Source organism: Salvelinus alpinus, chromosome 7 (assembly GCF_045679555.1).
Source record: "Salvelinus alpinus chromosome 7, SLU_Salpinus.1, whole genome shotgun sequence".
In the NCBI taxonomy this organism is placed as follows: Eukaryota; Metazoa; Chordata; class Actinopteri; order Salmoniformes; family Salmonidae; genus Salvelinus; species Salvelinus alpinus.
In genome coordinates, this window is record NC_092092.1 from 53,331,416 (window position 1) to 53,578,928 (window position 247,513).

Here is a 247,513-nt window from a genome sequence, read left to right on the forward strand (position 1 = left end):
CATGGAAATGATCGCGGTGATACAGAACCACTTCCCTGTACATCAAAGGCAGATTTCAGCACCATTGCTAGTGGAGAGCCCCGTTATCGTCCTACAGCATAGTAAACCCGGCAGCAGGGTTTTCGTCATTGCTCATAATTACCTGTCCGGCGATTGGAATCTTTCAAAAACGACAATAAGACTCAAGGAAATGAAGTTCTCTTGCAATGGCAGACTATTATATTAAGTGCACACGCTTGGCACCTCCGGTTTGCTTGCGAAAAGGGACGTCCTTGCTCCTTCTTGCACACTGGCTATATGAGTGTGTTTATGAGGGGAACTGCAGCTGCCTTGCCTGCCGCTGATGAAGAAACTCACTGAATCAATCACATGGAGAGCTCCCTTCTGAAACGTCCCACGTTCTGACCGATAGAGAGCGATTATTATTGACGCGGCCCAGTGAGTCTTTGTGCACCCCTCCCCTTTCGGTCTAATAGCGTCTTCTTGAGTAGTTTACTGGAATAAAGCCGACAACCCAGCCTCAGCCCACAACCATGAAAAGGCTACCAAGTTGAAGCTTTTATGACCACCTATATACCTGCCTTGCTGCCTTTATACCATTTCTGACGTACATTCTATTTTGCCATGCATGTTTTTGTGTACCTATGTGGTTGAATGAATCATTTTGAAGGTGACATCCATAGATGTTTTATATCTACGGTGACATCCATCTAGGGTAGCCTTTCATTAGGTAGCCTTTCATTAGGTAGCCTTTCATTAGGTAGCCTTTCATTAGGCTACACATAGACATTGCATTTTTCTTCAGTGCTGGCTGTAAAAAGCAAATAATAACGTGTATACCTACTTACCCATTGTCAGAGAATGTCTTGAGTACCTCTGTTATCACATCATTGACACATTAGACTTAACCAGATTGCACCGGGTTCACATTACATTAACCCATCACTGGCAACCAGTTGGTCTAGTTCAAACCTTAGAAAGGCTTCCCTCCAACATTGTATTGGCCATGTACGGTATTAATACTGTAGCAACATCATGTATGGGCTTGTGTCGATATTTTCAACATGACAATGATGTAATTTACTGCAATTGAAAATGAAAAGCGGAATATTGGCCACCATTAGCGAATAAAATGGTGGAATTAATAGTTAATTCAGCTGATCCTCGTTGCCTGTTAAACTTTGACTGACAGATTAGAGAATGGAATTCTATGTGCGCTCATCTGGAGTCTTGCAATATTTTCTTGGTCTTGTTAGATTTACATTGACCTAACCTTTCTTCCACTTAGATTAAAGATGGGTAGGGTTGAGTCATCCCCCATTCAACGTAAAACTCTCCCAGTTTAAAAGTTGAATTAGCAAAAGGCATAGGTACAGGTCTTGAGTTGCGGCTATGCAGACACATACAGTACCAGCAAAAAGTTTGTACACACCTACTCATTCAAGGAGTTTTCTTTATTTGTACTATTTTCTACATTGTAGAATAATAGCGAAGACATCAAAACTATGAACTAACACATATGGAGGCATGTAGTAAACAAAAATGTGTTAAACAAATCAAAATATATTTTAGATTTTAGATTCTTCGAAGTAGCCACCCTTTGCCTTAATGACAACTTGGCACACTTTTGGCATTCGTCCAACCAGCTTCACCTGGAATGCTTTTCCAACAGGAGTTGGAAACTCTTGAAGGAGTTCCCATGTATGCTGAGCACTTGTTGGCTGCTTTTCATTCACTCTGCGGTCCAACTCATCCCAAACCATCTCATTTGGGTTCAGGTCAGGTGATTGTGGAGACCAGGTCATCTGATGCAGCACTCCATCACTCTCCTTATTGGTCAAATAGCCCTTACACAGTCTGGAGGTGTGTTGTTTCATTGTACTGTTGAAAACAAATTATAGTCCTACTAAGCACAAACCAGATGGGATGGTGTATCGCTGCAGAATGCAATGGTAGCCATGCTGTTTAAGTGTGCTTTGAATCCTAAATAAATCACAGACAGTGTCACAAGCAAAGCACCCCACACCATCACACCTCCTCCTCCATGCTTCACGGTGGGAACTACACATGCAGAGATAATCTGTTCAAATACTCTACGTTTCACAAAGACAAGACAATTGGAAACAAAAATCTCAAATTTGGACTCAACAGACCAAAGGACATATTTCCACCGGTCTAATGTCCATTGCTCGTGTTTCTTGGCCCAAGCAAGTCTCTTGTTGTTATTGGCGTACTTTAGCGGTTGTTTCTTTGCAGCAATTCGACCATGAAGGCCTGATTCACGCAGTCCCCTCTGAACAGTTGGTTTTGAGATATGTCTGTTACTTGAACTCTGTGAAGCATTTATTTGGGCTGCAATATGAGGTGCAGTTAACTCTAATGAACTTTTCCTCTGTAACAGAGGTAACTCTGGGTCTTCCTTTCCTGTGGCGGTCCTCATGAGAGCCAGTTTCATGGTGGGTTTTGCGACTGCACTTAAAGAAACTTTAAAAGTTCTTGAAATGTTCCATATTGACCGACCTTCATGTCTTAAAGTAATGATGGACTGTTGTTTCTCTTTGCTTATTTGAGCTGTTCTTGCCATAACATGGACTCTGTCTTTTACTGAATAGGGCTATCTTCTGTATACCACCCCTACCTTGTCACAACACAACTGATTGGCTCAAACGTACTAAGAAGGAAAGAAATTCCACAAACTAACTTTTAACAAGGCACACCTGTTAATTGAAATGAATTCCAGGTGACTACCTCATGAAGCTGGTTGAGAGAATGCCAAGATTGTGCAAAGCTGTCATCAAGACAAAGGGTGGCTACTTTGAAGAATCTCAAATATAAAATATTTTTGGATTTCTTTAACACTTTTTTGGTTACTACATGATTCCATGTGTGTTATTTCATAGTTTTGATGTCTTCACTATCATTCTACAGTGTAGATAATAGTAAAAATAAAGAAAAACCCTTGAATGAGTAGGTGTGTCCAAACTTTTGACTGGTAATGTATGTACACAGTAGACACTCTATAGTCTTTAAAAGTACATCATTCATAGGAGAGAACACACAGCAACACGCCGCCAGCTTGTGCGCAGACAAATCAACAAGGTGCCATGACTATAAAGTACCCTGGTGCTGTAGTACTCTCCCAAGACTGGTTTCAAAGCCACCTGTTTGTGTGTGCATGGCAACCCAAGTGATGAAACTAAAGCTCTGTAATAGCCGGGATTACAGATCAACGTGGGTGTCAGATTCCTATGAAATTCAAAACCTGACATTTTGAGATATTCCTTTCTCCACCCACTGAGTGCTGAACGGGCACCGCTGCATCATCCATTGCTTTTAGTGAGCCCTTGCCCACGTGAAAAACATCGGCTCACAGAGTAATGGACAATGCAAACAGATTAATTGATGGGCTTTGTTGGTACTGTATTATCTTGATCATTGTTACCATCGTTGTTGTACTTATTAGCATCAGGGTGCCTTGGATTTGCTATACAGTACTGTACTAAGTGCAATTTCTGTGCATTGCATTAGCCCATTGAAACTTTGGCTTTTAATATCAAACAAACCACCACCCTGTTGATTCCAATCATGGTCAAAGGCTGTGTGGTTGGAATTGCTAACCATGTAAGTCTACCACAATAAGCTGTAATGTCATTCATCGTTTGTACTATAGTTCGCGAGCTAAATATCATTAGGGACCTCTACAGATCTACAGAATTTAAGGCCTCCTTTCACGTGCAATTGAAGTTTGAACATGTGCATATACAGTACCAGTCAAAAGTTTGGACACACCTACTCATTCAAGGGTTTTCATTATTTTTACTATTTTCTACATTGTAGAACAATAGTGAAGACATCACAACTATGAAATAACACATATGAAATCATGTTGTAACCAAAATAGTGTTAAACTAATCTAAATATGTTTTATATTTGAGATTCTTCAAAGTCGTTCTTCAAAGTTTGCCTTGATGTCAGCTTTGCACACTCTTGGCATTCTCTCAACCAGCTTCATGAGGTTGTCACCTGGAATGCATTTCAATTAACAGGTGTGCCTTCTTAAAAGTTAATTTGTGGAATTTCTTTCCTTCTTAATGCGTTTGAGCCAATCAGTTGTGTTGTGACAAGGTATGGGTGGTATACAGAAGATAGCCTTATTTGGTAAAAGACCAAGTCCAAATTATGGCAAGAACAGCTCAAATAAGCAAATGACAGTCCATCATTATTTTAGGACATGAAGGTCAGTCAATACGGAACATTTCAAGAATGCAAAAACATCCAGCGCTATGATGAAACTGGCTCTCATGAGGATCGCCACAGGAATGGAAGACCCAGAGTTACCTCTGCTGCAGAGGATAAGTTCATTAGAGTTACCAGCCTCAGAAATTGCAGCCCAAATAAATTCATGAATTAATAAATTATTCATTTTGAGACGCATCTCAAAATCAACTGTTCACAGGAGACTGTGTGAATCAGGCCGTCATCGTCAAATTGCTGCAAGGAAACCACTAGGACACCAATAAGAAGAAGAGACTTGCTTGGGCGAAGAAACACGAGCAATGGACATTAGACCGGTGGAAATTTGTCCTTTGGTCTGGAGTCCAAATTGGAGATTTTTGGTTCCAACCACCGTGTCTTTGTCAGACCCGGTGTGGGTGAACGGATGATCTCCGCATGTGTATTACCCACAGTAAAGCATGGAGGAGGAGGTGTTATGGTGTGAGGGTGGTTTGCTGGTGACACTGTCTGTGATTCATTTAGAATTCAAGGCACACTTAACCAGCATGGCTACCGCAGCATTCTGCAGCGAAACGCAATCCCATCTGGTTTGGGCTTAGTGGGACTATCATTTGTTTTTCAACAGGACAATGACCCTAAACACACCTCCAGGCTGTGTAAGGGCTATTTGACCAAGGAGAGTGATGGGTGCTCAGCGTTTGTGAGAAATCCTTCAAGACTGTTGGAAAAGCATTCCTCATGAAGCTGGTTGAGACAATGTCAAGTGTGCCAAGCTATCATTAAGGCAAAGGGTGGCTACTTTGAAGAATCTAAAATCTAAAATACATTTGGATTTGTTTAACACTTTTGTGGTTTCTACATGATTCCATATGTGTTATTTCATAGTTTCAATGTTTTCACTATTATTCTACAATGTACAAAATAAAGAAAAACCCTGGATTGTTTTTGAGGGGACTCCAGCGTTACACCGTAGTAGATTGATATGTTCCCTAAAATTATGGTGCATGTAGATAATATTTAATTTTCCTTTTTTGTCTTTCTCACTGGCTTCATTTTGAGAATCACAATAACAGTGAGGTTGGGATTGAACAGGCTTGCCAAAACCAGGTAATTAGACTTACCCTGAAATTCCCCACAGAGGTTTCCCCCGAACCTCACAATTTTAAAAGCGGACATAAAACCGGAGTTAACTCAGACAGCATTATTGCTTTGTATTGACTGAAATAGGTTATAGCTCCACAGTCAAAACCACTAACACATTAGATGAAAATGAATATTAGATGAAAATTTATTATTTTCATGACTACAATTAACCGGTGTTATCAGTTGCGTTTGTATTGTTCACACTTTGAAGTCACATTCGAACAGGTTATTAGGTATTCAAAGTCAATTTATTCCAACTCAAAGAAACAACTGCTCATAAACATAATTAAAGGTTTCCAACCAATCCAGAGGCCAACTCAGTACTAGACTATCATGCATCCCTTTCAATATCTCATCACAAACAGATATTGATTACCGATTAATTGATTTTGCCACTCATTACAATATTGTTTTGGATTTTAAATTGGCTCAATTCTATGACTTACATGATTTCCCTAACTTGTTTTTTTGAACACCAGCCATAGACTTTTCTTCATAATTATGCACCAGTAGGTAATATAGACCAGTGAAATTCCCAATTGTAAGCCAAATCCCAAGGTATTCTTGCTTCTTAAGAACATAGGTTGCTGTTTTTTGACTTTCGAGCCATTCACCTGTCTGGATTTGCGATCATCATCTTGTTTACCTGGTTACCCATCTTCAGTTTCTAGAAAGTCACTCATTTTAAACCAAACACTCAACTGTTCAAAGAGCACTTCCAGTAAAACGTATACATCCTACATACTGTATATAAAATTGGTTTAACACGTTACCAAGGGAAATACGACTCCCAATGTTGCAATGTTTCGACCTGGTAATACGACTTCAGGTTCCTTAATAAGGCATCAGCATCCTTCAGTTTGGTTAGGCAAACCGAATGAGTGTGCTTGCATTCTCCCTTAAAATACACCATTTATTTACAATGCAGTTGAGCAATGACTAGTGTGGACGGACTGGAGCTCCAACGTCACATAAAATTAAGTTTTTGTCAAAACTTCATTTGATTCCAGCACCCAAAGGATTGCATGCAATTACACATGACCGTTTTTGATAAAAACGTAACTTTATGTGACATCGGAGCTCCAGTCTGTCCACAGTCGCCGCTCAACTCCATCATAAATCGTGGAGTTGAGTTTAGTCAGCTACAGTTTCCTGTGTATTACAAAAGACTAGAGACACGGTCATCGTAATGGATGCCCTGCCCAAGCTAACCTTTGCCTTAAAATGGTGAGTTGGCCTCTAAATTAAGGTGGGTAATTCACAGACACTGTTGACATGTGTGTTCCGTTGCCCGTTCCGCCTTCTGGAGCCTATGATCCCACTTGATGTGTGAAATTTCCCTGGAGATTGTGTGTTAAATATGATCACCTAGTGGAGGACACAGGGATGCTATAGGGTACTGTTGGAATGAGGCTCACCTCAGCTGTCTACTCCCTGCTCTCCTGTTAACTCTGGAAAGGACAGGGATGTTTGCTTGCTGTTTACTGACCCATGACTGGAAGGATGGTGGTGGGTAAATAACCAGGAAGTTGGTATCCATCATCCTATCATCATGGCCTAATCTCCAACCAATGGAGGATATTATGGTGGGCATATTACATCCTGGTATTTGGGTTTCCTCCTAATGGAAGCCCTATGCTTCTATCCTTTGGGTTCCTCGTTGAGCACACCTTGCAGATCTGAAATGACTGAATACGAGGAAGAAATATGGTCGACAGGTGATGCTGTAACCATACAGTATTGCTTACACCCATCCATTCATTTCAGAACCATAAGGAGTAAAAGAACAATACTAATAATACTAATAATTATAAACTGGGTGGCTCCAGCCCTGAATGCTAACTGGATGGCAGCCTTGGTATATCAGACCGTATACCACAGATATGACAACATATATTTTTACTGCTCTAATTACATTGGTAGCCAGTTTATAATAGCAATAAGGCACCTCTGGGGTTTGTGATAAATGGCCAATATACCACGGCTAAGGGCTGTGTCCAGGCACTCGTGTATAAGAACATCCCTAGCCGTGGTATATTGCCAATATACCACACCTTCTCGGGCCTTATTGCCTAAATATAATAGTGTCATTTAATAATAATATTTTTGTGGGTAAGAATAAGGAAATCAATTAAGGTGCAATGAGTAAATGTCAATCTGAGTCAAGTAATATAATATCAGCCTGATACTTTAAGGTGGATAGTTACTGAATAGTAATCCCTAGCGTGTCAATCCCTTTGGTGCTGTTGCGTATTATTGGAGTTGGACTTAGCTTTATTAATATGCATTATTGAGGTTGCACTATTAAATGAATGATACCTTGCAGCATATTGCGTGGGAGATGTGGGGGTCTCGATTTAATAAGGGAAAGTGTGCAAATAGGTCATAATATGACACCCAAATGACTCCTTGAAATATGTCGGCATTGTCTTGGCTTCATTAGCATGTGAGTTATTTACATAATATGCCTTAAAGGACATGGTTTGCATTTCCAGAAATGTTTTATGATGCGGCGGACGACGAATATTGTAATGCTAAATCCAAATAGCTGCCTTCCGGTCAGCAGCTAGCTAGCATATGAAAATGTGTGACTAACAAGTACACTTAAAATAATTAGGAGTCATTAAGCCCGCATTGACCCTGTTTTGCACTAACTCTCTTGCACAGACTCTACGCACACACACTGGACTCTACCCACACATACTTACACTGACACCCCAACACACACACACACACACACACACACACACACACACACACACACACACACACACACACACACACACACACACACACACACACACACACACACACACACACACACACACACGCTGCTTCTACTGTCTATTATCTATCCTGTTGCCTAGTCACTTTATCCCTACCTATATGTACAGTACATAGCTACCTCAATTATCTCATACCACTGCACATCTACTCAGTACTCTCTGTACTGTATGTACTGTAGCCATGTTATTTTCTACTCCCTGTATACAGCCATGCTATTTTCACTCATTATTTTTTATTTGTTTTTCACAGTGTTACTATTTTAAATTTTTTATCTTATCTTTATCCCTGCATTGTTTGAAAAGGACCCGTAACTAAGCATTTCACTGTTAGTCTACGAAGCCTGTGACCAATAAAATGTTATTGTTTCGATTTTTTTATTTGATTTTAATTACAGTTAAGACTTAAGGTGTATTGTGGGAAAGACTTGAGGTGGTGTGAGTGATGACCACACACTCAAATTATCACGAGCAATTATCGAGGAACTTTCCTTAGCAACCCTTGGGGAGAGTTTACCTCCATGCACACACACACACACACACACACACACACACACACACACACACACACACACACTACATACCTTTTATTTAAACACCTTTGCTGCCATGATTATTCCACTTCTGAATAATTTCTGACATGCTTCTGATGGAGCACATTGTGCTAAGTGATATGTGTCAGACCACATAACACATTCACATACAATATACTGCACCAAAACGTCACATGGCTGGCGGGCGACTCGGGCTGCTCATGGCTGGCGGGCGGCTCGGGCTGCTCATGGCTGGCGGGCGGCTCGGGCTGCTCATGGCTGGCGGGCGGCTCGGGCTGCTCATGGCTGGAGGGCGGCTCGGGCTGCTCATGGCTGGAGGGCGGCTCGGGCTGATCCTGTCTGGCGGACGGCTCGGGCTGATCCTGTCTGGCGGACGGCTCGGGCTGATCCTGTCTGGCGGACGGCTCTGGCTGATCCTGTCTGGCGGACGGCTCTCGCTGATCCTGTCTGGCGGACGGCTCTGGCTGATCCTGTCTGGCGGACGGCTCTAGCGGCTCGGGGCAGACGGGCAGCTCAGACGGTGCTTGGCAGACGGGCAGCTCAGACGGTGCTTGGCAGACGGACAGCTCTGACGGTGCTTGGCAGACGGGCAGCTCTGACGGTGCTTGGCAGACGGGCAGCTCTGACGGTGCTTGGCAGACGGGCAGCTCTGACGGTGCTTGGCAGACGGGCAGCTCTGACGGTGCTTGGCAGACGGGCAGCTCTGACGGTGCTTGGCAGACGGGCAGCTCTGGCCGGCTGAGGCACACTGTATGCCTGGTGCGTGGTGCCGGAACTGGAGGTACCGGGCTAAGGACACGCACCTTCAGGCTAGTGCGGGGAGAAGGAACAGGGCATACTGGACCCTGGAGACGCACATTAGGCCTAGTGCGTGGTGCCGGCACTGGTGGTACCGGGCTGGGGACACACATCTCAGGGCTAGTGCGGGGAGAGGGAACAGGGCATACTGGACCCTGGAGACGCACATTAGGCCTAGTGCGTGGTGCCGGTACTGGTGGTACCGGGCTGGGGACACGCATCTCAGGGCTAGTGCGGGGAGCAGCAACAGGACGCACAGGACTCTGGGGACACACAGGAGGAGGCGTACTGGCTCCCTTGAGCACTGAGCCTGCCCAACCTTACCTGGTTGTATGCTCCCCGTCGCCCGACCAGTGCGGGGAGGTGGAATAACCTCCTATGTAGGCGAACCGGGGACACCATGTGTAAGGCTGGTGCCATGTAAGCCGGCCCGAGGAGACGCACTGGTGACCAGATGCGTTGGGCCGGCTTCATGACATCCGGCTCAATCCTCAATCTAGCCCTGCCAGTGCGGGGAGGTGGAATAACCCGCACCGGGCTATGAACACGTACAGCAGACACCATGCGCTCTACTGCGTAACACGGTGTCTGCCCGTACTCTCGCTCTCCACGGTAAGTACAGGGATTAGGCGCAGGTCTCCTACCTGACTTCGCCACACTCCCTTTTAGCCCCCCTCCAAGAAATTTTTGGGGCTGACTCACAGGCTTCCTACCGCGTCTTCGTGCTGCCTCCATTCGCCGGTATCCCTCCTCGCACTGCGCCAGAGAATCCCAGGCGGGCTCCGGCACTCGCCCTGGGTCGATCGCCCACCTGTCGATCTCCTCCCACGTAGTGTAGCCCAGATCCTGCTCCCATTGCCATAAATCCTGTGTGTATCGCTCCTGTTGCCGCTTGACACGCTGCTTGGTCCCGCGTTGGTGGGTAATTCTGTCACGATCGTCTTGCGGTGAGAGATTGGACCAAGGCGCAGCGTGTGAAACATACATCTTCTTTTATTTAGAAGAGAGAAAACACGAAACGAACACTATACACAAACTAACAAAATAACAAACTGACAACCGTGAAGCTATATAGACAAATAGTGCTGACACAAACACTACACATAGACAATTACCCACAAACGCATGATGCCTATGGCTGCCTTAAATATGGCTCCCAATCAGAGACAAATTAAAGACATCTGTCTCTGATTGACAACCACTCAGGCAACCATAGACATACCTACAAACATTCACTCAACACAAACCCATACACTAAACCCAACACCCCCTTTACCATATAACCACCCAAAACGAGACAAAACACAAACATTACCCATGTCACACCCTGACCTAACTAAAATAATAAAGAAAACAAAGAATACTAAGGCCAGGGCGTGACACAGTGATTGTGACAGACACAATCACCAACAACGATGAGATAGCCTATAGGGAGGAGGTCAGAGACCTGGCAGTGTGGTGCCAGGATAACAACCTCTCCCTCAACGTGATCAAGACAAAGGAGAGGATTGTGCACTTGTTAAGTTAATGGTTAAGGTTTGGGATAAAGTTAACCATTTAGGTATTAATTTGGCGTGGTTATGACAAGGGTTAAGGTTTGGGGTAGGGTTAAAACAGAAAATTTGTCACGTTCCTGACCTTATTTTCCCTTGTTTTGTATTTATTTAGTATGGTCAGGGCGTGAGTTGGGGTGGGTTGTCTATGTGTGTTTTCTATGTTGGGATTTTGGGTTCGGCCTGGTATGATTCTCAATCAGAGGCAGCTGTCAATCGTTGTTCCTGATTGAGAATCATACTTAGGCAGCCGGGGCTTCACGTTTGGTTTGTGGGTGTTTGTTTCCTGTGTCAGTGTTTGTGCCACACGGGACTGTTACGGTTAGTTCATTTGTTATTTTGTATCGTGTATTGTTTTCGTGTTTCTTAAATATCATGGAAACTTACCACTCTGCACATTGGTCCTCCGATCCTTCTCGCCTCTCCTCGTCCGATGAGGAGGACGAAATAGACTGCCGTTACAGAAACACCCACCACCAAAGGACCAAGCAGAGTGGGAAAGGACAGCAGCAGCAGCGGAAAAAGACACAGGACTCATGGACTTGGGAGGAGATTCTGGACGGCAAGGGACCCTGGGCTCAGCCAGGGGAATATCGCCGTCCCAAGGCAGAGTTGGAGGCAGCGAAGGCAGAGAGGCGCTGGTATGAGGAGGCAGCGCGGCGACGCGGTTGGAAGCCCGAGAGTCAGACCCAGAAATTTCTTGGGGGGGGGGGGGGGGGAGCACACGCGGAGTGTGGCTAAGCCGGGTAGGAGACCTGAGCCAACTCCCCGTGCTTACCGTGGAGTGAGAGGGTGTCGTACTGGTCAGGCACCGTGTTATGCGGTGGAGCGCACGGTGTCCCCAGTACGCTTGCTTAGCCCAGTGCGGGCTATTCCACCTCACCGCACTGGCCGGGCTGGTTTGGGCATCGAGCCGGGGGTCATGAAGCCGGCTCAACACATCTGGTCTCCAGTGCGTCTCCTCGGGCCGGCGTACATGGCACCAGCCTTACAAATGGTGTCCCCGGTTCGCCAGCATAGCCCAGTGCGGGCTATTCCACCTCGCCGCACTGGCAGGGCTACGGGGAACATTCAACCAGGTAAGGTTGGGCAGGCTCGGTGCTCAAGAGCTGTTGTACTCCTTCACGGTCCGGTATATCCGGTGCCACCTCCACGTACCAGTCCTCCGGTGGCAGCCCCCCGCACCAGGCTGTCTCTCCGGGTTCTCTCTACAGTTGCTCCCGCCTGTCCAGCGCTGTCAGAGCCTTCCTCTTCTCCAGTGCAGCCAGAGTCTCTCATCTGCCCAGAGCTGTCTGAGCTGTCTGCCTGCCCAGCACTGTCTGAGCTGCCTGCCTGCCCAGCACCGTCTGAGCTGCCTGCCTGCCCAGCGCTGTCTGAGCTGCCTGCCTGCCCAGCGCTGTCTGAGCTGCCTGCCTGCCCAGCGCCGGCTGAGCTGCCTGCCTGCCCAGCGCCGTCTGAGCTGCCTGCCTGCCCAGCGTTGTCTGAGCCGCCCGTCTGTCCCGAGCCGTCAGAGCCGCCCGTCTGTCCCGAGCAATTAGAGCCGTCCGTCAGTCAGGAGCCGCTAGAGCCGTCCGTCAGTCAGGAGCTGCCAGAGCCACCAGCCAGCCAGGAGCTGCCAGAGCCAGCCAGCCAGGAGCTGCCAGAGCCAGCCAGCCAGGAGCTGCCAGAGCCAGCCAGCCAGGAGCAGCCAGAGCCAGTCAGCCAGGACCTGCCAGAGCCAACCAGCAAGGACCTGCCAGAGCCAACCAGCAAGGACCTGCCAGAGCTGTCAGCCAGCCAGGACCTGCCAGAGCTGTCAGCCAGCCAGGACCTGCCGGAACTGTCAGACAGCCAGGACCTGCCAGAGCCAGCCAGCCAGGACCTGCCGGAACTGTCAGTCAGCCAGGACCTGCCGGAGCCGTCAGTCAGCCGGGAGCTGCCAGAGCTGCCTGTCAAGCCGGCGATGCCGGAATTGCCTTTTACTCTGGCGCTGCCGGAGTCGTCTTTCACTCCGGTGCTGCCGGAGTATCCTGTCCATTCGGGACCCATGGCTAGGGTTCCCAGGCCAAGGTCGGCCACGGGGGCGATTAAGGAGGCGGACAAAAACAATGTTGAAGTGGGGTCTACGTCCCGCGCCAGAGCCGCCACCGCGGACAGACGCCCACCCAGACCCTCCCCTAGAGTTTTAGGTGGTGCGCCCGGAGTTCGCACCTTGAGGGGGGGGTTCTGTCACGTTCCTGACCTTATTTTCCCTTGTTTTGTATTTATTTAGTATGGTCAGGGCGTGAGTTGGGGTGGGTTGTCTATGTGTGTTTTCTATGTTGGGATTTTGGGTTTGGCCTGGTATGATTCTCAATCAGAGGCAGCTGTCAATCGTTGTCCCTGATTGAGAATCATACTTAGGCAGCCGGGGTTTCACGTTTGGTTTGTGGGTGTTTGTTTCCTGTGTCAGTGTTTGTGCCACACGGGACTGTTACGGTTAGTTCATTTGTTATTTTGTATCGTGTATTGTTTTCGTGTTTATTAAATATCATGGAAACTTACCACTCTGCACATTGGTCCTCCGATCCTTCTCGCCTCTCCTCGTCCGATGGGGAGGACGAAATAGACTGCCGTTAAAAAATTACAAAATAAAATTGAATCCACGATCCTCTGAGCCGTAGCATGTGGTGTAAGCCCATCCTCAACCCCATTTCCAGCGCCCTAACTCGTCGCAAGCCTACTAGATGTTAATAGGCACTCGCGTGGACGGTAGGAAATTGCTATGGAAATAAAATGACCCCCGAAGCAATCATTTCACCATTTCAAATAATTAGATCCTAATACACTACAGTTTGGCCTGATATTTGGAAACCTTATTCTGTGACAGTTAACTCCATTATAATTGAGATCTGAGCTAACTATGTGGTTAAACAGTGTTCAAGGGGAAAACTGTGGATTATCAGTTAGTGTCACGACTTCCGCCGAAGTCGGCTCCTCTCCTTGTTCGGGCGGCGTTCCACAGTCGACGTCACCGGCCTTCTAGCCATCGCCGCTCCATGTTTTATATATCCATTTGTTTTGTCTTGTTCTCTGCACACCTGGTTTTCATTCCCCAATCAATCTACATGTATTTATTCCTCTGTTCCCCATCACGTCTTTGTGTAAGATTGTTTGTGTTACGTGTGTATCGTTAACGCGCCAGACTGGCTTGTTTTCTCCGTGCTATTTTTTCACAAAGATGTTTATTGTTGAACATAATTCTTGTTTTACTGTTTTGCGCGTTTTGCACTTTTGCCGAAATAAAGTGTGCACTGGTTCACAAATCTCTGCTCTCCTGCACCTGACTTCGCTACCAGTACGCACACATCTGACAGTTAGCCCCTACACACACCATAGTACAGCAATAGCTCAGGATCCCCCTGTCTCCACAAACACCATCACCTAGTTCCTGCTCCCATTCACAACTCCTCTGTCCCTCCTGGCTCTCCTCTCATTATTTCTGGGTCACACCACAAAACATGGAGTCATTCTTTCCCCTTAACCTCGCCACAACCAATTTCTCCCCATCATTCATCGATTCATTCAAGGATTTTACCATCCTCTCTGAGTGCAGTCAGCAGATATGATTACGCAGACATTCGGGAGACTTTCTCCTTTGTCATATTTTTTATTTGGTCATGCACCAGAGGTCTTAATGACGGGGAAAGGCAATAGCGTGGTTAGTCATGTGAAATAATGCCCTGGGAGAAATAGGTTATTCAGGTGAACTGCAAATGTATTTTCGCTGCATGTGGGCTGTGTTCAACACACCTGTGATTGCATGACAGTATTGTTCTAATGTTAAAGGGAGACATTTTGTCTTACACATTATTTCTAGGTCCTTTTAATCCACTTGGCGACTAGAATTATCCCTGAATGTGCCAACTAGGAGATTCTGTGCTGTGGTATCATCATAAATTGCAAGAAGATATTTTTGGAAGATGTTTCTGACAACCTGATGCGTTTACAACAGAAAAACATTTACAGCATGATAAAACCTTAGCTGAATTCTATAAGCTGCACTATTGCTGTATATACAAAGTATGTGGACACCCCTTCAAATTAGTGGATTCGGCTATTTCAGCCACATGTGTTGCTGACAGGTGTTTAAAATCGAGCTCTCCGCCATGCAATCTCCATAGACAAACATTGACAGTAGAATGGCCTTACTGAAGAGCTCAGTGACATTCACTGTGGCACCGTCATAGGATGCCACCTTTCCAAAAAGTAAGTTCATCAAATGTCTGCCCTGCTAGAACTGCCCCGGTCAATTGTAAATGCTGTTATTCTGAAGTGGAAACTTCTAGGAGCAACAACGGTTTAGCTGCGAAGTGGTAGGCACACAAGCTCACAGAATGGGACCGGCAAGTGCTGAAGCGTGTAGCGTGTAACAATTGCCTGTCCTAGGTTGCAACACACTCCAAACTGCCTCTGGAAGCAACATCAGCATAATAACTGTTTGTCGGGAGCTTCATGAAATGGTTTTCCATGGCCGATCAGCCGCACACAAGCCTAAGATCACCATGCGCAATGCCAAGCGTGGCTGGAGTGGTGTAAAGCTCACCGCCATTGGACTCTGGAGCAGTGGAAATGCGTTCTCTGGAGTGATGAATCACACTTCACTATCTGGCAGTTCGACGGACAAATCTGGGTTTGGCGGATGCCAGAAGAACGCTACCTGCCCCAATGCATAGTGCCAACTGTAAAGTTTGGTGGAGGAGGAATAGTGCTCAGTCTGTTTTTCATGGTTCGGGCTAGGCCTCTTAGTTCCAGTGAAGGGACATTTTAATACTACAGCATACAATGACATTCTAGGCGATTCTGTGCTTCCTACTTTGTGGCAACAGTTTGGGGAAGGCCCATTCCTGTTTCAGCATGACAATGCCTCCATACACAATGCAATACTTTCCTATACCATAGGCTAGCCCATAGAATAGATTACCGTGTCTGTGTTTTTTCATAGCATAGTCATGTTTCATACAAAACTCTATTTGCTCTCTTTTGGTTACCTTGATCACCACTTCACCGGACCACGTTCCTTCTCGGTTCAAATTGTTTTCTTTTTAACCGAATAGCAGTAAACTGAAAACTTGGGGGAATTTGATAAGCAACCTATTTCTTTCTGGAGTGTAAACAAAGCGTGGGGGACTGCATGGCTAATGTTTATTAGAAGTGTAAGTAGAGTGTGTAATTGTTTCCTTTTTAGCTTTAGTGTCTCAAGGAGAAAGAGAGTGGTGCTGAGTCTAATGTTTCTCAATGGGCCCCATTGTTTCTCCCTGACAACTCATTCATTCTGGAGAATAATATCTCCAGACAATATATTCCCCCTAGCGTTCAGTCAGCGACTGAGAGATCCTTATTGTACAGTGGATGACATAGCCCATCCGCTCGTCACTGAAAGTTGCTCCCATGACTGTTGCAAAAACTATGTAAGTACATGGTTATTACGTAATTGTGTAACTTTAGGTACCGATTCTTATTTGCTATGATCCTTTTGCGCTTTGTACACACAATAGATTGACAAACTCAAATGAATTGTGCAACAATCTTTTAAAGGTATTGTTGCTTCACATAGCAAGCCTTCCATAGGGTCAATGTGGGTTGAGATGCTAATCTAGCTCCACGGTAGTGCTGTCTCATGGCTGATGGGACTTTTGTCTCGGTTATTCACGGGTCAGGAATGAACGTCGTGCTCTTGAAAGAGAGGAAGAGCTAAAATGAAACAGCTTGATGCCTGATTATTTAAGTGGTTGATATACAACCCTTTACTTTGTCTAGTCCATTTACGTTGTCTAGTTAGAGACAGAGCACCTCAATTAAAATGATTAGGCAATCAGAAATGGGATCAGTGCTCATGGGATTTGAAGCTCTTTTTAAAGCTGCTGATTGTACGAGCAAGTCTCAGGCAGTCATAGCAATCTTGGATTAATATATCCTGCAGCAACAGCTGAGCTGCAGAAGCTCAGTCAAATTCAGGGTCCTTCGGAAAGAAACCTATGAAGCATGGCGCCTGCAACACCAGGGTTGTGGGTTCAATTCCCACAGGGGGCCAGTATGAAAAATGAATGCACTCACTACTACTGTAAGTCACTCTGGATAAGAGTGTCTGCTAAATTATATATTTTTTTCAATGAAAATATCAATTCAACATTTGCAGTTTTGAATCTAGGTCATCCATGTCTTTCATGGAAACTGGCGAAATAGACTTCAATTTCTGGGAATACTGGCAAACGACAGCATAGCAATGAAAATAACATTCGAAGTAAAAAGCATGTTGTTACCGAGGCTAGTTCGGTAGTTTACCATGCACATAGCTCACTTCAGACCCCCTACATTAAAGTAATCAATCTGGAATAGATGCACTCAGCCTCATAGTAAAAAAAAATGTAAATGTAAAAATGTAAACAAAAAGAGTAAATATTTAAATGACTCATGAGGCCAATTGTAAAACTTGGATGGGCCACAACCCACAGGCGGGGGAATAAAGGGTTGCTTTAGTGTCTGATCAGCTGTCTCACTCACCTGCTAATGCGTGCCTCTGTTGAACAAATAAACATACTGTACTACCGTGTCCCAATACTCTCAATCCACTTCCCTTTCTTGACAACTGCTGATATTTCAAAGGAATACATAGCTTTATTGCTTTCAAGTTCTCTACAGATCAGTTGTCAGTCAGAACAAAATAAATCAAGGAAAGGAGTTTGACTGACTATAGAGACAGAGAACATAACCAAAATTAACTGGGTTTAAGGGAAGATAGTAAACTTGAGGGAGAGTTCAGGAGAATAAGGCCATGTGCCTCCACTGGCAAAGAAAGCAGTTTATTCACATTGCAGGTGCACTGAGAATAAAATACGGTGGATTAAATTAGGTTTGTGCCAGGCCAGCTCCAACATTGCAGTGGAACATTAATTAGCATCCCTGGATAGGTGTAAAATGTTAATGGTTTGTCTGGTCACATCTTCACGGAGCACAAGAGGTGAGGCTCGCGATCAGCGGTAGGCTCATTCAACCTGGATGAACCACATGGAAAGCACAAACTCAAAAGTAAGCTGCATGAAGCATATAGGTGAGGTAGATGCTGGCAGTTTCAAACTCGAAAACAAACTGAATATAGCTAGCAACAACCAATCCTTGTATTATCAAATAATCCTGTAATACATACAAAATGACAAAACTGCTGAAAATGAATGTACAGTAGCAATCTGACATCTATAGTTATATACACAGTGACATGTACAAAATGTAATATGACAAAATGGAACAGACAAAATGAAATAATAAAATGGCAATCTGTCTCACATGGCACCACAAAGGCATTGGAGAGCAGAAAAAAAGCAAGAACCAGACGAATATTGTGAGAGAAAGAAAGAATAGTGTCCTTTGAAACTCATTAAGGGCCCTCAGGTCGCAGAGGCCATCATCAAATACTCCATATTTGATATTTGATTTGGGAAGAAGGGCGAGATCGTGCTATGTTCTTTAATGAGAGGAGAAGGGGCATGGAGCCCCGGAGAGATGGTCCCCGTCTGCCACTTTGTCTCGGTGACATTTTGTACCCGCTCACGGTCAAGCTCCAGAGAAAGGCAGGACAAGGTTAAGGACATGCACTGTGCAGAGGATCTGGCAGGTCTACGGTGTGGACCAGAGTGACTGGACTAATGAGAGAGAATAATTTCACAAAAACCCTAACTTACAACTCAGGTCAGTGTCATCACTGTGCATGCACTATGGAGGACATTGCAGGGAATATTCTGAATGTTAGAGTGTTTCAGTCTTTGGACAGATTATTTGTTTAGTATTACTTAAATTAAATTATTTAAAGTCTCTTATCAGCAGGTAATCAGTTACCTATTTTCTAAACGCTCAGGTAAGTATGCAAGGTAATTTCCTGTCTTGGCAGTAAAGTTATACAAAAAGAAAGACTAAATAAAGAACTAGCATTAGGTTTAGTTAGTGTGTAGCCTATATATGTCTATAAATGGTTTATAAGCTGTAGATTACGACACATTCATTTGCTGGTATTCATGAGCTTGTAATAATAATCAAAAAAAGACCATAGAAATAGGTCCAAGCACTCATGGATATTACAATATTTACATTCAATACATTTCTTTGCATAAAAAAAGACAACAGAGATCAGCTTTTTCTCAAGCATGTATCCAATGACCCATCCATCTTATGAGGCATGGCCTTTGTTTGGTGCCATTGCTCTCCGTGCAGACGCCCTTTAGGTCAGGTCCTGTGGTGATTCTCTCCTCTGGATGGTCTCATACAAGTGCAAATGCCCTCTCTCCGAAGAGCTGTGTACGTGTCGTCATACTCATCTGGGTCCACATAGATGTGTTCTACATTTTCATAGTCGGGGGAGCTGTCCCTCCTACATCTATATGAGCGTCATCATTATTAACAGTTTGGGCTTTAGTTCTAATATTATATCCTCCTTCGGTTCTCCTTTGCAGGGTGCTGTAAATAAATACCAGAAGAGTTCCAACAGTAAAAAAAAAACACTATGTCACGCCTTGATCTGTTTCACCTGTTCTTGTAATTGTCTCCACCTCCTCCAGGTGTGGCTTATTTTCCCCAGTGGATTTATCCATGTGTTTCCTGTCTCTCTGTGCCAGTTTGTCTTTTATGTTTTCAAGTCAACCAGCGTGTTTTCCCGTGCTCCTGTTTTCTATTATCTTTTTCTAGTCTTCCTGGTTTTGACCCTTGCCTGTTTTTTCTGGACTCCGTACTGCAGTTTTTACGTAATTCAAGAAGTTTACTGTCCGCCTCTCTCCCGGATACCGGAGAATCGAATACCTTCCTCACTTCTGCCATGAAATCCTCCAGATGACAACAAATGGCGGATTGTTGCTCCCAAACTGCCGTAGCCCAGGAGAGCGCCCTTCCCGACATTAGTGTAATAACATACGCTATCTTAGATCGGTCTGAAGGAAACGAAGATGGCTGTAGCTCAAAAATAAGAGAGCACTGTGAAAGAAAACCCCAGCAGGTACCAGGATCCCCAGAATATCGCTCCGGAGGAGGTAAGCGGGGTTCTCGGGGAGCTGGGGTAGGCTGTACAAGCTCACCACTAATAGGGAACAATTGATGGGGTGGTTGGGGTTTCTCAGAGGTAGCAGGCATCCTCTGAGCTAACTCCCTGATTTGCTCCATAATCTCCTTAAACCCTTGCCTGACCCTTCTGCCTGCCCTGACATCGAGCCTGTCTGCCACTCTTTACCTCTTGGATTCACAATCTGGTTTTGACCTTTTGCCTGTCCACGACCATTCTCCTTTTGGACTATAAATAAACTTCAAAGACTCTAACCATCTGCCTCCTGTGTCTGCATCTGGGTCTCGCCTTGTGCCCTTATAGTACGAACTGGCAATGACAGATCCAGCAGACTTGGACCAGCTCCGCCACGCTGTCTCCCTGCAGGGAGCCACTATTGGGAGACATGAGGAGCTGTTACAGGACCTTCTGGAAGGGCTCCCGTCCTTGACGGAACGCCACGACCAAAGGTTTAAGGAGATTAGGCGGCGCAGCCTTCACCTAAACGTCTGCCTGCTGGGTTAAGTTCGGCCTCGGATCTCTCTGCCGTTCCCACAGAGTATCATGACATCTGGGAGGTTTTCAGTAAGGCTCATGCTACCTCCCTTCCTCCACATCGTCCTTACGATTGTGCGATTGACCTCCTCCCGGGAACCACACCGCCTCGAGGCCGGATTTATTCCCTGTCTGGCCCTGAGACCAAGGCCATGGAGGAGTACATTGATAACTCTCTGGTGGCTGGAAGCATTCGCCCTTCGGCCTCTCCGCAGGGTTCTTCTTTGTGGAAAAGAAGGACAAGACCCTGCGTCCATGTATTTATTACCTGGGTCTCAATGACATCACGGTCAAGAACCGGTACCCGCTACCACTCCTCTCCTCGGCTTTAGAACCTCTCCAGGGGGCAACCATCTTTTCTAAACTGGACCTAAGGAATGCCTACCACCTTGTTCGGATACGAAGGAAACGAGTGGAAGACTGCTTTCAATACGGCAACTGGACACTGTGAGTACCTGGTCATGCCGTTTGGACTCACTAACGCTCCTGCTGTCTTCCAGGCTCTGGCTAACGATGTGCTCCGGGACATGTTGAATCGATTTGTTTTTAACAAACAACTGGTTCTCCAGAAGGCGCTAAAGAACGTGTTGCACATGGAGAACGTTCCTGGGCAGATACTTATTTTCCACCATAATTTGCAAATAAATTCATAAAAAATCCTACAATGTGATTTTCTGGATTTTGTTTTTCTCATTTTGTCTGTCATAGTTGAAGTGAACCTATGATGAAAATTACAGGCTTCTCTCATCTTTTTAAGTGGGAGAACTTGCACAATTGGTGGCTGACTAAATACTTTTTTGCCCCACTGTATATATAAAGCCAGCTTTACTACTTTTGGGAAAGTATTTGGACATGGATGTCAAAATTGTTTTTGGACTCTATAATCAAATCAAACTTTATTTGCCACATGCGCCATACAACAAGTGTAGACTTTACAGTGAAATGCTTACTTACAAGCCCTTAACCAACAGTGTAGTTCAAGAGGAAGAAAATACTCTATACTCTAGCACTTTGGGTTTGAACGAATAATGAGGAAGGTGTCCTTAATATTTCGTACTCTCAATGTGTAAATATATATATATATATTGTGTACATTGTGTGAGCATGCATCTTCATTCTTGTGACACTTTCAATAGTCTGGATTTCCCCTGACTGTCTATGTGATTAAAATGTGGGTCAAAAGAAAAGGGAAATAAAAGTATTATCTGAGTTTTTCGGGTGTTTGAGAAGGTTTGAATCCTAAGCAACCTGCATACACATTGTTTGAAGTAATAGACCAACATACAGCATCTACTGTAGTAGGTCAAATCTATTTGCTGGAAAATCTTGGTAGAGCATGGGTGAAGTATGCATTGTGGTGCTCATGTGAATTCCCTTTTTCAACTTTAGAACAATGCTTATTTCACACTTAAACCGTAGTTTATTGTTTTTAATATGAACGGGAACTACATGATGTATTATACATTGATATTCCAAAAATGTCAAGATCATTTGCTAATTGGAGGTTGGAGGTCTACACAAAAGACCACTGACAAGGCCTGTATAGCTCCTCTGATGCCTTATGTGGAATATTGCAAGTGCAGTTGTCTTGGGATCACCTTCATCTGATCTTTTCCCAAAGAAAACAGGGAATTTGGAGCATAACAAACTAAATGATACGCCTTGTTATGGTAAGGACCTTTTGGGTAGTAGTAGCTTCAAGCCATTTATTCTCAGTGTTGCAGATGATGCGATGAATCTTTCTTTGCCCAATCTTTCCTAATGTGCACATATGGTTTTGTAGATGGATTATAATAGGTTGTGGGAACAAAATGTGAATCCTTGTATGCATGACAATAGAGAAATGTGCATGTGCATCCTTCTTGTAGCTAAATTATACTTCTAAATTGTGTGTGTGATTTGTGAAACAGATGGGACACTTACGCCTTGGAATTAGCATAACTAATTCCCTATCAGAACCTCTGGCACAAACACATGTTAGGAAAGCAGAGTCAAACATGCAGAAGATAAGTCTAGCACACAGAATATGATTTAGTAGCTTTCATGGTTTGTTCGTTGCAATATTTCTGGATTTTCATGTACGTTGAGTATACAAAACATTAAGAACACCTGCTCTTTCCATGACATAGACTGACCAGGTGAATCCAGGTGGAAGCTATGATCCCTTATTAATGTAACTTGTTATATCCACTACAAATTGGTGTAGATGAAAAGGTTAAAGACAGGTTAAAGAAGGATATTTAAGCCTTGAGGCAATTGAGACATGGATTGTGTGTGCCATTCAGAGGGTGAATTCAGAAGAGAAATGTAAGTGCATTTGAATGGGGTATGGTAGTACAGTAGGTGTCAGGCGCATCGGTTTGTGTCAAGAACTGCAACACTGCCGGGTTTTTCACACTCAACATTTCCCCGTGTGTATCAAGTATGCTCCACCACCCTAAGGACATCCAGCCAACTTGAGGGGGGTGCAACTAAATATTAGGAAGATGTTTGGTGTACTTGGTGTATAATTTTTTTATTTTATTTAACCTCTAACGAGCCTCTACCCCGGGTCCGGGATCACCCCCCACCCCCCCACACACTGATTAGCATAGCTAGCATAGCTTCACAAGTAGATAGTAGCATCTAAATATCATTAAATCACAAGTCCAAGACACCAGATGAAAGATACAGATCTTGTGAATAAAGCCACCATTTCAGATTTTTAAAATGTTTTACAGGGAAGACAAAATATGTAAATCTATTAGCTAAACACGTTAGCAAAATACACCACTTTTCTAACTCCATCAGTTTCTTACTACTTCAGGTGCTATCACCAATTCGGCTAAACTAAGATATTGATAGCCACTAACCAAGAAAAAACCTCTTCAGATGACAGTCTGATAACATATTTATGGTATAGGATAGGTTTTGTTAGAAAAAAGTGCATATTTCAGGTAGAAATCACAGTTTACAATTGCACCGACCATCACAAGACGACTAGAATTACTATAGAGAGCAACGTGTATGACCAATTTACTCTTAATAAAACATTTCATAAGAATAGACAAAGCATAGCAATGGAAAGACCCAGATCTTGTGATTCCAGACAATATTTCAGATTTTCTAAGCGTTTTACAGCGAAAACACAATAAATCGATAAGTTAGCATACCACATGTGAAAACGTTACCAGAGCATCGATTCCAGCCAAAGAGCGCTATAACGTAATCACCGCCAAAATATATTAATTTTTTCACTAACCTTCTCAGAATTCTTCCGATGACACTCCTGTAACATCATTTTACAACATACATATACAGTTTGTTCGAAAATGTGCATATTTAGCCATACAAAACCGTGGTTACACAATGAAAATACTAGGAAATCAAGCCTCAAAATGTCTGACGTCATCTTTCAGAGTGATCTAGTTTAATTGAAAGCTAATCATATACTTGACTAAAAAATACAGGGTTGACAGGAATCGAAAGACAAATTAGTTCTTAATGCAACCGCTGACTTACATTTTTAAAATTATCCTTACTTTTCAATACAGGGTTCGCCAAGTGACGCGATAACAAACAAAATGGCGAAATATGCGTTTAAAATATTTCGACAGAACAACGATTTATCATATTAAATATTGCTTACTTTGAGCTGTTCTTCCATCAGATTCTTGGGCAATGTATCCTTTCTATGTTGTAATCTTCTTTTGGTCGATAGATGTCCTCTGTCCTTCGAAATGTCCACTAACAACGACCGAGACCCCGAAACGTTCCCAAAGCTAGAAAGTGCACGACAAAGAAATTCCTCAGAATCGCACTAAACGGATATAAATTGCTATAAAACGGTTCAAATGAACTACATTATGATGTTTTTAACAACTATAACGACTAAAAACATGACCAGAGAAATATTGCTGGCTAAACAACGATTTGGAATGAGGCAAGTCCGATGTCCTTCACGCTTCAGGCGCGCGACGAGAAAGGGAGGTACCTCTACGTTTTGTTCTTTTATAGTGGCTGTGATTGTGCAATCGATTCCATTCAAAACGTGATGACGTACAGACACCCAGAGGAAGACGTAGGCAGTGTCGGTTTCTTCATAGCATTCACTGTCACCTTAAAAACAGACTCCAGATCAGGGGTAAAACTTTCTGAAATCTGACCCCTGTCATGAAAAGTGCTGTAGATATAGTTCTGTACCACTCAGAGACAAAATTCCAACGGCTATAGAAACTAGAAAGTGTTTTCTATCCAATAATAACAATAATATGCATATTGTACGATCAAGAATTTAGCACGAGGCAGTTTAATTTGGAGACCAAAATATGCTAATGCGGAACAGCACCCCCGGAATGTCTGGCATACAAGCCCAGACAAGGCTCCTCTGATAGCCAGGTGTAGCAGTGGTAAGGATTCACTCCATGGTGCTGAAAAGAAAGCTCTGCTGTTGGGACAGCTTTATGTAGGCCCTAACAGTTTGTGAGCACCGTTTGTCACCGTTATAGTGCAAACAATGTATTGTTTAGTGTTGTGTTGTGTAGTGGCTTTGCTGGCATGCATCAAAAAAAATAAATAATTGCCCTTAGTTTGCCCCACCAATTACATGCTAAAATCGACTCTCTAATACATTAATATAGCCTATGATTAATGTAGCCTATGATTAATGTAGCCTATTACTCATATATATGTAAATCACAGGGTTTCATGCAAAGGTCATTACCAAGGAAGGGGTGCTAGGCGAGGAATGAAACAAGATGATATGAGCAATATAAATATTGATTACATACTTTTACATTTATTGGTTCTTAGTAAGTTCGCCTAAGTTCATTTCTCAAGTTCACCTTTTGGTTTCAAATGGCTTTGACAAAAAAACATGTATTAATAGTTGTAATAAGAGTCAAGAGGACGCTTCAATAATCAATCTGCTATAAGAGCCAAATCATCTGTGGCTCTATCCGTAATGACAAAATCAAGCTGAAATGTTCCAGATTTCCCCCCCCCCCCCTATTTCCCTAGCCATCCTGGACACCAACAGACCTTTTGCCCTGGCAGTGAATCCCTTTAACTGAGTGCCTTCATTTGCCACTTCCCCTTGTTCCAAGTGTTGCCAGGTCCAGGTCCAACTTGACAATATTTTTCTCCTCTCCAGAGCCTTTGTAAACAACACAGAAGTAATGGGAGTACAGTGAGATGTAAATGTGAAGTGAATACAATGATCTTGTTTAGCCATGAACCCCACTTATTTCATCATTAGCCTTCCCGCTGGTTCCAGCCTCCAGACCCACAAAGGGGTCAATTATCTATTAGGGGCAGACTCCCCTTGGATATGATCTGGTAATTTAGGTGTATTTGTGATCAGGCAGGCTTAAGTGCTAATTACACAGAAAATGTAGCTTCCTCTGTTACTCACCAGTTCCTGTCTTCCAGAGAAGAATACAGTGCCTTGCAAAAGTATTCATTCCCCTTGGTGTTTTTCCTATTTCGTTGCATTACCAGTACCATTTAAATTGATTTTGGGGGGGATTTCATGTAATGGACATACACAAAATAGTCAAAACTGGTTAAGTGAAATTTTAAAAAAATAACTTGTTTCAGAAGAAAAAAAGAAATTAAATGGAAAAGTGGTGCGTGCATATGTATTCACCCCCTTTGTTATGAAGCCCCTAAATAAGATCTGGTGCAACCAATTACCTCCAGAAGTCACATAATTAGTTAGATTGCACACAGGTGGACTTTATTTAAGTGTCACATGATCTGTCACATGATCTCAGAAAATGTTCTGTTCTGAAAGGCCCCAGAGTCTGCAACACCACAAAGCAAGGGGCACCACCAAGCAAGCGGCACCATGAAGACCAAGGAACTCTCCAAACAGGTCAGGGATAAAGTTGTGGAGAAGTACAGATCAGGGTTGGGTTATAAAAAAAATATCTGAAACTTTGAACATCCCACAGAGCACCATTAAATCCATTATTAAAAAAAGGAAAGAATATGGCAACTCAACAAACCTGCCATGAGAGGGCTGCCCACCAAAACTCACGGACCAGGCAAGGAAGGCATTAATCAGAGAGGCAGAGACCACTTTAATCAGAGACCACTTTAAGCCGTAAACTCCACAGAGCTGGGCTTTACAGAAGAGCGGCCAGTAAAAGGGCATTGCTTAAAGTAAAAAATAAGCAAACACGTTTGGTGTTTGCCAAAAGGCATGTGGGAGACTCCCCAAACATATGGAAGAAGGTACTCTGGTCAGATGAGACTGAAATTGAGATTTTTGGCCATCAAGGAAAACGCTATGTCTGGTGCAAACCCAACACCTCTCATCACCCCAAGAACACCATCCCTACAGTGAAGCATGGTGGTGGCAGCATCATGCTGTGGGGATATTTTTAATCGGCAGGGACTGGGAAACTGGTCAGAATTGAAGGAATGATGGATGATGTAAAATACAGGGAAATTCTTGAGGGAAACCTGTTTTAGTCTTCCAGAGATTTGAGACTTATTTGTTTCACAATAAAAAATATTTTGCATTTTCAAAGTGGTAGGCATGTTGTGTAAATCAAATGATACAACCCCCCCAAAAATCTATTTTAATTGTAAAGCAACAAAATAGGAAAAATGCCAAGGGGGTGAATGCTTTCGCAAGCCACTGTATGGTAGATACACAATAGAAGGTAATTTTGTTACTTAGAACGATAACCGATAGCTCAGTAGGTTACAACATGCTGCTTGCAACACCGGGTTTGTGGATATATACTGAATATGGTAACTGTAAGTTGCATTGGACATAATAAATCTTAGAATTGGCCATATTATTACAGTATAACCTGCACTAGTTCATGAAATGACTCCATAACATCCCAGATGACACCTTTAAACAACAATCTGTGATGTGTTTCCTGTGTTAATGCACAACTACTTTTCAGAGTTAATATCAAGAAAAGTGAACCTGAAATTACAGCCTGGCCTCAGTGGCATACGAAATATACTTTACTTACTGTATTTCTGAGCACCTCCAAGATGGATGAAACCTACTAATGGTCTAGTTACATGAGACATGGAACAAAAGTAGAAAGGTTGGTCAGGGAGGATGGGTGGAAGTAATCCACAACAGTCTAGAAAACCAAAGGTTGAATGTTTGAGTCGAGTCGGGGACAATTACTGCTTTTCATCTAACCCTTCACCAAGCCCGTATTCTAAACTTAACCCAATTCACCTAACCTGCTTGGTAAATTAACCTCACCTTTGTCATTTTAGTTCTCCTAACCTTTGCCGTTAGTTACCCTAACCACCAACATAAATTCTCTCCGTAATTCTCCTTTGTTACAGTGCAACAAGCAACCTGGTCTCAGGTAAAGACGTGCAACACTATACGTCCCCAAAGAAGTATGATAAATTACTTATTCCATTTCGTATGCGGTAAGGCGTATGATACTATATGTCCTCTAATTCGTATGATATTGTACGACCGTTATTCCATTCATAATGTAACGTAACATATCATTCTAAATGCAGTGTCACAGATTTACATACAGAATAATACAAATTGCCCTGAGACCACGTTGGAAATTAAACTACATTCTTTCATATTTTCTCTACATTCTCCCGCTCAGAAATGGTGTGGCCAAAAAAGACAGATGTGGCAAAATGTGAAAGGTACAGGATATCAATTTCACCCATGCATGAAGTCACCTGATGGTAATTGAAATCAGGGCATTGTTGTGAATGATTTATTATATTGTTCTTCGCTATATCATAATTAATACTGTTTCAGGGGGAAAAATCAACCCTTGTTTTGAGGAATCAATGAAGAGGTGAGGTATCCAAGATCATAGACACTGAAGCTGTGACACTAATAATATAAACTTATTTTTATAATGTATTGAGTAAATTACTTGATGAAGATTGCTTAACCGTGCAAACTTGTTTAATTAACTAATGCACTGTTTGCTCTTGAGAGGATTGAAACATCAGTGGCTTGGAAAAGCAAAATTGTATTTCATTTTATCAGAGCAAACTGTTTTCCCTGCTGGCACCAAATGTTGCAATTTACATTCGAATTTGCTCTCTTACTATAAATGCAATTGTCTTGAAACTCTTGATGCCAACATGGAATCCATTAAATGTTTTACTGTTAAACTATTTAATAATAATAATAACATTTGTAATGCACTTTTCATTAACAATAATTATTATTATTATTACATTTGTAATACACTTTTCATTATACAATATCAAAAAGTGCATAAAATAAAAGTAGAACAAAAATAAATGTGTTAAATATATATATATATACATAGAACACTATATACAGTTGAAGTCGGAAGTTTATATACTGTACACATTTAAACTGAGTTTTTCACAATTCCTGACATTTAATCCTAGCCAAAAATTCCCTGTCTTAGGTCAGTTAGGATCACCACTTAATTTTAAGAATATGAAATGTCAGAATAATAGTAGAGAGAATTATTTATTTCAGCTTGTATTTATTTCATCACATTCCCAGTGGGTCAGAAGATTACATACACTCAATTAGTATTTGGTAGCATTGCCTTTAAATTGTTTATCTTGGGTCAAGTGTTCCGGGTAGCTTTCAACAAGCTTCCCATAATAAGTTGGGTGAATTTTGGCCCATTCCTCCTGACAGAGCTGGTGTAACTGAGTCAGGTTTGTAGGCCTCCTTGCTCGCACACGCTTTTTCAGTTCTGCCCACAAATGTTCTACAGGATTGAGGTCAGGCCTTTGTGATGGCCACTCCAATACCTTGACTTTGTTGTCCTTAAGCCATTTTGCCACAACTTTGGAAGTACGCTTGGGGTCATTGTCCATTTGGAAGACCTATTTGTGACCAAGCTTTAACTTCCTGACTGATGTCTTGAGATCAATGTATCCACATAATTTTCCTGCCTCATGATGCCATCTATTTTGTGAAGTGCATCAGTCCCTCCTGCAGCAAAGCACCCCCACAGCATGATGCTGCCACCCCCGTGCTTCACGGTTGGGATGGTGTTCTTCGGCTTGCAAGCATCCCCCTTTTTCCTCCAAACATAACGAGGGTCATTATGGCCAAACAGTTCTATTATTGTTTCATCAGACCAGAGGACATTTCTCCAAAAAGTACGATCTTTGTCCCCATGTGCAGTTGCAAACCGTAGTCTGGCTTTTTTTATGGCGGTTTTGGAGCAGTGGCTTCTTCCTTGCTGAGTGGCCTTTCAGGTTATGTCGGTATAGGACTTGTTTTACTATGGATATAGATACTATTGTACCTGTTTCCTCCAGCATCTTCACAAGGTCCTTTGCTGTTGTTCTGGGATTGTATTGCACTTTTCGCACCAATGTACGTTCATCTCTGGAAGACAGAACGCATCTCCTTCCTGAGCGGTATGACGGCTGCGTGGTCCCATGGTGTTTATACTTGCGTACTATTTTTTTGTACAGATGAACGTGGTACCTTCAGGCGTTTGGAAATTTTTCCTAGGGGTGAACCAGACTTGTGGAGGTCTACAGTTTTTTTTCTGAGGTCTTGGCTGATTTCTTTTGATTTTCCCATGATGTGAAGCAAAGAGGCGCTGGGGTTGAAGGTAGGCCTTGAAATACATCCAGAGGTACACCTCCAATTGACTCAAATGATGTCAATTAGCCTATCAGAAGCTTCTAAAGCCATTACATAATTTTCTGGAATTTTCCAAGCTGTTTAAAGGCACAGTCAACTTAGTGTATGTCAACTTCTGACCCACTGGAATTGTGATACAGTGAATTATAAGAGAAATAATCTGTCTGTAAACAATTGTTGGAAAAATGATGTGTCATGCACAAAGTAGATGTCCTAACCGACTTGCCAAACTATAGTTTGTTAACAAGAAATTTGTGGAGTGGTTGAAAAACGACTTTTAATTAATGACTCCAACCTAAGTGTATGTAAACTTCCGACTTCAACTGTATATACACATTGTGTATATATATCCTGAGTATACCAAATTCCTCCCCGTCCTCTACATCGATTGAAGTGGATTGAACAAGTGACATCAATAAGGGATCATAGCTTTCACCTGGTCTGTCTGTCATGGAAAGAGCAGTTGTTCTTCATGTTTTGTATACTCAGTGTATACACTCAGTGGGAAATTTATTAGGTACAGGTGAAGCTGGTTGAGAGAATGCCAAGAGTGTGCAAAGCTGTCATCAAGGCAAAGGGTGGCTACTTTGAAGAATCCAAATTTAGAAAAAAGAAGGAACCCGCACACTGCTCTTGATAATATCGCTGGAGCTTGTTGGCATCTTGTGTGAATGAGAAGGTATTCGCACAATGCGTGGTAAGTGAGTTGATCTCTCGTAGTGGATCCATTGTCTGCTTGGTACGTCTTTCTTTTTGTGTTTACTTACAAGATTCCAAATTTAAAATATATTTTGATTTGTTTAATACTTTTTTGGTTACTACATGATCCCATATGTGTTATTTCATAGTTTATGTCTTCACTGTTTTTCTACAATGTAGAAAATAGTAAAAATAAAGAAAAACCGTTGAATGAGTAGGTGTGTCCGAACTTTTCATTGGTAATGTATATATACAGTGCCTTCGTAAAATGTTCAGACCCCTTGACTTTTTCTACATTGTGTTACGTTACAGCCTTATTCTGAAATTGATTAAATTGGGGGTTTTGTGCTAATTTGTAAAAAATAAATAAACTGAAATATCACATTTACATAAGTACTCAATACTTTGTTGAAGAACCTTTGGAAGCGATTACAGCATAGAGTCTTCTTGAGTATGATGCTACAAGCTTGCCACACCTGTATTTGGGGAGTTTCTCCCATTCTTCTCTGCAGATCCTCTCAAGCTCTGTCAGGTTGGATGGGGAGTGTTGCTGCACAGCTATTTTCAGGTCTCTCCAGAGATGTTCGATCGGGGTTCAAGTCCGGGCTCTGGCTGGGTCACTCAAGGACATTCAGAGACTTGTCCCGAAGCCACTCCTGCATTGTCTTGGCTGTGTGCTTAGGGTTGTTGTCCTGTTGGAAGGTGAACCTTCGCCCCAGTCCGAGGTCCTGAGCACTCTGGAGCAGGTTTTCATCAAGGATCTCTCTGTACTTTGCTCCGTTCATCTTTCCCTTGATCCTGACTTGTCTCCCTGCCGCTGAAAAACATCCCCACAGCACCACCATGCTTCACTGTAGGGATGGTGACAGGTTTCCTTCCTCTCTTGGCATTCAGGCGAAATAATCTTGGTTCCATCAGACCAGAGAATCTTGTTTCCCATTGTCTGAGAGTCTTTAGGTGTCTTTTGTTAACTTCAATCGGGCTGTCATGTGCCTTTTATTGTTGAGTGTCTTCCGTCCAGCCACTCTACCATAAACGCCTTAATGGTGGAGAGCTGCAGAGATGGTTTTCCTTCTGGAAGGTTCTCCCATCTGCACAGATGAACTCTAGAGCTCTGTCAGAATGACCATCGGGTTCTTGGTCACCTCCCTGACCTAGGCCCTTCTCCCCCGATTGCTCAGATTGGCCGGGCGGCCAGCTCTAGGAAGAGTCTTAGTGGTTCCAAACTTCTTCCATTTAATAGTGATGGAGGGCACTTTTCTTGGGGACCTTCAATGCTGCAGACATTTTTTGGTACCCTTCCCTAGATCTGTGCTTCAACACAATCCTGTCTCAGAGCGCTACAGACAATTCCTTTGACCACATGGCTTGGTTTTTGCTCTGACATGCACTGTCAACTGTGGAACCTTATATAGACAGGTGTGTGTATTTCCAAATCATGTCCAATCAAATGAATTTATCATAACAGGACTCCAATCAAGTTGTAGAAACATCTCAACGATGATCAATGGAAACAGGATGCACCTGAGCAAAATGTTGAGTCTCATAGCAAAAGGTCTGAATACTTATGTAAATAAGGCTTTTTTTTTCTTCAATAAATTATCCCAAAATCAATAATCCTGTTTTCGCTTTGTCATTATGAGGTATTGTGTATAGATTGCTGATGATTCATTTTTTTAAATCAATTTTAGAATAGGGCTGTAACGTAACAACATTTGGAAAAAGTCAAGAGGTCTGAATACTTTCCGATGGCACTGTATACACATGATATACTGTATATATGCTATATGGCTCTGCAACATGTTTTTACACAGGTGGGCAATCCAGTACGTCCCTTGAGCATCCATTAAATCCTACTGCATAGTTCCATAACGGTATAAGTGAAAGTTTGCCCTAGGTGCAGAACCTGTTTTCTTTATACCTCCCTCTAGTTGCTGTAAAATATCCTCCTATATCTCTTTTACATGGGTTGAATACTACGCCCAGGGCACTCCCCGTGTCCACGGTCTTATCAGAGTTCCTCTGCCCTAGGAGATGCCAATGACTAGAAAGAGGCCACAGTGGGATATTACTGTATTTTGTTTTCATTTTCCCTTCATGCAACACATTCCACTTCCCGGGTCTTCTCCCACACTGTGCCACTCCAGCGCTTCCAAATGGAGGTGTGTTCGGTGGTCATCCGGGCAAGGCTGATTGCTCCTGCTGAGGAATATGAACTCATCAGTGTTTTAATGGAGTGCCAGGGAGACAGATGTGCCTCTCACTTCAAACTGTTGCCTGTATGATTTATTTGGCTATCAGTGTAACTGAACCCATATAAGTAACTCTTCCCGGTGCGTGATGTGGTGAGGAAGCCATCATCATAGAAACAGCCTCTGGTGCTGTAGTTGTGGAGGGAAACAACGGGGGGAGGGGGCATTTCTGGCATGGGCAATGTTGCTTTGTGTGAAATATTAAATTACCATAATATTTGTACTTTTTTTATACATTGGAGTCATTTAGCAGATGCTCTTATAGGGTCGATGGCTTATTGACTGGAACTGTTTAGTCCCAAACTAATGGACCTATACTTCTTCTCCCCCAACCTGGTCTCAGGGAATTTCCTACAGTGCCTTGTAAAAGTATTCATCCACCTTGGCGTTTTTCCTATTTTGTTGTATTACAACCTGTAATTTACATTTATTTTTATTTGGATTTTATGTAATGGACATACACAAAATAGTCAAAACTGGTGAAGTGAAATTTGAAAAATTACTTGTTTCAAAAAATTCTAAAAAATAAACTGAAAAGTTGTGCGTGCATATGTATTCACCCCCTTATCTATGATCTGGGGCAACCAAAAGAGGGCAACCAATTACCATCAGAAGTCACATAATTTGTTAAATAATAAGTTCACCTGTGCGCAATCTAAGTGTCACATGATCTGTCACATGATCTCAGTATATATACACCTGTTCTGAAAGGCCCCAGAGTCAACACCACTAAGCAAGGGGCACCACCAAGCAAGCGGCACCATGAAGACCAAGGAGCTTTCCAAACATGTCAGGGACAAAGTTGCGGAGAAGTACAGATCAGGATTGGGTTATAAAAAAATATCAAAAACTTTGAACATCCCACGGCGCACCATTAAATCCATTATTAAAAAATGTAAAGAATATGGCACCACAACAAACCGGCTATGAGAGGGCCGCCCACCACAACTCATGGACCAGGCAATGAGGGCATTAATCAGAAAGGCAACAAAAAGACCAAAGATTACCCTGAAGGAGCTGCAAAGCTCCACAGCGGAGATTGGATTATCTGTCCATAGGCCCACTTTAAGCCGTACACTCCACAGAGCTGGGCTTTACAGAAGAGTGGCCAGAAAAAAAGGCATTGCTTAAAGAAAAAAATAAGCAGGTGTCCTCCAAAAGGCATGTGGGAGACTCCCCAAACATATGGAAAAAGCTACTCTGGTCAGATGAGACTAAAAGTGAGATTTTTGACCATCATGGAAAATGTCTGGAATAAACCCAGCACCTCTCATAACCCTGAGAACACCATCCACAGTGAAGCATGGTGGTGGCAGCATCATGCTGTGGGGGTGTTTTTCATCGGCAGGGACTGGGAAACACATCAGAATTGAAGGAATGATGGATGACGCTAAACACAGGGAAATTCTTGAGGAAAACCTGTTTCAGTGTTCCAGAGATTTGAGACTGGGACGGAGGTTCACCTTCCAGTAGGACAATGACCCTAAGTATACTGCTAAAGCATCACTCAAGTGGTTTAAGGGGAAACATTTAAATGCCTTGGAATCCAATTGAGAATCTGTGGTATGATTTAAAGATTAAATCAAAAAGGGGAAGTTAAATCAAAAACACTTCTGGGCCCTTTTATAACACTTGCCCATCTCTTTGTCAGTACCCCAGACCGTTTTTAGGTCCATTGAGTATTTAGATTTTTGTATTTTTATTTCATAATGCAGAATTCCCGAATGACCTCAAATTCATTAAATACGGTGTATTTATTGTTACATAAACAACAATTGGTGTCGGCATTGAATTGGCAAAAAGATATGTTGTTAAATCTAAACAGTATAAATAACAAAGACCTACTTCGTGCTAGTGCAAAGGCCTCTTTGTGGTTTTAAGATAAATAATTACAGGAAGCGTGACGAATTAGGGTCTTACTATTGGTCTTAAAGAAAGGAAATCAGAACAAAAGGAAGTATACAAAGAGATGGTAGCTAGCTAGGCTAGCAGTTAGTAACGTTAGTAGTCGAGTAGCTGAGTTACGTTGGCCAAAATGAAGTACAATAAATACTTTACACATTTCCACTCTTTTCCTGACCATACACCAGCTGCGGTTTACCGTGTCAAGTGATCACTTTGTGGCCACTGACTACAATGTCGACCGGTTAAAACCGGGTTCTGTTCCCACAGTCCATGGACGGGAAAGCTCCAACCATTCAAGGTATGTTGCTAGCTAGCTAAGTTGCTAACACCTGTAGTTCGTTACCACAAAGTAATTTAGAATGTTGACATTCCCTGTACTAGTTCATGGTGTTTTTAGCTTAGTTACTACTGTAACGGTAACGTGATCCTTCTGGCTGTTTTGCTTATTTTGTTTTGCGATGCAATTCCCTTTTTCATTATAACGTTACTGATAAGAAATAATATAATTTTCTACTAGGCATCAGTTTTCTGTAGTGCTATTGATTGCATAAAATTACTTGCCCTAGTTAAGGTCAATGAGAAGGACACAGCCCTAGCCAGAGCCATATAGATACAATACATATATGATTCTGGCCCTTGCTGGTGCATGAGTTGTAATGACAACAAACTAGGCCAACCTTGTATATTATTTAAATTAAAACATTTAGAATATCAGCTCATGCCCTGAATTGACATGTAATGACTGGCTCTGTTTTATACCAGCCAACACTCTCTGTTTCTACCTGCCTAGGAGGGAACGGAAGAAGGAGAGACATGAGTGGAACAGACATGAGGATAGGACTATGAACTACACTGTCTGTGATTTTTCTTTGTTCAATTTCTCACATCTTCTTTGTAACCTTTTCATACCCGTTTCAAAGAGGGAGCCCAATGTTCCTCCATTCATGCCTCCTCCCAAAGAAATTCAGGAGAATGCAAGGAAAGACTAATTAGGACTCATTTTATATTTTTTGTTATTCTCTTACACATCTTTCAGTAGATCCAGAAGCCATGTGTTATATTTCACACAGGCAGAGGACTGGGTAGAGAAGAGTGTCTGAACAGAAGACATTACACTTTAGAACCCCATTGGTCCAGCAGGCTGTCTAGAACCCCATTGGTCCAGCAGGCTGTCTAGAACCCCATTGGTCCAGCAGGCTGTCTAGAACCCCATTGGTCCAGCAGGCTGTCTAGAACCCCATTGGTCCAGCAGGCTGTCTAGAACCCCATTGGTCCAGCAGGCTGTCTAGAACCCCATTGGTCCAGCAGGCTGTCTAGAACCCCATTGGTCCAGCAGGCTGTCTAGAACCCCATTGGTCCAGCAGGCTGTCTAGAACCCCATTGGTCCAGCAGGCTGTCTAGAACCCCATTGGTCCAGCAGGCTGTCTAGAACCCCATTGGTCCAGCAGGCTGTCAAGAACCACATTGGTCCAGCAGGCTGTTAAGAACCCCATTGGTCCAAAAAGAAAAAATCTAAATCAAATGTATTTATATATCCCTTCTTACATCAGCTGATATATCAAAGTGCTGTACAGAAACCCAGCCTAAAACCCCAAACAGCAAGCAATGCAGGTGTAGAAGCACAGTGGCTAGGAAAAACTCCCTAGAAAGGCCAGAACCTAGGAAGAAACCTAGAGAGGAACCAGGCTATGAGGGGTGGCCAGCCCTCTTCTGGCTGTGCCGGGTGAAGATTATAACAGAACATGGCCAAGATGTTCAAATGTTCAAAATGACGAGCATGGTCAAATAATAATAATCACAGTAGTTGTCGAGGGTTCAACAAGTCAGCACCTCAGGAGTAAATGTCAGTTGGCTTTTCATAGCCAATCATTGAGAGTATCTCTACTGCTCCTGCTGTCTCTAGAGAGTTGAAAACAGCAGGCCTGGGACAGGTAGCACGTCCGGTGAACAGGTCAGGGTTCCATAGCCGCAGGCAGAACAGTTGAAACTGGAGCAGCAGCACGACCAGGTGGATTGGGGACAGCAAGGAGTCATCATGCCAGGTAGTCCTGAGGCATGGTCCTAGGGCTCAGGTCCTCCGAGAGAGAGAAAGAAAGAAAGAGAGAATTAGAGAGAGCATACTTCAATTCACACAGGAGACCGAATAAGACAGGAGAAATACTCCAGATATAACAGACTGACCCTAGCCCCCCGACACAAACTACTGCAGCATAAATACTGGAGGCTGAGACAGGTCAGGAGACACTGTGGCCCCATCCGATGATACCCCCGGACAGGGCCAAACAGGCAGGATATAACATCACCTACTTTGCCAAAGCACAGCCGCCACACCACTAAAGGGATATCTTCAACCACCAACTTACCATCCTGAGACAAGGCCGAGTATAGCCCACAAAGATCTCCGCCATGGCACAACCCAAGCGCCAGCAGGCTATCAAGTGGCGGAACGATAGGCTTGCATAAAATATAACAGGCTCAGAGATCAGTAAGCATATTAATATAGAAGTCGTAATGATGATGGCACAATACATTTACTTGTAGGTAATTTAGCAGACGCTCTTATCCGGAGCGACTAATAGGAGCAGTTAGGATTAAGTGCCTTGCTCATGGACACATAGACAAATTGTTCACCTTGTTGGCTCGGGGATTCGAACCAGCAACCTTTCGGTTACTGGCCCAAAATTTTAACTGGAAAGCTACCTGCCGTAATGCTATTGATGTCTTTCTTGGTCTTCTATACTTGAAGACTGTATAGCAAACTCATTGTTCAAAAGTAGTCGGTGGTTATAGTGTGAGACTCTCTTCCTCTTGTGTGTGAGTTTACAGGCTAGTTAGGAGCTTATTGGTTTAAAAGCTAAACTGGCAATTGCAAGTGACATGTTCTTCTCTACTACCTCTATTGACTTTATACCTCTTAGACGGTTTGGTAAGTAATATAAATTATTTTTTATGTAGACCCAGATTGTGAAGTCCACATCCATTACATTCTATTTTGATGGCGCACATCCACTCGATCTAGACACTGTTTACCTAGCCAGCATGTAATCATTGTCAGACAAACTTTAAGGGGACTATTTATTTTCATTTTAGAGAGGAATATAAATATCCTGTGAGTAATATTAGCCCAAAAAAAACGTACGCTTCAGAGAGCTTCCCATTTGGACCGTCAGGTGTGTCACGTTTCCAGTTGATCCTGGACATTCTGAAGAAAGTCTCCAACACACCAGGATTGATGAGAGACAAGAAATCGGAGTGTTTAGTTACACACACGCCATCTTCTGCTGCATTGTCAGTCTGATGTTCTACCTCCTCCATTATCGGAATAAGCTGGTCCCATTCTCAAGCTGGGGTCCATCAAAATTTAGGCAGTTATACATTTTTTTTAAACATCACAACAGATTTCACAACATATTTGTTTGTTTGATTTGCCAATCTTGGTGTTCTCTGGCAAATGCCAAACGTCCTGCACGGTGTTGGGCTGTAAGCACAACCCCCACCTGTGGACGTCGGGCCCTCATACCACCCTCATGGAGTCTGTTTCTGACCGTTTGAGCAGACACATGCACATTTATGGCCTGCTGGAGGTCATTTTGCAGGGCTCTGGCAGTGCACCTCCTTGCACAAAGGCGGAGGTAGCGGTCCTGCTGCTGGGTTGTTGCCCTCCTACGGCCTCCTCCACGTCTCCTGATGTACTGGCCTGTCTCCTGGTAGCGCCTCCATGCTCTGGACACTACGCTGACAGACACAGCAAACCTTTTTGCCACAGCTCGCATTGATGTGCCATCCTGGATGAACTGCACTACCTGAGCCACTTGTGTGGGTTGTAGACTCCGTCTCATGCTACCACTAGAGTGAAAGCACCGCCAGCATTCAAAAGTGACCAAAACATCAGCCAGGAAGCATAGGAACTGAGAAGTGGTCTGTGGTCACCACCTGCAGAATCACTCCTTTATTGGGGGTGTCTTGCTAATTGCCTATAATTTCCACCTTTTGTCTATTCCATTTGCACAACAGCATGTGAAATTTATTGTCAATCAGTGTTGCTTCCTAAGTGGACAGTTTGATTTCACAGAAGTGTGATTGACTTGGAGTTACATTGTGTTGTTTAAGTGTTCCCTTTATTTTTTTTAGCAGTGTATATAGAGTATATCATACAAACACACACATTTTTGTAATAATGACAATTGCAACAATACTGAATGAACAATGAACACTTTTATTTTAACTTAATATAATACATAAATACACACACACGCACACAGCTCTGAAGTGACAATGATACTGAAGAGTCTGCTTAGGAGACAAATACTCTCAACTGTTTGAATAAAAATAGAGTTACCTGTGATGAATGTTGAAAACAAAAACTTTAATTTCTATATGCAGGAAATCCTATTTTAATAATGGGCATGGTAAGAATTGACAACCAAAGTGTGAGTCATAATTCCCATGACACCTTCTAGCAAAATCTGAAAAGCGGTTCCTTCATTTATTCCATAGGATATTTTTAGATTCACTTAAAATAAGGTCTGTGTTTCGTGTAGGCTTACATCACCGTGCCAATTGTATAACTGTGTAGATATCCATAGGACAAGGTAACTCTGATCAATATTGGCTAAATATAAGCGAAGATAAAACATTTTGTAGAGTTGATTTATGAAAATATGTTGACAAACGTTACCTTATCCTAGTGAGATTTACACGGGTATCAAAACATCGAGGCGGTTTAAGCCTGCACGAAACACATATCTTATTTGAAGTAGATCAAGACATTCTCTATGGAAGACATGAACGGTAAAATAACGAAGGAACCCCTTTCAAATTCAGCCGCAAGTTATTACAGGAATAACGACTATTTCTCTCTAAACCATATACCTTTGACTAATCCGGAAACTATCACCTCGAAAACAAAACGTTTATTCCGTTCCGTATTTTATCTAACAGGTGTCATCCATGAGTCTAAATATTCCTGTTACATTGCACAACCTTCAATGTTGTCATAATTACGTAAAATTCTGGCAAATTAGTTCGCAAAGAGCCAGGCGGCCCAAACTGTTGCATATACCCTGACTCTGCGTGCAATGAACGCAAGAGAAATGACACAATTTCACCTGGTTAATATTGCCTGCTAACCTGGATTTCTTTTAGCTAAATATGCAGGTTTAAAAAATATATACTTGTGTATTGATTTTAAGAAAGGCATTGATGTTTATGGTTAAGTACACATTGGAGCAATGACAGTCATTGATTGATAGTTTTTTATAAGATAAGTTTAATGCTAGCTAGCAACTTACCTTAGCTTACTGCATTCGCTAACAGGCAGGCTCCTCGTGGAGTGCAATGTAATCAGGTGTTAGAGCATTGGACTAGTTAACTGTAAGGTTGCAATATTGGATCCCCCGAGCTGACAAGGTTAAAAATCTGTCGTTCTGCCTCGTTCAGGGGCTCCAACGTGGTGAAGAAGACACAGCAGTGCCTCTTCAACCTCAGGAGGCTGAAGAGGCACTGCTGTGTCTTCTTCACCACGTTGTCTGTGTGGGTGGATCTTTTCAGTTTGTCCGTGATGTGTACGCCGAGGAACTTAACTTTCCACCCTCTCCACTACTGTCCCGTCAATGTAGATAGGGGGGTGCTCCCTCTGCTGATCCCTGAAGTCCACGATCATCTCCTTTTTGTTTTGTTGACATTGAGTGTGAAGTTATTTTCCTGACACCACACTCCGAGGGCCCTCACCTCCTCCCTGTAGGCCGTCTCGTCGTTGTTGGTAATCAAGCCAACCACTGTAGTGTCGTCTGCAAACTTGATGATTGAGTAGGAGGCGTGCATGGCCACGCAGTCGTGGGTGAACAGGGAGTACAGGAGAGGGCTGAGAACGCAGCTCGGTGCACTCAGCATGTCAATACCTCTCATAAATATAAGTAGTGATGAAGTCAATCTCTCCTCCACTTTGACATGCATATTATCTCACTGTGTTACATCCAAGGGCCAGCCGTGCTGCACTGTTCTGAGCCAATTACAATTTTCCCAAGTCTCTCGTTGTGGCACCTGACCACACGATTGAACAGTAGCCCAGGTGTTTAGTTTAGTTGAGGTTTAGTGAATGTGTCACGATCGTGTGGAAGAGATTCGGACCAAGACGCAGCATGAGGAAAATAAGCCATCTTCTTTTAATTAAATGAACGAAGATGAACATAAAACGAAAACACTATACAAACAAACAAAACAACAAATGATCGTGAAGCTAAATAACGCAAGTGCACAGACAAGCAACAAACGTTAAACAAGACAACTACCCACAAAAGCCTACTGCCTATGGCTACCTTAAATATGGCTCCCAATCAGAGACAAATGAATGACAGCTGTCTCTGATTGAGACCCAATCTAGGCAGCCATAGACATAACTAGACAACCTCACAATTATCTATCCCATACACAATACAACACCCATAGACTAAACAAAACACACACAACATACAATGCCCACCCCAACTCACGCCCTGACCAACTAAACATAATCAAAATAACATAAAAATAGGTCAGGAACGTGACATAACCCCCCCCTCAAGGTGCGTACTCCGAACGCACCACCAAAAGTCTAGGGGAGGGTCTGGGTGGGCATCTGTCCACGGTGGTGGCTCCGGCTCTGGACGCTGCCCCCACACCACCATAGTCACTCCCCGCTTCCGTATCCCCCCCCAATGACCACCCTCCAACTAAACCCACCTAACTGAAGGGGCAGTATCGGGATAAGGGGCAGCACCGGGATAAGGGACAACACCGGGATGAGGGACGGCAGCTCCGGGCTGAGGGACGGCAGCTCCGGGCTGAGGGACGGCAGCTCCGGGCTGGCTGGCGGATCCTGGCTGGCTGGCTCTGGCTGGTCATGGCTGGCTGACGGCTCTGGCTGGTCATGGCTGGCTGACGGCTCTGGCTGGTCATGGCTGGCTGACGGCTCTGGCTGGTCATGGCTGGCTGACGGCTCTGGCTGGTCATGGCTGGCTGACGGCTCTGGCTGGTCATGGCTGGCTGACGGCTCTGGCTGGTCATGGCTGGCTGACGGCTCTGGCTGGTCATGGCTGGCTGACGGCTCTGGCTGGTCATGGCTGGCTGACGGCTCTGGCTGGTCATGGCTCGCGGAAGGCTCTGGCTGGTCATGGCTCGCGGAAGGCTCTGGCTGATCCGGTCTGGCGGAAGGCTCTGGCTGATCCGGTCTGGCGGACGGCTCTAGCGGCTCCTGTCTGGCGGACGGCTCTAGCGGCTCCTGTCTGGCGGACGGCTCTAGCGGCTCATGGCAGACGGGCGGCTTTGCAGGCTCATGGCAGACGGGCGGCTTTGCAGGCTCATGGCAGACGGACAGTTCAGACGGCGTAGGGCAGACGGGCAGTTCAGACGCCGCTGGGCAGACGGGCAGTTCAGACGCCGCTGGGCAGACGGGCAGTTCAGGCGCCGCTGGGCAGACGGGCAGTTCAGGCGCCGCTGGGCAGACGGGCAGTTCAGGTGCCGCTGGGCAGACGGCAGACTCTGGCCGGCTGAGACGCACTGTAGGCCTGGTGCGTGGTACCGGAACTGGAGGTACCGGGCTAAGGACACGCACCTTCAGGCTAGTGCGGGGAACAACAACAGGGCACACTGGACTCTCGTGGCGCACTCTAGGCCTGGTGCGTGGTACCGGAACTGGAGGTACCGGGCTGAGGGCACGCACCTCAGGGCGAGTGCGGGGAGAAGGAACAGTGCGTACAGGGCTCTGGAGACGCACAGGAGGCTTGGTGCGTGGTGCCGGAACTGGAGGCACTGGGCTGGAGACACGCACCATAGGGAGAGTGCGTGGAGGAGGAACAGGGCTCTGGAGATGCACTGGAAGCCTGGTGCGTGGTGTAGGCACTGGTGGTACTGAGCTGGGGTGGGAAGGTGGCGCCGGATATACCGGACCGTGAAGGAGGACATGTGCTCTTGAGCACCGAGCCTCCCCAACCTTACCAGGTTGAATGGTCCCCGTAGCCCTGCCAGTGCGGCGAGGTGGAATAGCCCGCACTGGGCTATGCAGGCGAACCGGGGACACCACCTGTAAGGCTGGTGCCATGTACGCCGGCCCGAGGAGACGTACTGGAGACCAGATACGTTGGGCCGGCTTCATGGCACTCGGCTCGATGCCCAACCTAGCCCTCCCAGTGCGGCAAGGTGGAATAGCCCGCACTGGGCTAAGCACGCGTACTGGGGACACCGTGCGCTTTACCGCATAACACGGTGTCTGACCAGTACGACGCTCTCTCACTCCACGGCAAGCCCGGGGAGTTGGCTCAGGTATCCAACCCGGCTTCGCCACACTCCCCTTTAGCCCCCCCCCAATAATTTTTTGGGTGTTACTCACGGGCTTTTCAGGCTTCCGTGCAAGACGCGTCCCCTCATAACTCCGGTTCTTCACTCCGGTAGCCTCTGCTCTCCTCAGTGCCTCCAGCTGTTCCCATGGGAGGCGATCCCTTCCAGCCAGGATCTCCTCCCATGTGTAGCAACCTTTACCGTCCAAAACATCCTCCCATGTCCATGAGTCCTGTTTACTTTGCCGCTGTTGTTGGTTCCGCTCACGCTGCTTGATCCTGTTGTGGTGGGTAGTTCTGTCACGATCGTGTGGAAGAGATTCGGACCAAGACGCAGCATGAGGAAAATAAGCCATCTTCTTTTAATTAAATGAACGAAGATGAACATAAAACGAAAACACTATACAAACAAACAAAACAACAAATGATCGTGAAGCTAAATAACGCAAGTGCACAGACAAGCAACAAACGTTAAACAAGACAACTACCCACAAAAGCCTACTGCCTATGGCTACCTTAAATATGGCTCCCAATCAGAGACAAATGAATGACAGCTGTCTCTGATTGAGACCCAATCTAGGCAGCCATAGACATAACTAGACAACCTCACAATTATCTATCCCATACACAATACAACACCCATAGACTAAACAAAACACACACAACATACAATGCCCACCCCAACTCACGCCCTGACCAACTAAACATAATCAAAATAACATAAAAATAGGTCAGGAACGTGACAGAATGATTTGTCCCAAATACAATGCTTTTAGTTTTTTATATATTTAGGACTAACTTATTCTTTGCCACCCATTCTGAAACTAACTCCAACTCTTTGTTAATTGAAAATAAGAATTTGTTCTTAACTGACTTAACTGACTAAATGTAAAAAAAATATAAATGAATGTTGCAGTCATTTCAGTCGCTGTGGTAGCTGATGTGTAGTGTTGAGTTATCCACATACATAGACACACTGGCTTTACTCATGTCGTTAGTAAAGATTGAAAGTAAGGGGTCTAGACAGCTGCCCTGGGGAATTCCTGATTCTACCTGATTTTTGTGGAGAGGCTTCCATTAAATAACACCCTCTGTGTTCTGTTAGACAAGTAACTATTTATCCACAATATAGCAGGGGGTGTAAAGCCATAACACATACGTTTATCCAGCAACAGACTATGATCGATAATGTCAAAAGCCACATTGAAGTCTAACAAAACAGCCCCCACATTCACTGTCTGTTGGTTGAGGTAGGCATCTCCATTCTGGTAAGAGCCTGTGTTTCCTCGACATCTGCTCGCTCCTGTCTCTCTCTTGCTCTTTTCTCTCGGTCAGCCCGCAAATGGAACAACTCAGCCTCGGTATACTCCGACACAAACCGATATGGCACAACAGTACCATTCTGAAAATAAGGCAGGTCCCCAATTTCCTCTTCGTTCTCGATCTGACATTCTTTACACTAATTAAATTTAACGAGGGCAGCAAATAATGTGAGGGAGTGAGAACAGAAAATTGTTTACATCCTTCAACCACGCCCACCTCGGAAGTCCCGGGTCCCGACTAAAGGGCACACATTAATCTACTTCCTGGATTTCAATACGAAAATTACATTTAGTGTATTAATAGAGACCGATACCACCCAGTGTGGTACTGCATTTAGCACAGAACAACCAATGTGGGGGAGAAACACATTACACCAAACAAAGGGAATACACATGAAAGCTCTCCTCTGCCTCTCCCATTTGTTTAGTAGAAAGCCCTACTATTACTAAAGTTGGCAACATAAGAGGAAACTGTACGAGGCGTCTGCTGTGCCTCCTGTCTCTGCAATGCTTAAAGCCTGTGCTTCCACAAAGTGTATGTGTGTGTGATCAGCATTATAATACGGACTACAAGCGGAGATAGGGACTTTTAAGATTTTTGTGTGGGAGGCTGAAGCTCTCTATGGTGGTTGTGGCAAGGTGAACAAAGCTGTCATGTTTTCATATCTCCTGTGTTACCGGTGTGTTGGATCTCAATCTTTTCCAGGTGAAGAAATAGGGTGATAAAAATGAACTCATAAATACAATTCAGTGAGAATGTTTTACGTTTCTGGGAGTGGTTTTTGGCATGTCTAGGAGATTGAATGTCTGGTTTTTATTTTTATTTCTCAACAGGAGCAATTTCTAATAGGATTTGTTTTGAATAATCTGATCTACAGTATAAAAGACAACAGGGTAAAATAAGATGTTCATCATAGGAAAGGAGCTGCAGTTGCATCTACATTACATAATGCTAAAATACTTGGATTTCACGTCATTCTCCTGTCCATTCTCTATGCCATTTTATTCTGTAGGCCAATATATTTCGTAGCCTTTTCTCAGATGTTATAGGCACTCTGCACTGTTGTGAGCAAACATGTCCAAAATGGCAAACAGCCAAGCTAGTGTTTTGATTTCAACCTGGCATGGATAATGAAGATACTGTAGCTTTGGGCATTGACAAACATGCAAATGATCCCTCCAATAACATACAGCAGCTGCTCTCTCTCTCTACCTCAGTGTTAGCCTAGCTCAGATGAACAGTGGCCATCATAACAACTGAACAGTGTTCACCTGCTGTAAAGGGCTGAGCTCAGTTTGGGCTCCAAGCATTTTTTGGGGCTATAGTTTTTCTCTCAACTTCAAACTAATAAACTTGACATCATCAGCTACCCCTAGATAGAGATTATCATAGAGTTTTGTTTCACCCTTGATTTTCTTACAGGTCTTAAAGCTCTCCTTGTGACTTTCTTTCAGGCCTTTATTAAACATTATCAAGCCAAGCGCAGATGTTAATTGATTGCGCCTCCTGATTACATGTTGTAAAAAATAAATAAATAAAAAAGACAGCACATTACGACTCACTATTTTGATTTGCTGCAGTAAACGGCACTGGAGCAATTGCACTAGGTCAAGAGGATCTATCAATTGCCTTCTCCTTTTCCAGGGATGGGTATGATTTATAATTGAATTATGTAAAATGCTTGACACTTGTGGGGGGTAGGTACCATGTGTCAAATGTTAAGCGTTTACCTCTCCAGAGCCACGCCAAACTACTGTGTGTTATTCAAAACCAGAGGCAGATGCAAGTGTGCAATCCATTTAAAAGCAACTGCTTGAGGAGAAACCATGAGGGGAAGCATATTTAAATATTTTCCTGTGTTTCATTGAGGTACGCTACCATGGGCGGGTAATAAGAGTCCCAGGGTATCTCATAGTCCTACAGTATATGGATTTATATTGAAATTATGTGAATGTTTGACACATTTGAAGCGGGTAGACACCATAGGTCAAAGGTTAACATACTTTCCCTCTCTCTAAAGACAGGATCAGGAACTAGGTGTAAATCGGAGTGAGAGGCAGATGCAATATGCAATCCATTTCATAGAAACTGCATGGGGAACATGATAAAGCAAAGCATTTTGAAATGCGTTTCTGTATACTGTATTTAATTAGGGAGGGTTCCCACATCGTAAGAGAGGAGTGATGTTTTGATTAACAGTCTGATTAAATAATAAATGTGAAACACCTTCATAATACAACACATTTCATTCGTACTCTGCTATAGGTACAACTGTAACATCTTACAGCTTTGTACACTGTATAGTCAGCTGAGAACAAACTATTATGACATTGTTGGCATGGAGCCTAAAACCCTGTCAGATGGCCTCGAGGACAATCGGTTAAGTCCTTCCCGCTTGTACGGATGATTTCCCCGTTTTACAATCTCTGATAGTCTGAAACTATCCAAGTGCGCTATCCAATTAAATAATTGTGATGATACAGTGTTGTGTTGCCAACAGTCTTGTCGATGGATCAGTGGATTCCAATCCACTCATTCTGACAAGATGCTAAGCAGGATGCATCTGATAGGATGCTAGCAAAGAACCCTGGAAGCTTTGATGGTTTGATTTTATTAGCTCTAAAGGCCAATGACTCACTGTTTTTAGTCCTGTTAAACGGTTTCTATTATAACCTCATGCCTATGAATCAAATGTGGCGCATATCACGTCCACTCACTATCTTTTTCCCAATGTGTGAAACATAATGGAGGGATATACCCAGGCAGTGGTGTGGTAAATGCAATATTTCTAATGGCTGCACACACAGCCGCCTGCAATGAGACATCAATTAAATCTGCTTATGCGCATGGATTAGAATTTACCTAACTGTAGGGAAACTCTGCATCTGGAAGCAGAGTGAAAGTGTGCACACATGATTAGTGGGTCTGTGTTGGTTATTCGTTATCAGAGTTGTCAACGAACATGTGTGTTGTTTTGGGTGTGAAATTACATCCACTCCAAATCGTTCACATTCATGTTGTACTGTATGTGGCCAGTTTAGCAGATCTTCTTCTACGAATCTTTTGCAGGGAGGGACACTCGTTTTTCCTTTTCTTCAAATCAAGCCTGAAGCAAAAACCTTTTACGATTTAAGCATGCTTCGTGTCCTTCGAAAGTTACAATGCATCAGTTTAGATTTATCTGAGTGATTCGAGAAGACAACCAGATTTTTTTTCTGCCATGAGAACACCTGATAAGACTCTTTCAAAAAACCTCCTCCCATATCTGATATCTAGGACAGTCGAGCCCAGATAAGCATTATAACAAACACCATAGGCCTCATGCAAGTTCTGAATAAATCTGGAATGCTATGCCCTCTCTAGTGCATTTTCAGCAAGCCTGACTTCATTTCACCCTCTACCTCTCCAAATGCATTTTTACTTTTGTGTGGTTGTATTCAGCTTGGTGTAGACTTGTTACACCAGAAATGGTGTACACAATTCAAGTTAGAGAAAGACCTATGACAAGGGATATTGGGCAAAATCCTAAAGTGCTGCACACAGTGCAATGGCAAACGGCAGTAATCCAGAAACTAATTGTGGAATTATTGTCATGTCCTGTCAATTTAAAATACTATTGTTACTTTGGGCACTGCGTTTGTGTGATTAGAAGTAGAAAATATTACCCAAGTTGTCAAAAGGCTCACATCACATCTGAATGTTTCTTCGGAAACATTCAGAAATGTAATACTGAGGTGCAATAAGAATATATGAAGATCTTCCATTCTGTCTTTTGATCCAGTTCCATCTGTACATGCTGACTGGAAGCCTACAGTTAGGCCTCAGGAGGTGGTCTCCTCTCGCTGTCACACCCTGATCTGTTTCACCTGTCCTCGTTAATGTCTCCACCCCCTCCAGGTGTCGCTTGTTTTCCAAGGTGTATTTATCCCTGTGTTTCCTGTCTCTCTGTACCAGTGTATTTATCCCTGTGTTTCCTGTCTTTCTGTACCAGTGTATTTATCCCTGTGTCTCCTGTCTTTCTGTACCAGTGTATTTATCCCTGTGTTTCCTGTCTTTCTGTACCAGTGTATTTATCCCTGTGTTTCCTGTCTCTCTGTACCAGTGTATTTATCCCTGTGTTTCCTGTCTCTCTGTACCTGTCACGCCCTGGCATTAGTATTCTTTGTTTTCTTTATTATTTTAGTTAGGTCAGGGTGTGACATGGGGAATGTTTGTGTTTTGGGTGGTTATATGGTAAAGGGGATGTTGGGTTTAGTGTATGGGTTTGTGTTGAGTGAATGTTTCTAGGTATGTCTATGGTTGAGTGTATGTTTCTAGGTATGTCTATGGTTGCCTGGGTGGTTCTCAATCAGAGACAGATGTCTTTCATTTGTCTCTGATTGGGAGCCATATTTAAGGCAGCCATAGGCATCATGCATTTGTGGGTAATTGTCTATGTCTGTGTCTATGTTGCATGTTTTTGCACTTAGTCATTTATAGCTTTACGTTCGTCTATTTGTTGTTTTGTTTAGTTTTTATTCTTCTAAATAAAGAGAAGATGTATTTTTCACACGCTGCGCCTTGGTCCTCTCTCTCTCCCTTTGACGATCGTGACAGAATTACCCACCAAAGCGGGACCAAGCAGCGTGTCAAGCGACAACAGGAGCAAGGCATAAAGGATTCATGGACATGGGAGGAGATATTGGATGGAAAGGGACCTTGGGCACAACCGGGAGAATATCGCCTCCCTCGTGAAGAGCTGGAGGCAGCGAAAGCCGAGAGGAGGCGATATGAGGAGGCAGCACGGAGGCAAGGCTGGAAGCCCGCAAGTACAACCCAAAAATTTCTTTGGGGGGGGCTAAGAGGTCGTGGGCCGAGGGCAGGTAGGAGACCTGTGCCCACTTCCCAGGCTAACCGTGGAGAGCGGGAGTACGGGCAGACACCGTGTTACGCAGTAGAGCGCACGGTGTCTCCTGTACGTGTTCATAGCCCGGTGCGGGTTATTCCACCTCCCCGCACTGGTAGGGCTAGATTGGGCATTGAGCCAGGTGCCATGAAGCCGGCTCAACGCGTCTGGTCTCCAGTGCGTCTCCTCGGGCCGGCATACATGGCACCAGCCTTACGCATGGTGTCCCCGGTTCGCCTACATAGCCCGGTGCGGGTTATTCCACCTCCCCGCACTGGTCGGGCAACGGGGAGCATTCAACCAGGTAAGGTTGGGCAGGCTCGGTGCTCAAGGGAGCCAGTACGCCTGCACGGTCCGGTATTTCCGGCGCCACCTCCCCGCCCCAGTCAAGTTCCACCAGTGCCTACACCACGCACCAGGCTTCCAGTGTGTCTCCAGAGCCCTGTTCCTCCTCCACGCACTCGCCCTATGGTGCGTGTCTCCAGCCCGGTACCACCAATTCCGGCACCATGCACCAAGCCTCCTGTGCGTCTCCAGAGTCCTGTGCATCCTGTTGCTGCTCCCCGCACTAGCCCTGAGATGCGTGTCCCCAGCCCGGTACCACCAGTTCCGGCACCACGCACTAGGCCTAATGTGCGTATCCAGGGTCCAGTATGCCCTGTTCCTTCTCCCCGCACTAGCCTTCAGGTGCGTGTCCCCAGCCCGGTACCACCAGTTCCGGCACCACGCACCAGGCCTACAGTGCGCCTCAGCCGGCCAGAGCTGCCCGTCTGCCAAGCACCATCTGAGCCATCCGTCTACCCAGTGCCATCTGAGCCATCCGTCTGCCCAGTGCCATCTGAGCCATTCGTCTACCCAGCGCCATCTGAGCCATCCGTCTACCCAGCGCCATCTGAGCCATCCGTTTACCAAGCGCCATCTGAGCCATCCGTCTGTCCCGAGCCATTAGAGCCGCCCGTCTGTCCCGAGCCGTCAGAGCCGTTCGTCAGTCAGGAGCCGCTAGAGCCATTCGTCAGACAGGATCTGCCAGAGCCGCCAACCAGACAGGATCTGCCAGAGCCGCCAACCAGACAGGATCTGCAAGAGCCGCCAACCAGCCAGGATCTGCCAGAGCCGCCAACCAGCCAGGATCTGCCAGAGCCGCCAACCAGCCATGAGCAGCCAGAGTCGCCAGCCAGCCATGAGCAGCCAGTCGCCAGCCAGCCATGAGCAGCCAGAGTCGCCAGCCAGCCATGAGCAGCCAGAGTCGCCAGCCAGCCATGAGCAGCCAGAGTCGCCAGCCAGCCATGAGCAGCCAGAGTCGCCAGCCAGCCATGAGCAGCCAGAGTCGCCAGCCAGCCATGAGCAGCCAGAGTCGCCAGCCAGCCATGAGCAGCCAGAGTCGCCAGCCAGCCATGAGCAGCCAGAGTCGCCAGCCAGCCAGGATCTTCCGAAGCCGCCAGCCAGCCAGGATCTTCCAGAGCCGCCAGTCAGCCAGGATCTACCAGAGACAACGAAGCGGATATTGACAATGGTGGAGTGGGGGCCACGTCCCGCACCAGAGCCGCCGCCATATTAAGGCCCACCCCGGACCCTCCCTTTATGTGTCAGGTTTTGCGGCCGGAGTCCGCACCTTTTGGGGGGGGTACTGTCACGCCCTGGCATTAGTATTCTTTGTTTTCTTTATTATTTTAGTTAGGTCAGGGTGTGACATGGGGAATGTTTGTGTTTTGGGTGGTTATATGGTAAAGGGGATGTTGGGTTTAGTGTATGGGTTTGTGTTGAGTGAATGTTTCTAGGTATGTCTATGGTTGAGTGTATGTTTCTAGGTATGTCTATGGTTGCCTGGGTGGTTCTCAATCAGAGACAGATGTCTTTCATTTGTCTCTGATTGGGAGCCATATTTAAGGCAGCCATAGGCATCATGCATTTGTGGGTAATTGTCTATGTCTGTGTCTATGTTGCATGTTTTTGCACTTAGTCATTTATAGCTTCACGTTCGTCTATTTGTTGTTTTGTTTAGTTTTTATTCTTCTAAATAAAGAGAAGATGTATTTTTCACACGCTGCGCCTTGGTCCTCTCTCCCTTTGACGATCGTGACAGTACCAGTCTATTTATCCCTGTGTTTCCTGTCTCTCTGTACCAGTGTATTTTTCCCTGTGTTTCCTGTCTCTCTGTGCCAGTGTATTTATCCCTGTGTTTCCTGTCTCTCTGTGCCAGTTTGTCTTGTATGTTGCGTACTCCTGCCTTTGCTATTCTTTTTTTTTCTAGTCCTCCCGGTTTTGACCCTTGCCTGTTCTGGACTCTCTACCCGTCTGCCTGATCATTCTGCCTGCCTTGACCATGAGCCTTTCTGCTACTCTGTACCTCCTGGACTCTGATCTGGTTTTGACCTTTTGCCCGTCCACGACTATTCTCTTGGCTACTCCTTTTGGATTATTAAACATTGTAAGACTCCAACCATCTGCCTCCTGTCTCTGCATCTGGGTCTCGCCTTGTGTCATGATAGCACAACTCCACAGACATGGCCCTCAACATCACTCCTCTTGAGTGTAACAGTATAACTTTAAACCGTCCCCTCGCCCCGACACGGGCGCGAACCAGGGACCTTCTGCACACATCAACAACGGTCGCCCACGAAGCATCGTTACCCATCGCGCCACAAAGGCCGCGGCCCTTGCAGAGCAAGGTGCAACACTACTTCTAGGTTTCAGAGCAAGTGACGTAACTGATTGAAACGCTACTAGCGCATACCCGCTAACAAGCTAGCCATTTCACATCCGTTACACTCACCCCCCTTTCAACCTCCTCCTTTTCCGCAGCAACCAGTGATCCGGGTCAACAGCATCAATGTAACAGTATAACTTTAGTCTGTCCCCTCGCCCATACCCGGGCTCGAACCAGGGACCCTCTGCACACATCAACAACAGTCACCCACGAAGCGTCGTTACCCATCGCTCCACAAAGGCCGCGGCCCTTGCAGAGCAAGGTGCAACACTACTTCTAGGTTTCAGAGCAAGTGACGTAACTGATTGAAACGCTACTAGCGCGTACCCGCTAACAAGCTAGCCATTTCACATCCGTTACATGAGCACTCAAGAAGTTTCAACACTGCCAACTGCTTCTCTCTAGCTTGTCCTTGAGTTGGGGAGGTAAAAATGAAGGTTACGGGCTGAGAGAGGGACGAGGTGATGGCTGGAGCACATTGTTCTTGCAGCCAGACCCAAAGGACAGGGGCAACAAACAATCCTCGACAGAATGGCAGCCATGCAATTAAGGGGCTTGTTTTGGTGCGATAATCTCTCAGCCTGCTTTAAGGTGTCAGCGCCGGAAGAAAGCTGTCCCCTGTGTTTGTGATGAGTTGGCTTAATTACAGCTTGGGGAAAGTATGTTTACAAAGGAACAGTTTTAGGAGTTGTATTGGTTGCCCCATTATAACAAAGTAATGTGGCCATTATGTAGTGATTCATCAACGATAGCTGAAGAATATATTGACTTAGAAATCCAAATCCTTCAATACACAATACATGAAATATATAAACTATTTAGATGCTCCAAACAATTATGCAAATGATAAGTAATATCAAGTTAGCTTGCTTTAGATTTTACTTCTCCATCCATTTTCTTTCTGCTAAATCAAGAAATTCAAGTGCATATACTGTTTATACAGTTCCTCCATTGTGGGTCCTGTGCCAGATCGCTTCTGGGTGTCACTTGGATTCAGATTCAGCTCAGAGTGGTTTATGTTATGTCTAGAGTGGATGCTGGGCCTCTCAATAACGCAGAGCTTTATCGGAACCAGAACTAAGCTTCTGACAGCTGCATTTGGAGGCTTTTTAATACAGCTCCTCCTCATGAGAGAGAGAGAGGGAGAAGGATAGATATAGACAGCGAGAGGTGGTGGTTCCTGGCTTAATTGCACTGAGTTTGTGGCTCAGAGCTCTCCAAGAAGTGAAAGTAATTTCACAAATTTTTGCCAAAACAAGCAGTGGGGAAATTTTTCTGCATCTTTAACTGTGACAAAACGTTATTCCAAGCGATGTTTTGGGGTCAACTAAATAAACCGATTATTCACAGTGTATAGGTTTACAATCCCAGTCAACCAATTCTCCACATATCATACATTTCAGCAGTTCCTCAAATTCACCATAATCATAATATGCATATATCTAAATATTTCAGTCTTTTTAAAATGTAAAAATAGTGATTAAACACTCAATTTCTACTTTCTAAAGCAGGGGTGTCAAACTCTTTTTGCCCCGCGGGCCACATTTGGCCTTCACTGAAGTCCGGAGGTTTATATTTCCTCGCCTTTTTAAATTTCGTAAAAAATTGTAATCTATCCATCGCTTTAGCATTTTTCAGTGCTCCCTGACCTGCTTCCTTTCATTTCGATGACAGTTAGCAAGCGGGACAGAGTGAAAAGACTATAGATGTTGGTTCATTATAATTTCTACATTGTTTCAATTTGGTTTTAGTTTTTTCAATGTCTATGAAGATAATTCCCCCCCCCAAAAAAAAAAAACTCTGACCGCCTGCGGTACGGATTGAATGGGCTGTATGTTTGACACCCCTTGTTCCAAAGGATCCACAATCGAATTGAAATAGGCTTAAAGCACACACCTAATTAATTCAATCATTTAAAAGGTCATCTGATGTGAATCACTGTTGCTCATATGCCAGCCTTTAACCATCTCTACAGGACCCTTGTTGGCAAGAAAAACACCTGTGGTTCCCTGTCATAAAAGATTGTTTCACACTAATTGGCTCAAGTGATCTGGTATTGTTAGTTGATATTATGGAATAGGTGCAATGAGCACAACCTATTTAGATGGGGTAATACTTAGTGGGTATGATAGAAGACAATGAGCCAATCACATGCAGTATATTAGGCTATGATGGGGGCATTTAGTAAGATGCCTTTATATAAATAGTCATTTCCAGTCCTTCAAATTTTATTTCGGAACTGAAGAACAAAATGACTATAATATGAGCAAAATGACACAATGTACTACCATTTCATACACCCAAGACACTATCTGCATACATATTCATTAATTATGTACATTTAGGAAGTATATACATTAATATTTATTAGGATTTTTGGAGGACTTCAAATTAGACACAATTCATCAGAAAATGAATGCGAGTAATAAAGGATGATCCTACAACTGATCTTAAAAATAGATTTTATATGTGAATTCCAAGCACCGTCTCCATGTCCTTTCAAATGTGAGATCCTGCCTACAAGGGAATTTCTTCCCCAGAACATCTCCATCACACTTCACTTTCATCTATCTCCAAGAGAAAGGGAATATGTTCTTTGTTGAGAAGGATCATTTATTTTCAAGGTCTCCCAGTGCTTTGAAATTCTCCTCAAATGTTGATTTTGAACAAACTGCCTGATTGGAGCCCTCATTTAATGATAATTAAAGATCAGGATTGGACAATAAATAAGCATCAAATAAACCAGTGGTCACCAACCGGTCGATCGTTTAGGCATTCCTAGACGATCTACAAAAATGTCTGTAGAAATCCAACGACAAAGCCTTGCACTCCTATTTATTAGGTGTACTTGATTCAGCTGCCCTGCGCGCCAGGTAGCCAAAGTGCTCCCATTTTGAACCATTTGATTTGTCTTAAAACCTCTACGGACCCCCCATCCCGGATCCGGGATCATCCTCATCAAAAAAGCTGACTAGCATAGCCTAGCCTAGCGCCACAGGGATATCATATAATATAATTTCATGAAATCACAAGTCCAATACAGCAAATGAAAGATAAACATCTTGTGAATCCAGCCATCATTTCCGATTTTTTTAAGTGTTTTACAGCGAGAACACAATATATATTTATATTAGCTCACCACAATAGCCAAACACACTACGCCATGTTTCCACCACAAAGGTAGCTTTCACAAAACCCACAAATAGAGATAAAATTAATCACTAACCTTTGAACAACTTCATCAGATGACAGTCTTATAACATCATGTTATACAATACATGTATGTTTTGTTCGAAAATGTGCATATTTATAGCTACAAATCCTGGTTTTACATTGTGAATACGTCGCCATAATGCACCAAATTGTCCGGAAATTTTGTACAGTCACGTAATCTAACCAAGAAACTCATCATAAACTTTACAAAAAAATACATGTTGTACAGCAAATGAAAGATACACTGGTTCTTAATGCACCCGCTGTGTTAGATTTTAAAAAATTACTTTAGTACAAAGTACAGCATGCAATATTGTGAGACAGCGCCCACCAATTCTCCGCCTTGTTGGAGCCAACATATACCACAAAAATACGAAATAACATCATAAATATTCTCTTACCTTTGATGATCTTACATCAGAATGTAGTGCAAGGAGTCCTAGTTCCACAATAAATCGTTGTTTTGTTTTAGAATGTCCATTTCTTCTGTCGAATTAGCAACTTTGGCTAGCCATGTCCAAGAACTCTTGGCGCATGGAACGAAAAATTCCAAAATTCACAATAAACGTCGCATAAACTGGTCAAACTCGGTTGAAAATCCATCTTTATGATGTTTTTCTCATATGTATCCAATAAAGTCCGAGCCGGAGCATTTCGTCGTATATACCTAACGCATTTCAGAAGTCAATGTGGGGTTTCCTGGTGCGCAGTTGAATACTGCCAATAGGGCGGACCTGTCACTCCAAAAGCTCTCATTCGGTCTCACATCAAGCTAGATACCCCATTCAACATTCTACTGCCTGTTGACATCTAGTGGAAGGCGTATGAAGTGCATACAGATCCATAAATATAAGGCAATTGAATAGGCAAGCCCTGACACAGAGCCCCACTTTCAGAATTTTCACTTCCTGTTTGGAAGTTTGCTGCCAAATGAGTTCTGTTTTACTCACAGATATAATTCAAACAGTTTTAGAAACTTCAGAGTGTTTTCTATCCAATAGTAATAATAATATGCATATTGTATGATCTAGAACAGAGTACGAGGCCGTTTAATTTGGGCACGATTTTTTCCCAAAGTGAAAACAGCGCCCCCTATTAAGAAGTTAAGGCAGTGGTTTTCGATCCTCTCCTATGGGACCCGCAGACATTTCACAATTTTGTTGTAGCTCTGAACTTGCTCAACTATTCAAGAGGTTTGAGAATCATTGTCTTCAGGTACAAACTCCACCTACCTGGAGTACCTGGAGAACTAAAACAGTTTGCCAATCGGATTGCTCAAATCACCACTGCTGCTTCCACGACCCCACCCACAGCCAAGTTGATACTAGCCTATGTGATATTTCATAACTTTTGAAACCATGACCAGAGAGAGACAAAGAAGACAGCAGAGATGCTGTTTTTATTAGAGTTTATGTTAAAAGTTCTTAGAGCTAGGGCCCTTTTTTCTCCACTTCCTGTCTGAATGATGTGCCCAAAGTAAACTGCCTGTAGCTCAGGTCCTGAAACCAGGATATGCATATAATTGGTGCCATTGGAAAGAAAACAACACTTTGAATGTTAAAATAATGTAGGAGAATACAACACAATAGAAATGGTATGAGAAAAGCCAAAGAAAAACCAATTCCTATGGCTTCCACAGGGTGTCAGCAGTCTATGGCCAAGGTTTCAGGCTTGTAACTTCAAAAATGAGTAAGAAATATCAGTTTTAGTAGAGGGACACAGTCTTGGAAATTCATGTTTGCGTGCACCATGAAGACATTACGCACCTGCTAAAATCGGTTTCCTATTGAACATACTTCTTTCCGAAATAAATATTATAGTTTGATTACATTTTAGGGTATCTGAGGAGTAAATAGAAATGTATTTTGACTTTTTAAGGGTAGATTTCGGATTCATTTCTCTGAAAGTTGAACGAGTGGTTTACTCAAATCGATGGCGCCAACTAAACAGACTTTTTGGGATATAAAGAAGGATTTTATCTCACAAAACAACACTACATGTTATAGCTGGGACCCTTTGGATGACAAATCAGAGGAATATTTTCAGAAAGTAAGTGAATATTTAATCGTTAAATGTGAATGTATGAAACCTGTGCCGGTGGAAAAATATTTGAATGTGGGCGCTGTCCTCAAACAATCGCATGGCATGGTTTCGCTGTAATAGCTACTGTACATCAGACAGTGCAGTTAGATTAACAAGAATTTAAGCTTTCAGCCGATATAAGACACTTAAATGTTTAAAATCCATAATATTTATGATTATTTGAATTGCGCGCACTCCAGTTTCACCGGAAGTTGCCCCGCTAGCTGGCCCTAAGAAGTTTTACAAATTTTATTCAGTACTGTCCAGACTGTTTTTATTCAACACTTTTACAAACCCTAAAATGCGCTTCTCTCTGCCTCCACTCGCACTACAACCAGCACTACAGCTGCAATGAATTAGTAGCCAAGTCTATCGATAGGCTTGCACTGTTGTTATTATTAACGGTTCATTGTGTCTATTTTAATAGGAACATTTCACTTTCTCTGGTCATAGAAACAACAACATGAATATGTGTATGAGAAAGAAATAATGCAGTGCACAGTCCCCTCTTTCTGGTCAGTCACAGAATGTTGGTAGGATATTTGTAAATTGTTGTAAATTTGTTAGGTATCTAGAGCATGACTAGAAATTGCTATCAGCTTATCACCAAAGCCATCAAATTATAATCATTTTGACCTTGTTAACATGCTACTAATTCTTGAAGACTTCATGCGGTAGAAGCCAATTATTTAGATGGACGCCACTACATAAAAGGTACTACATATAACAATTCAATAACGAACCATCTCTTGTTTTCAAATTGACTGGGGCCAGCAAAGAGATTTGCTGGCCCCAGTCAATTTGTCAAAGAGATTTGCTGGCCCCAGTCAATTTGACAGTGATTTGCTGGCCCCAGTCAATTTGACAAAGAGATTTGCTGGCCCCAGTCAATTTGACAGTGATTTGCTGGCCCCAGTCAATTTGACAACAAGAGCTGGTCCGTCTTTAGTTGACCAAAAAGAAGGCTGCACCATTAGAATGCAATTTTGTCTGGGCCAAAAAAAAATGTTGGGGAAAGAAATATTGTGAAACACTATCATTCCCCTATTACTGTAGATACTGTATATTAAGGACATTCAGGACTGAACATATTACATATAACTTCTTTAATCTACAATATTGTTTCATGAACGGAATTATAGCTGTGGTGATGTAGATAATATTGTGTGTCAGGATGTCAGGATTTGTGTAAATCTGAGTTTAAATGTATTTGGCTAAGGTGTGTGTAAACTTCCGACTTCAACTGTATTTGCGGTAAAGAGTTTGACATCCAAACATGTTAGTACGCTAACATTGATCATAGTATCTTTGAATAGATCAACAATTTCCCTGTGAGAAACAAAATAGAATTTGAGGGTGTTTTCAGTCAACCCTGTAGTTTGACAACTTATCAATCAACCATTTGTGTAGCATATGTTAATATTTACACAACAGTTAAACAAATAACAGCTGCCATGAACAGCTGTTATGTATTTAGCTATTTATGTTGTAAAATACATTCCCTTTACTGTTTGCATACAATCTTGTCTACTGAATGCATCAAAGTTGAACTCTGTGGACACTTCCCACATCATTGAGAATGGTACATGAGCATGTAGGAAGCACTCATTTTTGGCATTAAAACATCCCCCCTCTTCTCCTCGTCCTAAATATTCTTCCTCAGGCTGGATGTCGTCTCATGTTCTGATTCCATACCCTCTCCTGTCATGCTGATGCAAGTCCATATCCCCCTGGGAAGCCAACATCTGTGCACCTGTCTGACTGGAACACCATCACGGACACGCTCTAAAAATCATTAAACGTGTTACTATGAGATTTTATCAGAAACTAATGGTTCTATTGTGAGAAACTAATGGGGGATGACGCAAAGGCTTAAACTGTAGCTGACAGACATTCTCTCCTGACATACAGCGATCCACTCCTTTTAATCCGAAGAGAGAAATGTTGACAGGAAGTTGGTTGGGGTTTAACAAGCTACCAAACTTACAACAGGCCTATATGTCCCATTCATCAACCCCATTTTGCTTGTCAACTACTACTGATCCTTTAGTGTGATACTTCATTCTTGCCCTTTTTCTTTGGTCATGAGTGAACGGGTGATATATTACACGTTGGCTTAGGAAGATGGCGTCTATGCAACGCTATTCAACACCCATTTTCCTTCGTCTCAGAACTCACAGCAGACAGGGCATCTGCAGTGCTATGATTAGATTTCCTCTCTTACTTGGGCTGCTCTACACTGTGTGTGTAGTCCGATCAATGCTCAGGAAGACAGGGGCCTGCTCCCTCTATACTAAAGACTGATGTTGACTGGCTGATTTGCCTTGCATCCTGAGTGAGTGTCTTCCGGTGCTAATCCGCCGCTGCAGTCCCAACTGAACAGGCAGATATTGACCAGGGAGCATCTCTGTTAAATCTTGGCCATGCCACACTCTTGCTCTCTCTCTCTCTCTCTCCATTTTCTCTCTGCTCAATGTTTTCCCCCCCATTAAATCAGAGAGTGTGAGGCTTATCTGAATGTGACTGCACGGCCAGGATTTGTCTGACTCCAACCTCGCTTTAATTCATTTTTAAGGACAACATAATACCACACCAGAGGTGGGACCAAGTCATTGTTTTACAAGTCACAAGTAAGTCTCAAGTCTTAGCACTCAAGTCCCAAGTCAAGACCGTCAAGTCTCAAGTCCTAAACTTTGAGTTTCGAGTCCTAAAAATGTCATAATGTGCTCTTCACTAAATGTAATACCATTTCATATTTAACGAGTAATAGTTAGTATATTACATTTACGCAAATCCCGAATGCTTTTAAGAATATCTATATATTTATTACTTTCCAAATAAACGTTATATTTCCATGGAAATACATGGGTAGCCATGAGAAAGACCCCCCCCCCCCTCCCCTCCCCTCCCCAACAGTGATCGAGGATGGCTATGGGGCGCAATCGGGCGATGTAGGCTTGTACACAATCGCCCAACCTTAAGACACACACACACACACACTCTCTCTGTGTGGTTACAGTAGGATAACTTATGTCAATGGTTTTAGGAACAGCAGAAACATCAGGCAGGATTTAGGCTACCAACTGCCTAGCCAGTTGTAGCTCAATCTTGGGTGCAATGATCACGTTCCCGCACTGACTGACTGTGTGGAGGCTCATTGATTTAACGTTGCGTTAGTCTACATGATACACTAGTAAAGTAATAAAATATATAGCTGTCGGCTATATTAGCCACGACTTACCGTTCTTTGTGCAGTTTCAAATGTTGAACAAAGTTGGAAATTGTTATGCCTCCGTCTGTAATTTTCTTCCCGCATGTTTTGCAAGTTGCAATCCGTTTTTTGTTGATACAGCGTGTCTTTATATCCGAAAATAATAATTTTGGGTATCATCTTTCCAAGGGCTCCATCTGAATTCACCCGTCGACATTCCTCTCCACTGCCACAAGCAACTTTTTCTCAGCTGGCACAATTTGATTGGCTGCTGTCCGTTTCAAACTGTAATCCGTTAAATTAAGAGTTTTTTTTTTTTTTTTTTAAAGCATCATTTTTTATATTTGGGCTTGGGGAGGGTATCAAGTCAGGTTGAGTCATAAGGCTCATGTCCAAGTCAAGTCACGAGTCATTGGTGTTAAAGTCAAAGTCGAGTTGCAAGTGGACTCGAGTCCAAGTCATGTGACTCGAGTCCACACCTTTTTTATGGAAAAGACAAGGTAGTTAATTGAATATTCTCGTGGCGTTAATCATACAGTATATTGTTTCTTTGAGCCTGAGGATTTTTTACTTAAAAAGGTGGGATGTTTTTGGAACTGTTTACAGATGCAACTTTCAAGGAATTTGGGGGTTTAGGGCTAAAGGGGTTTAGGGCTAAAGGGGTTTAGGGCTATATAGGAGGTTCATAGTAGTGGAGGACTAGTTGCAGCAGTTCTGAGAGCACTGGTAACATCCATTACAGAAGGGAAATTTCATGATAACAACGCAGATGCAAAGTTTAGTAACAGAATGATTGTTTGTGCTGTTATTCTGTTACCAAACTTTGCATCTGAACTGTTCTTCAAGTAAATGTGTTTTGGTAAGATTTTCAGTGGACATTGTCAAAAGTCGTCCTTTTGCATAGAGTTGTATGGTTTATTTAACTTTGAAATCACTGAATTTTGTTAAGCATAGATTTTAAAGGAAAACAATCTGTCTCGGCATCATTCTGTTGGTGGAATTGCCCAGAACTAGGAAAGTTTGTACCTCCTCCCCAATTTGAATTATTAGTTGGGATTAATTCACTAAACTGAGCCATTGTGTTGGACACAAATCCATTTGCACTTTGTCTCAACTGTACACGGGGGTATTAGAGGTAAGAAGCTGAATGGAGAATTGGTCTCTCAAAAGAAAAGAATCCAGTATATAAAAACTGAGCAATTAAGGAACTATTATTCAAAGGATGTATAGGTTTGAAACTGTGCCACTCAGTGCCGACTCTAAATTGGTCATTTCGACAGGACGGAAACAAAAAAATGGTACATTGATTAGCTTCAATATTTGTAATATTGAACATGATATGGAAACACTATGGAATGGAATTTTAGGGCTTCTGAAAACAGAATATCAAGAGATGGGTGACATTTAGCTGCAGACTTGAGTGACCCGTTAAATTCAAAGTCTATGAGTGTCTGATGGAATGAGATATAAATAATAATAAAAAATTGAGAAAGTGAGAATAATGTTGAAAAATATAAGGCCCTCAACACGGACCAAGGTGAAAATATACAGCCTGGGAAAGAAGTAAAAGGTAAGGTATTATGTTTTTATATAGACAACAATAAATTATTCAAGCCCTTACTTCCGTGTTGGCATTGCCCATATGGTAGCTGAGACTGACCTAGCCTTGTTAAAGTAGTCATGGCTGCTATCAGGACCTGCCAGCAGCCACTTTGCCGTCGGGAAATTCAAGCCCTGGTGTGGCCATAATGTCCCCTAAAAAAATCCATGCCTTGCAGCCAAAGTGGCCGTTGTGCCCTTGTGCTGAACATAAAGATTATAATTCCATTCTCCCGGCTGCCAATCACCGTGCTCCGAAGCACCTATCACTCACATGGCTCTCTCAATTCTTATTAGCCGTCCGTCACGTGATCGGGTCATTTGAGCTGTTGTAACTTCTCAAGGGATATGTTCTGTGTTTTACTGTGATGTTATGCCTTTTATAGACTCCTGGTATGTCTGCATCCTAACACAAGGCCATTGTGTTCTGGAACTGTTGCTTGTATTGAGCGATCTGTTGTGAAACAATATGATTGTATTATAACCTCACACTATATGAGACATAATCATTTACTCTTTGAGTTCTTCCCTGTGAAATCCGAGATAGATCTCCCTTGCTCCTGCTTGTATTTTAAAGATTTTTCTGTTATATCATTAAATAGTCTCTACCCTAATCTTTGGATCATATTTTTTTTTCACAACAGTATTACAACTTGATACATCTGCCGTATTACAAAGACTACACAGACCTATAATCACTAGGCTTCGCAGTATTACAAAAATGAAAGCAGATTTCAGTACAAAAAAACTAGAGAAAGTAAATTGGGACATGTGGAAAACAAAGACAGAGAATTCAGGATCCTGGCAAGGACAAATCAATGACAGACATGGCGTACTAGTCCGTCTCTCTGCTTTGAGGATGCCAGGTTTGATCATTGTCTGGCCCAGGAAATGCGTGGAGCTGCTTGACATGGGGGAATGGGGATGGGATGGGGAGCCTGGGCCGTCGGTGCGGGGGGGATTAGGACTGGCAGAGGGATTCTATATCCTCCCAGTACCACCAACACGGGGACAGTCTGACAACATGGCTACAGAAACACTACACTGCCATGTCTGATCTGATGTTCTAACTCTCAACTCTCCAGACAATACAATAAATGGTGCCAAACTATCTCAACGATCTTAATTATATAATATACAGTTACCCAATAATAGCAAAGTAAATTCCTTTAGATACACTTTTAAATGCTCGCTTGTTCAATAAGCTTTTAAGTTAATATGTGACTGATCATAAATGTCATCTCCAGCCAATGGCTCTCTTAACTAAGGAAATCTATGAAGCGCCCTGAAAGCACAGAGGCCCCGAGTACGGAATCTAGATGTCATTTCAGCAGAGCTTGACAGTGGCTTTGCGAAGACACACATCTTCCCACACCTCTCTGGCAGCGCAGATACATGTTAGGTAGGCAGACGGGTTGCCTCCCACAATGTATCAATGATCCTGCTGACACGTCTGCATGGATACAATGTCAGTTTGGCATAGACTAGAGGAAAGGATTATTATCATTATTTAAATGAAATAAAATATTGGAACGAGTTGTATAACAATGTGAATTGAGTTTCTAAAAAAGCCTTTCAGAATAGAGTTGTATGGTAAGGACATGTTCTAACAGAGTTCCACATCTGTAACATCCATAACCTTGCTACCACAAGATGGCCTTCATGATGACGGTCACATCTTCAGCGGAGGCGTCGTAACAGATGCACCACTCGGCACCCGTGAACTAGTAGCTCCTGTTGTGAAGGTATTCAAATGATTCTGTGATTTAAAAATAAAAACAATGTCTATCTCCACACAACCACAATCCAAAATGACTTGCTTAAAATTGCCACGAACATGGCACGATCAAACATGACTGAATTGCAAGGCGACCTTATCTTTTACAGTTTAGAGAGAACATTTACATTTACCAGCAAGCGTGATCTGCATTACTATTTTGAGAGGAACTTATTTATTTTCAGAAGGAACCACCAGAGCAGTCATCCGTGGAGACTCCTGAGGCCAACCTGTGATTACGATATCAACAGATATATACAACAGCCATTATTTTATTGTCAAACGGTATGAAATTACAGAGGCTAGAAGATGCTGGTGACTTGTTTTCTTCTTGGATGACTATGCCTTGGGGAGATCAGATGGTTGAATGTACATTACTTTTGACACTAACAAGGCAGACTTGTTTACCGTCTGTGTTCCTGAGCCAACGAAAAAGAGACGGGTCTTTATGCTCAGTCACACACAGTAGCTAAGACTATTTCAGGGGGGGGGTGTAATGACGTTGAATGAATCTGCAGTAGGAGCTCAAAACGTGTTCCGTCAAGAGGATCTGGGGACCATATGGCTGGATCCTCTTTTAGTCTGTAGTGTTTTTCACCACAGAACAGGTGCAGCTTACAGTGTTGTGTGGCTGAGCATCAACCTGTCTAAAACTATAATATGATATGTAATAGCCACTGAAATGACGTGTATTTTAAGACGTATTGGACTGACTAATATGGCATGACGTAGGTCCATCACAAAATATACTGAAGCCCTCAAACTGTTATTGATTTATTATCTGGGTATCATTTTGGTTCATTTGAGTTTCATTAACTCCTGAAGACATTGTTTTTAGTGCAAGGCATGTCTTCATTGGGAGTGCCACAAAATGAATAGGAGTCTACTACTAACAGTAATGGGAATAAAGATGGAGTCAAGCATGATTACACTGGTGTCAGAAGTGGGGTCCCACTGCAGTGCAGGACAAACCCTAACGGTTTAGGCGTGGGCTAATTCTGTCTCCCATTGAGGGGATTGAGTGGGAGTGTACGCCAACACAGAATGCAATCGTTAATCTGGGAATTCCCCCATGGCACTCTTGGGGATGAAGCAGCTAATTAAACCCATCAAAACACCATATTCATGAGGGTGGCTATTGATTAAAACGGTATGCGTTGCTCTCTCATAGCCTGCAGTCTCAGTGGAGAGAACTCCCAGTTTAGTAAAGCTTTCTTTCTGGCTTCAAGACCGAAAGAAAGACAACAGGGGAGAGAGAATCTGAGAAAGATTGGATGGCCTTTAATATCGCAGGTAACATGTCCTGAAATTCCCCCGTGTCACTAATTCTGTTTGTCATCTTTCTGCAGCCCTGTGAGATACAGGCTGACTCCTTGAGACGGAGTAGAGTTTGATAGTCGATAAAACAAGCGATTGGATAGTGTCTCAGCTGATGAGAACTAGAATGGCTGTGAATTTGTGGCCTTATGGCTTTTTTTATTTGTTTTTGTGAAAATCTCAAGGTGTAGTTTTATATCAGAAATCAGTTGTCTACACTCAGACTAGTAGCTGGACTATACACATTACTAAAAGATCCATAATGTACGGCTAGACATTCACCATGTCTTTATAAATCCTTGGAAACACACCCTTAAGAGCCCTCATTGTGTAAAATTAGAATGTAATTAGCTGTTCAGCATAAATGGATAAACTGCTGTGAGAAAACAGATTGAACACTGTTAGCATTGCGGCCACACTGTAAAAGGGCATATGTATGATCTAGGCTAACTCCCAGAATGTTATTATACCTGAATCGACTTCCTGTACTGTAGTAGGGTCAGAGAGGTGTGGGCCCATAAGAGTCAAATGTCTCCCAAGCAAATGGGAAGCATTCCTCCCTTGTCTGTGGCTGTTCATGTGTGCAATGTTGGAAGAATGCAGTGAAGCAATGATGTTATTATATCGATGTGAAGAGAACATTCTGACAATTAATCTTGATGGTTGTACCGTCGTCTCAAATAAAACTGTGAAGGACCTCGGCGTTACTCTGGACCCTGATCTCTCTTTTGACGAACATATCAAGACCGTTTCAAGGACAGCTTTTTTCCATCTATGTAACATTGCAAAAATCAGACTTTCTGTCCAAAAATGATGCAGAAAAATGAATACATGCTTTTGTCACTTCTAGGTTAGACTACTGCAATTCTCTAATTTCCAGCTACCCGGATAAAGCACTAAATAAACTTCAGTTAGTGCTAAACACAGCTGCTAGAATCTTGAGTAGATCATATTACTCCACTGCTAGCCACTCTACACTGGCTTCCGGTTAAGGCAAGGGCTGATTTCAAGGTTTTACTGCTAACCTACAAAGCATTACATGGGCTTGCTCCTACACATCTTTCCGATTTGGTCCTGCCGTACATACCTACACGTACGCTATGGTCACAAGACGCAGGCCTCCTTACTTTCCCTAGAATTTCCAAGCAAACAGCTGGAGGCAGGGCTTTCTCCTATAGAGCTCCATTTTTATGGAATGGTCGGCCTATCCATGTGAGAGGTCAAGACTCGAGACTCGGTCTCAACCTTTAAGTCTTTATTGAAGACTCATCTTTTCAGTAGGTCCTATGATTGAGTGTAGTCTGGCCCAGGAGTGTGAAGGTGAACGGAAAGGCTCTGGAGCAACGAACTGCCCTTGCTGTCTCTGCCTGGCCGGTTTCCCTCTCTCCACTGGGATTCTCTGCCTCAAACCCTATTACAGGGGCTGAGTCACTGGCTTACTGGTGCTCTCCATGCCGTCCCTAGGAGGGGTGCGTCACTTGAGTGGGTTGAGTCACGGACGTAATCTTCCTGTCCGGGTTGGCGCCGTGGGGGAGATCTTCGTGGGCTATACTCGGCCTTGTCTCAAGTTGGTGGTTGAAGATATCCCTCTAGTGGTGTGGAGGGTGTGCTTTGGCAAAGTGGGTGGGGTTATATCCTGCCTGTTTGGCCCTGTCCGGGGGTATCGTCGAACGGGGACACAGTGTCTCCCGACCTCTTCTGTCTCAGCCGCCAGTATTTATGCTGCAATAGTTTATGTGTCGGGGGGCTAGGGTCAGTCTGTTATATCTGGAGTATTTCTCCTGTCTTAGCCGGTGTCCTGTGTGATTTTAAGTATGCTCTCTCTAATTCTCTCTTTCTCTCTTTTTCTCTTTCTCTCTTCTTTTTCTCTTTCTTTCTCTCAGAGAACCTGAGCCCTAGGACCATGCCTCAGGACTACCTGGCATGATGACTCCTTGCTGTCCCCAGTCCACCTGGTCGTGCTGCTGCTCCAGTTTCAACTGTTCTGCCTGCAGCTAAGGAATCCTGACCTGTTACCGGACGTGCTACCTGCCCCATACCTGCTGTTTTCAACTCTCTAAAGACAGCAGGAGCGGTAGAGATACTCTGAATGATCGGCTATGAAAAGTCAACTGACATTTACTCCTGAGGTTGCACCCTCTACAACCATTGTGATTATTATTATTTGACCCTGCTGGTCATCTATGAACATCTGAACATTTTGGCCATGTTGTGTTATAATCTCCACCTGGCACAGCCAGAAGACTGGTCACCCCTCATAGCCTGGTTCCTCTCTAGGTTTCTTCCTAGGTTCTGTCCTTTCTAGGGAGTTTTTCCTAGCCACCATGCGTCTACACCTGCATTGCTTGCTGTTTGGGGTTTTAGGCTGGGTTTCTGTACAGCACTTTGTGACATCAGCTGATGTAAGAAGGGCTTTATAAATAAATTTAATTGATTACCAGTTTGTCATGTTGTACTTTATTAATAAAGAAAGTTTGAACACATTGTCTGGGTTCCAAGCACCACACTGCTTCTCATTGAACAGTGCGTCCTGTGCTATTTTCCATGTCAGGTGCAATCTATTCTGAGGAATGGAAATTCATGTTTTCGGTGGTGTCAGAAAGGGCACACGATGGTGTCTGCCCGGGTTTACAACAGCAGTTTTATAAGCCCAACAACAAATTATCAACACTGATTTTCTGAACATACGAATTACAGTATCTCTGTAACGCTCGTCTGAAGAAGAGGACCAAAGCGCAGCGTGGTACGTGTTCATGATAATTTATTCAAACTGAACACTGAAACAAAATACAACAAAACGAAACAGTTCTGTCTGGTGCAGACACAAAACAGAAAATAACTACCCACAAAGCACAGGTGGGAAAAGGCTGCCTAAGTATTTATTCCCAATCAGAGACAACGAAAGACAGCTGCCTCTGATTGGGAACAACACTCGACCAAAAACAAAGAAATATAACACATAGAATGCCCACCCTAATCACACACAGACCTAACCAAAATAGAGACTAAAACCCTCTCTGTGGCCAGGGAGTGACAATCTCAGGGCTTAGCTCAGTCGGTGCTTAGCACAGTAAGACCAAACTTGGAGCATAAAGTATAAATCACACTTGCCTACTGTGGCTAAAAACACTTAAAACTACCATATATCAGAGGGAAACAACAGCTACATAAAGATTTTCAGAAAAACATGTCCTACACTATAAGGGTTTCTAAAGCTTTCCATGATACAACTTGAAGGTACTGTGTTATAATGGTAATTTACATAATATCCAGAGTAATTTTCCCCTGACTATAGGGAGGCATTCTCTACAGCACCCGATGTCGCAGGATGGCCAAAAAGATCATCAAGGACAACAACCACCCGGGCCACTGCCTGTTCACCCCGCTATCATCCAGAAGGCGAGGTCAGTACAGGTGCATCAAAGCTGGGATCGAGAGGAGCTGTTTTTCAGTCTATCTCAAGGCCATCAGACTGTTAAATAGCCATCACTAGGCGGCATCCACCCGGTTACGAAACCCTGTACCTTAGAGGCTGCTGCCCCATATACATAGACTTGAAATCACTGGCCGCTTAATAATGGAACACTAATCACTTTAATATTGTTTACATATTTTTGCATTACTCATCTCATATGTATATACTGTATTCTATTCTACTGTATTTTAGTTTATGCCACTCCGACATTGCTCATCCTAATATTTACATATTCCTTAATTCCATTATTTTAACTTTTAGGTTGTGTGTATTGTTGTGAATTGTTGGATATTACTGCACTGTTGGAGCTAGAAACACAAGCATTCCGCTACACCCGCAATAACCATTGATAAACGTGTATGTGACAAATAACATTTGATTTGATTTTTTTGATTTTGTCTGAGACTGCGTGAATAGACACATTAGCAGAGTGGACTGTGGCGCTCCATGCTTGTGGAAGTCGATGCCCACAGCTAAACGATGTGTCCCATTGGTTAATGTCAGGTTCCCGCAGGGGGAAGGAAGTCATGGTGGCATGCTGGTAGAGTTGTAACAGTGCTGAGCTATGACCAATTTACCCTTTCTTTCTCTCTCTCCCTCTGTCTCGTTGCTACACACTCTCTCTCTCTCTCTTCCTAATCCCTCCATTGCATTTAGAATTCTTTCTATCGCTTGTCTGTCCTACCTCTTCTCTCATCTTTCTTTGTAATGCTTGTCACTGCATGGCCATGTGGCAGCTAAATAAACTTCAGTTAGTGCTAAACACGGCTGCCAAAATCTTGACTAGAACCAAAAAATGTGATCATATTACTCCAGTGCTAGCCTCTCTACACTGGCTTCCTGTTAAGGCTAGGGCTGATTTCCAAGGTTTTACTGCTAACCTACAAAGCATAACATGGGCTTGCTCCTACCTATCTTTCCGATTTGGTCCTGCCGTACATACCTACATGTACGCTACGGTCACAAGACGCAGGCCTTCTTACTTTCCCTAGAATTTCTAAGCAAACAGCTGGAGGCAGGGCTTTCTCCTATAGAGCTCCATTTTTATGGAATGGTCTGCCTATCCATGTGAGAGATGCAGACTAGGTCTCAACCTTTAAGTCTTTATTGAAGACTCACCTCTTCAGTAAGTCCTATGAGTGAGTGTAGTCTGGCCCAGAAGTGTGAAGGTGAACGGAAAGGCACTGGAGTAACGAACCGCCCTTACTATCTCTGCCTAGCCGGTTCCCCTCTCTCCACTGGGATTCTCTGCCTCAAACCCTATTACAGAGGCTGAGTCACTGGCTTACTGGTGCTCTTCCACGCCGTCCATGAGAAGTCAATAAATCACAGGTGATTATATTGAACGCCTCTTGTTCCCCGGGAGTGATCTCTTAATTGGGACTACATGCAAAGTTCAATTAATGTTCTGAAAGCAACCAAGCTGGTTGCAGCTCAGTTACAGGTGTCTTGATGAATGATTATAGTCATTATACACTGACATGCTCCTCTCCTGGATCATAGCTTAAGACTGGGTTGATGCCAGAAACAACCTAACTCGACCTTACTTGAGGAGAGGTTTGGGAGAATTGAATGGTTGTGGGTTTTTGTCTATAGTACAGCCACTTGTATTTTACCTTTCCTTTTACTTGCTGATCAGTGATGTAGTGGTAAAAAAAACGAAAGTGGGTAAACTATAAACTCCAGGGGGGGCGATCGAGATAAGACAAACAACCACCGATATAAACCAAAACATATTACATTTTTAAAACTGTATTGTTTGAATGCATTTTCATGCAGGTCGATAGGGAAAACCTAATGTAATTTTCTGAAGTAAAAAATTACACGAAATCCATCCCAACAGTTAATTTGGACTGGACACTAGAACAGTCTAGAAAAATAGGATGTTCCTATTCAAATGTGTTATCTTTTTAATCATGTTCATAGTATCTCATGTGAGCTGCACTGCAATTAGGTTTTCTGTATTGTAAAGTGCACCAGTGTTAAAGGCCCTTAGTTGACTATAAAATGTTGTATTCTATACCCATTTGAAGAGAAACAAATTATTAATGTGTTTGATGAGATTAAAGATTCTCTCAGGGGACTCCATTTAAATTTCAGGGGACCCGACCCCAATTTTGGGAACCACTGTATTACCATACTACTAACCTCTCCCTCGCCTTTGCCGCTTTTCTCCTTTGCCTCCTGCATTGCAGCCTGCCTCACCACTGTCTGACTCCTCTGTGTAAAGCAAAGTTATTTTGTTATGAGAATTTATAGTACCCTATATTTTGTTAAGATATAGCTATAGCTTAATTTCAGTCAACTGCTCCTGCAAAGGTCAGGCTCAATTTAACGTTAGCTTCTCACTTCATGCTTCTAGGCAGCTAGTTATAGCTTGCTATCTGGCTAACAATAGCCAAAATTCCCTGCCTTGAGCTAGCCAGTTAGCCACCTGACTGAAATATCAGCGACTATTTACCAGTTGTACAGTGTACTCATTCTCCGAGAGTCTAGGTTTTTTGTTTGGGGGATGTCTGTTGACTCGGCAGGAGTCGAGGGACATTTCAAAAATTGACTTATTTCTGGCATCTCACAAGGATACTGATAGAATCTCTCTCCTCTCTCCTCGCCTCCTTCAAAAATCCCATTAGAGAAGAAAGTCATAGGGGAGGGACCTCTGGCTTTCTAATCCAATGGGTTTTGAGAAGAAGGCAAGGCGAGAGGATGCGAGGAGTATGCAATTCAGATAAGTGGGTAAACAATAACTAACAAACAAAAATGTGAGTAAGCGCTATTTCACAAATAAAAAGGTCTGTAAACTGTGTTTACTTGCGTTTACATCCCCGGTGATGAGCAAGAATGCTTCAGATGCACCGGTGGGGAAGGCTGACGGATGGACACACATCTTCCTCTTCACACTCCAGCCACCACAAGTGTGTCTGTGTGAGCAAGAGGAGCATTCACCCACTGATAGGGTGGGGAAAAAACGGGCACTCTAGATGGACATTGGAACGATTGTTCATTCATCTGTTGCAGGGGTTTGCTTACTTCCTGCAAATGAAGACATATGGAAATACTGTAGCACAGCACACAACTCATTCACATAGGAAAGGCGGCCTTCCTTGTGGCTGGAATATGTGCAAATGTAAATCAACAGCTGACTAGGAAGTGACAAATTTAAGTGGCATCTTTAAAGTCTATATGACTGTTCCAATTTTTGATGGTAGTAATTAGCCTATCACACTTCCTATTTTTGCAAGCTCAGAGAGAGAATGACTTCTTCCTCCATTTTGATAATAACTTCATTCTTCTATAATAATATGCTATGCTAATAATAAGTACTTCATCACGGTAATTGTGGCCATAACTCATGTGGAATCTTGAAATTGAACTTTGATATCCTGGGAACAATGGCCTTCAATTTTCATTACTGGGGTTTTACCTTTTCAAACTCGGTTTTGCTGTACTTTCAATCATTTCCGGCAGCCAGGCCTATTCCCATGGCGACAAACGCTACTCTCTTTTTAAAAAGTATTATTATACAGAGGAGCACAATGGATAGGTGCGAGGCAGTGATATTTTGGTTTAGTTCCCTCTCAGCAGTCTCCCCAGCGAACGCTGTGGAGCCTGTTCTAATATTTGAAAAGGACCCACACCAGTCCAACCTCTTTAGACCTTACTACAAGGGTAGTGTGTGTGTGTGTGTGTGTGTGTGTGTGTGTGTGTGTGTGTGTGTGTGTGTGTGTGTGTGTGTGTGTGTGTGTGTGTGTGTGTGTGTGTGTGTGTGTGTGTGTGTGTGTGTGTGTGTGTGTGTGTGTGTGTGTGTGTGTGTGTGTGTGTGTGTGTGTGTGAGAACACATGTTTCCCATGCCAATAAAGCCCATTGAATTGAGTGATGTGGGGCTGAAGCTACTGACCCAGAAGCTCTCACTACTCCCAGGCTTTTTGGAGGGAGGGTGGATAATTAGCCTGGCATGGCTAACCTGCTCTACAGGAGCACCATTGAGAGCATACTGTCGGGCTGCCTCACAGCCTGGTACAGCAACTCCACCGCTAAGGAGTATGTATCCTTTTAAGCAGAGAGCAACAGACGATAACTACTCAGGAAGTGTGAGGCAAATACAAATGTATTGTTGAAGTCTGTTAACGATGGAAGAAAGGCGTATATGCAGTACATATTACTTCCAGCACTCTATCTAGCATTACACCATTTCTTTGTCATTACAGCAATAATTAGGCTACCGCAAATTGTCTTTCTTTGTCTTTTGTTGCCTCATTAAAACTTGTTAAACTTACCTGTTGTTTCAGTATGAACCGAGTCTGCATGTGCAAATGTAAATTCTTAATCACAGCAATTACTTACTGCACGTTATGTTATGACTCCACTCTGAGCTGTACGGTATGGAGTGTTAGTGTCACTGATGAAAATGAACAAGGATGGCTCAGCAATTACAATTAGCCTATCACTTCGCTGCATCTCCATTGGCAGATAGCAAGCTCCTTGTTTACTTACTGTAGCAGGCAAGCTAGCAAGTAGCTAGCAAGTCAACTGTGGTGTAGATAGAATTTGATCAATTCCTTATGACAAGGAGTATGCAACATTTCTGGTGGCTAATTTACTTTATACAAATAAGCCACGTGGTAACCTGTGATGCATTCTCCTTCATTCCCTTTTTTCAATAACAGAACTCTACAATATACGTTTCAAACCACAGTACAGCCAATGCATCCAACCCCCCAAAATGATCCCTTTGATCAGCAATTGACCTGACAAGACAGTCATATCCTATAATGCTCATACAGACCTCTTGTGGATTCTCAACAACAAACGCACCAAATAGCGGGGCTTCTTAACAAAAATGAACAAACATTGTACGTCACATTTACTTAAATCCGGGCAGCGGCCTCAGCCGAGGAGACAGCCCAGCACCTGAAAAGATAGTGATAGCACTATTCAGAACATCCGCTTGTGTCAGCACTTTGCTGGGGGTTTCATGTCAATACAATGTGAAACAGCTTCTCCACTTAAGAGCAGTTGCTCTGTGGTGAGCCTAGACTCCATTTATTGCATTACAGGAAGACGGATTCCCTTCTGTTGTGTATCTCTCCAAGCCAGGCTGTTCAGGGAGCCCCATACATCTGTCCCTGTGTGTGTGCAGACCCATTACCTCACAGGCACAATCTCATTTTTACTGTAAAGCATTTTTATAACCTTGGTGTGCCATCATTCATTGTATTCCAATGCCAGCTGGTTTTGATATGAAAAGACCCAATTGAGTGGGGTTCGTTTTCACTGTAAACCATGTGAATGTTACAGCCTTTTGAATAGGTTAGACCTCTGGTTCAGTATTCTCACTCATTGTCTCCTCTCTCAGCCTGGGAGACTGAAGGATCAATAACAGCTTATCAATGGATCCCCTTTCCCTTCCAATGCGGTGTGAAAAGGATGCAAGTGCCAATAGGAGAGCTAGGATCCATGGGAAAAGCTGCCTAGAGGGAAAATCTATCTATGACCCAATCCCACCGTCCCCTGCTTCAGACTCGAGAGCAGACTAATGCACACACCAGCCATTAGTGAACAGAGGTGAATAGCTTCTTGGGACAAATGAATGGCCCCTTGTGTATTGTGTATCAGCTGGGTACAGAGCATGTAAGCAGTGTTGAGCGGTTGGAAATCCTGCTTGCGCATCACTCCAGTGCTCCATGTCCTTTCCTACTGCTCCGCTAAAAAAACGCTCCACACTCACAGGAAAAAACTGCAGCTCCACAAATTTCTCTCCATTACAATTTAACATTTATTTTTGTGACTACCTAGACCTAACAATTGTTTTTTAAGTATTGAAACCAAACCATGTGGATTTGAATGAAAAGTAGTTTAATAAACATGAAAAGGTGAATGTAAGAAGCAAACATAATTTCAAATAAGCTACATATCATATTAAACAGATTATAAACACTAAATAGGTCAGGAGCCAGACAGGGAGCCTAAGAAGGAACGAAAATGAATTATCTAGGCTATTTTATTTAAGTTATTTCAAGGCTATAGCATACTAAGAAATACATTGTGAAGCATTTGCGAGTGCGACACAATAGGCTGGTAGGGACATAAAGTACTCAGCATTTAAATAACATTTGTTGTATTAAACGATTATAGTCTATAAGTTGCGCATATGGACTGTGACTTAAAATTAAATTAAAAATTACTTATTATTACCTTTGAATTCATTTGTAGAATACATTTTTGGCCAAAAGATGGTAAGATGAACGCATATCTCTCTGTACATTCTTAACTTCTTTTGATACTTTTTGAGAGCAACATTTTCTCTTGCTATCAAGCTAATTGTTCTGAACCAATGTTGTTTAAAAAAAGTAGTGTAGCCTACAGTAGGCTTTGTAGACCTGTTTTTCGCCACCAATGAACGCACAGAGAAATAGACAAAAATGATAATTGAATAGAGACATGATGACTTCATGAGCGTAATCAGATCGAATTTATTATGTTATTGTCACAGAATTTATTATGTACTAATCAGATGTATTAAACATGTTGTTCAATTTGTAGTGTAGGTCAACTAATTGTGCTAATATTATGTAGTAATTATGTTCTGGCCCGCTGACTATAAACTCAGATTTTTTTTTTTGATGAACCCTGGACTATTGTATAGATAATAGAACGAACATGAACTAAACGTTTACGAGATCTGATGTTTAGTTAATAAATATTTTGCTACAATGACACACTTAGTTCTCTACCCACCTCGTTCATTTCATTTAGCATATGCACGTAGTAAGTACACCATCATGCATTTGGAATAAGTGTCTTTTCATATTCCACAATGATTATTTAGTTGTGGACACTACATCACCGCACTCCCTCTCGTGCTCTAGGTCCTCATCTTTGTAAGTCACCTTGATTTAGCACCTGTGTGTTTTATCGGTTTCTTTATTTTTAAAAATTGCGAACTCCATGACAGTAGATGAAGCAAGGGGCTATAGCAGCACACAAGTATGCAGGCTAGGGCGGGCATGCCCTGAGCTCGTGAAGTGAGCGCTACTGGAGCAGGTGAGAAGGCGGCACTCCAACCTTTGGGAATGTCGCTATTCAGTCCAGTCAAAATGAGCACGCTCTGCTCCTTGCTCCACTCTGCTCACATACTCTGGCTGGGAACACACTTGAACAACCTCTCAGATCCATATCAACAAGGTGAAACAGGTGGTATTTTGTTTGTGTCATATTTAGGGACTATGAAAAGACCCCTGGTGGCATATCTGGTGGGGTAAGTGTGTGTGTAAGTTGACTATGCAAACAATTAGGAATTTTCAAATAATTTTCTTATAAAATTAAGAAGCGATGCAGTCAGTCTCTCCTCTACTTTTAACCAAGAGATACTAGCATGCATAGTATTAATATTAGCCCTCTGATTACATTGAAGAGCAAGATGTGCCGCTCTGTTCTGGGCCAGCTGCAGTTTTTCTAGGTCCTTATTTGCAGCACCTGACAATATGACTGGACAATAATCAAGATAAGATAAAACTAGAGCCTGCAGGACTTTCTTCGTAGAGTGTGGTGTCAAAACAGCAGAGCATCTCTTTATTACAGACAGAACTTCCCCATCTTTACAACCATTTAATCAATGTTTTGACCATGACAGTTTACAATCTAAGGTAACACCAATCAATCAATCAAACAATGAAGCCCCTTTTACATCAGCCGATGTCACAAAGTGCTATACAGAAACCCAGACTAAATTCCCAAATAGCAAGCAATGCGGCTAGGAAAAACCTCCTAGAAAGGCAGGAACCTAGAGAGGAACCAGGCTGAGGGGTCGCCAGTCCTCTTCTGGCTGTGCCGGGTGGAGATTATAGCAGTACGTGGCCAAGATGTTCAAACGTTCATAGATGACCAGCAGGGTAAAATAAGAATAATCACAGTGGTTGTAGAGGGTGCAACAGGTCAGCACCTCAGAAGTAAATGTCAGTTGGCTTTTCAAAGCCGATCATTCAGAGTTAGAGACAGCAGGTGCGGTAGAGAGAGAGAGTGTCGAAAACAGGAGGTCCGGGACGAGGTAGCACTTCCGGTGAACAGGTCAGGGTTCCATAGCCGCAGGCAGAGTCATCAGGCCAGGTAGTCCTGAGGCATGGTCCTCTGAGAAGAGAGAAAAAAGAGAGAGTTAGAGGGAGCATACTTAAATTCACACAGGACACCGGAGAAGACAAGAGAAATACTCCAGATATAACAGACTGATCCTAGCCCCCCGACACAAACTATTGCAGCATAAATACTGGAGGCTGAGGACAGGAGGGGTCGGGAGACACTGTGGCCCCGTCCGACGATACCCCCGGACAAGGCCAACCAGGCAGGATATACAGTTTGAAGTCGGAAGTTTACATACATCTTAGCCAAATATTTAACCTCAGTTTTTCACAATTCCTGACATTTAAACCAAGTAAAAATTCCCTGTCTTAGGTCAGTTAGGATCACCACTTTATTTTGAGAATGTGAAATGTCAGAATAATAGTAGAGAGAATTATTTATTTCAGATTTTATCATCACATTTCCAGTGGGTCAGAAGTTTACATACACTCAATTAGTATTTGGTAGCATTGCCTTCAAATTGTTTAACTTGGGTCAAAGGTTTTGGGTAGCCTTCAACAAGCTTACACAATAAGTTGGGTGAATTTTGGCCCATTCCTCCTCACACTGGTGTAACTGAGTCAGCTTTTTCAGTTCTGCCTACAAATGTTCTATGGGATTGAGGTCATGGCTTTGTGATGGCCACTCCAATACCTTGACTTTGATGTCCTTAAGCCATTTTGCCAGAACTTTGGAAGTATGCTTGGGGTCATTGTCCATTTGGAAGACCCATTTGCGACCAAGCTTTAACTTCCTGACTGATGTCTTGAGATGTTGCTTCAGTGTATCCACATAATTTTGCTACCTCATGATACCATCTATTTACCATCTAACTGCCCCAGTCCCTCCTGCAGCAAAGAACCCCCACAGCATGATGCTGCCACCCCCATGATGGTGTTCTTCGGCTTGCAAGCCTCCCCCCCTTTCCTCCAAACATAACGATGGTCATTATGGCCAAACAGTTCTATTTTTGTTTCATCAGACCAGAGGACATTTCTCCAAAAAGTACGATCTTTGTCCCCATGTGCAGTTGCAAACCGTAGTCTAGCTTTTTGTGGCGGTTTTGGAGCAGTGTCTTCTTCCTTGCTGAGCGGCCTTTCAGGTTATGTCAATATAGGACTCGTTTTACTGTGGATATAGATAGTTTTGTACCTGTTTCCTCCAGCATCTTCACAAGGTCCTTTGCTGTTGTTCTGGGATTGATTTGCACTTTTCGCACCAAAGTACGTTCATCTCTAGGAGAAAAAACGCGGCTCCTTCCTGAGCGGTATGACAGCTGCGTGGTCCCTCTGTGTTTATACTTGCGTACTATTATTTGTACAGATGAATGTGGTAGCTTCAGGCGTTTGGAAATTACTCTCAAGGATGAACCAGACTTGTGGAGGTCTACAATGTTTTGTCTGAGGTCTCGGCTGATTTCATTTGATTTTCCCATGATGTCAAGCAAAGAGGCACTGAGTTTGAAGGTAGGCCTTGAAATACATCCACAGGTACACCTCCAATTGACTCAAATTATGTCAATTAGCCTATCAGAAACTTCTAAAGCCATGGCATAATTTCTGGAATTTTCCAAGCTGTTTTAAGGCACAGTCAACTTAGTGTATGTCAACTTCTGACCCACTGGAATTGTGATACAGTGAATTATAAGTTAAATAATCTGTCTGTAAACAATTGTTGGAAAAATTACTTGTGTCATGCACAACTAACCGACTTGCAAAAACTATAGTTTTTTAACAAGACATTTGTGGAGTGGTTGAAAAACGAGTTTTAATGACCTAAGTGTATGTAAACTTCCAACTTCAACTGTAACTCCACCCACTTTGCCAAAGCATAGCTCCCACACCACTAGAGGGATATCCTCAAAACACCAACTTAATACCATGAGACAAGTCAGAGTATAGCCCACGAAGATCTCCAAAAAGACACGAACTCGAGTGGGGTGCCAACCCGGACAGGAAGATCATGTCAGTGACTCAACCCACTCAAGTGACGCACCCCTCCTAGGGACGGCATGGAAGAGCACCAGCAAGCCAGTGACTCAGCCCCCGTAATAGGGTTAGAGGCAGAAAGGGGAACTGGCCAGGCAGAGACAGCAAGGGCGGTTCGTCGCTTCAGTGCATTTCCGTTCACCTTCACACCCCTGTGCCAGACTACACTCAATCATAGGACCTACTGAAGATATGAATCTTCAATAAAGACAAAGATCGAGACCGAGTCTGCGTCTCTCACATGGATAGGCAGACCATTCCATAAAAATGGATCTCTATAGGAGAAAGCCCTGCCTCCAGCTGTTTGCTTAGAAATTCTAGGGACAGTAAGGAGGCCTGCGTCTTATGACCGTAACAACCGTGTAGGTATGTACGGCAAGACCAAATCGGAAAGATAGGTAGGAGCAAGCCCATGTTATGCTTTGTAGGTTATCAGTAAAACCTTAACAGGAAGCCAGTGTAGAGAGGCTAGCACTGGAGTAATATGATCACATTTTTTGGTTCTAGTCAAGATTTTGGCAGCCGTGTTTAGCACTAACTGAAGTTTATTTAGCTGCCACATGGCCATGCAGTGACAAGCATTACAAAGAAAGATGAGAGAAGAGGTGGGACAGACAAGCGATAGAAAGAATTCTAAATGCAATGGAGGAGAGAGAGAGAGAGAGAGAGAGAGAGAGAGAGAGCGAGCGAGAGCGAGAGAGAGAGAGAGAGAGAGAGAGAGAGAGAGAGAGAGAGTAGCAACGAGACGGAGAGAGAGAGAGAGAGAGAGAGAGAGAGAGAGAGAGAGAGAGAGAGAGAGAGAGAGAGAGAGAGAGAGAGAGAGAGAGAGAGAGAGAGAGTAGCAACGAGACAGAGTGAGAGAGAGAGAAAGAGAGAGAGAGAGAGAGAGAGTAGCAACGAGACAGAGGGAGGGAGAGAGAGAGAGAGAGAGAGAGAGAGAGAGAGAGAGAGAGAGAGAGAGAGAGAGAGAGAGAGAGAGAGAGAGAGAGAGAGAGAGAGAGAGAGAGTAGCAACGAGACAGAGGGAGAGAGAGAGAGAGAGAGAGAGAGAGAGAGAGAGAGAGAGAGAGAGAGAGAGAGAGAGAGAGAGAGAGAGAGAGAGAGAGAGTAGCAACGAGACAGAGGGAGAGAGAGAGAGAGAGAGAGAGAGAGAGAGAGAGAGAGAGAGAGAGAGAGAGAGAGAGAGAGAGAGAGAGAGAGTAGCAACGAGACAGAGGGAGAGAGAGAAAGAAAGGGTAAATTGGTCATAGCTCGGCACTGTTACAACTCTACCAGCATGCCACCATGATTTCCTTCCCCCTGCGGGAACCTGACATTAACCAATGGGACACATCGTTTAGCTGTGGGCATCGACTTCCACAAGCATGGAGCGCCACAGTCCACTCTGCTAATGTGTCTATTCACGCAGTCTCAGACAAAATCAAAAAAATCAAATCAAATGTTATTTGTCACACGTTTATCAATGGTTATTGCGGGTGTAGCGGAATGATTGTGTTTCTAGCTCCAACAGTGCAGTAATATCTAACAATTCACAACAATACACACAACCTAAAAGTTAAAAATAATGGAATTAAGGAATATGTAAATATTAGGATGAGCAATGTCGGAGTGGCATAAACTAAAATACAGTAGAATAGAATACAGTATATACATATGAGATGAGTAATGCAAAAATATGTACGGCAGGACCAAATCGGAAAGATGAGTAGGTAGCAAGCCGAGTAGGCAGACCATTCCATAAAAATGGATCTCTATAGGAGAAAGCCCTGCCTCCAGCTGTTTGCTTAGAAATTCTAGGGACAGTAAGGAGGCCTGCGTCTTATGACCGTAACAACCGTGTAGGTATGTACGGCAAGACCAAATCGGAAAGATAGGTAGGAGCAAGCCCATGTTATGCTTTGTAGGTTATCAGTAAAACCTTAACAGGAAGCCAGTGTAGAGAGGCTAGCACTGGAGTAATATGATCACATTTTTTGGTTCTAGTCAAGATTTTGGCAGCCGTGTTTAGCACTAACTGAAGTTTATTTAGCTGCCACATGGCCATGCAGTGACAAGCATTACAAAGAAAGATGAGAGAAGAGGTGGGACAGACAAGCGATAGAAAGAATTCTAAATGCAATGGAGGAGAGAGAGAGAGAGAGAGAGAGAGAGAGAGAGAGCGAGCGAGAGCGAGAGAGAGAGAGAGAGAGAGAGAGAGAGAGAGAGAGAGAGAGAGAGAGTAGCAACGAGACGGAGAGAGAGAGAGAGAGAGAGAGAGAGAGAGAGAGAGAGAGAGAGAGAGAGAGAGAGAGAGAGAGAGAGAGAGAGAGAGAGAGAGTAGCAACGAGACAGAGTGAGAGAGAGAGAAAGAGAGAGAGAGAGAGAGAGAGAGAGTAGCAACGAGACAGAGGGAGGGAGAGAGAGAGAGAGAGAGAGAGAGAGAGAGAGAGAGAGAGAGAGAGAGAGAGAGAGAGAGAGAGTAGCAACGAGACAGAGGGAGAGAGAGAGAGAGAGAGAGAGAGAGAGAGAGAGAGAGAGAGAGAGAGAGAGAGAGAGAGAGAGAGAGAGAGAGAGAGAGAGAGAGAGTAGCAACGAGACAGAGGGAGAGAGAGAGAGAGAGAGAGAGAGAGAGAGAGAGAGAGAGAGAGAGAGAGAGAGAGAGAGAGAGAGAGAGAGAGAGAGAGAGAGAGAGAGAGAGTAGCAACGAGACAGAGGGAGAGAGAGAAAGAAAGGGTAAATTGGTCATAGCTCGGCACTGTTACAACTCTACCAGCATGCCACCATGATTTCCTTCCCCCTGCGGGAACCTGACATTAACCAATGGGACACATCGTTTAGCTGTGGGCATCGACTTCCACAAGCATGGAGCGCCACAGTCCACTCTGCTAATGTGTCTATTCACGCAGTCTCAGACAAAATCAAAAAAATCAAATCAAATGTTATTTGTCACACGTTTATCAATGGTTATTGCGGGTGTAGCGGAATGATTGTGTTTCTAGCTCCAACAGTGCAGTAATATCTAACAATTCACAACAATACACACAACCTAAAAGTTAAAAATAATGGAATTAAGGAATATGTAAATATTAGGATGAGCAATGTCGGAGTGGCATAAACTAAAATACAGTAGAATAGAATACAGTATATACATATGAGATGAGTAATGCAAAAATATGTACGGCAGGACCAAATCGGAAAGATGAGTAGGTAGCAAGCCCATGTAATGCTTTGTAGGTTAGCAGTAAAACCTTGAAATCAGACCTTGCCTTAACAGGAAGCCAGTGTAGAGAGGCTAGCACTGGAGTAATATGATACCAATTTTTGGTTATAGTCAAGATTCTAGCAGCTGTGTTTAGCACTAACTTTAGTTTATTTAGTGCTTTATCCGGGTAGCCGGAAAGTAGAGCATTGCAGTAGTCTAATCTAGAAGTGACAAAAGCATGGATACATTTTTCTGCATCATTTTTGGACAGAAAGTTTCAGATTTTTGCAATGTTGCGTAGATGGGAAAAAAAAGCTGTCCTTGAAACAGTCTTGATATGTTCGTCAAAAGAGAGATCAGGGTCCAGAGTAACGTCGAGGTCCTTCACAGTTTTATTTGAGACAACTGTACAACTATCAACATTAATTGTCAGATGCAACAGAAGATATCTTTGTTTCTTGGGACCTAGAACTAGCATCTCTGTTTTGTCCGAGTTTAAAAGTAAAAATTTGCCGCCATCCACTTCCTTGTGTCTGAAACACAGGCTTCCAGGGAGGGCAATTTTGGGGCTTCACCATGTTTCATCGTGTATCGTCCGCATAGCAATGAAAGTTAACATTATGTTTCCAAATGACATCACCAAGAGGTAAAATATATAGTGAAAACAATAGTGGTCCTAAACAGAACCTTGAGGAACACCGAAATTTACAGTTGGACAAACCAACCCACAGAGACAAACTGATATCTTTCCGATAGATAAGATCTAAACCAGGCCAGAACTTGTCCATGTAGACCAATTTGGGTTTCCAATCTCTCCAAAAGAATGTGGTGATTGAGGGTATCAAAAGTAGCACTAAGGTCTAGGATCACGATGACAGATGCAGAGCCTTGGTCTGACCCCATTAAAAGGTAATTTACCACCTTCACGAGTGCAGTCTCAATGCTATGATGGGGTATAAAACCAGACTGAAGCATTTCGTATACATTGTTTGTTTTCAGGAAGGCAGTGAGTTGCTGCGCAAACAGCTTTTTCAAAAATGTTTGAGAGGAATGGAAGATTCGATATAGGCCGATAGTTTTTTATATTTTCTGGGGCAAGGTTTGGCTTTTTCAAGAGAGGCTTTATTACTGCCACTTTTAGTGAGTTTGGTACACATCCGGTGGATAGGGAGGTGTTTATTATGTTCAACATAGGAGGGCCAAGCACAGGAAGCAGCTCTTTCAGTAGTTTCGTTGGAATAGGGTCCAGTACACAGCTCGACGGTTTAGAGGCCATGACTATTTTCATCAATGTGTCAAGAGATATAGTATTAAGAAACTTGAGTGTCTATCTTGATACTAGGTCCTGGCAGTGTTGTGCAGATTCAGGACAACTGAGCTTTGGAGAAATACGCAGATTTAAAGAGGAGTCCGTAATTTGCTTTCTAATGATCATGATCTTTTCGTCAAATAAGTTCATGAATTTATCACTGCTGAAGTGAAGGCATCTTCACTTGGGGAATGATGCTTTTTAGTTAGCTTTGCAACAGTATCAAAAATACATTTTGTTTTGTTCTTATTCTCCTCAATTAAGTTGGAAAAATAGGATGATTGAGCAGCAGTGAGGCCTCTTCGATACTGCACGTTACTGTCTTTCCAAGCTAATCGGAAGACTTCCAGTTTTGTGTAGCACCATTTCCTTTCGAATTTTCTGGAAGCTTGCTTCAGGGCTCGGGTATTTTCTGTATACCAGGGAGCTAGACCCCAAGTAATTTAGTCTCCCCAACTTGCTCAACAGCCACATTATTCATTATCAGATTTCAGCTGAGGTCTAGAACTTAGGGAATGAGTTCTACCAAATACAATGCTTTTAGTTTTAGAGATGTTCAGGATTAGTTTATTACTGGCCACACATTCTAAAACTGATTGCATAGGCTTTACTTAAGGCTAGTGGTAGGTCATTAGTAAAAATATAAAACAGTATAGGGCCAAGAGAGCTCCCCTGCGGTACACCACATTTCACATGTTTAACATTAAAATGAGCTTCCATTAAAGAAAACCCTCTGTGTTATATTAGATAGCTCTGAATCCACAATATGGCAGAGGTTGAACACATACGTACGTTTTTTCAATAACAGGATATGGTCAATAATATCAAAGGCTGCACTGAAATCTAATAACACAGCTTCCTCAATCTTCTTGTTATCAATTTATTTTAACTAATCGTCAGTCATTTGTGTCAGTGCAGTACATGTTGAGTGCCCTTCATTATAAGCATGCTGAAAATCTGTTGTTCATTTGTTTACAGAGAAATAACATTTTATCTGGTCAAACAATTTTTTTCCTAGTTTGCTAAGAGTAGGCAGCAAGCTGATTGGTCGTCTGTTAGAACCAGTAAAGGGTGCTTTACCATTCTTGGGTAGCGGAATGACTTTGGTTTCCCACCAGGTCTGACAAGAAAACAATTCCAGACTCAGATTAAAGATATGACCAATAGGAATGGCAATATAGTCCGCTACTATCCTCAAGTAGCTTTCCATCTAAGTTGTCAATACTTGGTCGTTTCTCATTATTGATGTACAACAATAATTTCCCCACCTCAGCCACACTAACTTAAAAAAAATCAAAATTACAATGTGTTTCCTTCATTATTTAGTATTTGATGCATGAATATTGTCGTGTCTTTGGTACCGTTAAATTGAACTTATAGTTTCTATCATAGATTCCTATAATTAGGGATTACGCGATCACTTGAGTAATAACGTAATTAATTAACTATGAATTCGAGGGCACCAGGGAAAGTTATTAGATTACAAAGTTATAATTTCCCAATATAACCTTTCAGATATTTTCATATCTGATCAATGGTCTTCTAATTAATGATTTATTTACTCTACCTTACGTCAGTCTCATTCCAAACGTCGTAAATCGCTGATCTGCACGAACCCAGTCTTCACTATGAGTCATCCATACATCAATTGTCTTAAATCATTTATTTATTACTAACTAATTAATTCACAGAAATGCATAAACAAACAAACTTAAAATAGTTACATGAAATGATGGGAGAAAATATGCCCTAGTGGGCTAAACCGGCATGGCGGCTGTTAGACAAAGGGAAAGTTGCGTTCGACTAAGAATTCACTACAGAGTCCATAATTATAACAATTGACATGCTAATCCTTACACATGAACGCTCACTCATTCGGGAACAATTGCAATCAATATATATAGTTACGTTCAGTGTGTGTGTCGCCTTGGTCGTTGGAGAGAAGTTCGTTTTGGTTGGAGTGAAGTTCTGTCTCGGTTGTGGATTGTTCAGAGGGACATTCGTTATAGAATGATTGTTTCGGCGGTTGTCTTTCTTCGCGTTCAATGATACCGAATTCCTAGCTGCAGACTAGAAGTCAATATCAAAGACTTGTTCTTATTCTGTCGGTATCGATAGTCTAAGAGTTTAACCACGTGGGATGGTTAAAAGATTCAGCAGTCTGGTCTCAAACCTTTGTCCTCTCGTGATTGAGAGAAACATGGTCTACAACCTTTGTCCTCTCGTGATTGAGAGAAACATGGTCTGAATTGGTAATTTCTTAAAAGTTGGCTTTTATTCAGATAGCAGAGAGGGGTGGTCCCATGGTCTCTGACCCAACTGGCTCAGGGGCGGTCCTTGGATTTAGTTCAAATCCAAAAAGGTATTGGTATTTTCCTTCATTAAACAGTTCAAAATCATATTACACAATTATACAAACAGTATCATACTCACTCATTCATTTTATACAACACACAGATGTAAACCTCATATCTGAGGTTATTATATAAACAGCGGTATGGTAATGTGGTCCCACAGTCTCACGTGAGTTTCTCACATGGGGACAAATGGACCGGTTCATAGCTGGACCTTCACCGATCATTCCTACTTGTGCAGGAATATGAAATATGTTCGTACCTCAAGTTCTGTGAGGTGGAAGAGAATTCCTTTGTCCTGAAAGTTTACCCTCTGTCTTAATACTGTTTGTGGTGGGGAGATTCTCAGGAATTTACGACATCTCTCTGTGATCACAGCATGGGTTGAAGGAGGAAAGGGGGAGGCAGGGAGAGGGGGATGGGGTTTGCTATACCCACGCAGGCAACGTCATGACAATATGATGGCTCATTGTTGGCATTTCATGCCTAAGTTTGCCTACTTTGCCAATTAAATAGTCATTAAAGAAAGGTTTTCTGATATATTAGACATCTGATTCAATGAAAGATTAGTCTTTTAAAGTATTCCAAAGTTTTTTTCCGTCATACTTTATATAATTTATCTTGGTTTAATAACACAATTTCTTGTTATTTTTGTTCAGTTTAGTCACAATTTTTCAATTTACAGTAAGTTTGCCAAAGGAGGCCTTAACAGTTCTAACAGTCCATTTCTTAATAGGTGTATGCTTATCAATAACTGGAATATTTATTTTTATAAATATCTATCCTACCCTGTCTTTCTAAGGTCTTCGAAAGCCAAGTTAACAAACAGATTACCGACCATTTCGAATCCCACCGTACCAATCTGGTTTCAGAGCTGGTCATGGGTGCCCCTCAGCCACGCTGAAGGTCCTAAACGATATCTTAACCGCCATTGATAAGAAACAATACTGTGCAGCCGTATTCATTGACCTGGCCAAGGCTTTCGACTCTGTCAATCACCACATCCTCATCGGCAGACTCGATAGCCTTGGTTTCTCAAATGATTGCCTCGCCTGGTTCACCAGCTACTTCTCTGATAGAGTTCAGTGTGTCAAATCGGAGTTTCCTGTTGTCTAGACCTCTGGCAGTCTCTATGGGGGTGCCACAGGGATCAATCCTCGGGCCGACTGTCTTCTCTGTATACAACAATGATGTTGCTCTTGCTGCTGGTGATTCTCTGATACACCTCTACGCAGACGACACCATTCTGTATACTTCTGGCCCCTCTTTGGACACTGTTAACTAACCTCCAGACGAGCTTCAATGCCATACAACTCTCCTTCCGTGGCCTCCGACTGCTCTTAAATGCAAGTAAAACTAAATGCATGCTATTCAACCGATCACTGCCCACACCTGCTCGCCCGTCCAGCATCACTACTCTGGACGGCTCTGACTTAGAATACGTGGACAACTACAAATACCTAGGTGTCTGGTTAGACTGTAAACTCTCCTTCCAGACTCACATTAAGCATCTCCAATCCAAAATTAAATCTAGAATCTGCTTCCTATATCGCAACAAAGCATCCTTCACTCATGCTGCCAAACATACCCTCGTAAAACTGACCATCCTACCGATCCTCGACTTCGGTGATGTCCTCTATAAAATATCCTCCAACACTTTTCTCAACAAACGGGATGCAGTCTATCGCAGTGCCATCCGTTTTGTCACCAAAGCCCCATACACTACCCACCATTGCGACCTGTACACTTTCGTTGGTTGGCCCTCGCTTCATACTCGTTGCCAAACCCACTGGCTACAGGTTATCTACAAGTCTCTGTTAGATAAAGCCCCGCATTATCTCAGCTCACTGGTCACTCGTAGCACGCGCTCCAGTAGGTATATCTCACTGGTCACCCCCAAAGCCAATTCCTCCTTTGGTCGTCTTTCCTTCCAGTTCTCTGCTGCCAATGACTGGAACGAACTGCAAAAATCTCTGAAGCTGGAGACTCAAATCTCCCTCACTAGCTTTAAGCGCCAGCTGTCAGAGCAGCTCACAGATCACTGCACCTGTACATAGCCCATCTGTAAACAGCCCATCTATCTACCTACCTCATCCCCATACTGTACTTATTTATTTATCTTGCTCCTTTGCACCCCAGTATCTCTACTTGCACATTCATCTTCTGCACATCTACCATTCCAGTGTTTAACTTTTACTTGGTACTCATCCCGGATCCGGGAGCACCCCCCACAGTAAAAAAGCTGACTAGCATAGCCTAGCATAGCGTCACAAGTAAATACTAGCATCTAAATATCATTAAATCACAAGTCCAAGACACCAGATGAAAGATACAGATCTTGTGAATCCAGCCATCATTTCTGATTTTTAAAATGTTTTACAGGGAAGACACAATATGTAAATCTATTAGCAAAAGACACAACTTTTTTTTCTCCACCATTTTTTTCCTGCATGGGCAGCTATCACAATTTCGACTAAATAAAGATATATATAGCCACTAACCAAGAAACAACTTCATAAGATGACAGTCTGATAACATATTTATGGTATAGCATATGTTTTTTTAGAAAAATGTGCATATTTTAGGTATAAATCACAGTTCTACATTGCAGCTGCAATCTGAAATAGCGTTGGAAGCAGCCGGAATAATTACAGAGACCGACGTCAATTACCAAAATACTCATCCTAAAACATTTCTGAAAAATACACAGCATACAGCAAATGAAAGACCAACATCTTGTGAATCCAGCCATCATTTCTGATTTTTAAAATGTTTTACAGGGAAGACACAATATGTAAATCTATTAGCTAACCACGTTAGCAAAAGACACCACGTTTTTTACTCCATCAGTAGCTATCACTAATTCGACTAAATAAAGATATATATAGCCACTAACCAAGAAACAACTTCATAAGATGACAGTCTGATAACATATTTATGGTATAGCATATGTTTTTTTAGAAAAATTTGCATTTTTCAGGTATAAATCACAGTTTACCATTGCAGCCACTATCACAAAACTCACCCAAAGTGACTAGAATAACTACAGAGAGCAACGTGTATTCCCTAATTACTCATCTTAAAACATTTCTGAAAAATACACAGCGTACAGCAAATGAAAGCCCAACATCTTGTGAATCCAGACAATATTTCAGATTTTCTAAGTGTTTTACAGCGAAAACACAATATATCGTTATATTAGCATACCACATGAGCTAACATCACCCCAGCATTGATTCCAGGCAAAAAGCGCTAACGTTATCACCACCAAAATATATTAATTTTTTCACTAACCTTCTCAGAATTCTTCAGATGACAGTCCTGTAACATCATATTACACAATGCATATAGAGTTTGTTCGAAAATGTGCATATTTAGCATCACAAATCGTGGTTATGCTATGTAATCAGTCAAAACATGGCATGCATTCTGGCCGGCGCCAGGAAGGGCACCTAAGTTTACGATTATTTATCGATTAGATTGACTAAAAAAATACAGGTTGGACAGCTAATGAAAGATGCATTGGTTATTAATCCAACCGCTGATTTAGATTTTTTTAATTAACGTTACTAGACAAACAGTGTGCGTTACAGCCAGACTAGTGCCGCAATAATGGCCGAAAAATGCGTTTACATTTTTCCACATAAATACGGAATAAAATCATAAATAGCTCTTACTTTTGGACGAGCTTCCATCAGAATCTTGGGCAAGGTGTCCTTTTGTCCAAAAGAATCGTTGCTTTGTTGTAAAACGTCCACTTCAACTTCGGAACTAGCAGCTAACAGTAGCTACGTGGCACACACATGTCCAAATCCTCAAACGCAATACTACGAAAATTCCGAAAATAGCAATATACTCGCATAAACTGATATAAATCGGTTTCAAATAACTTCGTTATGATGTTTCTAACACCTATACCGAATTAAATTACAGACGGACATATCTAAGGCCGATAACTGAGCGTTTCAAAATGCTATCCTGGGGTCTTGCGTTGCGTAATGGCGGAAGTCGAAAAGAGAGCGCACCTCGTTCCTTGCCCTTTTATAAGCTCTGAGAAATACATAGAAACACCATTCCACTTCTCATTGGTTACTGACATCCAGGGGAAGGCGGGTGCAGTTAATTTTGATCCATAGGGCACACACAGAGTTTTAAACTGATCCGAGATCAGAGCCTAGTTTTCAGACCTTCGCATGTCCTGTCATGATTTTCGCTGTAGAAAGAGTTCTGGTTCACCCACAGACATAATTCAAACGGTTTTAGAAACTAGAGATTGTTTTCTATCCAATAGTAATAATAATATGCATATTGTACGAGCAAGAATTGAGTATGAGGCAGTTTAATTTGGAGACGATATTTTCCAAAGTGGAAACAGCACCCCCTGTATTGAGAAAAGGTTAATTGCTATATTGTAATTACTTCGCCACCATGGCCTATTTATTGCCTTAACTCCCCTCATTTGCACTCACTGTATATAGACTTTTTGTTTTCTTTTGTTCTACTATATTATTGACTATGTTTTGTTTATTCCATGTGTAACTCTTTGTTGTTGTATGTGTCGAATTGCTATGCTTTATCTTGGCCAGGTCGCAGTTGCAAATGAGAACTTGTTCTCAACTAGCCTACCTGGTTAAATAAAGGTGAAATAAATCAAATCAAATAAATGCATCAAGTGCAACATCTGGATGCTCCTCATTACACCCATCAGACCAACAAATACTTTTTTGTATCTTCAACATAGAAATCAGTACAAAGCATGTTGTATAATCGCTTATACACTATTTTAGGCTCAGCCTATGCAACTTTGGCTTTTCTAGATATGGCCACTTTAGTATGGTCAGTACATCCAATTGGTATGGATACAGCTTTAGAGCAGAGTTCTGCAGCATTGGTAAAAATGTGATCAATACACGTGGATGATACACACTGAACAAAAATATAAATACATATGAGGTGTTGGTCCCATGTTTCATGAGCTGAAATAAAAGATCCCAGAAATGCTCCATAAGCACAAGAATATTATATCCCTAAAATGTTGTACACAAATTTGTTTATATCTCTATTAGTGAGCGTAATCCATCCACCTGACAGGTGTAGCATATCAAGAAGCTGACTAAACAGCATGAACATTACACAGGTCGAATCAAATAAGATGTTATTGGTCGCATACACATATTTAGCAGATGTTATTGCGGGTATAGTGAAAAGCTTGTTTAAAAAAGTACTCAAAGCACTTCATGATGACAGAAGTGAGTGCTAAGGGGCGATATTCATTTAGTTCAGTTACCTTTGCTTTCTTGCGTACAGGAACAATGATGGACATCTTGAAGCAAGTGGGGACAGCAGAAGGATAGGGAGAGATTGAATATGTCCGTAAACACTCCAGCCAGCAGGTCTGCGCATGCTCTGAGGACGTGGCTAGGAATGCCGTCTGGGCCGGTAGCCTTGCGAGGGTTAACACGCTTAAATGCCTTACGTCGGCCACGGAGAACAAGAGCTCACAGTCCTCGGAAGCGGCAGTGGCAAGCGTTGGCGCCACTGTGTTTTTCTCGAAGCAGGTGTTTAGCTTGTCCGGTAGCAAGACGTCGGTGTCCACATCATGGCTGGTTTTCCCTTTATAATCCGTGATTGTCTGGAATCACTGTCACATAAGTCTCGTGTCTGAGCCATTGAATTGCAACTCCACTTTATACTGACATTTTGCCTGTTTGATTGCTTTACAGACGGCATAACTGGACTGTTTGTACTCAACCATATTCCCAGTTATCTTGCCGTGGTTAAAGGTGGTAGTTCGCACTTTCCGTTGTGCGCGAATGCTGCCATCTATCCATGTTTTTTGGTTTGGATAGGTTTTATTCGTCACGGTGGGAACAAATCCCCCTATACACTTCCTGATGAACTCAGTCACCGTGTCAGTGTTTACGTTAATGTTATTCTCAAAGGCAACCCAGAACATATACCAGTCTGTGTGATCAAATCAATCCTGAAGCGTGGATTCCGATTGGTCAGACCAGCATTGAACAGACCTTACCATGGGTACTTCCTTTTTGAGTTTCTGCCTATAGGAAGGGAGGAGCAGAATGGAGGCGTGATCTGATTTACCAAAGGGAGGGCGGGGAGGGCCTTGTAGCCATCCCGCAAGGGAGAGTAGCAATGGTCGAGAGTTTTTGATGCGAGAGTAGCGCAGGCGATGTGTTGGTAAAACGTTGGTAACGTTTTCCTCAGATGTGGTTTATTAAAGTCCTCAGCTACAATAAATGCGGCCTCATGATATGCAGTTTCCAAATTGCACAAAATTCAGTGTAGTTCCTTGAGAGCCATTGTGATATCAGCTTGAGGGGGAATATACATGGCTGTGACGAATTCTCTCGGGAGGTAATGCGGTCGGCATTTGATTGTGTGGTATTCTAGATAGGGTGAACAAAAGGACTTGAGTTCCTGTCCTTTACCACAATCACACAATGAGTAGTTTATGATGAAACATACACCTCCACCTTTCTTTTTCCAGAGAGTTCTTTATTCCTGCCTGCGCAATGTACAGTATATCCGGAGAGAGCCTTGATTCCGTGAAACAGAGTACGTTACAGTCTCTGATGTCTCTCTGGAAGGAGATCCTTGCCCTGAGCTTGTCTACTTTATTGTCCAGGGACTGAACATTAGCGAGTAATATACTCAGAAGCGGTGGATGGTGTGCATGCCTCCTGAGTTGGACTAAAAGTCCACTCCAAATACTTCTTCTCCACCAGCAGTGTCTTGGAGCAGCCTCTTGGATAAGTGGAATTGGCTTGGGGGGTATTTCTGGTCAAAATGCTGCTCTGATATCCAAAAGTTATTTCTGGCTTTATGTAATATTACAAAAAAAGTCCTGAGCTAATGATGTGAGAAATAACACAAAAACTAAAAAAATACTGCAAAGTTGCTTAGGAGCCAGGAACCAGGCAACCATGTATATTGGCGCCATCTTGTTAACCTTGTGCTGGGGACAATAAAATACTATTTCCATCACTAGCCGGCTACCACCCGGCTACTCAACCCTGCTCCTTAGAGGCTGCTGCTCTACATTCATTGACATGGAATCACTGGCCACTTTAATAATGGAACACTAGTAATTTTAATAATGTTTACATACTGTTTTACTCATCTCATATCTATATACTGTATTCTATTCGACTGTATTTTAGTCAATGCCACTCTGACATTGCTATTACTAATATTTCCCACCTGGACAAAAGGAACACTTATGTGAGAAGGCTATTCATTGACTACAGCTCAGCATTCAACACCATAGTACCCTCAAAGCACATCACTAAGCTAAGGATCCTGGGACTAAACACCTCCCTCTGCAACTGGATCCTGGACTTCCTGATGGGCCGCCCCCAGGTGGTGAGGATAGGTAGCAACACATCTACCACGCTGATCCTCAACAATGGAGCACCCCAGGGGTGCGTGCTCAGTCCCCTTCTGTACTCCCTGTTCACCCACGACTGCATGGCCAGGCACGACTCCAAAATCCATCATTAAGTTTGCAGACAACACAACAGTGATAGGCCTGATCACCGACAACAACGAGACAGCCTATAGGGAGGAGGTCAGAGACCTGGCCAGGTGGTGCCAGAATAACAACCTATCACTCAACATAACCAAGACTAAGGAGATGATTGTGGACTACAGGAAAAGGAGGACCGAGTACGCCCCCATTCTCATCGACGGGGCTATAGATGAGCAGGTTGAGAGCTTCAAGTTCCTTGGTGTCCACATCACCAACAAACTAGAATGGTCCAAACACACCAAGACAGTCGTGAAGAGGGCACGACAAAGCCTATTCCCCCTCAGGAAACTAAAAAAAATTGGTATGGTTCCTGAGATCCTCAAAAGGTTCTACAGCTGCAACATCGAGAGCATCCTGACTGGTTGCATCACTGCCTGGTACGGCAATTGCTCGGCCTCCGACCGCAAGGCACTACAGAGGGTAGTGCGTACGGCCCAGTACATCACTGGGGCTAAGCTGCCTGCCATCCAGGACCTCTACACCAGGCGGTGTCAGAGGAAGGCCCTAAAAATGTCAAAGACCCCAGCCACCCAAGTCATAGACTGTTCTCTCTACTGCCGCATGGCAAGCGGTACCGGAGTGCCAAGTCTAGGACAAAAAGGCTTCTCAACAGTTTTTACCCCCAAGCCATAAGACTACTGAACAGGTAATCAAATGGCTACCCGGACTATTTGCATTGTGTGCCCCCCCCCAACCCCTCTTTTACGCTGCTGCTACTCTCTGTTTATCATATATGCACAGTCACTTTAACTATACATTCATGTAGATATGTACATACTACCTCAATTGGACCGATCAACCAGTGCTCCCGCACATTGTCTAACTGGGCTATCTGCATTGTGTCCCGCCACCCACCACCCGCCAACCCCTCTTTACGCTACTGCTACTCTCTGTTCATTATATATGCATAGTCACTTTAACCATATCTACATGTACATACTACCTTAATCAGCCTGACTAACCGGTGTCTGTATGTAGCCTCGCTGTTTTTCACTGTCTTTTTACTGTTGTTGTTATTTCTTTACTTGCCTATTGTTCACCTAATACCTTTTTTGCACTATTGGTTAGAGCCTGTAAGTAAGCATTTCACTGTAAGGTCTATTGTATTCGGCGCACGTTGTATTCGGCGCACGTGACAAATAACTTTGATTTGATTTGACATTGAGACTGGTGTTTTGCGGGTACTATTTAATGAAGCTGCCAGTTGAGGACTTGTGAGGCGTCTGTTTCTCAAACTAGACACTCTAATGTTCTTGTCCTCTTGCTCAGTTGTGTATATTTTATTTATCTTCTTTATTACATGTATTGTTTTTATTTAATTTTGGACCTGCATTGTTGGAGCTCGGAGCTTAAGATTTTCACTGTACCTTGCCAATACACCTGCAACCCTGTACATGTGACTATTAAACTTCTAGTCTAATCTAGCAGATGTACTTAATGTCCCCATGGTCTCTGGCAGCTTTCATGGCTGGGATAAGTTCTTTCCGCCTCTGGTGCCCAACTTCTGAGTAGTCCTCGTTGACGATGTTGGTTCCTCTCAAGTTTTTAGCTCTCTCCAGAACAGCCATCTTGTCCTTATAAGGTCATGTATTTGATGTTATCATGAGAAAGGCCCATCAAACATGGGCTCAAACAGCTATTAGTGTTATATCATACACAGTGACAATACATTTTCATGTGACAATCAACATCCCAAATACTGACATTTAAGACCAAAACGCATTCAAATGACGACAGAGGAGGAGGCAATTATTTATGTTCAAATGTCTCCAACAATATTGCATTGCACACAATGCAAACCGATACGTTTTTTTCTCTGTCAAGGGTCATTTAATAACCAGGCCTGAATTGCAGTCTGACAAATGAATTTGCAATGTGGATGTTGTTCAGAGCAGGATTGCTCCAATGTCCTCACCAACACACATGAAATGAATTACAAGCTGGACTGGTGTAGCACAGCACTGAACATCATAACCTTGAAAGACCTTCACTGGCAGAGAATACTGAGATGACACTGTCCTCTCTGTAAACGTGGACCTATCGCCCCCTGGTGAACAAATTGGAGAAAGCAGCAAATGACTTCAAAGTGCCATGGGCCATTCAAGGGATGGTGCCAGGGTGGTATTAGGCCTAGCCTACTGTGGTTTGATTCAAAGATGGAGTATGATCTAACAGTGTTTTTATAGCATTATACTCAAATGAAACTTGTACAGAAAAACATTATACACCGTGTAACATATTAACCTTAAGGTTCTAGTATTGCACTCTGGCCTATCTCGATCTCTCTACAATTCTACCTGACTCAGTGTGCATGTCTGGGAGGCTGCCCGAGTTACATAACAAATGCAATCACTGAGGGGATTCGATTAAGCTGGCCCGGGTTGAACAGAGCTATGGCCCGTCACGTGACCGGGCAAAGTCGGTGAGGGAGGCACACCCTGCTCAATTCAAACTGTAATTTGTGGTGCTCGGTCATGTAGTCACCAAGCCAGCATGATGTATTGTTCAGAAATATATCTCTCTAGGTTTCATTGGGAATGCAGATAAATCATTTTTTTATCAAAAGCAATCACTTTTGCATGTGAAAACACTGAATCCTACTCATTACTCCTACTCATTAACCTGATATAGTTTTTTTTGGCCGACTTTGCCTTCAACCAGAACGGGGAACCAGGTTCACGTACGGGAGGCAGCCTGGTTCCGAAACAAATGTAATCACTTTTTGCAAAGGCGCCGGACCAGTTTAATCGAATCCCCTCAGTGCTAACCTGTACTCTGAATTAGGAACCGGGGAACAAAACAAATGCACCACAGCTCATGACTTTATCCAATTACCAGCCACAGCCAATTGGCACACAGTAGGCTAAGCATCCCGAACAAGCGAGAAACCAGAGAAAATAGTCAAATAAGAAGCTTCAGTCGATTAAACATCTCAAATACATAGTAGGCCTACCGTAGTCCGAACAGTGCTTACCCCTCTGTTGAAATGTGTGTGATTGCGCTAGTTCAGTTGTCCATTGACGTAGGTCTAGACTTTGCTTGCTAGCGATCAACATGTAGGCCTACCTGAACCTCCGCTGCTGAAAACAAACATTTATTTTGTAGCCATGATTAAAACAAAAAGTTATCAAAACATAACAACCGACTATTCAGTAGTGATGTTACATTTGATACTGGAGCTCAAAGGCATGTGTCAAAAATCGAAAATCAGTTTACTTCTTCTTTGGAGTTTAACATCAGTTGGCATCCAATATGTTGCATTACCACCCCCAACTGGACTATACTATGAATCCATACTTACTAACCCTACACTCATTAAAAACTCACTACACAATTCCACTACTTTGACCCTATCTGCTTCTGCACCATGCCAACGACCTGGGAGGACGGGACACTACCACTCAACACACCCTGTAACTCTTCTGAAGTCAAATCTCGTATACCCAAATACTTCTCTGCAGCTGCCACCACAACATCTATTTGCTGTGATTTACGTTCCATTTCTATGGTACAGTTCATAACCATTGCTATGAACGCTAAGAAGCCAAACTTACTGAAGCATATACTGTATCCCCCATCCTCCTCTACTTTCTTCACTGCCTCAGCATACGACACCTTCTGCACTACTCTGAATCTAGCCACCTCAACCTGCCTCTCTCGCGTCAGACACTTCCGATCCCAGCATCATGGGTACCCCTACAGTTGACACATACAACTTTATCCACCGAAACTACACAATCCTCTATCCCATGCCCTCCTGCATACTTCCCACATCTTCGAATCTCCCTCCTACACACTGCTGCGACATGACCATAAACGTTGCACCTGTTTACATTGACCCCCCCTTTGTTTTTACACTGCTGCTACTCGCTGTTTATTATCTATGCATAGTCATTTTACCCCAACCTACATGTATAATCTACCTCGACTAACCTGTACCCCCGAACATAGACTCAGTACTGGTACCCGCTTTATATAGCCTCGTTATTGTTATGTAATTTTATTGTGTTACTTTTTATTTTTTACTTTATTTAGTAAACATTTTCTTAACTCTATTTCTTGAACTGCATTGTTGGTTAAGGGCTTGTAAGTACGTAAGTATTTCACGATAAGGTCTACACATGTTGTATTCGGGTGCATGTGACAAATAAAATGTGACCGACCGGCTCGATTCGTAGCAAAATTTGCAATTGTGTTTTTTACATTGGTTAAAAGTAGAGAATCAGAGTTAGAAAATGGTATTTCATACACTACAGTTGAGGAGCAATGGGAAAGTAATTCTGCTTTGAAAGTTGATAAACTTGAAACCTCAGAAAATGGCCTTTGAATGTTTTGGTACCTACTGGAGAACTCTTCTTTGTCTACACCCATTCAGTATCATTCACACCCTCTTAAGCTTTAGCCCCACCCATCTCTTTAAGGGTTGATCCGAGTGTTCTGTCCTAACAACAGCAGTCAAGCACCCAAGCTAACTGGCTAACTAATTCCAGACACAAATGAGAGAACAGCTCAACATACCATTTTACACACCCTAGCAGAGCTGGTTAGGCTGTTTTTATGTTATCCAGAGTGTTGGTGACTGCAACTGTGTTGCTGGCAACAATTTACACTTTTTTGCCAACGTTTACCAGCCATATTCAATGGGTGATGAGCGTTCGTAAATTCGTAAATTATTCTGCGCTCTGGCACACTCAGACGAGAGTGCACTGACATCGGAGTAGATAGCCAGTATGAATTCACCAGCTACGTCTATCAACAGTTGTCACAGTGGCATTCTATTGACATGGTTACTTGCATAGTGGCTAGCTAAGTATACAATGAAGGATAATCCCAACTCATGACGTTATTACCCTGCATGAATCTGCAGGTAGCTAACCAACCAGGTTCAATGTTAACTATCTAACATTAGACTATGACTAGGAAAGCAAAAGGCTCTGAGATACGAATAATATTACTACACACATCATACACGTAACATTAGCAAGCGAGCCAGCCAGCTAACGTTAGCTACCTAGCTAACAGTACACTACCTTGAAATGAAAATGTAGCTAGCTAGACTATCTTACCCCTATACATCATGGATGGACACCTCTCACTGTCACAGATGCCATGGACCATGGTTGCCCTTAGTTTGAAGATTAAATCTGGAGACAGGTGTTTTCTCCATCTCCTTAGCTATCATACTCTAATTCCACTCACTTCAAAACTCGGTCCTCCAGAAAGTGGAGAGCAATACTTATGCAGTTCAACTACTACAGAATATATTTTTTAAACGCCGCGTTAGACAGGATTACCTACAGATACTGGCCAGCTCAAATAAACAGAATTCTGCTACATGGCAGACCAATCCAAACTCATCTCTCGGCATGTCCAGCCCACTCATTATCTCAGCCAATCATGGCTAGCAGAAAGGTTGCTGGCTTTTTCTGTGGCTAAACTAACTAGGCCCGTAATTTAACAATTGTATTCATATTTACAGATGGCATACCAGTTTGTTATTAAGGCACATGAAAGTTCACATGTTCCAGAAAGCATTTCTGCCAAAAAATAAATTTAGATTTAAAAAAAATGTTTTATGTTCAAATGGCTCTCCTGTGAAGTAGTGACCTGCAACATATGCCTAGTTTCCTGACTAGTCACAAATATGATTTGAATTGATTTTAAATGCTCTAACAGATAACTGATACTTTTGTTTATGTAGTGTATGTGGACACCTGCTCGTTGAACATCTCATTCCAAAATCATGGGCATTAATATGGAGTTTGTCCTCCTTTGCTGCTATAACAGCTTCCACTCTTCTGGGAAAGCATTCCACTAGGTATTGGTACATTGCTGCGGGGACTTGCTTCCATTAGTGAGGTCGGGCACTGATGTTGGACAATTAGACCTGGCTCACAGTTGGCATTCTAATTCATCCCAAATGTGTTTGATGGGGTTGAGGTCAGGGCTCTGTGCAGGCCAGTCAAGTTCTTCCTCACTGACCTTAACAAACCATTTCTGTATGGACCTCGCTTTGTGCACAGGGACTAGAGACCGCAGGAGTGGTAGAGATACTCTTAATGATCGGCTATGAAAAGCCAACTGACATTTACTCCTGAGGTGCTGACTTGCTGCACCCTCGACAACTACTGTGATTATTATTATTTGACCATGCTGGTCATTTATGAACATTTGAACATCTTGGCCATGTTCTGTTATAATCTCCACCCGGCACAGCCAGAAGAGGACTGGCCACCCCTCATAGCCTGGTTCCTCTCTAGGTTTCTTCCTAGGTTTTGGCCTTTCTAGGGAGTTTTTCCTAGCCACCGTGCTTCTACACCTGCATTGCTTGCTGTTTGGGGTTTTAGGCTGGGTTTCTGTACAGCACTTCGAGATATTAGCTGATGTACGAAGGGCTATATAAAATAAACTTGATTTGATTTGATTTCATGAAGCTCCCGACTAACAGTTCTTGTGCTGATATTGCTTCCAGAAGCAGTTTGGAATTTGGTAGTGAGTGTTGCAACCGAGGACAGAGTATTTTTACGCGCTACGAGCTATAGCACTCAGTGGTCTTGTTCTGTAAGCTTGTGTGGCCTACCACTTTGCGGCTGAGCCGTTGTTGTTGCTCCTAGACTTTCCACTTCACAATAACAGCACTTACAGTTGACCGGGGCAGCTGTAGCGGGGCAGAAATTTGACAAACTGACTTGTTGAAAAGGTAGCATCCTATGACAGTGCCATGTTGAAACTCGCTGAGCTCTTCAGTAAGGCCATTTTACGGCCAATGTTTTCCTATGGAGATTGCATGTTTGTGTGCTCGATTTTATACACCTGTCAGCAACGGGTGTGGCTGAAATAGCCGAATCAACTAACTTAAAGTGGTATCCACATACTTTTGTACAGTATATATAGTGTATATCCTAACATGATTTTGTTGGGTAAAGACTGACTCAACTCAAAAGGACTGACAGTGACTCCTCTGTTTCACCACGCTCACCACCGGGTCTGCGTTGCAGTAAATGGTGGGCATCACAAACACCAGGAATCTTCAACTTCAATGTCTCCACCTCCACACTTAACGCAAACCTAGAAATCACTCCTTTCAACGGTGCCCTGTTCCTAAGAGCAAAGCAAGAAAGATTCTGGCCCAAGTTGCGTGACACGGAGGGCCCGCTCCCTCTGGTTAGAAGAAACACAAACAAATATCACAAGTCCACTACTGTCACGTTCCTGACCTGTTTTCTCTTATTTTTGTATGTGTTTAGTTGGTCAGGGCGTGAGTTGGGGTGGGCATTCTATGTTATTTGTTTCTTTGTTTGTTTAAATGGGTTGCCTGATATGGTTCTCAATTAGAGGCAGGTGTTTGACATTTCCTCTGATTGAGAACCATATTAAGGTAGGATGTTCTCACTGTTTGTTTGTGGGTGATTGTATCTCGTGTCTGCATGTGTTACCACACGGGACTGTTTCGTTTGTGTAGTCTGTTCCTGTTCGTGCGTTCTTCGTGTTTATGTAAGTGCTCAAGTTCAGGTCTGTCTACGTCGTTTTGTTGTTTTGTAATTTTTCAAGTATATTTTCGTGTTAGTGTTCGTTTACGTCTTGTTAAATAAATTCATTTCATGTCTTCATCACCCGCTGCGCCATGGTCCAATCTCTCTCCGCAAGACGAACGTTACAACTACAGGTTACCTTCACTGATTCAACTACACCCAATTCCTTTGCCACCCACCCTGAAACCACAAATGGATCTGACAAAAGGCAAGGATTCTTCTTTATCATGTCCATTGATAACAGGCTCCAGTTCCGAGCTCTTATTCTAAACAACAAGTCATCATCATCATCATCATCAACAAGTCAAAAAGGAGTTTGCCTTCTTTTTCTTTCTCTTCTTCTTTTCCTTCTTCTATGGTATAATGGCGGTCCACAAACAAACGTTAGAGGTGCATGCCGCCACCTACTGGATGGGGTGAAAACGGAGAAACTTCACCTACTGGATGGGGTGAAAACGGAGAAACTTTCAAATAGAAATAATAAGGGAAAAGGTGAAAAAACATAATCGTAATATTCCATAAGCAAACAACTACCACTACAAAAATACATAAAGGACTCCTTCAGTCAGATTGAAATGTCTACTCAGATCCCGACACAGGCTCAGGAGCCAGAGAGGGGAGAACAAGTATTCCCTGCAACGCTTCGGCCGTGAAGTCCTGGAGGTCCAAAAACATGTTTGCCACGTTCACATTGAGGTCTAATTTCTTCTTTTTTTTATTTGTTTGTCCAGTGCAATTCATCACTTGAGCAATAAATACAACAAAGTCTATCTTCTTCACTATTAGTATTTCTAATATCTCATCTCATCTCCACTCGCTCCTTTGTACTGCCTCCACATACTAGGACCTCCTTCACCCTTACAGGGCACTCAGTGAACTCAGGAATGTGATTCCCACCTCAATTCTAGCACCGTGCTTCCTCAGACTCTTCACCAATGGCATTTTGTTGTCTTACAGCCTGAATGTCAAATGGATTCAATTGGGATTTTGTGTAACTGGCTTACCCCATTATGTAAAAGTGGAATTATGTTTGTAGACATTTTAACAAATCAGTAAAAAATGAGCAGCTGAAATGTCTTGAGTCAATAAATATTCAACCCGTTCTTTTTGGCAAGCCTAAATAAGTTCAGGAGTAAAACTGTTCTTAACAAGTCACATAATAAGTTGCATGGACTCATATACACTGCTCAAAAAAATAAAGGGAACACTTAAAAAACACAATGTAACTCCAAGTCAATCACACTTCTGTGAAATCAAACTGTCCACTTAGGAAGCAACACTGATTGACAATAAATTTCACATGCTTTTGTGCAAATGGAATAGACAAATGGTGGAAATTATAGTCAATTAGCAAGACACCCCCAATAAAGGAGTGGTTCTGCAGGCGGTGACCACAGACCACTTCTCAGTTCCTATGCTTCCTGGCTGATGTTTTGGTCACTTTTGAATGCTGGTGGTGCTTTCACTCTAGTGGTAGCATGAGACGGAGTCTACAACCCACACAAGTGGCTCAGGTAGTGCAGCTCATCCAGGATGGCACATCAATGCGAGCTGTGGCAAGAAGGTTTGCTGTGTCTGTCAGCGTAGTGTCCAGAGCATGGAGGCGCTACCAGGAGACAGGCCAGTACATCAGGAGACGTGGAGGAGGCCGTAGGAGGGCAACAACCCAGCAGCAGGACCGCTACCTCCGCCTTTGTGCAAGGAGGAGCACTGCCAGAGCCCTGCAAAATGACCTCCAGCAGGCCACAAATGTGCATTTGTTCTGGTGCCAACTTCGATTCCAAGCTGCATCCAAACACCGACCTCTACTGGATAAAGTACTTACAAATGCAGTTAGGATTTTTTACATGTAGGCCTGGTTTTATTTGACCGGTAACTTAGCAGGTAAAGTATAACACTATGGAACACTCAGCAATGTAAGGGTATCGGGTCGAATCTTGGAGAAGAACAATTATTTGGAAAAATGTTTTATGTGAAACCACACTTTCTGCACATTGTTGGTCAAATAATTTGTTTATTTTGTATAGTATAAGTTTCTGTCTTAAGCATCCTAAACGCCATAGATTCACAGTTTTATTTTATAGTTAAATGCAAAAAAAGGGGAAGCATGATGTAAGATGCAAACCTGGCATTCCAACTGACAGTAGGCTACTAACGCCTCCCCTTACCGCTGCGCCACATAATTTTGATGAAAACAGTAGGAAAAAAACTTCTGACAATCAAAACGATGCGCCGACAGAGAGGGCTGCCACGCTTCTAGTCCTTAGGAAACTTTGCAGTATTTTTTTTTTTTATGCATTATTTCTTACATTGTTAGCCCAGAAAATCTTAAGTGTTATTACATACAGCCAGGAAGCCCTATTGGATGTCAAAACTGCGTCAACTTACCAGCACTACGACCAGGAATACGACTTTCCAAAAGCAGATCCTTTGTCCGCACCACCCAGGGTGCATTTAAACTGATCCAAAACAACGCCGCCGGAGGAGAGGGAGTTGGAGTGGTCTTCTAGTCAGACTTTGGAGGCGCGCACACCACCCACCACCCACAGTATATTACTCGCTAATGTCCAGTCCCTAGATAACAAAGTTGATGAAATCAGGGCACGAGTTGCTTTCCAGAGAGACATCAGGGATTGTAACACACTATGTTTTATGGAAACATGGCTTTCTCGGGATATGCTGTCAGAGTCGATACAGCCACCTGGATTCTCAGTGCATCGCGCCGGCAGGAATAAACATCTCTCCGGGAAGAAGAAGGGCAGGGGTGTATGTTTCATGATTAACGACTCATGGTGTAATTGTAACAACAAACAGGAACTCAAGTCCTTTTGTTCACCTGACCTAGAATTCCTCACAATAAAATGCCGAATGTATTATCTCCCAAGAGAATTCTCTTTGGTTAATGTCACAGCCGCTTATATCCCCCCTCAAGCCGATACCACGACGGCCCTCAAGGAACTTCACTGGACTTTATGCAAACTGGAAACCATATATCCTGAGGCTGCATTTATTGTAGCTGGGGATTTTAACAAAGCAAATTTGAGGAAAAGGCTACCTAAATTCTATCAGTATATCGACTGCAGCACTCGTGCTGGAAAAACACTGGACCATTGTTACTCTAACTTCTGAGTTGCATACAAGGTCCTCCCACACCCTCCTTTCGGCAAATGTGACCACAACTCCATTTTGCTCTTCCCTTCCTATAGGCAGAAACTCAAACAGGAAGTACCCGTGCTAAGGACTATTCAACGCTAGTCTGACCAATCGGAATCCACGCTTCAAGATGGTTTTGATCATGCGGACTGGGATATGTTCCGGGTAGCCTCAGAGAATAGTATTGACGTATACGCAGATTCGGTGAGTGAGTTTATAAGGAAGTGTTAAGGAGATGTTGTACCCACTGTGACTATTAAAACCTAACCTAACCAGAAACCGTGGATAGATGGCAGCATTCGCGCAAAAGTGAGAGCGCGTACCAACCCATTTAACCATGGCAAGGCGACTGGGAATATGGCAGAATACAAACAGAGTAATCATTCCCTCCGCAAGGCAATCAAACAAGCAAAATGTCAGTATAGAGACAAAGTGGAGTTGCAATTCAGCGGCTCAGACACGAGATGTAAGTTCCAGGGTCTACAGACAATCACGTACTACAACAGGAAAACCAGCCACGTCGCGGACACTGACGTCTCGCTTCCAGACGTACTAAACACCTTCTTTGCTTGCTTTGAGGATAATACAGTACCACCAACGTGGCCCGCTACCAAGGACTGTGGGCTCTCCTTCTCCGTGGCCAATGTGAGTGAGACATTTAAACGTGTTAACCCTCGCAAGGCTGCTGGCCCAGACGGCATCCCTAGGCGCATCCTCAGAGCATGTGCAGACCAGCTGACTGGTGTGTTTACGGACATATTCAATCTCTCCCTATCCTAGTCTGCTGTCCCCACATGCTTCAAGATGGCCACCATTGTTCCTGTACCCAAGAATGCAAAGGTAACTGAACTAATTGACTATCGCACCGTAGCACTCACTTCTGTCATGAAGTGCTTTGAGAGACTAGTCAAGGATCATATCACCTCCACCTTACCTGTCACCCTAAACCCACTTCAATAGGTCCACAGACGATGCAATCGCCATCATACTGCACACTGCCCTATCCCATCTGGACAAGAGGAATACCTCTCTGACTATAGCTCAGAATTCAACACCATAGTACCCTCCAAGCTCATCATTAAGCTTGAGGCCCTGGGTCTCAACCCCGCCCTGTATAATTGGGTCCTGGACTTCCTGACGGGCTGCACCCAGGTGATGAATGTAAGGAAACAACATCTCCACTTCGCTGATCCTCAACACTGGGGCCCCACAAGTGTGCGTGCTCAGCCCCCTCCTGTACTCCCTGTTCACCCATGACTGTGTGGCCATGCACGCCTCGAACTCAATCATCAAGTTTGCAGATGACACACAACAGTAATAGGCTTGATTACCAACAACGATGAGACAGCCTACAGGAAGGAGGTGAGGGCTCTCGGAGTGTGGTGTCAGGAAAAAAACCTCTCACTCAACGTCAACAAAACAAGGGAGATGATCGTAGACTTCAGGAAACAGCAGAGGGAGCACCCCCCTATCCACATCAACGGGACAGCAGTGGAGAAGGTGGAAAGTTTGAAGTTCCTCGGCGTACATATCACTGACAAACCGAAATGGTCCACCCACACAGACAGTGTGGTGAAGACGGCGCAACAGCGCCTCTTCATTCTCAGGTGGCTGAAGAAATTTGGCTTGTCACCTAAAACCCTCACAAACATTTAGAGATGCACAATTGATAGCATCCTGTCAGGCTGTATCACCGCCTGGTACGGCAACCGCAGGGCTCTCCAGAGGGTGGTGCGGTCTGCACAACGCATCAGGGCAAAGTACCTGCCCTCCAGGACACCTATGCACCCGATGTCACAGGAAGGCCAAAAAGATCATCAAGGATAACAACCACCCAACCCACTGCCTGTTCACCCCGCTACCATCCAGAAGGCGAGGTCTGTACATGTGCATCAAAGCTGGGACCGAGAGACTGAAAAACAACTTCTATCTCAAGGCCATCAGACTGTTAAACAGACATCACTACCACAGATAGGCTGCTGCCTACATACAGACTTGAAATCATTGGCCACTTTAATAAACGGAACACTAGTCACTTTAATAATGCCACTTTAATAATGTCTACATATCTTGCATTACTCATCTCATATGTATATACTGTATTCTATACTATCTATTGCATCTTAGCCTATGCTCATCCATATATTTATATTTATATATTCTTATTCCATTCCTTACTTAGATTTGTGTGTATTTGGTATTTGTTGTGGAATTGTTAGATATTACTTGTTAGATATTGCTGCACTGTTGGAACTAGAAGCACAAGCATTTCGCTACACTCGCAATAACATCTGCTAACCATGTGTATGTGACCAATAAAATGTGATTTCCTATATATTGCTGACCAACAGATGTCACTAATGTGCATTGTGAACTGATAATGAAGCTCAGCGTAGGCCTAATGAACCGTTTTCCGGCACAATTTGGTGAAAGCTCCGAAGCCTTCAGAAAGCCTTGGCTTCCCATCACTACTATTCAGTTATTTAACTTCTCTGGGATAGGCGGGACGCTACCTTCCCACTTGGCCAAAAGCCAGTGAAACTGCAGAGCGCCAAATTCAAATAAATACTATAAAAATTTAACTTTCATTAAATCACACATGCAAGATACCAAATTAAAGCTACACTTGTTGTGAATCCAGCCAACATGTCAGAATTCAAATAGGCTTTTCAGCGAACGCAAACGATGCTATTATCTGAGGATAGCACCATAGTAAACAAAGAGAGAGAAGCATATTTCAACCCTGCAGGCGCGACACAAAACGCAGAAATAAAAATATAATTCATGCCTTACCTTTGACGAGCTTCTGTTGTTGGCACTCCAATATGTCCCATAAACATCACAAATTATCCTTTTGTTCGATTAATTCCGTCGATATATATAAAAAATGTCCATTTATTTGGCGCATTTGATCCAGAAAAACACCGGTTCCAACTTATGCAACGTGACTACAAAATATCTCAAAAGTTACCTGTAAACTTTGCCAAAACATTTCAAACTACTTTTGTAATACAACTTTAGGTATTTTTTAACGTAAATAATCGATAAAATTGAAGACGGGATGATCTGTGTTCAATACAGGAAGAAAACAAACTGTAGCTAGCTTTCTGGTCACGCGCCTCTATCTAACAGTACACTTCAAGTTACCCTCGTTCTGGATGGCCGTACTTCTTCATTACACAAAGGAAAAAACCTCAACCAATTTCTAAAGACTGTTGACATCCAGTGGAAGCGGTAGGAACTGCAAGAAGGTCCCTTAGAAATCTGGATTCCCAATGAAATCCATTGAAAAGAGTGACCCATTGAAAAATCGGAATGTTCTGTCCTCGGGGTTTTGCCTGCTAAATAAGTTCTGTTATACTCACAGACATGATTCAAACAGTTTTAGAAACTTCAGAGTGTTTTCTATCCAAATCTAATAATAATATGCATATCTTATCTTCTGGGGATGAGTAGCTGGCAGTTGAATTTGGGTATGCTTTTCATCCAAACGTGAAAATGCTGCCCCCTATCCTAGAGAAGTTAACTGCCTGCAGCCAAATTCAGACAAAAAAGTAAAGCAGCTCTTTTTGAAGGGAACGAACGAATCGGGAACGAAATCACATCAGTCTGTCCTATCTGGTGTAATTCTCCTGTCATATCTGGGGTCCTATGTGAACGTAAGTATGTTCCCTCTAATTCTCCCATCTCTCTTTCTCCCCTCCCCGGAGACCTGAGCCCTAGGACTATGGCTTCAGGACTACCTGGCCTGACGACTCCTGGCTGTCCCCATCTCCAGTCTACCTGGTCGTGCTGCTGATCCAGTTTCTGCTGTTTTGCCTGTGGCTATGGAACCCTGACCTGTGCACCGGATGTGCTACCTTGTCCCAGACCTGCTGTTTTCGACCCTCTCTCTCCCCCTTCCTCTCTCCCTTTCTCTATCTTTCTCTCTCTACTGCACCTGAATGCAACCTCTGAATGCTTGTCTATAAAAAGCCAACTAAAATTTACTCCTGAGGTGCTGACCTGTTGCAACCTCTACAACCACTGTGATTATTATTTGACCCTGCTGGTCAACCATGAACGTTTGAACATCTTGAAGAACGATCTGACTTTAACGATCTGACTTTAATGTACTCTTATAATCTCCACCCGGCACAGCCAGAAGAGGACTGGGCAACCCTCAGAGCCTGGTTCCTCTTTAGGTTTCTTCCTATGTTCCTGCCTTTCTATGGAGTTTTTACTAGCCACCATGCATTTACATCTGCATTGCTTGCTCTTTGGGGTTTTAGGCTGGGTTTCTGTATAAGCACTTCGTGACATCTGCTGATGTAAAAGGGCTTTATAAATACATTTGACTGATTGAATGATCTGTGAAAGAGCCATTCATTTTGCTTCCTGATTTGCATACTGTTACTATTGCTTTTTGAGCTCCAGACAACAATTATCTGCAGATAAATTATAAAAACAGGAACAATATAGATACAAATTCTGGTCAACCCAAATTTTTTCAGTGCATATATTTCTTTCCGTTTTTTTGCAGGCCAATTTGGTCAGGTAAAAATGTATTTGAAATCACATTTCAAGTTCTGACATAATGGTAGGCAACGTTTTAGGCTTTAAATTAGAGATTGAAATCTTTTTTATGGTTTTAGGTACTTTTCTAAGTACTGAATGGGAGCCAAATTAACGGCTCTTTTAAGTAAAGGGAGCCAAAGATACCTGGGATATGCTGATTTTAGACGGGATACTGTGGCATGTAAACATCTTATCCAGTTTACTGTTGTTTTTCACGGTCTGAGCAGACTCAGTTTCGTTTATCATGGGTGCTGTTTATAGTGTTTTCGTCGGATTGTCAAACCAATCACTTAAAAAAAGCAGGCTACCTGTGCAGTTCATCCACTATAATAATTTCCGTAATAATTTATTTTGCTGATACTCAATACTATTAGGTATTTGTTGTGAAATTGTTAGATATTACTTGTTAGATATTGCTGTAGATATTGCTGCAATGTAGGAACTGGAAGCACAAGCATTTCGCTACACCCTTGATAACATCTGCTAAATACGTGTATGTGACCAATAAATTGTATTTTTTTGGATCATTTGACTGCAAGAAATGCATAATCCTGCAGGAGTTCATATTATATTACTCGACATGTGAGAGGTTATAGGCCTACAATCAAGTGTCCATATTTTAATTACTATTCCATTTAACCAATATTAATTTAAATTAGGACAATTATGTTTATTCATGGTTACAGGGATAGCCTACTCGTGAGCGGCACATGCATGTAAACTGTTTATCCCGAATAAGACCTTGAGCGGGCTTTTAGCTACGATCCCGAATGCTGTGCGCATGTTGCATCTTGTGGACGTTTTTGTCTTTTATTAAAACATATTTCTCGTCTAGTGGAAACTCCGCCCACTTTTACGACTTCGTTCATTGCGTCTGCTCTGTGTTCTCTCCTCACAACTACCTATTTTAGGTGATTTAATTATGTCTTTGGAGGTGGAATCAGCAGAGTAAGTATTCTAGATATTCATATTTGCACAACTGTAAATGGTTGTTTGATTTGTTTCTTTATTATGGTTCACGTGGCAGGTCTAAACTCAGTTGAGGCCTACCAGTACCACAACCTGCAAGCAGCTTGTAGCCATCCCCAGCTTGCTAAGCTAACATCACTTTGCTAACCAGCCTACTAGATACCTAGCTATGTTTCATTAGCAAGTGTTGTGTGTTTTTGTAACCACTAGTGGTCTTTTAGCTTATGTTATGACAGTCTTGCAGCCGTATAGTATGTACTTGCTAACTTAGCTGTTCTGATAGGCTAGCTAGCTACATCGTTAATCAGCCCAGCTAGCTAACGTTAGCTAGTTCGCAAGCGAACAAGATAGACCGAGCTTCTCTTGCATCAAAACATGACGTAGCTTGATGGAGTCTACCTTGATTTTGCAGCGTGATTCGTCTGATAATGCAGTACCTGAAAGAGAACAATCTTCACCGAACACTGACCACCCTTCAGGAAGAGACCACCGTGTCTTTGAACACTGTGGACAGTATCGAGAGTTTCGTGGCAGACATCAACAGTGGCCATTGGGACACTGTGCTGCAAGCTATCCAGTCACTCAAGCTCCCTGACAAGACTTTGATAGACTTGTATGAACAGGTAAGAAGTTGGTGTGTTGCATTTTGAATTTGTATGTACCATAACTGTATTTACCATCTAGTAATCTACTGCTATGTCAATATGTTTTCTGTAAGATGGAGAGTTAATATATTTGTTTGTTCCCCCCAGGTGGTGTTGGAGCTCATTGAGTTGAGAGAGTTGGGCGCAGCCAGGTCTTTGCTAAGGCAAACAGACCCCATGATCATGCTGAAGCAGACCCAACCAGAGAGGTACATTCACCTGGAGAACCTGCTGGCTCGCTCCTACTTTGACCCCAGAGAGGTGAGTTGACATCTCCCAACATTACACCCTGCACAGAGGAGATATAACTCCGTATGCACTGTTTTCCAGGTTCTGTCATTAGTCTGGTTATCTGTGCATCAGTTGCATGCCTGGACATCCTTTTATTGAACTCCAAAAAATCACCGTAACTTCACTTGTGTTCCCCTGAAATAAAGCATTTAAGAAATGTCTTATAGAGTTTTGACTTTGCCATTTGTATCTATTTCTTGCATTGTCACTCAAATGACCCTGAGTCTGGATTCCTAAAAGCATCTTAAGGCTAAGTTCATTGTTAGAACCGTTGTAGGAGCAGTGGCGATTTTAGCATCTAAATCTTGGTTGGGCAAAAAAAAAATAAGTGGGATGCATGTCAGCAAAGCCACTACACATAAAAACATATCTGATATGGCAGACTTGCTTAAACAAATGTGGTTTCTACTGCAAATTGAGATGTACAAACTATAGCATAAGGAGACGACAAGCGGATAAGAGGCAATCCGTCATTTCGATTAAGACATTAATGAGCAAGCGACGACGGACGTAGTCACTAACTATTTGTTCAGCACTTTTTGAAATGTACAGCGACAGAATTCAGAACATGGGCCGTTCTTACAGTGTACACGTCAGAACCGTAGGATAAATAAATGGGGCATATAAACAGACAATGAAAGCTCTTACAATATTCAATGATTACATTTTTCTAAAACAGGTTATAGGCTATATGTGCACCACCAAGTTAGAACAGTAGGTGAAAATAGACCAAATTATTAGGGTGAGGCACATTGAACGCCGTTTGGGTATTTGCGTGTCAAAAAAGATACACGTCATTTAACACTATTTGACGCCTTAAATAAGCTTTTAATTTGACACGTCAAATAACACATTTATGTTATAGAATGTTGTGTGTGCTGAATTTGCACGTGCAAGCCAAGCACCACAACTACTATCAGTAGCACTGTCAAAGCTGTACACAAAAAAGTAGCCAAACAAGCACACGGCAGGCCACGAACGATGTGTTTACAATACCGAGTTGGTGAAAATAGACCAAATTATTAGGGTGGGGCACATGGGCTACTAACAGCTTACTACACAACTCTTTTATTTAACTAGGCAAGTCAGTTAAGAACAAATTCTTATTTACAATGACGGCCAAACCCGGACGACGCTGGGCCAATTGTGTGCCGCCCTATAGGACTCCCAATCACGGCCGGATGTGATGCAGCCTGGATTCGAACCAGGTACTGCAGTGACGCCTCTTGCTGCACTGAGATGCAGTGTCTTAGATACACTTAGTATTACTTTCTTAGCTACAGTATACATATCTCCCTTGCAAATGACATAGTTTATGCAGCAGCATACAAGACATTTTTGGACTCACCTTGTGAAGGTGGCGCAGCGGTCCTTTTTTTGCAAACTTTGTCATCAAAGTCTGGCATTCTCTGGATTTATGGTGGGAACTTGGGAAAAACAGCCCCTCCATTGAATAGCAGGCTAGTGGTTTCTTTGCAACGCTTGCAGTTAGCCACTGATTACTTCCAAACGACTTATTGTTGAATTTGAGATTTCCAACTTGTTGTGTAATCTTTATGTCCAATGGCCGATGAGCATCGATACGTTTTATCTATAATTTCTCCATTATTTCTCTTAATTTGACACGGATTAAAAAGGATTTGCCAGTAGATTGTCGACTTGATGATGACTGCTAGCTAAAACTTTGAAAGTAAGATGTTGACGTGATCAGTCCAATCAAAGCTACTGTAGATAGAATGACATCGAAATCACGTTATATCTGTGGCCAATGACCTTGAGCTTTCTTGGATGGACACTTCAAATATAACTATATGGCAGAACCCAAGGGGTTAAAATTTTCGCGCTCTAACCTTAGAATTGGGGATGACGTACTGTCCCATGAGTGACAGAGAACTGAGTCAATCACGACAGAAAACTGAGCCGCTCTGTATTTTCTGCTGGCTAGCCCCACCACAGAAAGCACTGAGCTAGGCTGAAATACCTGCATTTTGGAGCTGCCTTACTCACTTCTACCTAAGTGTGGTGCTCAAAACAGGTGGTGCTCTGCCTCACCTGCCCCGAATGACGGGTCGCCGCTGTGTAGGAGCATCGTTGTGTCCCAAAACCATTGTTACTAAAGTTGCACTTGAAAACGGTTATTTACAGACTGCCTCAGACCACTCGTAGAACAGCTAAGTGCGTTGTTAAATGCTTTTTTGCCCTTCCATGTCACTTTATATACAGAAGATCTCCCCTAAACACACAATCAAGATGTTTATCTGTCTCTGTGACCTCCGATAACTTCAGAACAAAGTTGACTACAAATAAAAAGTTGTTAATGTTTCTGCAATTGTTACAAACAAGCAATGGATAAAAATATTAATTAAATGAAAATAGATGACTGTATTAAAAGATGAATAGAGTTTAGGCTATAATAGGCCTATATATTTCAATCATATTGAAATCATTTTCATGTTCATTACATTTAGTTATATTTTGCTAATTGCAGGCTACAGTCATTTTTGCCTCAATATATTTAATAATGCGTAACAACGTGTGCAATAATGTGCCAAATCTTGATTTAATGCATTATTTGCCTATTGGTTAAGCATTAGAATAAGCCGCCTAAACATTTTCAGCCATAGGTGATATCTCTCTAGGAGCTGATCCGTCGGCAGTATTGTGGAATAAAAATAACACGATTTTGAATTAAGAAATCTGATCCGAGAGCAGCGCTGCCTTTCTTTTAATCCTATCGGTATCGACAGATGCCTTAGAGAACATTTTCTCTGCGTGCTTTTTTGGGGAAACACGTTACATCTTCGGCCGTTTGAAAGAAGGGTGCATCGTTAAAACACTCGTAAGCCTAAGTTCCGTCGCTATCAGGAAACCGGGCCTGGGTCTGTTTTTGTTATGGTATCTTACGAGTTCCTGCAGTCTGGTTTGTCATTGCTCAGTGTCTGTATGCTCTCCTCCCTCTGTGTCCTCCCAGGCCTACCCAGACGGAAGCAGTAAGGAAAAGAGGCGCGTGGCCATCGCCCAGGCCCTGGCCGGGGAGGTCAGCGTGGTGCCCCCCTCCCGTCTCATGGCCCTGCTGGGACAGGTTGGTGACATGTTCCTATACCTCTGGGCACCCATAGGGTCTTTTCACGTTAGTTCGGCACACACAGTGTGAGCTACGACCAGGCTAATACTCTGTTGCAGCAGCTTGATGTCTCACATTTTGATACCACCGATTTTAGTATTTTAACCGCCATCTTTTAACCACCATCTCGCTCAGTCCCTAAAATGGCAGCAGCACCAGGGTCTCCTGCCCCCAGGTATGACCATTGACCTGTTCAGGGGCAAGGCAGCCGTGAAGGACGTGGAGGAGGAGCGCTTCCCCACACAGCTCACCAGACACATAAAGGTACTGTATGCCCAGATGTGGTACTGTCAGTGTATATTATTAGTGAGGGTGGTTTTGATGCTGCTTCTTGGCCATGTCTTTCTTACAACAGAGATTCCTGTATCTCAATGGTACTGGCTTGGTTATGCAAAGCATAATTGAATCAAATGATGCATAAAAACACTTAATGCATGACAACAAGAACAAGGAGTGCTATTTGGGTGTTATAATAATGCAGTGTTATTCTTACTAGTTTGGGCAGAAGTCCCACGTGGAGTGTTCCCGCTTCTCTCCTGATGGTCAGTACTTGGTCACGGGATCAGTTGATGGTTTCATTGAGGTCTGGAACTTCACCACGGGAAAAATCAGAAAGGTACGTGTGCCTTCCAACACCAAATTATACTTGGATTTGTGGCAATTTGGGAAATATCACTGGATTTCAATTCATGGAGTTTTGAAAATACCCTTGCTAGCATTTTGTAAAATGACCTAATCAAATGTTTGTGTGATAGGATCTGAAGTACCAGGCGCAGGATAACTTCATGATGATGGACGATGCAGTGCTATGTATGTGCTTCAGCAGGGACACAGAGATGCTGGCCACAGGGGCCCAGGACGGCAAAATAAAGGTATGTACTATAGTGCTAAACGATTAACTGAAATGTTGGTTATTTTTATGTTAGACATCAATTAGATGTTTTTAAACATCTAATTGACCGATGTCAGTTCAATTATTTGAATTCCATTTAGTTCTGTTTTTTTCTGTGAGTTCGATGTACGGTTTGTGTAGCGCTAAATCAAAATCACTCCTGAACTGCAATGTAGTAGGGAGTTGTAGTTTCCAACAGACCAATATTCTACATAGTTTAGCGCTGAAAATGTGGTAATTAACTACAATAACCATAATCCATTGCGCGCCTGCTTAAACTTGTCCGGTCTGTGAAGAGCAGACACGGAGGCTGAAAATGCATGATCTAAGTGGTTGATGGTTGGTATTAAGCAGTTATAAAAGTATGGCTTATTTACTTTGAAGTAGTGATGCACCGATATTACATTTTTGGCCGATACCAATATCCAATGTTTTCCTTGTCAAAAAAAACTATACCGATAACCAATATTAAATCTCAGCGCAAGAGGCATCACTACAGTCCCTGGTTCGAATCCAGGCTGTATCACATCTGGCCGGGATTGGGATAGGGCGGCTCACAATTGGCCCTGTCGTCCGGGCCATCATTGTAAATAAGAATTTGTTCTTAACTGAATTGCCTAGTTAAATTAAGGTTACACACACCACTGACCAAAAAGTTATTTTGTTGGCGTCAAACCTATTTCTTTCACTTACTTGCTGTGCTGTTTCATTGTTAATTTGTTCAGTCGTTTCATTCTCAACCAGGATTTCTATGGAACGCCGTTTGGGTCTTTGCGTGTCAAAAAAGATACACGTCAAATAACACAATTTGACGTCTCAAATAACACTATTTGACGTCTCAAACACTATTTAACCAATCAGGACCTGAATATGACTGCATGTGAAATAATAATTTAACGCGTTAATACATTTTTGACGTAGTTATTACACATTGATTACACTACCAGTCATATTTCATATGTCATAACGATACATCGATACTTATGCTATGAAGCTGGTAAAGTTGTCTCGCGCACCTACAGTGCTGGTCATAAAAAAGCTAGCTAGCTCATGGATGCAAACTAGGTAGTTCTTCCTTAAAAAATAGAAAAACGACAATCTGTTTCAGTAGCTATAGTTAGCTAGCTAACTATATACCTAGGTGTCATCTAAAATAACCCTAATTTATAAGACAGTTCCTATTTGATTAATGGTGGTTGGACCCATGTATGTGAAGCTAGCCACAATAAGGATTAGCCACAATAGTGGACTTTGCTGTTAGCCTTGAAACATTGGTTTCATCAACTGCACACCAGTATCAACAGCGGGTTGGACTTTTGCGTTATAGCCTACACGAGTGCCGGTGGAAAGTTATTTTAGTACATCTGACATGACAATGAAATTAATACATGCTAATAGTTGACTAGCGAGTTAACCATCCAAACTACACTATGTATTGAATTGGCTATCTAGTTAGTCTGTTGTAGAGTATATCATTATTTTACCTGCTGCACAATGTGTCTCGCTCTCTCTTCTGGCAACTGCCCACTGGCAAACATGCAGGTGATGCACACACCATGACTTTTCCAGGATTTTCATTGCTGACCAAAAGTGAGCTATAACTGGGAAAACAGCAATTAACTAGCAATGAATATTTTGAATTAAAAAAAAAAACGCATCTCTCGACCGCGTGATAGAAAGACTGCTTGCGCCTGTCAATACAGGCCTGCAAAAATTATACTCCAATGCACTCTGCAGAGATTGGGAGGTAAGTGCGTAACACATCACATAAGAAGGACGCTTTGATACAATTCTGATCGGAGTAGCCTAATTGTTTGATATTGTGATTTCGGGGAGATTTTTGGGGGACAATTTAATGTATGATCTACTTACCCTGGGTAAGCGGACAAGCTTTATTGTCAAGCCCTGCCATAACCCCACCTCTACCATGGGGCAGTGTTCACAACGTTGACATCAGCAAACCGCTCGCCCACACAATGCTATCTGCCCGGTACAGTTGAACCCGGGATTCATCCTTGAAGTGCACACTTCTCCAGTGGCCATCGGAAGGGGAGTGTTTGCCCACTGAGGTCGGGTACGACGCCGAACTGCAGTCTGGTCAAGACCGTGGTGAGGACGACGAGCACGCAGATGAGCTTCCCTGATTTATTCGGTTGTGCAAACCTACGGTTTCATCAGCTGTCCGGGTGGCTGGTCTCAGACGATCCCACAGGTGAAGAAGCCGGATGGTCCTGGGCTGGCGTGGTTACACGTGGTCTGCGCTTGAGGCAGGTTAGATGTGCTGCCAAATTCTCTAAAACAACGTTGGAGGCGGCATATGGTAGAGAAATTAACATAACATTATCTGGCAACAGCTCTGGTAGACATTCCTGTGTTCAGCATGCGAATTGCACACTCTCTCAACTTGAGGCATCTATGGCATTGTTTTGTGAGACAACTGCACATTTTAGTGGCCTTTTTATTGTCCCCAGCACAAGGTGCACCTGTGTAATGATAATGCTGTTTAATCAACTTCTTGATATGCCACACCTCTCAGGTTGATGGATTATCTTGGCAAAGGTGAAATGCTCACTAATAGGGATATAAACAAATCTGTGCATAAGCTTTCTGTGCATATGGTACATTTCTGGTGTCTTTTATTTTAGCTCATGAAACATGGGACCAACACTACAGTACATGTTGCGTTTTATATTTTTGTTCAGTATACAAATGCTAGAGCTGACACCTTGTGGTTATAATGTTGAACTGCATATGATTACACCAGGATCATACATAACATGAAGCAAACAAATATATTTTGTAATTAAATCAAATGAACCTTTCATACCTTCATGATGGTGACATTTGCTAATAATGTCTCGCTCCTGTGCATGTCATCCTGAAGGCCTACCTTCATTACATGGGTAGGGTTTGCACTAATCCATTTCATGACGGCATGTACACTAGCTGTAGAAGTCAAACCTGGTATCCTTCAACATGGTTAGCCTCATTGTCTAATGAAAAAGAACCCATACACAACTCTTGCCATTATCAGCCTTTTCTTTTCAAGTTATTAGCAAATGATTCCCACACAAGTTATCTCAGACGTGAATGCTTTTTAATATTCCTAATAGTAAATATATAAAATAGAGAGAACATCAATGTGTGACGATTTGCTAATCCTGTTTCAGTATAGAAATGGCAAGCCACATGTACAAGTTCATTGGACATGCCCACGAAGCCGATACTAATCCTATCATATGTCTGCATCAGGCATGCTTTCCAAAAATAATCTCACATCCACTGTAAACTATGGAGCCAAAAGGTTAGAGCACGGATAGTGGGGGCAAGACAAATACCCTGGACCACAGTGAAGGGTCACTTTTACATGGGCAGCACAGTATCCATTTAATGTGTGATTTCCATCCCGTGATGCAAACCTTAATCAAATGACACTTGAAGCTAGCGTACCAACCACTGGAGGAGAGTGAGTGTAGCAGAATGAAGCAAAATTGCAGGAGGGGTGACGGGTGCTTTCTCAATTCATCCTTCCTCGATTCCTCTCATCACTTTCTGAAAACCCGTTGGAGAAGAATTCAGAGGGGAGGGACCTTGTACCTTCTCCTCCAATACAGTTGCGATAGAATGTGAGGAATCAAGGAAAGACAAAGTGAGACTAAGCCCTAGTAGCCATCGTGTGGTGATGTCACCCACCCGGAGACCTCAAGTACTGTTATCCTAGCCCAACCAAGATCATGGTTTTGGTAGGATAATGGACACTGCTTTGGGTGTATGAAGTGTTGCTGTAGACAGTGGTTGCATCCTTGGCCAGCCATACAGGGATTGTTACACCCACACCAATGATCAAGGACATCAGCTGCAAATATGTGCAATATCATCAGACAAAATTGGAGTGAGTGACAACCAAATAAAACAGGGAATGTTCAATTTCCAAACAATGCACTATGCTTAATTCAAAGAATCAACTTTATTTCATATCCTACAAAGAAAGCCTATGTAAATGATTAGTGGGTTTAGACATCCATCTTACTCCAAAACAAGACATGATTGAATAGTGTCTAGTGCACATAATAAGCAGTATGTCTGGGCTGGGCTGGAACAGAAACCTGCACACCCAGTAGCTAGAGCTCTAGGAGCAAGGTTGGCAGTAGGACTACAAAAGTAAACCAATATCATATATAATCCATTGGACATATACCCTTCAGTCTCTAGAACTTAATCTGCAGACTGGGTTAACAGCTTTCACAGGTCTCTGTATCTGAAGTTAGGAAACATCAAAATTAGACCAGGACTTGCTTCCTTATTCTCAAGTGATATTACATTTGATATTGTTGCAATTGTGTTTTTGTATCGTCATAGTTCTCTGGAAATCGGTTTATTAGGTAGCTAATGTTGTTTTTAGCGAATCAAGCTAACGTTTGTCATACATTTTTGGGGGGTGGCTGTCTATGCTAATATGTAGCTATTATATGTAGCTGCCGTTAGCAAAAATAGATGCCGTAAACCAATTACCTGTGTGCTACACATCATCCTGGCACCGACACCTCCTGCTGCTAACTTTACTATCAATTCAGTCAACGCAGCGATGCTTCTTTGGGAAATCTTTTAAATTGCAAAATAGATTTGTCCCTGATCATAAGGACCATCCCACCCATGAATACTATGGTTGAAATGCTAATTTGACCTTGAGAAAACAACTAGACTAAGCTAGCTAGCCTAGCTGTTCACAGTTGTGATGGAACGGCTGTTTACAAACGCACTGGAAGTTCTTTAGCGGTTCCAGGGTTCACTTCCACGCCTCCTTAAAAAGTTCTATAGGAGTGTCACTTTTCCCTCAACTTTTGATGTTCAAACTCTTGCATTGGGTTGAGTGGATACTCACACTATCTTCCCTACCTCGTCTCTCCTCTGACAGGTGTGGAAGATCCAGAGTGGCCAGTGCTTGCGACGCTTTGAGCGTGCCCACAGTAAAGGTGTCACCTGCCTCAGTTTCTGCAAGGACAGCAGCCAGCTGCTCAGTGCCAGCTTCGACCAGACAATTAGGTAACCTTCCGAAATGAAACTATTTTTCTCTCATGCTTTCTTTTTTTCTAACTTTCTCATTTTTTTTCTACCTGTAGATCAGTGGTCACCAATGAACTATAACCGTTATGTTTTTGCGTTCCACAGGGTTCACGGGCTGAAGTCGGGCAAGTCGCTGAAAGAGTTCCGAGGACACTCTTCATTTGTTAATGAAGCAACATTCACACCTGACGGACACCATATCATCAGCGCTTCCTCTGACGGCACTGTAAAGGTATGAACCCCAACGCTGCAAAAGGCTGCTAGAAGCCAACAGTCCCATAATGTACAAGTAAAAAAGGTATTTTCATCATATATTTTGACTTGGCTCCACCTGCACTACATGCTGGTCGAACATCTCATTCCAAAATCATGGGGATTAATATGGAGTTGGTCCCCCCCTTTGCCGCTATAACAGCCTCCACTCTTCTGGGAAGGCTTTCCACTAGATGTTGGGACATTGCTGCAGGGACTTGCTTCCATTCAGCCACGAGCATTAGTGAGGGCGGGCACTGATGTTGGGCGATTCGGCCTGGCTCGCAGTCGACGTTCCAAATCATCCCAAAAGTGTTCAATGGGTTTGAGGTCAGGGCTCTGTGCAGGCCAGTCAAGTTTTTCCACACCGATCTCGACTAACCGTTTCTGTATGGACCTCGCTTTGTGCAAGGGAGCATTGACATGCTGAAACAGGAAAAGGCCTTCCCCAAACTGTTGCTACAAAGTAGGAAGCACAAAATTGCCTAGAATGTCATTGAATGCTGTAGCATTAAGATTTCCATTCACTGGAACTAAGGGGCCTAGCCCGACCCCATGAAGAACAGCCCCAGACCATTATTCCTCCTCCACCAAACTTTACAGTTGGCACTATGCTTTCTGGCCGGTAGCGTTCTCCTGGCATCCGCCAAACCCAGATTCATCCATCGGACTACCAGATGGTGAAGTGTGTTTCATCACTCCAGAGAACGTGTTTCCACTGCTCCAGAGTCCGGCGAGCTTTACACCACTCCAGCCGGCACTTGGCATTGCGCATGGTGATCTTAGACTTGTGTGCGGATGCTCGTCCATGGAAACCCATTTCATGAAGCTCCCGACGAACAGTTCTTGTGCTGACGTTGCTTCGAGAGGCAGTTTGGAACTTGATAGTGAGTGTTGCAACCGAGTACAGACAATTTTTATGCGCTTCAGCACTCTGCGGTCCCGTTCTGTGAACTTGTGGCCTAACACTTCGCGGCTGAGCTGTTGCTCCTAGACGTTTCCACTTCACAATAACAGCACTTACAGTTGACCAGGGCAGAAATTTGACGAACTGGCTTGTTGGAAAGGTGGCATCCTATGACGGTGTCATTTTGGCCTTACTGAAGAGCTCAGAGACTTTCAATCTACTGCTAATGTTTGTCTATGGAGATAGCATGGCTGTGTGCTCGATTTTATATACCTGTCAGCAACGGGTGTGGCTGAAATAGCTGAATCCACTAATTTGAAGGGGTGACCACACCCTATACCAGATTGTCTAGTTCATAGTATGACCAGTATACCTGCATTTATAGCATAATAAATGTTCTCGGCTTTTGATTGTTAACCCTTGTCTGTGAATCTCTGTCAGGTGTGGAACATGAAAACCACAGAATGCACCAACACCTTCAAGTCCCTGGGCACCTCGGCCGGCACCGACATCACAGTCAACAACGTCATCCTGCTGCCCAAGAACCCAGAGCACTTTGTGGTGTGCAACCGCTCCAACACCGTAGTCATCATGAACATGCAGGGCCAGGTCAGGACTCAACTTGACCCTGTGCGGTCGTCATAAACCCACTTATAACTGAATGAGTATGAAGTATTCATTTTGAATATTTGAAAATGATAGACATGACATGTATGACCTTGTTCCCCCTGTCCTCCAGATTGTGAGGAGTTTTAGCTCTGGTAAGAGGGAGGGAGGAGACTTTGTCTGCTGCACGCTGTCTCCCCGTGGCGAGTGGATCTACTGTGTAGGAGAGGACTTTGTTCTCTACTGCTTCAGCACGGTCACCGGCAAGCTGGAGAGAACGCTGACAGTATGTTCATTTCAAATCATCTATATTTTAATACAGTATGCCTTAACTGCGGGAGGATCTCCTACAATATTGCACCGAATGTCTTCATTTCAGGCTCAAAAGAAGCGGGTTGACCTCTTACATGCCACTGGCCACATAATATTCTGCTGTGTTTTGTATTGTTTGCTTATTTACCATGCTCTCACAATGGAAATGATGCAAGCATTTATAGGCAATGTATCTGTAGAATGACTACATTGCCTATAATGCTCATCGATGGGTAATTCCAAATTACCATGGCAATTGTGCATCACAACAATATTAGGGTGTGTTCATTAATTCAATCTGGAGTGCGATCTGGGCGTTGTGTAAATTCGGAGCGTTCAGAGAGCACACTGGATGCTCAGGCTGAGGGGTAGGGTTGATCAGAGCGTTCTGACCTCACAACGGCAGTCAAGCGCCTAAGCTAACTTGCTAGCTACTTCCAGACACAAATGAGAGAACACCTCACTCTGACCATTTTACTTGCCCTAGCAGAGCTGGGTAGGCTGTTTTCATGTTATCCAAAGCGTTGTTGACTAAATGTGCTGCTGGCAATTTAATGACGCTTTTTTGCCAACGTTTATTGACACCGGCCATATTCAACGGGTGTTGAGTGTTCTTAAATTCATAAGTTATTCTACGCTCTGGTACACTCAGACTAGAGTGATCTGAAATCGGAGTGAATTTACGAACGCACCCTTAATATGCAACATGCACCAATCCACTGTATCCAAGGTTGGCTACTGTCAACTGAGCTGCTGTGCATATAGCACCCTAAATCCCTGTGTAAAATCTTCAGCGGCAGATCAAGACCCACTGCCCTATTTTCCCCAACTGTTAAACTAACCCTTTCAAATAAAGCAAGGCGCATAATGAGTGAAACGAGCACTAGGCCTCAACATAGGCAACAGACATGAGCTGGTAGATTAGTCCGCCCACATGGGAGAGGTGGAAATTACATTCCCAGTTTGGATGCACATCGGACATGCAGGACCAGCACTAACCTACAGGTCTACTGTTTTTAATATTATAGATAACATGGCTTCATGGTAGGCCTATCAAAACATTGTTTTTTAAAGAGAGAACAAGCGCCATGATCCCACAGGAAATAGGCCTATGGTCGTTTTTTACGCTCCGGAGAGAGTATTACTGCTATATATCCAGACAACCAAAAACTGTACAGATGAACACATTTTGATTTTGCAGGTGGGGGAAATTGCATTGCAATCATTAACATTTACCTCAAGCCTGGTTAAAACTGTAATTTCCCAAATTATAAACATTTGAGTTGTCTATTTACTTGAACTAATTTGTGTGTTGATGTAATTTAGTCCGACAGGGTCAGGGACAATGCACGTAATTCAACATTTCTGTTGGGAAAAAATATACAGTACCTGTCAAAAGTTTGGACACACCTACTCATTCTATTGAGAGAATGCCAAGAGTGTGCAAAGCTGTCAAGGCAAAGGGTGGCTACTTTGAAGAATCTCAAATATATTTTGATTTTTGTAGCACTTTTGGTTACTACATGATTCCATATGTGTTATTTAATAGTTTTGATGTCTTCACTATTATTCTACAATGTAGAAAATAGTAAAAATAAAGAAAAACCCTTGACTGGTACTGTCACACCGGATAGGTGGAGTGAAATGTGTTGTTTTTACAGGGTCAACCATAGTAGTATGGCACCCCTGAAGCAAACTAGGGTTGAGTGCCTTGCTCAAGGGCACATCAGCAGATTTTTCTCCTTTTCGCTCGGGTATTCGAACCAGCCACCTTTCGTTTACTGGCCCAATGCTTTAACCACTAAGCTACCTGTCGCCCTAGTTAGAATAATGTAAAAGAGCCAGGATTGACTATAGTCTAAAGGTTGTATTAGAAACTCATCATGACATCTTGTCTCTCCTACCCTAGGTCCATGAGAAGGATGTGATTGGCATCGCCCACCACCCCCACCAGAACCTCATCTCCACGTACAGCGAGGATGGCCTACTCAAGCTCTGGAAACCCTGAGCATAGCCCTGCTTAACCCCACAAGCCCCCTTCTATTGGCATGCCAGCTGCTCTGCCCATGGGACTGTGCAGTGTTTTCCCTACCATTGCTTTAGGCGGGCCGGGTAATGTCTCCCATCTAGCTCTGTTGTTCAGGCCAAAATGCTTTGGCCCCAATTGACATCAATTGGCAGTCCGTGTTGCTGTTGCGGGGCTCCTGCGCCACGCCTAAGACAAGGTCTAGCTAGGGAAAACACTGGGGTATTGGGAGTGCAGGGATGGGCATTAGAAATACCTTTTTTATATATATTTTAAAAAATGATTAATGTAAATATATTTTTTAATAGCGTTTTTTTCCCCCAGGAATGTCTGGTTCAATATTTTGCCTCGTGTCAGTCTGGTCAGCCATTGCTTTGTTTTACTGAACAGCAAGAAATAAAAAGGGCTGTTATTTGTCTCCTTTTTGATTTTTGAAACCCCGAATGCGATGGTATTCCTTTCCATGTGTGTTGACGTGTGTTCCTAGATGTGAAACGCATGGATTGCTATTATGTATTGATTACGTGTCGACTGGATTTACATTTTACATGTACCATTTCTTGTCTGGGCCAATTAAAAATATATTTGACCAGGAACAGTGAAAGTATTTTCTTTGTCACTACTGTAACTCTCTCTGGATAAGAGCGTCTGCTAAATTACTTTGTGCAGCCTGCCAATTTGACAAGAGCTGGTTTGGCTTGTTGACCAATAGGAAGGCTGAACAATCTTTATGCAATTTTGTGTTGGCCCCCAATATTTTATTTATAGAAAAAAAAACATTGTGAAACACTATCATTCCACTTTTACTGCAGATATATTAACCCAAATGAGTCCCGCCGCGACACAGGTGCCGTTTGGACTTCTAACCCCTTTTAAACATTGTCAGTTGAAGCTACAGATTTATGGATTGTACCACTGGATTCGCGTGATTAATGGTTGAGCTATAAAATATTAAAAAGTAACATGTTTTGCTCTGAAGATCAAGTGTCATTAGAAGGTCAGGTGTTCTTCATAGATTATAGGAAATTCCAGGACAGTGTCTATAATACTGTAATAAACTCATATCACAAACTCCACACAGTTGTCACTGACTAGTTGGATATTCATTTCCCAGTGAGCAAACACTTTCTGCATTCATATAAATTCATTTATCAGGTTTTTGCTTTGTAAATAAAACTCAAGAATGCAACTTCGTTAAATTGTTTTGTTTTCTCCTTGAAGCCGTGGTTGTCCTAAAAGGGTAAGGCTAAATATAAATGAAAAGCCGATTTTTGCTGGGATCTGATATTAAGGACATTTTCTGAAATGACTATTTTTAACTTTATTTAACTAGGCAAGTCAGTTTAGAACAAATTCTTATTTTCAATGACGGCCTAGGCACAGTGGGTTAACTGCCTTGTTCAGGGGCAGAACGACAGATTTGTACCTTGTTAGCTTGGGGATTTGAACTTGCAACCTTTCGGATACTAGTCCAACGCTCTAACCACTAGGCTACCCTGCCGCCCCAATGCAGAAATATTACATATAGCTCCTTTAACAAATTGAATAATTGTTACTTTTATTATGTAGGAGAGAAAGTCTTGGATACTGGCATAGTAACAGAATGGGATGCCAAAGAGACTGCGTTCAAAACGCTGTGTTGTGTCTCTAGCGAAGGGCACGACGCGCTTTTACATGTCCCGCCATAGTCCGACCACCAGAAAAAAGCTAGCTGAAATCATGTTCGAGAGCTTCGGCACCAGTCAGTTGTATCCACGTATTCCTATGGTAGGGCCAGTGGACTGGTTTTGGAGTGAGGGCACGGACGCCCTTACCAGTCCCTGCTGCATGCCATGTTACACACCGTGCAGAATATGCAGGATGAAGCCTTGACCTCTACTTGCAGGAGTCTGGAAAAAGTGTGTGTGACAAATTAGGCCTAATAGATTTAATCAAGGCAAAATGGTGTTACTGTATGTAGCCTGATATAGACACTGAATTAAAAGAGAAAGTGAGAAGGTGCAATACAAGCTTCCAGATGGGAATTCTCTCTCATTGGGTAAGGAGTGTTCTTTGTCCAGAGGTGCTATTCCAGCCAAATATGATTGGATCCCATGAGCCAGGACTTTGTATTATGGTCATGAACTGTATCAATAAATGTTACATCAAACTGAAGAGAGACATACTGCAAAACATCCTAATATGCGAAGGCACAATGTTCAGTGGTCTTCCACCAAATGGCATCATGCAGTGGGACTACGGTTGTGGCATCCCAGGAGCGTCAAAACACATTGTGGCTTGGAGGTTCCATCCTCCCTGTCCTCGTTCCAGTCACTTTGGATTCGGAGGAAAGACAGAGGAAAAGGGCCCTCTGCTATTTTTCAAAGTTTTTTCAGAAAATAATGCTATAAATTGTACCATTTAACAAGACATAGCTCTGTTCATAATACCTTAGTCATAGAATGACAAGAGATCCAGTCTTTATTAATAGGATACGTTTATGATAAGATTATTATTGCTTTACAGTTCAAAATAATAAAAGCGTTTTGACAAAAAGCTACTTCAGAATACTCAGCTTCCACTTGACACCGTTTCTCATTTTTGGGGGTGGTGGGGTCTCTGAATCTGCAAAGAGGAAGAGCATATTTTATTAATAAAACTAAAAAAGGGAATAAGAACATTTTAGCACCTAGTATTGCTAAACAAATAAGTAAATACTATGTTTTCAATAGCAATAAATAGGAATACTACTAAAACACACCTTGGGTTGCTGAGGTTCTTGGCTGTTGAAATGAAGCCATGATGCTGTTGGCTGTGGAGTTAGGACCTGTGATCTGAAGAACAAAATGGAAACAGGTTAAATGAACTCTAAGAACAAGTCTGTGTGTGTGTGTGTGTGTCTCTCACCGGTGCCTGGGTCTGCTGAAGACCCTCCTGCCACACCTCGGGAAGGGCCACCTCTATCATTTGGAGAGCCTCCCCATATGCATGTTGCAACCTCCCCGCCTGTCCGTCAAACTGGAACAGCACTAGGGCCTTCAGCAGGCTGTGCACCTCTTCTGCAGGGGTGGAACAAAACAATGTAAATCACACAGGAGCTGCCCACACCACTCTACCGTTTAAGTAGCACTATAACAAACATGAAATGAGACGATTAAAAACTACTCCAACCAGGTAACTAATTCCATTGAGGATTTCAGAGAAAATCATTATGTGTGAGAGTAGGCCAACGAGATGAAAGAGAGAGAGAAATGAAGGGGTAAGGGTGTGCATCTCCCACCTCTCATCTTGTCCACAGAGTGGATGATCTCTGCAAGGGCATGCAGCAGGGCCATGTCCTCTAGGGGGGTCCCTTCCTTCAGACTCAGCTTCTTGCGCTCGGCCTTCCGGCGGTTCTTAGACGACCTCCTGAGAGACAGAGGTCAGTTCCTATCTCATAGTGAGACTGCTGACACCTTACTCCCAAACCCACATCTAGCCCCACTAGGTATTTCATGTCATTTATACAGACGTGTAAAGTGCTGACTCACGAGGAGATGCGGGAGTTACTATGCGAGTACTTGGAGCCGGCATGGCTGCCTGTCATCACACTACTGGCCTCTGAGTAGAGCTCTGCCTCCGGACAGTCTGGGACATCCTCATCTAGAAGGAGAGATGGAGAGACAGAACAAGAGAAATGGAGAAACAGAGTGAGGGAGGGAGGTCAATGTAACATGGACAAGCCAAATTGTCAGAGCCTTAAAACTACTATAAACTGTATAACGCAACAATCAATGGTTTACCCAGTAACTCCAGCCTGGCTTTTTCCTTAAGCTCCCGTACCACGGACAGACGGGTTTTGTGACGAGTGAACATCGCCTTCTGAGCTTCCAGGTAAGAGGTCTGAGAACTACATGCTAAAGACAGTGTTGATAAAAACAATGCATATACATTTGGTGCCATGAAGATGACCTATATAACGAATATATTGAACATTGAAACATCATTAGCACTTTGTCATGCAAAATGGGGGTTTACCTTCCAAGAGAGCTGGTTTGAGGTTCGTTTCAATGATGTCTTGTCTGTTGTACAAATACACCTAGAACAGACAAAAGAGAATGTCATTTTGTCTTGGTTTGGGACATTTTTGAAGAGCGTGTTGAAAGATGGGGGCCATCTTGTTAACTCACCAATCGAAGTGCTTCTTCCCAGACTGCACCTGTGATCAGAGCTGAGATGGCCTCCTCACAGTCCTTGGCATACCGCTCCAACAATATGGCCGCCTCCGTATATCTTCTGAGCTCTATCAGTTTCTCTGAAATGATAAGGGGGAAATATGAAACCAAATGAGCAGCACATATTGAATATCACAGCAACTTTAAAGACTTGATGGTGGAGCTGTGAGGCGCGGAGTAGCCACTGTACCTGCCAGGTCCCTGGCCAGCAGTGCCAGCTGGTCGGATGGCAGGGGGATCTGCTCTGCCACACAGAGGGCGTTCCTCCAGCTGGCACTGCCCACAAAGGCCTGGAGGGCGCGGGTCGCCTCGCCGCAGCGCCACAGCAACAACCCTGCCTGCTCCGCCTGCTGCTGCTCCACCAGGTACTCGGCGTAGGCACAGCTCAGCGCCTGGACAGAGGTTAGGGGTTAGAGGTCAGAGACAGTGTGGCTACTTATTTATTAAAATGTGTATTACCTTGTACTGAGGGCTGTCTGTTGGGTAGAGCCCCAGGGCTTCACTATACAGCCTCTGGTCCTTCACCAGATTCAGGGCCTCGGTGAAGTGCTCCTCACCTGGCACAAAACACAACACCCAGTTTAGGTCATTCATTTCAAAATGATGAATTGTCCGCTTGATGACATGCTGAGCTGACCATGGCAGGACACACTCACCACACTTGCTGAGGTGATGCAAGGCCTTCCTGTATCTCTTGAGGTGTTTGTCGATGGTGTAGCGCTGGTAGTTGGACTCTAGAGTCTTCAGCATGTTCAGGAAGGGAAGGTACTCTTTGGGGTCCTTGAATGTTTGGGAAGGCAAAGGAGAATCAAATCGCTTTAATACCCATAAAAATGTATGTAAGTAGCACAGTCGTTTCTCTATTTGCAGTGAACGTCCAGTCATCCACCAAAGTTTCTGCAGCAATGGCTTCATCACAGTAACTGTATTAGGTACTGTTCTGTACAGTGAAGTACTATTTGACTGTCACTCACCTTTTGGGACTTCTCGGCCACCATGAGGACCAAGTCAAAGTCGTAGGTGCCCAGAGAGTGTTCATACAGCTCGTTGACATTGACCAAGAACAGCAGGTACTTCAGAGCCTCCTCCGCACTCACTGCGTTGGCAGCACTGGGTGGGTTCACTACAAATACACACGTTACAAACACAGATTTCAGATATCTTGATAACAATTCCTTGTTCGTCTTGCTGATCTGCTCGTGTCCGTTTTACCTCGAAGCTCGTGGACTTTCTGCAGGGCAACCTCCAGCTCAGGAACAGTCTTCTTCACATGTGACGTCAAAATAGACAGACAGTACCTGAGGATGATAATGACAATATTATTCTCTCTATCAAGAATCTTGTAAAAGAAACATGATTTAAGTGCAATACTAAACTCGGCAAAAAAAAGAAACGTCCTCTCACTGTCAACTGCGTTTATTTTCAGCAAACTTAACATGTGTAAATATTTGTATGAACATAAGATTCAACAACAGACATACATTGAACAAGTTCCACAGACATGTGTCCCTGAACAAAGAGGGGGTGTCAAAATCAAAAGTAACAGTCAGTATCTAGTGTGGCCACCAGCTGCATTAAGTACTTCAGTGCATCTCCTCATGGACTGCACCAGATTGGCCAGTTCTTGCTGTGAGATGTTACCCCACTCTTCCACCAAGACACCTGCAAGTTCCCGGTCATTTCTGGGGGGGAATGGCCCTAGCCCTCACCCTCCAATTCAACAGGTCTCAGACGTGCTCAATGGCATTGAGATCCGGGCTCTTCGCTGGCCATGGCAGAACACTAACATTCCTGTCTTGCAGAAAATCACACACAGAACGAGCAGTATGGCTGGTGGCATTGTCATACTGGAGGGTCATAACAGGATGAGCCTACAGGAAGGGTAGCCCATGAGGGAGGAGGATGTCTTCCCTGTAATGCATAGCGTTGAGATTGGCTGCAATGACAACAAGCTCAGTCTGATGATGCTGTGACACACCGCCCCAGACCATGACGGACGCTCTACCTCCAAATGGATCCTGCTCCAGTGACTCATCAGTGAAGAGCACTTATTGCCAGTCCTGTCTGGTCCAGTGACGGTGGGTTTGTGCCCATAGGCGATGTTGTTGCCAGTGATGTCTGGTGAGGACCTGCCTTACAACAGATATACAAGCCCTCAGTTCAGCCTCTCTCAGCCTATTGCGGACAGTCTGAGTACTGATGGAGAGATTGTACGTTCCTGGTGTAACTCGGGCAGTTGTTGTTGCCATCCTGTACCTGTCCTGCAGGTGTGATGTTCGGATGTACCGATCCTGTGCAGGTGTTGTTACACGTGGTCTGCCACTGCAAGGACGATCAGCTGTCCGTCCTGTCTCCCGGTAGTGCCGTCTTAGGCGTCTCACAGTACGGACATTGCAATTTATTGCCCTGGCCACATCTGCAGTCCCTGGGCAGGGACCCTGGGCATCTTTCTTTTGGTGTTTTTCAGAGTCAGTAGAAAGGCCTCTTTAGGGTCCTAAGTTTTCATAACTGTGACCTTATATGCCTACCGTCTGTAAGCTGTTCGTGTCTTAACAACCGTTCCACAGGTGGATGTTCATTAATTGTTTATGGTTCATTGAACAAGCATGGGAAACAGTGTTTAAACCCTTTACAATGAAGATCTGTGAAGTTATTTGGATTTTTACGAATTATCTTTGAAAGACAGGGTCCTGAAAAAGGGACGTTTCTTTTTTTGCTGAGTTTAGTTCAAATGCTCTGTAAATAGTGCAATACAAAACAAATGTTATTTGTTTCCAATGACAAAAAGGATAAGGATAACCCGTATCAAGAGCACACTCACTTGTGCTGGTCCATAGATTCCATGGTGCAGCGCAACGCATCACACACAATATCCACCTTTTTCCCACAAGCCACAGGGGCTGACTGTCCTGTAGTGTTCACTGGACAAGGGTACATTGTTGTAGTGGTATCTTCCTCCCTGAAAAAGGACAAAATATGTACATACTGAAACTAATGACAATTTCCTAAAATACATTACAAATGGGCATCGTTTGTCATTGTTATAGAAAAAACAAAAGGCTGAAAGTTCTTACTTGAGCTCTGTGAGGAACAGGTTGATGTGATTGATAGAGTCCAGCTGTCTCAGGAAAGTCTCCACGCTCTCTAAAAACACCTGCCCGAAAGCAACCACAGTCTTGTTGCATGTGCCATTCTACACTAGAAGGTCACAGACAGGTTAGTTGAAAAAGAAGAAGCGACCTGGTTGTGCGTTTACCCACCTTGGGGTTGTGGTCGTAGATCAGGTTGAGGTTGATCCGCAGCTTCCTCATGCACTCAAAGGCCTCTCGGAACTTCTGACTGTCCAGCCACTTTCGGAGCTGAGCCAAAACCAGTGCTCGATGGCGGATGGTCTCCAAGTTACCGCGAGGCATCTGCAGACACACATCCAACGTGCTCAAAAATCAACACGACCAGAGGCGTAGCGCTAAGCAATATGGGTAATAGCGATGATGTAACCTGTTTTTTTTTAATTTGTTTTATGACAGACGGAACAGTTCAGACCTGTAGGATGAGCCTGGTGTCCTGGGGGACCACAGTGACGATTCTGGAGCCCCTCTCTACCCTGCGGAGAGTCTCGTCATTCTGGTCATTCTGATTCTGACCTCCGTCGGCAGCCAAGGCCACCTGCAGCCCTTTGACAGTGAGCGTGGTGAGTCGGAAGCAGCGGCAAGTGTGCGAGTGTGTGGTGAGCAGCAGGAAGTCGTCGTAGACCACGAAGGAGGAAACGTTGGAGGCCACCTGTGGATGACGAACAGAGGGAGGCAATGGCATCATCAGGTTGGTTAATAAAGTAAAATGTTTTTAATGAATGACATGAGTGCCACAGTCACTGCAGCTAATTCATTCAAGTAAGAGGTGTGTTTGCATCAATCACAATGGTGACTCTGCCTTTGTGCTGAATCACCAAGGCAAAACAATAGACATACCTCTGTCTCACCAACAAACAGGTGAGATCGGTCCGTAAGGCCTAACAGATGCTCCTGTTGACATTACCCCCCAAAAATCCCCTTGATTAGAGACCAGGAGATAGGTACTTTTGGCACAATCAAAATGATCAAATCACCAAATTATAGTAATATTGCCATTTTCTGTGAGAACAGTATTCAGTTAGATTGTTTCTTTACCTCTTCTATGGTAAACAGGGCCGTCTGCACACAGGGATCTGGGAAGTTGATTCTGCAGCCTGTTGAGTCCTGCCACTCCACCACACTAGGCTTCAGAGAGTCTGGGGACACCATACACAGATCAAATTATAATACTTTTTATTATAATTATTATATATACAGTGGGGAGAACAAGTATTTGATACACTGCTGATTTTGCAGATTTTCCTACTTACAAAGCATGTAGAGGTCTGTAATTTTTATCATAGGTACACTTCAACTGTGAGAGACGGAATCTAAAACAAAAATCCCGAAAATCACATTGTATGATTTTTAAGTAATTAATTAGCATTTTATTGCATGACATAAGTATTTGATACATCAGAAAAACAGAACTTAATATTTGGTACAGAATCCTTTGTTTGCAATTACAGAGATCATACGTTTCCTGTAGTTCTTGACCAGGTTTGCACACACTGCAGCAGGGATTTTGGCCCACTCCTCCATACAGACCTTCTCCAGATCCTTCAGGTTTCGGGGCTGTCGCTGGGCAATACGGACTTTCAGCTCCCTCCAAAGATTTTCTATTGGGTTCAGGTCTGGAGACTGGCTAGGCCACTCCAGGACCTTGAGATACTTCTTACGGAGCCACTCCTTAGTTGCCCTGGCTGTGTGTTTTGGGTCGTTGTCATGCTGGAAGACCCAGCCACGACCCATCATCAATGCTCTTACTGAGGGAAGGAGGTTGTTGGCTAAGATCTCGCAATACATGGCCCCATCCATCCTCCCCTCAATACGGTGCAGTCGTCCTGTCCCCTTTGCAGAAAAGCATCCCCAAAGAATGATGTTTCCACCTCCATGCTTCACGGTTGGGATGGTGTTCTTGGGGTTGTACTCATCCTTCTTCTTCCTCCAAACACGGCGAGTGCAGTTTAGACCAAAAAGCTCTATTTTTGAATCATCAGACCACATGACCTTCTCCCATTCCTCCTCTGGATCATCCAGATGGTCATTGGCAAACTTCAGACGGGCCTGGACATGCGCCTGCTTGAGCAGGGGGACCTTGTGTGCGCTGCAGGATTTTAATCCATGACGGCGTAGTGTGTTACTAATGGTTTTCTTTGAGACTGTGGTCCCAGCTCTCTTCAGGTCATTGACCAGGTCCTGCCGTGTAGTTCTGGGCTGATCCCTCACCTTCCTCATGATCATTGATGCCCCACGAGGTGAGATCTTGCATGGAGCCCCAGACCGAGGGTGATTGACCATCATCTTGAACTTCTTCTATTTTCTTCTATTTTCTAATAATTGCGCCAACAGTTGTTGCCTTCTCACCAAGCTGCTTGCCTATTGTCCTGTAGCCCATCCCAGCCTTGTGCAGGTCTACAATTTTATCCTTGATGTCCTTACACAGCTCTCTGGTCTTGGCCATTGTGGAGAGGTTGGAGTCTGTTTGATTGAGTGTGTGGACAGGTGTCTTTTATACAGGTAACGAGTTCAAACAGGTGCAGTTAATACAGGTAATGAGTGGAGAACAGGGGGGCTTCTTAAAGAAAAACTAACAGGTCTGTGAGAGCCGGAATTCTTACTGGTTGGTAGGTGATCAAATACTTATGTCATGCAATAAAATGCAAATGAATTACTTAAAAATCATACAATGTGATTTTCTGGATTTTTGTTTTAGATTCCGTCTCTCACAGTTGAAGTGTAACTATGATAAAAATTACAGACCTCTACATGCTTTGTAAGTAGGAAAACCTGCAAAATCGGCAGTGTATCAAATACTTGTTCTCCCCACTGTATATACACACGCAATCAAACAGACTCCAACCTCTCCACAATGGCCAAGACCAGAGAGCTGTGTAAGGACATCAGGGATAAAATTGTAGACCTGCACAAGGCTGGGATGGGCTACAGGACAATAGGCAAGCAGCTTGGTGAGAAGGCAACAACTGTTGGCGCAATTATTAGAAAATGGAAGAAGTTCAAGATGACGGTCAATCACCCTCGGTCTGGGGCTCCATGCAAGATCTCACCTCGTGGGGCATCAATGATCATGAGGAAGGTGAGGGATCAGCCCAGAACTACACGGCAGGACCTGGTCAATGACCTGAAGAGAGCTGGGACCACAGTCTCAAAGAAAACCATTAGTAACACACTACGCCGTCATGGATTAAAATCCTGCAGCGCACGCAAGGTCCCCCTGCTCTAGCCAGCGCATGTCCAGGCCCGTCTGAAGTTTGCCAATGACCATCTGGATGATCCAGAGGAGGAATGGGAGAAGGTCATGTGGTCTGATGAGACAAAAATAGAGCTTTTTGGTCTAAACTCCACTCGCCGTGTTTGGAGGAAGAAGAAGGATGAGTACAACCCCAAGAACACCATCCCAACCGTGAAGCATGGAGGTAGAAACATCATTCTTTGGGAATGCTTTTCTGCAAAGGGGACAGGACGACTGCACCGTATTGAGGGGAGGATGGATGGGGCCATGTATCACAAGATCTTGGCCAACAACCTCCTTCCCTCAGTAAGAGCATTGAAGATGGGTCGTGGCTGGGTCTTCCAGCATGACAACGACCCAAAACACACAGCCAGGGCAACTAAGGAGTGGCTCCGTAAGAAGCATCTCAAGGTCCTGGAGTGGCCTAGCCAGTCTCCAGACCTGAACCCAATAGAAAATCTTTGGAGGGAGCTGAAAGTCCGTATTGCCCTGCGACAGCCCCGAAACCTGAAGGATCTGGAGAAGGTCTGTATGTGGGAGTGGGCCAAAATCCCTGCTGCAGTGTGTGCAAACCTGGTCAAGAACTACAGGAAATGTATGATCTCTGTAATTGCAAACAAAGGTTTCTGTACCAAATATTAAGTTCTGCTTTTCTGATGTATCAAATACTTATTTCATGCAATAAAATGCAAATTAATTACTTAAAAATCATACAATGTGATTTTCTGGATATTTGTTTTAGATTCCGTCTCTCATAGTTGAAGTGTACCTATGATAAAAATTACAGACCTCTACATGCTTTGTAAGTAGGAAAACCTGCAAAATCGGCAGTGTATCAAATACTTGTTCTCCCCACTGTATATATATTTTGTTTTTTACATACAGTGCTGTTCCAGCTGGAGACATAAAAGACATCTCATGATCGAACTATGCAAGCAAGTCTACAAGCAATATTCTCATAACACAGGAAGTAGTCGTTACTGACCCCAGAGGAACTTCCTGATCTGGCCGTCCTCCAGCTGCAGCGCCACCGTGCCCGTCTTGGAGCTGTGACACATGCTGATCACGTGACCTTCAACCTCCACATGTGACCTGGGGATATAGAAACAGTTAGGGGGACATTTGACAGCACATATGTTGCGTTGTTGTCGTCAACTATAATTCCTCCTTACCTGATCTCCAGGGTTGGCTGGGGTCCCTGGGCCTCTGAGGGTCCCAGAATGAGCATCTTGGACTGGGACGGCCCGTCTGTACAGGCCCCCACCCCCAGGAACACATCCTCCCTCAGCCACAGCAGCAGACGCAGAGCCAGGGGCTCCTCCTGATCCACCGCAACCCTGCAACACAGCCACAATGTTTGGGCGCAATACAACGTTAGTGTGAGGGTCATAATAGAAAAAGGTTTGGATGAATAACTGTCCCGATTGTACCTGTAGGTTGCCTTTAGCTGAGGGGCGTGTATGACAGATCGGAATCCTCCCAATCCGGCTGCAGGCTCACTCAGTTCCGCAGTACCTGAACACATAACCAGACTTTATGTACCCAGTACCCGTCTTAATGAATTAACAGCACAGTATGAGTGGGAACGGAGATGTAGAGGAAAAAGCGGCCATGGAGATACATGTATCAAGAGATTAGGGGCGAAGAGAGAGAAGAGTAATGGCTGAGAAATAAGAGGAAACTTCAGATGACCCACCTTGGCCGTAGACAGAGATGTGTCCGTCGGCTGTAAGCGCTGCCAGCTCATTGGTCCTCTGGCGCTGGAAGGTCACCAGGTTGACGGGGGCGGGAAGCTGAAGGTCGTAGGCACACATGGGCGGGGGCACCACACACTGACGAAACGTTGATACGAAGACCTTGTCTACAAAACAGAGGCATTCAGACAAACTCGATGCGTTTTCGATGCTCCATATCTCCCCTGCTCTAATTCATTGGCACTTTTTGAATACTTTTTTAAAAATGCACATTTCCTTCCTGTCCTTGAGGAAATCACTGATCTGACACAGTACGATTTGTGAAAGCAATGGGATTGGAAACCATATCTTCATCTATCCACTCACTTAAATATCAGTGATCTGTCAAAGATTACTACAAACAATGTCCGTGTCTGACTGACTCACCTCCGTCGATCACGGCCACGTTGGCATTGTCATGCCCGTCCTCCCCGTGGCTGCGGTCGGTGCTCCAGCACCAGTCGTAGTTCAGGCTGACCCAGCCTCGGGTCACCAGGTGCAGCCGCAGAGGCTTCTCAGGATCCCAGCTCACGTAGGCTGGTGCCCTCTGGGGGTCGCTGCCGAAGTACAGGTTCTGCTTCAGGTACCAGTGGTAGTTACCTACTGTCCACAGCTGAACTGGAGGAGGGACGGAGAGGGAGTGAGGCAGGGGCCAAAAAAAGCTATGCCGCGGTTGGCTTCATCCTTGATACTACAATGTATGCTGAACGTCCCTCCAGATCAGTTTAACACATTAGAACATCTACTTGGTAAAAAGGCAACAAATTGACTGAAAGACAATTTGATTAACCAATATTATAAATGTAAGAAATAATATTGGGAGTAATGGGTAGAGTATCTTACTGTATGTCTTGACTTGACCCCCCTCTCCCGGTGTCATGTCCTCCAGCCACACAGCCAACACAGTCGAGTCACTGTTCCATAGCAGCTCCTTCACCTGCAACAGTCACACAGATCTAGGATCAGTTGCGCTCCCCAAATCCTAACCATTAAGAAAATGCTAAACTGATCTTAGATCAGTGTGTATAGTATTTGTGTGACCGTCACCTACCTTGACCTGTTCTTTGCCAAAGGGCAGGGTGAAATCGCCGTGCAGGAGGCCGTTCTTCTCCATAAACACCACACTGTGCTTGTTAGGATGACGCTGTGTTGCCGCTATCAAACTACCTGACGGTCTGAAACAAGGCATTGGTTTCAATGTAGCTCACACGCAAACCATGTTGTGATATTCGTTGTATTTGAGTACCCTAAACCCTAAAATATAATACAACAAGGTGCTTAAAGATGTTGAAGGATTCTCCACAGAAATCTTACTTCCAGCACAGTGACTGCTCCAGACCGTTGACGGTTTCACTTGTCGACTGTAAGACACACTCTCTGTTCCACACTCTGACCTTCCTGGCGCCTGACACACCACACATATGCAATGCATGTGATACCAACACATTCTACAGTATTTATCGTTTTACAGAAATGGTTTCACTTCACTCCTCAGAGTTTGTGAAAAACATTGATTCTCACCAGTCAGGGGGCAAACTGCGCTCACAGCGAAGAGCTGCCCGTCTCCTCTCCAAGTCACCCTCGGCCTGCGGTCGTCCCACGACATGGCCGGTTGCACCTCCTGTCACAGAGAGAGAGGGGAGGAACAGAGACCTTCATCAAATAGTGTTCAACTGCTCTTTTTAGGGTGAAAGTTGAATAATACTCCTTACTATAGTCTTCCTCTGGGCAGCGTGCTTGCCCTCTGAACCATGGAACTGGGTCTCTTTCTTCCCCCAGCCCACTGTGATAAACTTCCCTAAAACACATTTTAAAAAGTGTGTCAGTCAACCATATGCGTCGTGTACATACAGAGATTTTACATTACGGTCCCATCTTAATGTGATTTGATCACTTACCCGCTCCAAAGTCATCCTGATGGATCCCAACCTCCGTGATGGGTTCAAAGTTTTTGGTCATCATGATAATGGTGTCCTGACCTGAAAGGTATCAAGAAAGAGAGCATTACTTCTGATGGCTCGTGATAGACCCCGTGAACAATAGACTATTCAATAAATGACCATCATCTAGAGGTGGTTGGTATACTGACCAGTGGTGAGAGTGACCAGCTCCTGGTCCGGGCTCCAGCTCATGGCTGACAGACCACTGTCCACACTACCCACACACTCCAGCTGAGATGGACACCCACACACACGTGAAAACAGAGGCAGAACAGACCTGTTATGAGTGCAATCTTATGTCATTTCAATAAACAGGGTTACTACTTCAAATCTTGATACCTGGTTAGTGTTCAGATTGTAGAGAATGACATCCCCAGTGGCTGTAGCCACACACACAGACTCCTGGTCTGGTAAGTCTTGGATACCAACAACTGTCCCACCCCCATCCTCTGGAAGATAGCGCTCAACTGTCAACGACACCTCATTCACCACCTGAACATGATGGGTAATAGGAATAGTTGAATACAGTGTGTTAGTGATGGGCTGGAACAAAAACCTGCACCCTGTGGCTCTCCAGGACTAGGACTGGAGAACACTTCTATGCGTAAAGTACCTGGCCAGCTCGTGTGTCCAACTCTGTGACGGAGTATTCTGAAGCGATGAGCACGGTGCCTGTGTCCGTCCGAACAGTGAAACATTGCGGCGTGCCCGGGACTTGTAGCTTTAAGCAACGAAGGCTCTTCAGCAACCTCAAGTTGCGCATCACACACAAATCCTATTTACCTATACACAGATTGCGGCAATGAGCGTTGATTAGCATCTGTAGCTAGCAAGCTAGCCAATATGGAAAGGTAGCTAACTAACTAGTTGTGCGTGCAGAGACAAGCCATGGGATTCAATGTTAAAGTTAAAACGAATAAGTTACATGATGTGACACAAAGCTAAGTAACCTACCTTTGCGTAGCTCCAATAACATTTACAGAAGCTAACGTTACTGCATCAACAACAAAACACACATGCTGCTGCGCTGTCAAATTATTTACCTTACAACCCTGACGTAAAATGCTGAAATACGAAGAGCCCTATTTCAATGTCTCCCTCTTCCTGTACGGAGGATAATTGCATGACTTTGACGACTGACTAGGTCCAAGCCAGCTATTCCAGAGGAAGGTGCTTCGAGAGGGATAACTGGGTTCAAAATCTGTTTTTCCAGCAAGTGGCGTTTTTTCTCTCACAGAGCGAGGAGTTTTTGTATGAAGTTCATTGAGAGTGTCGAATTTGTTTAACAAAATTGTAATGGCTTAATTTTGTATTTTATTTATTTATTTAACCTTTATTTAAGTAGGCAAGTCAGTTAAGAACAAATTCTTATTTACAATGACGGCCAAACCCGGACGACGCAGGGTCAATTGTGCGCTGCTCTATGGGACTCCCAATCACGGCCGGATGGGATGCAGCCTGGATTCGAACCAGGTACTGCAGTGACGCCTCTTGCACTATTTAAGTTCCGTAATGATTAGGTTGTTACAAGTGTACTGATATAAGTAGGACAAGTGACATCCCGGCAACTTTGAGGAAAGAAACCCCGCTTATTTCTACAATTTATCTTCTTATTAAAATTAGATTTTAAACCTAATCTTAATTACACTGATAAACGTATAGTAGAGTACCACAGTATGAGTTATAATACCTAAACCTAGCGGTCAAACTGGGAAATTGTTCCAATTGTTTTTACAGCATTCATTTTTCCCATAGGGGATTTTAGAAACGCTTAAAATAAGGGCTGTGTTTCTTGTAGGCTTGTCCTGGTGTGACGTTTTGATAGCCGTGTAAATCTGTCTAGTAACATGTGGCTCTTATCAGTATATTCGCCTGTTTTTACTCCCCAAAAATGAAACGATAATTAGCTGCTAATGTGGCTATTCTGCGAACTGTCTTGTGCAAGTTTTAAATTGACACTACCTGTCAGCAAATGTGTCAACTAGAGATGATGTGCAAGGAGCTTGCAGGGATTTGTGGTTTTGCATGATGTCTATGTTGACGCTGATTAGGATTTTCGAATCTGAGAGCAAATAGTTGAATATATTGCTAAAAGTCTCCTTGTTCAGAAAGATTTACATGGTTAAGAAAACATCACGCAGGGTAAGCCTACACGAAACACAGCCATTATTTTAAGTGTTTCTAAAAACTATTTCCCTGTTTGACTGCTAGGTATTATGACACCCCCACTGTGGGGCTCTATGCCTAACCTTAAATTAATACCCAAAAAATACCCATTGTGCCTGTTGTTGACACCCGTATCTTCCCTCTCATTGGCTAGATTGGTCTCACCTGATCTTGCCTCCTCCCAACTATCTTCCATTTTTTAAGACGTTTACTTTCATTGTTCGTGTGGCCACTATAGTATCTGGCCAATAGAATGGATAACGCTTCGATCACACCTACAGTGTCAAACGCTTTGCTACACCTGAAGTACATTCATTCCCAATGCGTTGCAGAGCCAGTTGCAGTGCGTTCTGTGTGGCGCATAGGTTGGATTGAGCGTATGCATCGAGTTGTATGCGTAAATGGCTTGACAGAAATGGTAGCAGAAGGCGAATGTTAAACTTTTGTTGCACACATATCCAGATGATGCTGCGTACCATTGATGCTGCGTACCATTTTGTGCTTAAACACTGTCAGTGTGATCGAGCCACTAGGCATAATTACGAGTGGAGGGGCATTCACGTGCATTTTTCCCTGTAGGAAGGTTGTATGCCTCGTTCAAAACAACTGGGAACTCGGAAATCTTTGACTTCCGACATCAGTGCGTTCAAGACAACTTGGAAATTTGAAATAAATTCTGACTGGGAATGATCAATTAAATCAATTCCCAGTTAAAAGCTTGAAGGTCCAATGTAGCTGTTTTGATCCCAATATCAAATAATTTCTGGGTAACAATTAAGTTCCTTACTGTGATTGTTATAAATTAAAATTGTCAAAAATAAATAAAATTAGACATTTCTCAAGCAAGAATTTTGCCAGGACTGCCTGGGAGTGGTCTGAGTGGGCAGGGGAAAACTGAAAACTAGCTGTTATTGGCAGAGGTTTGGAACTCTTTCTTATTGGTCTATTAAATAATTTAATACACATGAGTGGTTATTGAGATAAAAACAGTTGCATAGGACCTGTAACATGTGTTCATGCTGATCCCATTGTGATGCCCTCACTTCCTATGTCAAGTGTCCAATTGGTTAAATATAGCATCCTGACCTCTCTATTGTAGGCTACCAAGTCATTGTTTGCTTTGTTTTTTCTTCTCTTTTTTCTTCTCCCTCTTCTTCTCTCAGCGTGATGGAGGGAGAGGGCCCAGAAGGAAATCCCATCGCTGCCTCGTCTCACTCACTTCCTCTGCAAGCAGAGGCGGTAAGCCCAGCGGATGATGATGGTGATGATTGTATCTCAACACTGGGGACTGGGAGCACTAAAGAGACCGCTACACACACAAACAGCATGGGCCAGCTGAGTCAAGACCACCAGACTGAAGAGGTCCCGGCTAAGACCGCTACCACAGACAACAGCCAGAGCCAAGTATTCCTTACTCAGTTCGCCACCACCACGGACGACCAAGCCCAGCAACAACCCACGGAAAGCCTGTCTAACAGTAAACTCTGTGGGTACCTCCTTAAACAAGGGGGTCCCCTGAAGACATGGAAGTCGCGCTGGTTCACGTACGAGGTGAAGAAGAGCCAGTTGTTTTACTACAGGACGGCGCTGGATGTGACCTCTCTGGGGAGAATCCAGCTGTGCAGCGCCACGCTTGGATACCCCCTCCAAGGAGAGCAGGGCACCTTTCACATCGAGACCCCCGAACGCACCTTTGTCCTCAAGGTAAGGCTTATCGAATATTCAATTCAATGGGTATTTAAATCTGAATTTTGATGTTGACAGTTCTGCTGGTTTTCTTGAATGAATAGTTAATTAATTCATGAATAATGTCATTGGTTGGCCAGAGAGTCCCTGATTAGAGGGGAATCACATTTGGGACCCTCAGATTTTCACTATATCACCAGGGTTTGAAATGTGGGACGTTGTTCTGAATGTGAGTGTCATCAACATTTCTGAAAGGTCATTGTTTTTGGGGGCGGGATGGGGAAGACCGCTAAGAGGATAAAAAATGAGGCAGCGAAACAGTGGTGCTCTTGTATTTGAATACCTGTCTCATGTTAACCCAGCTATTTGGGTCACACAGCTGTGTAGTGTCAATCTACAGTATTCCTCTCAATAAGAAAACAACAGATCCTTTTTGTCAAAGGGCTGAATCATGAGAGCTGAATGGGAATGCTTACTAATACAAAATGGAGGCATCTCTTATTCTGTTTCTCCTTAAAGTAGAAGAAACTGTTGTATTATTGTTTATAGTGTCCATGTTTGATATACAGGAAGACAAATACACTCATATTCACACATTGGCATTGGAATACTTTATCTTGGTCCACAAAGGAACATTCTGATTTAAAAAGAACTCCAAACATTTCAGAAGTCATGCATTACAGATATTCTGACTCATGGCACACTCGTGTATGTACAGTAGGCTAACAATATCTCCTCTGTCTGTTTCAGGCAGCTAACCAGGAGGCCATGATGTACTGGCTACAGCAGCTGCAGCTGAAGAGATGGCAGCACCGAGACCAGCTGACAGGAGAGTCCACAAGCCACTGCACTGACCACAAGAGACCAGAGGGACAGGGGGAACTACCCACCAACTGCACAGGTACAGTAAGACAGGGAGTAGGATGAAGTGGCCCCAGACACTGATCAAGATTATGTTCGGCCTGACATTGAACGACAGAGAAGGGTGTTCATGTAGAAACAGATCTGGCAACCAGGCTAAGAATACCAGCTGTTCAAATCAAATGCCATCATATTCCATGCATGGTTAATGATTTAGGGAACCACGAAAAGATGAAATAGAAATGTAATACTTCAGGCAGGTTTAAGAATGGCATATCATGGCACTGAACGGTAAAAGCCATCAGACACGTTATCAGTGCCACACTTATAAAATAGGAACAATATACTTTACATAGTTTCAATATCTGTTCCTCAGCGGGATTTTTTTAATTTTTTTGGTGAGTTGACGCATTTTATTTGTCACATGCTTCGGAAACAACAGGTGTGGACTAACAGTGAAATGCTTACATATGGGTCCTTTTCCAACAATACAGAGTTAAAGATAATGCAAATAAAAATAAGATCAGCGTAAAAACACACACAAAATAGCAGAATTGGTCAGGAGTCCGTAAAATGGATGCTATCCAATGACTGGTTTCATTTATGAAAATGTTGTAACCAGTTGGATCAAGTTTTGCTTTGATAGCTGATAACATTTTCTGTTTGTTGTTGATGTCATACTAAAGTTGGGTCTCCTGAGTGGTGTAGCGGTCTAAAGCATTGTGTTGGAGGCGTCACTACAGACCCTGGTTCAATTCCAGGCTGTATCACAACCGGCCGTGATTGGGAGTACCGTAGGGCGGCGCACAATTGGCCCAGCATCGTTAGGGTTTGGCCGGTGTAGGCCGTCATTGTAAATAAGGATGTATTCTTAACTGACTTGCCTAGTTAAATAAATAAATAAAACGTTTCATTTGAATACCTTGTCTTGTATCTCAAATTAACTTTTAATCAAGTATTCTGACAAAAACAATTATGTCGCATGTTATACCGCTCCCTCTTGATACATACCATTTTAAATGTAATCTCCATGTAGGCTACAAGATTCCAAACACTGCTGCAGAACACACCCTATGACAATGTGTGACGACAATGTCTTATTGCAGAGGTAGAAAAAAACTTTTAATTGTTAATGAGGGGATAAATACAGTCCGTTGAATTGAACTCAAAATTGCAACCAAGCACTACAATATAAGACATTATAAACTGGGTGGTTCGAGCCCTGATTGCTGATTGGCTGAAAGCCCTGGTATATCAGTACGTATACCATGGGTATAACAAAACATTTATTTTTACTGCTCTAATTACGTTGGTAACCAGTTTATAATAGCAATAAGGCACCTCAGGGGTTTGTGGTATATGGCTGTGTCCTAGCACTCCGCGTTGCGTTGTACATAAGAACGGCCTTTAGCCGTGGTATGTTGGCCATATACCCCCCCCCGGGCCTTATTGCTTAAATATAAAACAACAAACCTGAGTATACTACAGTCAATAGTTTACTGTAAATCAATGAGGTGAAAACAGACATAAATAAATTGCAGTGTGGTGTTCATATTTACCACAGTCATCCCTTGGCTACATAGTAACTTCATTAATCCTCATCTCCCTGCTTGGTTAGGCACTAGGGATTTCCCTATTCTCCCACTGACCCCTAGCTTTCCCGTAATACTTTTACCCACTTCCTCTGAGTGATTGAGCAAATCCACTGTGCACATCAAGTGTAGCAAGCCAGTCAACACACATGACCAGAACATTGGGTAACTCATTCATCTTTAACTCTCAAATAGACTTTCATACAAGCATTCTATCAAAAACCAACTAGTGTACATACAAAATGTAAACTTTCATGTTACATTATTCTTGTTTGCACAGTGCAACAAATATTGTAACTCATCATTGTTACACTAAGGTTACTAAGGAAGCAGTGATATGTATTCAGGTAATTGAAGCACTCTGAACTTCCCAGATAGAAATACTATGAGAAGCGTTGACATGATTCCCTTTTTTTTTTTTTTTATATATCAGACCGTCATATCTGTTCTACAAAATTAATTTCTATCTGAACATTCTGTAACGTTGCAGCGTTCAGAACCAGGCCCTTCCAGTGTTTTACCTTTCTGGAGGATCAACAGACTTGTTCCATGCTCCTCTGACAGTCCAGTCAGCTGATGTCTGGCGCTGGGAAACAACTGGCCTATTTTTCCTTTTTTTTAAAGTCTTTTTGAATAGAGACCTGTTTTTCAAAATAATAAGGAAGCTCTCCTTGCTACTAGTTTCCGTCATGTAAGATACAGTATTTCCACAATAATAAAATCAGGCATTTATATATAAATAATATACAGTCACTTCCAAAATTATTGCCACCCTTGATAAAGATAATAGAAAGTTTGTAAGACACGCAATCGTATGTAAATGTAAGAAAGGTTTGAAATTATTGTTTTAGTTAAATATTATATCGGTGTAGGCTTCTTGCAGTCTACAAATTATTTGTCATTATGTTCTGGCCCCCCGATCATCTGCTCAAGAAAAGATCGTCCTGCAGCTGAATCTATTTGATGATCCCTGCTATATTGTATGCTCAATATACAGTGAGTGTACAAAACATTAGGAACACCTTCCTAATATTGAGTTGCACCCCCTTTTGCCCTCAGAACAGCCTCAATTCATTGGGGCATGGACTCTACAAGGTGTTGAAAGCGTTCCACAGGAATGCTGTCCCATGTTGGCGCCAATGCTTCCCACAGTTGTGTCAAATTGGCTGGATGTCCTTTGGGTGGTGGGCCATTCTTGATACACACGGGAAACTGTACAGTCGTGGCCAAAAGTTTTGAGAATGACACAAATATTAATCTTCACAAAGTCTGCTGCCTCAATTTGTTTGATGGCAATTTGCATATACTCCAGAATGTTATGAAGAGTGATCAGATGAATTACAATTAATTGCAAAGTCCTTCTTTGCCATGCAAATGAACTGAATCCCCCCAAAACATTTCCACTGCATTTCAGCCCTGCCACAAAAGGACCAGCTGACATCATGTCAGTGATTCTCTCGTTAACACAGGTGTGAGTGTTGACGAGGACACGGCTGGAGATCACTCTGTCATGCTGATTGAGTTCGAATAACAGACTGGAAGCTTCAAAAGGAGGGTGGTGCTTGGAATCATTATTCTTCTTCTGTCAACCATGGTTACCTGCAAGGAAACACGTGCCGGCATCATTGCTTTGCACAAAAAGGGCTTCACAGGCAAGGATATTGCTGCCAGTAAGATTGCACCTAAATCAAACATTTATAGGATCATCAAGAACTTCAAGGAGAGCGGTTCAATTGTTGTGAAGAAGGCTTCAGGGCACCCAAGAAAGTCCAGCAAGTGCCAGGACCATCTCCTAAAGCTGATTCAGCTGCGGGATCGGGGCACCACCAGTACAGAGCTTGCTCAGGAATGGCAGCAGGCAGGTGTGACTGCATCTGCACGCACAGTGAGGCAAAGACTTTTGGAGGATGGCCTGGTGTCAAGAAGGGCAGCAAAAAAGCCACTTCTCTCCAGGAAAAACATCAGGGACAGACTGATATTCTGCAAAAGGTACAGGGATTGGACTGCTGAGGACTGGGGTAAAGTCATTTTCTCTGATGAATCCCTTTTCCGATTGTTTGGGGCATCCAGAAAAAAGCTTGTCCGGAGAAGACAAGGTGAGCGCTACCATCAGTCCTGTGTCATGCCAACAGTAAAGCATCCTGAGACCATTCATGTGTGGGGTTGCTTCTCAGCCAAGGGAGTGGGCTCACTCACAATTTTGCCTAAGAACACAGCCATGAATAAAGAATGGTACCAACACATCCTCCGAGAGCAACTTCTCCCAACCATCTAGGAACAGTTTGGTGACGAACAATGCCTTTTCCAGCATGATGGAGCACCTTGCCATAAGGCAAAAGTGATAACTAAGTGGCTCGGGGAACAAAGCATCGATATTTTGGGTCCATGGCCAGGAAACTCCCCAGACTTTAATCCCATTGAGAACTTGTGGTCATTCCTGAAGAGGCGGGTGGACAAACAAAAACCCACAAATTCTGACAAACTCCAAGCATTGATTATGCAAGAATCGGCTGCCATCAGTCAGGATGTGGCCCAAAAGTTAATTGACAGCATGCCAGGGCGGATTGCAGAGGTCTTGAAAAAGAAGGGTCAACACTGCAAATATTGACTCTTTGCATCAACTTCATGGAATTGTCAATAAAAGCCTTTGACACTTATGAAATGCTTGTAATTATACTTCAGTATTCCATAGTAACATCTGACAAAAATATCTAAAGACACTGAAAAAACTTTTGGCCATGACTGTAGAGCGTGAAAAACCCAGCAGCGTTGCAGTTCTTGATACTGGCACCTACTACCATACCCCATTCAAAGGCACTCAAATCTTTTGTCTTTCCCATTCACCCTCTGAATGGCACACATACACAATCCATGTCTCAATTGTCACAAGGCTTTAAAACCCTTATTTAAAAGAAAAACCCTCCTCCCCTTCATCTACATTGATTTGAAGTGGATTTAACAAGTGACATCAATAAGGGATCATGCTTTCACCTGGTCAGTCTATGTCATGGAAAGATCTATATACCATTAATACAACAACAAAAAATCTAAAGATGAGCGTCAAAATGATTGGCACCCCTAAAGATTCTTATAAATAAATTCAAACAAAATGAAACATTGAACATTCTACTTTTTTAAGTTAATCTCAGTTTAAGGAACTCTATTGTGGCCTTCCATGGCTTCCTGTTTCTCTGGGGTATAATGATGAGGTAACACACATGTAAAATCCCTTTGTCATCCATCACCATAGGGAAAGGCAAAGAACTCACAAATAAAAACCGACAAATGGTTGTTGACTTTCATATCAGGCAATGGGTACAGAAAAACCACTGAAAAAAACAAATACAGTTGAAGTCGGAAGTTTAAAACTTGTCTAGGACTGGGGTTCTCGCCAACAGCCAATAAAATTGCAGGGCGCCAAATACAAATCAACAGAAATCTCATAAATCAAATTTCTCAAACATACAAGTATTAGGCACCATTTTAACATTCTCGTTAATCCAGCCACAGTGTCTGATTTCAAACATGCTTTACAGCGAAAGCTCCACAAACGATTAGGTTAGGTCACCACAAAGTCACAGAAAAACCCAGCCATTTTTCCCGCCAAAGAGTGGAGTCACAAATAGAGATAAAATGACTCACTAACCTTTGATGATCTTCATCAGATGACTTCATGTTACACAATACATGTATGTTTTGTTCGGTAAAGTTCATATTTATATCCAAAAATCTTATTTTACATTGGCGTGTTACGTTCAGTAGTTCCAAAACATGCAGTGATATTGCAGAGAGCCACATGAATTCACAGAAATACTCATTATAAATGTGAATGAAAATACAACTGTTATACATTGAACTTTAGATACACTTCTCCTTAATGCAACCGCTGTGTCAGATTTCAAAAAAACTTTACGGAAAAAGCATAATCTGAGAACGGCGCTCAGAGCCCAAACCAGCCAGAGAAATATCCGCCATATTAGGTAGTCAACATTATTCAAAAATAGCCTTATAAATATTCACTTACCTTTGATGATCTTCATCAGAATGCACTCCCAGGAATCGCAGTTCCACAATAAATGCTTGTTTTGTTCGATAATGTCCATCATTTATGTCCATTTATGTCCAATAGCTTCTTTTGTTAGGGCGTTTGGTTAACAAATCCAAAAGCGCGATCCGGTCCATTCGGACGAAACGTTCAAAAAGTTATATTACAGGTCGAAGAAAATTGTCAAACCTAAGTATAGAATCAATCTTTAGGATGTTTTTATCATAAAAGTTCAATAATGTTCCAACCGGAGAATTCCATTGTCTGTAGAAAAGCAATGGAACGAGAGCTACCTCTCAAGTGAAAGCGCGTGACTGAGAACGAGGCTGTAGGCAGACCCCTTAGTAAAACAGCTCCCATCCGGCCCGGATGCATCTTCACAAGGTCCTTTGCTGTTGTTCTAGGATTGATTTTCACTTTTCACACCAAAGTACATTAATCTCTAGGAGACAGAACGCATCTCCTTCCTGAGCGGTATGACAGCTGCTTGGTCCCATGGAGTTTACACATGTGTATCACACTTTTGCCCCAGCCCCGGCTAACACACCGGACTCCAACAATCACCTAATCATGATCTTCAGTTTAGAATGCAATTTGATTAATCAGCTGTGTTTTGCTGGGGATGCAGAAAAAGTGTGACACCAATCAGGCCTTTGAGGACTGGAATTGCCCACCCCTGTATCTAGATGATAGCTGGGTGAACAGGCCGTAGCTCAGGTGGTTGAGGTCCTTGATGATTTTCTTGGCCTTCCTGTGACACCGAGTGTTGTAGATGTTCTGGAGGGCAGGCCGTGTGCCCTCGGTGAGAGACTACTGTACATAGTCATTGAACACTGGTCACTTTAATAATGTTTACATACTATTTTACCCAAATCATATAGTGTATTCTAGTCAAGGCTCATGCTATATAACTACTGCTGTACACCTTTTCTATTCATATACTGTCTATACACACCATTATATATATATTCTGACATTGCTCATTCTGATATTTCTTAATTAGATTTTGTGGGGGGAGTTGTGTGTATTGTTAAGTATTACAGCACTGTTGGAGTTAGAAAGATAAGCATTTCGCTGCACTCGCGATAACATCTGCACAATTTATCCCCTGCCAGGAGGCTGAAACTTGGTTGCAAGTGGATCTTCCAGCAAGACAATGACCCCAAACACATCAAAATCCACAAATGAATTGTTAACTGACTGCAAAATCAACATTTTGCATTGGCTATCTCAGTCCCCGGACTTGAACCCCATTAAAAAGCTGTGGTTTGAATTGAAGAGGGCAGATGAAGGATATCAAGAATCTGGAAAGATTCTGTATGGAGGAATGATCAAAGATCCAACAATTTTGACACCTATCATTTGAAAGAAAAAAAATTGTATTGCTTGTTAAACAATGTTTTTCTCTGAGGAATTGTACTACTATAAACTAAAACCTTTTAATATTTTTTTGCATACAGTATAGCTCAGTATTTGTATTATTTATTTGATAAAGTATATTTTGCTCATCTTTATCCAGGGTGCCAATAATTTTGGAGGTGACTGTACACAATGACTGGCCCTGGCAGATTGCTTTTATCTGTTGCAATAGTTTCGAGAAGAATGTTCATTCATAGCCAACATTCATGTTTCAACTTCGAAACAGATAATAAATGACACACTGGTATTTGCTGTCCAAACAATAGAATGTCTTAAAGGTACATGATCAACAAATTAAGGTTTGACTTCCCTTTTGGGGCCCAAAATGTAGATTTACTATTTAAAGGCCTTTAGGGTCATGGCATTTTCATGAAAAAGATTGAAGGTTATTTTCACCTACACAGGCTTTCATCATTGAAAATAAATGATTCAACATTCCGGTGTTGAAGTATAGTTCATGACCCATGCGTGACCTGGCCAAGGTTGAGATTGCTGGGGTGGGGTTTGGGACAGGAAACAACATTGATAAGATGTGCTTTGATTTTTCCATCTGCAAATTGGAGACATTTCCTGGCAGCGCCTGGCTTGACTGGATCGCAAAGCTATAATGCTCACGCTGGATGCTTTTCCGCTTTCATCTCTGGAGACTCAAGCCACTTATCTACCATTAGTGATTTTACAGGAATGGAGACGTTAATGTACCGTCATTCAATCTGAATGTGAAGATGAACTCAGTTGGATTTTATCCACTTGGTATTAGACATGACTTGGTAGCAGTACTGTATTACCCAATGGAATTACTCCGTTGCTACGCCACACTTTCTTAGCTAGTCAATTAAATAAGCAGCACCAATTTTACAATAGTATTTCAACAGTAGAATATGAAGTGGTAAACGAAATCTAACCAGGGTAAAAATTGTAGAATGTTGCAGATAGAAATATCATGAATAGAGCTAACATTCCTTATTCAGAGAGACATATTTCTGTCTTATTCAGAGAGACATATTTCTATCTTATTCAGAGAGACATATTTCTATCTTATTCAGAGACATATTTCTGAGAGTTCAACAAAGTTTGCCTACTGAACGTGTCCCAGGTGATTCCAGCGTGCCCTGCTCTTTCACCCCTGGGGAGTCTGGGTAATTCATGTTTAGGCTACAGCCCCTCTGACAGCTGCAGGAAGTGGTTCTGCATTGCCCAGAGAGAGAGGAAGTGCACGTCTGACACCCTGCTGCGCTAGGAGCAGGTGGCTGCAGGGCCCACAGACTAAATATAGCTGTGGTTACAGCACAACATGGCTACACTACACACAGGCTACAGGCTATTCTGGTCCAATAAATCAACATACAGTACCAGTCAAAAGTTTGGACACTCCTACTCATTCAAGGGTTTTCCTTTATTTTTTTACTATTTTCTACATTGTAGAATAATAGTGAGGACATCAAAACTGTGAAATAACACATATGGAATCATGTAGTAGCCAAAAAAGTATATTTGAGATTCTTCAAAGTAGCCACCCTTTGCCTTGATGACAGCTTTGCACACTCTTGGCATTCTCTCAACCAGCTTCATGAGATAGTCATGCATTTCAATTATCAGGTGTGCCTTGTTAAAAGTTCATTTGTGGAATTAATGTGTTTGAGCCAATCAGTTGTGTTGTGACAAGGTGTGGGTGGTATACAGAAGATAGCCCTATTTGGTAAAAGACCAAGTCCATATTATGGCAAGAACAGCTCAAATAAGCAAAGAGAAACAACAGTCCATCATTACTTTAAGACATGAAGGTCAGTCAATCGGGGAAATTTCAAGAACTTTAAAAGTTTCTTCAAGTGCAGTCGCAAAAACCATCAAGCGCTGTGATGAAACTGGCTCTCACGAGGACCGCCACAGGAAAGGAAGACCCAGAGTTACCTCTGCTGCAGAGGATAAGTTCATTAGAGTTAACTGCACTTCAGATTGCAGCCCAAATAAATGCTTCACAGTAAAAGTAAGTAACAAGTAACAGCCACATCAACTGTTCAGAGGAGACTGCGTGAATCAGGCCTTCATAGTCGAATTGCTGCAAAGAATATTTGACTGGTACTGTATATCCTTGTGTTATTTTGAAGTGCAAACAGCTTGAATTTAAAAGAGACATAAGATTACCTAAGATATTCAAGTGTTCAAGTCATAGATGTCTGGAATAAGCATGAATGAACAACGTGAAAGTTATGTTATTGTTACTACCCTGTTATGGCTATGAACAACATAACTGAGTTTGCTCCTGGTATAGACACAACCTTTCTACCAACTGGTTTGTGAATTGTGAGGTATTTCATGCTTGTCCTGACAGGCCCAAAATGTTTCACAGGGCTTATGGAGGAACAAAACAGTATATTTTGACTAGTTTCATCCAGCGTGCACAACCTGGCTGGCCAAAAGTAGCCCGGAATTTATTCCGTTCACACAAAAATATACGAATCTCTTGACGTTTCAATGGGTTGGATCTTTCCCCCCAGCTCTCACCCAATGTGATAATCTTCAGTTCATAGCAGTACAGTAAGAGCAAACAACTTCACCTGAAGAACAAGTTAACACAAGTCTGGTGCCCAGTCATAATCTTTATCCTCTGTATTTCAACCCATGATATCACTCTCATTGTCTATAGCCGGAAGTTTCCTGCTTGTTACATGAGTAGCTGTGTCCTTTGTGTTCCCTGGCTCCAGAGGGTGTGATCCACTGACGTTCTTTGCTGTTACTTCCTGTAATGTAGATTACTTCCTGCCCAAGGTGAAGACCCCGCCAGGCCTCTTCGGCGAGGAGGCCACCAATCTCCCCGCGCCGCCACAACGGAACCCCCTAAGCAACTTCTCCATCAAACACCCTCTGATAGAGATTCAGTAAGTGCCTCATCGTTTTAGATGTTCCCATCTTATCCCATTCATTTGTGATCGAGGCATATGACTGGTCCTGTACAACATACGGCATGGGATACGTTGAAGTAGTTGACGTTGGACGTGATATTCATCGACTTTGTTGATTGTAGTCATTACAACTGTTTGTGGCTTTGTGACTACAGGTGCTTATTATCTGCCAATCTGCTAACATGCCAACATTTTAATTAGTAGCAAAAGTGACTTTGAGATGAAAGTCATTTTTTTGCCTGTACCTTAACAGCTAATTGCTCGATCATCATGGGATTGTTCTAGTAGTGGGTTTTCACTTTCAGTCCAGCTGGTATAGTTGTTTTGTTCAAAAGTGTGGGCCAGATTGATTGCATGTTAATGATACTGCTGTGCGTGTGTGCGTGCTTGCGTGCGTGTGTGTGTGTTGGTGTGCATGGTTACACATGGTTGTGTGTGTGTTGCTCCTACAGGAACTCAGTGCACAGTCTGTTTTCCAAGCGGTTCTCCCTGGAGCGGAGTCGGAGTGTGTTCCATTTGGAGGTGCCTCCTCCCTGGAACCCACTGAACCCCTCCCGGACAGCCCAGAACAGGCTTGGTACGTCTCACACACACCGCAGCTTCTGGAGATGTTCTCTCTCGCATACTTCTGCCCTCTGTTGGCAGCTGATTGAAATCAGAAGGATCAGGTTTTCTCATTGTCTGATAACTATGTACAGTATAATGCTGTCATTTCTCTAGTAACATTGTCATTTTTTCTTGACTAAAGTAAAAATTAATTTTCCTTGACACATTAGTGATTTGTCACAGTCCATAATAACCACAGAGCCATGCCCTCTTACACTCTTAGAAAAAAGGGTTCCAAAAGGTTTTTTTAACTGTCCCCAAAGGAGAACCCTTTTTGGTTCCATGTAGAACTCTAAGTGGAAAGGGTTCTACCTGGAACCAAAAAGTGTTCTTCAAAGGGTCCTCCCATGGAGACAGCCGAAGGACACTTTTAGGTTCAAGATGGCACCTTTTTTTCCAAGAGTGTATAGGTCCTAGGACTCCCGTTGACCCCCTGACCCCTACACCCCTGCTACTGTTGGTGGACCCCAGGGACCAGCTCTCCCCTGTAGAGGGCAGGTCGTGCCCATTGCCGTCCCCGAGGATCAGGAAGAAGACGAGGGGAAGCTGTGCCACCATGCCTGCTGTGCTCCGGGAAGCTCCTTCAGAAAGCGCAGACAGGACGACCTGCCTCCAGCACGAGAAGCACATACTGGATGAGGATGTCAAGGCCCAGAAGGTTAGAGCTAAGACCAAAGTTCATCAATCACACTCGTAAGCAGTGTCTTCTGATATCAGTAGCAGCTCCATTAAGTTGAATTTGTATTCCCACCCTGCTCCTGCATCCTATCCTCTTATTTCTCCTCTTCCCCCATCCAGGAGCTGGTGTGGCTCCTACACAAGGCCCTGGAGGTGGCTCAGCTGGAGAAGCGGACGTGCACAGAGTTCCTGGCAGCCGAGGGCGAGCAGGAGCGCCTGGAGCTGCTGAGGCACTACGAGCGTCACGCCGCTGACCTACGACGTCGCTTGGAGGAGTTGAAGGCCGAGGGGGAAGACCTGAGAACGAGCCTAGTCCAGAGGGACGCCCACGTGGCTGAGCTGCAGGAGAACGTGACCCTGATGAGGAAGAAGAACCACGCAAAACAGGAAGTGAGGCTCAGACAGGAAGGGTCAGCTAGGGAAGGATTAGAATAGGCATGTCGTCATCATTATCCTGAAAGGATTGGATAGGTGGTTTTAAGCATTACGGTGAAATTCCAAGTAACCAATCAGAATGCAAAGTAGGGGTTAGATCTAGGGGTTGATTTGGGATTCGAGGGTCTATTCTATTCTATTTTGTTCCCAGTGTAGCTCTACACTTCCTGATCTAATGTAGAGATTTACGATATCATTGTCTCTTGGTATCATTCCAGGTGATCCTGAAGCTGTTAGAGAAGGTGTCAGCCTGCATGGCCGACCCTACACGCACAGTGTCCACCACCAACGGCCTGGAGGCCCAGACCTTCCGCCAGTTAAATGAGGACACAGAGAACCTCAAGGTTGGTTTGTGGTTTGATCGGTCGACCAGCAGAGTGAAGTCCGGCCTCAAGACCCAGACCAGAACCATAGAGTCTTTTGAAGTAGATTATGTTGGTAGTCCAAATCTGAAGCATTTTTCTTCTTTTCTTCTTTAAATACCCCGTACCCTGTCCTTCCTAGCTCTCTATTAATCTTTTTCACAGGGTGACATTGAGGCCTACAAGATCCAGAACAAGTTCCTGAACTCTGAGATCTACCAGTTGACCAAGCTATGGCTCAACAGTTCCGAGCAGGAGAAAAGCCTAATGGTGAAGGTGGGCCTGCCTAGTCGCTATGTGGGCTATTCAGTGGCAAATACAGTACCAGTCAAAAGTTTGGACACACCTACTCATTCAAGGGTTTTTCTTTATTTGTGCTATTTTCTACATTGTAGCATAATAGTGAAGACATCAAAACTATGAAATAACACATATGGAATCATGTAGTAACCATATATTTGAGATTCTTCAAAGTAGCCACCCTTTGCCTTGATGACAGCTTTGCACACTCTTGGCATTCTCTCAAGTAGCTTCACCTGGAATGCTTTTCCAACAGTCTTGAAGGAGTTCCCACATATGCTGAACACTTGTTGGCAGCTTTTCCTTCACTCTGCGGTCCAACTCATCCCAAACCATCTCAATTTGGTTGAGGTCGGGTGATTGTGGAGGCCAGGTCATCTGATGCAGCACTCCATCACTCTCATTCTTGGTCAAACAGCCCATACACAGCCTGGAGGTGTGTTGGGTCATTATTCTGTTGAAAAACAAATAATAGTCCCACTAAGCGGGATGATATGGCGTATCGCTGCAGAATGCTGTGGTAGCCATGCTGGTTAAGTGTGCCTTGAATTCCAAATAAATCACAGACAGTGTCACCAGCAAAACACCCCCACACCATCACATCTCTTCCTCCATGCTTCACGGTGGGAACCACACATGCGGACATCATCCGTTCACCTACTCTACGTCTCACAAAGACATGACGGTTGGAACCAAAAATCTCAAATTTGGACACAGACCAAAGGACAGATTTCCACGGTCTAATGTCCATTGCTCGTGTTTCTTGGCCCAAGCGAGTCTCTTCTTCTTATTGGTGTCCTTTAGTAGTGGTTTCTTTGCAGAAATTCGACCATGAAGGCCTGATTCACGCAGTCTCCTCTGAACAGTTGATGTTGAGATGTGTCTGCTACTTGAACTGTGAAGAATTTATTTGGGCTGAAATCTGAGGCTGGTAACTCTAATGAACTTATCTTCTGCAGCAGAGGTAACTCTGGGTCTTTCTTACCTGTGGCGGTCCGCATTAGAGCCAATTTCATCATAGCGCTTGATTGTTTTTACGACTGCACTTGAAGAAACTTTAAAAGTTCTTGAAATATTCCAGATTGACTGACCTTCATGTCTTAAGTAATGATGGACTGTTGTTTCTCTTTGCTTATTTGAGCTGTTCTTGCTATAATATGGACTTGGTCTTTTACCAAATAGGGCTATCATCTGTATACCACCCACACCTTGTCACAACACAACTGATTGGCTCAAACGCATTAAGAAGGAAAGAAATTCCACAAATTAACTTTTAACGAGGCACACCTGTTAATTGAAATGGATTCCAGTTGACCACCTCATGGAGCTGGTTGAGAGAATGCCAAGAGCGTGCAAAGCTGTCATCAAGGCAAAGGGTGGCTACTTTGAAGAATCTCAAAAATAAAATATTTTGGGATTTGTTTAACACTTTTTGGTTACTGTGTTATTTCACTATTATTCTACAATGTAGAAAATAGTAAAAATAAAGAAAAATAAATAAGAGGAAGAGGGTTAGAGTGGACTGCGGTTAGTGTGAAACACTCTTGGCCACTACAGTTGATTGAATTGGGACCTTAGTCTTGATTAGGGGGTGCTTATTTTGTGTTGCAGTGTGCATACCTGGAGACCCGTAACTGTCAGATAGAGAGTCGTTATCTGGGCGTACTGGGGAAGCTGCAGGAGAACAAGGCTCTAGAACCGGGCCAGCAGGAGGCTATGAGGAAACTACAAGGAGAGGACCCACTACAGGGAGACCTGAACGACGTGCTCAAACTCAACCCTGTCAGGTAACAGGGGCTCAATAGTCTAAAATGGCTTCCTTCTTTGTCTCCTTGTCTCCTCTGCTTCACTACACTGACAGATGACAGGACTGGATCGTTATTCACCATGCTGCTTTCAGCTGTCATGTCCTGTGATAATTAACAATGAGACATAAGAGAGAGACACATGTTATAAACAATACATTAAATCAACAATACAGTCAGACAATGAGCGAACATTTTTATATCGTCAAACCATTGATCTTTTTCTTTTGGCTGTCCCTCAGGGAGCACGACGAGTACGGCTTCAAGATCATCCCAGACTACGAGGTGGAGGACATAAAACTGCTGGCCAAGATCCAGGCCCTGGAGATCCGCTCCCACAGCCTGCTGAGGCAGGAGGCCGGGGACAGACTCCTGCTGGGCCGCTGGGCTCAGTACCTGGGAGGCCGCCCGGCCGACAACCTCTGCCCCTCTTCGGAGCTCAAAAGCCTTCTGCGGGGCGGCGTGCCGTGCGAGTACCGCCCACGGGTGTGGCGCTGGGTGGTGAGGGTGCGCACACGCGCACTATGGGAGCGCCACCCGGATCGCTACCAGCAGGTGGGTGGTATTGGATTAAGCGAGTTCACTTCCTTCCAATGTAGCTCTCAATTTCTCTATCTACTGTACACTACCGTTCAACAGTTTGGGGTCATTTAGAAATGTCCTTATTTCTGAAAGAAAAGCACATTTTTGTCCATTAAAATAACATAAAATTGATCAGAAATACAGTGTAGACATTGTTAATGTTTTTAAATGACTATTGTAGCTGGAAACGGCAGATTTTTGTATGGAATATCTACATAGGCGTAGAGGCCCATTATCAGCAACCATCACTCCTGTGTTCCAATGGGACGTTGTGTTAGCTAATCCAAGTTTATCATTTTAAATGGCTAATTAATCATTAGAAAACCCTTTTGCAATTATGTTAGCAACAGCTGAAATCTGTTGTGCTTATTAAAGAAGCAATAAAACTTGCCTTCAGACTAGTTGAGTGTCTGGAGCATCAGCATTTGTGAGTTTGATTACAGGCTCAAAATGGCCAGAAACAAAGAACTTTCTTTTGAAACTCGTCAGTCTATTCTTGTTCTGAGAAATGAAGGCTATTCCATGCGAGAAATTGCCAAGAAACTGAAGATCTCGTACAAAGCTGTGTACTACTCCCTTCACAGAACAGCGCAAACTGGCTCTAACCAGAATAGAAAGAGGAGTGGGAGGCCCCGGTGCACAACTGAGCAAGAGGACAAGCACATTAACTGCAAAAGGGTTTTCTAATGCTCAATTAGCCTTTTAAAATGATAAACTTGGATTAGCTAACACAACGTGCCATTGGAACACAGGAGCGATGGTTGCTGATAATGGGCCTCTGTACGCCTATGTAGATATTCCATAAAAAATCAGCCGTTTCCAACTACAATCATCATTTACAACACTAAATGTCTACACTGTATTTCTGATCAATTTGATGTTATTTTAATGGACATTTTTTTTTGCATTTCTTTCAAAAATAAGGAAATTTCTAAGTGTCCCTAAACTTTTGAACGGTAGTGTATGTCTCAATATACAGTATCTACAGTGCATTCGGAAAGTATTTCTGACCCCTTCCCCTTTTCCACATTTTGTTACGTTACAGCCTTATTCTAAAATTGAATAAATAAAATAAAAATCCTCATCAATCTACACACAATACTGCATAATGACAAGCGAAAACAGGTTTTTAGACATTTTTACAAATATAAAAAACAGAAATATCTTACACAAGTATTCAGACCCTTTGCTATGAGACATGAAATTGGGCTTAGGTGCATCCTGTTTCCATTGATCATCCTTGAGATGTTTCTACATCTGGATTGGAGTCCACCTGTGGTAAATTCAATTGATTGGACATGATTTGGAAAGGCACACACCTGTCTATATAAGGTCCCACAGTTGAAAGTACATGTCAGAGCAAAAGCCAAGCCATGAGGTCGAAGGAATTGTCCATAGAGCTCCGAGACAGGATTGTGTTGAGACACAGATCTGGGGAAGGGTACCAAAACATTTCTGCCGCATTGAAGGTCCCCAAGAGCCTCCATCATTCTTAAATGGAAGAAGTTTGGAACCAACAAGACTCTTCCTAGAGCTGGCCGCCCAGCCAAACTGAGCAAACCGGGGGAAAGGGCCTTGGTCAGGGAGGTGACCAAGAACTCGATGGTCACTCTGACAGAGCTCCAGAGTTCTTCTGTGGAGATGGGAGAACCTTCCAGAAGGACACCTATCTCTGCCGCATTCCACCAATCAGGCCTTTATGGTAGAGTGGCCAGATGGAAGCCACTCCTCAGTAAAAGGCACATGACAGCCCACTTAGAGTTTGCCAAAATTAAATGAAAAGCTGCTCCAAAGCACTCAGGACCTCAGACTGGGGTGAAGGTTCACCTTCCAACATGACAACGACTCTAAGCACACAGCCAGGACAATGCAGGGGTGGCTTCGGGACAAGTCTCTGAATGTCCTTGAGTGGCCCAACCAGAGCCCGGACTTGAACCCGATGGAACATCTCTGGAGAGACCTGAAAATAGCTGTGCAGCGATGCTCCCCATCCAACCTGACAGAGCTTGAGAGGATCTGAAGAGGAGAATGTGACAAACTCCCCAAATACAGGTGTGCCAAGCTTGTATTGTGATACCCAAGAAGACTTTATGCTCTGTAATCACTTCCAAAGGTGCTTCAACAAAGTATTGAGTAAAGGGTCTGAATACTTTATGTAAATGGTCCTTTTTTTAAATACATTTGCAAACATTCTAAAAACCCGTTTTTGTTTAGTTATTATGGGGTTTTGTGTGTAGATTTGAGGATTTTTTATTTTATATCCATTTTAGAATAAGGCTGTAACGTAACAAAATGTGAAAAAAGTTGAGCGGTCTGAATACTTTTAGAATGCACTGTATATCTATCTGTCTGTCCATCTTTCTATCCACCTACATGAAATCCGTCCGTTATTGTTGTAGCTGTGCCAGAAGAGCCTTACATCGCCCCACCAGGCCTCCAGACAGATCCAGTTGGACCTGTACCGCACTCTCACCACCAATCAGCACTTCTCCTCACCCTCCAGCCCCGCCCTGCAGCAGCTCCAACGAATCCTGCTGGCCTTCTCCTGGCAAAACCCAACCATCGGCTACTGCCAGGGCCTCAACAGGTGCACAAGACTACCTATATTAGTCAGCAGTGTGCTGAATAAAATATAAAAAAGAAGAAATACTGCCACCTAATGGACAAAGTTGTAAACTGATATATAGTGCTGACTCCAAAACAATACCTAAACAATGTTCTCAGCTTATGAAAGCCTGATGAAGACAATTATATTTTTGTGAAAATATATTGTCTCGTCTAAAACATGCATTTTCTTCTATCTGGCTACTCAGAGCAGGCTGTAGATATACCATACAAGCTTTCAGACTTCAAAACAATCTCTACAGAATATGGGGTGCCGTGTGGCTCAGTTGGTTGAGCATGGTGCTTGCAACACCATGGTTGTGGGTTCGATTCCCACGGAGAACCAGTAAGGGGAAAAAAGTATGAAAATGTGTGCTCTGGAAAAGAGCCACTGCTAAATGACTAAAATGTCAAATGAATGACAAAGGACAACTGTGACGTTGGCCACTCCTTCTCCCTTCAGGCTGGCAGCCATAGCTCTCCTGGTGCTGGAGAGTGAGGAGGATGCCTTCTGGTGTCTAGTAGCTGTGGTGGAGGCCATCATGCCCCAGGACTACTACACCAAAACGCTCATATCCTCGCAGGTAATGATTCGGCACGAAGGATATATATGTTTTTAAACAACGGCATAGATGCGTAACATAGATGGTATCAAGATCTACAGTTCTGTAAGTTCTCCACTGTAGTAAAAATTGTACAACATTATGGGAAGTTGTGGTTTTAACTGATTTAGTTCATTTTAGTTCTGCATCTGTTCCAAAACATGGAACTGAAACTGAAATAGCGCATACAGTTTAATGAACGACGTAATGAATTCAAGATTTGTCACATCATGTCAATATCGGTTAACGCCATCTGCTGATGTGACCCAGTGGGACATGGTGTGTGTGTGGATTTTGCAGGCAGACCAGTGTGTGCTAAAGGACTTCATGGCTGAGAAGATACCTCGGCTGGCGGCTCACTTTGAGGAGCATAGCGTGGACGTGTCCCTCATCACTTTCAACTGGTTCCTCGTGGTATTCGTAGAGAGCCTGCCCAGCGATATCCTCCTGCGAGTGTGGGACGCCTTCCTCTATGAGGGTACCAAGGTACCCCATCTGAGAGAGACTAGAGCCTGTGCTGGAAACATGTAAACAGCCCCTAGCCCAGAGGCATTCAAATTTGGGCCTCGATGACTGACCTGGTATAACATTATTATTAGTAGTAAATAAACCACTTCTAATGTAAACATGCGTGCATGTTTTTTGTGCAGGTGATATTTCGGTATGCCCTGGCTCTGTTCAAGTACAAAGAGGAGGACATCTTGAAGATCCATGACAGTGTGGAGATCTACCAATACCTGCGCTTCTTCGCCAAGACCATCTCTGACGGCAGGTGAGGGGCCACAAAAATCATCTACGGTCAAAATATGGAGGCCGTGTTATGAAAATATAGCACTATATTAGGTCAGTGTTTCTCGAGTGAGACAGGAACCGCTATTGCAGAGGTATTAAACTCCTGGAGGACTGGTGTGTATTTTTTAGTTACAGCCCAGCACTAACACACCTGATACACCCCTATGTGGATTTTGAACCATTCCACCAAATCATATTTAGCTTGTCATTTGTAACCCGTTCAGTTGTTGTATTATCTATATGGTTTGCGCTTTTTGTCCTGTACCTTCTGAGACCATTCTTTTTCTGGTGCCCTATTTAGTCGGTGTGTTAATGGCAGAGCAGACGGAGGAGCTATTTTTGCCGTAGGCCAAGACAGACATCACCATATATAATTCAGATAGCAGCAGTGACGGCAGAGCTATGGGCTCAACACTTGGGAGATAACAAGAGGCTATACAGCCAGAGGAGTGCATTGAGGGCAGTATTCACCACAGTCTGTCTCTTATCTCCAAACAAAGAGCAGATGAGATACCAGGGCTGTGTTTACAAAGGCAGCCCAATTCATTCATTTTTCATTAATTGGTATTTTGATGTGAAAAGATCAGATGTGATTAGTGGAAAAAATATCAGAATTGGGCTGCCTGTGTAGACATAGCCAGGATGACTTACTCGGCATCACTTTATCAGAAACTCTGTCCGACCAATGCATACATGTACAACCACACACAGAGATGGAGCTATTGCTCCTGTAAGTGACTCTTTATAAGAACGTCTGCTAAATGTCAATGAGAGATCTAGGGTTAGCTCAATACAGCTTGTTAATTTGTTTTATTTAGCCATGCAGCATATAGATTTCAATTCTACTGTATGGAAAAAAGCAGGTTGAGTAATATTGGGCTTGTCGTACCCTGCTCCCTCCAATAGGAAGCTGACCAACATTGCCTTCAGTGACATGAACCCGTTCCCCATGAAGCTGTTGAGGAACCGCCGTGCGCTGCATCTGGAGCGCCTGCAGGGGGAGCTCAGAGAGCTGGAGGCCCAGCAGAGAGAGTTTGTCACAGAGAGCGCACAACGCAAGGACTTGGACACTATACTGGTCAGCGAGGACGATGAGGAGTTTTAGTGACCATTAGAGACTCTGGATGGCGATGAATCCTGTGGACTTACTAGGCAACGGGTTTGAAATGCCATCTTGTAGAACAGCGTTTCTCAAACTCAGTCCTGGGGCCCCGTTTTGCACTAGCACTACACAGCTGATTCAAATAATCAAAGCTTGTTGACGAGTTGGTTATTTGAATCAGCTGTGCAGTGCTTGGGCAAAAACCAAAACGTGCATCCTTTGGGGCCCACGGGATTGAGTTTGGGAAACGCTGTTGTAGACTACGGAAGGGCCATCTTGTTAGTGGCCCAGCTGGTACAGATTTGACCCAGGATACATTTGTTTTGTGCCTTTAAGGTAAATAATGTCAGTTATGGTCAAGAACACTAAACCTGACCAACCTTATTCTCACTGAATCATTGAATTAGTATTATTTACTGTATATGCACTGCCAAAGGGAATTAATGCCAAAGACAATTTACACATTTACTACAGTAGGTATTTCAAACTATGGTCATGTAGAGTATTATACATTTCAATTGCATATTTTGTCATGAACTTTGTAGCTACACAAGTGTTATGAAATGTAATATCATGTAATATTTTAAATTGTATATAACTGCCCTATGTGCCCAAAAGTATGTGGATTCAACTATTTCAGCCACACCTGTATAAAATCAACACAGCCATGCAATCTCCATAGACAAACATTGGTAGTAGAATGGCCTTACTGAAGAGCTCAGTGATTGATGTTCTACATGGCACCGTCATAGGATGCCACTTTTCCGCCCCAGGTCAACCGTAAGTGCAACACTCACTCCCGGAGTTCCAAACTGCCTCTAGAAGCAACGTCCGCACAAGACCTGTTCGTCAGGAACTTCATGAAATGACTTTCCATAGCCGAGCAACCGCACACAAGCCTAAGATCACCATGCGCAATGCCAAGCATCAGCTGGAGTGATGTAAGGCTCGCCACCAGAAAACACATTCTCTAGTGATAAATCACGCTTCACCATCTGGCAGTCCGATGGATGAATCTGGGTTTGGCGGATGCCAGGAGAACACTACCTGCCCAAATACACTGCTCAAAAAAATAAAGGGAACACTAAAATAACACATCCTAGATCTGGATGAATGAACTATTCTTATTAAATACTTTTTTCTTTACATAGTTGAATGTGCTGACAACAAAATCACACAAAAATTATCAATGGAAATCAAATTTATCAACCCATGGAGGTCTGGATTTGGAGTCACACTCAAAATTAAAGTGGAAAACCACACTACAGGCTGATCCAACTTTGATGTAATGTCCTTAAAACAAGTCAAAATGAGGCTCAGTAGTGTGTGTGGCCTCCACGTGCCTGTATGACCTCCCAACAACGCCTGGGCATGCTCCTGATGAGGTGGCGGATGGTCTCCTGAGGGATCTCCTCCCAGACCTGGACTAAAGCATCCGCCAACTCTTGGACAGTCTGTGGTGCAACATGGCGTTGGTGGATGGAGCGAGACATGATGTCCCAGATGTGCTCAATTGGATTCCGGTCTGGGGAACGGGCGGGCCAGTCCATAGCATCAATGCCTTCCTCTTGCAGGAACTGCTGACACACTCCAGCCACATGAGGTCTAGCATTGTCTTGCATTAGGAGGAACCCAGGGCCAACCGCACCAGCATATGGTCTCACAAGGGGTCTGAGGATCTCATCTCGGTACCTAATGGCAGTCAGGCTACCTCTGGCGAGCCCATGGAGGGCTGTGCGGCCCCCCAAAGAAATGCCACCCCACACCATGACTGACCCACCGCCAAACCGGTCATGCTGGAGGATGTTGCAGGCAGCAGAACGTTCTCCACGGCGTCTCCAGACTGTCACGTCTGTCACATGTGCTCAGTGTGAACCTGCTTTCATCTGTGAAGAGCACAAGGCGCCAGTGGCGAATTTGCCAATCTTGGTGTTCTCTGGCAAATGCCAAACGTCCTGCACGGTGTTGGGCTGTAAGCACAACCCCCACCTGTGGACGTCGGGCCCTCATACCACCCTCATGGAGTCTATTTCTGACCGTTTGAGCAGACACATGCACATTTGTGGCCTGCTGGAGGTCATTTTGCAGGGCTCTGGCAGTGCTCCTTCTTGCACAAAGGCGGAGGTAGCGGGCCTGCTGCTGGGTTGTTGCCCTCCTCCACGTCTCCTGATGTACTGGCCTGTCTCCTGGTAGCGCCTCCATGCTCTGGACACTACGCTGACAGACACAGCAAACCTTCTTGCCACAGCTCGCATTGATGTGCCATCTTGGATGAGCTGCACTACCTGAGCCACTTGTGTGGGTTGTAGACTCCGTCTCATGCTACCACTAGAGTGAAAGCACCGCCAGCATTCAAAAGTGACCAAAACATCAGCCAGGAAGCATAGGAACTGAGAAGTGGTCTGTGGTCACCACCTGCAGAACCACTCCTTTATTGGGGGTGTCTTGCTAATTGCCTATAATTTCCACCTGTTGTCTATTCCATTTGCACAACAGCATGTGAAATGTATTGTCAATCAGTGTTGCTTCCTAAGTGGACAGTTTGATTTCACAGAAGTGTGATTGACTTGGAGTTACATTGTGTTGTTTAAGTGTTCCCTTTATTTTTTTGAGCAGTGTACATATTGTCAACTGTAAAGTTTGGTGGAGGAGTAATGGTCTAGGGCTCTTTTTCATGATTCGGGCTAGGGAAATCTTAACTCTACAGCATTAACACTGACATTCTAGATGATTCTGTGGTTCCAACTTTGTGTAAACAGTTTGGGAAGGCCTTTTCCTGTTTCAGCATGTCAATGCCCCCATGTACAAAGCGAGGTCCATACAGAAATGTTTGTCAAGATCGGGGTGGAAGAACTTGACTTGCCTGCACCTCAACCCCATCGAACACCTTTGGGATGAATTGGAATACCGACTGCGAGCCAGGCTTAATTGCCCAACGTCAGCGCCGATCTCACTAATGCTCGTGGCTGAATGGAAGCAAGGCTCCAACATCTAGTGTAAAAGCTTTCCTAGAAGAGTAGAGGCTGTTATAGCAGCATATTAATTCATGCCCATAATTTTGGAATGAGATGTTTGACGAGCAGGTGTCCACATACGACATGGCCAAAAGTATATATAAATGTACAGTACAATTAAGACAGTCAACGACAAGTGTACATTTTCCAATTTATTACCTTCATCTTTAACAAATATACATACATAATAAATATAAAAATCAAACATTGTCCAATGTTAAACAACCTTACCGCAGAGAAATAGCTAAAAGCTTATGTTACCAGACAATTAAACTGATGTTGCCTATTCATAAGTATCTTTTTCTAGTAATTGTCCATTCCTGTGTGACAAGAATAGACGCGCAGTTTGTTTCCAAGAACGAAGAAGAGGTTGACTCATCTCGAAAAACAGTGGCTTTGTTGCCGAGTAAAGCTATTGTTCTATCAGTAAAGTCAGTGTTAAGTCACGTGGATCTAATGCCGTAATATTCACACCCAACATATTGATGGCTCGCTCTAAAAAGGGAGCGAGAATAAAACCGGGACGGAAAACATGCAGGTTGTTTATGGTCCATCGTTTTGAGTAGCTACTGGCTTTAACAATATTGGCTCTTCCAAGTAGTAGGGCTTTCTGCCGCGCGGCAATAGAAGCTGACAAATCAAGCCTCGCGTCTCCGCTGTTGGCAGAGCAGCTTGCTTTACAGGCGAATAAAATGTTTGAAAGAAAAATAAAACACACAATCAGTGTTCCCCCATTTAGCACAACAACGTCTCTGTCCAAGTTGTCAGTGTTTGAGTTTCCCATTGTGTGCGTCGACTGGTAGAGTTTGGCAAACAGAACGGCGTGGGTTATGCCTGGCAAACAGAACGGCGTGGGTTATGCCTGGTAGTGCCCGATGTAGTGTGTCCCTCAGTTATAATCTTGGTCTTCTATAATGGACACATACCCAGATAATTGCCGAGTTATCAGTAGTATGCCCTGTGTCATAAGTGGATTTCTTGATTGCACTATACGTCTTTTAGGGAAAGTTCTGTCCTCTGAAAAAAGCTCTAAATTGTACTGACTGACCAAGCTAGACATTTAACTATTTTAACAGATATCTTAAATTGATCTCAGCGTTGAAATGAATACCACCTTGGTGCAATTCTTAACATGCTATGCGCATTAGATTTGTGCCAACGACGATTCGGTTTGACCTTTACATGCATGCTCTTAATATTTCCTGGGTAAATTCTATTGTACGGTCTAGTGTATACCTGGAGAAAAGCTTACCAAAATACTTTAGTTTTCCTATCTTGAAACATTGTTTTTGTGAAGGACGGCTGGCGCTTGTTCGCTCACAGGAGAGGCTGAAAATGAAAGGTTATGTGAACAGTCACAGCCACCTCTCCAATCAACAACAATGAAAATATCCACCAGGATCACTTAATTTTAGAATACTATTCAGTCTTGTCAACACATTATTAAACTCCCATTACAAAATAACTGCATACAACATAATGTGCAATTCATACCATTCTGAACCCCTTCACATAAACAAAGGTGGCATTTTCTGACTTAGAAGATCAATAAAATAAAAAGGGGGGACAGTTCTTCAGTCGCATCGATGGATTCAGTGCTCTAGGTATCAAATACACAAATCTACTGCAAAAAGAAGAGGGGACTTTAAGGCTTACAGCACTTCTACCCCCATTATACCCTTATGGGAGTCACATTACTAACCAATAACATAGTGGGCGCAGCCTATGGAACCGGTTAAGGCAAAGTGCGAGTTTGTGTCCCCCTCACCTAACATCACAGAGATGCTATCGCTATGCCAGGACCGTTTGTCTTGAAAAACTGTAGTGCAAGTAGGAAGACATTTTTGTAGTGGTAAATACTGACGGTGTTGCGTTATTGCTTGAGGGCTACAAAGTCTGAGTTTGCTTTCTACTGAGACTTCCCACAACAGTGGAAGAGGACTCCAATTAGGTCAAATGTCCATCGATCCAAATAAAGACTGACTGGTTTGATGAATAAACCAAGTGAATCAATAAACTAGGGCACAATTGGTTGAGTTCTAAGAAAAGCAACAGACTTTGCAGCCTTCTGGATAGTTCTCTGTTAATGTCATGTCCAATTCAAAAAATGAACCCTTAGTACCTAGTAGGTACACTAGTGAAGTGTAGCATAGCTAGATCAGGGCTAAACATAAGGACAATTCAGAGTATGCTATTCTGTTCTTCTGAAATAGACTACATTTTCTTTGTATCATGTTTATTTAGACCTGTAGGCTATATTAAATAGATTTATACTTTTTTTAAATGTTGATGTTCCAAAGGTCTGCATCAGTGGCTTGTAGGCTATGCATGGAAGCCAGGAGATGCTAAACATGTTCATGTTAAATAATGGTCAATTACCATGAGACCAGCTGACAAAATTTCATGACCGCCACAGCCCTAGTCCCTACACCTAGAAACTTCTCATGGTCCCTTGTATATCTAAGAAGAAGTGTCTAGGTGTAAGGGGGATAAACTTCCAATCGGCAGTAACTTTGTCTCTGCGTCCCTCCAAACCATGGGAACTAGAAGTGGTCTTCCCCCTGCTGTTACACAGTTGTATGATCGCATCCTCGGTTTCTGTACATCCCAAAAATGTAAGAAAAATAAATAAAAATCACAGCCAGCCTTGGGGAAGAGAAAAAAAAATAACTTTCAAAAGTACACTGCAATCAGGTAAAAAATACACCTACTTTCAAAACAAAAACTCTTACATGGCGCACAATTCAAATGCAAACGTGAGTCTAACGTACTTAAGTTTCAGTGGTTGATTAAAAACACACATCTAAGTGCTATATCATTGCATGACAAATGTCCAACCCAAAGTGTTTCAATACATTTTAGTACTGTGTGTTCGACTAGATGGCAATTATTTTTTTAGTCTTATAAAAAAGGACATCACTACGAAAAATGCATCAGCCTTTTAAAATATGCAGGGCTTCAATATAAAGTGCTTCATTACATCGTTTTTTTTTTTTTTTACAGTTTCTTATTAAAATATTGTATTCCCTGGAGTGAAACCATAGTAAACATGTTACACATTGGTAAAAATAAACATTTTGGAATGTCTTTTTAAAAAGTCCCATTAGGTGATTTTGGTCAAGCTGAACTTGTTCCTGGAGCCTGGAAAGCAAAGTTATTCAAGTGTTATTACTCCATTCACAGTATCGCATGCAGTCTTTTTTTTTAAATTATGGAATGGGTGAAAAAAAGGGTTAGATCCATTTCAAAAATAATTGTAAAAAATGGACAAGAAGTTACAGAAAAGAAAATGGACACCACGCAGTGGAATGGTGAGGAGGTTAGGGGATCCATCTTGTGCCCTGAAGGCTGGACATTCAGAGGAGGACTGAGGGATACACCTGTGTATCCTTGTGTAAAAGCTGAATTGCTGCTGTTATCAACACTGATTGTGCATTATGACAAATATACATAGCTTATTACTTTAAACTATTGGGGGAGATACTACCTCTATAACTACCAAATTACAAGAATAATTTTACCCATAATGCTATCTGAGTGTATCTAGGAGATAAGAAAAGGCCAAATCTACAAGTAAACAGAGTTGGCAACATCAGTAGCTCCTAACAGCTGTCTAAATAATTCCGGCAGGAAATCCAGTAGCACGGTACATTAGATGGGAAATATGAGTCATACATCCATCTCCCCATCGGTCCCTTTTAGCATTGCAGAATAAAAACTGGCATTGTTGTTGCTCACTGCTGTTTACTTTGGGGGGGCGGACTGTTCATTTCGTACAGTTCCTTTGTGTTCATTTGCCCCCACATCTTTCTAAGCTGACAGCTGATTATCTGCACTACCAGACATGTCCTTCTCTACCAAAAAGCACCATGGTGATGAAAAGGCAACAAAAATAACTAACAAAATGTACACTTCAGGTTCAAGATAGCCAGGAGATGACAGGCGAGAAAAAAAAACTGAAAGGGATTGAATAGTTAGGTGAGAAAATAGTTAGTAGGGGTGAGGGGGATGCCGTGGTTGTGCATTAGATAGCATGCGTTAGCTAGCATGCGAAGAAGACCGTTTAGGTGGCTTCGGTTGTGGCTGAGGCACGACAGCGGGGGAGGGTTTCTGGAGCAGCGTGGCGAAGAGGAAGAATGTGGAGGTGGGCAGGTAGACGAAGAAGAAGAGGACCATGTCCTCAGTCAGGCAGAGGATCAAGGGGACCACGGTACTTTGCTCCCCCAGGGCCCAGTCTACCAGCACCCCTGCCAGGAGGTAATACACATGGAACTCCTGCAGCTCCTCCCACTCTCCTCCGCCTCCATCTAAGCCCCAGCCCACCGCCTCAGTTTCTCCGCCCACGTCGCCACCCCCTCCGCTGTCACTCACCATGGGCTTCATCTCCGCCCCCTCCACCGACACCACCTCAGTGGGCCGGCTCCGCCCTCGCTCCGCCACCCGCTCCAGCTTCCTGCTGTTTTCCACAAACTCCTGCAGGGGGGAATGGAAAGCAATGTCACATACCATGTGCTGAAACGCACCCGTGTCAGTTAATATACGCTTCATTTACCATACGAATGCATTTCCTTCATCATTAAACCACAGAATCCTTGGTACTTAAGTTTCAAAGGAAAAACCTATATTACTTATGAGTGCCACATAAGTTGCGTATTGCAGCTTATATCATCCTAAACCTAACATTTCTAACTGGGCCATTTATATATTAAAAAATTAATACATTGGAGCTACTGCCGAGTCCCAAACAAAGAATATTTTCAATTTCCTTTCAGCTTCTACATTTTTAAACATCCATCCAGAGAACTCCAGTCAAGAAGGCTCCCTTCTGATTTCTCCCACTACCTCTCATTAAATGTTCAAGGTTGTGTGCTACATGAAACAAGTCACTTTGCATATTTTGTGAGTTTTTTCCCCCCCTGATATGCCTGACAAGTGTGCTGACAGCCCTCCCAAAAGAAGAGCATAAGGTTACGGAAGAAAATAATTTCAATGCCACATTTTGAATACATGTTCATCCCTGGATGATTTTGAGTTGTAGGATAAATGGAGCATCCAAAGATGCATGTACTGAGGGGGAAGATACAAAGATAAAGAAACAGTGTGTTCAACAACTCAAATGAACAGTAGGACTCAAACACTATAATACATTTTTTTGCATAGATAAACCTGACATGGACCAACAATGGTTGAATACCGTTCTATGGTCATGAGAATTGCTCAATAAACAAAACCACACATGTGCAAATAGATACATATTTGTATTTTTTAAATCCCACCAGTATACCATATCTTCGCGTAGCTTACCATCAGGGCTTTGTCCATGTAGAACTCTCTGCCCGGTGTGCCGTCATTGTATTTGGTGTCGATGGCGAAGCAGAGGAAGAGCACGTCCACCACAATCTCGAACATGGACAGGAAGCAGTGGGCCACCAGGAAGGCAAAGAGGCAGACGATGATGAGGGGGAGGACCCACTCTGCGTAGTCCCGCTGGTAGTTAAGCAGCAGTACGCCGGCGAACGCTGTGGAAGTCACGATCAGGATCTGACCGCACACACACACGCACAGAAGATATGCATCAGTGACATGATGACGACTGACTGCATTAGTTACATCCTGCATTAATACAGTGCCATCCTCTTAAAAAAGTAAACCCCATTTTAATTCTTGAAACAGCTTCATTCTTAAAAAGTCCATTGTAAAGGGGGACTCCCGAGTGGCACAGCGCCACTACAGCCCCAGGTTCATTCCCAGGCTGTGACACAACCGGCCGCGATCGGGAGTCCCATAGGGCGGCGCACAATTGACCCAGCGTCATCCGGGTTAGAGGAGAGTTTGACTGGGTGGGGGGGGCTTTACTTGGCTCAATGCGCTCTAGCGACTCCTTGTGGAGGGCCGGGTGCCTGCAGGCTGACCTCGGTTGTCAGTTGAACGTGTTTCCTCCGACACATTGGTGCGGCTGGCTTCCGGGTTAAGTGGGTAGGTGTTAAGCACGATTTAGCGGATAATGTTTCAGAGGACGCATGACTCGACCTTTGCCTCCCCAAACCTGTTGGGGAGTTGCAGCGATGAGACAAGATCGAAAAGGGGGGTAAAATACAAAAATCCATTGTAAGTATAGATGAATGTCCACTACTCTGAAGCCCTCCATTATCCCAGCAGCCCCCTCACCTTGCCAAGGAAAAGGACAAAGTCTCCAACAGCGTTGATGGCCGCAACCCTCAGAGCGTTCTCCACCAGGATCACAAAGGCGTCGCGCGCCGACGTACAGAAACTGGTACTGTTGATGGCTGTCGCCGCGTACGCATTCTACACACACACACACAGAGAGCGAGAGAGACTACAGTCACTACAGCAAACAAGCTGGATACAAAACATCTCTTCATCCATCCTTACTTACAATGATCCAATTAGGGGGAAAGAAAGAGCACCTACCTGATTCAAATAGTTGAGGCACTTCTCCAAACACCACAGGCAGCAGATACAGGTCTTCAACATGCAGCGAGCACATGCATTTTCCTGTGTGAGAGAGAGAGAGGTATCCGAGGTGCACTACTTAAAAAAATAAAATGATAAATCGATTTGAAAAATGTTCCCCGCAGAGCTCCAGAACTTGGTTGTCTTACATCTCAATGCTAAACCAAAAGAGAAGCAGACGTAGACCCAAAGTCAGATTGCCGTGCCGAACTTTGCAGCTCTCTTTCGGAGCATCACTCAGGTAAAGTTACCTCCCCTCTCAGAGCTCTAATGTTAATTTATCCCTTCAATTCAGTGTGCTGCAGTGTGTCTCTCCATTGATCAAGTCAATGAACAACACTTGGGGCGTGACAACAAACAGCAGGCTAAGGACAAGACACTAGCTTACGTCACCCACCAAGGAGAATAAAGCAAAAATACCTATAAGAAATAGCATGATAATAATATCGTAATGTGGTTACCAGATGTGTTTATCCTAAATGAGTAACAGTTCAAATCTAGTTATTATGTCTCATTTATGATCCAAACCAACAACCCTAAAAAAAAAAAAATAATAATAATTTTAATTAAAAGAATAGGCAGCACCGTACCAAACCCTAACAGCTCTCTGAACCTAAAATATTGCAAAGTCCTATGCAGAGTTAAACTGTAAACATTTTCCCTCTATTTTCTTCTGTAAACTGTCCTAAACGGATCAACCGAAGATAGGCGTCATAAGTCATTATAGCCGATGCCATGTCACAACAACTGATTGTGACTGCAATTTCGACTGCAATTTCAATCTACTGTTGACAAGCCAAAAAGCTAGCCTTGATTAGCTTGCACATCACTCAGGACAGCATTTTATTATTTATTATTTTATTAATAAAATGAGACTGTCTTTGAGGGAAATGGAAGAGAGAAAGAAGAGCGTAAACGGTGCGTGTACCTTGCCCTTGAGCTGGTTGTGGACGTACATGAGGAAGAGGCGTGGGATCTTGACCAGGGTGATAATGAAGGAGCCCTTGGCCACGGTGCCCAGGTGGTACCTCATCAGCCTCAACACTGACGACAGGATGGGCGTCACCGGCAGCTTGTTCTTGTCCCTGAAATGGGGGGGGGGGGGTGAAGGGTAGAGGGAGAGAGAATACCATAAATCACCCTCGTCACCACTGACTTCTCCGAGGCCTTTGACAAAAAGCCACCAACCCGTGGCCATTGGACTGGGTGTCAGACCTGCCCCCTCACAGCGTGGCTCTGCCGTTTTGTACCGGCCGCAAACAGGTACACTACCGAGACAGCCTGTCAGGAGCTGAACGAAGGCGTGCCTCCTGGAACTCTTCTGGGCCCTTCTCATCTTCCTTGCGGTCATTGACTGCACGTCCCTGGGTCATCGACAGTAGGTGGAAATATGTTGGCGATCTAAAATCTGGTCCACACGTGCACAACAGGTTCCCTCAGCACACCACAGCAGGCCCCGAACAAATTCGACACGTGGGCTCATTCAAGCAGAACGTCACTGAACCCTGCCAAGTGTAAGGTCCTATCAGTGTCCTTCACAGGAAATCCACCTGTCCCATGCCCTCTCCGGATCGAGGGCCAGAAGCCCAGTGTGTGATAGCATGAACATTTTACAGGGGAACGGTACAGAAGGTCTTACAATGGGGCGAGCAGGTTGCTACTATTATAATGAAAAAAATATATATATATACACGTTTTCTCCTTCGACGCCTTAAGGTTCCATGTGCCACAGGAAGACCTTGTGAGCATTTACACCGGCTACATGCGCCACATCCTGGAGTATGCCGATCCTGCTTGGCACAGCTCACTGACCCAAGCCCACTCTGATGACCTGGAGCGTATTCAGAAGAGCATGCCGCACCCTCCAGTTATACTGAGGAGTAGTTTTGTTTATTAGGATCTCCATCACAATGACATTTTAGTCATTTAGCAGACGCTCTTACCCAAAGAGACTTACATTTAGCTACTGCACATGCAGCAGCTACTCTTCCTGGGGTGTACATAAAACGTACAAATACAGAACAGTTAGACAAGAACAAAATATATTACATTAAATTCAAAATAGGAGTTATACACAAAACATTAAGACCACCTGCTCATTCTATGACAGACGGAGCAGGTGAAAGCTACGATCCCTTATTGATGACACTTGTTAAATCCACTTCAAATCAGTGTAGATGAAGGGGAGGAGACCGGTTCAATATAGATTTTTTTAAGCCGTGAGACAATTGAGACATGGATTGTGTATGTGTGCCATTCATAGGGTGATTGGGCAAGACAAACATTTTAAGTGCCTTTGAACGGGAAACGGTAGGTGCCGAGCGCAATGGTTTGTGTCAAGAACTGCAACGCTGCTGGGCTTTTCACGCTCAACAGTGTCCCGTGCGTTTCAAGAATGGTCCACCATCCAAAGAACATCCATCCAACTTGACAACTGTGGGAAGCATTGGGGTCAACATGAGCCAGCATCCCCGTTGAACGCTTTCGACACCTTGTGGAGTCCATGTCCAGACAAATTGAGGCTGTTCAGAGGGCAAAAGGGGAAGGTACTACTGCATTATGTAATTAGTTACAAAACAATAGAAATGCAATTGAGTATTGCTGCTGTTTGTCTGGCATCCAACAGTCCATGATCATCTCTGTTGACCATGACAGCATTTTGCAGAGAAAAATGGGTTGAGGTACAGTATACTATTTGGGCTCGGAATGACGTGGCCCATTGTTTACCTGGCAACGACCACAAGAGCGTTTCAAAGAGTGGTCAGTCAAAGTCAGCTCATAGGAATATAATCTCCCGGTCCACTCAGCCTGTTCTTTCAGGCTTTCTGATAGCTAGAGAGATGAAAGGGTATAATTTCTTCAATTCAGAGCATTTTAACAGTGTTAAAATATGATGCTTGGTCATACTATTTTTACTTGGGAAATAGGATGACTGTGCAGGACCTTTAAGAACGCACGGCATCGACTTCTTTTTTTAGCTTCTTTTTTTATTTTGTTGCTCTCATCATTAATATTTTGTATGCTCATGGATTTCAGTTTGTATTAACTACTATGAGTAAGAAAAACAATCTTCAAGAAAATTATAAATTAAGAGTAAATTAAATGGAAGCGACAGTGAGAGGGGGGGCAGAGAACTTTAAATTGACAAATTTAATTTCTATATATCTCTGTGATAAAAAAATGATTAAAAAAGAAAAAAGGTATTTATGGGTTAAGCAAATTTTTGTGACAAGCGGACAATAAAATCAAATATTGTTTCTAAGCCCACACAGACAGCGTTGTGGGGCAGCAGCGCCTCTTCAACCTCAGGAGGCTGAAGAAATTTGGCTTGTTACCAAAAGCACTCACAAACTTCTACAGATGCACAATCGAGAGCATCCTGTCGGGCTGTATCACCGCCTGGTACGGCAACTGCTCCGCCCACAACCGGAAGGCTCTCCAGAGGGTAGTGAGGTCTGCACAACGCATCACTGGGGGCAAACTACCTGCCCTCCAGGACACCTACACCACCCGATGTCACAGGAAGGCCATAAAGATCATCAAGGGCAACAACCACCCGAGCCACTGCCTGTTCACCCCGCTATCATCCAGAAGGCGAGGTCAGTACAGGTGCATCAAAGCAGGGACCGAGAGACTGAAAAACAGCTTCTATCTCAAGGCCATCAGACTGTTAAACAGCCACCACTAACATTGAGTGGCTGCTGCCAACATACTGACTCAACTCCAGCTCACTTTAATAATGGAAATTGATAAAAAATGTATCACTAGCCACTTTAAACAATGCCACTTAATATAATGTATATGTATATACTGTACTCTATATCATCTACTGCATCTTGCCATCTTTATGTAATACATGTATCACTAACCACTTTAAACTATGCACTTTTATGTTTACATACCCTACATTACTCATCTCATATGTATATACTGTACTCGATACCATCTACTGCATCTTGCCTATGCCGTTCTGTACCATCACTCATTCATGTATCTTTATGTACATATTCTTTATCCCTTTACACTTGTGTGTATAATGTAGTAGTTGAGGAATTGTTAGGTTAGATTACTCGTTGGTTATTAATGCATTGTCGGAACTAGAAGCACAAGCATTTCGCTACACTCGCATTAACATCTGCTAACCATGTGTATGTGACAAATTTGATTTGATTTAAGCATGATTATAGCCAATATCCTATCAAATAAACATACATGTGTACATAAATCATGAAAACATTTCTGAAGCAGACCTTGTGAAGTAGTACGTGACCACAGCCCCAGCTACAGTCATCTGCTGGCAGGCCAGGATGAACTCACTGATCCAGATGAGGCCCACAGCGTGGTACCACGTCATGTACTGCAGAGGCCCAGTCAGCCGGAACTCTGTCAGACCCGTCTCCTCGTTCTGGACCGGGTTCCCTGAGGGGGACATGTCAGACTCAGTCTAGTGGTCGGGACTAGTATGGAAAAGTTCCTGAATAAGGCCAACCCAGTGAACTGAACCATACTAGTGTAGTGTCCTGTCGTGTTGGAATGAATCACTTACCTATGTAAAGAGGTTTTCCCTCTCTCCTGTTTTCATTCCCCTTCCCTCTCCTATTTATACCTCCCTTTTTCCTCTCCCTCCCTTTTTCACTTCAAGCACATTCAAAAAAGGACCACTGCCCTTTCCCCGTCCCGGACACCCTCCCTCACCGGTAGTCCCAAGGAAGAGCAGCACCAGGCTCCAGTAGAGCCAGAAGAGGAGCAGGGCCAGGAAGGTGCAGAAGGGCTGCAGGGTGAGCAGCGGCAGGTGGATGAACACCTTGCCGGCCACGTGGAACAGGGCGATGGTCAGCGCCACACGCTTCCTCATGAACAGCATCAGCAGGAGAAGGATCACCTGAAGAGAGTGAATCAGAGGATGAGACAACAGAAGAGAGGAAGGGGATAATCAAGCAGACTATCAGAGGTAGAAAGAGAGGGAGAGAGATAAGGAGGGAAAAGGATGCAAGTGAGTGAAGAGAAAAGAGCAAGGTGGGACATGGGAAGACAAGAGACCGGAAGACAAAGGGTGAGAGAGCCAAAAACAAAATGGAAGACAGCCAAGAGGAGAGAGAGAGAGTGAAAGGAAGGTGAAAGAGTCAACGAGGAGGAGAGGGTAAGAAAAAATAAAATAACAAATAAAATAAAGTGGGCAGTGCCAGGAGTTTGAGATTTCAAAGCAGCACTAGACATTCAACCCAAAATGTCACAACACCCCACCCACAATGTACAACGCTTGGTTGCCCCCATTCTCCCTTTCACCCCAAACACAAACACTAACTAGACTCACTGTGAATACGGTGGCAGCGATGGCATACACCAGCAGCGCCTGGGCTTTGTCCCTAGACATCTCAGCTTCCTCCTTAGCATCTTCAGTATCTGCAGTCTCTTTAGATATGGTCTCGTTGACAGTTAACCGGTGGTCTATGTACAGCCACCACAGGATGCTTGTGCCCCCTACAGAAAAACAGACTGCTTTTAAGCTGCTGCATCATTGACAGATTGATCAGCTAGCTGCACACTGCTAAATGCAAAGAGGAACAGCCAAGAATTATCATAGGGCAGGGTTAGGGCAGGGTTGCACTTAACATTCATTCTGTCATTGTTTTCAGTTCTCCTTGATTGATCAAAACCCTGGCCAGGAGAGACAGGAAGTGAGCTCACCCAGAGAGCCCAGGACCACCGTGGCAGTGAGGATCCAGACCAGCACAGCAGAGATGTAGCGGATGATCACCATCAGGATCATGGAGAGAACTGCAGCAAAACACAGGCACAACAGCACTTAAACTAACCTTTAAAAAGACAGATCTAGTATCAGCTAACCCTGCCCTCGGCCTCAACCCCCCCCCCCCACAAAAAACATCAAAACTGATCATGAATAAGCACTCGGGACTTCCAAGTAAGGATCAGCTCACAATATTCAAATCCTTTTCCTTCCGCCATTGGAAGCATACAAAAAAAAAAATAATAATGTCCTTGAATCGACACATAGGAGAACTTTGTCCAACCCTAACCCACATGTACTCTGAAGGTGTCAGCTTTAACTCCCAAATGGACAAGTTCCTGGCTCAAATGGCATGCCCTTTACCTTCAAGCCTTCTTCCTCTCATTCCAAAGAGGGCCTACAGTCTCAAGGGAGACTCAAAGATGTGATGACATTGCTGTATTTTCCGCCCAGCGCTGCGTTTCTCCACCATCCATCTCTGACCTACAGTAACTGCCTGTGTACTGACACATCATACCGATATGGAGAAATCAGCAGAACGCACTAGAGCAGGACAGATGTTTCCTATGCAGGCCTATTCTTTACTGGCTCACATTAGGGAAGGCTCAGAGACTAGTGGGCCCCAGAAATACAATGAAGAGTCAGGTTATTCACTCACTGGGTTCAGACTGAGTCCCTGTCCAGAAACTACCCGTATCCCCTTGCCCTGGCTCGCCATCTGAAATAATTGGATAGGAATGGCAGTAGCTCAACCTTAACCCCGATTGGTGGAGATGTCACCATATTGCTTATACCTATCCAGCCTCCCCCTGAGATACTGCTGACAACAAACGCCTGCAGATGAGGTCATCACCTAGTGCCAGCAGGCAGAGGCCCACGATGATCTCCTTGCTGGCCATCACACCAGCGATCAGCCTGTGCAGCACGCTGTTGTCACTCACAAACGTCACCACAGCCTCGGCAAACTTGGCATAGCAGGAGATGTCCACCGGCGTGCAGCGGTTAAACACCGGGAGAGATTTGCTGTGGGATGGAGCGAAGTAGAGGTCAAATGTCACATGACCTGGGAGGTTCTCTAAAATAATCTCTCATCTACATGACTAGTTAAGTGAAAGTCCTTTAATGGGTCTGAATGAGAAAAGGAACGGAAGCGGTCTAAGACTATTGAAATAAGTGATGGGGGAAAATAACCAATTAGTTAAATTAAATAAATTGATACTTTGAATTCAAGTATTGATTTGTCGTTTTTTGTTCCGCTAGGTAGCGTTAGTGATCTGTACCTGCGTCAAAACTCTGGTATTTTTCATCCTATTGCTTGTTCTCCACCTTTTTAAATAGTGAGGACTTATTTCCATGACTGATCAAAACTCATTTTCTCATGCTCTCTCATCTCTCTGTAGCAGACATATAGTGAACAATATGTTTGGAACATTAAATCTCAGTACATATAGAATAGTGAGAAAAAAAATAATAATCGCATTACACATTGAAATGCAGCCCTATTGTTAAGTCTCCCTACCTTGGTGGAACTGGAAGTTTGGGACATTTGTCAAACCTCTCTGGAAGGCTGGGATATTTGTGGCCGGCTAGCTCGTAGGAGCACAACTCCGACCCTAAGTGAAAGAGAGACAAATATTTTTTAAAGTGCAGCCATAAAAACACGCCAAGCAACACAAGGATCATTAAATGAAATTCAGTCTCCCCAAAAGTGATCAAAGTTACTGCACAATATCGTGTCTAGACCAAAATATCCTGATCCAGATTCCATCATTTCCCCTTTATGCAACTGAGCAAGTTATGCATAATGACGGATGAAATCACATTTCCTCAATCTCGTTAACGGTGTTATTCTCACCGCCCCGGGAATTCAGAATCAGCCAGTCGAATCAGAACACAAGACCCCTTCAGACAGCAAAGTTACATAAACCCAGTCCAGTCTATCATGGGGGCATACATGGAGTGTGTGTGTGTCACGATAAGTATATACAGTACTGACAGTAGACACACAAGCCTAGCTGAAGGACGGGCTAGGATGGCACAAACAATAGAACCCATACAGCAACGGGTGGAATTGTCCTTAATGGTGCCTTTGTTAATCTAGTTCTCTCTCCACATGTGCCAAGGTGCCCCCACTGTGCCAGACCGTGTATGTGAGAAAGAAAGAACAGTATTAAGGGGTCGATGGCACACAGGGTCACGGGCATGTCACCGTTTGTGGAAAGTGTTTGTCGTTCCATAGGATGGCAGTGAGTCACTCAATGACGTGATGGATGGCTGCAGTAATGATGACCTAGTAGCCTTCTGGTGATGGGAGAAGAGAAACACCAGCTCCTCATACCACTCTTTCCTAACAACGGGACAGTCTTGAGTTGATTTTATGCCTTCTCATCTAAAGATTCGTGGTGCTAAAAAACATATGGATGTGTGAGATTGTGATGACTAAAAGAGCTTCCATTCGTAACAAATCATGACATGCCCGTTACCGACAAACAGATTTTCAAAATCAATACCTTGCATGTGTTGGGTTCCACAGCCTGACCAATAGAGTTACTGAGAGGAATAGAGAATCAGTGAATGGTTCAATATGCTGTCAGTCTTATGCTTTTGTGTGGTTTGACGGCAGAAAAGCGTACCGCTGACAGTGTTCACTCCGTTTCACTCGGGGCCCCCACTTCACTCACCGTTGTGCATGGCAAACCGCTTGAGGTCCTGGTACGTCTTCAGCTCTTCATCAGGACACACGGACACACACAGGGCCATAGACTTGATCTTCCTCTGCACTATGTCAATGTTACACGGGTCCAGGAAGAACACATATCTACAGACAGAAACAAACAACAAAAAAGACAAAGACATGTTCTTTATCAACACCTACATAAGGAATGAGTAACAAGGGATGTGAGAATTTCAGCAATTTGTTTATCTGATCTTTATCAATAAAATCCATTTCCCTCATCACCGATATGAGGAATGAGTCACGAGAAAGAAGGGAATGTGAAAATGTGGGCGTGGGAACGTGATATTGAGAGGGGAAAACAAAAGCCACAAAATAACCTGAAAGTCCTGAAGCCTACACCTCCCCTCAATGTCCTGGTCGTTTTGGGGACAAAGCAAAGCACAATGCCTCCACAATACCTTATTCACTGAGATATGATAAAAATGGCACGAGACAAGAGAGCCTTTGGCTGCTGATGCTGTTGGAACTGGTCCATGGGACTTGGCAAGTGGAATGGAGAGAGAAAGGAACAAGGACATTTTTATAAGAGAATCCTTCACTGTAGTCCATCTGTCTGGTGCTTTTATACACTACGGGGTGGGCACCTCGCCTGCCCACACACACACACACACTTGCAGGAGCAATTGTCCTGGGTGTTGCACACAAAAGCTGAAAATGAACAAAATATACATAGACAAACATTACTATGCTGGGAGAATGAAGTCAGTAGTGTCTACACTGGTGAAGCCCAGTCTATGTCTAGGCCAGTGTAATTACACTGGTCCAGACAAACGTCTAGGTCAGGCTAAAGTGAACGTAGTCCAAATGAACTGTTCTGGTGATTCATAAGCTGGCTCAGTGGTTTGCACTGATGCTGGTTGAAAGGAAGATCGATATGAAAATCAAGTCACACTGGATTGATCAGAATAGTCGAGGGCAGTTTGACTTTGCGGTCAGTTCTTCCTAACAGCTAAGGTTAGGATCGGGCTTGGATAAACTGATCCTGGATCATCAACTAACAGCCATGGCCAGAAGAATAGGCCTACAACGTTTGGCCCCTGCCTTTTGAATGAGGAGCTGCTTAACAGTATTAGCCAAATAAACCCTGACCAGTTATCCCTTAATGCGATCAATAGTGACAACAAAGTCAGAGCTTATGTGACACTAGCCTATATCTCGCACAGGTAGGTCACGTAAAAGGTTGCTGAGGGCAGGACTGAACACAACCTCAACTGGGCCTACATTTAACCACCCCACCAATGATGCAAGACTTTTTTTTTTTTTTTTTTTGCCCACAGAATGGCAAAAACTTGCAGACAAACCATTTCTGACTACCACCAAGAAAGCAGTACTTTATAGACCACTGCTGTGTTATTCTGTCTAATGACATGAAGATCTACCAAGAGAGATTATGAAGTGAGGAGGGGAAGCACAGAGCGCGACAGAGAGAGAGAAACAGGATTGACGGCTGTGTAGTCCTTAATTGAATCCCATGACAGCTGCATTCTCAGCGGAGTTCGGCATCAGGTGGTTGCGCTTGAGGCAAGTGCCGTCAGTCAAAACTCACACCCTCTGCGGCCGATAGGGCAAGTGTGTGTGTGTGTGTGTGTGTGTATGAGTTCTCTCCTTGTTATCAACCTTATCAAACCCCAAACTGACAAAACATCCTTCTAATGAAACTATCTTCCACACACACGGTGGGGCCAGCATTAATCCAGTGATCTCAGTCTACAGCGCCTGTCCATGTGTATGCACCCATCCTGATACTCCTGTTCGAACCGGAAATGCTATTTAAAAGCATGTAATACCAACTAAATAAATCTGACATGAAAAATATGGACTGGAAACAAAGTATGTTGTATTAGTCACAATTTAATCAACTCAAAGTTCTGTCAAAGTCACACTATTTCGTTGATGTAGCGCCGTGATAACCCGATTATTGTGATGACGAACAGGGAACAGATTCTCAGCTAAACAAACAGAGAAACAAAATGGGCCTAGTAGCAGAGATTCAGTACCAAATCCCTGCGAATCTGACTAGTTAATCCCATGCACTCGCTTTTGTTACTGTAACATCATGGAACAATATTGAAAATGTATATTTCTTCGAGCGTGTTTGTAGACAACGCACAGTGAGAAGTTTATATGCCTCTACCAGTGCCAAAAGGCTGCAGTACCTTCAGAAAGTATTCACACCCCAGGACTTTAGCCACATTTTGTGGGATTAAAATGGATTTGTCATTTTTTTTGTCAACAATCAAGACAAAAATACTCTGTCAAAGTGGAAGAAAAATTATAACATTTGTAGAATTTTTTTTATAATACACTAATATATATCTTGATTAGATAAGCCCCTGAGTCAATACATGTTAGAATCACCTTTGGCAGCGATTACACCTGTGACTCTTTCTGGGTAAGTATCGAAGAGCTTTCCAAACCTGGATTGTACATTTGCCCATTATGGTTTTTCAAAATTCTTCAAGCTCTGTTAAATTGATTGTTGATCATGGCTAGGCAACCATTTATGTCTTGCCATAGATTTATTTTGTAAATTTAAGTCAAAACTGTAACTCTGCCACTAAGGAACATTCACAGTTTTCTTGGTAAGCAACTCCAGTGTAGATTTGGCCTTGTGTTTTAGGTTATTGTCCTGCTGAAAGGTGAATTCATCTCCCGGTGTTTGGTGGAAAGCTTTTCCTCTTGGATTTTGCCTGTGCTTAGCTCCATTCTGTTAATTTAAAAAAATATATCATTTTAAAACTCTCCAGTCCTTAACAATTACAAGCATACCCATAGCATGACGCAGCCACCACTATACTTCAAAAATTTAGAGAGTGGTACTCAGTAATGTGTTGTGTTTTCCCCAAACATAACACTTTGTATCTTAATTGCTTTGCCACATTTTTTGCAGCAGTACCTTGTTGCAAACAGGATGCATGTTTTGGAATATTTTTATTCTGTACAGGCTTTCTTCTTTTCACTGTCAATTAGGTTAGTATTGTGGAGTAACTACAATGTTGTTGATCCATTCTCAGTTATATTTTCACTAAATTAAACTAACCGTTTAAAAAAAAATCTTTCACCGTTTCCTTTCTCTCCGGTAACTGGAATGCCTGTATCTTTGTAGTGACTGGGCGTATTGATACACCATCCAAAGTGTAATTAATAACTTCACCATGCTCAAAGGGGCAGCAGGTAGCCTAGTGGTTAGAGCGTTGAACTAGTCACCGAAAGGTTGCAAGATCAAATCCCTGAGCTGACAAGGTAAAAATCTGTCGTTCCACCCCTGAACAAGGCAGTTAACCCACTGTGCCTAGGCCGTCATTGAAAATAAGAATTTGTTCTTAACTGACTTGCCTAGCTGAATAAAGGTAAGATAAAAATATATTTTTTTTAAATATTCAATGTCTGCTTTTTTTACCCATCTACCAATAGGTGCCCTTCTTTGCAAGGTATTGGAAACCCTCCCTGGTCTTTGTGGTTGAATCGTTTTGAAATTCATTGCTCGACTGAGGGACCTTACAGATAATTGTATGTGGGGTACAGAGATGAGGTAGTTATTCGAAAATCATGTTAAACACTATTGCACATAGTGAGTCCATGGAACTTATGTGACTTGTTAAACACATTTTTACTACTGAACTTTAGGCTTGCTTTAACAAAAGGGATCGAATACTTAGACTCAAGACATTTCAGCTCTTATTTTTTTGTAAAAAAACAAATGTAAAACTGAATTCCACTTTGACATTATGGGGTATTGTGTGTAGGCCAGTGACCAACTGGGAGCTAACCAGTGAGCCTGAAAAGGGTCATCAAGGGCAAAAGGATGTTGAATTTCTAAATAGTTCAGTGAATAAAGCCACTATACATTTTTAAGGGCCTGTCACACACACACACACACACACACACACACACACACACACACACACACACACACACACACACACACACACACACACACACACACACACACACACACACACACACACACACACACACACACACACACACACACACACACACACACACACACACACACACACACACACACACACACACACACAATTACCCAGGACTAGAGGTTTGAGGATGATTTCAAACTGGGCAAATGAGTGACTATCAAACTGGCATGCTAGTCAAGGGGGTATCAATCAACACAATAGCCATGTACAACAAAGGGTCCAATATCCCTATAGCTATTCATTTCAAAATGGCCTTGCCCACAGGCATGTTTTTACACAACACTACCACAAGGATCAAGAACACACTACAAGTGAAATCAGCTTACTCATTGTTGATACAACTCTCCACTCTAAAATGGAACTGAAGACTGTTCAGCACACAAATTAACTGTGTGGGTGTTATGCTCAAGTCAGCCAGTTTGTGGTTGTTCCAAAGGAAGAGCGAGCAGTGTCGTCATCGCCCCCCACCCTGCAAACTGCCACTGCTGCTGAAAACACAGGGGAAACACTGGTGAGACCGAGCCAAGTGTTGCGGAGACAAGGCGGTGCTGGGACCACCCGACAGCAGAAACAGAGCCGTAAACAACGATGTATGGAAAGAAAGCGAAAGAGAGAGAGAGAGAGATACAGATAAACAGAGAAATTGAGCAAAAGAGAGCGAGAAAGAAAAACAGATAGAGAGACCGAGACTCCCAGTCAATGATATCTGAGTGTTGGGTGACAGGGTCCTCCTTGTGTCAGCCAGAACCCTCTCCTGAAACGTCTTCCTCCGCTCACTTACTAACAGTCACAAACTGATACAAAGCCACTTTTGTTATCCACACCCTATGATCACCTATAACTTACGTCTGTAAACATTGGCAGCGCCTCTGCAAATGCCTCTGCATTTAGAATCTTTAAAGAACCTTAAACAACGCTTAACATCCATAGGCACATTAACATATAAAATCAAAATCAAACATGGGTGTTCAATAGGAACTAGCCTCATGCTTTCAAATGATGAACAATTCCATATTCCATTCTTTCATCAGTCTATCCAAACGTTAAGGGGAAAAACATCAAGCCAAGCGATTTCAAAGCCATTAATATCTCTTCAGCGGCACAACCAAAATAAATAAATGCCCCTCTGCTGATGACTCACAGGTCTGTACCACTAGCCAAGCACTAAACACAGTCAATCCAGTCAAATGTCAGTCAAATGTAATCAGCCTGCCATGCAGCTGAAGTGGGCTGAAATACCTGTGTTCCCAGAGGGCGGCGTGTGCAGTAAGTACATACAGTTCAGTGTGACAGAATGTCCTTATGCCTCTGCATATTTATTCAAGGTTTTATTTATGCTAGATTCCAATAGGCCAGGGGTAAAATATAATTTTGACATTTCTATTGAACCAATGAGCAACGGGGCAAAGCTATTTCTTAACATTTCTCAATAATGGCCTAATTCACCCTAACATTTGTATTTGTAAACAGAGTGGTGGGTTTTGGCAAAATGGCACTGCCGCTGAGCTAAAAGAGTGAAAGTTGGGTGAGAAAAAGATAGGAGAGAGAGAGAGAGAGAGTGGAGTAAGATTGAAAGATGGGTGAGAAAGTAAGACTCACTTTTTGTCCGTCTGATCCAGTCCACTCAGTCTGACCCCTTCAATCTGCTCATTGCGCTGGCCGCAGGTGTTCCCGTAGCTGTCATATCCGAAGACCAGGCGGGCTGCGCCCCCCGTGGCAATGGTGAACCCAAAGATACTCCCCTGAAAGAAGCATTAGCATTCAATGCAGCAAATTCAATACACTGTGTGTGCGTGACAGTGGGGTATGATTGTGTATAAATGTATTGTTGACAGCTATAAAATGTAATGTACCATCCTGACTGTCTAACTGCGAAGCTTACGGATAGTTTAATGAAAAGCACCACTAAAACACCAACAGCCAAATCCTGCAGACCAAGCAGCTTGAAGTGACTGGTGTTTTTTGAAGTACACATTAAAATCACAGAAATTGAATTCTAATTAATTTGTCAATCTGTTACAACAGCTATTCTTATTCTACTCTCCAAACACACCAGACATTTTGGGAGAGGCACAGGGTCATCTGCTGTGCAGTGCCAGTGTCCCTGGAACTATTTAGGGTGTATTAGGTGTCTTGCTTGAAAGGCAAAACAGTAGGCAATGGAAACCATCTGAAATAAATTCCTACTTTTCCTCCTTTGCCAGGATCGGGATTTGAAACAGCCAATTTCCAGCTAACTGGCTACGGGTACCTAAAGCTACTCAAATGCAAAAAGCTTGAGTGGAAACATGGGCCATAACCTTGTTTTTTTTGTGTGTGTGTGTTTTACAACATTTTTCTTCAAGTCACTCTTTACTCAGTTGCAGATTCAAATAAAAAGTTATATTCACTCTAAGTATAGGCTAGTAGGCCTATGCTGTAGCAAATATAAAATATACTGATATTCCTAAATAATAGGCTTACATCGATGAAAACCCCTACTGTATGTAACAAGAAACACATCATTCCATGTCTGTAATAGATAGTGTTGCATGATGTTAACTTGTGTTTACAACACAACAGCAGTGAAAATGACTGGTAAATGTATCTATTCAGATGGGTTTGTTTGTTTCATACATTTTTCCCATATGTCAACCATTCTCAAAAGTCAAAGTACTCGTCAATTTTACACTTCAGCAGGTGTTAATTGTCTGCATGCTTGTAGCTAATTGGCTGAACTGATGCGGTGTTGCAACCTGACACAGGTGACACTTGTCAGGCAATCAATCAGCTGGACATTTAAAAAGAGTGTGTCATGACAAGTTAAACGACTTTCGTTGATGTGAGCTTTGTATTTGTGTTTTAACTAATATGTTTATGTTTTTAACATTGCTCTTTGTTTGCAACTGTCAAATGAATCGGCATACTGGCTACTTACCATTCCGACGCAGAATACAGTAAATAAAAGGAACCACGGCATATCCGTGCAACTTCGATCCTCCAAGGGTTTCCATTCTCTCTTTGTCCTCTGGAAAACAAAATACCAACACATCGGCAGTGCCACATTAGCAAATCGTCTATAGGCGTCTTTGTCAATTCAAATCGTGACAATGTAGGCTACACAAATATTATTTCACATATGCCACAAAAATGTCCCTCAATGGAACGCGCCCCGTCTAGCAGTCACCGTGAATGTCATTAGGCCAAGTTCTGACTTCCTTTGTCCCCCGCAATTTCACTTTGACATCTAATTTTCGTAGATAAAGGCTATTTGTGGCCCACTGTAAAGAAACGTTGTTACACTTTGCGTTGAAAACAATCACATTTAACCATACTCTCTCCTTCATTGTCAAGGCGCCGATCAATAGCTTCAAATCTCGCACATTGCGAGAGGTGAGGTTTGTTTACAAGGCTAACCGTGCTCACGAGCTATTTATGGTATGCAAAACTGCTTTCAAGCGGTAGCCTGTGCGAAATGTCGGTGGTAATGCACTAGAAAACTATAAGACAAATTATTGTCCCATTATAATGAAGCTACAGCCTATAGCCTAATATTTCATTTTCGGTTTCGATAATAATAGGATTACACTAGCCTTCCCCGATGAACATAGCCTAGGCTTCTTATCTAATCTGACTGGGGTGGTGAGAATGGTCCTTGGATGACAGCGGTCGCAACAATGACGCCTAATCTCCGTTCCATTATGTTCAATTTGCAACATTAAAACAATTAATGCAACATAGGGGTAGGGGATATCGGCATCTTACCTCTGTGCTACCGCAGCATCCCATTGCAGGACAGGGTTCGATTTTCGAATAGCTCAACGCTACAGCACAAGAAAAACAATAACCCAAACTTGTTAACGGTATTATGTTTACGCTGCATTAATTGCGTAGCACCGATTTAAGCGATCTGTAGATTAGAAAGGCGACACAAATGGTATATTCCATCCGAAATGCATACTAATATCGGTCTCCTTCCTCCAGGTATAAGGGATTAATACTTTAGGATTTATCGCACCACACTTCCTGGGGGATTGTGCAGGTGCAGCCGGAAAAGGAATGTAGCGTCCATTCATCTCATTGAGCCTGCGCATTTGGCACCCGACTAGATAACAGGAGGATGGCGGGACGCTGGGCGGAGCGCGCGATTTCCAAACGCGCCACTTTGTCGTTGTATTACCCACCTTCTGTCCATCCACTGTGACCACACATGATGACGTACTGGTACATAACAGGCTATAAGAAATTATGAAAACTGGAGATGTGGGCCTAATTAATACTAAGAATACAATTTTAAATGGTTGTAGAATAACTAAGTGGGCATGTTCCAATAACAAAATGTTGTGTCACGATTATCAAATTCAAATGAACACAATGGAATAACAATTGCTACTCATCTTATTCCAAATTGGCATGAGTCTAATACATTTATGCATTTTTATCAGCCAAGAGATGATGCTCTAGCCTAAACTACTTGATCAATATTCTATCAACTGCCTATTTCGTTTTTGAAAGATGCATTTGTTGACAAACTCATAATTAAATTAATACAGTATCTAATGTCTTTCAATCTGAAAAAATAACCACAAATCACTTTTCCCAAAACTTTTCCTCAAAAGTTCCCCACAAAGATATATTAACGCTTTTCCTCACTCTCATACGGTATCCAGGACTTATCTGCATGCTGTAGTCTGTCCCCAAATACGGGTTATCCACCTTTTTCCTGGGCCTCCCTTGCTGAGACCCGCTTGTTGGTCTTCTCTGTTCCATCTTCTAGGCTGTGTAAAGCAATGGCAGGGAGATGGCAGTCTGAGGGCAAAAAAAGGGGCCTTTGTTCCATTGTTTTCTGTTGTACCAGGGAGAGAGTGAGTAGTGTGTGAGTGTGGGTGTGTGCGCGAGCGCGTATGCGCATGCACGTGGTGTTTTTATTTGTAAGGCTGTAATGAGTGAGTGTGCATTTTCAGCCGGTGGCACCCCTTTCTCAAATGTAGGGAGTGTAGAGGTGTGTGTGTCCTCATAACAAGTGAATGATTTGTTTTCCTTGTCCTTTTCGATTATCCTTCCATGTTTTAATCATCAACTGTATGGCTACAATGTAGACGAAACATTTCTTAACAGATGAAGTGTTCTCTGTGTTTGTTTTAATGAAATGTACATAATTTAAATAGATTAACGAGCAACATTTGATGAGTTATCATTTTGTAGATGATTTCTCTTTGTACAGTACAGAGTGACGAAGTGGTTTAATTTCTTTCCATTTTCGTTTCCACCACTAGAGGGCAGTCACACCTTGTGAAAAACATTGAACGTTGGAGGAGTCAGCAAAGCAGTAGGGTTACCCAATCCCAGCAGCAAAAGGTCAAATGGATGGACTGGTCAAAGATTCAGTGGTGAAATTTCAGCCTGTTTTGGTGGGATGGAGTTTTGGCCTACCTGTGGTAAAATAGTTAAAAGACCAAGAAGAAAGAGAGTTCCAAACCTCTCTGCCAATAACAGCTAGTTTTCCATTTTCCCCTCCCCACTCAGACCACTCCCAGACAGTTGCTCTTTGCTAAGAAGATACTTTTGTTTCTTTTAGACCATTTACAATTAAAACAATCACAGTAAGGTACTTAATTTTTACCCAGAAATTATGTGATATTGAGATAAAAATGGCTGCATTGGACCTTTAATTTACTGCAATGTAAGTTGGAAAGAATTGAGTCGCCAGTCACAGATCAGTGTACTCCAAATGTTGGTGGTTAATAACATTACATTTTCTGTACTGATATTTGTTTCACAGTACTAGGCTTCTGCAAATATTACTAATACATTCTTCCCATATTTCACACTAATTAAGGGAGTGAGGCATGCGCTGCAGATTTCTCCTGGTGCCTATAATGGGATGATATCAACTTGGCTTGCAAACTTTGAACTGTCCCTTTTCTGATTAGAGTGTTGAAGGTGGTCTGCTGAGAATATGCTCTATCTGATCAGAAGCCTGGCTACTGTGTTGATAAGTTATTGAGCTTTGAGTAGGCCTAGTTGACCTCTGAACCAGCTGAGTTTCCCATTCAGATTGGCAGAGTGGAAAGGTCATAATCCAATTCTGTTTCCTCTTTTATGCATGGAAATTTGTATTTGTATTTATTAGGGATCCCCGTTAGCTGCTGCCTTGGCACCACAGGTCCACATGTCCACAACACAAAATGTTCAATACCACCATACAACAATATCACAATGTGTGTGTATGCATGTGTCTGTACCTTTGTGTGTGTCTCTTCACAGTCCCTGTTGTTCCTAAAGGTGTATTTTTACCTGCTTTTTAAATCTGATTCTACTGCTTACATCAGTTACCTGATATGGAATAGAGTTCCATGTAGTCATGGCTCTATGTAGTACTGTGCGCCTCCCATAGTCTGGTCTGGACTTGGGGACTGTGAAGGGACCTCTGGTGACATGTCTTGTGTGGTATGCATGGGTGTCTGAGCTCGGTACATTCAACTTGTCAACACCTCTTACAAAAACAAGTAATGATGAAGTCAATGTCTCTTCCACTTTGATCATTGAGAAATTGATATGCATGTCATAATGTTAGCTCTCTGTGTACTTTTAAGGGCCAGCCGTGCTGCCCTGTTCTGAGCCAACTGCAATTTTCCCAAGTCCCTCTTCGTGGCACCTGACCACACTACTGAACAGTAGTCCAGGTGCGACAAAACCAGGGCCTGTAGGACCTGCCTTGTTGATAGTGTTGTTAAGAAGGCAGAGCAGCGCTTTATTATGGATAGACTTCTCCCCATCTTAGCTACTGTTGCATCAATATGTTTTGACCATGACAGTTTACAATCCAGGGTTACTCCAAGCAGTTTAGTCACCTCAACTTTCTCAATTTCCACATTATTCATTACGAGACTTAATTGAGGTTTAGGGTTTAGTGAAAGATTTGTCCCAAATACAATGCTTTTAGTTGTGGAAATATTTAGGACTAACTTATTACTTGCTAACCATTCCGAAAATAACTGCAGCTCTTTGTTAAGTGTTGCAGTCATTTCAGTCGCTGTAGTAGCTGACGTGTATAGTGATCGATAATGTCAAAAGCTGCACTAAAGTCAAACAATACAGCTCCCACAATCATTTTATCATCAATTTCTCTCAGCCAATCATCAGTCATTTGTATAAGTGTTGTGCTTGTTGAGTGTCCTTCCCTATAAGTGTGCTGAAAGTCTGTTGTCAATTTGTTTACTGTGAAATAGCATTGTATCTGGTCAAACACAATTTTTTTCCAGAAGTTTACTAAGGGTTGGTAACAGGCTGATTGGTTGGCTATTTGAGCCAGTAAAGTTTCCTTTACTATTCTTAGGTAACAGAATGACTTTAGCTTCCCTCCAGGCCTGAGGGCACACACTTTCTAGTAGGCTTCAATTGAACATGTGGCAAATAGGTGTGGCAATATTGTCTGCTATTATCCTCAGTACTTTTCCATCCAGATTGTCAGACCCGGTGGCTTGTCATTGTTGATAGACAACAATAATTTGTTCACCTCTTCCACGCTGACTTTACGTAATTCAAAATTATAATTCTTGTCTTTCATAATTTGGTTAGATATACTTGGATGTGTAGTGTCATCCCTAAGTTTTCTTATCTTGCCAATGAAAAAGTAATTGAAGTAGTTGGCAATATCAGTGGGTTTTGTAATGAATGAGCCATCTGATTCACTGAATGATGGAGCCGAGTTGGCTTTTTCCCCCAAAATGTCATTTAAGGTGCTCCAAAGTTTTTTTACTATCGTTCATTGTTATCATTTATCTTTGTGTCATAGTATAGTTTATTTGTATTTTATTTTTGTATTTAGCTTAGTCACATGATTTCTTAATTGGCAGTAGTTTGCCAATCAGTTGTGCTGCCAGACTTATTTGCCATACGTTTTGCCTCATTCCTCTCAACCATACAATTTTTCACCCAAGGGGATTTAACAGTCCTTTTCTTAATGGGTGCGTGCTTATTAGTAACTAGAATAAGCAATTTTATAAATGTGTCAAGTGCAGCATCTGGTTGCTCCTCATTACACACCACAGACCAGCAAATATTCTTTACATCATCAACATATGAATCACTACAAAACGTATTGTATGACCTCTTATTCACTATATTAGGCCCAGCCTTTGGATCTTTGTTTTTCCTAGATATGGCTACTATATTGTGATCACTACATCCTATGGATTTGGATACTGCTTTGAAGCAAATTTCTGCAGCATTAGTAAAGATGTGATCAATACATGTTGATGATTTCATTCCTGTACTGTTTGTAAATACCCTGGTAGGTTGACTGACAACCTGAACCAGGTTGCAGGCACTGGTTACAGTTTGAAGTTGTTTCTTGAGTGGGCAGCTTGATGAAAGAGCCAGTCAATACTAAAATCACACAGAAAATATACTTCTCTGTTGATATGACATACATTATCAAGCATTTCACACATATCGAATGATCAATATTGGTAAGTTAAATCTACTAAGATTGGTTTCATGACTCTCTGCATTACCCATGATGCAATTATTTTACTATTTCATGGGCCTAATGATTTCCATCTATTAAAATATTTATTTTAACTAATCCAATTTAGAGGTGAGAGGCTATGCCATTTTTGGAGAGCAAATGACTGTTTTCACCAGACCTGGGTTCAAATACTATTTCAGGAATTTCAACTACTTTTCAATACATTTCAAATCAACCATTCAGATAATCTTTATTTGAAAATGTAGAAAATACTAAAATATTTTAACCCATGTATTGGAAAATAAGATTTGAAATAAGTATTTGAAAATGTAGAAAATACAATTTGGTCGACTTTTTTGCAAATAACTATTCAAATACTCAAATAAAAGTACTTGTTTTCGGCTGTGTATTTGAAAATACTCAAATACACAGAAAATAAAGTATTTCAATAACAAATACTCAAATACACATGTATTTGAACCCAGGTCTGGTTGTCTCTTCTAATCTGTCCTTTCAATGACACTGTACTGGGTGTTTTGCCTTTGGCAATCTGTTTTCAGTCTTTTACAAAGAACACACCCCCTCAGCTGAACTGATTGTTGTTTCTGAAGTGATCGATATGATTAATCATTGGCCTATTGCTACAAGTACATGCAACCTGGAAATGATTGGAAGAAATCAGGAGAAACATTTAACATTTAAACACGACCATATTATGTGTTGACTGTAATGTTTGAGGTTTAATGTAAACATGGATTCAAAGTTGTGATTGTTCGTATTACATTCTGTGTGGATTTTTTTTACTATGGAGCCTACTACGTTCAATACATGTACAGCCTATGTTATTTATGGCCTATGGTATTTATTTAGATTCTCCTAATTGTGATCATCAGTTCCAGATGTTTTAGGAGGTCGGGGAGTGCGAGTAGGCACTTCAAGAGCTGTTTTGAGTCTACACGTGCTCCACTAGAGGGGGGTTTAATCACAGAACATATCCATGACCGAGAGTATCAGTTCTACAAGCGGATGTAGCAAAAGTTCACTCCATATAAAAGCTGGTCTAGATTCAAACGCTTCTCCTCCTCTGTGTACAGATCACAAATGCCTGGATAACAAGCCGAGACAAAAAGTGTTATTTAGCTTGGGAGGAACCACAATTAATTCCCTGAAAGGGGTCTGATTTCGTGCTTTTGGAAAAAGGTAGGCTATTTCCATTTTCCACTCATTCATTGTCTCTAATTAGTTTTTTTTCTCTTATTTCAATGGTAGAACTATCTACTAAGGAAAAATATGAAACTTCTGATATTTGTATTGTCAACATAAATTATAGACTTTTTGTTTTATAGCAAAAAGGTGTTTGTCGTAGCTTTTTATTGTAGGCTACTTCATTAGAAAACATGAACAAGGCTGTATCCTAGTCCTCGGGCACATTTGCACCCCACGTTTTTTATTGTCATGTAAAATTGATAACTCATTATGTGAAAAATACCTGATGATAGGCTACATTCAATCTTATGCAGGTTTATTTTAGTTATACAAAAGATTAGATTTTTCTCTGAAAGGAAACCCGAGAACACCGCAAGTCACGAATATTCTCAGTAAACCCATACATAGTGTTAGACAGAAGTAGACCTATTACATCAACACTATCCCATATTTTATGACATTCTTTGTTGAGTTATCTCTGCGCACGTTACGAAGCAACATATCGCCACCAAACACGGTAATAATCAAGTTAGAAACAAGTTTTAGTTACTTTGTTCCAATGTACATTATGGGATGTTGTAGGCTACACGTCACGCGAAGCCCCGCAAAATAACATGGTATTAATAAGTCCGTTAATCATTTGTGAGAATTTATTTTGTTGTAATTTATATTGTCAAATATATTGTAATATGACAAATTACCTGCGCAGTCCACCTGGCTCTTGTGTGAGGACAAAATACAGGGAGATAATTAAACTGTACACCGACTGTTCGTTGAAAGACTGCTAGAGGCGCTGGTTGTAGCCTACTCATCCACTTATACCCATGTCCCATTTATTGGGTTCATGAACTGATTACGCTAACGTTACCTAGATAAAAATAATAATAACTGTTTTCAGTCATTTCTTTATGAGACAATGAAGGGACTTTACGCTAGAACACACCAATGCAAAGAGGAGGGTTGTTTTGATATATATTTTGTTAATGGGATCTCATACAAGTACCACCATTAAAGCTTGAATTTGTCAGATTGTTGCATGTGCATAGTGCCCGGTACATGATAACATACAGTTATTATGATACATTTACATTTAAGTCATTTAGCAGACGCTCTTATCCAGAGCGACTTACAAATTGGTGCATTCACCTTATGATATCCAGTGGAACAACCACTTTACAATAGTGCATCTAACTCTTTTAAGGGGGGGGGGGGGGGGTTAGAAGGATTACTTTATCCTATCCTAGGTATTCCTTAAAGAGGTGGGGTTTCAGGTGTCATACATTAAGAGATAAGTCGTAGGCCTAACAAGAATAACTTCATAAAGTCTTCATAAAGCCTTCATAAGCACCACATAAATGAGTCACAAATGATCTATAACCGTATGTCATGCTCTATAAAGGGTTCATAACTGTGTGACATAATCACCAATGTCAAATGTGACATAAACCTGTGCTTTATAATAAGCACCGCTTAATAAAGGCTTTATAAATTATATTAAATTGAGGCTTCACAAAGCATCTATAACCTTGTCATGCATGTTGGTAGAGCATTGGAACCCAGGATAGTGATAGCCCCAAAACCTTTTTGATTTTTTATCAAAGACATCACGTAATTAAATCTGTTGATGAAATGATTAAATCATGGACTTAAAATTTAAAACATTTGGGATTGGGATCTCGTTTAACAACTTCAAATGTAGTGCCCCAAGTGCATATGCTAAATGACTATTTAAATCACATTCAAAAACAATCCTGTGCTGTTTAGGGACCATCAGTGATCAAAGAACCACACAGTGGACTTGGTGCACTGACGGAAGCATTAAAAGCCTGTAAATATTTGCATGTATGAACATCCCCGCCACCCCTCCTCACTCTCAGTCTGCCTGGGAACACGTTGTAGAAGAAGTTCCCATATGAGGAGGACATATTGGAGAGATGTGATCTAGTCAGCTCCAGATAGACAAGTGACCCTTGACCTTGTACCTTTGAGCTGTGTGCTGGCTGGCTGGACTTGCTGGTGTCTTTTTACCCCACGTCACCACTGCCTGTGTGTCATTTCAGTTGAGCGAGCTAGAGCCAAGGGAAGCTTGCGCGTAAGAGGTCCAGAGTAGAGATGTCCATCACAACTCAGCTGGGCTTGCTGTTGTGGAAGAACTTTACCTACAGAAGAAGGCAAACGGTAAGCAGTCCATCTTTATATCAGATTGTGTGAAGTGTAGAAGTCCTTGGTAAGGAATTGGGACTTTTTCCCGTGGCTTTGTTTGATTGGAAACTTAAATGAATACGTTAGTGAAATAGAATGTATAATTATGTTCTTCTTGTTATAATGTTTACAGTATATTCAAAACATGTTGGAATGACTGTATTATTACTGTATTATTGTCATATATTAAGAAGAATATACCCGGTCTACAGTTCCGAACTGTTTCGGTTGGGAAGCATGCGTTTGCCTTAAGGCTGGTCTGATTCCGAAAAAGAAAGGAAATGATTGCTTACTTCACACATTTTACTGCAAAATTAAGTTTAATTACCAGTTACGTTGCATGTGTGTTTCTTTACGTAATATGTAATGGTTGTACTGTATGTGTGTCTATAGTTTTGTTCATGTTGTGTTAGTGCATGTAAGTTTTTTTGTCTGAAACTTTGTTCCCCCTGCTGCTGTTAGACCAGGAATCTCTCGAAAAAAGTGATTTTATCTCATTGAGAAAAACCTGTATAGATAAAGAAAAAAGAAAAAAAAGTAATTCACAACTCCCCAACCCTGCCACAGGGACAGCGCTTTAACTTAGCAACTTCAGCTTTAATTGCTACTACAGCTTGTCTGTACTAGTCTTCCCACATGTCTTAGAATCCTGCCTCTAGATGGCTTTACATGTGCTGGAGTAGCATCTCTCTCTGTCTCCTAATTCAATCAGCATACACCTGATAACCCTTAAACAGAGCTGACTTCACTGTTGCTGGATGTGGATGTGTAGCATTGGCTATTTTGAAGTCAGGGTTGGTTGCATTGATAGCTTTGCATCTATTATGAATGAGTTTCTAATAAAAGCCATCTTAAGAGAGCTACATCCTGCCTGCGTATGGCGTTGATGCAGACATATTATATGTTGTAGTGAGGGAGCCATTTTGAATGCCAGCTTTTAAGAGCTCCAGACTATTAGCAGACAAGCTAGGCCTACGTTAATAAAGAGGGGAGGAGGGGGAGGAGTAATGGTTTCCATAGGCCATGCTCCTTAATGAAAATGCTGACTGGCTTTCTTCTCTTGTTTGTGTTTTCTCTCTAGATCCAACTGCTGATTGAGATAGTATGGCCCCTGTTGATCTTCTTCATTTTGATATCAGTGAGACTGAACTACCCTCCGTACGAACAACATGAGTGTAAGTATGATGCACCTCCCTGTCCTTTTCATTGTTTAAGCACACACTTCTTCACAAGACACTCAACTGGTTGGTTAACGCCTCCTGCTGTTTTGGCCACAGAGACATTTGAATTTGAAATCTGGGGATGAATTCTGTTGCCTTTTAATAATTGTACACTGTACAGGCCAAAGATGCTACAGTATACAAGCTAGCAATATCATGCACTGACATGCCACAATGCCATGTGCAGGCATTTATGATGGCCACTCGAGTAAACACACTCAGGCAAAAAAATGAAATACAGAATTTTTCACATACCAACAGCAGCCTAACCGTGTTGATTTTTATTGTGAGTCCTTTATCAGGTGTGGATGTTTTATGACTGGGTTTTTATCTAAAGCCTTATATGATTTCTGCCTACTGGGCATACAACCAGGGGCGGATTGGCCTCTTAGCAAATGCCAGATGGGCTGAAGATTTTTTTTGTTACAAACACAATAATAGAAGGTGACATGGCTGGCGGCACATGGGCCTGCTAAGATTGTTTTTAAAGATTTTTGCGCAATTTCTCTTGTATACTTATCTATAATGAGCTTTTGGCTGTTCAGTGGGCAACGGCCGGCCCCCCCTACCAAGATGGACTGGCCAGACTTTCTGAGCTGAGGTCACGCAAACTTATATTCAAAGTCAAATCCGGAATCAGCAAAGAGTCCTGCTCCGACTCCGTCATCAGCCAAGATCAATGATAGTAAAAAACGGAAAGTGTGCCTATAGATATAGAAAGAGCACATTCTCACTCAAAATGTTCCTATTTTTTGGGCGGCTCAAAATTGGGTCAAACAGTAAATCAAATCAAATCAAATATATTTATATAGCCCTTCGTACATCAGCTGATATCTCAAAGTGCTGTACAGAACCCCAGCCTAAAACCCCAAACAGCAAGCAATGCAGGTGTAGAAGCATGGTGGCTAGGAAAAACTCCCTAGAAAGGCCAAAACCTAGGAAGAAACCTAGAGAGGAACCAGGCTATGAGGGGTGGCCAGTCCTCTTTTGGCTGTGCCGGGTGGAGATTATAACAGAACATGGCCAAGATGTTCAAATGTTCATAAATTACCAGCATGGTCAAATAATAATAATCACAGTAGTTGTCGAGGATGCAGCAAGTCAGCACCTCAGGAGTAAATGTCAGTTGGCTTTTCATAGCCGATCATTAAGAGTATCTCTAACGCTCCTGCGGTCTCTAGACAGTTGAAAACAGCAGGTCTGGGACAGGTAGCACGTCTGGTGAACAGGTCAGGGTTCCATAGCCACAGGCAGAACAGTTGAAACTGGAGCAGCAGCACGGCCAGGTGGACTGGGGACAGCAAGGAGTCATCATGTCAGGTCGTCCTGAGGCATGGTCCTAGGTCCTCCGAGAGAGAGAAAGAAAGAGAGAAAGAGAGAATTAGAGAGAGCATACTTAAATTCACACAGGACACCGGATAAGACAGGAGAAGTACTCCAGATATAACAAACTGACCCTAGCCCCCCGACACATAAACTACTGCAGCATAAATACTGGAGGCTGAGACAGGAGGGGTCAGGAGACACTGTGGCCCCATCCGATGATACCCCAGGACAGGGCCAAACAGGAAGGATATAACCCCACCCACTTTTCCAAGGCACAGCCCCCACACCACTAGAGGGATATCTTCAACCACCAACTTACCATCCTGAGACAAGGCCGAGTATAGCCCACAAAGATCTCCGCCACGGCACAACCCAAGGGGGGGCGCCAACCCAGACAGGAAGATCACGTCAGTGACTCAACCCACTCAAGTGATGCACCCCTCCTAGGGACGGCATGGAAGAGCACCAGCAAGCCAGTGACTCAGCCCCCGTAATAGGGTTAGAGGCAGAGAGGGGAACTGGCCAGGCAGAGACAGCAAGGGCGGTTCGTCGCTTCAGTGCATTTCCGTTCACCTTCACACCCCTGTGCCAGACTACACTCAATCATAGGACCTACTGAAGATATGAATCTTCAATAAAGACAAAGGTCGAGACCGAGTCTGCGTCTCTCACATGGATAGGCAGACCATTCCATAAAAATGGATCTCTATAGGAGAAAGCCCTGCCTCCAGCTGTTTGCTTAGAAATTCTAGGGACAATTAGCAGGCCTGCGTCTTGTGACCCTAACGTACGTGTAGGTATGTACGGCAGGACCAAATCGGAAAGATGGGTAGGTAGCAAGCCCATGTAATGCTTTGTAGGTTAGCAGTAAAACCTTGAAATCAGCCCTTGCCTTAACAGGAAGCCAGTGTAGAGAGGCTAGCACTGGAGTAATATGATACAATTTTTTGGTTATAGTCAAGATTCTAGCAGCTGTGTTTAGCACTAACTTTAGTTTATTTAGTGCTTTATCCGGGTAGCCGGAAAGTAGAGCATTGCAGTAGTCTAATCTAGAAGTGACAAAAGCATGGATACATTTTTCTGCATCATTTTTGGACAGAAAGTTTCAGATTTTTGCAATGTTGCGTAGATGGAAAAAAGCTGTCCTTGAAACAGTCTTGATATGTTCGTCAAAAGAGAGATCAGGGTCCAGAGTAACGCCGAGGTCCTTCACAGTTTTATTTGAGACGACTTTACAACCATCAAGATTAATTGTCAGATTTAACAGAAGATCTCTTTGTTTCTTGGGACCTAGAACATGCATCTCTGTTTTGTCCGAGTTTAAAAGTATAAAGTTTTCAGCCTTCCACTTCCTTATGTTTGAAACACAGGCTTCTAGCAATGGCAATTTTTGGGCTTCACCATGTTTCATTGAAATGTACAGCTGTGTGTCATCCGCATAGCAGTGAAAGTTAACATTATGGTTTCGAATGACATTCCCAAGAGGTCAAATATATAGTGAAAATAGTGGTCCTAAAACGGAACCTTGAGGAACACCGAAATGTACAGTTGATTTGTCAGAGGACAAACCATTCACAGAGACAAACTGATATCTTTCCGACAGATAAGATCTAAACCAGGCCAGAACTTGTCCGTGTGGACCAATTTGGGTTTCCAATCTCTCCAAAAGAATGTGGTGATCGATGGTATCACTAAGGTCTAGTAGCACGAGGACAGATGCAGAGCCTCGGTCTGACGCCATTAAAAGGTCATTTACCACCTTCACAAGTGCAGTCTCAGTGCTATGATGGGGTCTAAAACCAGACTGAAACATTTCGTATACATTGTTTGTCTTCAGGAAGGCAGTGAGTTGCTGCGCAACAGCTTTTTCTAAAATGTTTGAGAGGAATGGAAGATTCGATATAGGCCGATAGTTTTTTATATTTTTTGGGTCACGGTTTGGCTTTTTCAATAGAGGCTTTATTACTGCCACTTTTAGTGAGTTTGGTACACATCCGGTGGATAGAGAGCCGTTTATTATGTTCAACATAGGAGGGCCAAGCACATGAAGCAGCTCTTTCAGTAGTTTAGTTGGAATAGGGTCCAGTATGCAGCTTGAAGGTTTAGAGGCCATGATCATTTTCATCATTGTGTCAAGAGATATAGTACTAAAACACTTAAGTGTCTCTCTTGATCCTAGGTCCTGGCAGAGTTGTGCAGACTCAGGACAGCTGAGCTTTGGAGGAATACGCAGACTCAAAGAGGAGTCCATAATTTGCTTTCTAATGATCATGATCTTTTCCTCAAAGAAGTTCATGAATTTATTACTGCTGAAGTGAAAGCCATCCTCACTTGGGGAATGCTGCTTTTTAGTTAGCTTTGCGACAGTATCAAAAATACATTTTGGATTGTTCTTATTTTCCTCAATTAAGTTGGAAAAAGAGGATGATCGAGCAGCAGTGAGGGCTCTTCGATACTGCACGGTACTGTCTTTCCAAGCTAGTCGGAAGACTTTTAGTTTGGTGTGGCGCCATTTCCGTTCCAATTTTCTGGAAGCTTGCTTCAGAGCTCGGGTATTTTCTGTATACCAGGGAGCTAGTTTCTTACGACAAATGTTTTTAGTTTTTAGGGGTGCAACTGCATCTAGGGTATTGCGCAAGGTTAAATTGAGTTCCTCAGTTAGGTGGTTAACTGATTTTTGTCCTCTGACGTCCTTGGGTAGGCAGAAGGAGTCTGTAAGGGCATCAAGGAATATTTGTGTTGTCTGAGAATTTATAGCACGACTTTTGATGCTCCTTGGTAGGGGTCTGAGCAGATTATTTGTTGCGATTGCAAACGTAATAAAATGGTGGTCCGATAGTCCAGGATTATGAGGAAAAACATTAAGATCTACAACATTTATTCCATGGGACAAAACTAGGTCCAGAGTATGACTGTGGCAGTGAGTAGGTCCAGAGACATGTTGGACAAAACCCGCTGAGTCGATGATGGCCCCCGAAAGCCTTTTGGAGTGGGTCTGTGGACTTTTCCATGTGAATATTAAAATCACCAAAAAATTTGAATATTATCTGCTATGACTACAAGGTCCGATAGGAATTCAGGGAACTCAGTGAGGAACGCTGTATATGGCCCAGGAGGCCTGTAAACAGTAGCTATAAAAAGTGATTGAGTAGGCTGCATAGATTTCATGACTAGAAGCTCAAAAGACGAAAACGCCATTTTTTTTTTTGTAAATTGAAATTTGCTATCGTAAATGTTAGCAACACCTCCGCCTTTGCGGGATGCACGGGGGATATTTTCACTAGTGTAACCAGGAGGTGAGGCCTCATTTAACACAGTAAATTCATCAGGCTTAAGCCTTGTTTCAGTCAGGCCAATCACATCAAGATTATGATCAGTGATTAGTTCATTGACTATAACTGCCTTTGAAGTGAGGGATCTAACATTAAGTAGCCCTATTTTGAGATGTGAGGTATCACAACCTCTTTCAATAATGGCAGGAATGGAGGAGGTCTTTATCCTAGTGAGATTGCTAAGGCGAACACCGCCATGTTTAGTTTTGCCCAACCTAGGTCGAGGCACAGACACGGTCTCAATGGGGATAGCTGAGCTGACTAGACTGACTGTGCTAGTGGCAGACTCCACTAAGCTGGCAGGCTGGCTAACAGCCTGCTGCCTGGCCTGCACCCTATTTCATTGTGGAGCTAGAGAAGTTAGAGCCCTGTCTATGTTGGTAGATAAGATGAGAGCACCCCTCCAGCTAGGATGGAGTCCGTCACTCCTCAGCAGGCCAGGCTTGGTCCTGTTTGTGGGTGAGTCCCAGAAAGAGTGCCAATTATCTACAAATTCTATCTTTTGGGAGGGGCAGAAAACAGTTTTCAACCAGCGATTGAGTTGTGAAGTAAAGTGCATTATCGTCATGGTTCCTGTAATGAAAGTGTGTACCCTGCCCCTGTGCCTGTTTCGCTAGGGTATGCTGCTGTGATGAGCGAACCCCTCTCCTCTCCCCCTGTGTGCTTGAGAGAAAAAATGTGTTCTGATTGTATAATGTTTAGAAATGCAATTGCGGGGAATTAACACCTTTAAAGCTTCATCCCTTTGTCCCTGTCAAAGAGAGGAGGGTCGCGGCTTTCTGAAGGTACACTAATTATTTCTCAACTCTCAATATTCCTCTTAATAGCGATTATTTTACAACCAAGATATTTTATATGGCTTTGAAATATGGAGCGGCATGTGCTCTAAATGCTCCCCGGCCATTGCGAGGTCATAGTCCTATAGGTCTCATAGGTAGTAGCCTAAAACTGCAAAGTTTGTTTTAGGACATTACATCTAATTGTCAACCCAAAAATCATGTCAATCACTGGATTAGGTTGCACATCCAAAATATCTTGAGTCATGCCTTCCTGCTTGGACTTGTTGAATGAAACAACTTATCTCTTGAATACCGCAGTAGTCTACTTCTTAATAAAGCACTACGAAGGACTTAATAAGATGATTACTCGTGATTTGGGTCCGACCAAATCATCAAATCATGGACTAGTGCCAACAACTGTAAAAGCTAGAGGGACTAGTGACACCAGGTGGAAAATGTTTGTTTCCGGAACCCTGTAGTAATTCATACTTAGGGTAGTTGTTGATTCAGGGGAACACGTACACTGTATGACAGGCACTAATTGACAATATAGCCTAAAGGCTGGTTTACTGTCCGTCTAGCAACATTTCTATAGACAATTGTTTTAGCGACATCATGAACATTCTACTGTCGTCCAACATCAAACATGTAGTTGTCGTTATGAAAAAGTACACAAAACGACAGGCTCTGCAATAGCCCGGTGTATATATATTTAAACACACTGTGAGTACAAAACATTATGAACACCTGCTCTTTCCATGACATAGACTGACCAGGTGAAAGCTATGATCCCTTATTGATGTTACTTGTTAAATCTACTTCAGTCAATGTAGATGAAGGGGAGGGCAAGACAAAAGATTTAAGTGCCTTTGAATGGGGTAAAGTAGTAGGTGCCAAGCGCTGTGTTTTTCATGCTCAACCGTTTCCCGTGTGTATCAAGAATGGTCCACCACCCAAAGGACATCCAGCCAACTTGACACAACTGTGGGAAGCATTGGAGTCAACATGGGCCGGCACCCGACACCTTGTAGAGTCCATGCCCCGATGAATTGAGGCTGTTCTGAATGCAAAAGAGTGGTGGAGGGCTGTTTGATCATTTGTTTAAGACAAATGGGCCTATTTGATCAGTCAAAACGGTACAGATATATGTTTGACATTTTCTATTTTATTTGACAGTTTATTCATGAGGTGGCTCATGATGGCAGTGGACATATTTGTGGTTTTAGGGGGGTTCAGAGTTTGACACCTTTATTGCCGCTTTATTCTCATTATCAGCTTTCTATATGTGAAAGCTGAGGAAGGTCGCAAGGCCTAGGTAGACTATTTGACACGGGTATGGGGAAAATGTACGTAATGGACATGCACTGGCTGAACCAAGCATCTTTTCACCAGAATGAGATAACCAGTAGACGTTCTAATATGCTAGAGAAACCTTGGGTTACCGTTCATTATATCTCTGGGGGGACTTCACAGAACAGGATCAATAAATTGGCCTGCTACCTCCCCTATGCTAAAGAAGCGTATGTTTATTAGTATGGGACTCGATACTCTGCATTCTTTATGAGACACAAAATAAAGTGTTACAGCTATGTGTTTAACAAAGTCAAACTGGTGGACCTATTGATCCTACTTCGTGTAAGAGTCTACAAACGTGCTTTAGGATATAGTTGTGGTGGACAAAGCATTTATACAGCCACTAATAACTTTTATCAATGGGATGAACACATCTCCTGAGAAATCTTTGTCTACGACAGAATATCCAATTTCTTTCATTCCCGGAAGCCTGTGCTTTTTCCATCTGCCAGAAAACAGAAGCATTAGCTGGTAAATTGCTTTCAATTCCACCTAAAGTCTTGGTTCGGCACTAGGCAGAGGCATACTTTTCTTTGAATCATACATCACGTGGGTCTGTGTATGTTCTAACTGCTCAGACACCAGATAGGAAAGACATGTTCTTCCTTGCACAGGGCCTGGCTAACCTATTGCTTTTGGGTATGGATGTAAACCATAACAAAAAAAAATATATATATATTTAAAGTAACATGACAGAGCGATAAGTCACCAAATACTCAATGCTCTTTTTGAATATTTAAAATCATTTATGTTGAATGTGGTGATAGTTTGAAAACTGTCCAGCTAAATGCCATTTAGGATTCAGATTTATCACCCACTAGTTAATTAAGTCATAAAACTGTGTAGGCTGTTGATGACGATCACTCTGAAAAGCAAGATGGCCACCCTGAATCTGCTAAGTACTTGGCAACTTAGGGTTATATCTTATCTCTGCTTTCCTTTGCAGTGGGACAGTTGGCAGTCTTAAGGTTTACTGATAACACACCTACCTTTTTCACCCATCACACAAATAACTGCTTGCCTCTCGGGGAGGGAGAGACGGCACCTTGGGGGGCAAAGGTCGTACATTTTGCTTAGGCAATCACTCCCTCACGTCAATACGGTCTGTAGCTGCCGAGTGAAACCCTTAGGATGGGACAAGACGTGGTTAGCTGATGCTAGCACATCCGCTGCTGGCCCGATAAGGCAATCTGAGAACACACATCAACTATCTGTGCTCATCCAGGTGTACCTGCATTTTGCCTAGACAAAAATAGCATTTTGGAGCTCTGTACGTGATGTTCAAAGACCACTCTAAGTAGATCCAGCAGGTTGATGTAGAAGCCTTTTAATTGTCTCAGTATCAGTTCAAACGTGGCTGGATTACCCTGTGTTCTCTCCTGTCCACTCTCTGTTGATAGTGGGTGAGTAGACTGAATATGAACATGGAATAGAATACCTTGAGTCTTATTTTACATTCATAGATGTAGTTGAATGTGGTGTAAACATTATTACATTTCAACATATACCAAGTTGTCTCTTTCTTCCTGGATCTCTTCCACTGCTCTCCCGCGTCCTCTCTCTGTGTGTCTTATGAATGTACTGTACATTGACCAGTGTTGTAGTAGAGTAAATTATTTTCCCCAACAGTTTACCCACCTTTTGCATTGAAAAAAATAGGAAGCATTACTTTTTTCACCACTACATAACTGACAGTGATGTTACTGATAGTATCCCTACCCGTGTCTCCGTCAGGTCATTTCCCCAACAAGGCCATGCCCTCGGCAGGCACCCTGCCATGGATCCAAGGCATCATCTGCAACGCCAACAACCCCTGCTTCCGCAACCCCACTCCTGGAGAGTCCCCTGGGGTCGTGGGCAACTTCAATGAGTCCATGTGAGTCCCACCCCAAGCTGCAGCTCTATATCGGATAGTCTCCCTTTAATAAGATATGAAAATATTAATACACTTTATTTTGTACTTGGCTCGTTTCATTAGATTAATAACATTCAAATAAAGAAAATGGTCTCTTAAATGTTTCTTGAAAATATCCTATTTATAACTTGATTTGAACCAATTCAATTGTATTCTCTGTTAATCTGTTTCACTGTGGATGTCTGTAGAATCTCTCGTTTGTTCTCGGATGCCAAGAAAATCCTGCTGTACAGTCAGAATGACCGGAATCTGGACGGCTTTAAAGACCTTATCCAGGCCCTGAAGACCCTACAGGCCAACACCGAAGGTAAGAGGCACCTCCACAGAGTGCCACAGTATGAGTCATAATACCCATAAAACAGGGAAATGGTTCCAAACGTTTCTCCACCATTCATTTTCTAATGTTTTCTAAACATATACTGAACAAAAATATAAATGCAACATGCAATAATTTCAAAGATTTTACCAAGTTACAGTTCATAGAAGGAAATCAGTCAGTTGAAATAGATGTATTAGGCCCTAATCTATGGATTTCACATGACTGGGTAGGCCAACTCACTTGGGAGCCAGGTCCACCCACTAGGGAGCCAGGCCCAGCCAATCAGCATGAGTTTTTTCCCCAAAAAGGGCTTTATTACTGACAGAAATACTCCTGAGGAAACCCCTCCTGAGACGATCCCGCAGGTGAAGAAACCAGATGTGTAGGTCCTGGACTGGCATGGCTACACGTGGTCTGCGGTTGTGAGGCTGGTTGGATATACTGCCAAATTCTCTAAAATGACTTTGGCGGCAGCTTATGGTAGAGAAATTAACATTCAATTCTCTGGCAACAGCTCTGTTGGACATTCCTGCAGTCAGCACGCCAATTGCACACTCCCTCAAAACTTGAGACATCTGTGGCATTGTGTTGTGAGCCAAAATGGCACAATTTAGAGTGGGCTTTTATTGTCCCGAGCACAAGGTGCACCTGTGTAATGATCATGCTGTTTAATCAGCTTCTTGATATGCCACACCTGTCAGGTGGATGGATTATCTTGGCAAGCGAGAAATGCTCACTAATAGGGATGTAGACAAATTTGTGCACAAAATTTGGGAGAAATAAGCTTATTGTGTGTACGGAAAATTGTTGGGATTTTTTATTTCAGCTCAAGAAAAATGGGACCAACACTTTACATGTTGTGTTTATATTTTTGTTCAATTAGGTCATTCATAAATTGGCTACATTTCTTTAAATGGACAATTCTGTGAACACAGAATTGACACAATGCTTGTTAGCAAAGAAGATGACAAGCAGAAGCTTGCAGGGATTTGTAGTTTTGGAGGATGTCTACTTTGATGCTAATTAGTATTTTCGAATCGGAGAGTAAATACAGCCTAATATATTGATTAAAGTCACCATGTCTGAGTGAGATTTACATGGTTACCAAAACGTCACGCCAGGATAAGCCGACAAGAAACATTGCCCTTATTTTAAGTGTTTCTAAAATCGTTGAAAGAATGGTGAATGGTGGAAAATGATTGGAACCATTTCCCTGTTTGACCGCTAGGTTTTATGGGTATTATGACACCTCCACTGTGAGACTCTATATAAGCCATGGGTCAATGCAATAGTTCAGAAGTCAATGAAACCAACTTATTAGAGACTACACACACTACTACATTCACAAGAAACACCAGGGGCCAATTCATTTGAGGGGAACATTCATAAACTCACTGCTTAGAATAGACAGTAGTGAAGCTGAATCAAGAGTCATTCCAGGTCTACGTAGTGCATTTCTGTTTGCCGTGCCCTGAACTCTCCGCCCCGTTGATCTGGCCCCCGAGAGTTATGCCCACTTCTGGGCAGAAAAAATAGGGTTAACACTAATTCCCTTACACTGTGCTGACTCACAGCGGGAATCCCATCCCCTTTTGTCCTGCTCCAACCTGTCTTCTGGGTGATCCTCCTGTGCCTGTGAATGACTGTGGATGGATCGATTATGCCACTTCAATTTCACACAAATTTCACAGATTTCTTCTATAATTACATTCCGTTATGAGCGTTTAGATGAGTTTGTGTTTAGAGTGGCAGTGGTGGCGTGATATGAGAGGCCGTGGGTGGATGAAAGCCGGCAGAGCCTCTCCCCACTGGCAGGTTGTGGCAGGCCATGGGGTGGGCTGATGTTTGGGCACATGGCTTGAAGGTATTCTCATATGTCTTTCATGATAGGACAGATTTTCCCTACTCCCTTACTTGCTGTATGCGGGGTAAGTAGTGTGAGATTCCTGTAAAGAGTGTGAGATACTCAATAGGACTGTGCCTTCTTAGCCATGTGACTTTATATTACATTAGCTTGGGTAATGGACTTTATAAAAGGATAAGCCTTTCACGGGAGTAGTATAACAACATACAGACGAGACTTCAATCTCAAGGCAAATACAGTACTACTGTAATGCATGATATATTTGCTGTGTCTGTGTATCCACTTTGGCTAATGGTAGAAAAATCTCTGCTGAGGTGTAATTAGGCATAAGTGTAGGTGCCTCAAACAACTAAAACATTCAAATGAGCCAAACAGATGTGAAATCTGATTTGAGCCTTTGCTGATGGCAATAGAGGTGAAATATGTGCTAGGTCTCTCTCTAATGACTAGTGGCCAACTGTTTTAACATACTTCCATTAATTTATTAGATATTGCTAACCAATTCCTGGTTCAGTCTCCGACCTATTTACTAGTCTAAACATGATATTGATAAACCTGTCTTGTAGGTGAGGCAAATAGAGTTTGATAGGACCGTGGGGGGTATTTTAATCGCGACTCATCCCAATAGCGGCTCGGTTTATTACTCCGCCATTTATTATTTCCTGCCATGCGTGCTGAACAGCAACGGAGTGGGCAGCGTGATCAATATGACCCTGACCGACGCTGAGGTGGGACAGCTGAAGAAAAGCGCAGACACACTCTGGGGCATCCAGAAGGACCTCAAGGACATCTAGACACACATCTGCCCTCCCTTTTCCGTTCCCGATGCAGTCAAACCCAGACCTAATTCCAACCGTCCTCCGATCTACTGTATCCATCTCCTTTTCATCTTAATCTACTGGTATACTCTTCCTTTCACCCACCCTTTCCTTTTGTAGGATTAGGTTGCTGTGTTTCCATGCTAGGTACTGTGTGAACCAGTATGACTGTATGCACCCTCATTCGATTCATGTGTTAAAGCTATTGTTCTACGATCAAAAAAAATGTTGGCTTTATCCTCCGTTTGCACTGTCTTGAAGCACTGTTCTGTTCACTTCCTGTAGTGAGCGCAGAAACACAGACCCTATAACTCAGTCTCCTCCTGAGGGGAGCAGTGGTGTTGGTTATTGTGCGAGGAGAGATATTCAGTCCTTTCTGGCATTCAATGTCAGAGGGAGAGAGGGCAGAGGTGGAATCAATCGAAACCACCTACTTTATTTTTACTTACTGTAACACCCATGTTGATTGTGTAATGGTGAATGCACCAATTTGTAAGTCGCTCTGGATAAGAGCGTCTGCTAAATGACTTAAATGTAAATATGAACAGGGATGACGTAATATCCCTTCACCAGTGGTGGTTGATTACGTTCATTCTGGCTCCTGAGTTCACAGTGCATTCGAAAAGTATTCAGACCCCTTCACTTTTTCCACATTTTTTTACGTTCCAGCCTTGTTCTAAAATAATACCCCATAGTGACAAAGCAAAAACAGGTTTTTAGAAATGTTATCAAAATAAATCAAAAACACCAGTGGTGGTTGATTTCGGTCATTCTGGCTCCTGAGGTCACAGGGCACTGACGATATGCCCTTTAGTACAGTCACAGGTCTGATCAAGATACTCCTAATGATCCACGTTGATGATATCCGTTAATCAATCCTTTATGAAAACCTGCCACATTTTCCTAATATAAGCAAAGAATGGGTAAAATTATTAGAATCTATTTAGTATTTCTTACAGTAAACATTTATTTTCCAACTGGGATAAAGATGTTAGAACGGAGGATAGTTGAATAGGTTATCAGAGATCTGAAGGACCACAATAATAGCAAATTCCACAATAACTTTAATGTCAGCAAGTCTTCTGCTTGACCATAATGAACTCTTTGAAAGGTTCTGCCAGGTATTGTGTGCTTCCCTCATGCTGAGTTCAAGCTCTTTTGATTTTACTGGGTGTCATTGAGTTTGTGAACAGAGCGTTGACTGCACAGTGCTCTTCTCTTAAAAGCCCTCGAAGCTTTCACATGGACCAAAATAATCTGATATTCTTCCTTGTCATGTTTGTTTCTTTTATCTGTCTTTTGTTTTTGGCAGAGACGTATACATTTTTGGACCCATTGTGGACCCACGTCTTAGTAGATACAATTTGATACTGTAAAATGTATTTATAGTGGAGCCATCTATCTAAAAGAGTAGATAAGATTGTCTCCAACTAGGGTTCAAAAAGTCCGGGAACGTTCAATAAATTCCCCGGTTTGGAGGATTCCAGATTTCCATCTTATTCTCTCCTGATTCTAGGAGTCTTCCAACCGGGATTTCGGGAAAACCAGGGAATTTATTGAAAGTTCACAGATTTTTTTTAGCTCCAACTCAATTACTCAAATAAATGTTTTTTGTGGGTTTGCATAATCTTTTTTTTTTTTTTTTTTTTTTTATTTATTTTATCCCCTTTTCTCCCCAATTGTTCGTGGTATCCAATCGCTAGTAATTACTATCTTGTCTCATCGCTACAACTCCCGTACGGGCTCGGGAGAGACGAAGGTCGAAAGTCATGCGTCCTCCGAAGCACAACCCAACCTAGCCGCACTGCTTCTTAACACAGCGCGCCTCCAACCCGGAAGCCAGCCGCACCAATGTGTCGGAGGAAACACCGTGCACCCGCCCCCTCGGTTAGCGCGCACTGCGCCCGGCCCGCCACAGGAGTCGCTGGAGCGCGATGAGACAAGGATATCCCTACCGGCCAAACCCTCCCTAACCCGGACGACGCTAAGCCAATTGTGCGTCGCCCCACGGACCTCCCGGTCGCGGCCGGCTGCGACAGAGCCTGGGCGCGAACCCAGACTCTGGTGGCGCAGCATAGCACTGCGATGCAGTGCTCTAGACCACTGCGCCACCCGGGAGGCCCTGGGTTTGCATAATCTTACATTGACTTTTGCAATTGTGTTACGAGAATGGCGCTAGAATGTATAGGGGGCGTTTTACGGGCTATTTTGTGTGTTTCTTTGCGCTGATCTTAACTTTTCTTGTACAATATGTTCCTGCCATAAATTTCCTATGACTGAAAAGAGCTTCTGGACATCAGAACAGCGACCACTAACCCCGATTTGGATGAAGGTTTCTTCTTGAATGAGTCAGCGGCGCAGGACGTACTGCACACCCCGGATCAGGTCCTGATCCCCAATACTCGGAAAAGAAAGTGGTACAGTGTCCGACGTGCGGGCACCCAGATGAAACTACGGCAGCGAGTAAATAAACCGCCTCTACTTTAAATTCTAATGGCAAATATACAATCACTGGAGAACAAACTCCGTTCGAGACTATCCTATCAACAGGACCTGAAGAACTTTAATATCCTATGTTTTCGGAAACATGGATAATATTTTAGCTGTGTTTTCTATGCATCGGCAGCGTTGGATAAGCTCAAGGGTGGTGATGTGTCTCTTTGTTAATAACAGCTGGTGCGCAATCTCTAGTATTAAAGGAAGTCCCGAGGTTCTGCTCACCTGACTTAGAATACCTCATGATAAGCTGTAAACAATACAATTTTCATCAATATTTTTTGTAGCTTTCTATTTAGCAGCACAAACCGATGCTGGCATTAAGACTGCACTCAACGAGCATATGTCCAGGATCTGCAACTGGATCCTGGACTTCCTAACCAGGTGATGAGGGTAGGTAACAACACATCCGCCATGCTGACCCTCAATACGGGGGCATGCTAAGTCCCCTCCTGTACTCCCTGTTCACCCATGACTGCGTGGCCACACACGACTCCAACACCATCATTATGTTTGCCAATGACACGAGCGGTAGGCCTGATCACTGATGATGACGAGGCAGCCTACTGGGAGGTCAGAGACCTGGCAGTGTGGTGCCAGGACAACAACCTCTCCCTCAACGTCAGGAAGACGTGGACTACAGGAACAGGAGGGCCGAGAATGCCCCCTTTCACATCAACAGGGCTGTAGTGGAGCGGGTCGAGAGCTTCAAGTTCTTCTGTGTCCACATCACGAAGGATTTATCATGGTCCAAACACACCAACACAGTCGTGAAGAGGGCACGACAGCGCCTCTTCTCCCTCCGGAGGCTGAAAAGATTTGGCATGGGCCCTCAGATCCTCAAAAAGTTCTACAGCTGCACCATTGAGAGCATCTTGACAGGCTGCATCATCACTTGGTATAGCAACTGCTTGGCATCCGACCACTACAGAGGGTAGTACTTACGGCCCAGTACATCACTGGGGCCAAGCTCCGTGCCATCCAGGACCTCTATACCAGGCGTTGTCAGAGGAAGGCCCTAAAAACAGACTCCAGGCACCCAAGTCATAGACTGTTCTCTCTGCTGTCGCAACGGCAAGTGGTACCGATGCACCAATTCTGGAATCAACAGGACCCTGAACAGCTTCTACCCCCAAGCAATAAGACTGCTAAATAGTTAGTTAAATAGTTAACCAAATAACTACCCAGACTATATGCATTGACCCTTTTTGCACTAACTTTTTTGACTCATCACGTACGCTGCTGCTACTGTTTACCATCTGTCACTTTATTTATATTTATATGTACATATCTACCTCAATTACCTCGTTCCTCTGCACATCGAGGAGATCTTAGTCACGCAATTTTACATCTAACTAAGATGTTTGGTGCAGTATTTCTCAATGAAAAAATTTGCATGAAAACGAGTCATCTCTCGTTGAAGGACAACAAAGACATTATTTAAGAATCCCTACTGTTGACCAATCACAGACGAAGGGGTGTAGACTTTGGCTTCGAACACTGGCTTGCCTCTAGAAAAGTGTCATGTGCCCGAGCAGCTGAAAAAATCCTCACCGAAGTCCAAAAACGAATGAAAACATCGCAAAATGTCATCATAATATATGCATGAACTCTTCTGAACTGTTTCGGCTGGGAAGCATGCGGACGCCGTAAGGATCATGAACTAGACCTAGGGCCACCAATGTTTTGTCAGACAGTCCTGTAAAAACCAAGCCCTTGGCTACAATGGCTTACCTCCAGAGAGGCTTTCACAGGCATTCAACAGGAATTCACAAAAGCCTGTGAATGTCCCAATACAATAGACTGAAGGATTTGTCAGAGTAGATTAACTGAAAGGTGTCATGGGGGGATGGGGGTGGACTGTGACCAGTGGAGGAACATTGATTCAATTGACCCATCGCAAAATTCTAAAGCATTTTTCATGGTTTGTTGGATATTTCTTTTGCTCATTTGTAACTCCTTTTGACATTTGTTTCTAATTATTTACAGGGGTGCATGTTTTAGACAGTTAAACAAGTCTGTCAGCTTTTGAAAAGGCCCCAGATTTTCAAAGACCTTATTTGACCTCCCACTCACTCACCTCGTCTGTCTTCAAACGTCCATCCAGCCAGGGAGGGGGGTTAATGTTTCAGGAATCTGCCACCTCCTGGCCTTTTGTTCCCCCGACCCCCCACTGCCATCAGAACCCACTTCCAGCGTTTGTTCTTAGAAAGGGCCCAGGAGTTTAGGGAAGGAGCCAAGGAGAGGGGGGGGCAGTATCCCTTCAGATTGGTTCAGATTTAGTCCAGTCCGACCAAATTTGGTCTTGTTTGGGGTGGAGCTGATTAGAATAATACCCAGCATGCTTTGCAAGTGTTCATTTTAACATTTACATTTGGTAATTTAGCAGACGCTCTTATCTAGAGCTACTTACAGTCAATGCATTCAGCTAAGGTAGCTAGCAACCACATATCACAGTCAAAGCAAGAACAACTTTTCTGTAACCGTTACTGAGAGTGTTAAGAGTTCTGTTGGTTGTAACTTTAAACATAATCAATGCAAGTTTTAAGCTTTTGAAAAGGCTAACGTGTGATGGCAAAAATCAGTGTTCCACTCTGTAATATTGAATTGGCTCCATTTTCTTTTAATTGGAATAAAAATGTTTGAATGTGATATAATTCTTTCTTAATTGACATGTAGATACAAGTGAATTGATGTACAGCCGTTGAAAGTTATAAAAATATATATATTTCAACGTCTGGAAAATACGTATTTTCAACTTTTATTCAGAACCGTCTTTTAGATGTAATTTTGCTCGTAAACACCAGGTGTTCTCGTGTGTTTTTATTTTATCTGACCTAGTATTGAATCTGTGCTCTTTTTAAGATTATATTCTGGATTATCTGTTTTTCTTACCTTTAATATTGAATACTGCATTTAAATGCTAGTAAAACTAAGTGCATGCTCTTCAACCGATTGCTGCCCGCACCCGCCCGACTAGCATCACTACGACGGTTCTGACTTAGAATATATGGACAACTACAAATACCTAGGTGTATGGTTAGACTGTAAACTCTCCTTCCAGACTCACATTAAGCATCTCCAATCCAAAATTAAATCTAGAATCGGCATCTTATTTCGCAACAAAGCCTCCTTCACTCATGCTGCCAAACATACCCTCGTAAAACTGACTATCCTACCGATCCTTGACTTCGGAGATGTCATTTACAAAATAGCCTCCAACACTCTACTCAGTAAACTGAATGTAGTCTATCACAGTGCCATCCGTTTTGTCACCAAAGCCCCATATACTACCCACCACTGCGACCTGTATGCTCTCTTTGGCTGGCCCTCACTACATATTTGTCGCCAAACCCACTGGCTCCAGGTCATCTATAAGTCTTTGCTAGGTAAAGCCCCGCCTTATCTCAGCTCACTGGTCACCGTAGCAACACCCACCCGTAGCACGCTCTCCAGCAGGTATATTTCACTGGTCATCCCCAAAGCCAACACTTCCTTTGGCCGCCTTTCCTTCCAGTTCTCTGCTGCCAATAACTGGAACGAATTGCAAAAATCAGTGAAGCTGGAGTCTTATATCTCCCTCTCTAACTTTAAGCATCAGTTGTCAGAGCAGCTTACCGATCACTGTACCTTTACACAGCCAATCTGTAAATGGCACACCCAACTACCTCATCCCCATATTGTTATTTATCCTCTTGGTCTTTTGCACCCCAGTATCTCTACTTGCACATCATCATCTGCACATCTATCACTCCAGTGTTATTGCTAAATTGTAATTATTTTGCCTCTATGGCCTATTTATTGCCTTTACCTCCCTACTCTTCTACATTTGCACACACTGTACATAGATTTTTCTATTGTGTTTTTTGACTGTATGTCTGTTTAGGTGTAACTCTGTGTTGTTGTTTTTGTCGCACTGCTTTGCTTTATCTTGGCCAGGTCGCAGTTGTAAATGAGAACTTATTCTCAACTGGCCTACCTGGTTAAATAAAGGTGGAATATATATATCTTTTTTTTAAGTTAAGGACGAGCTTGCAAATAAGCATTTCACTGTACTGTTTACACCTGTTGTATCCTGTCCACATGACAAATTAACTTTGATTTGAGTTAGCAGACGATTTGCAGACGGTTTGTTTGTGTGAATGTCGTCACTGTGGTTGAAAGTGTGATGTGTGCACAGGAGGTTGGTGGCAACTTAACTGGGGAGGATGGGCTCGTGGTAATGGCTGGAGCAGAATAAGTAGAATGGTATCAAATACATCAAACACATGGTTTCCAGGTGTTTGATGCCATTCGCTCAGATCCAGCCATTATTATGAACCGTCCTCCCCTCAGCAGCCTTCTGTGGATGTGTCACCTCATTCTCCACAGGTCTTTGTCAACGGTTGATTATTTCAGTTCACACACAATGAGTTATGGAAATTGATGTAATCTGGCAATGGGCTACAGTCTGCAAGGTGTTTGGTGTTGATGTTGTTGAGGGATGCCATTGTTGAGGGAAAATGTACTTGATACGATTGTGATATGTTGTTGTCTCACCTAGCTGAATGCACACATTTTAAGTAGTTCTGGATAAGAGCGTCTGCTAAATTAATTAAATGTTTAAGGCACCTCATTGAAATTATCAACAGCAATCAGAAGATGTTACCAGGCAGCAAATGTGTGTATTGCTATTTACCTCTCATGGACCCCAGTCTACTTCAGTGTTGGCCGTTTTTGGACATGTACAGAATTGTCCTGTGTTATTGTCAGTATTTGCATAGAGAAACTCCTCTCCAGCCTCTGAAAAGCTATTCATGAAGCTACCTTCATGGGGAAGGGGGGTTAAGTATTCACCTGCTTTTGTTTGTGCCTCTGGAGCCACAGCGTAGTTGTTTGTTTAGATGTGTGTGTGTGGTCTGAGGAGGTATAACTTACTGTCCTGTAATTTGAACTTTAAAATACAAAAAGAAAGCTTATCCAAATAATCCGGCAATCGTTTTGTAGGGTTGGTCACCTGAGTAACTAGCAACCAATCACATGCAGCTCCATGACAATTGGGCAAAACAAAAGTTTGAATGAGGTTGAAAGCTAATACGGTAGCCACAACTAAGGAAAATAGCATGATTTGGCAGAAGGAACATCCAAAACTTGCTAAATAGGCCTACTACAATAGATCATTCCATCCAAGCACACACACACACACACACACACACACACACACACACACACACACACACACACACACACATTCCTAGTAATGTCAGGGTGTAGGAGAGAGCTAGTTTGAACACGTTGCTGTGTTTATTTCCCACAGGATTCAAGCTGAAGGATTTCCTCCACGACAATGAGACCCTGTCCACTTTCCTTCTGCGAAACGCCTCCTTCTCGGAACACGCCGTGCACCAGATCATTGAGGCCAACGTGAACTTGGAAAAGGTAAAAACGCCACCCTCCTAAAGTTCTATGAGGCATAGGCCTATTACTACGGTCAGTTCAGTCGATCATGGACACTATTAGAAGCAATGTAGTAGTTGTTGAACACTCCCATTCCCAGTAGCAGATATAGAACAGGTCAGTAGCGTTTCTGGGTTAGTTTTGATGGAGCACCTGTGAGTTAATTAAGTCTGTGGCCCTTTATTTCAGGGACATAACCCTTTAGAGAGAGGGCAGAGAGAGGGTAGAGATGTCTAATGGTCTACTGCGGTGTTTGAATGTGATGAAGCAGGGAATACACCAAAGGGCTAGTACTATAACCTCCACCACCGGAGAGACTAAGACATCCTCTTCCACTGTCCTTGTTCTCTCCTCAAAAACATGAAGATATATTTGTTTTCATTCACAGTTTTAGAAACCGCCATCTGGTTTTTCCTATTCTCTTTCTCTCTCCCCCCCCCCCCGTTAAAGATATTTTAAAGGTTCAAGGTCTCCTGTTATGATTTCCCGCTGTAGGCCTATGTGGAAATAATCTCAACTAGGCCTTATTCTTCAGCTAAATGGATGACAACAATTTGATCGTGACAATGCCCTCACATTACACACACAATCCAGCAGCAACATGAAGCAATGGGAATCTAGATACAGTATGTAAACAATTCAGGTTGTAATATTGCGCCGTGGTATCCAGCCCCGAGATAACAACATGCATGCAACTCCAAAGTCACACGGCCTTATCCCATGTGTGTTTCTCAATTCCGTTCTTTCAGTACCCCCAAGATTACGTGTTTCACGTTTTTGTTAGAACCCTGCACGAGCACATCTGCTTAGATGAATGAAAAATGTGCAACTTTGGAGGGTTGAGAAATACTGTTCTCTACCTGTCTTTAGTCATTGTTACATTACCCATCGACCCTTCTCCCCTTCCCTCTCCAGGTGCTGGTCAAAGGCTTCGGTGTCCACCTGAGGGACATGTGCAAAAGCAATGGCACCAGTGTGGAGGACTTTGTGACCATCGCAGACAGCGAGGTGTCCAGTCTGGTCCAGGAGATCCTCTGCCGGTCCCCAGGCTCCTGGCTCAACCAAGCAGAAAGCCACTTCCTCAACAACCTGGACTTCCTCAAACCAATACGGGTAAGCACAAATGGGCTCTAGGCCTATTTCTTAATTCCATTCTTTTACTTTTTAGATTGTTGTGTATTGTTAGATATTACTGCACTGTTGGAGCTAGGAACACAAGCATTTTGCTGCACCCGCAATAGCATCTGCTAAATATGTGTATGCAACCAATACAATTTGATTTGATTTGAGGTAGAAGTTAGCCCGAGACACTGATCTACAGTCAGATGGTCAGTTTTAGCATAGAAATGTCAGAAGATCCCATTACGAACTATACACACCACATAAGAGATGTTCCTCCTGTCAGAGGTTTTCCACATATTTTCTAGGTTATTGCCACCCAGGGCTCAAAGGTCGCATATGCTCCTAAATATTTTGCTGAGCAACCTGACATTTTAATATGGGAGCACCAGTGCGACTACAAATAAAATCACCCAGAATAATTGTAGTTATGATTACATTTTTCTGTCCCGCTGCCTCCGAGTCGAGCGCAATACTCTGCGGACACGTAGAGCAAATCAAGTGCACCTATTGGCCTACGGCTGGCCAGTCGAGCGCACAGCAAAGTTAATATTGTGATATTTCAAAACTTTAAAACCATGACGAGAGAGACTGAAGCTGTTTTTATGAGTGAGTTCATGTTTACATTTTTATGTGGAATAGACACCGGCTGGGATGCGGTTTTAACAAATCAGCATTCAAGATTAGACCCACCTGTTGTATAATTACATGAAGAAGCCATAAAATGTGCTTCAGCCAACACTGTAGCTGCAATGAATATCAAAGTGTTTCGAAAGGCCTACATTATTAGTATTAGCGGCTTGTGTCTACTTGACTATCAAGGAATATTTCACTTTCTCTTGTCATAAGAGTAACAACATGAATTTGTGGATGAGGCAGAAATAATGTGGTGAGAATCGAGTTTCGCCATCAGCTGGAAGACCGTGTCCCCTTTTTGGTCACGGTCAGTCTCAGCAGAGCTGAGGGAAACTGAAACTGACCATCAGATGCAGGCCCAATTAGTTCAATAAAATAAAAATCATTATTTCAATGTTTGATCACTCAGCTGTGCCTCAGTCACAAGTAATACAACAACTGATCTATTACCGGTGTGATCATACCTTCATTTTTAAATGGTCTGAGAACAATAACGTTGGCAGGGCAATTCAAGCATAGCCAATATGCGATGATAATGTATTGGGCCTATAGTCTACTATAGCCTACTATAACCTATAGCCTGCTGCAGAAACCTGTTTTTAATAGGTTAATGTTGCATAGGCTTATGTTTTCTAAGTCATGTTAAAAACAAATATGTGCAGTAGATCTCGACCTGCATTTTGACACAGAAAAAGTTTGTGACCACTGCAATAAAGGACTGAATGACTGATCTCTTGATGTTCTTGAAGAGACAATGCTACAGTTTTTCAACGTAGTGCTTCTCAATAGGAAAACAGTGCTTTTACAAAAGGTAGAAATATAATATTCAACAAATTACTTTGTCATTTCAGTGACAGGTATTTGTTTCAAAATGTTTGCCTTTTAAACAAAATCTTTCCAGAGTTAATAGTTTCAAGTGCTCAGCATGTGCTTAAAAAGTAGCTAGAATTCACATGGGCCCAATATAGACTTGATCTCAATCAATGAAAAAAAATAAGCTTTTCTGATGCCCCTAAATTTTATGTTGTACTCCGGTGCTACCAATAAACATTTAGTTTAATTTAGAGCTCTGTTGCCACCTGGCCACAGGGTCGTATAGCCATGGGTTACGTTGACATTTGTCTGGGGTTAATTAACGTGGCTTTGGGCAGACCCTATTGATCAGAACTCTAGTTGTTTTATGGCCCCTTCTAAAAATCTGCTGCTTCTAGAGGAGCTGTGAAACCAACAGAGGCCACCCAGCAAGGCGGGGACGGCCCAAATGAGTTGAACTGATTTTATCAGCAAATCAGAAACGTTCTCTGAGAGGGAGGGGATTGCAAAAAAAACAAAAAATGCATAAAATGTCTTTTAAGGGCGCCGGCCGAACTGAAGCATGCTGACACCTTTAGGGACTTTGGAAAGGGGACCTTAACCCTCCCTCGTAGCTAGTTGATATAGTGGCGAGGGTCAATTCTCATCACAACAGATACACAAAATACTGTCCCACCACAAAGCCCCCCTCCCATGGTTGTTTTTCTCCACTGAAGACCAGAGCCAGGTGACCTAATTCACTGACGTGCACAGTGCCGAGAACCAAACAAAGCTTAGGGGCCCGGGGAAAAGCAGAGGCTCAGAAAGAAGGGGGTAAGCGTAGGTGGAGGCATGTTGTTGCTTGTCCCTGTCCACCCAACTCTGGAGATACGTTTGAAAACGAACTGCCGTCAAATAGAGGATTTGGCCTCAATCTTTAAACGTTAGTCATTCACGAGTATCACTTTTCTCTGAGTCATAGTTTACAAAGGTAACTTTTAATTAGATACCTTAGCACCAGTGCCCGGGAAATATATCATTAACATCCTTGCAATATGGTAATTTTGCCCAGAGAGTAGACCATTCATTGAATTCCAACGGTTAGAAATTGCATGATCAAGGGCATCTTGCGTAATGTTGACAGCTTGTGAACAAGGTTCCAGGAAATCAGTCAGAGAAGTGTGATTTGTTATATATAAAAGTGCTTAGGATTGTATCACCTTATCATTCAGATACAGTATGACTGCCCACAATGATCAACATGGAAGAGTGTATGGCAACGTGTTATTATGTGATGCCTGTCCCCATTTTGACATGCCACAGCGGTCAGTTTCCCTATTCAAATGATAACAAACAGTGTGTTTGTGTCCTTCTTATGGTTACTGTTTTTGTAGCCTTTAGGGAACAAGACATGGTAAACAAGACGACAAGACTTGCAGGGTGCTATTAAATCAAAACAGTTCACAGGGTTTCCAAGAGCAGTTCAAAACGTTGCTGTTAAGTTTCTTCTTCCGATGTCCATTCAGTGTTGCAGGGAGATTCAATAGCACACAACGCAAGCTAATAGTTTGTTTGGGAAAATGACTGCATACTGTATAACCCTTATTGAAAGGGTCTTCCTGTGAAAATATGTGTTAGGGGACTGTGGGGGTGTTTTGGAACCGACAGACTGTCGCTGTTCGTCTTTTCGACTGTATGTGTGTGTGAATTGACACTTCTTCGCTCCTTCCCCCCTACAGAAAGATGTGAGGGCTGACCCTGAAGCTGTCCAGCAAGTGGCTGAGGCTACAGACAACCTTCTGGAGAGCCTGGGGTCCCTGGCCATTGAGGTGGGCATCACTCTCTTCAATACACTAAACACATTTCTGACAACTAGAACGTTTTCTGCCGCTGCTGCCTCATTTCCTAGCAGGCTCTCTCATGCATTGAAAATGGTTATGGTCTTACATTTGGTCATTACGGTTATTGAGGTTAACCTCGTCATTTAGAAGCATTATCAGTTGTTCGATGTGTCACCAGACGGAGACCCACAGAATAAGCCCCCTCGTAGCCAAGTGCATTTCCTGGTATTTTGTCCATGTTTTGTTTTATGTCGACCATAATGAGCTCCCCTACCTTGGGTCAGCAGCGAAGCAGGTTACTCTTGGCAGGGCCACAGACAGAACCTTAGATGTATAGGATGAAAACATCAATGGAGTTTCTTTATCCCATCATTACAAGATGGCCGCCAAGAGCCCCCCTCCCCGACCTCATTTCCCCTTACTGTACTTCTTGCATCTGGTCTTCTTTGAAGCTCCACAGCATAAGGAAGTAGAGGCTGGACTAAAACTGTATGTAATGTTTTTCTGCCCCCTTCAACTCCCTCCTGTTTGTTGCCTGATAACCTTCTGACCCAATTTGTTTAGATTTGTTTGGAATTGTCCCCTAGACGTTTGAGCCACAGCTAAATGTCGAGGGCAACTGTTTATCAATGTTCTAATGTGATGATAATCACAGTTTTCTCATGTGAAGAGATAAACAGAATGGGATGGAGGCACTACACCTATTTCTATGAAGTCTGGTACTTGTAGGTCTGACACATTTCTATGTTTCAGTTTGAACAGGAGAATTTCTCTATTCTTGCTATGTGTTCTCGCTATTTTCTTGCTTTGTCAGTTCTACTCTCCTCCACAGCAGTAGAAAAAGGCCCTTGTAAGTGACTTGGCAGTAACTGTATAGGTATCCAGTGTCTCTGAGTCCAGATAGAAAAGCTCCTTTTTTTCCTTGGGAGATAGATGACTGGGAACAGCTGAACAAAGAGGACAGGCTTTCTAAACAAGTTAGCGGGCTGGTCAGCATTTACCCAAAGGAAAATTGACTCAAGTTGACTGATTTACACTACGAGGTGAATGCATGCCCCTATGACAACCACCAGGAGGTTTTAAGACTCGCTCGACCTTACCCAAGTATGTTGGCTGTGTTTTCTCAACCAATCAGTGCTCTGTTGAATACTTTGGGGCAATTCCACAGTAAGAGTGATGCTAAGACTCAGATTTGTGTCGCTTTAAAATGTATGCCAAACAAAAGCAATGATTGCAAAGTTAAACGAACCATACGACTCTATGCACAATGACGACTTTTAATAATTTCCACCGAGAATTTCACAAGAACACATTTGCTTGAAGAACAGTGCAGATGCAAAGTTTGGTAAGTGAATGACGGCACAAACAGCACAAACCGCCATTCTGTTACCAAACTTGGCATCTGCGCTGTTCTTCATGTAAATATGTTTTTGTAAAATATTCAGTCGCAGCATCATTCTGTTATCGTGGAATTACCCTTTACTTACAATAATAACATTTACTTAAATCAATCAATCAAATCAATAAGAATAACCCCTATAAGTATACCTTGATTCTTATGTTCGCAAACCAATACAGATGTGGGATCATATTCTGAGCCAGTTTGCTACAGCAGGAACATAATCCTGCAGCTACAGGAAATGTGAATTATTAGGTGGATTATAATGAATGGACATTTTAGTAGGGGCTGATACATTTTTTGTGAGGGCAAATCAAGTCAGACATTTCTAAGTGTAAATTACAAACTATATACGCCTTTTTAAAACTCAAATACAGTACAAGTTAGCATTTCCTGCAGTGCATGAAAATTCTCAACAACAAAAAGAGTGATCAAATTAAGACCCTACATCTGTATGTTGCAGCTGCATACCCATGTCATAAGCTATGTATGGTGTACAGTCTTTAGGGCAATTACACTTAAGAGTTTCTAAAACAACTCCAGCACTCTGTAAACACAAACGTTGTTGTTCTTTGTTCTCTGCTAAGCCCAACAATGTATCTGAAGATGTCAAGAAACTCTGAGACACAATGACTTGTCCTGGTTTGGCACATTACCATGGGGTTATGTTGGGGTATGGCCCCTCCTACCTTAACCAACCCCCCACAGACACCTCTAGAGGGGTCCAGAGCTGCTGTCATATGGTTATGACTGTTTGTGTGAGAGTTCAGTGTGTACAGCTGTTTCCCCCGCATCTCTCGCGCGCGCGCGCGCACACACACACACACACACACACACACACACACACACACACACACACACACACACACACACACACACACACACACACACACACACACACACACACACACACACACACACACACACACACACACACACACACACACACACACACACACACACACACACACACACACGCGCGGTGCGTGCGCGTTGCCCGGGCTAAATTGGAAGCATGTGACTGCCTTCTTGCTGATGTGGCCAGGCTGAGTCAGGTCCATCTGTACGAAGAGGAGGGAAGGGGAGGAGATGGAAGGGCCTGACTGGCATGTATGTGACCACATGGTCAACTAGACTCTGGGAGAGTCGCCAGTCGGTATCACCTCTCTCCTCCTCTGCCTCACTGATGAATGACCGAGTCATCTTTTCCCTCAAGCACTTATTTGGTTCTCTTAATCCTGACTTTCCTTGTTTCCTCATGCTGGGTGAGGATATCAGCGTTAGAGAGAGAGAAAAATAAGGATAGAAATAGAGAGTGAGAGAGAAGAGGGCCAACGTAGAATGTCAAATCTGCCACAAAAGATTCTAGCTTTTCTGTGCAGACGTAAGAGTGTACATTTGTTAGTACTGTATTGTGTTAATGTTGTTACAAGGTGTTGGGCATTACGGGGAATTAGGACAGTTAGCACACAAGCTTTTCAGGCTTCTTGTGAGATCTGTTGTTGTGTTTTCAATGCTCCTAGTCTTCTCAGAGTCTCTACCTTTTTATAATCCGGTATCAAAATCAAATTGTGACCAGAAATGCAAGGCAGCAAAATTAAGTTGTTGTAAAATGCTCTGGTAAGCCGAACTAAGAACCAAGGTAGCCAATAGCATAATAGATCAATAAAGCATTAATAGACAAGGGGGTGTGATTGATGATGGTTTTTGCATGGCTGTGTTGAGGTCATATGTAGAATGTGAAGCCTGAAGTATCCATCTGTCCACATACAGGAAGTAATTCCATCACATTGACAAGTTGCCTCATAACAATATGTATCCATGTCAACAAGCTGGTCTCGAATCACAATGAACTGCTCCAAATCCAGGTCACAGTCCCACCTGCATCCTACAAGATGACCCCCTGACCCCATTTGCTAACATCACAACCCCTTGTGTCCAAATTAGCTGGCCAGCATGAAGAGTTGGAGCGACCTGCGTAACGAGATCATCTTCCTCACTGAGAACGCCACGTCCTCCCCCAGCCACATGTACCAGGCCGTGTCGCGCATCGTCTGTGGCCACCCCGAGGGCGGCGGACTAAAGATCAAGTCCCTCAACTGGTACGAGGACAGCAACTACAAGGCCCTGTTCGGCAACCACAACACAACCGACGGGGAGGAACCTATCTCTGCCTACGACAACGCATCCAGTAAGCAACTTCTTCTTCGTGGTTATCTATTCCCTGATTGCCAAAACTGTTTTGAGGATTGTTGTGACATCCTGGTCTAGACTGGACGTCATTGTTCCTTCTGTGACTCCTGCAGCTCCATACTGCAATGCAATGATGAGGAACATGGAGTCCAGCCCTGTATCCAGGATGATCTGGCAGGCCCTGAAGCCTTTGCTCATGGGCAAGATCCTATATACCCCTGCCACTCCCGCCACACAGAAGATCATCCACGAGGTGGGTATCAGTAATATTATACAACTTAGCTACAGCACATTGCTGCACTTCATCCAGAGTTCATTTCGGTGTTAAGTAGTAGTTTTACTTTAGCTTGTCTTAAGCAGAACACTAACTGTCCCACTCTCGCCCTCTTCCGCAGGTGAACAAAACGTTCCAGGAGCTGGGGGTCCTCAGAGAGCTGGGGGGCATGTGGGAGGAGGTGAGGCCCAAGGCCTGGACCTTCATGGAGAGTAGCGAACAGATGGACCTAGTAAGGGTATGTCTGACTTATCTGTTGTCTCTTATACAGCCAACATCACACTTACACTTAGTGTACAAAACTTTAGGAACACCTGCTCTTTCCATGACATAGACTGACCAGGTAAAACCTATGATCCCTTACTGATGTCACTTGTTAAATCCACTTCAATCAGTGTAGATGAAGGGGAGGAGACAGGTTAAAGAAGGATTTTTAAGCCTTGAGACAATTGAAACATGGATTGTGCATGTGTGCTATTCAGAGGGTGAATAGGCAAGACCAGAGGTGTCAAACTCATTCCATGGAGGGCTTAGTGTTAAGACCTAGACAACCAGGTGAGGGGAGTTTTTTAAACTAAATAATGACCTTAATTCATCAATCAAGTACAAAGGAGGAGCGAAAACCCCCAGACAAATTGAGGCTGTTCTGAGGGCAAAGGGGGGGGGGTGTTCCTAATGTTTGGTATACTCAAGGACCGAGCACGCCCCCATTCTCATCGACGGGGCTGTAGTGGAGCAGGTTGAGAGCTTCAAAGTTCCTTGGCGTTCACATCACCAACAAACTAACATGGTCCAAGCACACCAAGACAGTCATCAAGAGGGCACGACAAAACCTATTCCCCCTCAGGAGATTGAAAAGATTTGGCATGGGGTCAAGCTTCCTGCCATCCAGGACCTCTATACCAGGCGGTGTCTGAGGAAGGTCCTAAAAATTGTCAAAGACTCCAGCCACCCTAGTCATAGACTGTTCTCTCTGCTACCGCACAGCAAGCAGTACCGGAGCGCCAAGTCTAGGTCCAAGAGGCTTCTAAACAGCTTCTACCCCCAAGCCATAAGACTCCTGAACATCTAATCAAATGGCTACCCAGACTAATTGCATTGCCCCCCCCCCCCCTTTTACACTGCTGCTACTTTGTTATTATCTATGCCTAGTGACTTTAATAACTCTACCTACATGTACATATTACCTCAATTACCTCGACTAACCGGTGCCCCCGCACATTGACTCTGTACCGGTTCACCATGCTCAAAGGGATATTCAATGTCTGTTTACCCAGTTACCAATAGGCGCCCTTTGCGAGGCATTGGGAAACCTCCCTGGTCTTTGTGGTTGAATCTGTGTTTGAAATTCACTGCTCGACTGAGGAACCTTACAGATAATTGTATGTGTGGGGTACAGAGATGAGGCAGTCATTTAAAAATCACGTTAAACACAATAATTGGACACAAAGTGAGACCATGCAACTTATTATGTGATTTGTTTGGTACATTTTGACTCCTGAACTTATTTAGGTTTGCCATAACAATGGGGTTGAATACTTATTGACTCAAGACATTTCAGCTTTTCGCATTTCCACTTTGACATTATGGGGTATTGTGTGTAGGCCAGTGACACAAAATCTCAATGTAATATATTTTAAATTCAGGCTGTAACACAACAAAATGTGGAAAAAGTCAAGGGGTGTGAATACTTTCTGAAGGCACTCTATGTTACCCTTGTAGGGCGCCTTTGAAATGAGTTTGGAATGGCATCAGTACATAGTAACTCAGAGACACACCCAGGACATGACATGGTAACATAGCAAAACAAGAAAATACATGATTATAAAGTAACGTGGTGGTGAGCAGCCCTTTCAGATGGTCAACACTGGCATCTTGTGGAGGGATGCGGGAGGGTGCCACAAAGTCCTCAGCTACTCACAGCTACTTTCCTGCTCTTCCTCCCTCTCTCCCAGACCCTACTGAAGAACAATGGCACCGCCAGGTTCTTCACCTCCCAACTGGCGGGCACAGAGTGGACCGTGGAGGATGTCTCCAACTTCCTGACCAAACATTCAGAGGACACACGTCCCCACGGCACCGCCTTCACCTGGAGGGAAGTCTTCAACGAGACGGACCAGGCCATCATGAGCATATCCCGCTTCATGGAGGTCAGTGTCTCTCTTTCTCCGCCTGTATGTCTGTCCGTTTGTCTCCGTCGTTGTCTGTATCGTCTTTGTCTGTCTGTATCTCTTAGTCACTTTCTCAGTCCCAGAAAAAAAAATCCCTTTCTGGTGAAATCACTATTCAGCACCTTCTGCAATACATACTTCTGCATCAAGTGAAACTGGACCAGAGCTTTGGTTCTGAAGGTTTTCATTCCAGCCATAGCCCTCTCTGAGGAAACAGTAGTCAGTGGCAGCCATTTTTTCTTTGTCCCAACCTCTTCCTCTGTATAAAGGGAAATTACAAATAAAAACACAGTTGGACCAGCTAGCTATGAACTTGACGAACTCTCCATTTAAAGCCTCCCCATCCCTCCTTTCAGCATGTGAATGGATCTGCTTCAATGGAAAACAGCACACTCAGTAGTCCTGGCCAAGACCAGATGAGGATAGGCCTTTAACGGATGTGTTTGTTTGTTTACAGTGTGTAAACCTGGATAAGATGGAGCCCGTGGCCAACGAGGAAAGGATGGTCAACAAATCCATGGCACTCCTGGACGACAGGAAGTTCTGGGCGGGGATCGTGTTTCCCGACATTGAGGCCAACAGCTCTGAACTGCCGGCCATTGTCAACTACAAGATCCGCATGGACATTGATAATGTGGAGCGCACCAACAAGATCAAAGACGGGTAATGTTGATTCAAAGCTTCCCAATCTACCTACTAGATGTATTGGACAGTGTTTTATGTCTGTGCCATTGGGTCCATTTTGAACATTCACTTTGTTTGTTGTGGAGAGGGGTCACTTTCAATTATTTTTGTTTTGTTGGTAAAATAATAATTTGATGTGAACATTGCTTTTGCTCTCTCCTTACAGATATTGGGACCCCGGTCCTCGTGCCGACCCCTTTGAGGACCTGCGCTACATCTGGGGCGGCTTCTCTTACCTCCAGGACATCATCGAACACAGCATCATCACGGTAGTGACTGGCGCCAAGGAGAAGACGGGAGTCTACATCCAACAGATGCCCTACCCCTGCTACGTGGACGACATGTGAGTCACACCGAGCAGGATTTGACCTTATTCACCGCCTTTAGACCTGGAATCTGTCTTGAACGGCAGCATACCACAAGCTTAACCTCAAGGCTTCAAAATGGCTTCCATTTCCTCCTTTGACCAGCTTCCTGCGGGTGATGAGTCGCTCCATGCCCCTCTTCATGACCCTGGCCTGGATGTACTCTGTGGCCATCATCATCAAGAGTGTGGTTTACGAGAAGGAGGCGAGGCTCAAGGAGACCATGAGGATCATGGGATTGGACAACGGCATCCTGTGGTTCAGCTGGTTCATCAGCAGCCTCATCCCCCTGCTCATCTCCGCCAGTCTGCTGGTGGTGCTGCTCAAGGTGCTGCGTACCAGGATTTAGCATGAAGACAATGTTTTGTATTGCGCTATTTCACTGATATCAGTATTGCAATGTTTCAGTGATAATAGCCTTTATCGATATTTCATGTTGACGTGAGCCTTGACTCGATCAGACAGTGAATTTTCTCTCGCAATAATTGTACCACGCTCATCCCAACTATGAACTAACCATTGAGCATCCTCTTCTCGCTCTCCTACTATCAGATGGGGAACCTGCTGCCCTACAGTGACCCCGGTGTCATCTTCCTGTTCCTGGGTTCCTTCGCCGTGGTAACCATCATGCAGTGCTTCCTCATCAGCACCATGTTTGCCCGTGCCAACCTGGCGGCGGCCTGTGGGGGTATCATCTATTTCACCCTCTACCTGCCCTACGTCCTCTGTGTGGCCTGGCAGGACTACGTGGGCTTTGGGGCAAAAATAGTCGCTGTGAGTCATGCTTTTATATCTAGTCGAGTTTTTGAGTTGGTGGTTGTCCACGGTACATTTTATGAGAGGAGCCGCTGTCATTAAGTACAAGGTCACTACAAATAGGGAAGCTTTTTTCTTCTTTTGGCACATCACTGACTTTTTGGGCTTCAGGCTCAGCATCTTATTGGCATTGGTGTTGCATGTGATGTTAAACAACTCTCTCTCTCTCTCTCTCTCTCTCTCTCTCTCTCTCTCTCTCTCTCTCTCTCTCTCTCTCTCTCTCTCTCTCTCTCTCTCTCTCTCTCTCTCTCTCTCTCTCTCTCTCTCTCTCTCTCTCTCTCTCTCTCTCTCTCTCTCTCTCTCTCTCTCTCTCTCTCTCTCTCTCTCTCTCTCTCTCTCTCTCTCTCTCTCTCTCTCTCTCTCTCTCTCTCTCTCTCTCTCTCTCTCTCTCTCTCTCTCTCTCTCTCTCTCTCTCTCTCTCTCTCTCTCTCTCTCTCTCTCTCTCTCTCTCTCTCTCTCTCTCTCTCTCTCTCTCTCTCTCTCTCTCTCTCTCTCTCTCTCTCTCTCTCTCTCTCTCTCTACACAGAGCCTGCTGTCCCCGGTGGCCTTTGGCTTTGGCTGTGAGTACTTTGCCCTGTTCGAAGAGCAGGGCATCGGCATCCAATGGAACAACCTGTTCAACAGCCCCATGGAGGAGGATGACTTCAGCCTGACCACCGCCATCCTCATGATGTACTTTGACTCCTTCCTCTACATGGTGATGACCTGGTACATCGAGTCCGTCTTCCCCGGTAGGTGTCCGTGAACTGAACGGTTCCACCATAATGGATCCGTTATGGTCCCATTTTGATGGGCTTATGTTGAGGCCATTTCCATTGTTTTGTTTTGTGTTGCATTGTTTTGTTGTCGGCGTTGTCTAAATGTATGTGTTTATTGTGGTCTCCTTCAGGTCAATATGGTATTCCCAGGCCCTGGTACTTCCTCTTCACCAAGTCCTACTGGTTTGGAGAAGGAGATAACAGGAAGACTGACTTCAGTCAGAACAAGAGAAGGAACTGTGAAGGTAAAACCCAGATTTAACGCTGATGCAGAGCAACTGAGTATCCACAAGGTGGCGATATAGATCCGGCACAAAATGTGGTGCGGTTGTGAGAGCGAATTCATTTGAGTAGTTATGTGTGTTTTCAAGGAAAGGAAAACGGGATGGTCATTGTACCCCATTTGATATACATTGTGTTGTGTCTCCAGCTGTCTGTATAGAGGAAGAGCCAGCCCACCTGAAACCTGGAGTCTTCATAGAGAACCTAGTCAAGGTGTACCCGCACGGGAAGAAGCTGGCTGTGGACGGGCTGACTCTGGGCTTCTACGAGGGACAGATCACCTCTTTCTTGGGCCACAACGGAGCAGGGAAAACCACCACCATGTAAATGCAATAACGCACAAGTAGTTCCATCTGTGAACAAAAGCCCACACAAAAGCCCACAATTGAGTTGAATGTTAAGTTGATACAATTTTAATGGAGTAATCTAATATTTGCACCTTTGTCTGATTCAGGTCGATTCTAACGGGACTGTTTCCCCCTACCTCTGGCACTGCTTACATCATGGGCAAAGACATCCGATCGGAGCTGAGCGCTATTCGACAGAGTCTGGGCGTTTGTCCACAGCACAATGTTCTCTTCAGCATGTAAGTGTTCCCAATCTATCATATTAACCACCAGTTGTTACAGAGAGTTAATTCTAAATGACCAAAAGCATTTAAGTAAATAGTTAAATTGTTTTCTTATGAGTAGTTGTTGTGTGATGTTTTTGGGCTTTGACCAGGCTGACCGTCGAGGAGCACATCTGGTTTTACGCTCGTCTGAAGGGTCTATCTAAGGAACAGGTGAAGTCTGAGATCGAACAGATCCTGATAGACACTGGCCTGCCGCACAAACGCACTTCCAAGACCAGCACACTGTCCGGAGGGATGCAGAGGAAGCTCTCTGTGGCTCTGGCCTTCGTCGGCGGGTCAAAGGTTGTGATTCTGGATGAGCCCACCGCTGGGGTCGACCCCTACGCCCGCCGGGGCATCTGGGACCTCCTGCTCCATTATCGTCAAGGTAACCACTAAATCTTTACCTATTTTTATCATCTATGCTTAAGAAACGTCTGAAGAAATGAAACCATTTAGCTGTTGGGGAGTTCTGTGTGGTAACTGACTGTTTCCCTGCTACTCTCTAGGTCGTACCATCATCCTCTCCACCCACCACATGGATGAGGCGGACATATTGGGCGACCGCATCGCCATAATCTCCCATGGCAAGCTTTGCTGCGTGGGCTCCTCCCTCTTCCTGAAGAACCAGCTAGGTACAGGCTACTATCTGACCCTGGTCAAGAAGGGCCCAGAACCTTCCCTCAGCTCCTTCCACAATTCCTCCAGCACCGTCTCCTTCACTAAGAAGGAGGAAGATTGTCCCTCTGAGAGCAGCTCTGACGCAGGCCTTGGCAGCGAACACGAGAGCGAAGCGGCCACCATCGGTAAGCATTTGACACATCATCGTCATAATCCTATGGCAAAGGAAATAGGCCATTGCAATACAGCATGGTATGTTGTCATATGAATGACCTTTTGTTTATGACACTCAACCTTTGTGCAACCCATAGAAACTGCCCAGGCTGCATCCATCTGTGAAAGTGCCTTCGTGCCCCCCGATGTCTCCCTGATCTCCAGCCTGATCTTCAAGCATGTCCCAGCCGCCCGCATGGTGGAAGACCTGGGCCACGAGCTCACTTACATACTGCCCTATGGCGCAGCCAAGGACGGCGCCTTCGTGGAGCTCTTCAAGGACATGGACGACCGTCTCCCCGACCTAGGCATCTCCAGCTACGGCGTCTCCGACACCACCCTGGAAGAGGTACTGGAATTGATTGTTGAATAGATCATGTGTTGGATTTACATAGTGTGCTTTTCCTGAAAGGGCTTAACATTTTAGAAATAGCCCAAAAACCCGCCACCCACAACCAATACATGTTATACCCACAACATAGTTTTCAAAGTAGCACAAAATGTCAGGAAAATCGAGAACATGGCAACCCTGGCTGTGAGCCTATGGGGTATAGTGTGTTTGATTCCTATTTTTTATATCTCGTCCTTGTAGATTTTCCTGAAAGTGGCAGAGGACAATGGAGTAGACACTGAACTCCCCTCTGACGGTACCCTCCCCATGCCCAGACGTCGCATACATCATGCTTTTGGTGGAGGAAATGCCTTTGGTGGAGACCACCAGAGCTGCCTTAGACCCCAGATAGACGACGACAACAATGACCATAACGACTCGGACGCATACCCAGAATCCAGAGAGACAGACTTCCTGAACGGCTCGGACGGTAAAGGCTCCTACCAGGTGAAAGGCTGGAGTCTGACGAGGCAGCAGTTTGTCGCCTTGATATGGAAGAGGTTCCTGTATGCTCAACGCTCCAGAAAAGGTTTCTTTGCTCAGATTGTGCTCCCTGCGGTGTTCGTTTGCGTCGCCCTGGTCTTCAGTTTAATCGTCCCGCCCTTTGGAAAATACCCCAGTCTGGAGCTGCAGCCGTGGATGTACGAAGAACAGTCCCTCTTCATCAGTGATGACGCCCCTGAAGATGCCAACACACAGCGGTTATTAAGTGCCCTCACCGAAGGCCCTGGGTTTGGAACGCGTTGCATGGAAGGACAGCCTATAACGTGAGTCTCAATATGTCAGGGTTTCATAAAATAGCTATTTGTTAGTTTCCATTCGCACCATTTCTCCTGTCTTTAAGGAAATAAAGATGACGGATAGGGACATATTTTCAATGTTCTTTTGGAGATAAGGACTCTCAATCTCTCTCTCCCTCTCTCTCAGTGACTCTCACTGTACGATGGGTGATGAGGACTGGACCATACCGGAGGTTCCGGAGAGCCTTCTGGAACTGTTCCGCACAGGCAACTGGACCATGGAGGAGCCGTCTCCCACATGTGCCTGCAGCTGTGACGGGCGCAAAAAAATGCTCCCTGAGTGTCCTACTGGAGCCGGAGGACTGCCACCACCCCAGATGAAGATCAGCGAGACAGACACCCTGCAAAACCTGACTGGGAGAAACATCTCTGACTACCTAGTAAAGACCTATGCAGAGATCATTGGGAAAAGGTATAACTTTCATATATTTCATGTCTTTTATCTCTCTTATAACAGCGTTATGACATAGCATGCACAATAATTGAGTTGTACAAGTCTTTTTGTATACATGTCCAGCCTAAATTGACATTCAATAATAATGCTTCATTTTATCTTTTCACAGTTTGAACAACAAGATCTTTGTGAATGAATTTAGGTACGGTGGCTTCTCATTGGGCGCCAGGAGCACTCAGGTCCTCCCCCCAGCTGGCGAGGTTGATGACGCTATCGCTCGAGTGAGGAAGATTTTTGAATTGGAGAAGGTGAGACTTCCATTCATTCATTCATTCATTCATTCCCACATTCATAGAACCTCGGTTTCTGCCACTGAACACAACATCACTGCCACCAATCTAAACCAATCTAAACCATTCTTTATCTTCAGGGTGCTGCCGCGGACCGATTCCTGGCCAGCTTGTCTAGCTTCATCAATGGTCTGGACACCAAGAACAATGTCAAGATTTGGTTCAACAACAAGGGGTGGCACAGCATGGGAGCCTTTCTCAACGTGATGAACAACGGCATCCTGCGCGCCAACCTGCCCCCTGGCCAGGACCCCAGCAAGTTTGGCATCCGCACCTTCAACCACCCTCTCAACCTCACCAAGGAGCAGCTGTCCCAGGTGGCACTGTAAGTACCCACGCCACGGGCATCTTGGAACAATGACATCACTGAAGTCATTTACCTAGTTTATGTAAATGGCCTAGTAGAAGGTGGAGTTTGAAAAAGTGTGCCAAACATAATATATTCACCTTTCTGTGTCCACGGACCACCTAACCCCCCCTCCTCTGTAGGATGACCACCTCAGTGGACGTGCTGGTGTCCATCTGCGTGATCTTCGCCATGTCCTTCGTCCCAGCCAGCTTCGTAGTCTTCCTCATCCAGGAGAGAGTGAGCAAGGCCAAGCACATGCAGTTCATCAGCGGCGTGCAGCCCCTGCTCTACTGGACGGCCAACTTCATCTGGGATATGGTGAGAACGCATAGTGTTTTTTATTTATTTCACCTTTATTTAACCAGGTAGGCAAGTTGAGAACAAGTTCTCATTTACAATTGCGACCTGTGTTAGCCTTTCTATGAGCTTACAATATAAACTCCAACGCGAAAGGTACTGTTTACTTGAATTTTAGTCATGTCAGCACGATGTAATAGCAGTTTACATACTTTGTGTTTTTCTTCCTCTCCCTCAGTCCACTCAAACGTTTCTTCTTTATTTGGGGCGGCAGGTAGCCTAGTGGTTAGAGCGTTGGGCCAGTAACCTAAAAGTTGCTAGATCGTATACCCTGCTGACAAGGTAAAAATCTGTCGTTCTGCCCCTGAACAAGGCAGTTAACCCAATGTTCCTAGGCCGTTATTGTAAATAAGAATTTGTTCTTTACTAACTTGCCTAGTTAAATAAAAGGTTAAATAAAATTCAAATTAAAAAATATTTCCCATGGGCTTCTCCCGAGTGCCTGGAATACGACTACATTAAGCCCCTTACAATAGCGGCCATTTTGAGTGTTTCTTTTGCGCATTTAGCAGCTGTTTTCTACTATTGTTAAAGCGCTACATGAACATCATTCGTTTTATTGATTGACCGCTAACCTTGTCATCTCGTTTGTGTTGCAGTGTAACTACATCGTCCCGGCGACGCTCGTCATCATCATCTTTGTCTGCTTCCAACAAAAAGCCTACGTGTCGTCCACCAACCTGCCAGTGCTGGCCCTGCTGCTGCTCCTCTATGGCTGGTCTATCACTCCTCTGATGCACCCGGCGTCCTTCTTCTTTAAGATCCCCAGCACGGCCTACGTGGTGCTCACCTCCGTCAACATCCTCATCGGCATCAACGGCAGCATCTCCACCTTTGTCATGGAGCTCTTTGGGAACAACGTAAGTGACACCACACATTTGCTGCATAACGTGGTGTGCTCATCCTAACCATATTGTAAAAAATATATATATAATTAGTTAATAATCCATTAACCTGGTGACATAAAGGGTTAAATATTCCTCCTCTTCCCTCTACAGGAGATTGGAGGTATCAATGACATCCTGAAGAACGTTTTGCTGATATTTCCTCACTTCTGTTTGGGTCGAGGCCTCATCGACATGGTGAAGAACCAGGCCATGGCCGACGCTCTGGAAAGATTCGGTAAGAACTGCATTTCCCATGACCCATTTCTCTATCCAATTCAACGTAGAGGTGTCTTCTGAACATTTTTCTAAACACACTCCTCCTGTACACAGGTGAGAATCGCTTCCGATCCCCTCTGGAATGGGACATGGTGGGCAAGAACCTGTTTGCCATGGCCGTGGAAGGAGTGGTCTTCTTCATCATCACCGTCCTCATCCAGTACCGCTTCTGCATCAAACCCATTAACCTGCACACCAAGCTCCCTCCGGTAGGCGAGGAGGACGAGGACGTTGCCAGAGAGAGGCAGAGGATCGTCAACGGACTGGGACACGGAGACATCCTGGAGCTCCGACAGCTCACCAAGGTCTACAAAAGGAAGCAGAAGCCGGCGGTGGACCGCCTGTGTGTGGGCATCCCTCCTGGAGAGGTAAGATTACATAATTTAATCTAGTAAGTAGTAAGTACACAATGTAATGACATGCCATCTCTTTCAAGCTCATTCTGTATATTTTAACACTGATATTAACTCTGTCTTCTCGCTCAGTGCTTTGGCCTCTTGGGTGTGAACGGAGCTGGAAAGACCACCATCTTCAAAATGCTGACAGGAGACTCCATAGTCACCAGTGGAGAGGCTTTCCTGGCCGGAAAAAGGTGAAGCAGCCATTTTGTGCCAGAGAGCTCACCCTAGGTATTACAGTAGAGAGGTTCAGCAGTGAGTCTAAACGTGAGACTAACGGACTTATTTTGATTTGGCAGTATACTGCGGGAGATAGACGAGGTGCACCAGAACATGGGCTACTGCCCTCAGTTTGACGCCATCAACGACCTGCTGACAGGAAGAGAGCACCTGGAGTTCTACGCCATCCTGCGCGGCGTGCCCGAGAAGGAAGTGTGCGAAGTTGCCGAATGGGGCATCCGTAAGCTGGGCCTAGTAAAGTATGTGGACAAGGCAGCGGGAAGCTACAGCGGAGGAAACATGAGGAAACTCTCCACCGCCATGGCCCTGATAGGAGGACCACCCGTCGTGTTCCTGGTACGCACCATGTCCCAGCACACACACACACAAACTGTAAACACCAACACATGGTGTTACTAACACAAAGGGATCAGACCCAGCTTGGCAGTGACCTCAATGTGAAATATCAAGGGGCCTCTAAATCAGATGACTGGTGTTTAATTGTTCTCCCGGTGGGGATTGCAGCTGCAAGGGTTGTGTAACGAGGGTTAGATTACAATTCTCCCGCCTGCACGCCACAGTCAACTCAAAGGGTTCCTGGAAAATTGCATGTTTTTGTTTTGCTCCTATTGGGCTGCAGAGAGATCAGCTGTTGATTTTGTTTCAAACTGAGAGAAGGATAAATGGAGGGGCAGAGACAGAACCAGAGCGATAGACATCGAGAAAAAGGAAAGGGAGACAGAAACAAACCAAGAGAGAAATCAAGAGCTTAGCATTTCTCATCTCATAATTCAGCACTAGCAGGGCCATGATGCCTTGCTTCCCCCTGCTGCTGGTCTTCTCTGTGTGTTTCCTGCTCAACCTGTGGGCCAACCTCAACCTAGCTGTGCTCTTTGTGACAGGACGAGCCCACCACTGGGATGGACCCCAAAGCACGCAGGGCCTTATGGAACTGCATCCACAGCGTCATCAAGGAGGGACGCTCCGTGGTGCTCACCTCGCACAGGTAACCAGAAACACCTTAACACCTCAGCCATGCTAGGCTAAAAGCTAGCTGCTATACTTTGAAATGCATGGTCGTTGTTGCTGTTGATTGGTTGGCAACATAGCTTATGTATGAGTATAGGCTGCGGTTAGTCAAACCTCATTTAGCACCATGTAGCCCAGGGATTGGCAACTTTGATGGGGTGGGGACCACAGCAATATCTGAACTCATCAGGAGGGGCCGTTGTTGCTTGCGTGTCTGCATACCCACACACCCCTCCCCCTGCCCACACTGCAAGCAAAACATTTTAGTGGCCCCCTCTCTTGACAGCAGAGAGAAATGTACGTTTTTTTTTGTTCATTTCGTGCAATTCTACACATTTTGCCATGGTGTGTAGGGAAAATGCTGCAGTTTTAAAGCTAATTTCCTGCAATTCTACACATTTTGCCAAAGGGTGGAGAGAAATGTTTGCAGTTTTTAATATGATATCTGAGTGAGACTGACTAACAAAATTAATGGGGGCCCCCCCGGGCCGGTAGTTCAAGTTTAGTTAGCTGGCAGTTAAACTAATTTAGCAATCTAAAAAATGTAAGCTGGCAAATTGACTATCAGTAACTGACATAACAAGAGAAACCCTGCTGATGCACAACCACATTTCGAAATTGCACCTTGTGTTTCGTACTATTCTAACTCTCAACAGTAAGCTGAGACCCCGACTGAGTTGCAAAATTGATCCAAGGGCCATGCAGGCCCCCAGTTGCCAATCCCTGATGTAGCCTATTGGCTTGTACTACGTAGCTTACATGGTTTAAAGTATTGCTTATCCACTTACTGTGCATGCTGTTGACATGAATAGCTTCCTGAGTGTTCTGCTACTGTTCAACCTTTGCAGAGATGTGGTTCATAGTTCAGCAGTTCCTTTACACTGTATCTAATGTCTGTGTCTGCCATTTTGTGTCTTCAGTATGGAGGAATGTGAGGCCCTGTGCACCAGAATGGCCATTATGGTCAATGGCAGGTTCCGCTGCTTGGGGAGCGTTCAGCACCTAAAGAACAGGTAAGATGACAAATAATTTCACGGGTACATATAAAGCAAGTCAATACCTACAAAGTTGTGGTTTTCAATAAATTGGCACAAATTATCCATTGATTATACAACGGGTGGGTCTAATCCTGAATGCTGATTGGTTAAAACCACGTTCCAGCTGGTGTCTATTCCACAATTTACCACTGGCTAACTCTATGACGTTATGTAGTCTCTCTTGTCGTGATGTGTATTTTGTCCTATATTTATTTATATATATATATATTTTTTTTATCCCCGTTCCCGCAGGAGGCCTTTTGCCTTTTGGTAGGCCGTCATCGTAAATAAGAATTTGTTCTTAACTGACTTGCCAAGTGAAATAAAGGTTAAATAAAATGTAAATGAATGCCTATTTACTCTGTTCCATCTGACTGCGCATTCTACTGTCGTATCAGCCTAGCAATTTATTAACTTGATCTCCACTATAAAAAGCATCTAGACATTATCGACTTCGTCTCTGGCCTAACAACACCCGTGCCAATATATCCTCCAAACACAGACTTCTCGAGCATTATCACTTAATTATCTTGTTTTGTTTTTATCTCTCCAGGTTCGGAGACGGCTACACCATCATTCTGCGTGTGGCTGGGCCGGACCCTGACCTGCCGCCGGTGATGAAGTTCATTGAGAGTAAGCTGCCTGGCAGCACCCTGAAGGAGAAGCACAGGAACATGCTGCAGTACCAGCTGTCCTCCTCACTCACCTCCCTGGCACACATCTTCAGCATCCTGGCCAAGAACAAGGACCTTCTTCGGATAGAGGACTACTCCGTGTCGCAGACCACACTGGACCAGGTAAGACGCCATCCATCGCTGGCTAAAGGCTTTGTGGTCAAAACTTATTTTTGTTCAAGTTTGATTACTTGTGGATTACAGCACCATGCATTTGCATCTTTCTGTATGTTCTTCGATTAGTAGACCGGATTGGAATGTACAGTGATGACAGCTGACACTCTCGTCTCTTCTCTACCAGGTTTTTGTGAACTTTGCCAAGGACCAGAGTGACGATTACCACTCAAAAGACAATTCAGTAAAGCGCAAAGAGGCGGTGGTGGACATTACCCCGCTCAGCTCACGGCAGGCTGAAGAGAAGCTACCCGAGGAGAGGCTAAAGGAGAGCTTGGTGTGAGCGGACGGACACCATCTTCCACCCAAAACTGGAACTTAAACCCGCAAACAGTGTTGGACAGAATTTGCTTCTCTGTATTATTACAGTAGTGTTTTCATACTTGTTTTAATTCTTCAGCCAGAGGTGTTGCTCTCGTAAGGGCCTGGCTGGAAAGCTCAATGCAAGTCAATGCAAAGTTTCTCACTCGCGCTGAAGCGATTTGGGGCCCAAGAGTGCCCCTCACAATAGTCATTAAGGAGAAAGAAAGAGTATTAAACTTGAATAACTGCCATAATTTTATCATGTGCTTCAGCAGATGTTAGGCTGTGGCGGTGTATATTTTTGTGGAAACTGCGATATTTTCTAATTTGTGTAATTCCAACTGGTTTCTTCCAATGACATTTCTGTTTTGTGCTCCAAGACCAGAATGACATGATGAAGAAACCCAACCATTCCCATGGCCAATCTGAATTCCTTATGTTTGATTTGTTTTTAAAGATGTGCCTTTTTTATTTATATATGTAAATTGATCATGAATATATAAACAATATATATATATATTTTTCTTATTAGGTTTGGCTGAGTCCATTGTGGCATTACTGTAACCATGAATGTTCTTCCTTCTAGTTCAGTAGTTTACTATGTAGTGGAATCAACCATTTTGAAACACACCAATCGGAGACTATGTACACTTTCCAATGTATACTATGCAAAGTACTGTACCAGTTTTTAAAAAAAGGAAACAATAGATTTTATAGATTTTTTTTAAGGAAATGAAAAGATTTGTTTTGTTGTTGACTATCAGTTTGCAATGAATACCTCAACATACATACCACAGTGCCCTGACAGACAAATCAACTGTTTGAAGGACTCTATTTTCACCGCCTAACCACTAGCAGAACACAGAAACATCCCCTCAATGGGTTGACAATAGTAAATTAAATAACATGATAATGCCTACTGTAAGGTGGCAGGTAGCCTAGTGGGTAAGAGCATAGGGCCAGTAACCGAAAGGTTGCTGGTTTGAATCCCAGAGCCAACTAGGTGACAAATCTGTCTGTGCCCTTAAGGAAGGCACTTACCTTAAACGCTCCAGTAAGTCGCTCTGGACAAGAGCGTCTGCAAAATGTAAATTGATTTTTCAAAGCTGACAGTGCCGAGTCAGTTTTGAATTTCTGTCATAAAGTGTAACCTGTGGGCTTGTCCTGTGTCTGCAAAGACTGGTGCAGTCAAGTGCCATTTATTGTGAAATTAATAAGTGGTTCTTCGGGTAAAAAGTCTCAGTATTTCGAAACACAAAGCTTGCCTGAAATGAGGCCAGTTCGACATTCCAAGCACTTTATTTGTGGTGTTAATTGGATAATTGTTTTGCACTGGAATTTCCACAGACTATGTATACAATCGTTTATTGTTCTACCAAGAAAATTGTCTTTATTTAATAGCCGTTTACGTTTTTAATGTATTGAGAAAAGGCTGTGGGAATATCTGTTACTCGCTCTGTACAATACTTATTTACACAATAAAACTGAACAAATCTTTATCTTGTGTCAACATGGCTGTAAAGTTATTGTAATCCGAAGGTTAGCAATGCTAAAAAGGAAATGTAAAATCCCATAGAGAATGATAACTAAATGCTAACGAGCACGTTGCGAAAATGTTATACACTCTCTGACCTAAAGTATTTGCAGGACAGACATCCCAGCTCATAAAGTTATATAACTAACTCAAAAATGTTACTCACAGCTTGCTGCACGCACAGAATTGTTTTTGAGAGCAAGGATTTGATCTAGGAAGGGCCCAAGACAGGTGGGTAAAATCACCATTACTCCACACACAGAGACGCATACAAAGCTATCCATCACCCTCTATTTGGCAAATCTGGCCATAACTCTATCCTCCTGATTCCTGATTACAAGCAAAAACTCAAACAGGAAATACCAGTGACGTGCTCAATACGGATGTGGTTTGATGAAGTGGATGCTAAGCTACAGGACTGTTTCACTAGCACAGACTGGAATATGTTCCAGGATTCATCCGATGGCATTGAGGATTAAACTACCTCAGTCACCTGCTGCATCAATAAGTGCATCGACAACATATTGCCCACGGTAACCATACGTACATATCCCAACCAGAAGCCATGGATTACAGGCAACATCCTGACTGAACTAAACAATTCTAGGCAAGTCAGTTAAGAACAAATTCTCATTTACAATGACGGCCTACCCCAGCCAAACCCTAACCCGGACGACGCTGGACCAATTGTGCGCCGCCCTATGGGACTCCCAATCACGGCCGGTTATGATACAGCCTGGAATCGAACCAGGATCTGTAGTGATGCCTCTAGCACTGAGATGCAGTGCCTTAGACCTCTGCGCCACTCGGGAGCCCTAAAGGCTAGACCTGCCGCTTTCAGGGAGCGTAACACTAATCCGGACACTTATAAGAAATCCCGCTTCGCCCTCCAACGAACCATCAAACAGGCAAGATCAAATCCTACTACACCGGCTCTGATACTCATCAGATGTGGCAGGGCTTGCAAACTATCATGGGATTCCAAATGGAAACACAGCCGTGAGCTGTCCAGTGACACGAGCCTACCAGACGAGCTAAATCGAGGCTAGCAACACTGAACCATGCATGAACGCACCAGCTGTTCCGGACGACTGTGTGATCATGCTCTCCGTAGCTGATGTGAGTAAGACCTTTAAACAGGTTAACATTCACAAGGCCGCAGGGCCAGATGTATTACCAGGACGCGTACTCAGAGCATGCACTGACGAGCAGGCAATTGTCTTCACTGATATTTTCAACCTCTCCCTGACCCAGTCTGTAATACCTACATGTTTCAAGCAGACCACCATTGTCCCTGTGCTCAAGAAAGCCACGGTAACCATGACTACCGCCCAGTAGTGACACCCCCCCTGGATTAAGATCCCTGTTGCCTAAATTGTAAATAGCACCCCTTGTGTGCACATTCGGTAATACCGTATACCCCGGTATGGTACAGAAACGGTATGAAAACCTGGATAGCGCCAAACCCTAAGAATGATAAACATTGTTATAACCGTGATCCTAAACTTGGTCTAGGGTGTCCATCATATAATCTTCAATCTATAATGCATAATTACAAGTAATAAATGATTTGAGTCCTAATGTCTATCACATTTAGATGACTGGATCACCACTGATTTAATTGATTTAATTGGTCCACTGATTTAATAAGAAATCTCAGTAGTGTTTTATTACCTCTACTTAGGTCTATAAACAGTGTAAGGCACGTATCAGATTGACAGCATATCAGACCCAGTTGAGGGTTATTCTCTTCAATCCCGTGTTTCAGTGTGAGATCACTTGAGGGGAGAGTAGGGGCAGGGGAACATGAGTTTGTTCATCTGCGACCCCAGGTAGGTCACACTCTCCCTCACTGTGGGGGGGGGGGACGGGGGGGACATTTAGAAGAGTGCAGATAGAAACTAAAATGTGAATATCCTTCCTGTTTGGCCCTGTCCGGGGGTATCATCGGATGGGGCCACAGGTTTCTTCCTCTCTAGGTTTCTTCCTAGGTTTTGGCCTTTCTAGGGAGTTTTTCCTAGCCACCATGCTTCTACACCTGCATTGCTTGCTGTTTGGGGTTTTAGGCTGGGTTTCTGTACAGCACTTTGAGATATCAGCTGATGTAAGAAGGGCTATATAAATAAATTTGATTTGAATAGAGCCGTCAAACTTCCATTTTCTACTTGTATTAAAAAGGGAATAAATTGAAGGGTTTACCGGCTGCCACTACCCTGGCATCCCCATGGACTTTGTGGCATAGCGCTGCCCGCTGGTCCGGACTCTCGTACCACCACAGGGCATTGACTGGCACACAGAAGGAGAAATCCCATTTGACCTCACACTACTGCATTCATATTATAATCTCATAGTGTTACCCATGTAGTATTATATCGTTTCATCCTGATCACCATTGATCTAGTCCCTGTCCTCACTGTACCGTTGTTGAGCTATCCAAACTCACTATGAAAGACCCCCACCAGGTGGGCGTGCCCCCCGGCAGCGTGGGCACTGACTGCAGCCTGGAAGGCCTCCCCCCACACCGCTGGAACCCCCGGATGCATCTGGAAGGACCGCAACTCATACACTCCTGAAACACATGCACAATTATGCACAATTCCAAACCGACCCCCAACTCTTTTACCCACGTTTTTATATTTAGCTATTTTACAGACACTTTTATTCCTGAGCAGTTTACCGACTGCATTCAACTATGTAAGGTGACACAACACATAGCACACACATAAACTCCTTGGCCAGGGAAATGTAGTATTGACAGGGTCTTTAACCTACTTGGAACACAGTGATTTTGTTTACCATTTGTGTATGAATGTAATGTGCAAAGACTACTTGGCTAAAGTGTATCTGTTTGAAAGGGAGTTAGGGACAACCAGTGGTGAAATCACTAATGCAGACTCAGCACATCTTTGGGAAAACAGTGCCGATTTCATTTCCTGTAAAAAAAAAAAAACACTGTCCAGTACTTACGAGGAATGTGTACAGACGTAACTGCCCAACAAAAACAATCCTGTTGTTTACAAGACTAGTGCTAGATTAGTGGTCCAAGGAAATGAACACAGGGGGTCAATACACAATGCTCTCTCTCTTATTTCTCCCACACACACACACACACACACACACACACACACACACACACACACACACACACACACACACACACACACACACACACACACACACACACACACACACACACACACACACACACACACAGTCTTGTACAGCTAACCTTGTGGGGACATAATACCCATAACCACCTAACTACCTAACCTAAGCCTAACCCTAGCTCCTAACCCTCAAAATCCTATTTTCCCTAACCCCTAACCCTAATCCTAACCCGTACTCTTACCCTAACCCTAACCCAAAAACCTCAACTTTATCCTAACCCTAAACCTAACCCTAGCTCCTAACCCTACTAACACTAATTCTAACCTTAACCCAAAACCCCCTAGAAATAGCATTTGACCTTGTGGGGACTAACAAAATGTCCCCAGCTGGTCAACTTTTTGTTCGTTTACTATTCTTGTAGGGACTTCTGGTCCCCACAAGAATAGTTAAACACGTCCACACACACACACACACACACACACACACACACACACACACACACACACACACACACACACACACACACACACACACACACACACACACACACACACACACACACACACACACACACACACACACACACACACACACACACACTCCTCAATCCAGTTGGGGTCCTGAGCCAAGGATGCTCGCACACCGGCCAGCAGGGCATAACTGTCTAGATAGTAACACAACAATAGGAGATAGTGTGATATACAATGCATTCGGAAAGTATTCAGACCCCTTGATTCTTTACACATTTTGTTACGTTACAGCTTTATTCTAAAATGGATTACATTTTTAAAAATCCTCATCGATCTACACACAATAACCCATAATGACAAAGCGGAAACAGGTTTTCAGAAATTCTTGCAAATTTCTTAAAAAATACCTTATTTACATAAGTATTCAGACCCTTTGCTATGAGACTCTAAATTGAGCTCAGGTGCATCCTGTTTCCATTGATCATCCTTGAGATGTTTCTACAACTGGATTGGAGGCCACCTGCGGTAAATTCAATTGATTGCACATGAGTTGGAAAGGCACACACCTGTCTATATAAGGTCCCACGGTTGACAATGCATGTCAGAGCAAAAACCAAGCCAAGAGGTCGAAGGAATTGTCCAAAGAGCTCCGAGACAGGATTGTGTCAAGGAACAGGTCTGGGGAAGGGTACAAAAACATTTCTGCAGCATTGAAGGTCCCCTAGAACACAGTGGCCTCCATTATTCTTAAATGGAAGAAGTTTGGAACCACCAAGACACTTCCTAGAGCTGGCCGGCCAGCCAAACTGAGCAATCGGGGGAGAAGGGCCTTTGTCAGGGAGGTGACCAAGAACCCGATTGTCACTCTGATTGAGCTCCAGAGTTCCTCTGTGGAGATGGGAGAATCTTCCAGAAGGACAACCATCTCTGCAGCACTCCACCAATCAGGTCTTTATGGTAGAGTGGTCAGACGGAAGCCACTCCTCAGTAAAAGGCAAATGACAGCCCGCTTGGAGTTTGCCAAAAGACACCTAAAGGACTTAGACCATGAGAAACAGAATCTCTGGTCTGATGAAACCAAGATGGAACTCTTTGGCCTGAATGCCAAGCGTCACGTCTAGAGGAAACCTGGCGGGAATGTTTTTCGGCGGCAGGGACTGGGAGACTAGCCAGGATCGAGGGAAAGATGAAGGGAGCAAATTACACAGAGATCCTTGATGAAAACCTGCTCCAGAGAGCTCAGGACCTTAGACTGGGGTGAAGGTTCACCTTCCAACAGGGCAAAGACCCTAAGCACACAGCCAAGCCAACGCAGAAGTGGCTTCGTGACAAGTCTCTGAAGTCCTTGGGTGGCACAGCCAGAACCTGTGTATGTTAGCAAAAACCTCCTGAGAACCTATTTAGCATGTTTTGGCGTTCCCTTAATGTAAAACAGAACTTACCCAGAACGTGGTTAACATGTTCTCAGAATATCAATATTAATGTTCTAGACACATTTCATGGGACTTTGCAAGAACATTCATGTGTCCAGTTTTCTGAGGGTTGTATGTGTTTGTCATTCAGTTTTAAATTAAAATATAATGTTTTATTGTGTGATGGTAATGACCTCTGCAAAGGTATTTTGGGAAAACGGATTAAAATCCATGCATTATCAAATAAAATGGTCACAGCCAATACCAGTTTATGGTTCCTGACAAAATGAGAAAAGTATTTGTTGATGAACTAGACAGTGGAATATTCTTGCAACGTTCCAATGAATGTTTCTCGAACATTATTATTGAATTTTCTGAGAACATGATAACAACATTCTGGGTAAGTTCTGTTTGACATGAAGTTAATGGTCTGGAAATAGTCCTTGCAAATTACTGGAACATTCTTATGAAAACGTTCGTTAATGACCTAATGAGACAATTAAGGGAACGTTCTCTAAAGTTGTGGGTATGTTTGTTTTTAGCTGGGTAGCTCTTACTATGTAGTGGACTCAAATACAGTAGAATTGTACAAAACATTCCATTAGACCAATGGCATGTTACAGCTTGACTATCACATTTTATTATTAGTCACTTGCGTCGAATACAACATGTGTAGACCTTACAGTGAAATGCTTACTTACGAGCCCCAAACCAACATTGCAGTACAAATAAGAATAAGAAATAAAAGTAACAAGTAATTAAAGAACAGCAGTAAAATAATAACGAGACTATATACAGGGGGATACCGGTAAAGAGTCAATATGCGGGTGCACCGGTTAGTCGAGGTAATTGAGGTAATATGCACAAACTGGAACTCACATAGATTTTTGTCAAACATGATGATTGTTATCAAGTTACAAAAGCGAACTTCTACAATATATTGATGTGAACAAACAATACATCAATTTGCCCTCATAATCGTAGATCAAATCAATAGTCCAAATTTACCACGTCACCGTTTTTCAAAAATATTTTCTATTAGATTTGACGATCTGCAAAATGCATTTCTTACTGTAAACATCTCGTTTAAACGGGTTTGCAATAACACTAGTGTTAGTTACAATGTATCCAAAAGTATACGGTGAGTTCAGTAAACCGTTTTTGTGTTGGGTTCTGCAGTTGTAGACTACGGAAGACGAGAGGTTAAAAGTTGAATGATCCATGAAAAAACCCGACGCCTTTGATCTGAATGTCATGACTTTTCATGACATGACGTTTATATCCACACTTTGGTGAGTTCAAGTATTATGAGTAATAATAAAGTAATATAATTTATACT

General features: G+C 43.3%; 6 protein-coding genes and 1 pseudogene across 11 annotated transcripts in view; 3 read left to right on the forward strand and 4 right to left on the reverse strand.

Annotated features, from left to right (window-relative positions):
* Positions 1-542, reverse strand: part of LOC139581183 (complexin-1-like) — a 40,425-nt gene extending 39,883 nt beyond the window's left edge. The window contains exon 1 of one of the 2 annotated variants that reach the window (XM_071410671.1): positions 143-542. The gene's annotated coding sequence lies outside the window, so the exon portion shown is untranslated. Of the gene's footprint in view, positions 25-142 lie in introns of those variants that run through there. The other variant, XM_071410672.1, reaches the window with a different exon arrangement.
* A 109,015-nt stretch (positions 543-109,557) lies between these two features.
* Positions 109,558-124,429, forward strand: LOC139581228 (WD40 repeat-containing protein SMU1). Its single transcript, XM_071410753.1, has 12 exons — positions 109,558-109,694; positions 110,128-110,338; positions 110,468-110,620; positions 113,622-113,732; positions 113,910-114,038; positions 114,271-114,390; positions 114,530-114,646; positions 119,582-119,709; positions 119,836-119,962; positions 121,331-121,498; positions 121,629-121,781; positions 123,717-124,429. The coding sequence occupies exons 1-12, from the start codon at positions 109,669-109,671 to the stop codon at positions 123,813-123,815; spliced, it is 1,542 nt and encodes a 513-aa protein (XP_071266854.1). The 5' UTR covers positions 109,558-109,668; the 3' UTR covers positions 123,816-124,429.
* A 1,846-nt stretch (positions 124,430-126,275) lies between these two features.
* On the reverse strand, positions 126,276-139,241 carry LOC139581184 (elongator complex protein 1-like). Of its 2 annotated transcripts, none has more exons than XM_071410675.1 (34): positions 139,106-139,241; positions 138,676-138,845; positions 138,402-138,554; positions 138,212-138,293; positions 138,021-138,101; positions 137,835-137,920; positions 137,644-137,743; positions 137,437-137,527; positions 137,174-137,297; positions 136,966-137,059; positions 136,510-136,740; positions 136,086-136,250; positions 135,820-135,904; positions 135,562-135,726; positions 135,375-135,481; positions 132,193-132,293; positions 131,995-132,048; positions 131,570-131,806; positions 131,287-131,439; positions 131,101-131,180; positions 130,848-130,985; positions 129,239-129,324; positions 129,001-129,149; positions 128,683-128,806; positions 128,486-128,583; positions 128,217-128,418; positions 127,982-128,106; positions 127,830-127,890; positions 127,595-127,708; positions 127,343-127,454; positions 127,093-127,220; positions 126,720-126,871; positions 126,574-126,646; positions 126,276-126,437 (listed from the first exon to the last, which is right to left on the reverse strand). In XM_071410675.1, the coding sequence occupies exons 2-34, from the start codon at positions 138,823-138,825 to the stop codon at positions 126,370-126,372; spliced, it is 3,969 nt and encodes a 1,322-aa protein (XP_071266776.1). In that variant the 5' UTR covers positions 138,826-138,845; positions 139,106-139,241; the 3' UTR covers positions 126,276-126,369. The 2 variants fall into 2 exon arrangements, with proteins under 2 accessions (XP_071266776.1, XP_071266774.1); XM_071410673.1 differs by having other exon boundaries at positions 139,017-139,125.
* Positions 139,242-139,318: 77 nt separating this feature from the next.
* Positions 139,319-163,204, forward strand: LOC139581185 (TBC1 domain family member 2A-like). Its single transcript, XM_071410676.1, has 16 exons — positions 139,319-139,535; positions 141,392-141,932; positions 142,665-142,815; positions 152,584-152,710; positions 153,187-153,311; positions 153,742-153,998; positions 154,139-154,408; positions 154,672-154,797; positions 154,981-155,091; positions 156,727-156,902; positions 157,163-157,475; positions 159,902-160,089; positions 160,570-160,690; positions 161,009-161,194; positions 161,359-161,480; positions 162,407-163,204. The coding sequence occupies exons 1-16, from the start codon at positions 139,486-139,488 to the stop codon at positions 162,603-162,605; spliced, it is 3,063 nt and encodes a 1,020-aa protein (XP_071266777.1). The 5' UTR covers positions 139,319-139,485; the 3' UTR covers positions 162,606-163,204.
* Positions 163,205-165,755: 2,551 nt separating this feature from the next.
* Positions 165,756-189,284, reverse strand: LOC139581186 (choline transporter-like protein 1). Of its 4 annotated transcripts, none has more exons than XM_071410678.1 (16): positions 189,150-189,283; positions 187,435-187,524; positions 186,117-186,259; positions 180,521-180,657; positions 179,359-179,452; positions 178,693-178,862; positions 177,779-177,868; positions 177,405-177,571; positions 176,786-176,972; positions 176,341-176,509; positions 173,019-173,175; positions 172,049-172,132; positions 171,785-171,922; positions 170,921-171,157; positions 169,988-170,089; positions 165,756-168,757 (listed from the first exon to the last, which is right to left on the reverse strand). In XM_071410678.1, exons 1-16 carry the CDS (start codon positions 189,264-189,266, stop codon positions 168,734-168,736), a joined length of 2,106 nt encoding a protein of 701 aa, XP_071266779.1. In that variant the 5' UTR covers positions 189,267-189,283; the 3' UTR covers positions 165,756-168,733. The 4 variants fall into 4 exon arrangements, with proteins under 4 accessions (XP_071266779.1, XP_071266780.1, XP_071266781.1 ...); XM_071410679.1 differs by lacking the exon at positions 189,150-189,283 and adding an exon at positions 188,262-188,621; XM_071410680.1 differs by lacking the exon at positions 189,150-189,283 and adding an exon at positions 187,684-188,122.
* A 4,746-nt stretch (positions 189,285-194,030) lies between these two features.
* LOC139581229 (phospholipid-transporting ATPase ABCA1-like) lies at positions 194,031-241,149 on the forward strand. The gene is made up of 37 exons (XM_071410754.1): positions 194,031-194,169; positions 196,236-196,353; positions 197,459-197,552; positions 206,122-206,263; positions 206,491-206,609; positions 217,096-217,217; positions 218,151-218,348; positions 221,522-221,611; positions 224,970-225,213; positions 225,329-225,468; positions 225,611-225,727; positions 227,445-227,639; positions 228,118-228,323; positions 228,511-228,687; positions 228,815-229,037; positions 229,262-229,483; positions 230,052-230,256; positions 230,415-230,528; positions 230,714-230,888; positions 231,020-231,151; positions 231,289-231,566; positions 231,688-231,984; positions 232,111-232,361; positions 232,605-233,170; positions 233,331-233,615; positions 233,767-233,905; positions 234,028-234,272; positions 234,437-234,614; positions 235,253-235,513; positions 235,652-235,775; positions 235,871-236,184; positions 236,302-236,408; positions 236,514-236,790; positions 237,336-237,439; positions 238,383-238,475; positions 239,053-239,296; positions 239,475-241,149. The coding sequence occupies exons 2-37, from the start codon at positions 196,288-196,290 to the stop codon at positions 239,628-239,630; spliced, it is 6,900 nt and encodes a 2,299-aa protein (XP_071266855.1). The 5' UTR covers positions 194,031-194,169; positions 196,236-196,287; the 3' UTR covers positions 239,631-241,149.
* A 1,802-nt stretch (positions 241,150-242,951) lies between these two features.
* LOC139581886 (protein NipSnap homolog 3A-like) lies at positions 242,952-243,983 on the reverse strand (annotated as a pseudogene).
* Positions 243,984-247,513: the final 3,530 nt, after the last annotated feature.

Excerpts from the sequence above, each read along its gene's own strand:
- LOC139581228 (XM_071410753.1), top strand. The coding sequence starts at position 109,669 with ATGTCTTTGGAGGTGGAATCAGCAGA. Across the intron at positions 114,039-114,270 it reads AGCTCACCAGACACATAAAG|TTTGGGCAGAAGTCCCACGT; the intron begins GTACTGTATGCC and ends TATTCTTACTAG. Across the intron at positions 114,647-119,581 it reads CCCAGGACGGCAAAATAAAG|GTGTGGAAGATCCAGAGTGG; the intron begins GTATGTACTATA and ends CTCCTCTGACAG.
- LOC139581185 (XM_071410676.1), top strand. The coding sequence starts at position 139,486 with ATGGGACTCCCAATCACGGCCGGATGGGATGCAGCCTGGATTCGAACC. Across the intron at positions 152,711-153,186 it reads CACCCTCTGATAGAGATTCA|GAACTCAGTGCACAGTCTGT; the intron begins GTAAGTGCCTCA and ends TTGCTCCTACAG. Across the intron at positions 156,903-157,162 it reads CTCAAACTCAACCCTGTCAG|GGAGCACGACGAGTACGGCT; the intron begins GTAACAGGGGCT and ends GCTGTCCCTCAG.
- LOC139581186 (XM_071410677.1), bottom strand. The coding sequence starts at position 189,266 with ATGGAACAGAGAAGACCAACAAGCGGGTCTCAGCAAGGGAGGCCCAGG. Across the intron at positions 186,260-187,434 it reads CTGTATTCTGCGTCGGAATG|GGGAGTATCTTTGGGTTCAC; the intron begins GTAAGTAGCCAG and ends TGCTTCTTTCAG. Across the intron at positions 176,973-177,404 it reads TCGCTGCCACCGTATTCACA|GTGATCCTTCTCCTGCTGAT; the intron begins GTGAGTCTAGTT and ends CACTCTCTTCAG.
- LOC139581229 (XM_071410754.1), top strand. The coding sequence starts at position 196,288 with ATGTCCATCACAACTCAGCTGGGCTTGCTGTTGTGGAAGAACTTTACC. Across the intron at positions 230,889-231,019 it reads GCAGGGAAAACCACCACCAT|GTCGATTCTAACGGGACTGT; the intron begins GTAAATGCAATA and ends TGTCTGATTCAG. Across the intron at positions 233,616-233,766 it reads GCAGAGATCATTGGGAAAAG|TTTGAACAACAAGATCTTTG; the intron begins GTATAACTTTCA and ends ATCTTTTCACAG.
- LOC139581184 (XM_071410675.1), bottom strand. The coding sequence starts at position 138,825 with ATGCGCAACTTGAGGTTGCTGAAGAGCCTTCGTTGCTTAAAGCTACAA. Across the intron at positions 138,102-138,211 it reads GCTGGTCACTCTCACCACTG|GTCAGGACACCATTATCATG; the intron begins GTCAGTATACCA and ends GATACCTTTCAG. Across the intron at positions 128,584-128,682 it reads GCATCACCTCAGCAAGTGTG|GTGAGGAGCACTTCACCGAG; the intron begins GTGAGTGTGTCC and ends GTTTTGTGCCAG.